This window comes from Cinclus cinclus, chromosome 17, assembly GCF_963662255.1.
Source record: "Cinclus cinclus chromosome 17, bCinCin1.1, whole genome shotgun sequence".
NCBI lineage: Eukaryota > Metazoa > Chordata > Aves > Passeriformes > Cinclidae > Cinclus > Cinclus cinclus.
Window position 1 is genome coordinate 8,653,379 of NC_085062.1, and position 282,260 is coordinate 8,935,638.

Sequence of the window (282,260 nt, forward strand, 5' to 3'; positions counted from 1 at the left end):
GCGTTCGGTGCTTTGCCACACACAGCAGCTCTCCAGCAGTTTGCAGTGATCATGCACAAGTCCAACCCACAGACTCCTTGTTTCTTGGAGCTGCACTTCAAGGAACACTCCAAGTGTTTGGGTGTTCCCACTCAAGGTCTCCTGTAGTGGATGCTTTCTCACACAGGCCAGAAGATGTGCCAGTGACTTTTTTACCTTCTTGTATCAAAACAGGAAAGTGGCCAAACATATGGAAATTGAACACTCGCATAGTTAACCAGTGATTTGAATGGATGTTGTTTTGCAAGAGCATGAGAGAAACATTTATGAGAAATGCACATTGCTTTTTCAGTGAGACTTCCTTGGCTGATTCTGTGGGAAGAAGACTGGGAACATACATACAACATTTTTCCATGTAAATAACAGCCCCTCCAAGACAAAAATGTAGCTCTTCTCAAACACTGGAAAAAGAACATCACGCTGTCATCCACTGGATGAGCCAGAAACCCAAATATTTGGATGAGAGCAACTTCTGAAAAAAATAGAGAAACATTTACCAGGAGCTTTTCCATTGTCATTGTTAAAGGATTGCTAGGGATTACACCCTTCTCAGCTGCTGAGTGCTTGTGTAAAGGTGCAGGGGAGTAGCAGTCAGCTAATCACAGGGGCACTGACACAGCAAACCATTAGAGACCTTTTACATTCCCTTTTAACACAATACAGACTGTAGGAAAAATACCTTAAATAAGGCCAGTAATGCATTTTCATTGAGAGACCCTAAACTAAATATAGAAAACAAGGTTAAAAGACTCAGTTAAAATATCCGTGCACACAGATGACAGTACAGAGGTCAGTTTCTTTAGCTGCAGAAACTCAGCAGGCTGCAGAGTGGAGAAAAGATAGCAAAATACTTTTCCTACTTTTTGATTTTTGCCACAATGTCCAACATTCTCAGCTCACTCTTCAGAGCCGATCACATTTACAAAGAACCCAACCCTTGGGACCAGCAAAGCCAGGTCTTATAAAGGACAGATATTTAAATGCAGAGAAGGTACAAATGAGAAAGATATCAGCAGACAGAAGTGTGGCAAAGCACTTTTACATAAAGTGAGATACTTTTTTTACTACAGAAATGATGGGATGTTGTAATTAGGATTTGGCCAGCTGGGAGTGGGCATGAAGGATTATACTATTAAAATTGGAGTAAAGAAATATAACAGTCCTTTAATTTTAATTATACTTTAAAAGAACCTTGGTTTCCTTAGCCAGTGATCTTTCTAGTTCACGGCAGCAGCTTAGTGCCAGACTAAGATTGCACACAGTACACAGTGACTTTTGTGCACTTGTAACTCTTAATAATAAAAATATCTCAGAGACAAATCTGTTGCTTCTTTGTCACAATTTTCTTAAAAATATTAATGATACAAAAATATATTTCTTGTAACTATGTACACTACTTAAAAGGTACTACTTAATTTGTACAATAAATTATGAAAGGCTTTTTTTAAACAAATAGATATAAATTAGCAAAAAAAATAGGAGCTCTAGAGGTAATTAATTAGCATCCATAAACTGAATGTGAAGGAGGGAAGCTGACAGAACAAGCTCACTGTACCAAAATGGGTTGGTGACAGGTGTGTCCTGATGTCCTACTGGCAGTCTGTCTCTGCAGCACTGCTGACTTGCCCTCATTCAGAAACTCATAACCCACCACAATTAAACTGCAACTAACAAACTTACAGAGCAGATGCTACTCAAACCCCTTTGGACAACATGAAGAAAAGTTGTCTCCATTTTACCTCTGTTTTTTCTCTGTTCTTTTCAGAGACCAGACCTTAGTGTGTAACCCCAATCCCGAGTCCTCTGAGGAGGCTACAGATCCCAGATTTCTGCAGGGTCTTTAGCAGCATCTCATTCCTAGCTGCCTGTTCAATGGGCTGTTCAGTGTTTCCTCAGCCCCACTGTGGACCATTCTTCACCAAGGGATCCCCATGGCTGCACTCTGGTACCGTGTGTGCCAGTAGAAACCCAGGTGTCTCAGCAAGCCATGCCTATGATTCCTTTGGAAACTTAACCCAGTTCTGGTAATTCCCAACCCCATGTATTAAAAATGAATGAGGTTAAGTGAAAATAATGAGGTTTTAAACTGTAATGTATATGAAATTGTTTTAATCTGCCTTCTGGTTTTGAGTCTTCAGGGGTCCTTTGTTCAGCTTTGTATTACAGATTCTCCTATAATCTTGTGTTTCCCAGAGCTGAGCTCTCTGGGAAATGTGAACAACACAATGCTCTGGGTAAAACTGCAGGAGCTAGCACCACTGCAGCCATTTCCACCTCAAAGGATTACTGTAATTTAGGAGAAATATAATAGCACTAACATTAACTTCACCTCCCTCATCTAATACTAATGGGCTGACTAGGAGTGAGAGTAAAAAAAAAAAGGTGTTGATGCATCTCTTGCTTGTTGGACCCTTCACTTCTTGGTTATTGAATAGGTTCCAACTCACAACGTCAACTCCTGGGAAAGGAGCCCTATTTCTATTTAAAAATTGGAAGGGGCAGAACGGTTGGATGGTTTTCATAGCTCGTAACTGGCTATAAACCTCCTCACCTACCTTGGGGCATGACTGCAGGGAGCAAAGCCCACATGGTGCTAGGGTAAGTCCGTGGGTGGTGGGTCCAGAGCAACCGACTGACCCAGCCAGACCCCAGTGCCGTTGGGGGTTCGGGGGCAACCAAGGAGGAGAAGAACGAGAGGGGTCGCACTTTGGCACAGGCAGCCACGACAGCAGGTGCCAGGCAGGCGACTCTCGGCTTCCAGTGCCCCCCGGGCAGCTCCTGGGTGCTCCCCGTCTTACTCCTCACCTCCGGCGGGAGTCCCGGCGCGCTGAGGGGAGCACTGCCCCGGCACCGCCGTGCGGCTGTGGAGAAGGGAAGGGAGAAACCCGGAGGGTCGGTGTGAGGGTGGGTCGGGAGGAACCCCGGGGGCTGGTGTGAAGGTGGCCCGGGGGCAGCCCCGGGGTGAGGGCGGGCCGGGGGCAGCGCCGGAGGGGGCCGGGGAGGGGGCCGGGTCACGTGAGCGTGTGTGGCAGTAGCGGAAGGATACCGGCACTCTGACAAGCCCTCCCGCCCCTCTCCGCTGGCCGTAGCCGCGGCGGGGACCACCCGCTCCTCACAGACCCGTCCCTACCCCGTGCCCTCAGCGGGAGTGAGGGATAGCGGTGAAGAGGAAGGCGGGAGGGTGAGGGCGGGCGAGAGGCGGTGGCGATGGGCGGAGGAAGAAGCGCGGCAGTGAGGGACTATTTGAGGAGACCCTGGAAGGCAGATGAGGTGCGGAGTGATCCCGGCGAGTGAGCGGCCCCGCGCTGAGGCCGAGGAGGGCGGCGGGCGCGCCGGGCGCCATCCCAGCGAGGGCTCCGCGCCTGCGCCGCTCCCGCCGCCGTGAGGGGAGCACCGGCGGCCGCCCCGATTCACCGCTCGCCCCTGCCCTGCGCCCCTGCCAGCTCGCTCCCAACCATGGCTCAAATACTGCCCATTCGCTTCCAGGAGCACTTCCAGGTGAGCGCAGGGGTGCAGCGCAGAAGGCGCGGGGTCGGGGTCCCTCTCCCCTGCCTCACCCCGTCTCTAGGAGAAGGGGGGGCCGCGGCCTAGGTGGGCTGGGGGAGTGCTTGAAGGCGGGGAGAGGGGGCCAGGCCGCAGGGGGACCTGCTCTGTCCCCTCCTTCTTTCCCTCCGGAGCGCGGCCGCCGTCCCGCTGGGCGCCGTGGGAAGGCGCGCGGGGCCGAGCCCGCCCCCGCTGCGAACGCTGGGCTGCCGCTTCTGTTCATCCATCCGGCCGGCCGTCCATCCTTCCATCCCCGGAGCCGCGTCCCCGCGGCGTGCGGAGCGGCCGCGATTTGTGCAGAGTCACTCGTCGCCTGAGGGACCTCCCGCTCCAGGGAGGGGGCGGCGCCGCGCCGGAGCCGCGCTGCTCACCCCGGGCACCGCGGGTGCTCCCCCGCCTCAGTTTGGGTGGACGCCGCAATCTTGCAGGCTGGTTGTGGTTTTTCCCTTTTAACTAAACGATCGTCAGCCTCTGGATCGCGAAGGTTCCTGGGAACCTCTTTTTGTGAAGCTGTGAGGAAATTGGTGAGATGAGGTGCAAGCGACCGTTTGGACTTGGAAGCTGCATAGCCGCTGTCCCTCCTTCCAAACATAATAATATTTTAAAAAAACTCGCCCAAAATGACATGATTCTGTTCTTAATATCCTGTGAAAACCATAATGCCAGCATTGGAAAAGTTCCATGGCTAATGGATGCAGCACAGACAAACCGGTTTATGTGTTTCCTTATGACCTGGTGGTGAGGGAGAATTGTAAATTGAGTGAGAGAACAGCAGTCTCTGAACGTGCAGTTTGAGGCAGGAATTAAAGGAATTTGCTAAATGAATGAGAGAACAGGAAGTGGTCTTGGCAAGTCATCCTTCTGTCGCTGTACCGCCCCTTTCTGTCAAATCAGGCATCCATTTCAAAATACGAACTGGTATCATCCCCCAGTGTGGGCTGCATACCACTCTGGGCATTTCAGCTCGAGAAATGGTTACAGCCACTTCCAGCTCACTTTGGTAAGTGGTTTGTTTTTTTTTTTTTTTTTTTTTTTTTTGTTGTTTTTTTTTTTTTTTTCCCTCTTACCTGGAAGAACTGTCCCAGTGACCCTAGAAGGAACTCTAGCCTGATAAAAACAGTAATTAGAATGAATTCCAGAAATATCTGATTTCTCTGTCCAAGGGAGGGGAGACCCTTGTGTCTTCTGAGTTTTCATGGATTAGGAGAATTTAACATGGTGAAGAATTCTACCACCCCCTCCCTGCCAGTGTCCACTATAGCAGTGATTATATTAATCTCAAATGGACTCATAAGAGCTGTGGTACAGCTGTCTCAGTAAGAAACTTGGGCTCAAAGTGATTTTGCTGTCAGACTCTTCCTAGAGAGCATATAGTTCTTACAATTTAAAACTAGCAAGCGTAACCAATCCTGATTGTGTTTGATCTATACAATAACTGTGAGAGGACATCACACTTAATATGCAAGAGGTGTCCTGTGCTGCTTTGCATGTTAAATGATTGTTTTTCTGATTACCAGTGTTGTGTGTCTTGCAACACTGCCAATATCAGCATTGTGCTGCCTCAGGTTTGGGTGGGGGCAGCCCACCTGCTTTTCAAGGGTTTTGTACTGAAGTCATAGTCTATTTTTTGCTCTTAAGCAATTTGATCTTATTGAAAAAGCTAAACCTGTGCTTGAGTTACTTTTCCTCAGCATGAAAGCTGCATGGAGGAGCAGGGAAAACCCTGGGATGTCCCTTGCTAGCATATAGGAACAAATTTCTTCAGCACTCTTTCCTGCTTCTCCCCCCAGCTGAGTGCAGAAGCCCTAAAGCAGTACTCTGCTAAAGAGAGACTGGGATCAGTAGTAGCTGGGAGTAGGCATGCAGTAACCTCCTCATGCTGCTTCTGCAGTTGTCCCTACATGGTGGGAAAATAGGGAGGCAAAACAGAAGGAATGTAGTAACTCAGTGTTTACTCTGGCTGGATATCTGCAGTACAGTTGTATGAGCTCGAACTTACTGTATGTTGTAAACTAGAATCAAGAGCCATGAATTAATGTTACATGGTGCACTACAGTGTCAAACATATTTAGCCTTATTAGATTAATCTTCCCCCCTCACATTTCTTCCAAGTAATTGTCTTGACTATGGTTGTCTTATTTAAAATTAATAAATTAGTGAAAATTAATAAATTAGTAAATCTACTATGCTGCTTTACAATAAAGCCAAAAAAGTTACAGTTCCAGTAATTGTTGTATGTTTCAGTGAGCCTAAGTTCTAAGGTCTTTCTGTGCCTTAATTCAATCTGTGTACTGTTTCTACCTGTAGCCTTTTTAATTAATACAGATTTAAGTGATTAGAATCAGTGCTATAATTAATCCACATCCAGCCTGTTGCTGATGAAACATTATATCCCTTAAGTTCAGTGTCTTCCCGAGGTAGTTGTATGTACTTCACTAAAAGAAGAACTGAGCAGTGCAGAAAGTGCTCTCCAGAGAAGCTAAACATAAATTGCAGTGCTAAATACTGAAGTCTTCTCTCTCACTCTCTCTTGCTGGAAGTAGATCCATGGTTGTGTGAAGTGAAACAGTGATCTTGGTCCACGTAGAATTGGAGGAGTGCTGGGGATCCAGCAGACTGTTTACATTCTTTGTGCAGCTCATTTTGTCTTATGTTGGTCATCCTTCTGACTGTAGTAGCTCCAAGCCTATGCAGGAGGAGTGACTGCCAGCCACAGGCATATTAAATTTGAAGTTTTTACAGCTTGGGTGTTCAAGTCCTGTGTGAGCTGAAGGATAGATAATAGTTGCAGTGATAAAAAGATACCAGGTCTTGATGCGGTTAGAAGAATCTCACTCTATTTAGTTCCATTTAATTCAATCGAATACTTATTTTTTTATATGAGTTCTGTCACTGAGAGTCTTCACAAATTCATGAAGAACTTTAATCTTGTTCATTTTTTCCCCAGAGGATATTAGAGTTTAAGTTCCATAGCAAGGGGGGGATATAAGACAAGGACTTAGTTTTTATCTGTCTGGAGAGTGCCCAGCTGCAGCAGTGCAAACTATGCCAAGTCCTGCTGCAATGAATTACTCGTGCATACTACTTAAGCTAATGTGATTTAATCAGGTTCTTAACTCCAGCGTTCCTGTTGGAGCAGTGAATTATAAATTATTTACCAGATTGAACTCTTCCAAGGGAATTGTAGCTTGCAATGGAAGTGCAGTAAAAGACCAAACATATTGGTAGATAGACTGGAAGCAATACTTTTGTACACTGGAATCCAGTGTACAAAGTGTTCCTGATCTAAAATTAAACTTTTCCTTCACTTAGTCATTGCGTTTGTCTTAAAAGCATCTCTTTGTGACTCTTTGAATGTTTTCAGTTCTCACTTGCAAAAATTTTTGCTTGTCTATGGGGAAAACTGTTGCTTAAGCAGGATCTTGGTTCCAAGATTGAAGCCATCATGCCTTAGATGCACAGGCACATAGTTCTGCTTTCTGTTCAGTAACTGATACAGGCTCTTGAGCACAGCCAGCTACTCTGAGAAAACTTGTGTGTATGATGTGCTCTTGGTACATAACTGCTGCACATCTTGGCACAGCACTGAGAAACTAAAGTATCCTGGTTTTAAGCATTAAGGATGTAGGTTCACTTCCATAATTTTCAAGGCAAAACCACTTTCTGTTTGGATAGTCTGACCTGCCTTATTAAGAATTACTATCTGTTGTGTAATAGGCATGACTGAGCTGGATGGCTTTCATAAGTTTGCTTTGGCTGGACATGTGTATTTAAGAAGCACTCAGGATATTTGCAAGCTGTAAGTGGCTTTTTAGATTTGTATTCAAAAGGTAGGGCTAAATATTATGACTTGATTCAGCTCTTCAGTGATGAAGAGCCCAAATTTGCTCATTGGATTCAGTGTGCATGGTAGTGATAACTCATTCGATAGATGATCCAGTCCTCATCACAGACACTTCCTTGTGTAGGAAGTAAATGTCACTTGAGATGAAAACCTAATTGCAACTGCAGTTCAGACCAGTGGCCTTGCATGTTTTGGGTCTTATATACTTCCTTGGTGTCCCTCAGCTGTCATAGTGGGGGCTGTAGCAGGAGATGAGGTGAGAGTGAGCAGGAATACCCAACAACTACATGCACATCCTTACTGGGGATGATTAGAGCTTTATGTAGTCACATGAGTAAGAGTTATGGGAAATTATTACTGCATTTTTGATTTGTATTATGGTTAAAAAGATGTGTGCCTACAGAGCTTCTAGGAGGCAGTTTTTATTTGGGTACGTACCGCCTCTTTCCAAGCCTTACTGTTTTCTAATAGCCTTAGAAACAATAGTTGATTGCCTCTAACAAGCATTTATACTAGAATTACGTGGCATGAGGCTGAAGTGGGATACTTAATAAACTCTGGAGAGGTATTAAATTCAGAGGGTTCTGACTCCAGCATTTAACTGATACTAGGTCCAAATTATGGGAGTGTCACTATTAGACAGTAAGGCTTAATTATTTCCCATTAGAGAAACAGGCTTAGTTTGAAGACTAGTGGTATCAGTATCTGAGTTTGTTTGTGCTTGCTCAGTCTGGATTGTTGTACTCCACAGTAAGGGAAATGCATTAGAAAGCTCAGTATTTAGTAGAGCTCTTGTATAAAAGACATTTTGACTTAATTTCTTAGCAAATGGTGCGATGCTGGTAAAGAATGGGGAAAGACAAAATTATCAGATTAATAATGGTCTTTCATCCTGAATATCTTTGTGTCGCCATTCATGTTGAGAAACAAATAATACATCTTGGTTTAATCTTTGCCATGTCAATAAGTTGTCAATATCTATAAAATGCTTAAAGGTCTTATGGTATCTCATCCACTCTGTGGTAGTACTAGATATCTCTGAAGCAAAAATACTTGTTTATCTGGTTCATTCAGCCTGATAGTGGAAATGGTTCTGCACTGTGTGTGTCGATAATGGGTGTTAGGGCAGGAGAGGCATTGGGTGTTACTTGTGGAACAGAATGGTACCCTTTCCCCTGCAGCAAGGCTTGCTGTAACCTACGTGGGGGTGCTTGGTAGGGCTTAACTGGATTACCCAAAAGTAAAGTGTGGGTAAAATTGAGGAAATTATAATAAATGGAATCAGAGAAATCACCGTAAATAGCCTCTGGAATAAATGTGTAATGCTGAATCCTTTCAGAAGAAAACAACCTTAGTTTGAGAGAGGGTACTGCTTGCCAAAGAAGCATAATAAAAAATGAAAATTTAGTAGTAGTTGAGAGGCCTATTGTTCACTCCTTTATGAAAATTAACTGAAAAATTGCTAGTTTATATGTATAAAGCTCAATAATGACCTGTAGCATCTTCACCTAAGGCTTTTTAAGATACATAGCTAAGTACTCTCTACCTCCTGTAATAAAGTTCTGCTAATTTTCTGCTTGAGGAACGGGGGAAAGGTGCTTTAGAACAATGTTGTTCACATCCTCCTGGAAGATTTGTCCCATCCAGGGTAGAAGTGATGCTGGCTGATGTCCTTTATTTGATGGTAGAGGAATTCTGCTCATACTCTTCTCTCAGGAGGATATGTACTACTTGCCTCGTGGTGGAAACAGCCTTCAGTGTTTTCAGACTGCTAAACTGTTGTCATCATTTACTGAGGCTTGCAGTATTCACATGACCATCCTTTAGGGAGTACTGGCATTTAGCCTTTAAAAGATGTAACAGGTTTCCCAAATAATGATGGCAGATACTTGAGCAGAATTTAGCATTACCTTTTCTGAAGCCTTTGCTAGATTTTGTAGTAGTTTGAAGCACAAAATTTTAATACCAGAGCATGATGCAAGATCATACTTGTCTTAGTGAAGATACCCAAAATGTTCTCTTCAGTAGGGACCAGGCTTTGAAGTGAATAATGGTGGATTTAAAGTTGAACTTCAAGGAAATGCCTCAAGGTTCTCACTTTGCAAAATGAGTGGCCAGGGGCTGTCTCTTGGCGAGTAGGTCAAACTAAAGCACTGATTGAGAAAAGACCTTGAAAAAGCTGTGTTTCTGCTTCAATACTCTGGAAATACATCTGAATTTGGATTAATTAAATCAAGTTAGGAATTTAGCTGTGCTGCAGTTAAATCTCTTGACTACTCTTGTGGCACTTAATTAGTCTCTTATAGACTACTCTGTTGGCAGATGGACTTGGAACTTACTCAACATGGAAGTGCTTAAGTGTCAGCTACGTGAACATGTAATTTGTGACAATATGAGGACGTCTGGTGTAGAGCAAGCAAGAACAGTGGAATTAAGAGCCTATTCTTCTGTTCAAGGTCACAGAAGTTGTTGGACCTACAACCTGCATGTTTACTGGGTGCTAAAACATTGTGTGTTACATATGAAAGGTGCATGAGTTGTCTTGGTATGAAAATTTCTTTCCTTACTGACCCAGAAGCCTGTAATAGCCACCCACTTGGTAGATTTGTTTTCACAAGGCTGGGTGCAAGCATGATCTGATGACCTTGTGCCTAAACTTTGATTCTCTTTTGGAATGAAAGGCACCTGCTGAAGTTTACTGTTGTGTATTAAATACTTACCCCTGAAGTGAGGTGTTAGCTGAATGGCTCTCAGTTCTGCTGAGAAACACTTAGGGGAATGAGTAAATGTCTTTTTACACATTTGTACATTTGGCTTATGTTACATTACTGAAACTTGAGTCTTTTGAGATTAGCAGATACTGAGCTGAATAGCTCTTCATTAGTCAGCTCAACAGAAAACAGACAATTCCAAACAGTTTCTGAGGCATTCTTGGGCACAGTCCCCACACACCACACTTAAAGGTATCTCTGTTACATACCCAATTTATGATTTAATGAGTGGCATTACAGAAGCTGCAACAAGCCATGTCAGCCAGCTCAAAACACACTGAAACAGTGTTTGTGATGCCATCATGGGACTTCTTGCCCAAGGGATTTAGTCTATTGTATCCAGCTCTTGGTGGTATGTATCAAAGGAGCATAATGACTCAGTGATGCTGGTGGTTGATTCTATCCTGTCTCCTTGAGGGCAGTAATTTTTCATTGCAGTGCATGGAAAAGCAGTATAGGTTAATCCTTAGAGAAGCTTCAGTGAAGCTGATACAGTTCATGTGCTTGAAAAGCATTGCTTTGGGGCATAAAGCAGGTGCTCAGGCTTGGCACAGTTACTGTTATATAAAATGCAGTTTACAGACATACCAAACCAAGGTGTGCTGCATAGGTAAATCTGATTTACTGTGGACCAGTGAAACAGTGATGTTTGTTCACTGCACCTCCTCCTGTTAACTGAATTTGAGAGTGGATGGAAGCCAAGTTAAAATGAAAGGATGAAAATGAGATATAGCCATTTTGTAGGGGAGTCTTGGGCTGCTCAGAATGACTCCAGGTTACATTTAGAGTTACTTTTGTTTTTACTGTTGCATGGTTGACACAAGTTATGTGTTTAGAGCTGGACATATGGCTGGAAGGGGCCTGCATTACAATCCCTGCCTTTGTTTTTGAGCCTAATGACATGACATCTTGGGCAAGGAGAGATGAAATGACTTTATTTTAACTCATCTTTCTTACCTTTCTTTTTTGGTAAGAATTAGGTATTCTGTGAATTAAGATTAATGAGTCTACTTGTAGGCTACTTGAGACCTGCTGTGTAGACTTCCTTCTACGCTGTTGCTCTGAGTGGGCTGCATAAGAGTAATTGATTCTTTCTGTACTACCCACTGATGCTGAACATTGTAATTCTGCCACTTAAGTTTTGAATATCAAATTTGCCAACCTTGCTAAAACTGGAATAGTGATGCTACTGCTCTTGTAGTCTTACCATGTTACTAGAACCAGGTGAAGCAATAAATGCATAAATTAAAACTCCTTTTAGTTTGCATCAGTAATCAACTTCAGAATGTCTTTAGGACCTGAATACTGACAATTGTGTAGCTCTTTGCCTGTGGAACAGAGAGACTCAGAAGATAAATCAGAGTTCAGTGGTGTACGCTCGAGTCAGAGAAACTTGTCAGTCTTGCATTTCCTTCTGGAGGAGATTTTAGACATAGAGGCTTGAGTTAGACCTTCAACATGGGAAGGATAATAAAGCACTCTTTTTTGTCTTTCTAGCTCCAAAATTTGGGCATTAATCCTACAAACATTGGATTCAGCACCCTAACAATGGAATCTGACAAGTTCATCTGCATAAGGGAGAAAGTAGGAGAGCAGGCACAAGTAGTCATAATTGACATGAGCGATCCAACAACACCCATCAGACGTCCAATTTCTGCAGAAAGTGCCATCATGAATCCAGCCTCTAAAGTAATAGCACTAAAAGGTGAGAACTCTTTGAGTGCAGTATGAAAACTACTGTTTAGCTGTATTACTACTTATTAATGCTTTTAAACTTTATGTAAACTTTCTAAGAAGAATGTATATGAGGATAAGAATTCTTGCCTGAACTTGCATGCTGTATTTTTGGCAATAGATGTTTCAGTAATCTTTGGATGATTTGCCTCCAAGTGGGTGTGAGATGCTTGGACCTGGCACTGCAGCCTCCTATCCTCACTGAGGACCAGGTCAGCGTCTGGTATACTTTCCCTTTAAACAGGTATTGTAAACTAATGGACACTTGTATAGATGAATAGGGGTGTAAAGCCATATTTTCTGCCCTGTCCTGGCCCTTTCACATAGCTCTGAAGGCTTTAGTAGATAGTGACAAAAATGTCATAAGGATGGCCAGTAAGTGTAAAAGTTGAACATAACAAACATGTTAAGTTTGACAGTCATGAGGTCTTGCAGCTAGAAGACCTGTGCTTACTACTACCCTGTGGTGTTGTTACTGCCTTTGAGTATCACTCTGAGCTCAAAGAAGTAATTTTTAGTTCATGTCTGGCTCTTTTCTCAAATGACCAACAGCTGGTATTTAATCTTAATAACTGTTGCTTTTCTTCCTGCATCTTTTCTAAACAGATGGTGAGTGAACTTTGTCCTGACATTGTATGTTTGGTAGTACAGAATGGTCCAATCTCATAAAAAGTACTGAACTTTAAGGGAGCCATTTGACAGTTCACTTCATGGCCAGGTGGGGGAATCTTGATCCTCAACTGGTATTACAATGATCATATTCTCCATTGGCTCATTTCTAACCATTTGGCTGTTTTGACTATTGACTGTACCAAGTGAAGGAGGAGAGTGTGCTTTTAATGTTTGTGTGTATATGTGATGGAAGTACAGTTGATAGACAAAATGAAGTTGCAATATTTTTATGAGAGACCTCTGCTAGCATGTCCTGTGTGCTATTCATTTCTGCCTAAGTGTGTTTTTTATTGTAAAAAATCATGGTGAAATTACTTGGGGGTCCAAGAAACTGTCCTCAGGACTGGCACAAAGCCTTTAACTTCTTTTCTTTGATCTCAGGTTTATGCTGATATCAGGTGGGAACTAAAGTGAATGTTTGACTTCAGGTGAATCTGTGATTCAGCTGAGATAGTTATACATCTTGCAAAGGACTGCCTTACCCTGGGTATGGGTAAGGGTAATAATGAAAAAAATTTCAGATCTGTTAAGAGTTCACTGTCTTATCTTGGACCCCTTTAAACAAACTGTATTGGCAAGGGAAGTGCCTTCTCTACACTAGCAGAGCTTCGTCTGCCTCTTAAAAGGAAACTATGTAATACGGTTTTAAAACTAATAATACTAACTAAATGGGTTATCATCAGCTTCAAAAAATATAGCTTTGTTCTTGCCAGTTAAGACTTGTTCAAAAGGAGTATTGTTCTGTCCATTCAGAGTGAATAAATCTGTCCTCTGAACCAACAAGGTTGAGTTCATGGTGTCATGTTGGCATGCAAAGCTGTGTTGTCAAGTGTTGCAAGCTTAATGACCTCTTCTATAAATAATCTGGTGATCAGAAGGTTGGGTAGAAGAGAGGGTTAATAGACCTACCTAACCAATACATTATCCATGATAACCTGAAGATGTGGTTTAAGTCAGTCTGTCATTCCAGACTTTTCCCTGCTGATTGAGTGAGGCTTGAATAGTCAGAATGGTTATGTATTGTGACTCAGTGTGCCATGATGGGGAGTTGCTCGTAATCCCAGGATTATTGAGCAATAAATGTAGAAACCCACCCTCATAAAAAGAAATGAAATGGTTCTTGATTTTAACTGATGTACAGTATGCACAATTTCATTTCTGGATTGCATGTGGCATTCTTCTGCTGTACCAAGATTTATTCTTTGTCTTTGTGTTTTTGGTCCTCTTACACTGCTCTGTACTGGGACTACTCAGCAGTGGGTGGAAGTGGAGAATGCAGCATTTGAGGGTGCTTCCATTCTTTGTGGAATGGAGAAATGTCATGCTCCAGTCAACTGAAATGTAAATTCTTGTGCTGATGTTCAGAAATCAAATCTGCTTACTTGATTATGCCTGTATAGTCTAAATAGAATCACCACTTTGGTAGTTTGATCAGAAAAACCTTAAGTCTTCTTGTCTCGAATCTTGGGCTAATAATGTGTTCAGGTAGACATAAGACTCAAATGCCCACTTGCCCGCACTATGACTGTGTAGCAGGTCCTGCTTTATCAATCCAAATAACAGATTTTTTTTTTTTGTGGTGTGATTACAGTCTAAGTTTGTGAAGTTTGAATATATGTTGCCACACTTAAGGAGTTATAAAGCAAATAGCTTCTGCAGCTCCCAACATCCAGGGCTAGACTGCCTAATGAAGCTTGTAGAAGCCGTTTCCAGCTGTGACGTAGCAGTCAAGTTTAGTCTAGAAAAGAGACAAGCATGAGCTTTTAGCTGTTCATTGGTTTCTTCTATGTTCTTAAAACTAAGAAGGACATCGCGCTTCTTCTTCAGGCAGGCTGTCCTTAAGAGCAGTTTCTCTATGCGCATACTGGGCTTGTTTAGATGGTGACCAGAGTCCTTCCAGAACTACTTGTCTTCTGGCTGCATGTGAGGCTGCACGCTGTGGGAGTTCAAAATCCATCTCTTGATAGCACTAGGCCATTGCTGGACAAATTGTTGTCCAATACAGTAAATATGCTATTGCCAGCTGTCAGTTTACAGGCTGGGCTTACTGCATCTCTCTAACACAGTAAGTGAATGTGCGGAGCAGAGTGTTGATTAGCAGGCTGCTTTTGGTCCCAGGAAAGCTAGCAAGCTCTCCTAGGATGTAGTTGATCAGTTTGACAGTTCTCAATGCAGTTAAACCAGGCAGCAAATGCTGCATGTGATAGCTCTGAAGTCTTGTGTTCTCTTGGCACTGCATTAAACTAACATGATCAATTGCGTATCAATTATGCTAAAACATTATAGAGCAGTTTGAGATACTTATTAACTTGGGGTTAGTAACTCTTGAATATGACTTTTTTGTGGCCAGCAGCCTTTATCAGCAAATATCTCCCAGTTCGGCAGTCACAAGTGTTACTAACAGGAAACATTTCTGAAATGGGGATAGAAATAATGGCATTACAACCCAGTACTCCAGCAGTCTGAGTGGGTGTCTTGTGAACAGAAAAGACTATTCCTGGAGCTGAGTTGTCTCATCTGCAGTAAAATAAAACATCACTTTGACTTAGTTAGAAGAATGGATTCCCTTATTCCTTATAGTTTGGTTCAATTAGCATTGGTTTTAAGCCTACTTAGCAGGGTAAGGCTTCTGGTTGTTTAAAAGGATTACTAAAATCAAGCCTAAACTTGCAGTATAGTTTCCTAAATAATGAAGAAGTAATCTTAACTGGAACTAAAGCTCCCAACCATCCTATACTCTCTCTGAACTTTTGACTGTCCTCTTCAGTAGGTACTTGTTGTACAAAGCCCCTCTAGTTCAGTGTGCAGTTCATCCAGCAGGAAAACAAAATGAGAGCTGTGATCTTTGGCTGTTTCAAGTCTCATGTTGATTGACTCAGTCCAGGTCACCTAGAGCAGCTACTACATTGACATAAACTGGAACCATTCTTTCTATTAATTATACTGAATGACATCTATTAGACAACTGTAACTTGGCATACCAGTGCTGCCAACTACACAAGAGTTTACACAAGCTCTGTAGCTTAGATTGTCTCTTTATTACAGCTTATAGTTAATTAAAGTGTCCATGCTTGTCAGTTGTTGGAATGTCTGTGTGAGTGTCCATAAGGAGATATTTTGGTTTTGGAGTGGTACAAGTGTTGGGGGTGGAGAGGGGATTCTGTTAAGAGTCACACGTCAAAAGAGACTGAGATGTGATGGGCACTAACCCTGTCTGTAACACCACTGGAACAGTGGGTTAAACTGGGTGCTTGTAAATGGGCAGACTACAGCATGGCCATTGTGGTAATTGTTCTTTGATGTTTCTTGGATTTTGTCATACTAGCCGGGAAAACACTTCAGATCTTTAACATTGAGATGAAAAGTAAAATGAAAGCCCACACAATGGCAGAGGAAGTGATCTTCTGGAAATGGATATCGGTGAATACAGTTGCCTTGGTGACAGAGACAGCAGTGTACCACTGGAGCATGGAGGGAGAATCACAACCCCAAAAGATGTTTGATAGACATGCTAGTCTTGCAGGCTGCCAAATCATCAATTATAGAACAGATGAACACCAAAAATGGCTGCTGCTGATAGGAATTTCAGCACAGGTAAGTTCCCTGGCAGCAACGTGTTATAACTGGGAGAGCCCTGACCCCGCTTCACTTAATAGCTGCTGTAGTTTAACTTAGTTTTCTGTTAAAAAAGAATTCAGAACTATCTTTTGTGTAGGAATAGCCTGACTTTTAGTTTGGTTCGAGTGTTGGAGGAGGGGATGGGAGGCATTTGCTGCCTTTTAGTTTACTGTCCTGAGGGTCTTGCTATAAACATTTGAAATCTTATCTCTGAGAGCTGACCTTTCTTTTTTCTAGCAAAATCGTGTGGTTGGTGCAATGCAGCTCTACTCGGTTGACAGAAAAGTATCCCAGCCTATAGAAGGCCATGCAGCAGCTTTTGCAGAATTCAAAATAGAGGGAAATGCCAAACCTTCTACCCTCTTCTGTTTTGCTGTGAGGAGTCCTGCAGGAGGCAAGGTAAAGTCTGCAGCTGTGTTCCTGAAGTGCCGTAGGTAGGTTGTTTGCATAAAAAGGAATGTGGAATTCAGTAGCACTGAATATGCTACAACTGCTAAGCAGTCTGTGCAAGGCTGAGGTAACACCACAGTAAATGCCTTGGCCTTTCTTGTCTTGTCCTGCAAAACTAATAAATTGACAAGTCTGACTCAAAGCATCTTGAACGGCTTGTCTTAAATAGGAATAGTTGACTTCCATGGAAAGTGTGGTTGTTTAGGTTTTTTATTCTTCTCCCAGGTTTTAATTTATCAAGTTCCAGAAAACTTAACATTCTGAAAAAGTGGAGCACAGCTCCCTAGACTGTGTTGGCCAAATGTGGCAGATGACTTCAGTAGCATATCTGAGGAAAGGAACTTCTTTCATGTGGCTGTACTTGCAGGCAATCTTGTGACATGTACTCTTTTTTTTCCCTAGCTACACATAATCGAAGTAGGTCAGCCAGCTACTGGAAATCAGCCATTTGTTAAGAAAGCTGTTGATGTGTTTTTCCCACCTGAGGCACAGACAGACTTTCCTGTGGCAATGCAGGTACATGTTTGACACCCCCCCGCCCCCCCAAAAAAATAGAAAGAAAACAATAAACTTTGTAGCCTGGCAAGGAGCTGGCATCTGTTCCAAAGATTGCTTTCTGCAGTGCTGTGCTGTCATTCTTCTTAGTTCTTAGCATATCTCTAGGACTAGAAATGGTGTCATAAAATCAGACTATCTTGGAGCATAAGACTGCTGACAAGTCTAATAGAGCAGCTTCATAAATGGACCAAGAGATGCCCATAACTAAGGTGCATGCATGGCAGGCTTCATATGCCTCTATAGTTCAGGTTAAGGATTAATTAACAAAACATCCAAAGACTTGTCCTAAGGAGAGAGTGCTTCTATGTCTGAAGACCTTTTTGGCTTGAAAGCCTCCCCAGTTTCAGTGACTTGACAGATAAACTGGAGTAATCAGTAGATGAGCTTGGTTTGGATTCTGCTGGTGCTTTGGGTAGGCTTTGTTGGAAGAGAATGGGATTATCTCATTAGTATTTCTGAACAGAAACTTGTCCTGACATATCTAGACTAGCATGCTAATTATGCCCAAACTTTGTTTCTCAGCTTGGCTTATTAGGATGAGGAGTATGTTCTTTGCTGCAGATGAATTTTAATTTCCCTTCAACTTCTCTATTCACTGGAGCTATGCCTGCAAATGGCCAGCAAAGCTGTTCGTTGCTTTTGAATCTGAAAGGAAGAAGCCCGAAGCTATATTTGTTCTTAGTGTCAGTACAAAGGCATGTCACTGCAGCACTTTCTGGTGACTAGGCTAAAGGCAGCTGTCTTAAGGGTTGCAGTCTTACTAGTTTTGACTAATAAAAACCTGTCTTTTGGCAGATTGGAATTAAGCATGGTGTTATTTATCTGATCACGAAGTATGGGTATATCCACATGTATGATTTGGAGTCTGGAGTGTGCATCTACATGAACCGTATAAGTGCTGATACTATCTTTGTCACAGCTCCTCACGAACCTACCTCAGGCATTATTGGTGTGAACAAAAAAGGGCAGGTAACAAATCCACCATTCTCTTTCTGAGCCTTCTAAAGTTCAAATGGAATGTAACTAACCTAATGAGTGACTTGATGCAACAAATGTAATGGAAGGGAGCAACTATTTGATTAATGAGTTTATATCTCCTAGTACTGAGCTACTTGGAGAGGAACTTGGTTTTTTAGTAATCTACTCCTTCACTGATAAGCTGCATAGTCAATTTGTTGTTGTGTTTCACAGTAGTTGTGGAAAGGGCAGTACTCCTCAATATGCCTCTTGTCCCTTCCAGGTGCTTTCAGTGTGTGTTGAGGAAGACAACATAGTGAACTATGCTACGAATGTTCTCCAGAATCCTGACTTGGGACTGCGAATGGCTATACGTAGTAACCTTGCTGGGGCAGAGGAGTTATTTGCCAGAAAGTTTAACACTCTGTTTGCTCAAGGAAACTATGCTGATGCTGCTAAAGTAGCTGCATCTGCACCAAAGGTAAGTAACTTCAAAGGTAAAGCCTAGAAATAATGGAAATTTGCATTGACTTAGTGGATTGCTTAGCTCACTTGCATTTCAGAGCTTGACATTCAAAACATAAATCCAGTGTGAGTTCTCTGCAGTCCTGTAGTGGTTCTGACTAATACATTGCCTATATCCTGTAAAGGAGCATCTGTTATCCATTTCTAACCAGACTGGACTATTTGTGGCCACTGACTAATTGCTAGAAAGTCATGGGTTTGATGGCCTCTGTCCTGAAGGTTTAATAGTAGATGCTTCAGTTTATCCTTAAAACATGCCTTTTTTTTTTTTTTTTTTTTTTTTTTTTTTTTTTTTTTTTTTTCTGATGCAGTTCAGTCTTCACTAATTAAACACTGCTTCTCTCTATCTTGTGCCTGTTCAGGGAATTCTACGTACCAGCGATACAATTAGGAAGTTCCAGAGTGTACCAGCTCAGCCTGGGCAGGCCTCTCCCCTGCTCCAGTACTTTGGAATATTGCTTGACCAGGGACAGCTGAACAAATTTGAATCTCTGGAGCTCTGTCGCCCCGTCCTGCAACAGGGCCGCAAGCAGCTTCTGGAAAAGTGGCTGAAGGAGGACAAGGTAGGCTTGATTGTGACATTAGCCTAATTCTGTTGCCTTGTAACAACTGAATGTGAACAATACTTTTGTTGATGCTACATCTCTGAATTCTTCTGCTTGACAAAATACCACTTCTGGCTTCAGCTGGAGTGCTCAGAGGAGCTGGGAGACTTGGTGAAGACGGCTGACCCCACCCTTGCACTCAGCGTCTACCTTCGGGCTAATGTGCCAAACAAAGTGATTCAGTGCTTTGCTGAAACTGGTCAATTCCAGAAAATAGTGCTGTATGCTAAGAAGGTAAATCATTTATCACAAACTGCAGGCTCTGTCTTATGTTTAATGTCTCCATTGTGGAAATCATAGTGTATTACTACAGTCTAAAAAGTCTGCAAAAATAAATGCCAAAACATCTAGAGTTTTGTGAAGTATTAATTTAATAGACTGGCTTAAGCTTATTCTATGGAATAAAGAGAAAATTATTCCGAAATTCCTCAGACTTTGTTTTGTAATCCATAAAAAAGGAAAGATTGCCTAATGCCCACTTTTAAGTTTAGGACTTGGTAAATAAGCCTTTAGGTCTGTTGAAAAAATTACTACAGAGAATTGCCCTGACACAAGTTTAGTTACTAAGTAGGTGAATAGTGAATTTCTGTGTCAACAGACAAGAAATGCTTTTGTCTGAGAATTCCTGGAAGATGAGGGATGGGCACTGCAAGCTCACAACAGTTTATAGTCTCTAAGATAAAGAATCTGAAGGCTTAACAGAGGTGTGAAGCTTCCTAAATATGCATGACTGTTTCTGGAATCTCTAGGTTGGCTATACCCCAGACTGGATCTTCTTACTGAGAAGTGTGATGAGAGTCAGTCCAGAACAAGGCCTGCAGTTCTCTCAGATGCTGGTACAGGATGAGGAGCCACTGGCTAACATTAACCAGGTGATGCCTACAACAAGAATACTGATTTCTTTCTAGACAGAGGGAATAGTGTAGTACCATTCTGGGGACTGGTAAGGCGGGTTCACATCTCTTGTCATCTTGATTAGAGGAGTGACTAAATAGTCCAGTTAAGTTTGATTATCATTGAGTCTTTAGGGGCGAGTGTGTTCTCAAGTGCTTGTGGAAGCTTTCTGGTTTATTGAGAAATCTGCCACAATCTTAGTCTAAGCAATAGAGTGTTACTATCCTACTGCTGGCTTTAATGGAGCATACATCTCCCCATGCAGAGAATTTACTGGAAGATGAACAAATAAACCTAAGTTAGTTTGGGCTGCCATTGGCTATTTCTTGTTAAATGGATGGAGAAATAAGGGAACATTTTGTATTATTAAATAACTGAAGCTCCTTGGAAAAAGTCTTGGCTTTTTTTCTAACAGCTATCCCAGCAGGAGAAGGGATGAGTTTTGCATGCTGCGTTAGAACTAAATAAGAGGTAAAGGTAAAGTCTGGCATAATAGCTCAAAGTAGTGCACTTCTTCCACCCTAGAGAAAAAGGAAACATGATAGTAATACTATGAAAACAAGGGAATGCAGCTTGGGTGCTGTGATAGCCTGTTTTCTCCACTTGAGACAAGTTAGGGTCTTAGCATAAAGCAGATGATTGGGGATACAGTATCATAACATCACCCAAGGACTCCTGCCTAGCCAGGCTTTTTGTATACACAGAAAAATGTACATGAGTGTGTATAGACCCCTCTTCTCTAACTTAACCAATCTGTACACATGAGTATATATAGACCCCTCTTCTCTAACTTAACCAATCTCAACAGATTGTGGATGTGTTCATGGAGCACAGTCTTCTGCAGCAGTGCACATCCTTTTTGTTGGATGCCCTGAAAAACAACCGCCCTGCAGAAGGCCACCTTCAAACCCGTCTCTTGGAAATGAATTTGATTCATGCCCCACAGGTATGACCCAGTCCCTCCAAAAAGGGAGAGACTGTAGTGGGTTTGCACAAGAACAAGATGTCTGATACTGTTATCTATAAGTCATTTAGTAAGACAAAAGTCTACTAAGTCAGTCATTGCTCTGACTTCTCAACAACTTGTAAGCTAAGCTGCTGTGATTCTCTTGACAGTCTGAATATGAAATGTAACCTCCTAGGTAGCAGATGCCATTCTTGGAAACCAAATGTTTACACACTATGATCGTGCTCATGTTGCCCAGCTGTGTGAAAAGGCAGGCTTGCTCCAGCGAGCTTTGGAACACTACACGGATCTCTATGATATTAAACGTGCAGTTGTTCATACTCACCTCTTGAATCCTGAGGTAAGTGTTGTCCAGAGTAAGAAAGTGATGTGAACAGTCTTTAGCACTTCTGCAGCTGCTGTTAGATGGGCTGTAGGTACTGAAGTAGCACAAGTGGCTGTGATTCAAGAACGTTTGTTTAGTTAATGATGGAATTGTAATCTATCTTTTCAGTGGCTTAAATCTGGCCTCAGTTTCCCAGGTGGGCATTTCAAATATTATTTCCAAACTGCACTTTTATAGTTGTAAATACAGTGAGCATTTCTATTTGTCTTTGGCCTTAGTTCATTGAAGACTTCTCTCTAGTAGCTGGGGTATAAACTGTCTAGTTGGCAAATCTTAGAAATCAGTCAAATCCTCTGTGAGTCACTGAGCAAAATTTCTGTCTTTTTGCAGTGGCTTGTGAACTTCTTTGGCTCTCTCTCAGTTGAAGACTCTGTGGAGTGTTTGCGTGCCATGCTGTCAGCCAACATTAGGCAAAACCTACAGCTCTGTGTGCAAGTTGCTTCTAAATACCATGAACAGCTTGGCACCCAGTCCCTTGTGGAGCTTTTTGAATCTTTCAAAAGCTATGAAGGTACAGTATTAGAGGGAAGCAGCTTACTTGGAAGCACTGACTGTTTGAAGCTAAGAGTAGGTATTGTAGCTTTTATGGGAGAGGTACTTGTCACATGGCTGGATCTTACGATACATTTATGAAAGTGAGTTCTAGGGGTAGTTTTGGTCTAGGTAGTTTCTTAACTCTCTTGAGTAAAGATCAGAAAGAAAAATGGAACTTGAAATAAGGGAAAAGAATCCTTCTGATACTCAGTGCAGTTGACTGAAAGCTACTCTCTCGGCAAGGCTGAATTAAGTCACGAGTTGAAGCCCATACAGCCTTCACTTGCTTCACTTCTAACAATATTAAACACATGTGACTCTTTCCAGGACTGTTCTATTTCTTGGGTTCCATTGTAAACTTTAGCCAGGATCCAGATGTTCACTTCAAGTACATCCAAGCAGCTTGCAAGACTGGTCAGATAAAGGAAGTGGAAAGAATCTGCCGTGAAAGTAACTGCTATAATCCAGAACGAGTGAAGAACTTTCTGAAGGTAAATATTCTGCCCAGGGCATTGAAGGGTCTTCTGTCTATTTTGCTTAGCTGCAGAACTACAGCTTTCTAATGGAGGGAAACACCAAGAAGGTTTAGTTGGCATGGCCGTGAATAATCTTTTGCTGCTTTTTTTCTCTTTTGCACAAAATACAGGAGGCAAAGCTCACAGATCAGCTTCCTCTGATCATTGTCTGTGATCGGTTTGACTTTGTTCATGACCTGGTGCTCTATTTATATCGCAATAATCTGCAGAAGTATATCGAGATCTATGTACAGAAGGTAAGGACTTGCCCTTTACTTCATTATAAGGATCTTAGTTAGCAGACTACAGCATAATCTGCTGTCCCTTTTTTTGCTCATTCTCCCAGTGCAGAGGCTCTTCATTAAGCCTTTTGTCTATCACAAAAACATGATTCCTGGAATGTATATACAAATGCTAGTAACTCAAAGTTCTCTGCTCTGAAGCATAATTGAAGTTGTTAAGTAGAACTTCCCCTTGTGGAGGACTGGGTGGGGGTACATTATTAGTAATGCTAATTTCAATGATGGTGGCTTATTCTAGGTGAATCCTAGCCGTATACCAGCAGTGGTTGGAGGGCTTCTTGATGTTGATTGTTCTGAGGATGTCATCAAGAACTTGATCATGGTGGTGAGAGGGCAGTTCTCCACGGATGAGCTGGTGGCTGAAGTGGAGAAAAGAAATCGGTAATGAAAATGCTTCTGCAGGCACCAGTGTTGGGCTTCCCTCACCCTGCTACACACAAATTGAATTGCATGCAGTTTTCTTAATAAATTACAAATATTGTTCTGTGTTTCTTTATAGAAAAGCAGTTCAAATTTGCTATTCAATCTTTTGATTGTTTGGATCATGTAGGAATGCCTGACAGCACTGCATGATATATAACATGGCTTTTGAACACTCCCATACAGCCAGCCATGGGATGTGCCTTCAGAGTAAATTTGGATCAAACTGTTTTGACAGTCTAGCTGCAGGCACACAGCAGCTTCTGTAATTAGTTTCTAACTACCTGTCAAATGAACATATGGCTTTAAGGTGAATTGCCAGCTAATACAACAGAAGCTGAGAGATTGTAAAACTAGGGGTATCTGCAACTTTCCATGATGTTAAACTGCAGATCTGACTTCCTCTCATATAAGAGTAATTTAAAAATAACTGGCTGCTTTGTGTTTGCTTTTAAGTTTGACCAGCAGACTTGCTTGAAGGGAAGGCCAGGTATTGAGTGGTAGCTGTTAAACATACCTCAGTCTGACTTTCAAACCTAAAATGTTTGCTTCTTCAAAGGCTCAAGTTGTTGTTGCCATGGCTTGAATCAAGGATTCATGAAGGCTGTGAAGAACCTGCGACTCATAATGCTTTGGCCAAAATCTACATTGACAGTAATAATAATCCAGAGCGCTTCCTTCGTGAGAATCCTTACTATGACAGCCGTGTAGTTGGCAAATACTGTGAAAAGAGGGACCCTCATCTGGCCTGTGTTGCTTATGAGAGGGGGCAGTGTGATCTGGAACTCATAAAGGTTAGCAAAACTCATTTTATCAACATGCTTAAAAGAACTACTTGGTGCCTGAAGTGGAAGCCTCTCTGGCTATTAGTCTAACACTTGCAGAATCCTGTCTTGCTGTCTCACTCAAGAGTTGAGGCAGGTGGGATTCTTCTATGTGGAGACAGTAATTTCTATGCTGATGAGAAGAACTTATGCTATATGTCCAAACTGGAATTGTATAACTGGAACTTTGAAGTGCCCTCTGTATCTTTCATCCACTGATTCTGCTTGAAATCAATTTGTTTATTAGGCCCAGGTAATGAATATCCCTACCATTAAAGCTTTGTTGATTTTATTTTTTTTTTTTTTTTTTGAGCCTTGAAGGCTCAACAGGAGGAGCAGGCTGTCATCTGGCCTGACCCTACAACAAAGAAACTAAATCAGGGCTTGTAATTTTCCTTTGTTGCGATTGTCCCATAGACCTGCTCCAATACTTAACCAGAAATGATAAAAATAAATGTTGACAGTCTAACTACAAGGACTTACTCCAATAGCCTTCCTCTCCTATCTTTAAGCTTGTTGTTCTTAGAGCATCCCTCAGAATTTCAAGGGCAATTGAAGTTCTCAGGGTTCTCAAACACTTTATAGTCTCAATGTGAACACCAGAGCTTAATATCAGCTGTGAGCATTAGAATGGTAGTATAATCCAGTCTTGCTCCTGGAAGTGGATGACTTTCCAGCCTGAAGTGGTTAATTTTTAAGTAGTAGTTCCACTGTAGCTGTTTAAAAAAGGGCTGACTACATTTGTCTCCTTTATTTCAGGATATGAAGGTGGCTTCGAGTTGTTGTTTGCTAGGAGACTGCTAGGATAAACTTTACTGTTCTGGTTAACCATAAAAGCCTGTCTGTACCAGTTTCTTCGCTGAACTTATGTTCTTGATTCCCATGTTCTGATGTTCTTGGAAGGTTGTTCTGGTTGTGGAGAAAAGATCTTCCTATAGGAATTATTTTTGTGACTTGTCTCCTAGAAGGGTCAACTCCTGCAACTGATAAATGTAAAGCATAAAGCAAAATTGTGCTAGTACTGATTTGCTTACAGCACAGTAATTGAGATTCCACTGAGTTATTTGGATACTAGCAATGTGAGCTGTTGCTATAAGATGGCTTAGACCTTCAGAATTCTATTCCTCTAGCTGGAACTTGAAGCTAGTGGTATGAGTAGGATCATGACTTGTAACTTTCCCATGGTGCACTTCTGTAAACAATTTCACATTTGTTCTGTACCCTTAACACCTTAACAAGAGAATCCAAGCCACTTGCTATTCTGAGTACTTATAAACACGTGTAAAGCTAATGACACCAAATGCATAACCTACTTCTAGCTTTAAACACCTGAGCCATTCCTCAGTTCACTACTTAGCACTTCCAGGCAAGTGGCTCCCCTTTCTAGACTTAAAACTGAAGTTCTTCAGGCTTCTGCAGGTCTTCACTTCAACCAGAAGCAAATAGTTACTATGAAGCCACAGTCAGAGTTGTTTGTGTGTTGGGCAAAACCAAGAGAAGCTATAGAAATTCTGCTGGAGACCTTCTCCATGAGCCTTCCAGATCAGAGGTTTGGTAAGAACTTGTCTGTGGCATTTAGCATTGGTCAGAAATTAGTTCAAGTCAGTCTTCTAGACTGTTTGGTTCATAGCTAGCTAAACCTGCCTTGTGGTACTGACCCTTAACAATAATGCCAATAATTGTAACTTCTGTCCCAGGTGTGCAATGAGAACTCCCTGTTCAAGAGCGAGGCTCGCTATCTGGTGCGCAGGAAGGACCCTGAGCTCTGGGCAAATGTGCTGGAAGAAAACAACCCATTCAGGCGGCAGCTTATTGACCAGGTACAGCAAAGAGGCTAAACTTCCAGTGTGGGTAGACCTCAGGATGTCTCGGAAACATAATGGAGCTTTAAAGTGGCATTTTTCCCCCACAAGGTCCCTTAAAGCCCTGTCTCACCAAATGGAAGTTCATAAGAGTTGGAGTGGCAGGTATTAACTCTGACCTTCATGGTCAGGAGATTTAGTTACCAGTAAGATATTTTTTCTATCCTAGAGAATGATCTTCCTCTAGTGAATTTGTTATCCATACAGACAAAAGATGTGACTTTACTTCTATATAAAATATAGCTAATAGCTGATTCTTGCTGTCTTCATCAAAATTCTCCCAAAATTCTGAAGCTTTAGAGTGTAGTTCACTGGACAAATAACTTGACAAATGGACAAATATTTAATTTGGGGAAAATGCTTAGAAGTCTCCTGCCTTTGAATCTAGGTTGTCCAAACAGCTTTATCAGAGACACAGGATCCAGAGGAAGTTTCTGTAACTGTGAAAGCTTTCATGACTGCTGATTTGCCAAATGAACTGATTGAATTATTGGAAAAAATTGTCTTGGATAATTCTGTATTCAGTGAACACAGGTAAGAGGAGAGCTTTGTCCTCAAGTTTAGCCTATTCAGTGCTTTTGTTTAGGTTGTGAATGATCCAGGTTATCATGGGCCTCTTGGTTGCAAGACCTAAGCACTCTTTAATGTTTATAATAAGGCAGAAAAACAGAATTGAGTGCTCTGGCCTTGAAGAACAGAGCTAGTTCACACTGTGCGGTTTGCAGTGATGCGTTGAGAACAGAAAACATTAACATTGGTAAACAATTTCTTTTTGAAGGTAAATGTCAGTGATTCTCAGTCTGGGGATGGAATGTTGTTTCTAGTAACAATATGTGGGTTTATTTTTTCACATGTACAATCCATGTCACTTAAGCAGGTGTTGCTGTGCACTGCTTATAGCCTATGCCTTCTGTTAACCAAAGGAATCTCCAGAATCTGCTGATCCTGACTGCCATTAAGGCTGACCGCACTCGTGTGATGGAATACATCAATCGGCTGGATAACTATGATGCCCCAGATATTGCAAACATTGCCATCAGCAATGAGCTATATGAAGAAGCCTTTGCTATATTCAGAAAATTTGATGTCAATACTTCAGCCATTCAGGTGAGGTGTGGTTCCTTCATGATGGTGTAGAATGCTTTCCTGGGCAGAAATGGCTGTTCTAAGAGCAGTTACCTTCATATTACTTACCAGAGCAGTGTATACACTTGAAGAAAGAGTTCTGTTAGAAGGGACAGTGTTAAAAAATGTTGATTTTTAACTTGAAACTTCAATTTCAAACAGGTGCTGATTGAGCACATTGGCAACTTAGACCGTGCTTATGAATTTGCAGAGAGATGTAATGAACCAGCAGTGTGGAGCCAGCTGGCCAGAGCACAGCTCCAGAAGGATTTGGTGAAGGAAGCCATTGACTCCTATATAAAGGCAGATGATCCATCTGCCTACATGGAAGTCGTTCAGGCAGCTAATAGAAATGGTAAGGCAAAGCATCTTCAAATTAAGATGGCTTGGATATGAGCTAGGTTATTGCATTTACTTTGAGCAGCAGGGATAATTGAGACTTAGGAATTCTGTTTCAGAGGAAATGGGAATGGTCAGTATGTGGAATGGATGAGTCAATGTCAAGTGAGATTCCTGTCAGCAAGGTTGTCTGTCTTGCTACATGAAACATAAACCTCTCTGTGGAGATAATGTGGACTGTTACCTAAAATATCACTAAGTATAATGTATTTATTTGGCTGTATGTGGCAGAATTGCTTGCCACTTGGATTACAGAACAGTAGCAAGAAGTCCAAATCTTACCTGAAGGTGACTTGGTGCTGTCAGGGAATTCCATAACTCAAGGGTAAAATGGCTTACTGTGATGGTAAAGGAGAGCCTTGAGCCTGCTAGTGAAAACTGTCCCTAAGGTGGACAAGGTAAACAATACAGAATGACTAAATGCAGGACCTTACATATCTCTGCTCTCTTCCAGATAATTGGGAGGACCTAGTCAAGTTCTTACAGATGGCCAGGAAGAAGGCTAGAGAGTCTTACGTAGAGACAGAACTTATTTTTGCTTTGGCAAAAACTAATCGTCTGTCAGAACTGGAGGAGTTTATTAGTGGCCCTAATAATGCCCATATACAACAGGTATATCTTGATCCACAGTTTCCAAGTGAGACTTGCTGCTTAGCTCACCCCTCATTCTTGCTGCTACCCTTGTTTACCTTGGACTCCTCATTCAGGTCGGTGATCGCTGTTATGAAGAGGGGATGTATGAAGCAGCAAAACTTCTCTATAACAACGTATCCAACTTCGCTCGCCTGGCATCTACCTTGGTTCACCTTGGGGAATATCAGGCAGCAGTGGATAGTGGCCGCAAAGCCAATAGCACGAGGACTTGGAAGGAGGTAACTTAACTTGTGGGTTTTAGTAGATTTTAATTCTAGAACAAGTATTATGGAAATACCATTTGGAACTGTTAGTAAACCTCAAATTTGGTAAAGCTTTGTCCTGTTAACTGTTTGCTGACTGTCATGACAGGTCTGCTTTGCCTGTGTGGATGGAAAAGAATTTCGCTTGGCACAGCTCTGTGGCTTACACATAGTCATTCATGCTGATGAACTTGAGGAGCTGATTAGTTACTATCAGGTAACTTAATATTCTGGAAGACTTGTACAGTGTATGTGTATCTGCTAATAAAGTGGTCACAGGAAAAAAAAAGATACTCTGGGGGCTAATATGTAAATTCATTTTTCCACTATCTTCATTTCTTGGTGGCAACATGCATTTTTTTTCTGTAGTAAATGGAGAGGTAATAGTTTCCATTGTGCCTTCTTTTATAAATCTCTCACCTCATTGGAATAAAAAAATCTAAATATTTTAAATGGAGAGACAATCAAAGCACGTTGTATTTAAATAAATACACATTTTAGCAAGCTTTATTAATCCTAATTTTCCTAACATCCAGGATCGTGGCTACTTTGAAGAACTGATTGCCCTTTTGGAAGCTGCTTTGGGCCTAGAGCGTGCTCACATGGGGATGTTTACTGAACTTGCCATCTTATACTCTAAATTCAAGCCTCAGAAAATGAGGGAACATCTGGAGCTCTTCTGGTCTAGAGTTAATATTCCAAAGGTATGCTGTAAGGTAGCTGCAAGTCAAGGTGGGAAGCTGACAATGAATAAAACCTGGTGCATTTTTTGTCTTATTAGGTGCTCAGAGCTGCAGAACAGGCTCATCTCTGGGCAGAACTTGTATTCCTCTATGATAAGTACGAGGAGTATGACAATGCAATAATTACCATGATGAATCATCCCACTGATGCCTGGAAAGAAGGCCAGTTTAAAGACATAATTGCCAAGGTAAGTAACTGAAGCAAAGTGCTGAAAGCTGCTTTCAGGACAGAGGCAAAAATGCACAAAAGAAATTGCTGTTTAGGAAACAGTTTGCTTAAACTACTGCTCAGTTTTTCTGCTGTACTTAACTTCCAATCAGTTTAACACAGAATTTATCCCATCTTACACTATTTCTTTTCTGCTGTGCAGCACATTCTGTTGAGTGGCAGCAGCTAGCACAGAATGTTTTCAGAGGTTGCACAGGATCATAGGTCACAAGCAAGAGGCCTAACCTCCTTAATACCTTGGAGCTGGCTGCTGTTTTAGTCTGAGGTTGTAACTGTTCTTGGAAGGTTTCTGCATATGTTTCCAGCTGTTTCAATGTGAGAAATGGGGTGGGCAGTCCCATGAGTACAGCAGAGAATAGTGCATTGAGAAATAGTTCAAAAAATATTTAGGAGTGAGTATACTCTTACTGCTCTTGGGGGTTTCAAGGAAACAATTTAAAGACTTTTTAAAGCTACAGTCTTCTCTGGCTTCAGAAGTTAGGAAATGGTCATGTTAACTGTAGTGGGCTGCCTGTACCAGGACCTCTGCAGTGGATGGATTAGAGGTTTGTAATGCCCCTGGTAGCCTGTGATTTCACTGACTGGAAGCAGATGGTACAAGAAGCAGTTATGAGATTGAACAAGAATTCTGCATAAGTGAAAAACTTCTGACCTCTAGAAGGAAACTTAAGGTGTTGTTTAGTAGGAGTCACATAAAGTTTGTGCTCAGTTAAGTGGTCCAAACTATGCCTTAGGCTTACTTGTGTTTGAAGTACTAACTTGTTGTCTGATCATGCAGGTGGCCAATGTGGAGCTGTACTACAAAGCCTTGCAGTTCTACTTAGATTACAAACCTCTGCTGATCAATGATCTCCTGCTTGTATTATCTCCACGACTAGATCACACCAGGACAGTCAATTTTTTCTCAAAGGTGAGTTTGGGAGAGTGTAGGTCAACAAAAATTCCTCTTGCTCAAGTTAAGATACTCCAGGCTCTGGCTGGAAAACAGAGTTGACATGTGTCGAGTAACTTTGCCTCAAGTGTAAAGGGCTGAGAAGCAGCCCAGTCCTGGCTTGATATGGGAAATGCAGGAAGAGTTGCGTAAGTGGCCTTGGAGACTGTTTTATTTTACTCTTGGTAATACAAGATACCTTGTCTGAAGGGTTTCAACAATAAGCACAAACCCTTGTAATAACAAATGGGAACCTGTTTCAGAAGAATGCAGTATCAGGATTGCTATACTTAATCTTGTATTGGAAACATCTTCTCATCTTCTTTCCAGGTTAATCAACTACTTCTAGTAAAGCCTTATCTGCGTTCAGTCCAGAACCACAACAACAAAGGAGTTAACGAAGCTCTAAACAACCTTTTAACAGAAGAGGAAGATTTCCAGGTGAGCCCCAGAAAAACAGATTGCTAAGCCTGAGGTATGGTCCTCTGACAAAAAAGCTGCTGACACAGTAAGGTCCTTGAGTGGAAGATAACATTTCTCCAGTGCAACAGAGAGAGGGCATGCAGTCGGGCCCTTAGCAGGCAGGAGTCTTGAGATGTCAATGATTTGCAAAAAAGCAGGTGCCACAGGTGTTTTTTCTCAGAACAGACCTCACAAAGGTCAGTATCAGGTGTGTACTCAGTGGGCAGCACTTCTGTAAATAAATTTGCTTCTGGCCCCATTGGCTGCTATTTGAAGACGTGCTTTGTCTTTTATTAGTTACTAGCTCTTCTGTCTGGAGCCAGTATGACCAAGTTAACATCTTGCTTTGTTAGAAAGCATCCTTTGGAGAGATACATGAAACACTTAGGTAAATAAGGTGTAGCCATAGTATCAACATCCAGCTGGCAGAACTGAGAACACTTATGCACTATGATTAGATGCTTCTTTACTCTAGTTCTCACCTACTGCCACCTGGAAGCACGTGTAACAACTCTCTCTCAAACAGGGTTTGAGAGCTTCCATTGATGCCTATGACAACTTTGATAACATAACGTTGGCTCAGCGTCTGGAAAAGCATGAACTAATTGAATTTAGGCGTATTGCAGCGTACTTGTACAAGGGTAACAACCGCTGGAAACAGAGTGTGGAGCTGTGCAAGAAAGATCGTCTGTATAAGGTGAGATAATGGCACTGCATGGATACTCCTAAATGTTCGTTAGTTTCAAATCTGGAGTTTTAATTAGTAGTCCTTCACCTGAAGGAAAGACTCTTAAAGCAGAAGTGGTTGCAATTTCAAATGCGTGTTTTAAATCTAGTTTCATAATGTCCTGTAACAGGGTATCTGTCTCTATCAGTGGCATCTGTATAGGTACCTGTATCAGTATGGAACATTCTCCATAGACCTCAAGTCACAGGGTCTTGTAAGGGTACACGTGAAATGCGATTATGCTGGCATGCTCTTCAAGCCTGTAGTGAAATCTTACAGGCCAATTTGTGCAATAGTCTGTAGGGAACCTGTTGGATGATGTTAATAAAGTGTCTGGCTTGCCTCAGAACTGTGTGTGGTATCTTGCCTCCTACAGAATATGCCTGGTGTAGTTAAAGACTAACTTCATGGTATGCCAAATACCCGGGTTATCTAGCTAGCAATAACATGGATGTGAGATGTAGAGCAAGATGTTGACAGGTAAGGGTCGAGCTTAACTGTTGTTCTCTTCTGTAGGATGCTATGCAGTATGCTGCAGAGTCCAAAGATGCAGAGCTGGCTGAGAAGCTGCTCCAGTGGTTCTTGGAAGAAGGCAAGCAGGAGTGCTTTGCAGCCTGCCTTTTCACGTGCTATGACTTGCTGCACCCAGATGTAGTCCTTGAGTTGGCATGGAGACATAACATCATGGACTTTGCAATGCCTTATTTCATCCAAGTGATGAGAGAGTACCTTACCAAAGTGAGTATTGTATAGGCTAAAAAGCTAAGACTTTAGTCTGATCTGTGATTAGCATTAAGTAAACCAGAGCTCTTTGCATATATTTGGAATATTACCATTCTTCATAGAGGAGCTCTGCTTGAAGTTCTGTAGGTTTCATCATTCTAGGCTAGCTAGCAAAGTTTATAAATAGATGCCTTGGCACTTAGAGGTCTAGTTAAATTTCTGCTTTTAGCAGTAGACATAAGCAACTGTGCTTCTCACAGCAGCTCCATAGCTGATGAACTGAAAACTTGGTGAGGACAAGACATATATCACTTTTGTCTTTGTGTAACTATGAAAGTAAAGTCCCCTTATTTCCTAGAGTAAAAAAGCATAGGGCTTTTGGGTAACTAATAGTGTACATTTTTACTCTATCAGCCATAGGAGTAGACTGCTGAGAGTGTTTGGTTTTTTTAAATGGAAAACAGAACTTTAGATGCATAGTCTGACTGTACAATACTGATACCAAGAGCTGGTCCTCAGCTGAGGGAAAAGAGGTTCTGATCATGTGTGGTCCTGAAATGCCTGTCTCAAACAGCTTTAAGATATTAAGCTAAGATTCTGCCTTGGAAGGCTGTAGGATTGCATAGGACATCAGCAGTAAAGAACTTTCATTAAAATGAGCAATGTAAAAGTGACTGTTTCAGGTTGCTTCTAATAAGTCATGTTAAGTATTCCCCTCTGAATTTTCTTGCAGGTTGATGGACTGTTCTATAAGGTGACACTCTGATTTCAAACTCTCTGTGTTCATTTGTGTCCCTCAATATCCTAGGTTTCTTTTACAGGAATCTAGCTGTAGCTTCTGCCAGAAGAGCAGTGTAATTTAGCTCTAACTCATTTCCTGTTCACTTTCTAATGCTAAAAGGATAACTATTCACAAACAACTTGAAAATCCAACCAGACTCTTCTCTTCTTCATGGGAAACAAAAACAAGTGCTTGAGAAGAGCTTCACTTTGGGCTCCTTTTCACTGTATTAGATACTTTGTGGCAGGGAGGATGCTGTTCATAAACAGAGAGAAGCAGTTGCTATGTAATAGAATGTGTTCCAAGGGCAAATTGCTCTTTACACTGTAAATTACCAAAGTGTGCAATAATTCAGGCATGATGGCGAGTTTGAATAGTGCCACAAAGCTTCTGTAAACTTCGTGCCTGTTGGTATGATGAGAGTGCTTGCATAGATCTCTCTTACTCCTTGTATTTCATGCAGGAGGAAAGTGCCACACAACTTTACCTGAACTCTTCCATGTGAGGTTTAGGCCTGAAATAATTTATTTTAAACTGCTGGTTGGATTTGCAAGTAATCATGTGTACTAAATATGGGATAACTTGCCAGAAGGAAAACCTGCATGGTGGAAGTGGTTTACAGTGAAACTAATTTAGTCTGTTGAATTAACTGCAAAACATGGAGTTGGAGAATGGGCTTTATAAATGTGGTATGTCTAAAATTGTCATGTAACTAACTTCAAAAGCACAAAAGAATAGACTAGTTTTGGTGGGGTATGTGTGTCTTCCAGAACTTATCTGTCTTTTCTGCATAAAAAAGTGTTAAAGCACAGAATAGCCTCTGTCCTAGAAGGGGTCAGGCACACAGAGTATAATAACACTCACCTGGAAACCTTTTGAATCGGTTCTAGGCAGCAGAGCAGATGTGATCTGGCTTTCCCAGAACTGCTCATGCCTTGCTGGGGATGGCTGCTCTCGGCATTCCTGCTGTTTGCCCAGCTGAGGGCAGGACTGTGCTGCTGGCCAGAGCCACTGTAGGTCAGCCCCAGGGAAAGACAAATCCGAGAGTGGAGTCGGGGATAAATAGTGCAGGACAGGTAGTTGGAAATGGGTAGTTATCAGTTGCTTTGATCCACTGTAATTTGGATAGCGTTTTTAACACCAATATTTAGTGTATGCTGGAGAGCTGTAGGCTGATAGCTGTAAAGGAGCCAGTAAAAGACCTGCTGCCACTCAAGTTGTCAGTTTGAGTTGTAAGCTTCAAAACGTTCACAACTGTTCAAAACACAGTATAACACTTCTGAATGTAACAGAGACCCCTCTTGAAGCAGTTCTCAGACCAGGTGTGATTATTGGAGTGGGAAAGGAGGATGAGAAGTAGCTGAAATACAGCATTGGGCTAAATGTAGATTTGCCCAGGATGTTAGTGCTGCCTGTACCAGGATGTGAAGCTGTGTGATTTTTGTCTTGTAGTCTTCAGTCTCAGTGGTTCTCTTTTGGAAAATAAAACTTGTTAAACTTGAGGAGGAAAGTACTATTGCTCTTCAGGTTGCTCTCCACACCCACCATCTAAAGTTGTGTTCAGGGCTCCTGCATTACTGTAGCACTTCCACAGATTTGTTTAGCATGAACAGAGGTTTATGTGGCACAGCACTGAGATCTGTATAAAGCTGATATTACTAGACCACTTTCTGAGACAGTTCTAGCATTTCCTCTAGAAAGAAGTCTCTGTGAATACCAGTATGGTTAAACCAGTACCTTGCAGCCAGGTTAGGCTGTAGTCCTAGATGAGATCAGACTTCATGGGCCTGTAATATTTGCAAATATATGTGAGGTGTCACTGAAGGGGAGAGGAATTGCAGGTTAATAGGTAAATGTAGATTAGACTAATTTCAGATGGGTTTGAGTTCTGGGTCATAGTTAGCAATCACTAGAATAGGGCCCCAAAAATGCTTCCTTTGAAGGTAATGGGTACCTCATCTGCATTTGAGAGCTGCTGCTTATTGCAATACACCTAAAAGAACTGGGAAGTCATTTTACAACAAAACTTGCTGGGAATAGGCAGACTTCAGTAGTCTCCAACTTGGACTAAAAAGGAGCCCTTGATAGCTGAAGTACCAGGCATGAAAAGCTTCACACAATAGTGCAATTTCTAGACAAGGCCTTCATAAATCTCCTGTTCACTTCAATGTAGGTGGATAAACTTGATGCTTCTGAAAGCCTAAGAAAAGAAGAGGAACAAGTAACTGAACCCACTCCAATAGTATTTGGTAGGTTTTAATTGATTACCTGTTGTCACTGTCTCTTTGTGGAGGCAGCTTACATGATTACATTGTATCCAAGAAAACTGGTATCAACTACATAGTAATTGAAATGGTTCTCTCTTGCCAATGACCTGAATTAAATTGTTGAAGTGGCATCTCACTCTTACAGTACTTCTACTCCTCAAAATACTGCTCCTCTTATATGGCTCAGATCTCTACTTTAGGAATCATGTTTCAGTATGGTAATAAGACAGGGGATACCAGGGTGTTGCCAACCCCAGGAATAACTTACAGAGCATGAAAATTCCTCCTCTTATTCTTGTCTGAGGAATGTGTCTGCTTTCTGCTCTTCCAAGTAGAAAGGCAGACTGGCTTTCTAGCTCACGCATTTTAAGACATGTGCAGCCAAAACACCATGGCTGTCTCCAAGTGTGATGCTATTTTAGAAGCCCTTCTGAAGAGGCATTCTGCTAACAAGCACCTAGAAGTGGCTGGTAAGGGAACGATGTGACTGGTTCACTGTCTGATATAAATGTTAACCTGAATTTAACAGATGCATGAGGCATGTATGGTCTTAGTGATGAAAAGAAATCTGTCAAGGTGTGTTCAGACCTTTTGCAGCACCCTCCAGACTGTGAGACCTAACAGACCTAACTATTTGCTTAAATTGCTTTTATTCAATAGATCTGACCATGCATGGGTTATAAATAATACCAGTTTGGCTTTCAGTATGGTCTCTTCAAAACAAGCAGTGTTTATTATGACCTCAAGATCAATTGATACTCATCTTCTCTCTGAGTCCTGCCTTGCTCTTCTGTAGCTTCCTGGTAGCAAGAGCCGATGGCATGGGTGCCCACTCCATGGCACATACTGGGGAATAGTGTGACTTGCTGGTGTGTGCTTGCACAGGGGCTGATTTTTAGCTAATGCCTACTAGTCCTATCACACAGTACAGCTAGCATTAGGGAAGCTTGGGATCTTAAACTAACTTTCTTTTTGTCTCATGTTTTTCTAGGCCAGCAGTTGATGTTAACAGCAGGCCCCAGTGCAGTACCTCCCCAGGCAAACTTCCCATATGGATACACAGCACCAGGATTCACCCAGCCGCCTGTTTATGGTTTCAATATGTAATTTGCTCTCTGACAGACCTTCACTGTCTCTGTTCTCTTCCTTCCCATCCCTTTTTAACTTCTTCAAGAAGTGTACTAGGCACAGATGACCTTCTGTTGGCTGAACACACTTGCTGCCCAGCTCAGTGAAGAGACTTCAGCAGGATGCCTGTTGCTGTTATTTATTGATTATTGTCCGGTTACATTTCAACCTCCGAAAGGCAGCTTTTGTTGATGACATTGTGAGACTCTTGTCTGAAGTTAAGGCACTATTTCACTAACTCATATAGCAATAACTACTTGAGGCCAGGGGGAAGAGAGCATAATTTTCTTTCTTTTGAAAAGCCTATTGAAGGCAGCTGGGAAATTGCCTGGCACCAAGTTGTTAAAGCTTTAGCTGAAGCTACTGAAGTAGCAGGGTTGTTAACAATTCAGCGAAACATCTCTTCAATAATGAATTGTTGAAAGCTTGTGTACATCTGACCCACCCCATTTTATTTGCATTCTTATGTGCAAAAGAAAATGGGCTTTTCTAATATTTGTGCTCTGAATGTTTAGAGGAGTATTGGGAAAGTTTCCTTTTCTGGACAGTAATGCTGTTGGAGTTCAATGCTGTTGGGGTTCTATACTGTTGGAGTCTGTTCTCTATTTTCTGGAGTAGATCTGAGACTTGAAGAAAATAAATCTTCTCATGCCAGAGAGCAAACACTTCCCAGATCCTTTTTGTTTAACAAGAAGAGAGCATGTTACTTATTGACGTTAAATGGTACTAAAACAAACCTCTGCTGTGTGTGGCAAGAGAACATAGGAGTGTGCATGGGCTGCCGAAGCACTGGAGATGCAAGAGCACAGTGTCAGGGTTGGGGACAGGGACACATTGCTACCGTATTGAGGCAGTAGGGAGGACCATAATCCTGACTATTATTTGCACCTTTAACTGATTTTGGCATTGGCTTCCTGCCACACCATGTTCTGACCCTGTCTGGTGGGCAGAGTCAGCATCACCTGAGTGACCAGGGTGCACTGACTCTGCTATGCTGAAGTAGGATCAACAGCTATCACCCACCTCTTCCTTTGAGAATGCCAACAGGGATATATTATTACTTTGTGCCACTTCAAATACATGTATCATTAACGTTTTATGTACTTAGATAACAATGTATAATTTATGGTTATGAATCTTGTGCTAATCTCGAATATTATAAAAGTTCAATTATAAATGTAAAACTGCAGTATCCACTGTGTGGTTCTAGTCTTACTATCTCGGGTGTGGGGACTGGGTGGTAGTAATGCACTACCACTCATAGCATCAGGTTTCTTAATGTGACAACAGGATGCCAGGCAGGAAAAGGCAGACTTGTGCCAAGGCACGTATCAGGGAAGGCCTAGGAAGTAACTTTAAGGGAGTTGTGGTCTCTTCACCAGACACATCAGCACACACTATCACATGGTGAGGGTGTGCTGCAGGAGGCAGTCACATGTTCTCATGCTTTCATTCATGGGGCTGGGAGAGCTTCAGTCCTGTGTGGAGGGAGGTGCTGCAATGAGAGAGTCTTCTCTGCTGAGATACATCAGTATAGCAGTGGTTTTGGTAAAGCTGCACCCTTTCATTCTGAGTCCCACTTGCAACAGGGCAAAACACCTTTAAATGCAAACCAGTGGTGATTGTCAGGGTTGTGGAATCAGTAACAGCAGACTGTGCTTTGGCACAGTTCTAATGAGTGTGTTGTCTTCTTGGTCACCACACCATGACAGCAGTGGCAAAAGGGATGCAGTTCCTTTTTCTTGATGGATGCCAGAATACCCCAAGTGCTGCTGTAACATTCTAACCTCAACTTTGTACTGATCAGCACTCACAGCTCGGCTTGAAATGCTGAGCAGCTAATGAGTTCAGGCAAATCACCACTCTGTCCAGAATTACTCACAGCAGGAATTAGCCAGGTAATTTGCCACTTTCCAGGAAAATAGTACTTCTGTTTTGTAACTAGTTCCTTGTCAGTTTAAATAAATTGGGATAAATCAGCTGCAACTGAAGACCAGCCCTAGGATTAACATGACTGCAGGACTTTTCATCCTGTCTACTTAAAAATGGGCTCTGACTTAATAGCAGCAACTGCAGGCCGATGGTGGAACACAATGTCGTGCTAGATCAAATACTGGAACAGCTCCTAACTGTAGAGAATTGAGGTAGCCTGGGGAACCTTAATAGCCTCACTCTAGAAATCTAATTACAGGAGTGACTGAGTTCTCAAGGAAAGCAAAGCTGCCAGCTCTGATCCACAGTCTTGCTTTAGGTGCTCTCTTGATATTTAAGCTCTTGCTAAGTAAAATGGCTTTTATAAATTTTGTGGTCTTGTATTTGAAACAGACTCCCTGCCAATACAGTGCAGCTATACCTAAAATGTGGAACAAGCTGTGGTACTTTACTGCTCTGAAAGTGAAGTCATTCACAGCAGGAAATAACTCCTCTTGTAGGGGTTAGGTGAAGGATTTACTTCGTTTCATGAATTTGTAATGTCCAAGTTTTTGAAAACTTGGATAAGATTGTTTTGCAGATAATCTGTCTGAAAACTAAGTTTCTTGCTAATTCCCACCCCAGTGACACAGGGCTGGTGCTGTCCTGTAGAATGATCTGCTCATACAGAACCTGCTGCAGCGTGCAGCAGCTGGAGACAAACTCCCAGGCTTATGTCAGAGGGTAACTTCATTGAGATTACATACAGGCTATTACTGCCTCATGCTTTCCCTGTGAGAAACAGAGTATGGATCTCCTGTGTAATGGCTCTTGCTATTATGTCAGACCTTAGGGGGCATTTTCCCTGGTCTGTCGAACTTTGGGCACCTACAAATCTGGCATCAGAGAAGACAAGCAATTCACAAGGGGAACTCAGGAGGAATGCATTGCTGGGGTAAGTCCTGTTTCTTATTTCAGGTAATGGTGTGGTATTTTACAAGACTTCCATTTCCCTTCTTCCCTCCTTTTTAGGACTCTATAATTAAATGGTAGTGAAGCAGAAGGAAATGATCTGAAGTAACTTAGCTCCTTAAAAAAGAGAAATTTTAGGCAGATAAAGACTGAAATTTGTGCATGTAATAGGCACAACACAGTAAAGCTTGTAGGAACTGTAGGGTCAAAAACCTAATTCTGATATAATAGTCTTTTAGCAGTTGCAGTCTTGAGAGCTGGCACTTAGAGCACAACATGGATCCTTACTTGGGCTGTGGGAAACAAGGAACAACTTTTTTCCCCTAGAAAATCCAACAGCACTTACTCAAAAGCCTAAGAAATTTCCTTGTTTTTTTCTGAACTCTAGAACTGACAAACAAACCTAGTCAGATGCCCTTGCAAATGAGTGTGAGTAACTTTAGTACTTTGGCAAAGCTGCCTGTCAACTGCTTGTAATTAATGCTTATGCTTGGATGTGTGATATCCTAATTGGCAGGCTGGGACTTGGCCTCTGAGAAATTCCTGCTGTAACTGAATCAGCATGACAGTTTTTCAGTCTGCTGAGAAAAAAAAAATGAGGCAAGAACTCTTGCAAATCTTGGGACAGGTAGCACTGTATGTACCAGGTTCTCATAACAAGTAGTTTATCAAGTGTATTATCACCTTACGACAGTGTTATTTCTCATCTATAAAGCTTCTTGCAGTCTTTCTGGGTCCCTTCTGTTCTGCTCTAAATAGTTTGGCTTTGCACTTGGTTCTAGGCTGACTGTATTTCCTTTTTTGCTGTATGGAGTACCCCAAGACTGCTTCAATCTCATTTGTTTCCAGATAAGGACATAAGGCTGGAAAACGCTTGACGACACCAGAGTGCTTTGTAACACTCGTGTGTAATTAGGCTGTGGTTTGCCAAGTGAATGAGCCTTGCTATAGCAACCTGCAGGTGCACCAGTCCCATTGAATGGATCTGGAGTCATGGATCTGCACCATCTCCTACTTCAGCAGGTGTCCAGACTCCAGAGAGTTTGTCACTAGTCTAGCTTACTCATTTTTCAATACTGTATGTTTTCTGTGAGCACCTTTCCAAAGGTGTAATGACGGATCCTGGCTCATGTTTTACTAATAAAACACTGCAAAATTCTTAGTGTAGGTATGTTGTTAAGTTTGTCTGGAGCCTTTGCAATCTTTCAAAGAGGCACAACATCCATCTGTTTTCTTCCAAGTTAATATTAAGTTGACAGCTTTTAAGTTTAAGATGAATTTGAAATGCAGTCAGTGAAGTCCTGTCTTTTATGTGTCAGAAATTAAAAATCCTGAGTCAGGTTCTGAGCTTATTCAGTCATGCATTTCCTGTGTGGTTCAGTGACTCAGGATTTTTTTTTTTTTGTCTGTTGTGTCTTTAATCAAGACTGTAAAATTTGTTTGCCTAAAAATCTCCATTTCTCCTTTCCCCTCAGTGGTTATGAAAGGAAGGAATTACACAGTCTTCTGGTATGTTGTTTTCCACAGCACTAAGTTCTCCAATATGCAGAGCACCAATTCCCCAAGCACTGGTTATCCAGATGGGGAGCTAGGACTGGGTTTGGGTGGGAAGCGGGGCTTAATAAATATTTGAATTGCTCTCCTTTTGTAAGGTACTTTTTTTTTTTCCACTTAGGAGGTGGGGAAATGGCCTCATCAAGTGCTAATAGAGTTTGTCAGCTGGAGTTGCTTTGTTGAGTAATGCATCCTGCTGTGAGGGATTCAGGACCATGACGATGATAATCGGCACATGCTGTATGTGGTATGTGGGCTTCACTCTCTTCTGAGATGAGTCAGGTCCATGCAGATGTGAACATAAAAAGGACTTCTGTGGTGCTCATGAGACGCTCAGTCCTGTTAATCTCAGTGAATAATCTTGAGTAGCAACAGGAGCTCCTTCTGCATGTGTGCTCAAGTGGGAATCGTGTTCGTTGTTTGGAATAGCATCATCTTTCTTACAGTCATAGACGCTCCTGCTGTTGACTCAAATCTGCAGTATTTTCAGTTCTTGAAGCCAGTTATGTGCAGGATCTGTTTTGCATAAAGGAATTGTTTGGTCTCAATAGGGAACCTGAGAGAAAATGAGTTTTCTTACTTGATCATAAGACCACAAGTGATGGGGATTAATAATGCATGGAAAGGTTTGTAGTAGTTGATGAGTTGTAACAATTGTGATAGTACATATGTTAATTCAATGAAATGAAGAGGTTCTCTGATCCCAGGATATACATAATAGGAAGTTATGTGCCCCATACTGACCACTCATGGTTTCTGAAACCATGGTGTGCTGTCTAGTGCCAATTAAATATAAGTAGTAATAATAATTTTAGGGAGGGGCAAGGGAGGAATAAGTTGGAACTGAGTGTCATCATGTGAGCATGTGCTTCCAAGGATCCAGAAAAATGTCTGCAATTGCTGTTTGTGTTTGAAAAAAATAAATTGTGATAAAGTTACTTTCATTTTCAGTAGCTCTTTTTAATTCTGATTATTAGGGACTGGAGAGGTGCCATGAGGCACACAGGCTGCTGTAGCACCTGACTATGTATTTCACAATTCTTGTGTCTTTGTATGCCAGCAGAAACAAGCACCAGCCACCAGCAAGGGAAATGAATTCAGATTGTCAGAGGGTTGTTTCCATGAAAATTCCTTAAGTGAGAGCAGTAGCATAGTGGGTTTGATGTTCTGTCTGTAACAGTAGTTGCTCTTCTATGCTTTCACCATGCATTTCTCAGGAGATGCTCTTGACCATGTGAGCCTGGTCAAGTATTTACTTTCACATAAGTAATGGGATTTAAAACATCCTCTTGCAGCCCTGGTATTTCAGGGATTGTTTATCTTGTTTCACTGTTTCTCCTTCAGGCTTTCTGCTGACAAGTGGTGTTAGCAGCTTCTTGGAGGTCAGGTCCTTGCAGGAGATGGCTTGCAATCTGCATGTGATTAAATATGAATAATCCTTTCCCTGCTCAGCAAGGTAAGCACTGCTGTGAATCCCATTGAGGCTGATGCGAATTAAGCATGTGAGGTGGTATTTTCTTGGACAAGATAAGGTTGTGCACAGCCCTTGATGATTCGGGAATCTCTAAGAGCCAGTGATTATTGTGAAGGTAATCATGGCCTCACAACACAGGGTGTACATGTCTGCAGGCAGATGTGAAAGCCATGATAATTTGATGGAAAGGTATGAGGAGCTGCAGAGGTTAATCAGAAATCCAAATACATTTGTTTGTTTGCTATGTTTGAATTTATCATTCTAATAATGCTAACCTGAACATGAGTAGCTGCTCTGCATTTGTGCCTGGGACTGTTTCTTCCTTACCTTCACTTTAATTTCTCCCCCTCCTTTATTTCCCTGTGTTAGAGGAGGGGCACCTTAGACTTGCCATGAGACCACTCTGTGCCTATTTTAACTCTGCTGTGAAACCACATACAGTTCTGATCTCACCTGGGGGCAAGTTCTGCAATGCAAGTATGTTTGCTTTTAACCCTGGCAGAATAAAGGTGCTTCAGTTTCCCAAAGGGTTTTTCTGCTGGTGGTTCAGCCACGAAATCAGGGCTGTGTAGCTGCAGAGTGAGCTTTTGGAAGGGGCTGGCAGCTGTCGGATTGCTGAGTCTTGTTAAGTAAAAACCATGTCACAAAGCACACAGAGAGCAAGTCTGGGCAGAAGCATGTTTTTTGCATAGCTGGGGGTGACTTCTTGCACAGAATGTTTGCTCTTTTGAATAATGTGGCTGCTCCAGGTGTAAGGGAAAGCATAGTTCTGGGGTACAGCTCCAGTGTTCCCTGGTTTCTGCAAAATCCTGGATGGAAATGAAACGGAGTTGGTGTCTTTCCCCATCGTGCTGCAACTTGCAGAGCCCAGTTATTGAGGAGCAATACATAATACACCCCCAAACAAAAACAACAACAAACCAACAAAAGCACCAACCAATCCCAGCTAAGCCGGAGTGTCATTGCACTCACAGCAGCCTTTTGATAATGTTTGTTTCTCTTTCGCCTGCACTGGGCGTTCACACGCACTTCCTACCCCGGGAGTTCCTGGTCTCCGTTCCCCACTGAAACAGAAAGAATTCAAGCCAAGGGCCTGAGATGAGCAAGTCCTCCCCTTTCCCTTCCATCGGCCCGCGGTCACCGCGCAGGAGCGCACTATTGTGTATCCTCGCTGACCGAGGTGTCTGGGGTGGTTCAGAGCCAGTCCTGCCCTAAGCGTGCTCATGTTGATGCTGCTCAGGAGAGGAATCGCTGCTGTCCGCATCCCTCCGTGCCCACGCGGAGGCTTCTCCCGTGGATTCCTGGGAGCAGCCTGAGCACCGCCCCATTCCCGCAGCACCGAAGGCCGGGCCGGGTCACGCCGCTGCTCGGCTGCCGCTCTCCCGCGGGCCCGCGGAGCCGCTCCCCGGGTCCCCACGGGCCGCCCCCGCCCCGCCCCACGAGGATGTGACGCCGCCGGGGCCGCCCCTCGCGGGCGCGGCTCTGAAATAGGGCTCGGCCGCCGCCGCCGGGCAGCCGGAGCCGCGGAGCAGCGCGGCCATGCCCGCCCCCGCCGCGCCCCGCAGCCTGGCCGCCGCCGCCCCCGCCGGCAAGGCCAAGCTCACGCACCCCGGCAAGGCCATCCTGGCAGGTAAGAGGCTCCCGGGGCTCTCGTGGGCACGGGGCTCGCCCCGCCGCTGCCAGCGTGGGCATCCGGCTGGGCGGGGGCTGCCGGACCCGCCCCGGGGCGGTGGCGCGCCCGCAGGTGCTGCTCCATCCCGGGACTGTATCCCCTCTCCCGCTGTACCGGCGTTTCCATTTAGCCACAGCCTAAGAGCTCCCGCAGCTGCATCCCGAGCCTGGACGCGCTGCCTCGGGGTTCCCGCTATCCGCAGAGACCCCAGCGTCTTGCCAGGCTGCTTTTGCACCCGGTGGTCCAGCCGGGAAGGTGCTGGTGGGCTCGGGCGTGACGCGGGCCGAGCGGCACTCGGAGGTTCAGCGGGATTCAGCACGAGTGAGCGGAGCTGGTGGGAGAGGCCGGTGGCAGCAAGGGCCCCACATGAGCCCCCGGGGGTGTTAAGGGTCAGGGCTGAAGCAGTAGCAGTCGGTTGTCCCTGCCCCAGCTGTGTCCCACAGGCTACGCTGATACAGCTCGTCTGAAGGCTGCTTGGTCCCTCCTTTGTGCCTGAGCATCAGTCCCTATGGATCAGGGCGTGTTTTCCCGTCCGGCTCTGACCACTTCCACGGGATCCAGACGGGCTCCAAATGCAGCAGTAACCGCAGAGTTAACGCTCTGCCTCCTGCTTGTGGCTGTTTCGAGCTCTGAGCTGAATGGAGTCCAAGACAGTCGCAGGCTTGTTAAACTCCTTTGTAGCTGTTCATTAGCTCCCTGGTTTCTCCTGCCAGTCGCAGGACAATTCCCAGAGTGGAGATTAGCTTCTTTGTTTTGAAATGAGCCATCTCGGCCTCGACATGATTGGCATGTTTACAGCTTTTGTGTTTTACAGCCAATTCCCCCTCCTACGATTGTGCCTTTGTTTGTCTGTCCAACTCCCTGCTCCCCTCCGAGGGCAGAGCTCCAGCCCCGAGCAGCGGGGCAGTGCCCGCACGGCCGCTCCGGCTCTGCCCACCGGCCCTGCCCGGGCGGGCGGCTTCCCTCGCAGCACCGGCAGAACTGCCAGAGGTGGATGCGGCTTCTGGAACGTGCAAAGGGTGCCGAGGACCCCCAGGGTCACGTCTCCGGGAGGGGACTGTGCTATCACTCGGCTGCCTGGCCAAAGGGCTGGGGTACAAGGACGAAGGAGGCCGTCTCCAACGAGAGGGTGCCTTCTCGTTCAAGTGAACCCTTCGGTGAGACCAGGCTCCTCCAGATCTCTGTGCCCCTCTCTGTTGCCCTTCCCCAAAATTGGTTGGTTTTTTCAGGCCTCTTGATTTAAAGGTCTTTTAAATAGGTTTTAATCAAATTATAGGATGGGAAGGACAGGATGATTCCTTCTTGTCCACCCTTCCCAGTCTTTTCCAGCTTGCCGTCCGTGTGTAATGAATGCATCAGGTTGTCACTGCTTGGACCGATGCACCAGGAAACCAGTGTTTCATAGATCTTGCATAGATCTGTAACCAGGATCATTGCCTTACCAGAATCAGCCTCCTGTGAGAGGTTGCAGCAGACTTGCTCTGCTCTCCCCTGCCAGAAAAGTTGCTGTGGGTATGCCTGGAAGCTGTCCCGATGTAAAAGAAGGAACATGGTGCTCGTGGCCTTTGCCAGGTGCCAGGTCGGGCAATAAAGCACAAAGCTGTATGTGCATCTGCATGAGGGGGCCCTTCTGGGCTTAAGTGAAGCTGCAGAGGTAGAAGAAGGACCCTGTTGCTGGTCTTCTCCTCACAGGCTGTAATCAGAGTAATTGGTTAATGGGCAGAAGTTCAGCCAAGCCTCTGTGGCATCTAATTGTATTAGAGAACCACAGAAAGGGGAGAAAGCTGCTGTTAACTCCCTGTGCCCTGGTCTGCTCAGCCATCCAGTCCCTCGCTGGGGGATGCAATACTGTTTGTAGCTGTCTCTGCTGTCTTTAAGGGGTTTGCTGATGCTCTCAGAGTTTCTCATCTGACATCTGTCTGCACGACAGGGGTACGTGCTTCAAAGCTCTATGATCTGGAGAGCTGGAGGTGTTAAGATGGAACATTCCTGCTGTGCTTCATCAGCCTGTGCTGGTGGAGTTAAATAAGCTATCATCTCAGCCTGGGTGCGTGTCTGCTCCCAGACCCTGTGTGTAATTGGGATCCTCGGCTGCCCAGACCTCAACAGGCTGGGGTTGGCTCTTTTCTGAAGAGATGCAAGTAAAGCTCTGTCTGCCAAGAGCTGGTCTCCTTCAGTTGTCGCAACAGACAAAACGCAAGGTTAAAAATTAATTTGCTAATGGGCTCTCCTTTGTCCAAGCAGCTGTTGTGTGCCAAGGCAGCACTTCACCTTGCAGTGACAACACTGCTGGTGTTGCTGTGGCCATGTGTGGCTTGAGCACATGAAGGCAGCTCAGCCTCTTCTGCTGGATAACAACCTGTTAGCAGGCAGGCCAGGAGCCCAGCCCTATCTCTGGCCTCCCACAGCCAGCTTTCCCATTTTGTGCTGTGGCTTCCAAACAGCCCACCAGACTCCTGTCCCTCCCACCAGCATCCTGAAGGGATGGGTGCTACTGGTCTGCTATGCTCCCAGCATAGGGCCACATGGCAGTGGGGAGCTTGAAATAAAGGCAGTTAAGTGGTGAGAGAGGAATGCTGGTGGCAGAGCTGGTGGGACAGTCTTCAGTCACCTCTGGGATTCCTGAGAGTGCTCCTTCACTGGGTTTTTGGATGCCACAGTGGGTCAGCTCATTTTGGTGCTATTGGGTCAGCTCAAGTCAGCTTGCAGTGTGGGCTATTTCCAGCTCAGCACAAATGGTCTTTGCCCAGCACAGCCCTCGCACCCCTGCCCTCCTCTTGAGAACTTTGCTCATGGTTAGCAGTGCTCATTTGATGAAAGGTTCTGCCTGCCCTCACCAGAGTTAAGTGCAGCCCTATTCTGTTTTTAGCCCACTTTGAAGCCTGGGGTCTGCTCCCTCCCACGGAGAAGCTCCCAGCTGCCTTTCTCTCTGCATAGTATCTCTGCTCACCCGGGGGCTGTTGTACAGTTGCTGCTTCTACCTACACCTAATTCTGCCTGGTCAGGGAGGCAGAATGCCTGGATGTTGTCCTACACAGTGCTGGATTTGGAAGGGGCTCTCAGGGGTTGTGGCTACTACCCTGGTGTTGGATACTGCTGGCAAATAACAGTGATGTGCACCAGGGTCCTAGGGGGAGCATGGGCAGGGGAGAGGCACTGCAGGGAGAGAAAAGGGCCTGAAGAGAGGGCAGGGCATGAAGCAGGGTTCAGCAAGGGAGCCCAGGCTCCAGAAAAAAGCAGTAATTGGAGCTTCAGTTTCCTCTTCTTTGTTAATTCTTGATATTATCTTTCTTAGGAAATGCTGTACCTGCAGAGGAGAGGAGTCAGGCACTGGGTCTGAAAGCTGAGACTTTGCCTCTTACAGAGCAGATCTTCTTTCCCAAAAGTCACAAGTCCTTCTGGATTTCCAGGGCCTTTGGTCTCAGGAGAGGGTGTGATGGAGTTTGTGCTGCTGTGAATGGCTGTGGTCCAGCATGCTCCCTGATTTTGAGATAGATGCTTGGTGCTCACAGCAGAATAGGGGATGTTTCTCCCTTCATGCTGAGCTGGGTGAAGGCTAAGCACAGCCAGGGGAAAGATTGTTGAGTGTGGAGGGAACCAGTCCCGCCAGATCTGCTGGCCCTCAGTACGTCACTCCTGGCTGTGGTTTCTCCTGTAGTTGCCTCCTGTGGCTGTCATTAGTTTGGGAAGTGGGGCATAAGGACTGTGTTAGCCAAAGAGTGAGTCTTTGACTGCCTGGGAGCCCTCATGGGCTGCAGTGGAAACCTCTAAGAGCCCCAAGGCTTCTGGTGGGAGAAGGATATCAGCCCCAGAGCCAGGAAACCACATTGGGGTGTCCCTTTGTTCTGAATGGATTCTGTATGAGCTGGGGTTAACCCTGGGCTCTGAAATGTGGGGTTTTGAGTTTTCCACATGCCTCATGCTCTGCTTGACATTCTGCAGGCAACTATTTTCTCTGGGTTGATATAAATGATCGGAAAGAGTCGTCTGTCTTCCTGAGACAATGAGCACTGTGAGCTGACAGCTTGGGGATGTTGCAGCATCTCTCAGCCTGATGGCCTTGTGTGGTGCATGCCAATGCAGCCTCCCTGCTCCTGCTTGTGCTCTGAGGTCTCAGGTCATCTCTTGCCAGCAGGGATTTTTTTTTTGGCCATCTCTTCTCTCTCTCTATGCTCCAGTGCTTGGTACAGCAGTCACTCTCCTGTACTGGGGGCTGGGAGATCAGAGCCTGTCCCCAGGGAAGAATCAGTCCTGGCACTGGCTCCTTCATCCAGCTACAGGGCTGTGCTGGAGGAGTCATCCAACAGCCCTGGGCTCTGACATCGGTTCCCTGTTGCATGTCTTAAGAGAGTTTGACACTTGAAAAGTAGGTGTCTGAAGTTAAGTGGTGGGATGGCCAAGAGGCAGCTCATGGTAGCAAACCTGGGGCCTTGAGGTGTGCAGGGCAATGGGGAGAAGGTGACTTGAGCAGGATAAAGAACCTGGCAGTTCCCAAAGGTGGAATCGGCACCAAAGTCAGAGGATGCTGTGACTGTGAGCATAGGGAAATGGCTTCTGCCAGCATACTTACAGCTGAGAAGTTTAAAATGTAAAAATTATTAATTTGTCGTATTGAGAATTAAATGCAAAGAGGTGATGAATGAGTGAGTTGTGAAAGGATAGCCTGTTCAAACAGGACAGTTCCAGTAAGATTCAGGAGAGATGATTTCATCCCATCCGTAGTGTTATCTGCAGCGCTGTTTGCACGGGGCTGTTTACCCACAGTGGCACAGGGACAGAGGGGCACCTCTCATGTTTGCCATTCTGTATCCCTGGGGGCGTCAGGGCTGTCACCAGCCTGCCTGTAGCGCACTCCCATGACCAAAACACCTGCGAGTGTGTGTTTACTGCTGGACTGCTGTTCATCCCCACTGGCCTTGTCCCTGTCAGATGGGAGACCTTTCTAACCCCAGCATAGGGACAGACACCCTCTGAACCTGCTGACCTGTTACAGGATGTTTTTTTCCTTCTAACCAAAACACACGTAAACTTCTGGCAGTCTGGTTTTGGGAAGCAGCTTTCTCCATCTCAGCTCTGAGTCAGACTTTTGGTGGCAGAGCTGCCCTCGTGGTGGTTTTCCACAAGGATGTGGCTGTGGATGGGTGGTGATGGACTGTCCGTGGGTGGAGGAGGTGCCCGGGTGAGGATGGCAGTGCTGGAGCTCTGCCGAGAGCCAGCTGTCCTGGAGAGCTGCAGCCCCAGCCATGCTCCTGCCTGCTCCTGAGCCCCGAGTTTCACAAGATGGCCTGTGGAAGTGCCGGGAGGGTGGAGCTGTTAAACCCGTTTCACCACTGCAGGCAGGCAGGCAGGATTGCTCCACAGCAATGGATGCGTGAAGAGCAGCCTGGATGGCTGCCAGGGGGGGTTGGTCCCTCCGTGTGGGGAGCAGGCAGCAGTCTGGGCTGCAGGGACCTGTTACAGGCTGCTGGTGGGTATTTCTGCCTTCCTGGTTCACAGCAGCCTGATGATCTTTGGTCCTTGAGCTTGTTTTTTTCCCCTTATTTCCCCAGCTCCAAATGCTACGTTGGCTAATGGGAAAGGGCACCAAGTCCTCTTGTGAGAGTGCTGAATGCTGTAAGCACAGCATCCAAGAGTGGGCAGGATTGCATCCTGTGCCCATAGTGTGTGGTTTGTGTCACCTGTGGCAGCTGCTCAGCTCATCCCAGCCAGCTGCATCTTCTGCACATGGGCTGGGAGCCCCCAGAATGGGGAACTGGGGGCTCAGCTTCCACTAAGTGCCTGTTTGTGCCTTCCCATCATTCTGAGGCACCTGCCTGACAGAATGGAGAAGCTCCAGGCATGAGCCCTGGGAGACCTCTGCTGCTTTGCTTCCAGACCCTTAGGAATAATTCCTTCTGGCCTGAAAGGATCCTAATGAATCTGAAGTTAAAAGGTACTTTTTATATGAAAATCAGGTGCTGGTATGTCAGCATGTGAAATTACTCTTAAAATGGAGAGACTGAAATTGCTCCCCAGGTGCTCACTTCTCATCAGAGCTGCACAGAGACCTGCTGCTCCATCACTCTGCAGGAGCAGGATGCTTTTGCAGGCACAGCCACTTGCAGGAGTGACAGAGGGGCCAGTGCCACTTCCTGCCCCTCTGCGTCTCCCAGGCGGGGCAGTGGGTGTTCCATGGGGCACTTGCCTCTGGTAGGAGTTTGCAGAGGGTGACAGTCCTGGCTGTGCAGCCTTGTTTGTGTCAGTCCTGGGGCTGGGCTCCCTGGGTCGGGATGGTCAGTGGTGTCCCAGAAGCTGCTCATGGACGGTATGTGAAGCTGAACCTGCGTTGCTGATGCCATCACGTGTTGCGTGAGCATTGCAGGGGGAGCACCCTCCCTCTGTCCCCAAAAAACCCTCTTCTCCCTCGTGCCAGCTCTCCCCAGCTCTGCCCAAGGGCTGCAGGCATGTCCTCAAAGGACAGCCTCCTTGGGCCTCTCTGCCGGGGAGAGCTAAACTTTTTCTGGGAATACTCTGCCAGGGTATTTTCCCTTCCTGCTGAGCCTGCAATGTCAGGATAGCTGGCAGCTGAAGCACTTGCAGGCTTGCTGCAGGCAGAGCGCCGTTCCTGGTGCTGGGACTGGGATCCCCCACCAGGGGCACCTTCCCTGGGGCCGGGCAGAGCGACCTTCCCTGAAGGACGTTCCCTCTCCTCTGGCTCTGCTGCATCCAGCGAGCAGCCAGAGCCTTGGCCTGGCACCTCAGCTGCCCCGAGTGCTCTTTCACCTCCTGGGTGCTGCTGTTCCTGCTGACTCCGCAGTGTTGCAAGAGCTGGAGCTGCTGTTTAAAGTCCGGGTAAACAGGTTGCAACGTCCCTGCAGCGCTGGAGAGGGAGGGGATTGGACAAAGCTGCTGCTCGTGGGCAGTGGAGTGATTTATTTGCATAGAATGAGGTTTCTGCTGGGGTAAAACTGGGGAGAGGAGATGACAACAGAGCAGGACCTGTGATGAGTCTTGCTTCCAGGGGGCTGCAGGGCAGGTGGCCTGTGCCACCCTGTCTCTCTGTGGTCAAAAGAAAATTGATTAAAGTTGCCACAAGTCATGGAGTGTGTCCAGAGACCCTGCTCTGTGCACCTTCCCATGGGATTTGAGGCCACAACAACACTGGGGGAGAGGGAGGGGACCTGGCAGCGTGGGTGCCCTGTTCCTTCATCCTTGGCTATGGCAACCTCATTGTCCCAGAGGCTGCCAGTTCCCAGGAACAACGTGCTGTTCCTTTGCTGGGCTCCTCCTGGCTGTGCCCATGGGATGCTGGGCAGAGCCTCTGCCTCCCCTGCATGTAAGTGTGACCACTGAGGCTGTGAGCAGGTTGCAGGAAGTGCAGCATCTCTGCCTGCAGCATCTGGTGTGGCTGCCATGAGCTGAGGTGCTGGCTGCCCCTGGACTGCTGCTTGTCCTGGGTGATTCCCTGCGTGTGCCAGGGCAGGAGCTGGTGCTGGGGGACCAAGAGAGGACAAATACTTACAGCACTTAAAATGTCCAACACTTCAATTCTGCAGTGTAGGAGGGAGGGAAGTGGCCTTGACAGCACCTGGGGTGTTAGTGTGGCTGTGGTGGCACAAGGCTGGTGGTATGGCAATGTGTGGCAGTGTGGAGAGGTACCAGCTGGTGCTCAGCTCTTTGGGGACTGTTGCACCCAGCTGCAGGACATTGCTCCTCATCGAGCTGCTCTCTGGGGCCTGCCAGCTGCTCCTGCAGGAGCTGTTTGTCTTTGCAGGAGCAATTAGTGTTCAGCCAGACTCCCTGCCATGGGACCAGCTGCGTCAGACACACCAAGGGCAGGAGAGGGTTGGGGGGTTCTCTGGGAACCCTGGGGATGGTGGTTGTCCTCCTGTGATGCCCCAGGGGAGCTGTTGGCTGGCTGCAGTGCTGTGAGTTGGCCCTGTGTCTTCCTCCCATGCCCCAAGAGCACTGAGTGCTGTGGAGGCGTCAGGGCTGGCAATGGTCAGCCAGCACCGCCTCCTGAGAAGCGCTGCCTGGGCTGGGCTGGCTGGGCTGGGCTGGGCAGCTCCAGCCCCCCTGGGAACACAGTGGGAAACAAGGAGTCTTTGTTTGCTGTGGCAGAGCTGGGCTGGCCTCACGCCCCGTCCCCACGCTGCCCGGCTGGGCTGGCATGTCCTGCCTTGGGCACTCAGTGCCACGGTGTCCCCATCCCTGCTGTGCCTGTGGGAAAAAATGGGATGCTCTTTGAGGACAAACCTGAGCTTTGCATTGCCCCAGCTGTATTGAGGCTGGTGTGGCTTCTTGGCTCCCTGGGTAAGAGTGTGCAGCCTGGTGCTTTTTAGTCCGGGGGGAAGAAACAGCGTGAGGCTGTTTTAAGATGGGTGCTGCTCAGCTGCTGGAAGGAATGTGGGGAAGCTGCTTTTCCCTTCCCTCTAGAAGGACTGGGCTGAGAGGAAGCAGCAGTGCTCCTGAGGATGCTGGTTGCCAGTAGCACTGATGGGGGGAGCTGGCAACACCTGAGATATCTCTTGCATATGTGGAGGCCATGCAGAAGAAATATAACTTTGTGAGAAGGTTTGCTGGTCCAAGGAGTTGGTGCTGCCTGCCGTTGTCACGGGGAGCAGGCATGGGCTGTGGTCTCCTCTATCAACATCCTGTCATGGGGGTACTTTGGGGGGGTGCTGATAAGCAGAGCTGTGCCACGTGGCACCAGCCTGTGCTTCACTGCAGAGCAGGATAACAACCACTGGCCCCAGTCCCAGCCTCTTCTACAGAGGAGTAGGAGTTCCCTGCTGGGGAGTCCCCTCGGCCATGGTGGGGCTGCAAGCCTGGCAGTGGGGGCTACAGACCTGCTGAGTCACACCAAGGACATGGCCATGCTGAGGAAACCACTGGAGGCTGCATAGGAGACTGGGAGCTGGCAGCCCACCTTTCCACACGCTGTACCCAGCCTGTGGGCTGGAGCATGGTTCACCTTCCCTGGGCAAGGAGCACAGAGAGATCTTTGGAGGTGCTCAGGGTGGTGTTGACCCCAGTGGCAGCGCCCTGTGCCCTGTCCTGGGCTGAGCAGGGCTGGCCCTGTGAGAGCTGAGGGAGCTCAGCCCTGTGCTTCCTCCCAGTGCTGGCACAAAGGGCTCCTGCTGCTCGCCCATGCTTTGATGTGAGGAAGCGCTCTGTGATCCATCGGGGCCGGATGGGCTGAACCCAGCTCCCCCAGCACAGCTGGGTCCAGCTGCAAAGGCTCCAGCCATGCTGAGGGGAGCCCCAGGGCTGAGAGCCAGCATCCCTTGCTGCCCAGGCCCTCAAGAAAGGCTGTAGCTGGTGTAATCCGTGCCCAGCAGTCCCACTGCAGGAGTCCGGGACAGCCAGACAGGCTTGATGATAATTGTGCTTCCTGCTGGTGTGGGGAATGGTGCTGAGTTTATACATCCCAGTGCTGGCAGCTCACCTGGAGGTGCAAGGCTCTAGAGAGGGAGAGGTGCCTTTGAGGGGCAGTGCACCAAATAGGCAGCCATGGGTGTGGTGTTTTGCTCTGTTTTCCCACCCCTTTGTCCGGTCTCCTCAGCAGCTCTTGCCATGACAGGGCAGTGATGTCCAGGTTGGCACAGGGCGCTGTTGCTGTGTGGAGTCCTCAGGGTTTTGGTGAGGACAGGGATATCATGTCTGAGCCCAGACCTGGCTGCCAGAGGTCCCAGGCTCAGCCATCACGGAGCTAGGAGCAGCCATGTGGCACTGAATGCTGCTCCTGCCTCAGTGTCCCTTCCTCTCCCATGCAGGTGGCCTGGCTGGAGGGATCGAAATCTGCATCACATTCCCTACCGAGTATGTGAAGACACAGCTGCAGCTGGATGAGAAGGCAAACCCTCCCCGCTACAAGGGCATTGGTGAGCAACCTCCCTCCGGGTTTGGGGTCCTGGGGAGCCTGGCTGGTGCTGGGGGATTTGGCAGGGTGGTGATGGGTGGTCCTCAGCATGGTGGGTGACAGCAGCACCGTGTGCTCTGCAGGGGACTGTGTGAAGCAGACTGTCCGTGACCATGGTATCCGGGGGCTGTACCGGGGGCTCAGCTCGCTGCTGTACGGTTCCATCCCCAAGGCTGCTGTCAGGTATGTGCCCCTTTTGAAGGGGTGAGTGGGTGGGACCCCTCAAAAGCAACAAACAAGGGGGTGGTTTTGCCTTTGATGTCTCCACTGGTGTTTTACCAAAGCCATGTTTCCCAGGCAGGGAGGGTCCTCTCATGGGGTGTGCAGCTCCTCCTGGAGACAGACCCAGAGCAGGGGGGCGCAGACCCCATCCGGGTGCCCAGGGGTTGGCACAGTGGCTCCTTTGCAGGTTCGGGATGTTCGAGTTCCTCAGCAACCAGATGAGAGACGAGCAGGGGCGGCTGGACAGCACACGGGGCCTCATCTGCGGGCTGGGGGCTGGCGTGGCTGAGGCTGTGGCCGTGGTCTGCCCCATGGAGACTGTGAAGGTGGGTGGGTATGGCTGCCACTGTCCCCTCCCTTGGCACCCCTTGCTGGGCTGGGCTGAGAAAGGGCAAAACACTGTGATGCTCAATTTCTGGGGACCTGAGGGCTGCATGCATTTGCTGAAAACAATTTTGTAGGGGAGGATCTGATTCTGGAAAGCTCTGTGGAGGTCAACTCAGGTGGCCCTGGTCCCTTCCCCACTCCAGGGAAGAGCCACACACCTAGGAGCTGTCTTGTCACCCATTTTATAAGTGTAAGCCCCACATGGCTGCTTGCAGCAGCAGTTTCCCAGGTTTTCCTCTGCAAAATTGCACTGCTGGCCATGGGCACAGGCTTCCCCCATGATCTCTCCCAGAACTGCCTGGCTGCATGGGTCGGCTCTGGTCTTGGGACCATCCCTGGAACAAGGCAGGAAGTGGCCATCACATCCTGCATTACCTCAGCCAGGACAAGCACATCATCTCCTTGTAGGTGAAGTTTATCCATGACCAGACCTCTCCCAACCCCAAATACCGTGGTTTCTTCCATGGCGTCCGGGAGATCGTTCGGGAACAGGGTGAGTCCCAGGAAAGTGGCACCCTGACTCCCTGAGTACTGCCATGCTGTGGGGACAGGGTGGGAGGTGGTGGATGGGCACAGGCTGGGACAGGTGGCCTGGGGAGATTTTTCTCTGCCTCTTGAGGCTGGTCTCTCCTTAAACACCCTCTCCTTGCAGGACTGAAGGGGACCTACCAGGGCTTAACTGCAACCATCCTTAAGCAAGGATCAAACCAGGCCATCCGCTTCTTTGTCATGACCTCCCTCAAGAACTGGTACAAAGGTACAGTGCCCTTGGCCCCCCAGACCACCCTGGTGGTGCTTCTGGCTCCCCAGCCACCCTTGGGAGTTGGGATGGTTTTTTCATCCACACACCCTCTATTTCTCATGGTTCAGTCACTTGGGATAGAGGAAAATGAATACCAGGGTGGGGTGGCACTAGCTTGTGGAGCTGACAGGTCCTAGTGCTGGAGCATCACTTTCACACCCACCCTGAGCCTTGCAGTGCAGCATGGGCTCTGTGGGGTGGGTGCTGCTGGATGATCCTCAGCTCAGCACTGCACCATGACCACAAGCAGCCAGATCTGGGACCTTCCTTGCAGGCTCCCTTGGGAATGTATGCGGGAATCCCACCGCCACTCGTCCCTCAACCTCTCTTCCTTCCCAGGGGACAATCCCAACAAGGCCATGAACCCCTTCATAACAGGGGTGTTTGGAGCCCTTGCTGGAGCTGCTAGTGTCTTCGGTAACACCCCTTTGGACGTGGTGAAGACCAGGATGCAGGTACAGTGCGAGGACCTGGTGTGGGACTGCTCTGCCTGCAGCAGGCTGTGGGGACACCCACTGCCTGGGAGCTGTTTCATGCAGTCCCAGGGCAGGCACACAATGCGAGGTTTGGTTTGGGAGATGTCTGGGATTGCTCCTGAGCCATGGGGGGCATTTATACGAAGGTGGGGGGGACATCCTTCAGGGGTCTGATATCCTGCAGCAGTTCAGTTCTTCATGGCAAACCCCCTGCGCTCTGCCTCCCCCCCAAAATCCCCCAGATGCAACCCTGGCTCTGGCCTCTGATCCTGCTTTTCCCTTCCCACAGGGGCTGGAAGCGCACAAGTACAAGAACACCTGGGACTGTGCCTATCAGATCATGAAACACGAAGGGCCCCTGGCGTAAGCTCTGCGGTGGGGGTGGCTGGTGGGGAGGATGGACAGGGAAGGGGCTGAGGGCACCCAGCCCCATGGCCACCCTCTCTATCTCTGGCAGGTTTTACAAGGGTACAGTGCCTCGCTTGGGCCGTGTGTGTCTTGATGTGGCCATCGTCTTCATCATCTACGATGAGGTGGTCAAATTCCTCAACAAAGTGTGGAAAACGGACTGAGGGGCCGGGCCAGGCAGCCCCGCCTCCTGTGCCCCGCAGGGCTCCAGCTGGACAGCAGAGACCAAACCCACACCCACCTGCGGCGCTGCTGGTGCCAGGTCTGCCCTGCACACCCCAAACCTGGCCACCTTTATCTTTAGGAACAGCTCTGGAGCAGGTTAAATTACTAGTTGTGTGCTGAAAAGACCAGGGAGTGAGCTTCGTCACACTATCCCGATCTCCAGCATCCCAGTCATGCCCAACCCAGTCTCCCACTGACACTTTTTCCCCAGTCCCACATCAGCTGTGTGTGCTGGTTAACCAGGGTGAGGATGTCCCTTGGACAGTGGCCTTGGGGGTCCCAGCAGCCAGGAGCTCCTCACTGCCTGGGGAGCAGCTCTTTTGGGGGTGCTGTGAGCCCCCTCAGGCCATGTGCGTGCAATGCCCAGGTGTACATCACAGGCTGACAATGGGGCTGATGTCACTGACAGGGTCACAGCAGCTCTTGGAGGGGGCCCAGTAGCCCTGCCCTGCACCCCCTGAGATGGGAGGGCTGTGACCCCAAGCTCCCTCCTCCCTCCCTGCGAGCGCCACGACCACAGGTATGCAACATCCCAGCCCAGGGATCCTGCTTAGCCCCTGGCTGCTGAGCAGTGGTCGCCCCAAATTGCACATACAGCCAGGCCTTTAGTTCTGCTCCCTATGGGCTGGGGTTGGGCTGAGCCGGGTGCCCCCTCAGCTGCCGTTTACAGCCGAGGCGTGTGTGCCAGCCGGGGCGAGGAGGTGCAGCCCCACGCCGCAGGCTTGGCCCTCGGCCAGGGGTGCAAACCCCTTTCTTCTGCCACATTCCCCGCATCTGCCCTCCCGCCGCCTCTCTGTGGTGCCGTAGGTGATCCCGTAGCTTTTGGAGCTTCACGCTGACTCACTAACACCCATGGCCGTGGGGCTGGAGCCCTGCCCTGCCCCTGCCAGGCTGGCCCCACTGGATTTGTGCCAAATTTCTCCCTGAGGGAGCTGGGGGTGCAGGAGCCAGGGCTCAACCCATCCCTTCTCCCTGTTGTAGCCAGCGATGAGCTCAGCCTTAACACAGGAAGGTGAAGGAGGAAAGCCTGGGCACGGTTTACCTGCGGCTTTCGGCTCTGAAGCCAGTGAGGGGTTGCATTAGTTTTTTTTATTATTATTCTGTTTTACATTCGCAATTTGAATAAAATCAGTCTGGCTTTAGCAGCTGCGTTGGTGTCCAGGCTGTGCTGAGTGGGCAGTGAGTGGCTCCTGCCCTGTGAGGGGGACGGGGCTCCCCATCATGCCGAGATGGTGCTCCTGGGGCAGCATCAGCTCAACGCAGCAGTGCCCAATCACAGATGCTCCCAGGCACGGTTGTGTTGTCTCATGCACAGTGCTTTATTAATAACCCTGATTAATTGTATGAAGCCTTACCCTCCCATGGAGGCGAGGGGCGGTGGAGCAGGAGGGAACGGGCTTTGTCCCCCCGCCCAGCCCGGGGGCGGTGCGGCACGGCCGGAGCTCCCACCCGCACAGCCCTCGCTCCTCATCCGGTGTCCGCCGGTGCGGGGCAGAGCCACCACCCCGCGGGGCTCGCAGGCTCCCGCTGCCATGCGGTGCCCGCTGCTCTGGGCGGGCTGGCTGCTGGCCGCCGGCTGCCTGGTGGGTGCCACGGGCAGCTGCCGCCACCGCTGCTGCCCCGGCAGGAACAACACCTGCTGGGCCCCCGCTGCCCGCCGGGCCCGCTGCTACTGCGACTCGTACTGCCAGAGGACGGGAGACTGCTGCCAGGACTACCTGGCCATGTGCCGCCGTGCCGGTGAGTGGCGGAGGGGATGGCACTGTCCGCACCGCGCCTGGGGACACCAGCCTGTGCTGCTGTGGTCGGGGGCGAGTGTTGGCTGGTACGGATGTGTCTGGGGATACCGGCTGGGCTGGATTTGTAGCAGTGTCCCGGTTGTCCCCTTTTTTCCATGATGAATGTCTGGCTGTCCCCAGTGCAGTGAGAGAGCCCGTAGGGGTGGCCTGTGGTTTGCAGCTGATGGTAGCGCTGTCACTGCAAGCCCGAGAAGTCAGTGTGGGACCCAGCAGGACAAGCCCCGGTGCCGCCTCTGCTACTGTCACGGGCAGTGCCTCGCACTGGGACGGGGGAACCGGGGGCTGCACTGAGGGTGCCAAACAGGGCTCATGGGCTTGGGGAGCGCAGAACCAGCGTGTCCTGGGGACCCAAATCTGGGCGGGCAGGCACTGGCCACGGCCCCCTGGACAATTGCAGCAGTCAGCCCTTCCTAATCTCCGGGGGGATTAGCAGGGTCCCAGCTCAGCGCGATGCACTCAGGGAGAAAGTCCTGCGGAAGCAGCTCACAATGCCCCTGCTCTGGCAGGGTCACGAGAGAGGGGCTACTGAGGTCACTCTGGCCCTTGCCCTTCCATCCCTCTCCCCTGCTCTGCTCTTTCCATTGCTCATGACGCTGAAATTTTCTTTTCCCTCTCCTCCATCCCTGGCAGCAGTGGGCTGTGCTGTAGGGCCCTGGGGGCCGTGGAGCGTGTGCAGCTCCCGGTGTGGGGTTGGCAGCAGGGCCCGCAGGCGCCAGGTCACTGTGCCCCCCCGGCACGGAGGGGATCCCTGTCCTGACCTCAAGCAGCGCCGCGGCTGCCTGGGGCAGCACCCGACCTGCGGGACGGCCGAAGGTAACGTGGGCTGCCTGCTGCCCTCCTGCGTGCTCATCCCCGTGTGCTGCCGTCCCGGGGTGGCTTCAGTCATCCCCGTGCCCCTCACAGCTGCTCTTCTGCCAGAGGTAGCCAAGATACTCCCCAACTCCTTCTTCAGCCAGGACTTCAGAGATCCCTGGCGAAGAGCTGGGCTGCTGCTGCCGGAGGAGCCCTCTGGGTACTTGTGGAGTTGGGGTCCCTCTGTAACCTAACCCCTCTCCCCAAAGCTGGGACCCCTCCTGCACCCCCCCTGTGCTCATGGCCCCTTTGCACCCCCCAGACCCAGGGCCTTTTTTTGCTTCCCCCAGCCATTACTCTTCTCCCTGCCCCAAACCACAGCCCTTTGCATGCCCCACAGAACCATCATCCTTACCACCCTCCAAACAAGATCCCTCTGCACCCCCTAAATTCATGTCCTCTCTGCATCCCCCCAGAGCCATTACCCTTCTCACCTCCCCAACCGAGGCCCCTCTGCCACTCCCCCAAACCCACATCCCCTTTATACCCCAATCCTTCAAAAAAACCCCACAACCTCTGCCCCACCTTCCGACCACCATTTTGCCTCTTTCCTCCTCCCATTTTGCCCCCTCCCCAGCTCCCCTCTCCCCGGCTACTGTGGCTATTTCCGCCTGCGGCAGGTGGGACCCCTGTGCCGCAGGCAAGCCTGGAGCCGCCGGCTGCACCGGGACAAGCAGGTGTGTGTGGAATGCTGGGGGAATCTGTCCCACCACCGACCCCATTGCACTGGACACGGCCTGCAAGGAGCCAGGTGGGTGCTAATTTGTGGCATCCCCATCGAGGGATGTCTCCTAAGGAACATCTCTCCCTGCCTCTAAGGCATTCTCCTTTTATATTCTATAATATTTGTATACAAAGCTATAATTATGTTCAAATATGCCACAATATTATACTATACCATCATATTATTAAATGAATCAATAGTATGTCCTATAAACCAAAATTCTAATATAAACATATTTAAATAGAGTATCTGTGTTGGAAGGGACATACAATGATCATCTAGTCTGACTGCCATTATTATATATATGTAATATAATATAAACCCATATATAAAACTGTATTTGATTTTTAAGAATAGTATTTATTAATGGCACACCCCAGTTCTCACTGATTTTCCCTTCCAGGACATTTTGGGTGGCTGCTTCTGTGGTGGGGTGCCAGGGCTCATGGGTGCAGGAGGGCCTGCAGGAGGGCTGCATTTGCTCCCCACCAGCTCTCATCTTCGTCTAGGATCCCCCTGGGAAGGTGAGCTGAGCATCCACTCCTTGCTGGGGAGGTGGAGAATGAAATAAAAATGTGGTCTTTTTCATAATTTCACCCTCCTGCAGGTTTGCTGCTCACCCTTGGTGCCAGCTCCCTCCATTTTCCATTAAATATTTTGCTGAAGAATGGAAAAACACTTATAAAGACTGAAAATAAGTGAATTTCTAAAGTGTGGTGATTAATGGTAGAAGAACCAAGCTTGATGAGGTAAAGTCTGGGTGAGATGATTATGCAGTGGTGACATGATGTGATGATATCATGCTCAGCCATGACATCATACTTTCAATGAGCTGCAACTGGCAAGAAACCTAAGGATGGAGGCAGCATCCTTCCTCTTGTCTGAGCCCACTCCCTGCAGTATCAGGTGATCCATGCAGAGCAGTTCAGCCCTGCTGGGTGTTGCAGAGAGAAGTTAAACAGACACCCCAAGTCTGCACATGGGCGATGGTGCCGGTGTCCAGTTTCAGCTGTGGGGCTTGGCAGCCCCCACTGGAAGGAATGAGGCTGGACTGGGGAGTGCTGCTGCCCTTCCCCACTCCTCACCCAGCACCACATGACCTTGCTGGCGGGGTCCCTGCTCCTGCTTTGGGTGATGGCACCACAGCCTCTGATGGGAGCACATGCCTTGCCAGGGCTGGATCTTGCTCCACTGCAGGCAGAGGCTGGTGCCTGTTCGCTGCCCCAGGACATGTTTGGCTCCTGCAGCCTGCTCACACATCACCCTCCTGGCAGGGGAATTAAAAGGCTTCAACACAGGGAATGTTCTTGGCTTCTTTATTTGGGATAAAAGCCCAGGTCAGCCAAGGACCAAAGTGCTGGTTAAAAAAACAGGTGCTGGGAGCTGAGCATAGGGACATAGGTGAAGGCAATGCTCCACTGGAGTCCTCAGCTGGAGAGTTATAAACTGGGAATAACAGTGAGTGTGTCCCACACTGTGAGTGGGGATCCCCTGAGTTACACCACCAAACCTGCAGGCCTCGCTGCTGATTAGAGAGAGCATCCAGGAAATGGAGGGAGATGGCTGCAGGATTTCGTGTCACACTGCTGCGTGCCTGGAGCTGCCAGTCCCCGACAGCGGTCCCAGCTCTCCTGGTGCATTGTCCTGATTTGGCACAGGGGCCAGCCCATGCTGCACCAGCAGCCCCTCTATCAGTTCCAGCTCCTGCTCCAACTCCTGGGTGCCAGAGCCCAGGCCTGGCAGGGCAGTGGCACCTTCCCCCAGCACCTGCAGCACCTGTGCCACCAGCCGGGCCCTCACCAGCAGCACGGCCAGGGCTGTGTGAAGTTTGGCACAGCCCAGGGCCTTCATCCCCCAGGGGACAGCAGTCCCTGTGGAGAGAGTGGGTGAAGGAGCCAGGAGTGTGGCAGGGTCCCCCTGCCCTGGGGAACAAGGACACAGTTTGCTTGTCCCAGGCACTCCATGCTCGCCCTACCTTGGCTCCAGCAGTGTTTGCAGTACTGCAGGTCCCTCAGCACACCGGGGCCTGTGGCTTTCAGCCACTGCAGAGCTGAGGTGTGGAGTGGGCTGCCAGGGGGAGCCTTCTCCAGGAGCTGCACCAGGACAGGGAGCAGCTGCCGTGCTAGGACACCTGGCTCCGCAAAAACATTGGGTTCATCCTCCTTGTACAGGCTGGCAGCTCTGGGGGGAAAAGCCAAGGTGTGAGTGAAGCCAAGGGCTGGCCCTGTGGTACCCCACACTCCCTCATGCCAGTCCAGAGGCCCAGCAACTCACTTGTTGGCCCCCAGCTCCTCCACGACACTCCTGAGGTCTAAGATGGGGATGTGTTGAAGTAGTGAGTTGAAGGTGTCAGGGTGCTCCCCGAACTCTCCCAGAAGGAGCTCTAGGAGGCTCTGGAGCCCCACATTGTTCTGCACAAAGATGCAGCCATCTTGGAGCACCTCCCCCGGGCTCTGCCGCAGGAGGCTGGCAAAACCTGAGGCTTCATGTCGGACCTCCCTCTCCTCATCTTGCAGAAGGTGAATGGCCATGTTTATCAGCCTGAGGAAAGGGAAGAGCAGAGAAGCATACTGCAAACCCCAAAGCATCCCAGCCTGCTTGCAGGGGAGGGAAGGGTAAGACTTCAGAAGAATGTTTCCCAGGGCTTTTCTCCTGGACTGTGAAACACACAGCCACCACCCAAGAGCTTGGAGCTTGGAAGGGTAGGGGCTGTGGCGAGGATTGAGGGACCCAGCAATGCCATCTGCTGTTCATAACAGAATGGCTGCTTGTATTAAAATGCCACCGACACATTTTTTTTTTGTAGGCTGTGAGCTCTTGAGTGCCAGTGATTTTTGAATGAGTGGGGTTTTCTTCAATACCCATGGGTTTTTGCAGAGGACCCCTTTTGCAGAGTCCATTGACCTCCGGCAGGCTGGGGATGGAGGGAGCAGCGGTGCTGGGAACTGGCTGCCAGCACAGGCAGGGATGGGTTCAGCGACGTACCGCAGAGCCACAGGCGCGAGCGAGGCACGGGCAGCACGCAGGGATCGCTGCACCACGCCGGCCCCTGCCATCTGCAGGGAGCGGGCAGCCGCCAGCCGCAGCACCTCGGAGCACGTGGACTGGCTGCACTCCTCCAGCAGCGCACACCAGCGCTCCACCAGCACGCCATCCTCGTCCCCAAACCTGCCAGAAGCCAGGGAAGGAGAGCGAGTTCAAGCATACCTTTCTGTTCCATTAGGGCACCAAAGACTGCATTGAGATTGCAGGAGCCGGGTGCGATGCTGTGATTTATGGGAAAGAAGTCATGGCTCTGTTTCCAGTATGGACTAAGGAACAATCTGCTGGAAGAGTTGGGCAGCCCCCCAGAAGAAGCAGGGACCTACTGGTGGGCGAGCAGCAGGCTGGCAGCACACAGCGCCTGGAAGAGGAGATCAGGTCCAGGACACTCAGCCTCCACCATGTGCAGTAGCATCTCCAGGCATGATGCTGAGGAGCCCTGGAGCTTACTGGAAGCTTCCTGGGACCATGATGAGGGATCTCTGTAAAGATGCAGCAAAGCCTCAAGGTACAATCTCAGGAACTCTTTGTCCCCTCTCTCTTGCAGCACCGACCACAAGCTCTCCTAGTTGACAATGGGAAAGACGGTACATGGTTAGTGGTCCTAGCACTGCAGGACTGGGCAAGTGCCCTGCACCCATGCACCCTCAGCCTGGGGAGAATCAAACTTCTCAGCAATGGGATCTCAGGGGTCCCATCTGCACAGTGCATTGGGGCCCCCCTGCTTTACTTGGTGACTCTTGAGCCCCATCATACCAGTAATGTCAGCCCAAGAGCATTCTCCAGCTCCTTGCATGTTCCTCTCTCCCCAGAAATCACCCAACTCAGGATGGCAAGCTGGATGTCAGGATTGGGCTGCTGGAGAAGTGAGCAGACAGCAGCAATCTGCTCACTGTCCACCAGCCGGGCTGCCTCGCTGCACATGAAGTGGGCCATGGTTTGGTGGAGGATGGCTGAGCCCACCTGCAGGAAAAAAAAAACAGGATTCCCCTTCCAGTGCTCAGCCTGGAGTGACGGGTGCCCCTGTCCCTGTCCAGGCTCACTGGCAGTCAGGCATGGCCACGATTTTTCTGGCGGGAAGCAGTACCTGTGGCTCGGCACAGCTTGAATTTCCCCCCTGCAGGAGACTGCCCAGCTCGGTGCTGATGGTGTCATGGATGTAATGGGCAAAGCCAGGGCTGAAGGATTTGGGCAGGAGGGCGAGGACCTGGAGGAAGGTGGCACGGACGAGGGGGCAGCGCTGGGCAGGGGTGAGCAGCCAGCCCCGCACCTCCAGCTGCAGAGCCACGGGGTGCAGTGCCTGAGCCGACAACCTGCATGGAGAGACAGCCTTACCCCGAGGCACAATGCCGAGATGGGCACCCTTCTGTGGCCAAAAGGCTGCTTTTGGCACAGAGTGACCCCAGCTGGGGAGACAGCACGGCAACACTCACCCCGCAGTGCCCGTGGCAGAGTCCAGCAGTGCCCGCATCTGCAGCAGGTGCCCGTGGACAGCGTTGTGTGAGCAGATCTGTCCGGGTGCTGCAGGGAGCTGCCGGGCCAGCTGCAGGAGGAGCCTGCAGCGCTGGGGAGGGGGCACAACAGGCACCAGAGCCTTGGCAGCCATCGCTCGTACGGCGTAGATGGGGCTCTCTGCCAGCCCCAGCAGAGGCCCCAGGAAGGGAGCAGAGGGACTGTAGAGCAAAAAGGGCACCACGTGGTGATGCTCTGGCTGGAGTAAAATCTCACAAGAGCCAGGGCCAACCTCAGCACCGTGGGAGTCCTTCCCACTGCAGGAGCCCTTGGCTGAGGCACAGGATCTCCACTACCCCATACCTGCCAGGACTGTCAGTGCCAGGCTGCAGCTGGGCCAAGAGGGTGAGGATGGCGTGGAGTGCAGGGTGCAGGCGGGGCCCCCCTGATGTGGGTGCTGTGGCCACCTTGAGCTCTTCGAGCAGCACAGAGCCCAGCTTTGGGTGCTGCCCGAGGAAGGCATGCAGGCTCAGCCCCTCCGATGGGCAGCCATCCCTGTGGCTCCACGGCTGTCCCAGCAGCCGGGACGTGAGGGCACCTGCAGGGACAGAGAAGGCAGAGTCAGGTCCCATCCAACCCTGCCAACCCCCGGCACTTCACCCCTGCACACAGGCTCTGAACCCTGGGGGCTGTGGGATCTCTGTCAGTACTCACTGAAGAGCTGGATGGCCGCGTTCCTCATGGCCCAGCACGGCGAGCCCAGGCCCCGCAGTGCCAGGGCCATCATGGGCGTGGCATGGCACAGCACTGCCCCACCCAGCCCTGCCCCGCGGACCAGCGTCTGCAGCACGTGGAGGGAACACACCTGGAGAGAGCACACGGGGCTCAGTGACACCATGTCGGGAGGGGGGATCATACTACCATGTCAGGGGAAGAGGGTGGAAAGACAGGGGAGCCAAGAGGCCACCAGCTCCCAGGCTGCCAGGCTGCATGAGCAGGGCTCTGGGCTTCTGCTCACTCTCGTGATCTCATACCCAGTACCTGGCACAGCTCCCTTCAGGGGACCCAGCACAAACCACCCTGTTCCCAAAGGGGCTCCCGCAGCCAGGAGCACCACACTCACCTGCGGGAGGTCGAGGGTCTGGTCCCAGTCCTGTGGCAGTGCCATAGCAGCCAAGGTCAGCAGTGTCTGGATGCAGCGGGTCAGGAGTGGCCGTGCCTGCGCCGGGGCCTCCCCGCTGACGATGCAGAGGAAGAGCATGGGGAAGCCGGCAGCACGGCGCGTGATCGAGCTGCTCCGGGGCCCACTCAGTGCTTCCAAGCCCTGACAGAAAACCAAAATCACCTGAGATGTGGCTGGAAACCTGCCACCTGGAACCTGCAGCTGCCCTGACAGGAGGGCACCAGCTTGCACCAGCTCCACACCAGCATCCCAGCTGCCAGGAGGGTGCCTGTCCCAGGGAGTGGGGACACTGAGAAATGACCCTGATGCTCCCTGGGGCACACGGGAAACAAGAGGCACAATGAGTAATGTACCTGCTCCAGCACAGCCCGTGGGATGGCCTGCAGCTCTGGATCCGGGTGGTTCAGCAGAGCAGCACAGAATTTGGTAAAGCCCATGCTGCAGCCCTCCACTGCTCCCTGGGGAAGAGCAGTGTCAGGATGAGCACCCTAAAGGCTGCACCCACCACCCTCTTGTAACCCCAGAAAACTCTTTGTGAAGGGGAAGAGCAAGTGAGAAGACATGATGGTGTGGAGATGTGACAGAGTCTGGCATTGGGATCCCAGCCAGGGGACTTCCAGCCATCCCCACGCCCTTCCCCAAAGCAGACCCTGCCCCACTGCACTCACCCCCTCTCCAGCCCAGTATGCCAGGGCAGGGACAGGGCTGGAGGGATGGCCAAGGGCTCAGATATGCTCTTACCCAGTGCCGGCACCGCAGCAGGATTTCCCGGAACACCCTGGTGGACATCTGCAGGGTGGGGAGAGGCAGGAGGGGCCCCAATTCAGCAGGCAGTGCTGGGGATAGCAACAGCTCGGCCAGACCCCCCAGGAGCAGCCCAATCTCCTGGGAAGAAGAGGAAGGTCAGCAAGACTGGCAGAGAGGAGGAGAAGCTGGGCTGAGTGGCAGCAGAGCTCTGCTCTGCCACAGCAGGGGATTATCAGTATCTGGGAAGAAGCTGGACTCCACAAAGGGCAGGCAGGGAGGGGGTCTGCTTTTGGGGAGTCTGGTAGTTGCATCCTTCCTGGAAGGAGGTGAGGACACATATAAGAGTACTGAGGTAAGGACAGAAATTCCCCCATGTTCATCCCCAGAAAACAAGAATGACCCAAGGGGAGGTGAAGAAGCAGCAGGGGTGGGCTGGATAATGGGTGCCATGCTGGGCTGCCCCTCTCCCAATGCCATGAGGAGGCATCCCCACCTTCACTGACACCCAGCAGCATGTCAGGATCAGGCTGTGCTCCTCTGACAGCAGGACTGAGTCACCCTCCTCTTCCTCTTGCCCCTGGCCCTTCCCCAGCATGATGAGGGAGCCAATGGCGTTCCCCATCTCTGCAAATGATGGGGCTGCAGCTGCAAAAGGAAAAGCCAGGTCTGAGCAGGGTGGTGTTGGGCAGTGAGAGGGGGGTGCTGCTGGGCTTTGGGAGGACCTTCAGTCCCCTGTCAGAATGCACACAAATGGCAACGGCTCCTGCCCTGCCTTGTGCTCCACTCAGGACTGCAGCTGCATTTTGCCCACTGCTCTTTCCAAGCCATTGCTATAAGGGCTCTGCCAGCCCCTCCTGTCCCAACTGTTTTCATCTAGCACATGCCTCACTGCTTCTGGAAGGCTTTTCCCTCTAGTGCTGCTGTTCTCCGGTGGAGTTGAGAAAGGGACCCAAAGCCAGGCCCAGCCCCACCATGGTCCCCTGTTAGAGGCACTGAACCTAAAGCAAGTGCATTCCCCTTGGGCTGGAGGGTTGCTGTGCCAGGAATGACTGTGATGGCGCTGACAGTGGTTCCCAAGGATGGTTCCCAGGGCTGGTTCCACTCCCATGGGGACACATTCACCTTGCTCATCAGCACCGGGGCCTTGCTGGCTCTGCAGAGCACCCAGGAGGAGGGAGGTGATGTCTCTCACTGTGGTCACGAGGCGGGTGAGGAGCTCCTGCCAGCTCTGCACCAACTCTGCTGCCTGCATGGAGACGGCCACCTCCGGCACCTGGAGCAGGCACCTGCGCAGGGCTGCGATGGCTCCTGCAGAACATCCACCTCTGCTCACTGTGAGCAGAGCACGGCCCTGGCTCTCCTGCTTGAGCCCACAGCTGACATAGCTCAGGGGCAGGGCAGTGAACAGGGCCCTGGGTGAGGGGTGTGCAAAGCAGGGGGAGTGCCAGAACAGGGAAACCAAGGCAAGGATGTGGCACCAGCAATGAGCTGTGACCTGATTCCTGCCATGATTCTGGCCTGCTCCAGTTCCCAGACAGCTGCTGCAGGAGCTGCCCCCTACCCTGCCCAGCTGGGGCCATACCATGCATTGGTGTGCTGGCTGCTGCCCGCAGCAGGTCCTGGCATGCCACCTTGTACTGGGCTTGCAGAACATGGAGAAGGTGCTGGGCGAAGCACAGCCCTCGGCTGGGCAGTGTCAGGGCTGCCTCAGCCTCCAGGGACAGGCTCTTCATGGTGCCACTGTCTGACCTGGGGCAACAGGCAGATCCTGCTGTGAGTACCAGGGAATTCCCTGCCCATCTTGTGCTACACAGCTTCTTCCTCCCCTGATGCAGACACCTGTACCTCAACCCTCCCCAGCTTCCCACTGCAAGGCTACTGCAAACCCCACCTATGACCACAGACTGGTGAGGCACCAGTGCTGCCAACACACTACTGGGGCATCCTGTGCCACTGCAGGGAGAGGGAGGGGGATGCCAGGAGCTCATACTTCTGCAGGATGGTCTTCATCAGCACAGCTCCAGCTTCAGCCTCCTGCACTCGAGGGCTGCCCAGGGTGTCCTGGGCCAGCTGGAAGAGAGCCAGGGCAATGGGCTTGGGAAATGTGGCGGGGAAGTAGTGGACAAGCAGCTCTGAGGCCAAGTCTCTGATCTGCCGAGAAGACATGGGGAAAAGTGGGACATGGGAGAATGGGAAGCATGGTGGGCTTCCCCTCTGAGCCTGCATCTTTATGACCTGCCCTTAGCTTTAAGAGTCTCACCTCATTAGTGCTGTCCTGCAGGCAGCTCAGCAGTGCCAGCAAATTGGGCTGGGAGAAGAAGTCCCAGCAGCCGCTCTGCCTGGCGTAGCTCAGCAGTGTGGCCATGGTCCCTGTGATGGGGACACGGGGTGGTGGGATGGCATTGGCTGGGAGTATCCCCACAGCTGCAGGTCTAACTCCAGGTAGATTGCCTGTACTCACTTGGGGGCTGTCCTTTCTTCCTGTCAGGGCTCCAGGTGTCTGTGCAGGTCTCCAAAACAGCAGCCAGGAGGAGCAGAGCCGTCTTCTTCCTCTGGTAGCTGGAGCCTGGGCTGAGCGAGGCGATGCTGAGCCGCAGCAGCCATTCCACAAAGCCTGTGGGCAGAGGGCATGGCAGCCAGGGATGCCGAGCGCAGGTGAATCTCCCAGGGCTGTGGTGAAGGTGCTGGGTGGCCGCCTCACCTACTGCCTGGGTGAGCTGCTCAGCTCCCCTGGCCGGCCCGGAGCTTCGCGGCGCCTTCCCCCGCAGCTGGGCCAGCGAGCTGTCCCGCAGCCGCACCAGCGCCCTCCTCACCGCTGCCTGCAGCAGCTGCCGGAACGAGGAGGAGTCGCAGTTGAGGTTGAGGGGCAGGAACTCCCGTAGAAGCTGCACCTCGGTGCCCGAGAGGGGCTGGTTGGTGTTGGGGCTGCAGCAGAGCAGGCCCAGCGCTGCCAGCCGAACGCCCTCCTCGCGGGTGCCCAGGCAGCGGGAGAGCCGCTCCAGAGCCTCATCCCCCAGCGGCAGGGCCCCTGCCACATTCTTCTGTGCCTTCAGCAGTGACACCCAAGCCCGGAGTGACATCGTGTCCTGGCCACCAAACTGGGCGGCCAGCGGTGCCTGGGTGGCCGGGAGCTGCCGCAGGGTCCAGGTGAGGAGGTGGTTGGCAGCGTTGCTCTGCAGGATGGGCAGGGGAGAGCAGAGGGCCTGGGAGAGCAGGGGGAGCCAGCGCAGCGCCCACTGCTCTGCCAGGGCCACCTCTGTGCCCCGCTGCCCATCCCGCCACTCTCTGCACTGCTGCCGCACCAGGACCTTGTAGACCTCGGCAGCAGCGGGACACAGGTGGTTGGTGGAGAGGCAGCTCAAGAGATGCTGTGGTAGGTCTGGGTAGGCATCCAGCACCTGGGAGAAAGGCAGGTGACTCTCATCTCCCTGTTAGGCTGAAAGCTGCATTTGAGGGAAGGACAGATGGGTACAGACCACACTGTTGTCACCCCTGGCACTAGGCATCTCTAGTACCTCAAAGCTGCTTTTGGCTAGCTTTCACTGGGCACTGACAGGCAAAGCTGCCCTTCCCACTGGCACTCCCCAGGAATGCACTGCTGTAAGCTCACTATCTCAGGCATGCTAAAATAGCCCCTCTGGGTGGGAAGGCTCCCTGCCCACATAGCTGAGCTGGGTACAAGGTGACAGGCAGTGGACAGAGGCTGTGCCACCTCAGAAGCAGAGCCAGCTGACATGAAGACTCCCCATACACCTGCCTTCCCTACCTGCTGGCTGCCCATGTAGGGGACGATGGCACATAGGGGCACGTATCTTGCTTTGATCTGCCACGGCATTGAGACCACCCTCTGCAACATCCGTTGGTAGAGAGGTCTCTCCTGGTCCTCGAAGTGCTGGCACTCCAGGTGGTAGATCTCCAGGAGCAATCGGAAGGAGCTGTGGATGAACTTAGACACCCCTTCCACCTGTGGCAGAAGGACAGTAGAGGGGTGGGCTCCCTCTCATGTCTTCCGGCAGCAGGTGAAACACTGGGACATAGCCTTTTAGAGCCTGTGTGTGACAAATGCCATGATCTCAGCAGTGTGACTGCCCCTGCCCTGGCAGCTGCAGGCAAGGGAATGTATTTGGCTGATGGAGCTGAAGCAGGCAGGGATGTGTTAGGAGCTGGGGACAGCAGCTGAGCCAGGTGAAGGAAGAGCTGTTCCTAGCTGCCACATTATGGCCCTTTGGCACCATGTCCTTACCGGGGTCTCTGCGTTGCTCCACAGCAGCTGGGTGATCTCCTGGAGGAGCTCAGTGTCCTGGGTCAGGATGCGGGACCCTGTCAGGCGCCAGAGAGCAGCCAGGCCCTCCCGCAGGCGCTGCAGCCACAGTGCACAGGCTGCCAAAACAGAGAGCTCTGCTGCAGCCCCCGCCCCAGACTCACCTGCACTAGCACAGGCTGTGGGCTTAAGGACCCTGTGCGCAGGGGAAGCAGTTCCCCCTTAGGTACATAAGACCCCAAGAGGGTAAGCGTCCATTGGGCTGGAACAGAAATTAATAGCAGTTTCCAAAACAGCTACTGAGACCCAGAAAAGCATATTCCCTGGGAGATGATAAAGCACATGGGGACTCCATGCATCACGAGCACAGTGAACCTCCCTGTCATGGCAGGGTCACAGTCTCCTACCTTGGAAGCAGTAGTAGTGGCAGTCCTTCTGCTCCCTGGTCAGGGCACACACAGCAGGAAAGACCATGTCGAGCAGCAGGCAGGCCTGCAGGGGCACAGCAGCTCAGGGAGCAGGCAGGCACAAGATTTCCAGGGAGAAAACCCTGCCGTGAGACAGGCAAGGAGAGTGCTGCCTGGTTCTCCCACTCTTACAAAGATCACCTCTGCCCCTTGCCGGGAAGTCCTCAGCTCATGAGGACCTGGGAGAGGCTAGAGGTGGGCAGAGCTGAGGCTGTGCTCTGCAAGGACAGCCTCAGGTTCATGCCATGGGAACAGAGGGTGAACACTGCTTTGCTTGTATAAGGGCTTTTGGCACTACTTCGTTTCCCAGCCCCCCAGGAAAGAGAAATCTCTGCTTGGATGTCTTTGGAAAAAACAGGCTCCTTGGTTAACTGGCTGTGCTCAGCAGGATGCATGGAGCTGCTGGTGTGGAGGGGTGCAGCCTGGCTTCATCCCCCAAGGATCTGCAGGCACCATAGGCAGCTGCCAGACCTCTCCAAGGGCTCCCTCAAGTCCTATCTGCTAGGTTTGAGCTCTCCTACCTTATGGGGGAGGCCCTCCAGCTGGCAGCTGAGGATGTCCATCTTGCAGCACGTCAGCAAACCTCTGGTGAGCACCAGCTTCTCCAGCCCATCTGGTTCCAGGAGCGGGGGCACTTCCACCATCAGCTCCCCAAATTTCAGTTCCCCAGTGCCTGCTGGAAAATGGCTCCACTGCATGGAAGGAAGGTGGCAAACCCAAATGCTGCTCTGAGAGCAAGTGCCACAGCTCACTCCAGAGCATCCATGGGAGGTGGCCGGAGACAGCTGGAGCTCCCAGACCCTGAGAGACAGGCACAGCAGCAGAGTACAGCTTGGTGCCAGCCTCTGTCCCCTCACACCCAAACATGTGTGTAACCCTTTGCCAGAGGCTGTCCCCAGCTCAGGATGGAGCACGCACCTTGGCTGGGGAACTGGAACAGGGTCAGCACAGCACTGGCCCCATGCTGGGGCTGGGGGGCCGTGTTCACCAACATGCTCAGAGCTGTGCCTGCCAGCAGCCTCGTGTCCTTGGTCAGGGCCTGGACTCGCAGGGAGGCAAAGGCACAACTCAAAACACCATTTAAACCCCAACCACATTTAACTGCCCCTGCAAGCAGCTACATGGGATCTCTCAGACATGCCAGACATCGGGCTGTCTCTGCAGGCTTGCCTTGAGGAGGGGAGTGGGGAAAGCACCTGGGAAGGACAGCACTGCTCTGCTCCTTGGGACGGGCAGCTCCATCCCTCCCAGGGATGTACGCACCTTCCCCCAAATCACCTCCAGCAGCAGTCCCAAGACGCTCTGCAGGGTCTCACTCTTTCCTGACAGACTCCACACCAAGGGGGCCACATCCTTTGGCAGCACCTGGAAGACCTGGAGGCAGGCCTGGAGGAGCAGGAGGTGCCACAGAGATGATCAGTATTCCTTACCTCTGAGAAAGCAGCAATGCCCCAGGAACGGCCATTCAAAGCAGGTCGATGAGTCACATCCCTCTGGACATTGCTGCTGGTGCCCGGCCAGTCCTTGCAGGTACTGATCCTTGCCCCGCTTCCCGTCTGGCTCTTACCTTGATGACCAGGTAGCCCCATGTGCTGCCAGGTGTGGGCGGGCCCTGCAGCACCCGGCGCAGGGTGGTGGCCAGGCGCTGCAGCAGCAGGGCCAGGTTCTGCCGCCAGTACTGCTGGCCCAGGCTGCTCTCCTCCAGGAACATGGACACTGTGGGTAAGGGCACAGCATCAGCCCCTGGCCCTCCTGCAGCCAGCCCCGCTCCCAGCTCAGCCAAGGGCTGTGCTGTTGGCAAGTGAGGTAAGAACAGGGCTGGAATGCAGGGGATGCTTTGGCTTGTGTGGCTTCCAGCTGTGGGTGGGCAGAGCTGGATGCTGCTGGGACCCCTGTAGAGATCACGCTGATCCCTGCTCCCCTCCCATGAGCACAGAGGACTCAGTCTGGGTTTGCAGAAAGTGTTCTGTGCACTGGTGGTGTGAACTGGGAGAAAACCCTGGAAGGTAAGGAAAAGAGACTGACCTGATTGAAGGTCCCCAGGAGACAGCACCTGCAGGGACAGAAGGATAGTTTGTCCTGTGTGACAACATGCTGCAGCTCAGTACCTTAGGCAGGAGGGTCCTGCCAGTGCCAGAAGCTGCCCCAGGGATGAGCAAAGGGCTGGTGTGATAGGCAGCCACATGTTGCCAGCTGCAAGCAAGGGCAAACCCCCAGAACGGTGGGAAGTGAAGGACTGAAGGCAGCCCAAATCAGGAGGTGCCTGTGACACACGGTCTCCAGCCAAATCCCAGTGAAAGCCAGTGCCACTGCACAGCTGGGGCTCTCTCACCTCTCCCTGCAGTGCCAGGCCAGCCAGCAGCATGTCCACTTCCTGGGCCAACAGGGCTTCCTTCCCCACTGCCAGCTGGGTCACCATCTGCCAAGAGACACCCCCAAGTCAGCTGCTCTGCCCAGACCCCTGGGAGACACCAGCCACCAAGTGCTACTGGGGGAGCCTGCAGCACCTCTGAGCCCCTTTGCTGGTAAGGATGCCAGAAAGCTCCAGAACTGTGCCAGGAGTGGCCAAAGCCAACCCAGCCAATTGCCTTTCAGACCTGTTCCAGTTTCTGGAAGGAGCTGGAGCTGCTGGTTGCCTCCATCTGGAAAGCCAGGACACAGCGGAGCAGGGGTCGTGCCTCTGCCTCACTCAGCGCCCGCAGACCCTCACTCAGCACCCGTGTCAGCTGCAGAGCCTCCTCCAGGTGCTTCTCTTTGCATCTCTTGGCAGTACTCCTGGAACAGGACAAGGATAGGGGTGAGGATACCCTGGTTCGGTGAAGTTTGTAGTGGGGGAATATCCCGACTCAGTAGGATCTGCGACTGTGGTGACCCAGCCTGCGATGCTGCTCTCTGTTACACTCAGCATTGCACTGGAGCGAGGGCGGGGGGGGGGGGGGGGGGGTGGCTACACGAAATCCTCAAAGCTCAGCGCATGCAAGCTCGCGGTGGGGCAGAAGGGCTCGAAAATCCTAAGAACTGCAGCCCTGCTGCTGCTGCTGAGCAGGCTGGAAGGGAACGGGGGGCAGGTGAGCGTGGCTCGAACCCCTCGCTGGGTACGGATCTCACACTCCCTCCGCTCCTCCCTCCCGACCCGCGCCCGCGGGATGCACGGACGCTCCACACCGCGGCTTTCCCCATGCACCCGCCACCGGGGGGATACCGGGAGCTCCCTCCCTGCGGCCCGCCCTCTTACCCCGCGAAGTGCCGCAGGCAGCGCAGGCAGGAGAGCACTGTGGGGGCGAGGCCCCGAGTGCCGTAGAAGGCAGCGCAGGCCCGCGCCTCCCGCTCGGCGCCCATGGCGGCAGCACCATAGAGCCGGGCCCTCACGGCGCTCGGCCGCGCCCCCTGGCGGTGCCCCGGCCCCGCAGCGCCCGCAGCGGCACCGCCGGGAGCGCTGGGCGGGACCCGCCATCCTTCCTCCATCCCGGCCGGGGAACGCCGATCTTTCCTCCATCCCGGCCGGGGAACGCCGATCTTTCCTCCATCCCGGCCGGGGAACGCCGATCTTTCCTCCATCCCGGCCGGGGAACGCCGATCCTTCCTCCATCCCGGCCGGGGAACGCCGATCCTTCCTCCATCCCGGCCAGGGACCCGCACGGTCTGCAAGGCAGGGATTAAAAAGTATCATCCCAGGATGTTTCCGTAGTCGGGGAAAAGCGAGATAACCCAGAACTTCCAAAAATCGGTGCTGCCTGCCGAGCACGGAAGGATTTGGACGGCATGAGGCGGTGTAAGATCTCTGAAATGCCAGCTGGAGTGCTTCAGGGTGAAGCAGTTCCATCGTGGTTCATTGCGGAAGAGGAGGTTTGGTACACCCCAGTCCTCCTGATACACCATGGACACCATCTTTGCCACGCAGCACCACTATTGGTAGCATCACTAATAACACTACTACCCAGTGGAGAGATTCCACTTCTTCTTATGGAATGAAACGGCCTTTGGAGAGAGACACAGATTTATTGTAATTACCATCAAATCAAAATGAGCTTATTAGAGTTCTTATTGTTAGTTGGTACAGGGTTGAACAATTTTAATAGGCACTATTTTGAGATCATCTTTAAAGTTCCCTTTCAATCCAAACCATCAAATGATTTTACCCTTTTTGTTTTTTATTAAACATAGTTTTAACACTTCACCAGCACATCCCACTGAATTTCAGCTACACAGAAAATGCTTCTTGTTTTTGATCTCGAAGGCTTGTTTTTGCCCTGGGTTGTTTCTCACAGTGGTACTGGAGCCAGTGATGGGCATCCACTGCTTGGATAAGTCATGGCACAGGCAGCCCAGGAAAACACATCTGGCATGCACCAATGGCTGCACTTGGTGACCAGGAGGACACTGAGATGTGGATCCCAGGCTGAGCACTTCCCTTGGGGATGGAAAGGCTCCAGCCCATAGTTTTTGGCTACATTTCAGCAGCCACCATCCCTGTTCTGCTTTAGAAATCAGCCTGGAAGCCCAAATCCAGCCAAGGGTCCAGGTCTGCCCTGACTGCTGTCAATATCAATGAGTAAAAGAGCCCAGGATTTGTCCCAGGTAAGGCAGAGGAGTGCAGGAGGATGGTTACATCCCTCAGATCAGATCCTCCATTTCCTCAGCATCACAGCCACCCCACACAGGTGATAGGGAGTGGGTAGAAGCACTGCCAAAGGAGAGCTCCCACAGCTGCCAGCACATGGGCAGGGGCAAGGCAGAGGAAGGTGCTGCCATACTGTAGGGTTTCCAGTGTTCCTGTTCCCACCACCTTGTCCTGCCTGCAGAAGGGAGGGCCAGAGGAGGGAAAGGGGGATTTTGTTTCACCATAGGAAGGATTTTCAAACCCTATAAATTCACTTTTGACAAGTGAACAGCTAAAGCAGATTAACCTTTTTGCTAATCCTCTATAATGGCTTTGGAATCTCCTTAACCAATAAGAAAATGATAAGAGCCTGTTTCTTTTCTTTTTATCTATATCTATATTGTCCTCTCTTGTCTGCATGTTTTTTCTTTCTTGTTTTATTTTCCTTTCCTTTTCTAATATGAAATAGCCCAATGATCCTATCTCCCTGAGGCTTAGTAAACAGAACATCAGAAATCCCTTTCCTTTATTCCTCTCTGGTAACAGGGTGCAGAGAAGTGTCCACAGATTGGGATTTGATTACCAGCAGCTATCAAAAGTCTCTTTGTACAATCTGGTTCCTAAATCCCATAATTCTTTGATAAAAGAAGTATTACCAGTCCATTTTCTGTAGTGAAAGGTACGGGAGGAATGAAAGAAAGCAATCAGCAGGGATCCTAATAGGCTAAGTGCGTGTGTGGTGGGAAGGCAGGGCTGGGCCAGGATGCCCAGGGAAAGGGGATTCTTTGTTCAGGATGGGGAAGGAGAATTAATCTGCTTCAGGCATATGAAGAGAAGTGGTCAGATCCTGCACCTGCCCATGGCATGTCCCGGCTCAGCAGCCCTATGGTCCCTCTGGACCAGCCCAGTGTGGGGAGCAGAACCTGGCGCCACGTCCACCTCTTGTGTCAGTGTTTGGGTACACGCATAAAAGCTGGGAGCAGTTTTCAGTATGGATGCTCTGGAATTAGGGCATCCCCAGTGCCTCTCTGGATCACTGACACCTTGGCAGGGCAGCAGTGAATATGTCCAAACGGAGCAGCTACAAAGATGTCTTTGTCTCAAAAGGTAAAGATTCACAGAGCTCAGTTATAATCCATGTTACACCATTGGAACAGCTGAAGGAGAGGCAAATAAAGGGATGGAAGGAAAAATAGCAGTTTGGTTTTAAGTGAGTCACAAGTAGAAGGGTTATGGGGCATCTCTTCCCAGCATGGAGGGACCCACAGGTAAGGAAGGGCAGGCAGTGAGCAGGGATGAGAGAAGAAGGGAGCTGAGAGACACTGTCCTGGGGACTGGCTGCAAGCTTTGCAGGATGCTGGAGGCATTGCTGGGCTGTCCAGAGTGAGCACCTTTGGTGTGCAGTGGTTTCACAGCACCCACCTGTGTGTCTTCTTGGTGTACCATGAGTGGAACTGGTATCTTCACTCCCCTGCAAGGAAACACCAGGTGTGAGAGTGTTCCCCACGTGAGCTCCTGAGGCCTTGCTACTCACCTTGGCTTAAACTGCACTGAGGGCAAGAGAACTTGGGTTTAAACTTTGCTATGCAACCTGATCTCAACCACCCTGTCTCTGTTTTCCTCCCAGCTACTCATTTCAGTTTAAAACATAAGGTCCACAATGTTCTCTCTCCTGCTGTGGATGGCAGCTGCCAGACCTTGCTGTTTGCCCTTGGTAGGGACAGAGCCAGGCTTCCCTTCCTGTCCTGAATCTTGGCCATGACCTGTCCCCAGTTTCTCTGGCTGGGCAGGAGGTGGGAATTGAACAGGCTTTGGGAAATCCTGGCTGTGGCACTGAGTCCACACTCCTGGATGGCTGCAGGACCTCACTGAAAGCACATAGAGGCAGCAGGAGCAACAATACTCCCCTTCTCCACACAGAGCATGGCTCAGCTGGATGGGAGGTGGTTACATGCCACTAAGCTGTGATGCAGAGCTGCTGCAAGCAAGCAGTAATCTAATTTATTAAGGGCTTCAAATGCTTACAAAGAGTATGTTGGATACATGCAAAGCATCTGCATTATTACAGTGATTAGAGCAGAAGAGATGGGGGAAAGGGGAAGGAGAGAAAATACAATTTCTCTGCTTTTTGCAGAAAATAAATCAACTTTCACAGAGAATTCTGGCAAAGCCAAAGGCTGTGCTGTCATTAGAAATGATTTTTTATTAAGCTGAACTCTCTCTTCTCTCATATTGTATGATATGACAGCTCTCTTTTGATGGGAAAGCTTTCATTTGGCCAGAGAAAGGGATAATTTGCTTCTTTTAAGGAGTTAATCCTCTGGTCCATTTCCGGGCTGGGAACAGCTATCCTCCCCCTTCCTTGGATAGGAGGCTGCAGCACAATGGAGATCATAACCACCTCAAATCTACACCCAAGATGGAGAAATCAGATTTCCTTCTCCAGTCATTTTTGTGGGATTAGCTAAATCTTAGATCCACACTAACCCTTCACAAAGCTGCCAAGATTAGTTAGAATTTATTTTATTTGCAGGGGGGTTTACGGTTTTCTTTCCAAAGGGATTATATCTCTCTCTATATATATATATTTAGAGTGGCTTCAGTCATAACACAGCTAGGTCAGAGGGAGGAAAAGAGTGTGTGTGTAAAATAAAAACTCAGCTGCAAGAATGACAGTCACTTGAAACACCAAGACAAAGCAGTGGTTCTGGATGGCTTTGCCAGTCCATTTTAAAAGCCACATAAGCTGTCCTTTCCCTAGCAAAACCCCACTAGGGAGCCAGTGCGTAGAGAGCAAAGCCCCTCAGCTGGGCTGCCTGCTTCCCCAGCCGCTGCTGCTGCTGGCACAGGATGTCTTCAGAGCCAGTGCCAGGTGCTGACCCTGGCAGGAGAGGCCTGAAGAAGCCACATCCGTTCAGCATCGAGGACATCCTCTCCAGCCCCGTGGAGAAGAGCCCCCAGGTCTTGGTGCCACTGTGCCTACGGAGTATCTTGGACTGCACACCCAGGCGGCTGTGTGAGCTGGAAACCATCCCAGCTAGCTCCCTGCAGGAGGAGGAGGAGGAGGAGGAAGAGGAGGAAGAGCTGGAAGGGGCAGGCTGCAACTGCTGCTGCTGTTCTCACACGAGTGCCCGCTCCCTGCAAGACCTGCCGGGCTGGCTGGGTGAGTGTTCAGGTTTGGTTCAGCTGTGGGGCTTGCAGAGGGGCTGGTGCCAGTGCTGGGGGCAGGGGAACACCGATATTAAGTGACAACATGACATCTGGCCACAGTGGTTTTGTGCCCCAGGTCCAGCAATCTGAGCTGTTTTCAGCAGGGCTCCTAACAGTGGGCACTTTCACCTGCAATGCTACCATGGGCTGAAAATCAGAGGGTAACTGTTACTGGATATTACTGGTTTAGTGAAACTCTTGAGAGAATGATGCTTCTAGGGGTGCAAGCTCTCTGTGGAGTGTGGGGCCCCATGGTCACACTGTCCATGTGCAGAGCTGTGCCTGTGCTTCCTGACAACACCAGCCCGCTGGAACCTCACTTATTCTTTAGGGAAAACAGTTTTGGCTACGTCTAGCAAAATTATTGTGGGAAAAAGTAGCCAACTCTTAAAAATACAGTTCAAGAGCACCGTGAAAGTTCAGAATTCCCTTGTGTCAGGGCTGAAACACAGATCTTTTCTGGGCTGTGAATTTGCAGTTATTTTCTGGGGCTGACCACAGTGCAGCTGGTAAGTGAACAAAGAAAACCCAGTCAGTGCTGACCACCTGCATCCTTCTCCTAGAGTCATGCCCTAAACTCTTCTCCCACGTGCACAGTGACCACTCAGCTTGCCACCCACTCCAGGTGACTCCAGACCGTTTCCTTCCAAACGGTAGCAGGGATGCAACTCGTGTCTGAGCTGCCTTGGCCATGACGGGTGTTTAGCCGCACCCCTCTAACCCTGCTGCTGTCTGTCCCTGTCCCCTCGCAGATGCCCGGTTCTCCTGGCCCATGCGGCTCTTCCACCCAGCGGTCAGGGTCTGTAAGAGCTCCCAGGAGAAGTCGAGCGAGCTGCAGACCTTCCAGCAGATCCAGCGCCGCACACGCCGGCACCGCACCATATTCACCGAAGAGCAGCTGCAGGCGCTGGAGACGCTTTTCCACCAGAACCAGTACCCGGACGTCGTCACCCGCGAGCACCTGGCAAACCGCATTCACCTGAAGGAAGAGAGGGTAGAGGTGAGGTTCTGCCACCCGGGGAGGGGCTGCTGGCTGCAGTCCCCCAGGAACACACACTGGGGCATTGCGCTGTCCTTTTCGGAGAGCTGCAGACCCACAGCCTCATTTTAAAATCCATCCTTGGGCATTTGACAAAAGGGAGTTTAAGTTTGGTGAGCAGTGGAAGGATATGAGCTATTTCAGCTGGGCTAATTTGTGTTGGCATCCAGTCCCATGGATTCACATGGTCCCTCTCTCCCAGAATCACCTGTCATACACAGACATGCCCAGCTCTGCTGCTCATCCCCTGCACCCAGTGTGTATTCCTTACCTAAGTGATCGGTGTGACTTCTGAATTTGTCATGGGGGGGTGGGTCTTAACTCCCTTGTGCCCCTCACATGTATCTGAGCAAGATTGCAGTGGAGGGACTGATTCTATTTTGTACCAAGCCTTTATGCCACAGTATCTCAGAGCCCACACAGTACAGCCCAGGAGGGTCACTGCCTGTCCCCCTCCCCGTGACGCACCAAAGGAAAAGCCCTTTTCTTGTTTTGCACTTTCTAGGTTTGGTTTAAAAATCGTCGGGCGAAGTGGCGGCATCAGAAGAGGGCGACTGCCTCAGCGCTGATCCTCCAGGCCAAGCAGCCCCCCAAGGAGAGCTGTTAGTGCTCACAGGCTGCAGGGAACACCACGAGCCCCCACTGCCCATAGACAGGCTCAGGGGGGGTAATCCGAGGGGGTTAATGCAGCAAAAGGGAATCCCGGTGATTCACACAGGAGGAGGACAGGTAAAAGCAGACATGGCACTTTCACATGCCTCTTCCAAACCTAGTTCACGTGGCAAATGACTCGGCAGGAAGGATGTGCAGGAGACTGAGCTGTACCGCTGTTAAATGTGTGTGCTTTAAGAAAAGGGGAGACTCCCCTTCTTCTCTTTGCTCTGTGCACGTAGAATTTGTGTTTGTTTTATTGATGTAGATTTGCAAAATATCCTGCAAATGAATGTTTCCTGTTTGCAGCACCTCAGTGGCATCTAGAGTTGCTTTTGGGGTTGAACTTGCTGGAAAAGCGATTTGTTTCCTAACAAAGAAGCACGGGTTTCTCCCCATAGCCCTGGGGAGAGGTGATGAGCCTGCTGCGGTGAGGGTCGGCACAGGCAGCGTTCGCCTTCCCCCGCTGTCAGCCAGCCCCCGTCACAGCGAGCCTGGCGGGGCCAAGGAGAGCCCACGAGTTGGAAAGCAGCGACACCAATAAAACTGCCCCGTCACCCCCGCCCGAGCAGCCAGCCGGGGTCTCGCTCCCCGGCAAGCCCGGGGTGTTTCTGAAGAGACCGTGGGGGCGTTGGGGGGATCCGCCCGGCGCCCATCCCTTTTCCCATCCCGGTTCTCGTCCCGTGTATATCCCGGTTCCCATCCCGGTTCCCATCCCGGTTCCCATCCCGGTTCCCATCCCGACCCTCAGGCCGCGGTGCCGCCGCTGTGCCGACGCGGGCCCGGCCGGGTCCTCCGGACCGGCAGGGGGCGCGCGCGGGCCCGCGGGTCTCCCGGGACGGGGCGGGGCGGGCATTGCGATCCCGGCGGCGCGGTGATGTGACGTCACGGCCGGTCGCGTTCGCGGCGGAGGAGGAGGAGAGGCGGAGCGGTTCCGACGCGATGGAGGCAATACCGGTGCCCCCGGCCTCTCCCGCCGCACTGGTGCCGGCTACCGCCGCGGGCCCCGTCGCCGTGACGGGGAAGGAGGTGGTGTCGCCGGCCCCGAGGCACCCGAAGAAGATCCTGGATGAGGAGGCCTATATCGAGGTAAGGCGGCGAGCCCGGGCCTAAACCTGGGCGGCTCCGCTCCGCCGGTGCTTGGGCCGAGCGCTTCCAGCGCGGCGGGGCTGGGCCGTGGTCCGCCCGGCTGAGTCGGCCCACGGCCGCTGCAACCGCGCTGCGGGTGCGCGTAGCGCTGCGGCCGCCCCTCGGGCTCCCGCCCCGCCTGCGGCGACAGCTGTCATTGCTGTGCTGCCCGGCCTGGCCGTGGCTTTGCACCGCTGGCCCCGAGCTGAGCCGGTACTCCGGATGTCCCAGCGGGGTATTGCAGTTGCCCCTTTCTTTGCAGAGCTTAGAGAAAATCATCCAGCGAGACTTTTTTCCCGACGTGGAGAAGTTGCGAGCCCAGAAGGACTATCTAGAGGCTGAGGAAAATGGCGACTTGGAGAAAATGAGACAAATTGCCATCAAGTTTGGCTCTTCCTTGAGCAAATCGTCGAGGGACACACCTGCACCCTGTAAGAGCTGTTTCTGTGGGGCATGAGGGGTTTTTATCTGATATTGCTGCTCTTTATCTAACTTCATGCAGGCAATGCTTATCTTAAAGATTCAATGTCGATGTTGCACGAGAGCGAATTTTACCAGTTTGGGCAGTGGCTGGTGGCTCATGCTGAATTTCACTTTGATGGTGTCTAATAACTCCTTGAGGGAAGGGTTTTGGAAAAAGCAGCCTTTTAATAATCATTCCTTATAAGCATCTTTTGCTAAGTTTCTGCTCCCTAGGGGATGTTATGTTCTCTCTACTAGGAGAAATTCTAAGCTATGTTTTGAATCCTTGTTATAGATTGTAGTTTCAAGGGTTCTTGTTGTATCAACAGACATTTGAGATTTTCATGTATTAGGGACAGAAGGTGTGGGAAGCTCATGGTTATCAGAGGTTCCCACAGCAGGCATCCAGTGTTCATTTTTAAGTTTTCTTTCACTTCCAGTTCAGGTGTTTCTTAAAGCCCAGCCCCTGGCTGAGCTCTTGCAGTGGGGTTTGGGTAAGTGGCTTTCTTGTGACCGTATCATCAGGTGGTGTCCCTAGCCTGGACTCAGTTTGATCTGCTGCTGCTTTTGTTGGCAAAACCAGGGTGTAGGATGACAAATATACTGGGCTGTGGCTCTCCTGGGAATTTCACCCCGCGGGAGAAAAATGACTTAGATGAGGCCAAAATCTTGTTTGGAGGTTGAGACAGAATTGAATAGAACATTTTGGAGTTTTTTTTTCCCACAAGTTTTTAAGTTAATTGTTGTTGTTTTGATATGCCTTCTGTGGCTTTTTTGGTACATGATCCTTAAGAAAATCCTATTGTGTGCTCTAGTAACTGAGTGAACTTTTTTTTTTTGGTGGCAGATGTTACCCCAGCCACATTTGAAACCCCAGAAGTGCATCCAGGTGGTGTTCCAGTGGGAAATAAATCTAAAGCTGGCATCAAAACTGCAGAGGAAGGTAGGAGAATTATGTTTCTCTAGCTGAATTCTTCCAAAAATAAATCGTCTGCCAGCAGCTGCCCAGTTGTACATTTCACCTTTTAAATAAGTTGCTATAAGTTCCATAAAAGAGTTTATTGAAAGCTGGTTATATGTGTTCCACACCTGATCTGTTAGTGCACCACTATGTGTGGATCTGTTTTTTTGACCAAGCTTGATGTTAGTTTTTGGTGTGCCTGTGGAAGGCTTGTTGCCAGGAGGGCTAAGAGATAGATACAGTGCACTCACAGAAAGGGAGGCATTAACCTTCCTCAGGCTTCTTCCCTTCTCTTGTTAGGAGAAGCAGAAAAAGATGATCAAGATGCTCTTCCCAGCCTGGACACCTTCTTGGCAAAGCACACGAGTGAGGATAATGCTTCCTTTGAGCAGATCATGGAAGTGGCCAAAGAGAAGGAGAAAGTCAAGCACGCCTGGCTGTACAGTGCAGAGGAGGAGTACACCCAGGTAGGGAATTGCCTCAGCTCTGTCTCCCCTCTTCCAGAGGGGCACTGCAGGGAAATACCATTTCAGGGATTCTGCTAAGGCTCAGTTTCCTGTGTCCTGTTGACTGCTCTTTGCTTCCTTGTGCAGTCCTGTTTTTTCCCCTTCTGTCACACAACGGTGCTGACTTAGTTGCTGAGGCTTTGTCTCTTCTGAAGCTTAGAGACTGCAAAGTACTGCACAGAGTGCAGGTATTGCTGTCCTTGGCAGCCTCTTCTATAAGAAGCAACACCAGGGAGAGCATCTGAGCACAGTTCCTGTTGTTTGTCTGTCAGACCTTCATTATTTGCTGTTTGATTGTCTGTCTTATTTCAGTTTTCAGTTTCTGTTATCAGTAATAACTTGCTCAGCTGAAGCACAGAGCTGTATGAGTGTGGCTGGCTGTGCTGCCTTCCTTAGCTATCTGCAGAGGAGGTCCAAGAGTTGTTTTGGGCCTGCCTTGTCAGTCTTTAACCATCAGCAGTGAGCAGCTGGCACAGATGTGTTATTCATGGATATGGGATGTGGTGCCTTTTAATGAAGTTTGGCACTGACATGTGGGTGTTTGCTGCTGTTGTTTTGAGGGAGTGTTGTTTTTTTTATCCAAACAATCCCTCAGAGTCTGTTACATACCTTATGCAAAGTGTTCTAGGGCTGGTGACTGAGCTCTCCAAGTTGTGTGTCTGAATAAAAGATTGCAGGAGGCTGCTTCAGGCTTTTTTTTTTCTTTCCAACTTCTAAATTTTTTTTCCATTGCCCTTTCAGCGACAAAATGAAAACCTGGCACTTCCTTCAGCTGAGCAGCAAGCTCTGGAGAACGTGAAAGCTGGACTGGATACCTGGGAATACACAGCTCGAAACACCCTCATGTATTATCCAACAGGTGAGGCATTGGTTCTAGGCTCCAAACAGTGCTTACAGCATTTCTGTATGTGACTGAGTAGCTCTTACAGTGCTTTTTGTTCTGTAAAGTTGTTTTTAAAAAGTGTTTTATTTCCCTTTTTTTCATTGGCCTCTGATTCCAAAGTTGGATTATGTTCTATTTGCCATTGAAAAGTTCATCTGTATTATGGAAGTATTTGTTTTCAGCAGCCAAAGCTCTTTCCTGGTCTGTCTTCTTTATGAGCACTTGTTGTCATCTGCATTCATTGTTTTCTTCTGCTCAAAGAATCCTCCTTGGACTTGTTAGTCTGTTTTTTGCTATAGGAAAAGACATGTTTTTGTAAATGTAGTTTTCTTTTTTTGGCTATAAATGTACAATTGATAATTTCTGTGAACCAGTGAAGTAGTGAAAAGAGCCCTGTTTTTAAAAGTTATTTGGCTTTTCAAGGTGTACCTGATGAGAGTGATGTCTTTAAGAAGCCCAGGGAAGTTGTGCATCGAAACACCCGTTTTGTGAAGGACCCTTTTAGCCAAGCTGTGAGCAAATCACAGCTCCAACAAGCTGCAGCTCTCAATGCTCAGGTTGGATCATTTTACTTCTTACCTAGTTAGGCTTTGCCCTCTGATGTGGTTCATCCCCCAGGAGAACTGTGTGTGTGCTGGATACAGCTGACTCTCACCTTTCTCCACATGAACAGCATTGTCTTTTTTATTTCAGTACAAACAGGGTAAAGTGGGACCCGATGGCAAAGAGCTGATACCCCAAGATTCTCCAAAAGTGAATGGATATGGATTTGTAGCTACCCCCTCTCCTGCCCCAGGTAAGAGGGTTTTCTTATTTCTTCTATTTTAAGAGGGCTATTACTGCACTAACTTTGATTAAGCTGTCATTACATGGTTAGATGAGGGGGCAAAACCTTGTGCCATGTATGCCAGCTGGATGCAGGGGTTAAATCCTAGTCCAATACACTGGTAGGAGAAGTCACCCTGCCCCAAGAGGCTCTGAGCAAGTTGCTGTGCCATTGCTCAGGAATCATCTAGCCGTGGGGTACTTTCAGTTAGAACGAACTGATTATTTTTCTTTGAGTTGAAACGTTGTATCTGAATTTATAGCTGTTGTGCACTAGCCATGCTGTTTCCCTGTGCTTTTTGTGGTTATGCCAACACCTGAACATACTGAGGCTTTCCCTCTGGAAAACCTGTAGGTGGCGTTTGGAGCACCTCCTTTCTCCATGTAAAACCCTTTGTCAGACCCTGGACGGTGGGGTTTTCCAGCCAGAGACTTAATCTGGCTGTTCCAATTCTTTCTACACCTGTTAGATGAGGTGCAGTCACTGCTTGGTACAGGCTGCCCCTCAGGCGATTGGAGGGTACATTTGGCTATTACATGTTCTTGAGTCCTCTGCCTGTTTTCTTAAAGAGTTTCCTGTGTTGTAGGTCTTTTCATACAGCAGCATAGAGGAGGACTGGTACTGTAGAGGGAGAAATGAAGGTGTCACTGATCAAAAGTTTAGCAAATGATAAAAATAAAGGCATAGAAAGGGTAGTGCTTGATTGTTGTAACCACGAGGCAATCCCTTTTAATGGGAACCACATGTATTGGCTGTGATTTCCTCTGCAGTGGAGGGGCTCCTTTGTTGATGAATTTGCTGCATTTCCTAATTTGCTTCTCCCTCTCTTTTGTGGTGAATGAATAGTCAAATGTCTTGCATGGGCATAGCTTGTTGAATTTGTTTTTAGGTGTGAATGAGTCGCCTTTTATGACATGGGGTGAAATTGAAAGCACGCCTTTGCGTCTGGATGGGTCAGAAAGACCATATGTGGACAGAACACCTGGGCCAGCTTTCAAGGTATTTTATGTCAGCATGGCATTCTTTTCTGGGGGGAAAAACTAAGAAGGGAAAGGCAAGTGAGTAAGTAAGAGATTAACATGGAGTGTGACACATCTCTGGGTGGTGTTCCCAGTCCTTGAAACTAATAATCTAGTTTGTGTTTGGAGGGTGGAGGTGAGCATGTCCACATGAAATCTTCTTGGTGGAGCTACCTGAGGTGGAATATGCACTGCTAGCAGGAAAATGAGATTCTGCATTTGGTGGTGGGCCCAGACAGAGGTTTTCAGAAGAAGCTAAAACGTGCTCAATTTTTCTGATTTTAACGTGTGAATAGGTGGAAATTTTAGCATTTCCTTCTGTCTTTATCTTCTGGCTGTCGCAGCCTGTGGCAGGTGTATCAGTTGAGAGCAGAAAAGACACTCTGGCTTTGCTAATGGCACCTAACCCTGCATGCTACTTGTCTCCTGCTGGTGTCGTTGAATATGAGCTGTCTGAGACTCTTAGTTTAAGAAAGGTGTAATTTGCTGTGTGTTTTGTCAGACTCCAAAGGCCTTGACTGGTTCTCCTGCTGTTTAGCAATGTCTGTGTATGCCTGAGAGCTGGCTGGCTACAGGCCAGGCAAGACACAGGTGACATTGTTTGTCTAGGAGAAACAGCAGGAGGAAATGCCAGAGGTAATGGCTGCTTCCTTGACTGGACTGGTTTTACAATTTCTGTTACTTGCTAAGGCAGGTTGAAGGTCCCTGTGTCCTCTCTGGCTTTTATGCAGCAGCAGAGAGGTGTGGGCTGACTCCACTTCTCCCTGCCTTAGATCCCTGTACATTGGAATCCAGCTTTGAAGGTGCTTTGACTCATTTTTTCAGCACTCTTGAGTGCCTTGGCAAGTGATCTGTGTGATGCATTTATAGATCCTGGAGCCCGGACGCCGTGAGAGGTTAGGACTCAAGATGGCCAATGAAGTGGCAGCTAAAAACCGAGCAAAGAAGCAGGAGGCACTTCGAAAAGTGACAGAAAACTTGGCCAGGTAAGACTTCTGTTTTGACAGCAGAACTGGAGGTGGGTATTATCTGATGAGATATAAATCATCATGATGGTAAGGAAGGACATTGGAAACAGGGGTAGGTACATTTGGACTGAAAGTTTTCAGAAATTAAGTATTTAGAAATTAAAAAACTTAATTCCTGGGGGAAAGTGGTTGGTGTTTGTCCCTTACACTGTTTGTCAGCATTAGTGCTCTGCCCTACAGCCACTCAGCAATGCCTCTGGATCAGTGTCTTGCCTCATTGCAAAGAGGAGACATGATAAGAGTGTCTTGGGGGGATCACAGGAAGGACAAAATGGGCTCAAAGGAAAAGTCAGGCAGTGCCACTCAGGCTTGGGAGGGATATAGGAGGTTGTTCTGTCACTTCTTTCTCTAGAGAGACAGGCTGCATTTGCCTGCAGGCAGAATGACTTCTGCAGGTAGTGGGTGTGCTCTGTGGGGGAAACTCATGTAGGGAGGCAATACTGCTTTTCCTGATAAAGGCCGATTTTTTTGTACTGTAAAATCTCTTAAAACTGGTTATTCCTTTTCAGCCTTACTCCAAAAGGACTAAGCCCAGCAATGTCACCAGCTTTGCAAAGACTTGTAAATAGGACTGCAAGTAAATACACCGACAAAGCCCTGCGGGCCAGCTACACTCCCTCCCCAGCCCACACAGGAACTCCGGGTTACAAGACACCAGCCAGTGGGACTCAGACCCCCCAGAGCACCCCACAGTCTAGGACAGTATCTCAGACACCAGTATCTCAGGATACTACATCCATCACGGACAATTTACTGCAGCTTCCCAAAAGAAGAAAGGCATCTGATTTATTCTGAACATTCCAATCACCACCAAGCTAATAGTGATCTGGCTGTGCTCAGTGAACTGCAGACTGGTTACTGGAAACTGGGAAAATGGAGATAATTTCTCAAAGTTATATTTCTGTTTTTAAGAGAGCCGTGCGTTTAAATCGGTTTCTGTACAGCTACTTCTGTTTCTTAAGTGGGGTAAGCCTTTCTAAAAGGCTGAACTGGGCTTGGCTCTGGCTTGTCAACCTTGTTTGAGTTTGTAGTTTGCAGAGGAGGGAGCACAACCATGTGTATACTGAGGTGTAACACAGAATTTCAGAGAGGTTCTCTTTAGCTTGAATTTAAACTGTTGCAGTTCACAGATCCAACTAACTTCGTGATCTTATTAAAACCAGCATTCCTTAAGAGGACCCCATTTCCTCCTTCATTCCTTATACTTTGCAGAATGGGATTTGCCTTGCTGCTTTTGCTCAGGCTTTTCTTCTGCAGGTTTTGGGCTTGCCCTGTTCTGCAGCTGACAGAGAGAAGGGATCAGATTTGTTTTATAGCTTCTCTGTCTGTGACTCCAGAGTGTTGATGATCACAATGCAGGGGCCAGAGACAGTCCTGCATCATCCCCCAGGGTGATAGTGCCATTCTGAAGGACAGAAGTGGTACTTCTGATAGCCACACTGGGGCTTTTGTTTGGTGTTTTCCTCCCATTCTTTGAAACTTTTGGCTTTAGTTTTCATAATTGGCCAAAAAAAGGGAAAAGCAATTTTAACCATACACAGCCTGCACTCATTGCTGTGGTTGCTGCATATGAGCTGACCTTTGTGTGTGGGATGAGCCCTTGTGTGGTGTGATCCAGCCTGGAGAAGCACCTTTAGGAGGAAGCAGGTGTAGCCAGATGTGTTCACTTCTTTCACCACACCTGAGTACAAGACAGTGTGTGTAATACTTGGCAGTGTTGGCATTTGCTCTTGTTAGGTTATGTTTTACTGAGAGCATGGGAAGTCTTACCCAGCAGCTCGAGAAGTGTCTGCAGCCTTTTCTAAGGTTTGGGGTGTTGGGTGCTGTGTTTGTTTTGGTGGAGAGCTTCCTTCTGTGTGATTTCCTTTGCCACTTCCAAAACTTGTGTCCCTGACTGTGAAAAACCCTTCCAAAGGACTCAGTTTTTATAGTGCACCTTGTAAAAATAAATCGATCAACATGGCATTGCTAGAAATCATTACTCAAAAAATTAGTGATTTTTTACCTTTTTAGTTCAGAAATACTTGAAGGCTGTGTTTCTTCTTTTAAGCAAAAAAAATGTTCTCAGGTACTCATGAATTAATGTAAAAGGAGTGCATTTACTTAAGTTTTCATGCTTTCAGAATAGTTCTTTAAGGACTGGACTGACTAGATATAAACAAAGTTGTTAGGTAATTTCAAATACTAATTGTTTATTTCATAGTGAAATGCTTGTCTCCACTAAGCATAGGACCCCTCTATTACATACACAGTTGGTCAGACCCTGGCCTGCAGTTTGGGTCACTGAGGAGACCAGGAGCAAGGAGTGGATGTGAGATTCCTGCCCATTTGTGGGTGCAGCTGCTTCTCTGAGTGTGGGATGCACAGAAAGGCTGAGCAGAATTCGAGGGACTGTGAACAGGGATCAGGAGTGGGATGTGGCATCTCTGCCACAGCATTTCAAACCAGCTGTGCTCATACCAAGGTGTAATTGGAATAATAGGGGAATGTGATATCTGAGGGTGATTAGTTCCACATTGTGCAATTCTTGCTTAAAAGCAGACTGCATTAAATATCCTGTGGATGGTGTTGGTTTTGTGTTTGTCCTTAAGTGAATTAACCTAGACAGCCACACTAAAATCACAGTCCTGATTCTGCCACACTGATGGACCTTCACATATTTGTTGGAAATGGAACTTATTTTCAGTTACATGCTGTAAAACTGGATCTGTTGAAAGGGTTGTAGTGCTCTTCAAATTGGATGTTCCTGTAATGCCTGCTGTAATGTCTGTTCTCTGCTTCCTGCTGCATTTCAGCCCCTGCCACCTGTAATTAGCAAATCAGTAAAATGTTCATTGCCAGATATTTTTGCTGCTGTAGCAGTGGCAAATAATATGCCTTACAGGGCCAAATCCAGTGTGAAAAAACATCTTGGTTCTTGATGACTGGTGATTTTTTTCTCCCATTTTCATCAGGTTACTTTTCTTTTGCTGTTGCAATGTATCTGCATTTTCCTATGTGCAAGTCCCAAGCACACTTACTCCCTCAGCCATAATAGCAGCTGGAGCTCTCCTGATGCTGCAGAGGTGGCTGGCAGTGAGCAGTGGTGGCCCCAGGCCGGCTGTGGTGTGTTAGTGGCTGCTTGGAAGTTATGGTGGACCTTATGTCCTCGTGGTGTGAACACCATCAGAGCCAGAGGCTGTGGGGGCTTGCTCTGTGAAGCCTGAGCCTTGGCTCCTTGCCCCAGGCAGGAAGGAAAATGGGAGACTACAGGAGATTCTTGTTCTTGTAGGTCTAATCACTGAGCCCCAAGCTGGTTCTCTGAGCCCTTCACCTTCAGGGCCAGGAGCCTCTCTCTGGCCCAGGGGTGCCATAGCTGTCGTGGTGCAAGGGCTGCAGCTTTTCTCCCATCCAAAAGCAGGATGGGTAAGGGAACTTACCATTCCCGTAAGTTCAGTAAGGGAACTGATTATTTAGGTCAGAAGAGAAGCTGTGGTTGGAGATTCTTTGTTGTTTTGGAGGACTGGGCTATTTCTCTGCAAAAAATAAAGGAAATGGGTCAACTTACTCAAGGGAGAGGGAAATAGAGCAGTTCTCACTTCCTCATGTTTGCAAGTGTTGCCTCAATCCCAGCTGCTGGCCCGACAGCAGCTGGTTACAAGCCCCAGCTCAGGGGCAGGGCAGGGCTAGAGATGGGTTCAACCACCCTCACCTTCCCCCAGCAGCTGACCTGGCACAGTCTGGGGCAATGCACCCCTCTCACCCTTCACTCTGGTGCTGCTGGGCCCTTCATTGCCTGTTTGCTCAGGGGTGCTGAGGAGCTGCTGGGCACAGGGTGTGCTCCAGACACCCCTCTGCAGAGCTGGGGGTGCTGTGGGACGTGGCATGGGGGAAATGAGGCCTGCCTTGCCTTGGGGCAAAAGCCAGGGATAAGCAGCCTGTGCCCTGCTCTCATGGTGGAGGCATCATAGGATATTTCTTTATGCATCACCCTGTATGGTGTAATGCCCAGGCCCTGGGGTGGATAAGGATACCCTGGATCATAAGGGTTGGCCTGTGAAGCTGTGCTGCAGGAAGCCAGGCTCAGAACAGTCTGCCCCCACAGCATCCCATGGGAGGAGCAAAGTTGGGGAATTTGATGCTCACACTTTGTGCTGGTTACTTCAGGTTCCCCACATGCTCTCAGATCATGAAAGTGTTTGGCAGCACATGAGAGCTGGGAAAGTGGGTTTTGGGCTAAATCTTCAGGCAGTGCCCTACTGCTTGTGACACTCCAGCGCATCCCCGAGCACATTCCTGGCCACACAGTGCTCCTGAGGCTCCCAGGGCTCACAGCTCCAAGCTCATGCTTGCTGCTACCCCAGCTTCAGCTTCTTTGCAGGCACCAATTTCCCCTGCCATGTTAAACTGCCCATTTAGGTTTGAAAGAAGCAAGTTTGACCTGAGCACAACGGCAGTTCCTGTGGGGACAAAGGCAGTGAGTTCTCAAGAAATCCCAGAGAATCCCCTGTTCCCTGCCTGCAGGTTGGCAGCTGACCTGTGGGGCAGTCAGTGATTGAGGAGAGCAGGAGCCCTAAGAGAGCAGAAGTTGCTGTCTCTACTACTAAACCGCTTGAAAAAAGTTTGCTGCTGGGTCTGCTGAGTAATTGGTATTAACTGGGAAAGAAGGAGTGGGTAAAATTGGGTCAAAATAGTTCTTATTGGAATTGCAATGTTTTCTTTAAGAACTACAAGTTGTAGCAAAAGTAGAAAACACCTCATTGTAAATATTTAAAACATATGAACCGGTTTTGACTTTGAATAGGTTATACTAAAAAGCTGGAATTACCTGCAGTGGGAAGTGACAGCTCTCTGCTGACCGTGGGTCAGCCCCTGGGTCTGGTGCTGCCCAAACACCCCCTGTGAGTGGAAACTCCAGATGAATTTGGGAAGTTGATGTTGGTGCTGAAACTTGCCTTTTGATCCCAAATGCCACCTGGGCTGACCTCTATCCAGCACCGGGAGAGCTGTGGCACTGGGCTGCTGTCTGCAGCCAGGGACAGCCACCACCCTGCCCAGCCGACGTGCAGCAACCCCCAGGGTCAAATTCCTACAGGCACCTGTCACTTGCAGGGCCACCAACAATGACCTGAGCCACACAATTAGTTTTCTTTATGCATTTCCTCTCTGTCTGGGCCGGGGAACTGGGATCAGAATGTTTCCAGGAGCTATGGAAATACCTGGCTGGCACTGGCACTGCGGGCTGCTGGCTGTGGCAATGTCCCAGCCCTGGGTGCTGCTGGTCCGTGCCACCCTGACATGAAGGCAGGGTCTGTCCCACCGCGCTGCGGGCAGTGGGGACCGGAGTAATGAAGAAGCTAAAGATGGTCAGCCCGGGAGGCCGCTGGGGCTGGGAAAGTCCAGAGCTTTGTACCTCTGCCGCGGAACAGGCAAGGGGGTGGCACTGGGAAATCCCTGCAGAGGCAGGGAAAGGCCAGCGCAGAGAGATGGAGGGGACCGGGAAAGGCTGTCCCGGGTACAGAGGAAGCGTTTGGGGCTGTCCCGGCGGGAATGGGAAAGGCTGTCAGGGAACGATGGATGCGAGCAGCAAAGGACACGCCAGCTGCGGCCAGGGAAATGCTGCTCTGGGGGGAAGAGGGGACCGCGCTGTCCGGACCGCGCTGTCCGGCACCGGCCATCACCCCGCGGGGTCCCGGCGAGCGCGGGGCTCCCGGCGCCGCCCGCCACCGCCCCCTGCCGGCGGCCCCGCCTGGCCCCGCCCACGCCGTGAGGGGGCGGGGCGTGCGCTGCTCCGCGCGCTCGGCCCCGCCCCCCGGGTGCCGATTGGGCGGGCGGCGCGCGGCGGGAGGGGGCGTGTCGGCGCGAGCACGGCGGCGGGGAGGCGCGGCCGCCATCTTGTGCGCCGGCGGAGCCCCGCGAGCCGCCCCAGCGCGGCCGCCCGACCCGCGCCGCTCCCGCCGCAGCCAGGGCCGCCGGCTCCGCCCGGGGCGGCGGCGAACGGCGGAGGGAGGGCCAGGGAAAAGCTCGGTGCGGACCGGGGCCCCCCGCGGGCCCGGCGGCGGCCCCTCCTCCCGCCGCTCCGCGCGTCCCTCCCCGCGGGTTTGTGGCGCTGTGCCGGGGGAGGATGAACGGAGGATAAATGGTGCCCAAGGCGGACAGCGGCACCTTCCTCCTCCTCTTCCTCCTGGTGCTGAGCATCACCGAGCCGCTGCGGCCAGGTAGGGGCGGTGGCGGGGCCGGGGGTGCCGGGCCCGGGCGGCCGGCAGGGTGAGCCCCCGGGGTCGCCGGGGACAGCCCGGGTCGGGGGGCGGAGTGGCCCCGAGCCGGCCCCTCCGGGGAGCTCTGGGCTTTGCCGCTGCTTTGTGCGTTTAAACAGAGCCGGGACGCGGCCGAGCATCGGTCTCCTGTGCCGGCTGCCTGGGTCCGAGAGAGCCTGGGCTCACCCTGGGAGTCCGGGTAAAGCGTTCGTGTCAAAGTGTTAAAGCTTGGATAGAAATCTGCATAACCCTACGGGTAATGAGCGCAGAAAATGTGGTGACTGAGTTTTCAGGTGTGTTATGGGCCTTGGATGCCTACACGGCCGGACAAAATGCTTGCTTTCGAAAAGCCATTTAATCCTGCCAGAAAAAGAAAAAAAAGCCCTGCTGCGCCTGGTTCGTATTTCTGGTTCTGTTTGTGCTTCTTTTAGGGAAATAATTCAGCGATGGAGTTTGTGTGCTAGCTGCTAGACATGGTGCTTGAAATCTTAAGATGATTAACTTAGGAGAAATGGTTGATGTTTGCGGGCAGAAAACTACAGTTTTTCTAGGTATATCTCTCCGCTGGGGTTTCTTTTTTGGGTGTTGAACTTTCTGGGAGCTTGGCAAAGCCCTCGGGTATCATGGGCAGGTCTTGCCAAAGAGCATCAGTAGCCAAAGCGTGAGACTGCCTGGGGTGGCTTTGCAGGTTTGGAAATCGCCCTCCCATGGCACCATCAACTGTTCCTGGTGATATGTGCTCCTAGTAAACAGGAGAGTAAGAACTATGGTGTACTTTGAAACCCCCTTGTTTTTTTCTCTTCGAAATAACTTTTGTGACCCAGACTAATAAAACATAACAGTATTAATGAACTGTGTCTAAGTGAGTTCCCAGCAGAGCTGAAACACAATTGGGTCAGTGTAGGCAGTTATTGAAATAACTAACTTGGGTGTTGAAACGTCTCTGTGTCTGCCTTGTTTTGTTTTAGCTTGTTTTTTTTGGCACTGCAGTGTATATACAGGGCTTATGATATGCACTTAAGTAGCCAAAAACCCCCTGTTGTGTTGGTAGCCTGGTATTACAGCTAGAAGCTTTTATGGCTGAGAGGGTACTATGTAAAACTGATTCCAAGCAGCTCCTTTTTGCTGGCACTAAGGCTACAGGCTGCTGGATTGCTGGGTGAAAATGTTCAGCTTATTCAGAGATGTCTCTGTGCTTTTACAGGTGGGTAGACTTGACCCTGAACTTTGCTGATGTTGAGCATTGTAGCCTCCTAGAAAATAAAAAATGGCATTTTTCATATTGTGTCACATTTGTCACTCCAGTTTGATATTGTACCTCGGTCAGCTGATACTTGATGGATGAACACAGGTTGTTCACTTAGATTTGCTTTGTTAAGATGAATGATATTTTTCCACTGGTGCTATAATGTACCTGCTTTGGAGATTTGTGGTGCTGTAGCCTCGCTGGCAGAAGTGTCCTTGTGAGCAAACCTGAACTCATCTGCTCAGGTTCTACACCACTGGCTTTGAAACTTGTGTTAGAATTCTCCTGTGGCAACTCCACAAGAATTCCATGAATTTTGCTTAAACCACATGTATTCCTGAACCTAAAGTCAAGTAGTGCAGCTGGATATAGTGCTGCAGCTGGAATTCCTTGCTGTGTGAGGAGTTTCTGAGTTCCATTTGCAGTATACTCATCCATCCTGTTTACATGGTGGCTGAGCTGTCCATGGTGATGCCTCTCCCTCCTCCTCAGAGGAGGAGAGCCCATCACTTCTGGGTGGCCTCACAGCTCTTTGCCAATGTCATCTGGGTTTTTCTGTTTGCTTCATGTAGTATCTTGAATCTGCTGTCTCAAACAAATCACCCATTTGATAGATTAATAGCACATGGTTTGATCCTGAAACATAAGGTGCAAGCATGGAAACCCTGTCTCATGCAATATAGAACCAGATTTACCTCTTTAATCAGTAGTGAAGAAGTCTCCCTAGTGTTCTCTGGGGAGAGACAGCAGAAGGAGAAGAGTACTTGGACTTAGAATTTATTTCCCAGGTGGTGTTTGCTTGACTTTTTACTTCCTTAAACCTGTGTGTTGTAGCAATTGTGTTTTTGGTTTAGGAAGAATGCCTGCAGCTTGCTTAGCTGAAATCTGTACTTGGAGCTATCAGATGAGTGCTGCAGGGTGCTGGGTGGTTTTATGTACTCAGAGATGAATGTGTAGTCCCTTCACAATTCAGTCCTGGCAGATCAGGCATCTCTTTGTATTTCCATGTTAATTTGACACTAGCTTTGTATCCATGTTCTTGCTGTGCTCTTCAGACAAATAAAACCTTCTTTTAAGCCTCCTCAACTGTGTAGTATCTTTTCATGCAATCTGAAAGGCAGTGATTTCACATGGGCCTACTTTTTCTCTGCGTTTAGGGTGAGGTGAGCTTTAGTAAATTAAGGAGAAGTTAATTAAAATTTCTTTTTCTTTTCCCCCTCTGTTTTTTTCTCTCTTGGTTAGATGAGTCTGTTTTGTGCTGCTGCCATCGCTAACAGCACAAGGTACTTTCAACATACCATTGGCCCTAGCTGTGCAGACTTTGGTTCTTGAAGGCACTGTGAGCAGCTGGATTTTTCTGAGCCTGACTTGTAATGGTAATTTTGAGCCTTTGAGAATTGCCACTTGGATATTTTTTTTTGTCCCAGTGTTCCCATATTTCCGTTTCTGTTTTGACTGTCCTTGTTTTGACTAGTTGCCTGATTTATGGTGCATTTTGGAAAGCGTTATCTTTTTTTACAAAGTAGGGCATTTTTCCTTGAGTTGTGTTACTTATTGTTTTTGGAATCTGCTCACATGAATTGAAGCTGAATGTTTCAAACTCTCCCAACTATATGGGCGTAGAATGAAGGACTAACTTAATACTTCCTTTAAACACTTGATGATTTTATTCTGTCTGTTGCTTTTTGGGGATAGTTACCACAGTAGGGTTAAATGTAATAGCATCTTTTCCAGGACAACTCAAACTCATCTGCTTCAGGTTATCAGCTCTCTCAGCCAGCTAGTCAGATGTCTTTGTGTGAGGAAGTATTTCAGTGGTGTGTTAACTGAGTTGCAGTAAGCTGTTCTGGGGCTAGCTTAGGTTTTGCCCAGGTTTCTGAAACAGTACATTTCTGTCAGTTGTTGGAAAAGCATCAGAGATTTAAGTTGTTATGAATTCAGATTTCACAGTTTGAGAATATTTAAGAAGTTTCTTTTTATGTTAACATCCTGATGCATCCCACTGAGAAGCAGAGGTTTAGGTGTCTTTGTGTAGTGTTGGGAGCTTAAGCAGTCTGGAATGACTATGCTGACATGTTTCAGAATAGTATTTAGAGGATTAATTAAGATCATCATCGCTAAAGACAATAACATGTTTTCATATTTCTCTAACAAGATACTGCTGCTTGCTAATGGAAAACACTTAAACATGGTCAGGCTTTATATTGGATTTTGTAATAGTGGTTTAGTACAGAGCCTTGTGAATGTAGGTCATCGGGTTTTCTTATTAGAGCATTTGCCAGGCAGCTAAAAGCCAATTGAGTTCTTGTTCTTGCAGTGTTTTTTCTCCACTTCAAAGCCAGCTAGAGGAAGTAATTTTATTACCCAAGTTCTGTTTCAAAAAAAAATATTGCACAACGTACTTAATCTGCAGTGCTTAGAAAAGACTTGCCAGTGCAAGTGGTCTGGTTAAAACCCCACACTCCAGCTCACAGTTGGAACTTCCCATTTGCTTTGGAGTTTGCTGGCAGCTGCAGTTATGCTCTTACAGGTGGGGTGTTGGTGTTTTGATATGATACAACTGACAAGTGTGTTCACATTGCTAACTCTTTCTTGTCTTTTAGTCAAGAGGAAGAACTCATCAGAGCAGAGGTCTAAGCAAACCCACAATCAGCATAGTTTCAAGGTGGTCCACTCGTGTGCTGTGGCTGGATGAGTCTGGTTTAGTCCAGTTAAAGTGTATTGATTAATTCAAATGGAGACCCAAATATATTGGTCATAAAATTTGCTCTGGCCAGTGTTCCTCTGCTCAGGAGAGACTTTGTTGGTAGGCAAATACAAACCCTTATTTTGCTCTTCGTTTCTTGTCTCCACCTTAGTGAGAGCTGTGGTGAGTGATATTTATTCAGGTTCATGTCGTTGCTAGCTGCAGTTCCTGTCTGTGTATTTAGGTGAATTCCCAAGTGGAAGGTTCTAGGAGTGAGAGGTGGAAAGGTTTTTATCACATCTCCTCAGATAATTTTGCTGAAAGTAGGGCTTGGCCTGTCTTCCAGTGTGGTGTTTTTCCTCCTCATCCCTTTGCTTCTCAATCTACTGGTTTTAAGTTTTATATTTTTTCCTACTGTTACCTGTTATTGAGTCCTTCTCCTGATGATCCTTGCTCTCCTGTTTGGTGTTTTTACAGCTGCAGAGCGAGGCCGACGGTTGTGAAAAAGCTTTTTTGTGGCTTGTCTCAGTGTAGCAGAGAGACAGAGCAGAAGGTATCAGACCTTATTAGCAGGTCTGATACTTTAAGACTGGTAATTCCTGATGTTAATCATAAAGCAAAATTTTTGAGTTTCAAGTGGATTTGCTGCTAGCTGTGGCTACAAAGTAATGGAGAAAAAAGGAGTCAGTAGGCAGGTGTGTTTGCATTAATTTGGCTCTGAGAAGTAATAAACCAGAGGAGCACCTTGGGGTTTTGCAAACACATGACCTTTAGGTCCCTGCAGTAGGTTTGGGGGCAGGGGAAGGTTGGTCCATAAAAGCAGAAGTGATGGAGAATAAACTGCCACAGCTTCTCTCTGCAGCAGGAGGAGGCAGCTGTGCTTCTTTCTTGGTATATGAGGGGAAAGGCACAGCTAGACTGAAGAGTATTTTAGAATTTTAGATACCAAGTATGAAAGATGGAGAATCCCCTGGTGAATGTCAGAAAACCAGTCAAGAGTTCAATGAATCATTCTGTCCCCTGGCATTACCTTTGTTAGGGCTGGTGTTGCTGTTGAATTGTAATGCAAGAGTAGTAGTTTCCTCTGTGGTCCAGCTTTGAGTAATGCCTGGGTCTCTGGGTTTTTACGTGGTGATTTCTTGCAACTTTTATAAGTTCTCGTTTGATACTGAGGTGCATATGAATAACTTCTGTGATTAGCAGAACTTGCCATTGTGCAGTGCAGACTTCTGTACCCCGAGTGGAGCTTCTGATACCTGAAAGTTCTGTCTGGAGCAGAACCTAGAAGGAACTGAGTAGAATCACAGCTCCTGCCCTTCAGGGCTTAATGTGTGTGCTCAGGGTTGTTTTGTATTTTGAAGTGGACGTGTGCATTGGGTTCTTGCAGTGATAGCCTGGACAAGGAAGAGCTTAGATAAAAAGGGAGCAGAGCACAGCTAATGGCAGGCTCAATGAGAGGCTCTGCAGATTTTTGCCTACATGATCTGAAGGGTTAACCTGTGATAGGAAGAGTGTTGCTAATCATTTATTCTATGTAGGCTGATAGAAAGTTATGGCTAGAAAATAGTATCAGAGGTCATCAGTCTTCTGTCCCAAAAGAAAATCTGGCAAACCCAGGCAGCTCCTGAAGGTGTTTGTCAGCACATTGTTAATGATTTCCTGTGATAGACCACAAACAGCAGATTCTTTTGGTAGCTCTGGTTGCCAGTCTGTTTGCTCTGCAGTTATAGCTTATTATTTGTATAAATGCAATCTAATGCACAGGTCCCTCATAAGCTGCAGCTTTAAAGAACAGATTCAGTTTTCCAGGACAGTTCAGGTGCCAGTTTTTTCTGTAGCACTAAGTGTGGTGGGTGCCTGCCATGCCCAATCCTTCCTGGCTTTCTACTCTCTGGAAGGGTTTCTGTTTCATGCTGCATCCTTGCATGGCAGGTTCACATGCCTGCACTGCACTTCAGTGGTGGTTTTGTAGAGGATCCTAAGTCCATGAGGAATCATGGATCAGTTGGTGAAGTCACTGATTTGCTGCAGCAGGACTCGAGCAATTTAGTTGCTTAAAAACAAGAGTTTGAGATTAACCTTTATTCCATATTCCCCAAACTGTGAAATCCTCATGGTTTCCTGTGAAACTTTAATTTTTTCTTTGTTTTACAGGGTCAGCCTGCTAATTCTGGATTTCATGAACAGCCTTTTAATGGCACTTGCTATATGGCACTCCTAAGAGAGTTATTAGTAGTGTTTGCCTGCCATTCAGATAATTTAGTAGTACAGTTTTAGGTTTAATGCCAATTGATAGTTACTTCATTACCTATAGCTAAACTAAATAACATTCAACTTCCTACTTAACTAAAATTAAAATTGGTTGGTCCAACATATTTAGCTTCTGTTCTGTTCATTGATTATTGTGATTGAGAATTGTCAGCCAGCTCAGGGGGTGGAAATGTAGAAGTAGCTTTTGGTTGCTGCTCTTGGGATATTACCTGCTCTTTCGTCCTTTAACTAATGCTTATTTTGTCTTATTTTCATTTGTGTAACTTTTTTTGCCTGTGTTGTCTTCTCTTTCATACACTGCCTCTATTTTGCTTCCTCATACCTATCCCACTATAGGATCAGTTACTTGGGGTGCCCAGTGGAATTATTTGAAAGTCAGAGTTAGTAGAAAAATGGGATTAGTGCCATTTCTGGTAGAACCATGCTGAGCATTCTGGGCTGGCTGCAAAACTGAGGTTGTGTTGTCCCTTAGTATTTCTATGTTTGGTCTGTGTTAATATTTCTTTAGCAATGTAAAAGATTTCTTCTGACTTAAAAGTAACTTGTCATCTTTTGTACACTTTAAAAGAAAACAGTTTCTAACACCTGCTCGGTTTGAGTTTGTGCACAAGTAGCATTTTGCCTTATATATATTAAGCCTCTAAAATTTATTGCAGCTTATTTTAATCTAGGGATGGTCAAAACTTGTGTTTTCTCTCTGTTGAATTTGTGGAATTGTTTGATATGCTTAAATTACTTCTTCACTGGTTAACATCAGTGACACAAGAGTACTCTATTAATGACATCTGGGAAAATCATCATGAAATGTTGGGAGTCTTGCAGGAGGGAGATCAGAGACTTAAGTAGAAGCATCATGCTACCTCAATTCTGGCAGTAAGCAGGTAGGAGGGAATGATTCAAAAATGCTGTAGTGCCCATCTTTGTCTTCCTGAGCAGTAATGGAATTGAATGTCATTTTTCTATTGATGTGGCAGCTAAAAAATGGCAAAGATCAAGTTTTGTGGCATAGTACCTGACACATGGGCATAATAGATGTTGAAGAGTGCTGGCAGTGCTTGAGTTGTTAGAAGGTGTGGGGGATGAGAAAACTACTCTGAGTGTTATGTGGCTTTTTACAGCTGAGTTGGATCTGTATTTGCAAACTGGTAGAACTATTAAACTTTAGGGTTTGAGATGTGGAATTTCTCCTCAGGTATTTGTTTTGCTGGGGAAGAGGGAAGCACAGGATCCCACCCGGTGTGGATAGATGTAGCTGTGGCTGACATTGGCCACATTCCTGCCATGTTCAGCTTCAGTGGAGCAAGGGAATGCTATTCAAAGCAGGAGCCATTTGCTCCAGTACACGACAGCTCCTGTGCAAAGGATAAAACTAGGTTTCCCTATTTGAGGTGATAATATTTCTGTGGGTTGAATTTTTGCTCTTAAGTGTTCTAGGTGCTTGCTCATCCAGTCTTGTACAAGATGTGAAGAACAAAAGTGAAACGGGAGCGAAAGCTTTTTTTAGTGTGACCTCCATTTGAATAGTGCTCAGGCGCAGTTTTCCTGTCTCCCTGAATTGTTAGATTCTTGTGTAAGACCTTGAACTTTCTTAGGGCCCTGTAGAGAATTTCTGTGTTCATTTGGTTTTAAAATTAAAAAATGATGTTCATTTTTGGAGAGTGGCGTAGTTAATAAACATCTGATTTCATAGGTGGAACTTTGTCACCTATTTGCTTTAAAGATTAGTTCCTCATATTTTAGTTCAGCAAAGTTTTTAAAGTACATACTTAGCTTTAAATTGTATATTTTTCATTAGATTTGTTAGATTTGCTCATGTGCTGAAAGTTTAAGGAATATGCTTAAATACTGCTGAATAGTGTACTAAAAAAAAAGATGAGACAGGAACTTTTTTTGTTTTCCTGCAAAGAAGGAACATGTGTTGTCTTGTTGAAAGTAAATGGGCTTGCTAAGTAATACTGCTGAAATCTGGCAATTCCTACTTTCAGTTTAATGGTGACTACAAATTAGCCTTGATTGCTCTGACAGTTCTTGAATTGCTGTTATCATGTTTCATCTGGGCACTCTTCTTGTTGAAACGTGATCTAAAGAAAATGCTATTTCAGTTCATGTAAAATTTTGAATTTGAATTTTTCCTTTGAGAAAAATGAGTTTCTGTAGAGTATTTGTTAGCTTTTAGTTGTTTGGTTGGGGGATTTTGGCAGGCCTGGGGTTTGTGTTGGTTTTGTTAATTTGTTTGGGGTTGGTTGTTTGTACACCTATAGCTTATTTGGTCAAAGGGAATACAGCCTCTTCCTCTGCTAATTCTTAATGAAACTGTTTTGTATAAGAACAAATACTGCTCCAGACTGACTTTGTAGGATGTATTAATCTTGAGAATCCAGGAAGAGAAGAGAAACCATCTTGTGTGCCTAGATTTTTTTGGGAGTAGCTCTGGGTGGGCAGCTACCAGGTAATAGCTTTAGATATAGAAGTACTTTGAGCCGTGGTACCCGGGATTTGTGGTGTGTGTGGGATAATCCATCTGCCCTGACCTGCTATATGGATTGTAGGGAGAAAACACTGTTGTTGATGGTGCCCTTTTCTGGACACAATTGATGACTTGCTGAGTTTATTACTGCTGATGTTGTTCTTAATGGGCTTTCTCTTTGTTTCTTCATTTCTTGGGAGAATTAGTATTTTGTGTGTGTGGCTGTATTTAAATTCTGTGTGAGGAATAGTTCTTCTTACTTAGCATGATTTCCTGTGAGCATGTTTCATAAGCAGTGGTGCTTAATGGAACCTGGACTGCAGTGGGTTTGGTTGTGTTCCCTGTACCTCCTCTGCTGTAGTACCCTTGCCTGACACTGATTTAATAAGGCCATATCTTGCCTGTGTCCCTCTGCCTATCCACAATACATCCTCTGACATGAAAATGCTGGGAGTGCTGCGGGGTCTCTTGCAAAGGTTCAGTTACCCCAGCTCACCACTTCCTCTGCTGCCAGCTGGAAAACCACCCCCGGTGGTGACAGTGTGACACCCAGGTGTGCTGGCAGGCTGGCCCCTGCTGGGCAGTGCGAGCTTCGTGGGGGTTTCCTGCTCTCTGAAGCTCAAGAAGTTTTATGGTTTCCTTCCCTTGTGCAAGCTTTGGAAAGACATGCTGTCTTTTCCTGGTCTTGACTTTTCTCAAGCTTCCTTGAAATGATTTAGTGAATTTGTGAGGTGTGATTGGCACTTTTACTGATCAGCTTTCTTTCGGGAAAGGGTTAAAAATTTGGTGCTGCGCAGGTTTAAGTCACTTGTCACTGTTGTACTAAAATGCTGAAATCCTGCCTAAGGCTGTACAAAACACTCGAAGTCCTGAACAAGGTTGTTAGTGTGGAGAAACAGTGGGCTTTAATTTTGAGCCATATTAGAGGTTTCTTGAGTACCAATGGCTTTGGTTTTGTTTGTACTGACTGCTCTTTGTGCCTGTGCTTTATTTTGCTTTTGCCTTCTACCTCTTTACTTATTATGATAATGTAACAGTTTCTTTAGGGGGAGAGAAGTGCAAGACTGTTGCTTAGCCTGGTATTCTCACTATGAAAATAAACTGGTTTTCAGTCTGGAATGCTGCATTGCCTAATTCACAGTATTCTTTCAGCTTAGTTCAAGTAGCAAGTTTTATTTTCTCTTTGGTTTTAGCAGTGCTGGAGAATTGGGAAATGCATTTTTTTCTGTTTCAGTCTTAGGAATAAGTGCCCACTTTCATGAAGCTCAAAGTCTGTATTTTCCAAGTCTTAAAAAATTATAGCCAGGATTCCCATTCAAGAAGCTCTGATGTTGTTGCTTTGGCTGAATGCCGTGTCTTTTGCCTGCCTTTGCTTTTTTGGTTTCTTTTTTAGTTATTTTGAGTTCTCTTTCTCTTTTCCATCATTCCTGGCCTTGAGTTTGCCCTCCAGACAGAGCAGAAAATGAGTTGCAGTGAATGACACTTGTGAGCAATGAAAAACTGGGTCAGTTCCAAGCTCGTGCAGGGTGTAGGTATAATAAATATGGAATCATAGGATCATTTCAGTTGGAAAAGACCTTTGAGACTATCTAGTCCAACCATTAACCCAGCACTGCCAAGCCTGCCAGTAAAACATGTCCCCAAATGCCACATCTATGCCTCTCTTACATCCCTCTGGGAATTGTGGCTCCATTTCTCTGGGCAGCCTGTTCCAATGCTTGACAATCTTGGTGGAGAAATTTTTCCTAATGTCCAATCCAAACCTCCTCTGATGCAATTTAAGGCAAATTCCTCTTGACCTGTTGCTTATAACTTGGGATAAGAGGCTGACCCGACCCCCCCCCCCCCCCCCTTGCTGCTACCTTCTTCCACATAGTTGTGGAGGATGGAAGGGTCTCCCTGGGGCCCTGCTGTCTGGAAATTTTTTTGCCAAGTGAAGATACCCTCTGAACCACAAGCAGCCAGTTAATCCAGGAGAGTGCTGTGGCAAGTGCTGTCAAAGATTTACTGGAATCCACCAGGTAAATGACATCCACAGCCTTTCCCTGGACCACTAAATGGGTCACCTTGTCCCAGGAGGAGATCAGGTGAGTCAGGCAGGACCTGCCTTTCATCAGCCCACGCTGGCTGGGCCCGATCAGCTGCTTGTCCTGTGTGTGCCATTCATGAAGAATGATCTGCTCCATAACCTTCCCTGGCACTGAGGTCAGACTGACCAGCCTGAAGTTCCCCAGATCCACCTTATGACTCTTCTTTATAGCAGCTGGCTGTCATACCTGCTGATTTCCAGTCAGCTGGACCAGCTGAGTTAGCCAGGACTGCTGGTAAATGATAGACAGTGGCTCAGTGAACACAGTGAGCTGGAAGCAGCAGCTCCCTCAGTATCCTTGGGTGGCTCCTGTCCAGCTCCATAGATCTGTGTGTGTCTGAGTGGCCATAGCAGGTTTCTTAACGTCTCCCCTTGGATTATGGGGGCTTCATTCTGCTCCCTGTCCTTGTCTTCCAGCTCTGAGGAGTGGGTACCTGAACAAATATGAGGGGGTGAGGGAAGGAGACTGCTACCATTCCTTACTGTGCTGTAAAATCTTCTGATGGATGTTGAGGTGATCTAGCATAACTTACTATGACAGAACACTGAGTAATACTGAATGTTGATGAGTGTTATTCATTAAGGACTTGCAGTTTTCAGCTGGAATGCTGTCACAATTTTAATTACTTCATGAAACAGCATGCTGAGGTCATGCAGAAAATGCCAGTGCCTCTAACATGGATTATTTATTTATTTTTTGAGCTGATGCATTCCTATTAAATGGGACTATAACTTAAGAATGTCTAATTTTCAGGAGCTGGAATTAGATTTGGGAAAGGTGTGGGCTGTGTTTTGGCTAAGAGCATATCACGTGGCCATTTCCCCCCGCCCCAGGCTCTGTGCTATGAGATGCTGTTGTACTTTCATACTCTCCTGCACATACTCAGGCCGTGATGAACCAAAGGTACATGCTCTAAGGTACTTCCTAAGAATGTTTTGAGTATCACGGGTGAATGGCCAAGCATTTTATCTTCTGTGGAATTGAACATGAAAACAGAATGCTCAGTTTTTCTCTAGCTTTTATTTCTTCAGAAGGTTTTTAATTTTAATTATTCTATGGGCTTTTGATTTGAAGAACAGTATATAGAACCAGTTTTATTGAGAAACTTTAATAAACTGTCTATGGAATGGATAAGTGAGCGTGACACATGAGCTTCACAAGTAGTTTTCTTCTCTGGGAAAAAGTCGGTGTTATAGTCTGCTTTCCTCCTACCGTGGCTTTGGTATATAGTACTGTGTCTATTTATTCTGCTACACTGAATGCAGCAGTGGGTGGTGTAATGATAAACTCAAAAATATGTAATGGACATCAAATTCACCAAGTGACACAAAGACCTGCTGGGAAATGAGTGGTTAGTGAAAACTCTGAGATCTGGAGCTGAGGGAAATACCATTTACGTATGGCTTCTCTTCCCTGACAGCAGAGCCCTTGTATGGCTCTGGGGTACCTCAAAGACAGGTTAAAAACAAGAAAGCCTTCAAATAGGTTGAGTCAGAGCATCCTCAGGTGCAGTTTGTAGCTTCTCTGTCCCTGAGAGCTGTTCAGCAGCTGGCGTTGGCCACTGTGAGCAGAGGTGGGGCAGGACAGCCCTGCTCCTTACAGGCTGGCAGATTTTCAGGAATTTTGTGAGAGATACACTGTACCTGCTCCAGTGAACTTCATCTGTGGGCTTGGGAGACATCCAAGTTAGGGAAACTGCTTTTTAAGTGCAGAGGATTACCTTAAGGGCAGTTTTTTCACGTATCTGCTGAGGACTACATTATGATTACCATCATGTTATTGTTGTGTTGGAAGTATTAAGAGTATTTTAAAGTTTATGGTACTGCAGTAAATGCCAGTCTAGAGCAATATTGATTGTGTTGTGCTTCCTGTTGAGCATAAATATTAGATAGAAAACTCTGTGTGTGTGTTTGATGGCAGTGGGTGTGGTGTTCCTTCTGTTGTTTTGTTTCTGGTGCTTGTTTGCAAGCATTTGGTGAGCACTGGTATTCAGCAGAATCTCCAGGAGTTAAGGAGAAGGATTTAGGGAGCTGGGCTTCTTGCAGGCAGGGACTGGGATCTGATCATACTCTTGCAGTGTAGCCTGGCTCAGGTTATATAGAAACAGTGATTTAAGAAAAAAAAAATATTTTTCAATTTTAGTAAACTTATTCCTAAATGTCTTAAAATATGAAGGGATAGTGCAACATGTAGGTACAGGTCTTAAGTAAGTAGGTTGAGTATTATAAAACATAAGAAAGACCTGTTGGACAAGTTAAAATCTGAATAAGAGTTACTGGTCTAAGCGCTTGTAGTTAGAGTTTTTGTTAATGCTTAATCAGCTTTTCATGACTGTAATTACCTCTTGAAATCTGAACAGAATATTTACAGGTAATTCATCTGGTCTGGGACAATGAGTGACTTACACTGAGAAAGGAGGAAGTATTTTTGTCATTTCTTTTCCTTTGGTCTGTAAATAAAAATGATGCCAGAGGATCTACCATGTCCAACCTTGAGAATTGTGATCAAAATGAGCAAAGTAAATTTGACGTGCACACGAACCTGCCATTGTTCATTAAAAGCTTACATATAAAACCAAACCATGTACTTCAAACTTAACTCTTCCAGTACACGAATTTCAGAGTAATAGCTTAGAATTGAAATAACATTAAATGCTGGCTGTACATTTAATCAAATCTCAATTTCCATATAAATGAAGCTCAGCAGACAAGAACAATTAGTGTAGCAAATAAAAAACAATGTTTCTTTGTGTTAAAAACTGAAATAGGTTCAAATCTACACTTGCTGTGTAAACACTAACATCCAATGCATCTAGTAGTCTTAACTACTAAAAGACTGTCTTAATGTATCAGACTTTACTAACTAATAACTTTACTAACTTAATAAAGAAAAGTTCAGCAATTGCAGCCAGAAGAACCCGAACTTTCATAATCAGTGATTGTAGTCAGTGAGTTTAATTTCTGTATTGAAGCGGAATTGAGTTACATTTTGGAGGTTTTAGTTTCAGCCTCTGGTTCTTCTTCTGTACCTCTTAATTTGTGAATTGCTGTGATATCGAGGTTTTTGTGCTGCTGGAGGTTTATATGTTAGAGCTGGGAGCATAGGCGAGAGGAATGTTCTGTTTGTTGGGGATACATTTCTGCTTTAAGATCTAGTACTCCTTTATTCCACAGGTTTCTGTAGTGTTAATCTTTGGTACCTTGAAAATATAAGGTTAAAATTTAGATTTTGAGAACTTTGATGTGTTCACCTAATGCTTTACAGTAGATGTTTGTTACATGTGCCTGAGAAAGGGCCTCCATCATTTTTATTGGATGTAACATTTCTTCTAGCTGAATTTCTTTTGTATCTCTGTCTTCAATTGGAGGAGGATGGAGAATCCTGCTGAAACAGTATCAGAGCTTTCTCTTTTACCCAGTAGCTTATCTTTGCAGGAAATGTTTACAGCTGCTGGCTTGTGTCCTTTGCCACGAGCTGTTTCCACCCCTGCTCCTTTTCCCACCCCAGTGCTGTGTGACCTGGTACCAGCCTTTTGTGCATCAGAGCTGCAACCCTGGTCCCCACTCGAGGCTTTTTGGTGTTATGGAGGTGAAGGTCCCAACTGTTTTCGATTAAAATAAGTATTTAAAATGATAGACACATTAGTAGATGCTCTGTCTTTGGGGCAGACAATTATTATGATGCCCCAATTGCACATTAATGGATACTGGATTTGTACAGCCATATTTCTGCTGAATTAGCTGGAGCATGCAGTCTTTCTGGTTGCAAGGGGACAAACCAGAGCTGATCTGACTTAATGTGGACAGACAGTAGCCAATTTGATCTAAAGCTTGCTGTTTCAGAGCCAACTGATCACATTCATTTAGGAAACCGAGCCAGCAAGGTGAACTTGTTTTGAATCAACACTTTGTCTCATGTGTCTGTTACAGCCTTGCTTTGGTGTTGGAAGCTCTAAAATGAGGTGTACTGTGTTGAAAAAGTAGTTTCACATACTGGATATGGATCCTCCCTACCTTTCTTTAAAATAAAACAATTGTTTCAAATAACCATTTATTCCTTATGTCTTACATAAAAAAGGGGAAGATTAATAAAAGATTAGTTACAGTTTAGATATGAGCAAGGAGGTGTCTTAGTCTGAATGAGCCTCAAAAGTCTTAAATGATGCAGAAAATGCAGGTTTCAGGTAGTGTAATGCTCAGGACAGCTCATTGACCAGTGTGCATCTGCTGCAGGAAGGATGCACTGCAGCTTCTTAGTGCTTGGGCTTCAGGAGGAGAATGTTCTCAGCTACACAGAGTACATGAGGTTGTTAAACCTGAAAGGGCTTCCTGGATCATTTTATAGTGCCAAAAATCTGTTTGTTTTGTGAAACACATGAAGCTGGCTGGAAATTTGAGGAAGTGTTTGTGTGTGTGTTTTATATTCATCTATCATGAAGTCCTTCCTGTGGATAATGCTTCTTGTAAATGGGTTTTTTTGAGTACTTAGCAGAAAATCAGGAAATTATGCTGTTGGAAAGAAAATTCTAAAAGCTAGTTGACCGCTGTGTTGAAATACACGAGGAGTTCTTTGAAACACCTGGCATTCAACATGCAGTGGGCAAAATCTTCAGAACAAAAACTCTCTGTGTGCATGTAAGCAACCACCTTGAAAAATGAGGCTTTTCCTGTAACAGTTTTTCTGTTAGTCAAAAATCTTGGTTTTGCTGCCAACTAACTTGGAAAAAATAAGTCACAGCTAAAGCAGATGAAAGCCTCTTGTTTGTATGGCACTATTTAAATTAATTTATAATCCTGTCATTCCTAGTTTGATGCAGTAAATTTCCAACTGTGTTTTAAGTTTTCTTTTAAATTTTGAATTACAAGTCTACAACCAATGTTGATAAGACTTCTTTCAGGTGAGTGACAGGTGGATGGGTTACATCTAATAACATATCTCAGCAAGTTGGTATTGTTTTTTTTGTGGCCTTCACTTGACAGTAAGTTTTTTTTCTCGGGTTATATATTTAGCTTGTAGAATTGATGGTCTGAATCTGATTTCAATTTGTCTGCTCTTTTTGTATCAAGTTAAGGAATTTCTTCTTTTCTATATCCAATTTATAGTAGAGAAACAGGTGAATTGTTACCAGAGAACATACTCTTGTTACTTAATATTTCTGACAGACATTTGTTCAGGTACAGGTGTGCTGGTGAGTGAGCAGGCTGCTTGGGGTCTAGGGAATGAACTCAGAGTCATCATGAAAGTATAGAGCCAGCAGTCAGGACAGCTGGTTACCTACAGGATCATCTTGTCTGCAGCCTTTGGCAAACCCTTGCATTTTTCTGTACTTTGTTGTGACCGTGGCAGAAGGGTGTTGGTAAGATTGCTGAGGGTTAATGTTGTAGAAGTGCTTTGAGATAGTCTCTTCATTTCACTATCATGACACCTCACTGCTTCAAGTGTTTTCATGTTCTCACACTGCCTGAACTTTGTCATGTTTTTTAAGTTTATACTCTGTATAGTGCAAAAACTACAATTGCTGCTATTTTCAGTGTTTTAGTTGTCTCCTTTCTTCCCAACAAATGCCAGATGAATTTAATTGCTCTGCAATAAGATTTCAGTGTACTAAATTTCATCCTGTAGCATAGCAAAGACTGCATCTGATCCTTAAAAGAAAAAGAAGCCTTTTATGTTAGAATTGCACATGTGAATCATAATAGTGCTGATGTCACTCATCACATCGTACGTGAACACTGGGGGAGGTTGCATTTCCATATTTTCACTTCCAGGCAATTGTTGATGCCCTTGGCTTAATGTTGTCTTGTGCTTCTGCTCCAGCAGCTGCTTGCTCTTAGCTGAACTTGTGCCATTATGTGTTTACTAATGATTTTGAAAACATGAGATGTTTCTGCATCAAACAGCTGGTGGAGTGTATAGTTTTAGTGCTGCGGGGACGTGATAGTTTAAGGTACTTTCTTCATCATTTCTTGCTGTTGAGTTACCATCAACATCTGTGAACTGTGAGGGATGTCTGGCTTTAAGGACAGAAACGGACTGATATTTTTGAAATCTTTGCTATTCTTCAAAAGAACTGAAAATATATGGGTGAAGAAACAGTTTTTATTTACCACACTCCTGGAAAGTACAAGGTCTGACCATGTGTTAAGTAATTACTTGCATTCCAGGAAAGATGGATGGTCACGTAATGTTGTACTGCTCACTACTGCTCGTACATCTTCCAGACTCTTGTCCTGCTGTTGGCACTGTGACTTGCCTTTTCTGTGGTAGAGTTGGGCTTGAGATGTTTTCATTTATCTGCTGTTTTAACTTAAACATAGGCTACTGATGTGAAATGTTCCACAAGGCTCTGGAGAGCAGCACGTATAACCTGTGCATCCTTGCCTCTCCCAAGCATCTCCATTCCTTGGCTAAGTATCTTACAGCTTTGTTATAGACTTCCATCTCTTTTTATGTCTGTGTCTTACTGCTGATGGCTCAGGAGGGCTTATTGACAGAGATTTTAATTTCACAGTATTTCTTTGTGTCACGTTTCCCCCTCGGCAGCAGAATTACGTAGCAGTTCGTGTTCCCTGGTCTGAAATAATTAGTGCATCTGACAGCATGATCTCCACTGGGAACAATGGTACAGCTGGTCTGAAAGGTGTTTTAATAGAAATGTTTTGTACTCTTACATGTATCCACATTCTTCAGAGAGGAGTGTCTATAACACAGGAAGTAATGACATTACAGCATGTAGCTGGTATTTTTTTAATTCCCATAATACTGAGATGGAGTCATCCTTTTATCTGAACCACTCATATGTAATTGTACATAAAATAGTAATAGCATGTATGGGATTGCAGACAGACAAAAGTATTCTGTTTTTCCCACGTGCAGGTTGGCATTCCTGGTGGATGCTGCCTGTGAAGCTGGAAGGCTGCAGAATAACTTGGTTCACAGGGTATATGTGTGAATTCCATTGAAATTAAGCAATAAAAGAAAGAAAAAAATCAACTTTATTTTAAAGTATTGAATTTTGCTATAATTGCAGGTGGATTCAGTGGAAACCTGGAGCTGGGCTGAGAATAGTTTTGATGTGTTAAAAGATCTACCACGGGCCCTGGTGTAAATTCTGTACTTGAAACTGTATTAGCAAGACTTTCTAAGGAACCTCCCACTGTGTTCTGACCTTGTGCAAAAGTGGCAAAAGAAGCTGCAGTGATTTACCAAATGGAGCTTTTCTGTGGGCTTGAAATCTGAATGCTTTTAATTTCAGCTTGAGGTTTTGTGTTTGTTTGATTTGGTGCTTTGTGTGTTGTTGGGTTTTTTCCTCTTAGTTAGAAGGAGATTTAATTAACTCAGAGAGATGAGATTTGAAATTATTTAGCTTAAAGATAGATTTTAAATTTTCAGCGTTGCTATATTGAGCAAGTGAAGCTTTTCCTCCATTTTTTTTACTCCCTCCCAACCATTTTATTCCCCTTTTCCACTTCAGGCTGAATAAATTATTTCATATTTTTTTTCTGTGGGGGAAGTAATTTTGACTGCTAATTCAATTTTTTTTCCCCATTTCCCCTGTGCTCATTGTCTGTTAGTTGTTTGGGCTGAGTAAAGCTCTAAATGGGTGAGAACACTCTTGTGGTGCTGTCAGGTCTGTTGTTGCCATCAGTAGTCTGGCAGGTCCGTGTGAGTTCCTAGCATCTTGTGACCTGGATGTTTGCTCTGAGTAGGTGGTTGCTAAGAGGATGTGCCTGCTTTTATTCTTCTAGAAGAGCAGGTCTGTGCTTTATAGAGGAACCAGTAGTAGGACTGGATTTTAGTCTAACATAAAATTAGAAGCCTGTTATCAATATGTTTTACCAATTATGAGGTGTATGTGTACAGCTTTTATTTGAGAGTGCCTGATGACTGGGTTTATTGCACCCAGTCATGCTGTTTGAACCCTTAAATGTGGCCTCTGTCTTGATTTAGCTTAGACATATGTTTCACAAAAGAACAACTGCAATTACAGTCTGCTCTTATGCTGTAAACTGTGGATGAGAGAATGTATACCTGTATTTTAGACAGTTGCCTACTGGATCAATTCAAAATCAGTATGTTTTACCTATAAACATTTTGTTTTTCTGTTTAAAAATGTGCTCATTCTCTAGACAAAATTTACCTGGGATTAGTGCAGCTTACTGAGAGGAAAATGTGCTAAATTGCTCAAAAACTGTGGTTGGAAAATGGACAACCACTGTCTAGAAGAAAGATGGACAATGATGGTCAGGTGCAAAAGTGAACCTGTGGATGGTGTTGGCACTGACAGACTATTTGTCAACAAGTTTAGAATTGTTCCCTTTTGTAGACAGACCTTTTTCTTCCCTACAAAATGTTTTGAGGGACGTAAAATGAAACTGAGTTTTTAGGCTCTGGCATTTGATAGGTGGAATTGAAAAAGAAAAAAAAGGGTTTTGAAAAAGTTACACTTTTTATAATGCTAATTAGGTGTGACAGTGTAATGATGGCAAGTAGGCAGTGAACTCACAAGCAAGAGCTACATGTTTGCATATAGTGACAGTTTCTAGTAAAGGATATGTTCACATGGATAAATTCTACAACAGAACTGAAGCTAGAAAGTGAAAACAAGTTCTTGGATATAGATACTGTTTTACAAGTAGTTCTGTGAAATGTCTCTAAGTCAGACAGGACATTTGTGCAAGTCTAGTGGATTCTGGCATACACAGTGATTAGAATGGAAATAGGATTCTGAGGCTGTTGCATAATGTAGTTCTTAACTGTTGAAACATATTTTTGTTGAACTTCAGCTGTGAGAAAATTGAACAAGCACTCCTCAGTGCCCCACAAGAAGTAAATGGTCAGTGCTGTGGTAATAGCTGCTCACAGGCTACCTTTATCAGTCAGGTTGTATGATGGATGTTTTGAGGGAATTAATTCCCATACCGTCCTGTCTGTTAAAACCACAAACATGCAGTTTAGGACATGAAGTGATCTGAACTGAAGGAGTTTTTAACAGCCTGAGTTAACCAGAGATGTTATCTGTTACGCTTCAGTGATCCATTACTTGACAGATGATTAATATACGTATAAATCTGCAAGAATAAATAACATTTCAAACAAAGCACAATTTTTTTTTTTTCCTTCTTTCGCAGAGCTCCGCTGCACCCCAGGGCAGTTTGCGTGTCGGAGTGGAACCATTCAGTGCATCCCTTCCAATTGGCAGTGTGATGGATGGCCCACCTGCGAGGACGAGAGCGATGAAGTTGACTGTCCAGGTCAGTAAATCTAAGAGGGTGCTCAGCCCTGTGCCAGATTACTTCCCAGCAGTACCGTGACTCTTTCAGATTGTTTGGTTATTTTTATTTGAATTTGGTGATCGTTTGGTGGAACCATACCCATTATTAACAAAGACTGAGTTGGCTTCTATTCATTTTGAGCAGCTAATGCCACGAAGAGTTTTGTGCATGTGTCAATGACCCTTCCATTCTTACAGTCAGAGCAGGTATCCTGAGGATGAGGAGAGTTTGTGGTCTCAAAAGAGACTTACCTGATAAAGACAAAATGTTGCAATAAAACTGAAATGACACATCAGCCTGTGGTTAAACTTGGAATTACTGATTTGGTTGTATATCACTCAGACGGTGCTGGGTGACATTGCTGACTCTGGTAGAGAGCTTGTTTTATTGCTTCCAGTTCTGATTATGTTTCTTTGCTTAAGTGGAGAACTTTGTTCTGCCAGACAAGATAGTGTATTTGCACTTCGTAAGCTCCTTGACCATATGCTTTGAAGAGCAGTGGATCTCTGCTAAAGCTACTGGATACGGAGCTGTGCTTAAAAAAAAGCAAAGAAATATTGTGACTGTACAATCACAATTTTGAACATTTTCAGGTTTTCTTGAAAAACAGGCTAGTGCAGCTCTTTCTGTGTATCTTAAAAGTGAAATGACCTGTAATTTTTTTTTCTGTTAAGATCAATGAGACAGGTATCTGAAAGCATGAATTCAACTGTGGCACAATTCAAAACTTTTTATCTTTACTTTTATCTTTATCTTTTTATCTTTAGTGTGACTAAATTACATTCAAAAACTCTTTTAAGACATTCTTTGCCAGTGAACTGCTTAATTTTCTTGGCAGAGAATCATGTGAACTCTGTGGCACTGCCATAACAGCATTCAGTCTGTCATCATTCTGAGTTCTCAGCTATTTTGGAGAGGTGCTACAAAATTGTGACATTGATGTTTTACAGCAACAAACTCTTTTAAATTTTCATATTATCTAAAGGAATTAAAGAAATAAATCTAACACTCAAACATTGAAATTGTGCTAGAGTTAGCTATCTCCCCAGTGTGTTACTATGGACAAATAATTAAAAGAATATCAGTGCTCTTTTAAGAAAACTTTTTGTTAGTTTGTGTGTGTGAATTGCAGTAAGGGGAAAAAACAGTCAGTAGTTTCTTCTGTCACTGAAAATTAAGCTGTGCCACTGATAGTCTATTTAAGGATGTTCCTTACAATGTGGATGTCCTAAAGAAAGCTGCTTTTATAGCTGTGCTGTTATTCTTCCTGTTTAGCTAACTTTGGCCAAATGTGAAAAAGCTATGGACCTAATAAAATTCTGGAATATAATGGAATTCAGTGGCTAGGGGAAGGCAGAGTCATGTTAATGTTTGGAGTTACTAAAAAAACACTGAAGACTTTGCTTATAGGAACATTTGAACTTCTGCATTAGTAGAAAACTATTTTTATCTTCTCCTGTTCCTGATGTATTAGTCAGCAACTTGTTTCCTGGAGTATGCACCAGGATGGTGTTGACTAAGGACTGGAGTTCCAAGGAATGTTTGGTGTATGGATAGGAGGAGGACTTGATGGAAGTAACATTTCTCAGTACATAGGTTCTGGTGTTGTATTTGGGGTGTAGGTCTCACTGACTGTCTAGCCTGACATGATGAGAAGAACTTGAAGGTTAAAGAAATGAATGTGGGACAGACTTGATTCACCACCCTGTCTGTGTGCAGGAAGAGAAGAGTAACATCTGTAAATACCAGAGGGGAAAATGCTGGACAGCAGAGGGAAAGAAAGTATTCCACTTGATGAGAGGAATAATTAGATAAGTAATTGGTGAAAAGGCTGTGCTCAGTAAAACAGCCAGAAAGCAGGTGTGGTGTTTGTGAAAGAACTGAGGTATTTGTCCAGTAATGCAAAGAGTGCAGCCAGCAAACCAGAGGAACAAGAATTACTGGTGTAGGATGTAAAAACTATTATACCTGTAACAAAAAACTTGGTGGGATTGCAGTGTGACCTGCAGTGGGTGTTGAAGGGCAGGTGTTACCCAGAGCTGTCAAGAATAAGGAGAGGTTGGTGTGCATGGGAATGCTGTGCTGGAGCATAAAGAGGAGTATCAATGAAAGTAAACTTGAGGGCAGAATCAGCTTGGAAGAGCAGTGTGCTTGTGTTGAAGAAAGCAGCACATGCATGGCGAGTCACAGGAGAGACTGTCTTGGGATGTTGGTTTGGGAACTAATGGTACTATTATTAGTAACACAGTCTTACTCAGGAGTGGCAACTTTCTTCTTTGGCCACTGAATTAACAAGAAATGATGCAGCTTTAAATTTAGAAAATGGCTTTGGATTAGATGAGCAGTTGTGTGATGATTCAGCTAAATGTAAATACTTTAATTAAAAAGTTCTTCCCTTCAATAAAGGCAGGCTGAACACTAAAAGAGCTAGTGAGTGAAGCCACCTGGACTTGTGAATCTTGGAGAATTACAGTATCTTTAAATTAAAAGGCATGAAAACTCTCTGAAGCATGAAAAGAAAAGGTCCTGAATATGGCTGGGAAGCTTGTTAATCTTCAGCCTTTGAGCCACTAATGGCACACTTCAACATGAGCAACTTGGAAGAGTTCAATGGCAGTGAATTAGGGTTTTGTGGAGGTGTTAAAAGTGTGTTTCACTGACTACTTAGTCATGTTAGTGTTTCCAAAGATTTATTACAAAGCCATTGTAAGTTGTTTGCCACTGTTGGTTCACCTTCTTTAGGCCTAATTTCATTTGTGTTAGTAACAAAGGTCCAATTAAAAGAGGAGGATCCATAATTAATAAATTAGTTTGGTAATCATGTATTGGCTGAAGTACAAGAAACATTTCAAATTGTAAGACTTTTTGTTTGAATTTCTTCTGGCATTTTTTTCAGAACACAATTGAGTGAGACATTTAATTCATTGACAATCTGAGTAAGTGTGTGAGATGCCTATTTTTTGCTATATTTGTCTGAAGATTGTCGTTACAGTTGTTTTTATTTTTACTGTCTCTTATCACAAGGACCATTTTTCTTTAAATCATGGAATTTCTTTCAATCCCAAATTTGCCATGTGCAAAGTACTGTTCCCCATGCCCTTCCCACTAGGCACCCGTGTGTCAGTGGAATCTGTAGCAGTGATTACCCTCAATTCATCTCTGTCATAGACTAAAACCAGTGGCTGCTGCTCTTGTGAGCAATACTAAAAATTGCTGGGAGGGTTTATTGTGTAGCATGTGCCTGTGACTCGCTTCTACTTCAGCAGTGGAGCTTTAAGAAATTTGTGGACTCTTCCGTGTCAACAGTAATTGATCCTAAAAATAATTTATCCCAAAGTGGTGTATTCTATGAAATGGTAGAAAAGGCTTTCATATCTTAAACAGGGACTTTTACAAATGGGAATTTATTGTTTCTAATCACTGTCTCATTTTTCTAGACAAGCAATCAAAGTAGAAACATGACTTTTTCACCTTTATAAAAGTTCTGTATTTAAACCCGTAAGAGGAAAGGGATCTGCAGTTTACCTTTTACTGCTTATTGGGTTTCCAGCTTTGCTTCTACCAGAATATCATATGAGCTTCTGCAGATACCCTACCTTCTTTGCAGGCCTTCTGGTCTAACTCATTTTCAGGAGGCTGAGCAGAGCAGGGTTTAGTACAGCTCTGGATGCATGGCTCCCAAACTGCAGGCTTGATGGTTTTCTCTGTTGCTTATGAATGAAAATGGATGTCTTAAATTTCAACACCCTTCATAAATCCTATCCATGTCACTTGTACATCTTTCCCTTTTGATGAAGCAGCAGCTGCAGCAACCTGTTTTGAAGTGATCAAAAACACCTTTGTGTTTTGTTTCACCAAGGATATTTTGTATGGTTGAAGTGACTCTTGACATTTGTGCGCTTTTTAGTACAGCTTCTTTTTAACAGCTAGGTGTTAATGATAAAATCCTCTGAGCACTTCCACTCCTTCCCTGAGCCCTTGCTGAACTCCTATTTTTTTTACCCTGCCTTGTGTTGTTTAAATTATAAGCTGTTTGCTGCCAGTCCATTACCTTGAATAGCACTCAGCACAGCAGGATGCTGTTCTTGCTTGGCATTGATGTTCTGGCACAATACAGTTGATAACACACAGCATGGAGCTGCTTGATCTGAGAAGAACCACTCCTGTCTAGGAGCTTCTGAACTATGTTTCCAAATACTGAGGCACAAAACTGGACTTAATCTTTAAGTTCTCTCACTTCTCAAATTAGAGAATAGAATTAGAAGCTTTCTAAGTTTCCAGTAGGTAATATGCTGGACAGAAAATTTGAAGCTTAGGGGACAAGGCAGCTTTTATGTAAATTTTGAGTCCATGTTTAAACAGGAGCAACTCAAATCTAATAAGAACTAACAAGATATGGCAAGAACTGTTTGGTTCATAAGCAGTTTAATTTTGACATCATGTGACACAGTACATCCATCCTTATGAAGGGTTTTGCTGGAGTGACTTGACATCTTTGACACAGATGTTTTCCAAAAGGTAGAAGGAGCCATCAGCATGGCAAACTTCCATTCTGAATTCGTAGCTTTATGTTTTAAACAACTGAAAATAGCCACAGAATCACCACTGTTGGACAACTTTCTCTTGATGTATAGCCCTATACTTAGACTATAATTGTGCTGGAGTGAATTAGGTAGGAGTTGTAAATTGGAAGGAGCTGGGTGAATAGTAATCGTGGCTTGATCCATTGGGAAACAGATTGGAGGATGCTCGTGTTCACAACACTAATACTCAAAGGCTGAAAAAAAATAGTGCCCCATGAGTTTTTCCTTGAACCCATTTTTCCATTTTCTGCACCAACTAGCCAGCAAATGACATTTCTGGGGTAATTATATAAAGTCAAAGAAACAGGTCTATATCTGTCTTGGCTAGTCAAAATACCACTGTTGCTGTTATTGCCTGTGGTTTTAATACTTAGAAGAATAAAGATCTTGGAAAATAACTGATCTCCCAAAATTGCATCACTTTCAGGATCTGAAGTGTGAATGTAAGCACAGAAAATGATGGCCTTTTCTTTGTGAAACACTCAAACATGCTTAGGTTCTGATCTTCTGAGTTAAGTTGTTATCAAAATACGAGTCCATGGCACTCTTAATTTATTTTTAAAGATAAAATTATTTGTAAAAAGAAAGTAGGAACAGCAAAGTATGTGGAATACTCTTCCACAGAGTGTTGTAAAAGTAAAATAGAAAACCAGTCCAATTGCACCTTTGCCACCAGAATCTGCAACAGCTTTTCATGGCAGTCAAGTGTCTTAGAGGCTTGTTAGCATCTCTTTATTGCCCTTGAAAAAGCTTTCATAGTTCCTTTTCTTGGGAGAGAGATATTCAGGTCAAATAGAAGCAATTTAATATTTGAAGAGCACCAGTTTATTAAGCAGCTGAGAGCGTTGGGCTTGAAGAAGTGACTTGTGGTGGCTGCTTTGTACCACTTCAGTCCTGGTTTCTGCAGCAAATCTGCTGACAAGGGCAGATGCTGAGGAAGGAATGAGTTGCTCTTCCTGGGTACGAACTGATGGAACTCCCTTTATGTGGGATCTGTGTGGCTATATTTCAAAGCATCTGGCATAAATTCTGTTAATTTAGGATGTTAGCCTGTGAAACCCTTCCTTAACCTTGCATGTTAAAACCTGTGAACTTTTGTTTTATTCCTGGGGGAGATAAATTGTTAAGTCCTCGTGGGCGTTGTTTAGCTGTGGAGGGTCAGCCATATGGTGCTGCATCTGCTCTCACTTCTGAAAGGGAACTGATTCTTCATGTGTTTGGTTCTGACTGGTTCTTTGGGTTTAGCTGTTACCATTTAATGCCATGGGGAAATAGAGCTCCCCTTGTTGAGCTCAGTAGAATTTGATAAAGCGTTCCACATTAGTTAGTGTTATTTTTAAAGTCTTGCTATAATTGAAGATTTGCTTTTTTAGTGTCGCAGTATCACTCTGAAAATCATAGTGTAAATAACACTACTGAACCATTAGGATTAAAATCAGATTCTAAAACTAAAAATAGTTTAGCCTTTTTAAAGTAATAAAAAATCAGTAATCTTCACTGTCAAATTATTTTACCATTTTGTTTCCTTTGAAATGTACACTGCCTGAATTTCTTGGCACTGACTTCTTGCCTGTGATAGATAGCATATTCTAATACTGAACGCTAGAATTGCTGCTTTATTCCTGTAAGGCCATGCAAGTGTATTATGCACAGCCATTCCTTAATGGGTGATCTCTGTAGACATGTAATTCCTAGGATAACATGATAATTAAATAGCCCTTGCTTATCCCATTAACCCAGGGCAAACTCAGTATGCTAGAGCCAGATGAATGCAAAGCTACTCTGCTGTCTCTGGGCTCCAGCTAGGAATTTTTTTTTTTGCTCATCAGTGCCTACATCTATTCCAAGGAGTGCACTGTTTGATGTTGGGTCTTGTGGAGGTCTTTCCCCTGGGTAGTGTACTGAACACCCTGCACCTTGAGGTTTAAATTACCATGAAATTGCTGTGGGCCTCTTGCTTTCCAAAGATGGTCTGAAAAGCGAAAGTTTTATTGATGTGATTTCATATATGTTTCAAATAGATGTAGCTAAACTTCTTCAAGAAGACTGTGTAGCTTCTCTTTATTTGGGATTATGACTTCGTTTGGTTTATCGAGGCTAAATGGAGCTAATCAGCTTTTAAGGAAAATAAGCAGATTTTTTATATAAAAATGAATGTCTGTGTAGCTCTGTGCTGGTTAAGCCTTATTTACCTTCAATAACATCTAGTAGTATTAATTAACGTACCATCAGATATTTGTAATGCTTATATTCTTGGATTTTTCAATTTTTCTCTTTTAAGGTTAATCCCTTGTTTCCACATTAATCTTTCTCGATGCCCATCTTCATCTTTCTCTAAGGTTTTTCCCTGCCAGCCTTCCTGCTTAGGAACCTGCTAGTTTTGCTGGCTATGGCCCATCCTGCAGTGCCTCCAGGTGAACTGGGTGTTCCTTATTTACTCGTGGTAGGCATATGGAGCCCTCCAGTCCCTTTTCTTGAATAACATCTTACACCATGTTCTGCCTAAGTTATTGCATCCAGTTGCATGTACACCTGTTAACCCTGACACTGAGATGGGGGGGGGGTGTAGGGGTTTATTTCAGAAATCATCAACTAACTTTTCCTTTAGAAGCTTGAGAGTGAATAAAAAAGTCTGCTTCTTCTGGCTGAAGATGGGTCTCCTTTCCTGGTTTTAATTACATCCTACATCTCGGAGTGTGTGTTGAAAAATGTATTGGAGGAGTTGTCTTATGTCCTTGAAACACAGCTGAGGAGCAAAGCAGCTGGAGAGTGGGTAGTTCTGTAAACAGGAGCAGATACGATGCGCCGGGGATGATGCATTTGCTGCAGCAGTTGAAATGATGAGCAGCAAGTCCTGTGTACAATCGCGGGCTGGTGCGAATCTGCCAAAATATTTAGTTTACCCTGCACGACTCATGTGATGGCTTGTTGGTTCTTTTCAATTGAAGGTGTTTCAGTTACCTGTGAGTAAAATGGCCAAGCTGTTACCGTGGGGACCTGCCATCTTTGCTTACCTGAGTCATGTATCACATACGTCTCGGATTAAAACCCACAGAAAGCTTATCAAAATGAAATCTGCCTTTGCTTGCATCTCTCACCAGTACTAACTATTCCTCCTGGTCCCCAGGCTTGACAGGGGACCAGCGAACTTCCCATGGGAAGGAGAATGTGGACTCGAGGCACGGTCGAGGCAGAGGAGGAGAGACCACCCGCTTCCACACCGTCAACGTGGCACAGCCCGTCCGCTTTAGCAGTAAGTTGCAGACTGGGAAATCTGGGCCATCTTTCTGCTCATTAATTTACAAATTCAGGCTATTTTAAAATGAAAAATTGATAGTGTTTTCTCTTTCATAGCTTTTTGACCAAACTTTGACATGCAATGCTATTTCAGGTGTTCGTGCGTTTCTTTTATGTATGTCCTGCATGGTTTGTATAGCAGACCAGTACATGCAAAGAATGCTATGTCCCTGCTAATCCTCTTTTTGTGAAGCCAGAATTGCAGTTCTCTGTTACAACTCATTGCAGTTACAGAAAACAGAATGAAGAGGCTTGAGTACAGAGCTGTGAATTGCAGTGAACAGAGAACAGGTTTTGAATTTTAAGTTTCTTAGGTAATGCAGAATGAATAGAGCAGATGCTAAAATCATATTTCACGTTTATTTTAATTGTCATCCTCCTGTCCTATGATTCTCTCTGTTAGTCACCCATCACCTCCAAGAATGTCAGTCAAAAGCCCATGGGTCTGTTTTGCCCAGAAATGCCTCAAGGCTTTTGTTTCAGGTTCCCTCAGTTGAGTTAATTGAGAGAAGGCAGAGACAACAGTTCATACCATCACCTTCTTACTTCCTAAAGATCTGCTTTACGCTGATGTTTTTTCCAAAACAACCAAGAATTTCCCTGGAACTCCTGTTGTCTTTAATGATTGACTCTGGGAGCAGGATTATATGAATGCTATTGAGACTGTAATAGTAGGTTGAAAACTTCACAGCAAGTTGGTTGTATTGCTAATCACCTAATAGAAAGACACAGTTATTAAATTGGCCACCTCCAGGGTTTTTGTGCTGCTTGTTTGTGCTTGGATTGATCAAATTTATTTGTTTCATAAAGATGTGCAGGGAAATGTGTTCCACAATAGATGGTCAGTCTTAATTAAAGATTTTGAAGGCTGTGAATATGTGATGGAGCTTTACTAGGAGCTTCATCTTTTCAAAAACATGTATAAAAAATCAACATTTATCAGAAACTGTGGTAAAGTAATTCTTCAGGGATCTGTAATGTGTGCACCTCCTCCTACAGAGGTGAAGCATACACACTGTTGTGTGTACACATCCCAGTGATTATTGATTAGGATGCATTATCTTAAAGATCCTAATTTGGGGGGAATGGTTTCCCTTCTATTCTTCATGTTTCCTAGGAAAGTGCCCAACAGGATGGCACCACTATGAGGGCACAGCCAGCTGTTACAGGGTGTATTTAAATGGGGAGAACTACTGGGATGCTGTACAGACATGTCAGCGGGTGAACGGATCCCTCGCCACCTTCACTGCCGACCAGGAGCTGAGGTTCATCCTGGCACAGGAGTGGGACTTGGAAGAAAAAGCATTTGTAAGGAAGGACCAGCGTAGGTGAGTAGGAAGAGGACAAAGATCTCGTGTTACAGAGAATGGTTTCTGTGTGGTACAAATGCTGGTGGTTCAGTTTGTGTAGGAAATCTAGTGGTAAAATTTACATCAGGTGAATAAGCCAATGTGAACGTGCTGGTTGGCAGTGCTCCATCTGCAGTTTATGTTTTAATTAATATTAACAGATAATTCACCAGAGTCTTCTTATCTTATACTGTTATTCTTGAACTGCATCAGGGAAGGTGGATTTAACAATGACTGCTGCTGCACTACCTTGTATAGAAATAATTGTTTAAATTTTTCAACAAGATTTTGATTTCCATGAAGTACCCGTAGCTCTAACAAAGAGCAGCTTTGAGATGGGAATGAAGTAAAAATAATAAAAAGGCATTTTGAGTTGCAACTACCGTGTTTGGGTGGCTTTAGATATTTCATTCTATTAGTTCACAACAAACAATTCCTTCTTTTTCTGCATGTGGGGTTTTTGTCACTCCTGGGCTGCCATGACAGATAATCAGGAGTGTCTGAGTAATGCTGTACTTGTCTCTCTGGAGAGTTAAATGGTTTGATCCAGAACAGTCTGACCTAAGTTGATTATGTTCAGAAATACTTGACTTCTGGATGCTGCTGTGTGATTTTTTGAGATACTGGAGTGCTGCCATGACAACAGAATAAGGTGCTGCTTATGAGTAGAAATAATTATAATTTGTAGACCTAGAAAACTACTAAGTATTTTATCAAGTATTTTCCTCTGTTCTTCAGCTGTAGTCTTTCTACATTGCCAGTGTATGGGCCAGAAATTTAAGGAAAAGAGTCATCAGAATATTTTGAAAATTAACTTTTACATATGAAGACATTAGAAGGTTCAGTGTAATTTAATTTGTTACTGTGTTTTTGGCCTATATATACTTTAGTATGTAACTGAATTTGTTTTGCAGGTTCTGGGTGGGATATCAGTATGTGATCACCAATCGAAATCACTCTCTGGAAGGTCACTGGGAAGTAGCTTATAAAGGTGGGTCACTCAAATTACTGCTCAGTTCAGTGCCCATGGAAACTATTAAAGCATGAGTATGATTTGCAGGACTTCTTTCACTGATAGTGTTCAAATAGTACAGTACAGTTGAATTGCTTTGCAGGGTAGAAGTGGAAGAGTTTCATACTCAACAAACATCTTATTTTAAAGTTTAAGAAGTTATATAGGTTTTCATTCTGGCATGGGAAGGATACGTATCAGTTTATTTAGGCTTTTCCCTTGATCAAGGTGAGAGAAAGGAAACCACTCTGGATTTTTCGTTCTTTGTGGTGAATGTTTAGATGAACTGCTGATTCCTGGTTCTGGTATTTGCACACCAGTGTGGCATGTTTGGAGGTTTTAGCTTTTTAAAAATTGGTAGAATTTTATATACTAAAACAACACACTTGAATTCTGCAGAATTTATACAGATTTTTTTTTTTAAAGACTTTCAGGTAGTTTACTTAAACTATGTCAGAATTTGTGTAATCCCAGAAATATATCTCATTTTATATGAAAAACTAAGCATTAATATGATGAGCACCACTGGCTAAACCCTTTCAATTGCAAAACAAGCAGCTCCCTCTGCTGAAAATGCAAAGCCATGTTTCTACACCTTATATTTTTAGCTGATTCAGTCGAGAGATTAGTTAAAGTTATAATATGAACTCTTATGTGTACACTTGCCTGTCTGTTTCCTGTACTGGTTTAGGTAATGGAAAATTTATAGCAAAGGTGTTGTTATAAAGCACTGTGAATTCCAGTGTAGCATTTGAAAGCTAATCTGAAGAGTTTTTTTCTTGTGCATAGCTTTCAGTGTCCATGGAAAATCTAGAAGGAAAGCTTTCCTTTAGGTACAGACATATTTATGATCAGAATTTTCAAACAGTTGGGTCTTGAAAAATGCTTCCTTTGACACATGAATACAAAGATTCTCCTTAAAAGAACCTTTCTTTGCTCTTTGGAAAGCTGCCTGCACTGCCATCTGCTGACAGAGTGGTCACAACAGGGAGGCATGAATTACAGAAAAATCATCATAACTTTATCATTAGTTTTATTTCATTTGATGCATTATATGAATTTAATACCTCTTGATACCATATAATCTTCTGTTTTCACGCTTTATATTTAATGAAGAGCTGCCTCTATGAAATAAAGTACATAGTAGCATTCAGTAGTTTGTGAAAAGCTTTCTTAGGCTTGTATTGAGGCAGACTCTGAATTCCTAATACCTGTTTGAAAAGTGATTTAGGGCTCTGTAGCTTGAAAATTTTAATTTATTGTTGTGACATGTGGAGCATAAGGCCTCCAGAAAATGCCTTAAACACCTTTGCACTGTTTGGAGCCCCTCAGGATGCTGTTTTATGAGTTGAAAGGACCAAACTGTGGATGCTCTAGTGCATCCCCCCAAACATGGAATGCCTCTGTGGGGGCTGCACAGGTGGATGCACATCTTTGGCAGCACTGGTGGGTGCATGGAGTGCCAGACACAAGATTGCTGCGTGGGTTCTTGTACCACTGGTAGCACCTGTGACCAAACTCAGCGTGGTTTGAGGAGGTGTATAACTATTGTCAGGCAAACCCCATGGGGCTCTAGTGGGACTATTGAAGCAGCACTAGTAGAGATGTTGGAGTATCACTTCTCCTGGTTGAGAGTGACAGAATTACCCAGTACTTTGAAAACAGCAGCCTCTTTTCTGTGTGAGTCACCCCTTCCCTTCCAGCTGTTTGCCTTCCCCCAGAGCAGTGTGGCTAATGGGAGCTGAAGCTGGAGGACTCTTTTGTATTGAAGTTGGTGTGCATGAAACGAGTGATGTTACAGAGCCTCTCTAAAGCTTTACACACCCCCAGGCTGCTAATGCCAATGTATCTTGTTCCAGGCTCTTCAGAAGTGTTTTTACCCCCTGACCCTATCTTTGGGACGGCTATGTCTGAAAAGGAAAATGTTCTTTGTGCCCAGCTCCAGTGTTTCCATTTTCCTACCCTCCGGCACCACGGTTTACACAGCTGGTATGCTGAAAACTGCTATGAGAAATCTTCATTCCTCTGCAAAAGGAGTAAGTTGGGTTCAGTTCAGTGTTAACTGTGTTGTGTGTTTAAATATGCATATAATAAGCAGCTGGAAATTGTTCCATTACCCTTTCTAATTTTTTCCCAGTGCATTAGAAAAAAAAAGGGTGGAGTTATATTTCTGCTTAATTTTAATAAGAGCATCATAATGTATGGCTGTCACACATTTTACTGAGTTTTTAAAAAAAATCACTAGGCAGCAGCATCAGCCCCAAAATAAACTTGAACAAATTAATTTTTGCAGCAGTATCAGCCCCAAAATAAACTTGCACAAAATAATTTTTTGGTTTTTTTAAATACCTTATTAGTAAACATTGCTCTTAAGTTAATAATTTCTAATTTCACATTAAAATGGGGAAACACTTACTTCTGGTTTATTTAGAGTATAGCAAATTCTAAATTCCTTCCAGCCAATTATTAAACCTAGAAGGGAAAGACAGGTGGAGCTCACTGACTTCAAAGTGGGGGGAAAAAAGGCTTCTGTTCTGTATCTTGCATTCCTGTACTCCAAAAGCCTTGATATCAACAGAGGTATTTGCAGTATTACCAGGTAATTTTAAACATTATCTGATCTAGATGATGTTTCTTTGCAAGGAGAAAAGTTGTCTAACTTGAGGGTGCAACTGACTGCCAGGGAAGTTGTGCAGCCTCTGTCCTCAGAGGTTTTTATGACCAGGTTAGATAAAAACCTGAGCAACACGTTGGGATGTCGTGGCTGACCCTGCTTAGATCAGAGATTGAGCTGGAGACCTCCTCAGCTCTCTTCCCAGGGGACCCTGCCAGCTGACCTGTGCATAGGGTGGAAGGACAGGCCATCCTCCCTGAGCAGCTGTTCCAGCTGCCAGGTCCCAGCACTGTTTTCTCTCTCTGGTTTTGGCACCTGCCTTTAGGTCAGTGGGCAAAAGGTGGCTAAGCTTCCCCTGCTGGGCAGGGATCAGGATGCTGCTGGGGCAGTGGAAGTACTATTGCCTGGATCCCTTTTTAAGTCCTGGGCTGTTAAAAGGCCTTTAGATTTGGTCTAGAAAATATCCAGCTTTTCCTAAGATCAGGAAAGAGGAAGGGAGCTGCAGCAGGCTTTGGCAGTGAAGGTGGAGCTTCTCAGACCACTTGCTTTCCTCTGTCTTGGAGAGGATGCTTGGAAGTGTGTCAGTTCCATTAAATACCTAAAACTCACCTTGTCAATGAGCTGAAAATCGTCTCTGTGTCCCTGGAGACCATCCATTATCTTTCCCACTCCCTGGAGACCCCTTTTCAAAGTTCTTTAATGTGAAGGCCTGGATTTTAACTGGTCCGCTTATGTTTATAAATCACTTAATGCAACAAATTAAGCTGGTTGCCATGAATATTGATGTGTCTTTCTTTTCTAGGCCAGACTTGCGTTGATATCAAAGACAACATTGTTGATGAAGGCTACTATTTCACCCCCAAAGGGAATGATCCCTGTTTGAGCTGCACATGTCACAATGGTGAACCTGAGATGTGTGTGGCTGCTCTGTGTGAGCGGCCCCAGGGCTGTCAGCAGTACCGCAAGGACCCCAAGGAGTGCTGCAAATTTACCTGTTTAGACCCAGGTGAGACTCTGTTGCTACAGTTCTGTCAGTAAAAATTAGTTGAGTGCCCAACTTGGGTGTGTTTGGGTATAGCGTTGTTTGGAATAACACATCTTTGCAGTGCCTCTGCATTGCTGGGTGCAGCTGCCTGGTGGGGAAAGGTCTCAAATCATGGGAAAGGAAACACTTCAGGCTGGTAAAAATGAGTTACCCCTGATGCTACTTAGAAAGGAGAAGCAGTAATTTATTTTCAGTTTGGAGAGGGACAATACTGTGGGTTTTTAGTAGAGCATCTGGTATATTTCCTTTATTGTGTTTAGTTGTCATGAAAATGAAACACTTTCCTCTTGAGCACTAATTAAGCATCTTTTTCTGGTCATGAGCATATTTATGTGTGTGGTAGTTTTCATGCAGGGATCATGTGGGAAGCAGAGTTTTAAAATTATATAGAGTTTCAATAATAATCAACACCTACAACCTTGGTTATTTGATTTGGCATATCAATGCAGGTTTTTGTTTTGGATCGATAAAGTCAATAAAATTGATTTTGAACTGTTTGTCAGTCACTGTTTCGGGGTGCAGATTTTGGGGAGCTTATTATTCTGCACAGAAAAGAAATGTAGCTTACACGGAGTTTACTGTGAGGGTGGTCAGATACTGGAGCAGATTGTTTGTGGAACTGCCTTCTGTGCAGATATTCAGTTCCTGATTGGACTCTGTCCTGCACAACCTGCTCTAGCTGATGCTGCTTGAACAGGGATTGGACTAGGTGATCTCAGAATGTTCCCTTTGGCCTCAACCATTCTGTGATACTGTTTTTTTGTATTTTAAAAGAACCTAATCTTATTGTGCATTAAGAAACTATTGTTCTGAACTCCTGTGGAAAATAGAAGGTCAGCTCTTCCCATCAGAGGCTTCTGTTTCAATCTGTTACAAATAAAGGGGTGATTATTGGCTTCCAAATTTGTGATCTTACTGGTCCTAACTGGAGAAATTAATCACTAAAGGTCACTGGCTCTCCTTGTGTCACATTTGTTCTGAGGGTTAAGCTTAACAGATGTTTGCAGCTAGTGTGGCAGGTCTGTCAGTGAAAGAGTGAGGAAAAAGCAGGAGTTTTCCTCCCACTCTTATCAGCTGAGTTAAGACTTAGGCTTCACTTTCTTTATCTTCAGGAGCAGTGTCAGCAAAGCATCATCCAGCAGACAGGATAAGATGACCTGGGATAACCTCGTGTCGTGTTCTTTAATCCTTGCTTATTGCTGTGGGTCTTAACTATATCATGAATACTGATTTGAAGAGTGTATTTTACCACATCCTTTCTCATCCTTAAGCTCTTTTTCTGTATTGATGCTAAATGAGACTGTTTCATTATACTCTTGCTTGAAGTGTTCTGGTGGATTTTTCAGTAACTAAGTTTTTTAGAGAGGAATTATCAAGCAGTCATCCAATTTCTTTCATCATGAGTTACCTCAGCTAGTGATAAACACTGAAATTTTCAAACTAAACATTGCAGTTTTCCTTCTGGGTGGTTAAAAATGACTATTCCAGATGACAAAAATTAATGAATTACTTTCTTTAATCAGCATGTATTTATCTTTGTCCAATTCTTTCATGTATCTTCCCTAAGCTCTATTGCAAAGGAAAGAAAACAGTTTACTAATCAACAGTAAGTAAATTAATCATCCAAGGAGAGACCTGAGGGAAATAAATCCTGCTGTTGGGTTGACAGGTAATCAGCTCTTGCAGTGTGAGTGGGTGAGCAATGGTTACTAGTGGTAGCAAATATTACCCAAGGACTTGGTAGTAGGGGGATTTTTCAGTGGTAGGAGTTAAGTTGAGCAATCACAGCTATACTCACTTAAAAGATGCTTCTCATTTAGCCAAAGATAAATAGCAGAGGAATATTTTGAAACCAAGGTAGTCTGTCTATTGCTGCTCCATGTTATGGTAGAAAATAATTTTTCTGTTATGGCTCTTGTTTAGACAGACCTACAACTGTGAAAAGGTAGTAGAAGAAATGGAATACTTGGAAAGAACTGTTGTGCTGGAGCTTTTCTAGTGACTGAACGGGTGCAGTTACAGGGCACTACTATACTGAGGATAAAAACAAGTTTTTTGAAATAATTAGTTTTGTATTTATGTGGGCTTCAGGTGTCTTTGGTGGTCTCAGTCTCACCCTGGAATCCATGACCATTTCTGCCACTCATTTTTGCACCTGCATTGTACTGTGATGTGGTTCTTTCTCACAGAAAAGTGCTTGCCCTGTCTCCACCTGGCCCCCCTTCTGCAGATAAATCTTGTTCTTTCTCATGGCATGTTAATACCAATAGTCCTTAGCTATTAACAACAATTCTCATCTGTTATTACTAACAGTCCTTGGTTGGCTCCACAGCCACCTGGTTGTTGGTGTTTTGAGACATGTACATGAGCCCCTTATCTGGGAACTGAGAGATCAAAAGGATTTCTCTTTGCACTCCTGTTTATAGGGTCCTAAGAGAGTGGGCTCTAGTGCTAGTAATTTTCCATCCTGGCTACAGATTATAGCAACTTTATTTGAAGGTGCAATAACAAAATTACCACTCCAAGTGGATTGTTATTCAGGCAGGAAAAGTAAGTTTCCAAGGCTGTTCATTAAAAAACAGGTGTTCATTAGACACCTGTTAGTTCCTGGAACAGACAGTGTTTCTGATAAGCTCAAGAGGACTTAGTCCAAGTGCAGCTCATCAAGGCTGAGGTCTAATGAGCATTTCTCAGATCATAGTGCAGCTTGCAGAGGGGGCATGCACCACCAGAATCCATCCCTTGACTAAAGTCAGCTTCTGTGGGCCTCTGCACCTCTGTTATATTTTACTAAAGGCACTTCAGTGTTACTGACAGCCCTGAATATTCTGCAGTGATCATGGAGTTGGCATTGCCATAAGGTGGAGGAGGAGCAGGGGCAGGTCGGTGGTGCTCAGGAGGCTCTGCTGGTTGGGAGGTGTGTGACTGCATCAGTTGAAGCTCTGTCAGTGATAGTTGCTAAAAGGTTTGACAGCAGCCAGGCTTTTGTGCTGCACAGCCGGATCTGAGAGGGTGTCATGTTCCAGCTTTGTGCACTATTAAATGAATTTCTTCTTTCCGAGAAGGCGTTGCATAATAAATACCAGGCTGCTAGCCATGTACTGGAATGATATAGATTAGGTGGATTTTTCTGTTACTAGCATGTGTAGCAAAGTACACATTTTTCACTTAAAATTTTTGTGATGCTTTTAGCCTTTTATTAAGGAGTCTTTGATATAACTTCAGTTAGTGAAAGGAAAAGTATGGAGGGAGCTCTTGCAGCTCAAGTGGGTTTGGGAAAGGAGAGGTGGCCAGGATCTGTCTGGTTCCTCTGGGAAGTGGCCCTGCAGTGACTGGGAAGAGGGGCCACCCCTGCTAGTGCTTGTGTCCTGCAGCAGCAGGTGACCATGTTGTGAAGCCACCTCATCTGTTTCTTACCCCCACCCCAACATGGATGTATTTCTCATTCAGAACTCCTTAGTGGGAAACTATTGCAAAGAACACAGTACATCACCTTTAGGTCATTTTTCTTTGTGTAGTGTACCTGTGTGTGCTTGTGCTGCTTAGGCATAACCAAGTGTTATTAGCTGAATTGTGAAAAATTAATGCCTCTTGTGCCAGGTTCTGGGAGTACAGTGATAATTTCTTCACAACAGCCTTCCCAGTGTAGATCTGGTTTGCAATGGGATAAAGCTCTGCAAGTTCTGAGCTCCTGGGTCTTTTTCTTGTTCTGCCACTTGCTTTTAGTGTGACTCTAAGAGGTTTAATTCCCATTCACATTAATCTCTTCAATTCCTGAGTGATGATTATCATGTTCCTATCACATAATAGCCACATCTGGGTGCAATGACAATGTTGATTTTTTTTTTTTGTAGTGGAAATGGAATGGTTAGGATGTTCAGAAGTTATGTAGTGTATAGATATGCCAGTTCTTGAGCCTTTTCCTCTTTAGTATAATATCATCAGCCATGCCAGGGAAACAAGTGGATGTGCAAAATGCCATAGCCTTTCTTTTTTCTAGTTTTTGAAGGCCTGAAGCCTTCAGTGTTTTGTCCCTTTTCATGAGGAAGATATTCTTAGAAACTTTCAGATCTTCTTGCAGTAAAAAGATAAATCACCTGATGATTCATGATTTTCTTATATATTTGAAATATGGATAAGTGTTAAACCAGGCTAATGAATCTCCGCTCTACGTTTATCTCTCCGTTACTGACAGAAGAACATCAAGAAAAATGAATCTTGAACAAAAATAACAGGCTGTTTTTATCTGTTTTATGTAACAGATGGCAACAGCCTGTTTGACTCAATGGCCAGTGGAATGCGCCTGATCGTGAGCTGCATCTCCTCCTTCCTCATCCTCTCTCTGCTGCTCTTCATGGTCCACAGGCTGCGCCAGAGGCGGAGGGAGCGCATAGAGTCTTTGATTGGAGCAAATTGTGAGTATCAGCTCTCACCTTGTGCTTGTTATTGCCATGCTGGTGTATGGAAAGGGGAGAAATGTCATCGTCTTGCTTGGCTGGGCCTGTGTCTTGGTGGGTTCTTCAAACTCAAACTTTTGTAGTGGATAATGGACAAATATTTTTGTTTGTATGTGGTCCAAATCTCAAATATCTTGTGTGTGGACAGTAGTCCGTAGTTTGAAGAGGTTAGAGTCAAATTTAGATGTGATGCAGGACAAACAGACTGGGAGCAGGTGGGCCTGGTATATTGTGTAATTGCAGCAAGTTGACTTGCACGGGTTATGTAGACTTTTCTAGGTCTTCAGGAGGCATAAGTTCCTGGGGTGTGAAAAGTGGAAAAAAGTGTTGAGATCTGACTTAAACTGAAGAAGACAACATGAGATAAAGTCACTTACTCCTTTTCCTTCTCTTGAACTAGTGCACCATTTCAACTTGGGCCGCAGGATGCCTGGTTTTGATTATGGTCCCGATGGTTTTGGAACTGGCCTTACTCCACTGCATCTTTCAGACGATGGGGAAGGTGGAGCATTTCATTTTCACGATCCCCCTCCTCCCTATACTGCTTACAAGTACCCAGATATTCAACATCCTGATGACCCACCTCCTCCTTATGAGGCTTCTGTCAATCCAGACAGCATCCTTTGTTCCACTCCAGGTATGCAGACAATAATTTCTCTTTTCTCCCACTTTTTCATTTTGGCTAGAGGATGGATTTTGTTTGTTTTTATTTTTTTAAGCTATAATCATGTGTTTTAGCAATGGTGATGGAAAAAGACGTTTTACAAAAAAATCTCCAATTTCTGTGATGGAAAAGTCTTTTGTTAAAATGTATAATTAAGCTTGTTTTTTCTCAAAGGTTCTTTGAATCATCTAAATTAGCAGTGGAATCCAATCTGTAAGCAGTTTACCTCTTAAACCTTATCTGTTTTTGAGCCTTACCTTGGATGAATTAGCTGGTTACCTTTTTTCTGTCATGCTGATACCATTTTTGGCCTTTTGAAGCTAGGTCGATAGGGTTTGGTATGAAGAAGTAGAACAAATGTCAAGTACAAGAGATTTTGGATAAAATGTATCCAGCATCTTCTCTCCTCCCTGCTTCCCCCACCCACACCCCCCAAAAATTGACCAAAAATACCACTTTCTAATGATTCACCCAGTGCTCTTCAGTTTTGCAGCTGTGATATTCACATACTGTAGAAATCAATCCAATTTGGGATTTAAGAGCAGCGTATTTCACAAGATAAGTGAGCCTGATTAGTGCAAGCATCTTATTTATATGTCAAAGTTTTATTTTTGTTATGCAATTTTCCTCTTTTGCAGTCTCATCTTGTTGTGCATTAGCACAAAACCAGGAAAAACTCAGAGCTTCCAGAAATACAGATCATAAACCTGTTTGGGAACGTGAAATGGTAAACTTCGCGTTCTGATTCTGCTTTTCTGTCCTTTGCAGATGGAGTGCTTTCTCAGGCTGTGCAAAGCAGTCCTCCATCACTAGGAAACTGTGATGTATCCCCACAGCTTACAGAGGGATCCCTTCCTCCCTCAGTTGGTCCTTCTCCAGTGGAGCTGGAAGATTCTGCTGACAGCAGCACCTTTCTTGTCCCTCCTGACACACCCATAAATGAAAACACCCCAGCAGAAACTTTGACAGGCAGTCGCCACAGCCACTGTTCCCTCAACACCATTGTATAAAGGAGAGAAACGCCCAGCACTGCTCAGAGTTTTAGCAACTGTTTGCACAGACAAACACTAATCCTTGGCTTGAACTTCAGAAGGAATCTCCACTTTGTTTTTCAAGCACTGCTTTTATGTTCTAGGTTAGGATCGTGCCTCTTGTTTTTTGGCTGTCCTTATTCATTCACTAATCAGTTTGTCCTGTAAATATGGATTGTACAACTGCTCTTTTGTCCCATTCTCTGTGGAAAGGAGAGCAGAGAATTCCTTTGACTTCTGAGGAGGTGAGAAGTATGGGTAGTTTGGGTTGTTTTGTTGTTTTTTTTTTCCTTAACCTGAGAGGAATCAAAATCTACATCAGAAAAAAGCTGCTTGGATTTGGCTGGATACAACTGGACCCAGGAAACACAATGGAAAAGAAGGGTGGGGGCAATCTCTGTTCATGCAGAGAAGATGGAGCTGCAGGGGAGGGGCTTGGGGCCTTTTTTATGGAGTGGAACACATGCCATCAAGAGTTACACGGTGTAAAGCACTTGGGGTTTTGGTCTGCCTCGATCAGAACACCAGAGGAACTGCAGAAGGAATGGTCTGTGCAATGTGTGACCAGTGGGTACTGAGAAAACCAGGATTTGCAATTACAGCGCTCTGTTGTCAGTACCTGCAAAACCTCTGTTGGTTAAACTTCTGGCCCATGAAGAAAACTGGGTGTGTGTGATGTCCCTTTGGTAGAACCCTCACTTGTGTTAGGAAGTATTTTAGGGAAGAGATGAGAGCAATTAACTTTGATGCAGCCTGAGTTCACTGTATGAAGCCCCTGTTTGTTCTAATCCCATAAGGAAGATTGAGGTATTTTCTTTCTGGTTTAACTTCTTTACAGTGAATGGTTGCACAAAACTGGCCTGGATAAAAGACCACTCTTCTTGCTTTTTTTATTGCATGCTATATTTAGCATGTGTGTTCCCTCCCCTTCATTTCACTTCTTTGCAGTTCTACAAATACCACTTAAAAATGGTGATCAACATGTGCTATGGGTGATGTTTAATTCTAATTGGACACTTGTTCCTTATCTCAGTCCCATGAATAGCCAACCCTGTTCTAGAGATTTCCCCTGTGCCCCCCAAACCGTTTATCCAGGTCCCATGAGGGGTTATAATGAGGTTAGTGTACTTAAATCAATAAAGCAGTTTGCTTTTGTCTGATATGTCATCTTAGATTTCCCCCTTGTATTGAACTCTTTAAGCTAAGTTAATTTACAGATGGCAAAGATTCATTCAATCCCTCACGAAACCCAAAGTCAAGCACTATTGGTTTTGATAATGAGTACAAAATAATCTTTACAGACAATTTTAAATTTAAGTTTGGATTTCAGTGTACAAATAATTTACCCTTTTCTCTCATCTTCCCATTGCCTCTGCTTCTCCTTGATTTACTGTAACAGCAGATGAGATGAATTTTAAGGAATTTGTAAAGAATGCCTCTTGTGAGTGGTCTCCTGTTACCTTATGAAGGGTATAAGCCTAGAGGGACAGGATGAAAACACTGCATGGGGGTGTGTATGTGATCTATTTTTCTAGTAATGATGAGAAATCATACTTGTATGACAAATCCTAACCCACTGTTGTGGTTTCCCAGTGCAGCTGACTCTTTCCCCAGGGACTATGCTGCTACTTTCTATTCCCTGTCTTGCCTATAGGCTTATACTGTACTTGGGGATTGGTCTTGACAATTCAACTCGTTTTGCACAGAAAACTGTGAGTTTGGTTATTGGGGTCATATCTGGTGTGTGGACATGCAGACACTTGCAAACAGCCCTGAGTGCAGCGGAGAGCGTGAATCACAGTTGTGGGGAGCACTGCTGGCACACGAGTGGGAGGAAGCACAGGTAGGAAACCTCTCTGCCTGGAGCTGTTCCCCCACCCCATCCTGCTCTCTGCTGTGCCTGGCTCCTGCAGCAGTGCTACCAAACGAGAGGAGCAGTTCTCCACCCTGTGGGATCTCTGACCGAGTCCTCTGAGTTCCAAGTCCTGGTCTAATGAAGTGGATGGATAGCAGTAGTCAGAACCATGCATACAAATTATTGAGCATTTCTGAAGTATGAAAATAAAGCGGGTTTTGTGCGTTTTTGAGCACATTCATGCGTTTTATACATTGTATGTACTGATTTTTCTTTAGTTTTATAGGTACGAATGTGTGTGTGCGTGTGTGTGTTTCTGGCTGGTGATGATATATATATATATATATACACACACACACACATATATATATATATCTATACATACTGTAGAGAGTAACCTTTGTGCTGCATCCAGCTAGGTGAAGCTAAGCACTGAGATAGAAATTAGGCTCTAGGGTTAATACTTCTCTTGAGCTGGCTACACTCTCTTGTAGGACAGGCTGTGTTAGTGTACATTTAAATAGGATGCAAAGTCTATGCTACTACAATCTGTTCCTGAAAAATACTTTGTTAGCAGTGCAAAATAGAAAATTTCGAATTGTTTTTGAAGCCAGATGAAAAATTTGTTCTTTGTAGTATCCTAGCGCAGTAACAAAAGGCCTTTTGGCTTGGTTCAGTCTCTGAGGCTGTATCTTGTGGCTGAGGTGAACAGATACCTTACCTCACACTTCTAACACTGCGGGAATCTGTTCAATGTTTTTGTATTTTACTTTTGGTTCTGTGGTGAATTTTATTTGCAAATAAGCTCTGTTACAACTGGCAACTTCATTGTGGCTCCTGGTTGTAGCTATTCCAAATGGAGGCTTCTTTGTAGAAGCCTCAGTGTGATATTTTCCCCATTGCTTCTGAGCCTTTCCCATTTGTATATTGGCAGGAGGCTGCTATTTTCTCTGTTTTCCCCTATCCTTCTTCATCTTAACTGTAAACAAGGGAAATTCTGCCTTGAATGGAACAGCTCACTAAGTACAGCTCATTTACCTCTCAGTGAGCTTCTAATTTGGCAATAAAATTGTCTTTTCCCCTTTTAATGTAGTTTTTTCACATTGCATACTTTTGGAGTAAGAGCCTTTGTAGCAGAAAATGTCCCAACTACTCAGACTGCTGGACCAGCTGGGGAAGAGTTAAGTTTTCTTGACAACAGTGGACTCCTCAGCAAACCTTCCCTGCCCTTGGCAAGGTGACTGGTGGGCAGTTTGTCCCGAGACAAAGAGAGTTGGTGCTTGCCCAAGGGAAACCTCTCTGGTTTGATTGAATTAGATTGATGAGATATTTGGAGTTAGTTTGCATTGATTTTCCCCAACTGCCATTCATATCTGGATGTTTTTTGTAACAACTGGTGCATCCTAAGTGTCCCTGCAGCCCCAGCAGGTAGATGGCATTCCCACGTGGTTTCCAGCAGCATGTGTGAGCCCAGGTGTGTTTTTCTTGCGCTGCCCTTGACCACGGTTGTTGTCAAGTCCCAGTGCTTGGTTCTGTGCCGGGCTGATCTTGTCCCACTGTGCTCCTCAGCTTCCCTGTCCTGTGGTGCCATACTGAGGTCTCTGCTGTTCCCTAAGAGCAGCCCCAGACACTCTGGTTTGTCAGTGATGTCCATCCACAGTCTCACAGCAGCCTCTGGCTCTGTACTGGGTGAGTTCAGAGTTAAAATGTTACAGGGGCAGTGGGTTTTGTTGTGCAGGATCAGCACCGTCATTCAGGTGTGCAAGGAGCTTGTCTGTGTAATGTTCAGTCCTGTTTAGTTTGAGCTTCAGACTGTTCCTTTAGCCATGCACAGCAGGACACTGATCTAGATGAAAAATTAAGTAGGTGGACTTTTTTTCTGAAGGCTGAATCTTGCAGTCAATGGCTGCTCTGCCTCCACAGGTGCTGTGGGGTTATGGCTTGTTCCAGTACTGCGGAGAAAATGTTTTCTGTGATCAGTAATTATTACCATTTTTTTCCCATCTCATGTTAAATAAATTTGAACCTGGTACTTCAAGGTGTTTTTATCTTTCAGATGTGACTTCTCAGTGGCAAAACACTGATGTTTTATTGTTGCCTCGTACAAACCATGATGTGCATCTCCTTTTTTCAGTTGCTGAAACATCTTTTTTTCTCCCTAGCTAAGGAACATGTAATATGCAGAAATTTCTTTTATATTTCCCTTGCAAGTTGGGAGTTGGACTGTAGAATGAGAGCAGTTGAGTGTAGAGGAGGTGAATCAAAGTTCGTGTTTGCTTCTCATGTTCCCTACTCCCAAGTGAAATAGGTGTTTCCTTGGAATAGACACTTCAGTGATGAAGATGTGCTTCCCCCTAACAACAGTCAGCATTGCCTGCCTGCTATGGTACCACATAGCTTTAATTTTCTAGTGTGTGCCCCTCGAGTGCTGAGTGGGTCAGGGTTGATGCCAGCAGAGGTGGCTGTGCTGCACCATCCCTGTGTGGTGGGCTGAGGGTGCCTGGGAGGCTGCGAGAGAATGAGACACTATTTTTTACCTTCCTCTGGAAAATCATTTTAGCCAGCGCTGCAAGTGCAGGCTTCTCCTGTGTAGTTGGTTTGTGACTGGACTTAACTGTGGCAGTGTATAAAAGATTTTGATATTCTGTGAAATACCATGTAGAATTTAAATTTGATACTATAATAATTGAGTCCCTGTGACACTGGTTTTTGTTTTAACTTCTTTGGGGTTGGCACTAATCTCTTTTTTTTTTTTTTTTCAAGATGCTGTGAGAAACATTTCATCCAAATGCCAAATAAATTGTGTTCTGTAAGAGAAATGTTGTGTTCCAATGTCTCCTGATTTCTGCAGATGTGGTTCCCCAGCGTTGTGAAGGAGGGGTTAAATCACTGTTCTGAGCTGTGATCTTGCAAAAAGATCAATATACGCATTTAACTTTGAGCAGGTAGTCTACCAGAGTTCGTGTGTGTACAGATTCCAGTGGGATTCATCTGTATTAGCGTAATTTCAGGAAAGTATTGGATTTATACCCAAGAAAGTTAAGTGCAGCATATTCTTGCTGTCCTCCCCAAACCCGTGGGAAGCTGCTGAGTCCAGGGGCAGGGGGTTCTGCAGAAAGGAGAGGCTGGTCCAGGCTGCTAGCTTTGTTTTTCCCCGATCCGGCGGGCTCGCAGTGTTTGCAGCGGGTGCTGGGGCCGTGCCGGAGGTGCGTTCGTTGCTGAAAGGCTCCGCTCCCCCGTGCCCGTGCCTGCAGAGGGCAGCTGAATGGGACCTGGACAGCCCCAGGTCGACTCCAGCCGGAGCTCTTGGAGGGGCTCAGGCTGGCCTGGAACCCGTGGGGCTCTGCTGGTGCTGGGAGATCCCGTGCAGGTACAACTCGCCCTTGTCTCCTGCCTTGCCTGGGGACCGGGACGGTTCCCGTAGGGAGCGGCACGGGGTGTCCGAAGCACAGCCGCGGCTCTCGGGGCTCCCCACCCTGACCGTGTCCAGAAGCAGATGTCTGTGTTGACCCTCGGGTGCTGGGGCAGGGAATTGCTGGGCAGCCTCCTGCTGTGAGCTCTTAGGAGCTTAAAATGTGTTTTTCTGAGAGGGCGATGAGCAGCTGTGCCCAGCACGGCGTGTTCGGGGCGCTCAGCGCTGGGAGAGCGCCAGGGCGGAGGAGCGGGTCAGACACGTGCCGGGGCCGAGGGCTGGCAGCGCCCCGGGGGTGCCAGGCCCTGGGGGGAGATGTCGCTGTCCCCGGCGGCGGTGGGAGCGTGGGATGAATGAAAGGGCTGTGCAGCGGCGTGTGGCCCGAGCGCATCTGCCGGACACACTGCCTCCTTTGTGCTGCGCTCCCTGCCCCGCTCTCGGCTTTCTTCCTGGGCTAGCACCAGCTTATCGTGGGGATCAAAGATCAGAGTATTTACTGCCTGTGAACTTTGCCTCTCTGGATACCCGCCTCTCTTCGAGCTCCCATCCATCTGTGATGTGAACCACACTCTGGAGGCTCAGGTCTTGGTCTTGTCACTGTCCCTGTTATCCCGGGTGCCCGGCCAGGCTCCTGGGTGGCAGTGCAGCATTTACCTCCAGGCGCTGCTGGCACCTGAGCTGTGCACTGGCACCGGGCTTGCTGAGAGCGCACGTGGTGGGGGTTCCCACCAGGGTGGCACTGTGTCCACGACCAATCGATGGATACAGCTTAAGTAGCTTTTTGTCTTTCAGTGGTATTGTTCCCTTTACCCTTGCCCTGGTGGCTCTTGCCCTTGGTGCTGTGACTGTGGGTGTCTGCGGGGACCTCGCCACACCCTGGCTCGGTGGCACTGATGGACGTGGTGTCACCCTATGAGGATGACACAAAGCGGCAGGTTCAGCTGTGAGCTCACCACCACTAGCAAGGCTGGCAATTTCAAGGCTTGATCTGGTTCCTATAGAAACTGGAGGTTGTTCCTGCCTGGCATGGGTGTCAGCAGGTAGCCATGCACCCTAGGGAGCAGTGCAGTGGGGATGGGTGGGAGCAGGGTATGGCATAGTGCTGTGGTGCTGCCACTGCCTTTCCACATGCCCTGTAGATGCCACTGCTTCCTCACTCTACTCCTGCTTCTTGACAGGGCTGTGCTGAGCCCCACACCCTGTTCTTGCTCCTCTTGCTAAAAATCACTAGAGAAGCCTGAAAATCAAAAAAAAAAGTATCCGTGGGGCAGTGAGTCTCATCTTCTGACCCCAAGAGTCTTGGGCTTCTCCTCCATTGCCTGGCAATATGGGCTGTCCTGCTGTGGTTGTATAGGAAGAGGGATCACTTGGTGGGCTCAGGTTTTCAAGGGAGGTCTTGACACCATGGGTGCCAGAACAGCTCCTGTCTTTCCCGGCAGCAGTCGGCAGGAGGCTGCAGAGCTGGTGCGACCCTCTGCCGCACCTGCCCGCCCTTTGCGGCTCTCTCCGGAAGGATGACCGCAGCCCTCTGCAGAATACCTCATCCCTGGAGCAGGGGCCAAGTGTCAGCACGGCACAGATCCAGCCCGGCCCAGGGAACACCTGCGCTGCCGCTCTCCTCTGTGCCCTGCACCGGGGCCCAAACGCATCTCAGTGCTGCCCAGGCACTGCCTGGGGCTGCTGCTACCTGGGGGGGAAGAAGGTGCCCCAGAGAATCCCTGCTGAGGATGAGCCCATTGTAGCACACGGCAGCCAAGCAGCTCTGCTGAGCCAGAACCCATCCCTGGCCAAGCTGGCAGCAGGAAGCTGCTTCCCGCTGCCCGCGCGCTGCTGCCGGGTTTGTTCATCCTGGCAGTGACTCGCCGGTGCTCCAGGCCAGGGCCAAGTGCCGGTGTGGGGAGCTGCGGACTGGGCCCCTTGGCCTCCTTTCCTCTGCTGTGTGAGGGTGGCACGGATATTTAAGGAGAAGGTAATAACACCTTGCTCCTGTGTTCTCACCCCCTTCACCTGCTGAGATCCTGGCTCCCGTGGGACCTGCTTGGACAGGTGCAATGGGATGGCATATGCTCACTCTCACTCAGGAGCTGAACAGCTGCCTCCACCAGCACGGGATGCCTGCAGTGGGCTCTGGCGATCCTCGGATGGGTGTGCAAAGCTTGTGCCCCAGCACTGCCCCCCTGCACTGGCCAGCCAATGCCCCGTGGCTGGGACAGCATGAGCCACGGCAGCCTTGTGCCTGCTCGGGAGGAAGGGCTGGATCCAGCACTGTGCAGGTCCTTGGTGACTGCAGGGACTGAGGGTCCCCTACGGCGTGGCTGTGGATGTCACCTGGGCCCCAAGGATGGAGCTTCCATCAGGTGCTTACTGGGCTTTGTCTGGAGAGGGGCCTGTGCTTGCAGGCATGAGTTTGGTTTGATCTGTGGGTCCCCATGGCACCATCTGCTCCTCATCAGGTAGGAAGCACCACGCTCAGACATGGGAGATGCAGGACCTGCTGCTGGCTGGGGACTTCCCAAAGCTGGGGGGAGAGTATGTCCCACAGCCTGTGTCTGCAAGGAATGGGGAGGGGGTGAGCCAAATCTGCTGTCCCCAGCCCGTTCCACCTCCTGGCAGGCCCCTGAAGTCCATCTGTAGTCCCACACACTGTGCGGGGGCGGGATAGGGCCCAGCGGGGATGCTGCCGACCTCCAGCTTTGGGGATGGAGAGCGGGATGGTACCGGGCAGGGAGCGGGGCGGGCAGCGCAGCACCCGTGGGCTCCGCCAGCCCCCGCTCCCCGCCTGTCCCTGTCTCCGCGGGCAGGGACCCGGCGGGCGCGGGGGGCTGGCCGGGGGCCGGGCTCTCCTCGCTCCCTCCTAGCAGCCGAGGAGTTAAAAACTCAGCCCGGGTGATGAATATGTAAGAGCAGAGCCCAGGCTGGAGCCGAGCATCTCCCGGGCTGCGGGCGCTTCCAGCGCTGCCGCCCGCCCCAGCTCAGCACCGGGCGCACTGCGGAGGGACGGGACGGGACGGGGAGGTGCAGGGGTCCCTCCGCTGCCCCCGCCACCATGGGCCCCACCGGGCTTGGCATAACTTTCCTGACACTGCCCCTCGTCGTGCGAGCGGCCGCGGGAGGTGAGCTGCGCCCTGGGCGGCGGGGCCGGGGGTCCCGCGGGGGGAGAGGACGGGGGCGCGGGGTTGGGGGGCTTGGGGGGCGCCGCTTATTCCATTCCTTTCCCACGTGTCGAGGGGTGATGCGGGATGAGGGGTTGGCAACAGGGATTGGGGGACCTAGTCTATCCCAGGAGCTCTCTCCTCCAGCACCCCCTCCCTGCTGCTGGATGGCCCTGAGCGCCGCTGGGCTCGGGAGGTCTCGGCCCTCCTGGGACTGTCTGTGCTGGCAGGAACTGGTGGGAACAGGGCCCCCTTGGGGCAGTGGGGTCTTGGGCTTCAGCCCATCCACCCCACAGACCTGCACCACCGGGAAGCAGCAATGAGGGCGAACGGGCACTGCCGTCCCGGGCGAGGCGCTGGGTGCTCACCTGTATCCTGGCCAGGCTGGGGGCGCCCGGCGCTACCTTGGCTCCTGCCGGAGGATGCTCGAGGGCTGGTGCAGAACTGAGGATTTCCCAGGAGTTCTGCTTGCCCTTGGACCCCAAGATCCCTGCTCTGTGGACCGTCGGAGTCCTGCCTGCAGTGTCCCGTTCCCAGTTCTCCTCTGGGGCTGGCGTCTCCTGTACCACTGTAGTGAGACTTTGGATGCAGAGCCGCAGACCGGGGCCTTGAGGCGCACAGGTGGAGGCCGGCAGGGCTGCCTTTGTCCGGCTGGTCCGAGCGGCTGTGGCTGGCACGATGGCGTGGCTGGGCTCGCCTGCACCCGGCCCGCTGGCACGGCCCCTCGGCCGTCAGCGGGGACCGTTCAGGTGGGCTGGGCCCGGGCAGCACCGGGTTGTTCTGTGCCTCCTGCCAGGAGCAGAACGGGGAGCTGACGAGGGAAGGGGTGCACTCCCCAGCTCCCCCTGCAGAGCTGATGGCCCTGGGCGGATGTGCAGCCAGCAGAGCAGGAGCAGGGCGCCAGCTTTCTCGGCATCCCCTCGGTGTCCCTGCACCTGCTGCGCCAGCGCAGCCCGTGGTACCCACAGCCACCCCAGCGCTGGTGGGAGCTCGGCAGCTCCGGCTGAAGTGCCATGAGTGACGGGACCAGCCAACACCCCCACAGCGTGGGCTCGGGCCTGCCCACCGCCCGCCTGCCGCAGCCCCCGGCAGCCAGCCCAGGGAGCCCGGGCACACGGGCAGCGCTGCCGCAGCTGCCCTCGGCTCCGGGGGCCGCTGCTGCGGGGTGAGGGACTGCCTTGGCTCCCCAGGATGGGTAAGGGGGCATGGCCCCACAAGAGTTGGGGAAGGAGCGCAGCGAGCAGTGAGGTTTGGCTGCCTTGGAGCAGCGATACTGAGGGAGGTTTCCCTGTGAAGCGTCTGGGGGAGGCAGAGAGGGTGCGAAAACACTAGTGCCAAAAATAACCGTGATGAACACAAGTGTTGGCGGGACCCCGGGCTGCACTGGGGGATGTCCTCATTGTCGGGGGGTTGGGCACGGCAGAAGGTGGGTTTGGGGAAGGGTACCTGTCTCCATCACCTGCCCTGAGCTCTTCTTTCTCCCGCAGGGCAGTGGTGCTACGACTCACAGGACCCCCAGTGCGGTGAGTGGTGCCAAGTGTGGGTGTGTTGGGGCTGTGCAGGGCTCAGACCCTCGTGTCTCCCCACAGTGCCCACCCTGGGCAGCATCAACAAGGCCCAGTAGGGACTGTGGCATGGAAAAGGGAGATTCCCTCCGTGTCACACAAATGTGGGAATGGTTAGAGGGGCTTCACTCTGGGGAGTGTTGCTGTAGAGACTTAACAAACATCTGGGCGTCTTGGAGGAACTCAGCCCCACCCCTCACCTCAGCCAGGTCCGGGTGCTCCTGGGGCAGAACCAGCTTTCTCCTTTCCACGTGAAACAGATTAAGTCCAGGTTTTAAAATCATCTGTTGGAAACCCAGTGTAGTGCAGGCAGCAAGGAGGACTGGGGGTCCAGGGACCCGACTGAGGAGGGACAGCTCCCTTAGAGCAGGCAGCAGCCCTGCCTGGATGGGGATGGAAGCATGGCTGGGGGCGCTTTGTCTCAAAACATACAAATACAAATTACAAATAGCTTGTAAAAGGTTAATTAAAGATCATCAAGCATTTAATCAGCTGTTACAGCCCAACTGTTTTATAGCTCTTGGGTTTACATGCCCTGTGGCTTGTGAGTGTGGATTGCTGGGCTCCGCTCATCCCTGTCGGAGCGAGGCTCGGTCTTACCCAGTTTAACGCTGCCGGGCTGGCAGCGAGGGCCGGTTTTGGCAGGGCAGAGGGGCCGGTGGGAAGCGGCTGGAGCAGCGTGGAGCCAGCTGTGTGCCCACAGCAGAGCCATGGAATGGCCCCTGATTGAAGGCACCTGGTAATTTGTGGGGCCACCCAGTTATCTGTGGGGCCACCCAGTTAAACCATGCCAGGAACCTGGTGGGATGGTGGTGCAGCTGGGCTGCAGCTCTCAGGGTTTCCAGGCAAAAAAGTTGCTGGAAGTAATGAGAGCAGAACATAAAGAGTAAGGGTTGAGCCCAGGGGGCAGGAGGTGGGATACAGTCCACAAGTGTCTGTGGTTTTGTCTGCCCTAGAGGAAGGTAAACGTCAGAGCTGAGCCATGGGGCACTGCCGGGGGAACAGTTCTCCAAACCCTGGCTGTAGGCGAAGGCAGCCCAGCCATGGTGTGTGTGAGAAGAGCTAACAGTGCCTGCTGGGATGTGCTGAGCTCCCCTGGGAATGGAGCAGCTCTGGGAGGACAGGGCTGGAAATACTGAGGGAGCCTCCTGTTCCCTGGCTGGGACTGAGCCTAGATACTGGCGGTGCCCAATGCTGACACCTCTGTCCTGGACTGCACTGGGAGGAGGAGTGGGGTGCTGTGGCAGCCACACTGGAGCGGTGAACAGCAGGATGGCTGGCTGATGGCTCTGGCTGATGGCTACAGCTGTGGGCTGCCACAAGTGTTGCAAGAAGAGATAATGCTGGGGCAATGGGGACAAGCCACATACATGGGTTGGTTGTGTGGCCTGGCCGTGGTGGCAGCCATGGGCTGCTCACAGCCCCCAGGCAACACTGTGGGTTTGCAGTGGGTCCAGTTGGCTGTCAGCTCTGCCGTGTCCTCACCCAGCTCCTGTCATGCTGAACCCCCCACCCCAGGAGCTGCTGATGGGCATCGTGTGGTCACTCTGAAGGCTGTGTAGCATTTGCCCCAGGATGAGTTGTGTGGCCAGGTTGCACTGTCACCTGTCAGAGCTGGGCAGAACCAGCACGAGTAGGTTAAACATTCTAAAACCTGGGAACAGGCAGAAGGGGCAGGGAGAAAAGCCTGCCCTTCACCAGCATCAATGTGGACGATGCTGCCAGGCTAAATATAGCCCCCTGCCCCTCGAGGAAATCCTGCTGAATTATGGATGAGGCTGCAATAAGCCCCTGCTCATCAATAGGAAGGAAACTTAGCCGGGCAGGAGAACAGCTCCCATGGGATAAGAGAGAGCATGGCCGGGCTGGCAGGGACAGCAGGACGGGTTGGGGACAGAGACACTGGCCTTGTGTCCCTCTCTGGGGGCAGCAGTGGTTTGGTGGCTGCCCGTGGTGCCCCTGCTCCTCCTCTGCAGGGCCCAGCCACTGGAAGGAGCTGAAAGCCACATGTGGTGGCGACAAGCAGTCCCCTGTGAACATCGACAGGCGCCGGCTGCAGCGGGATGGTGGCCTCGGGGACATCCTCTTCGAGGGTTATGACCAGGCTCCCCCTGGCAAGTGGAGGCTGACAAACAACGGGCACACAGGTGCGTGCTGAGGCTGGGCACCTTCCCCTGTCCCAGTTCCCCAGTCACCATCCTGACAGGGACTTGGCTCTGGCACCGCTCCCCAGTGCTGCAGGATCCCATGCACATTAATGTTAGTGCTGAGGTGAAGCTGGGGGAGAAGGAGCTGTGCCAGGGTTGTTCCCCATCCCAAGCCTCCCTCAGCCTGTCCTGCTGCCCTTGCAGTGATGCTGACCCTGGCGAGTGAGTCGGCCTCTGAGCACATCACCATCAGTGGCGGGGGCCTCCCTGGCAGGTACCGTGCGATCCAGCTCCACTTCCACTGGGGCAGCCTGGCCCGGAATGGTTCTGAGCACACTCTCGATGGGCGCCAGCTCCCCATGGAGGTGCGTGAGAAAAAGCCCCCATCACATTCTGGGTTGTCCAAACCCTTGGTGTGGTGGGAAGGGGTGATGCTGGGGCATCCCAGCCTGTCATGCAGCAGCTGACTGGGTTCTGTGACTCTGCATTGGTGGGTTCAACCATGCTCCTGCACAGGCACCTGGGTGGTGAAAAAGCAGCTGATGTGAGGTGTTTGAGGTGTTTCTTGACTATGCATGGGCCAAGCTTCTTCGTCCAAGGCACTCAGTGAGGCTTTTTGGGGGGCTCTGTGCCCTGGGACCACACACTGAGCTAGTAAATGCAAGTGAGAGCAAGCAGGAGCGTGCTGTGCCAAGCACATTGGGATCTTTCTGGATGAAAGAGGCTCTGCACCACTAAAATATTCATTATCTGCCAGAGGAAAGCAGAATTTATGTTCTGTGTCTGGCGAGCACCCCAGGACTGCTGGCCCCCTTTTGCACACCCTTCAAAGGATGCTTGCTTCTTTGGGTGCTTTGTTCCTCTGAGCCCCCACCCCACAGAAGTGCCAATAGAACCACAAGGGCTTTACTGGGAGAGGTTGACTTGAGTCTGGCCATCCTAAGCTGGCTAGAAGGATCCATAGTGGAATATCCTGCTGGCAGGGTGTTGGCTGGGGGCAGTTGTGCACACCTGATTCTGCTGTGCTTTCCTCAGATGCACATCGTCCACATGAATGCCAAGTACCAGACACTGGCAGAGGCCAAGGGGCACCCCAATGGGCTGGCTGTCCTCGGCTTCTTCTTCCAGGTGAGTCTGCAGGGGCCCCCTAGAAACTGGGTGCTGGTGGTGCAGCTGGGTGAGTGCTGTACAGGGTCCTGAGGGAGTGGGAAGGGGCAGGAAGGCTGGGTCAAGGCCTGGAGAGGCTGGGGAACCCACTGACTGTACAAGAGAGGGCTGGTTGGGAACCCTTCCCCACTGCTCTGCAACAGTGTGAGGCAGGGCTGGCTCTGCCTGTGGCTGCTTGGCATGGCTTCAGTCACTAATTCTCCCCATACACAGGTCTCTGAAACCACTAACACCAACTACAACACCATTGTGGCGGGGCTGAGGAATGTCTCCCACGCTGGTGAGCTCCCTCCTCATCGGGGCAGGGCAGGAAAACGGAGACCCTGCTGTGGGAGGGCAGGGATGAACCCCAGTGGGTTGGGTGGGGGAACCTGCCAGTCTCTGGGTTCATCTGCTGAGGGGAAATTGATGGGGGTGTCCCTGCTGTCCCCACCACATCCCTGGCAGGGGACAGGCTGAGTGCCCCTGTCTTGCCCCGCAGGGGACTCTGTGGATTTGGCCTCCACCTTCCGCCTGAGCACGCTGCTGCCACGTGCTGGCCGGCTCTCGGGCTACTACCGCTACCAGGGCTCCCTCACCACCCCCGACTGCAGCGAGGCCGTGGTCTGGACTGTTTTTGAGGAGCCAGTGGAGATTGGCCGGGAGCAGGTACTGGCATGTGCAGCCCCATGTGCCAGCACATGAAAGGCTGGATCCCCTCTCAGGGTGACCTCTCTCCTTCCTGACCCTTGAGCAAGAGCACAGGGAAAGTCATCTCTATAATGCTCCTGGCAACTTGGCAATTAATTAATTTTATGAAGGTTAAGTAATGGAGATGTGGCCACCTGCCAGTGGGGAGAAATCCCATCCATGCTGCTTTCCTGGCCAGCCTTGGCAGTCCGAAAGAGAAATGGGAGTGAGTCCATTGAAGCTCAGCAGAGGCTCCAAGGAGATGGATGGATGGATGGATGGATGGATGGATGGATGGATGGATGGATGGATGGATGGATGGAAGAAAGGAATTCTCCTTTGCTGATCAAGCATCTTAGCAGTTGTATTTTCTTGAGGGAGTAATGGACTAGCCACTCTCTGAGTGCTCACTGTTGGCACCAAAACACAATTAGCTCCTTTAAAACTCAAGACCTGATCCTTGTAAAGACCTGCCTCTGTGTTTACCTATGGGTCTGGCTTCAGGAGAGCAGTGGGGGGTGTTGGGAGGACACCTGCTGGTGTGGGGCCATGTCAAGGGGCCTGTGACACTGGCAGTGGGGCAGTACGAGGCGGGCTGACAGTGGGCAGGGGCTTGGGGTGCCTGGCAATGCAGCTGCCCACCCTCCCTCTCTCCCTGCACAGCTGAAGGCATTTGTCAGCACCCTCCACTTCCCACTCGAGGGATCTGTGCTCCTGAAAATGATCAACAACTTCCGTCCGCCGCAGCCCCTCCGCAGCAGGAAGATCTTTGCCTCCCGGGGGGCCACAGCCAGCACTGGGTCCCTGCACGGGGGCCACCACCAGCTCCTCTCACCCCTGCTCCTCCTGGCCCTGCTCAGCCTCTTCTCACCAGCCCTGTAGGTTCCGGCCCTGCTGCAGTGGAGATGGAGGCGATGCAGTTTGTTCATGGGAAATGGGAAACAACGAAAAACAAGCACATTGAAACCTTGGCTGGGTGAAGATTTTGTGAACCTGCATCTCTGCAGAGGTGAATCTCTGCAATCCTGGCGCTGCCCTGGGATGCTCCTGTAGGTGGGAAGTGGGAGCTGCTGGCAGGGGGATGCTGTACTGACTGGAATAAAGCCAAGGTCTTCATCACTGGGTTGCTGGCTCTGCGTCCCTTTGCTATCTGGGGCAGGTGGGGAGGGAGCTGGGGGTGGTGTCTGGGTGTTTTTCAGGGATATCCCCTGCGTGGTGGTGCAGGTGGGTAGGAAGGAGTCCAGTCACGGCCCTGGGTCAGGATCCGTGCAGGCTCTGTGCTGCGGACACTGCCCTGCTTTCCCCAGGGCTGGGGCTGGCTGTTGGAGGGATGGGGGTGTCCCTGGGAGCACAGCACCTGCAGTGCCCTTGTGCAGGACACTGGGATCTTTCCACGGAGCTCATTTTGTGCTGGCAGGAATAACTGCAGCTGCCGGCACTGCCGGGGCAGGGCCGTGTGATTGGGGTGGTTCATAATTAATGTGCTTGAGCTCCAGGCATGTTCCCATCTTCTCCTAAATTACAGGTGAAGAGCACAAGCCGTTATCTCGGAGAAGAGCGGAGCAGGCTGAGGTTTTTCATCATTTCTGGAGGGAACCACTGCCAGTGCCAGGGTCCAGCCCCCAGCCCCAGGGGTGGCCGCACAGCCCGTGGATGCCGAGGCTCCGGGGGGAAGCCCTCGCTGCAATAAGTTCTCCTTGGGTGGAGGGGCCCCGTCGCAGATCCCCGATGGCCACGCCGGGGGGATGTGGCTCTGTGATCCCCCCGGAGCTCAGAGCTGGAGCCGCGGGACACGGGGACACGGGGACAATCCGGACACGCGGGGGCGCCGCGGGCACGCGCACGGAGAGGCCCCGCAGCGGCTTGGCCGCCGCCAGGAGGCGCCCTCCGCCCGGCCGCGGGCACCCGCACGGCCCCGACACCGCCCCTGGGCCCCGTGGGCTCCTGTCCCCATCCCCGACACCGCCCCTGGGCCCCGTGGGCTCCTGTCCCCATCCCCGACACCGCCCCTGGGCCCCGTGGGCTCCTGTCCCCATCCCCTACACCGCCCCTGGGCCCCGTGGGCTCCTGTCCCCATCCCCTACACCGCCCCTGGGCCCCGTGGGCTCCTGTCCCCATCCCCTACACCGCCCCTGGGCCCCGTGTGCCTGTGCCTCATGTCCCGGTGTCCCCGTCTCTGCCGTTGCCACCTGCGTCAAGTGTCCATGTGCCTGTGTCTCTGTGTCCTGCCATTGCCACCTGTGTCCTGTCCCTGTTCTTCATGTCCTTGGGGTGCTTTCCTTTGTGTCCTTGGGCCCCTGTCCCCCGAGTCCTCTGCCCCATCCCTTTGTGTCCTCATTCACTTTCCCCCTCTGCCTCTATTCCATATATTCTTGTCCCCTGTGTCCTCACATCCGTGTCCCATGTTCTTCTGCTGCCGTCCCTTGTGACTTCATACAGCTGTTCCTTGTTTCTCCGTGTCCCCAGCCTGTGTCCCCTGTGCCAGTGGCTCCCATGGCCTCTTGCCTCCGTCCCCCATGTCTGGATGCCATTGTGCCCTGTCCCTTTATGTCCCTGGCCTCAGTGTTCCTATGCTCCCTCTGCCTTACTGTCCCCCCTGCTGTGCCCTCTCTTCCCCCCATGTCCCATCATGTCCCTCCCTGTGTTCTCTGCCCCTCCATGTTCCCATGTCCTCCATTCTGTCTGTTCCTTCATGTCCATCCATGTCCCACCATTGCCAGCTGCACTGCCCAGCTTCACACCCTCGTGCCAAAAGGCCACAGGGCAGCTGCCCCACAGACATGCCCAGGTCCAGCCCAGGGTGGGCCCAGCCCCAGCTGTGTGAGAACAGGGGGCCCAGTTGGCTGTGGTGAGTCCCAGATGGCTGCAACCCCCCAGTCCACTCCAGTAGCAGGCCAGGGTGTGAGGGGCACCCAGGCTGTGGAACTTGGTGCGTCCCCGTGGCGGGCACAGGCTGTGGCTCCCAAAGGCAATGGGGACCAAAAAGTTGGGCAGTAGCTCTGGGAGCTGGCACTCCACAGGGTCCCATCACCTGGGACCTACCCTGGCTGGCTGTGGTGTCTCCACCAGAAGAGAGTAGTGGCACAAGGCAGGGTCTGGCAGCAGAGATCCTTTGTACAGCTGGACACCAAAACCACCCCAAAGGCTCAGCACACACTGGGCAGCCCTGCTGGGACCCGAAATGTGGCGAGGTGCTTTGCCTCTGCTGGGAATGTTTGGCTGCCAGGGAAAGAATAGAGCAATGCCCCCCTCCCAAGAGCCATTGCTGAACTGGGGCCAAAACCCAGCTTTTCCCGCTTTTGCTCTGCCCGTGGCGTGGCCAGGCAGCCGTGCTCAGGGTGCCACGTGCTGGAAAGTTTGTGCCACCAGCAGAGCGTGGTGAGGCCAGGGCTATTCCTGGCTCCCAGCTGATGTTTGGCTGAAGCGGGCTCTTGGTTTTGGCGGGTTCTTGGTTTTGGCGGGCTGTAATTTTAGCAAGGGCTATTTCCAAGCTGTGGGGCTGTGGTCAAAACAGCTGTCTGTGAGTGTGCCTGGCTCAGCTAGGGGGCTGTGATGTGCATCAGCACCCCCTGTCCACAGCCAGCCTGGGGAGTCCAGCCAAAAGTGCCCAAAACATGGCAGAAATGTTTAAACCTGGTGGTTTTTCCTCTCAGTGGCTTCAGAGAAAGGAGAAAGGGCTGTAGCTCTGGTGTGGGGCCAGCAGCATGTGCACAGGGTGGGGAGCTGTTGGTGATGGTGTCACTGGCTGGGATAGGAGCCCAGAACCCTTATGGATGGAAAAGCTGTATAAGATCATACGACACTGCCAGGTCCAGCCATGGCCCTGAACATCACATGCAGGGTCCAGCCTCAGGCTGCGTCCAATGTTTTCCTCCACTTCCCCTTATGTTGTCTGCTCTGCCCACCCTGGCTGTGGAGAGGGAAAAAGGCAAATTTGACTAAAAGTCCTCCCTAACTAGGTGAACCTAATGCTTCTGCTCCCTCCTGAGGGGCTGGTAAGGACCCTGGCAGCCACCCCCATCACACCCCTCAGCCACTGCTGCCACCAGCTTGTTGTCAGCATGCCACCACTGCTTCCTACCTAGAAATTTCTTAAAATTAAACTAAATAGTCTCACCCAGGGAGTCATAACAAGGTCTGCAATTCAATGATCATGTTTCTCCAGACAGGGAGCACCAGCCCTGTGATCAAATCTTTCTCCATCAGCACACCTGACTTGGGATCAGCACCTGTTTACCTCAAATATGAGAGAAAACAAGGATCTCCGTCTTGTTGTTGTGGGAATTACATTTTACTACCACAATAAAATTGAAATAATAAATATTTTGAAGCAGCTGTAAGGTGTTTATTTTTGAGTCGGTTCAGCTTGTTTACAATCTGTTTACAGGCCCAGACACTTATCTTTGGGGCTGTTTACTGGGCTCTCCCTCTGGCTCTGGTGTGGTTTCATACACATCTAAATAACCCCCAGCAAGGGGGTACCTTCCTGCCAGCTGCGTGCCCTGGCAGTTGCTGTTTTGACACAGTTATGCAAATGATGGCTCTCGTCTTCACAAACGGGCTTGAATGCTCAGGTCATGTTTTCGACCACACCAGCCTGAAATATTTATTTATTAATTTAATTCTCTTTTAATTGCAGGGCAATAAACCTTGATGCTGTGCTCTCTGGCTGTCTCCAGCTGTGGCTTTGACCCAGGGCTGCCCAAGGGTGTTTGATAGTATTTTGTCATTAATGACTTGTATTTTATAATTTTTATATTGCATTTTATTAATTTATAACATGTATCTTATTAATTTATAACCTGTGTTTTATTTCCCAGACTTGGGGAAACCTGCCCCATATTTTGTGACCCTGGAGGCTGCCCCTGTGCCCTGCAACAGGTCGGGCTGAGGGATGACCCCAGAGAAGGGGCTGCCTTGGCAGCAGGCAGGGACTGATTACTTTAATTCAGTAAATGAGAGAGTAAATTCAGGGTGATCTGAAAGCAGGGCAGCAGCAGGAAGCTATTCAGGCTGGTCCCCTGTGGTGGTGGCACGGGGAGACAAGGCCACAATGTGAGCAGTGTCAGGGTCTTCCCTGGCCTCAAAGCCCACAGGTGAGGGGTCAGTGGTGGCCAGCCTGGGGGCCAGATGCACTGGGATCACTGGAGGGGGAGTGTGTCTGCATGTGTACAGCAGCTGGGACACCCCACACCAGGGCAAGGACCACCCTGTCAGGTGAGACCCCACTGAGTGCCCTGTCAGGGACCCTCCAGGGGATAGGAGGGGTGCCCCTGGCCTGGAGACACATACCCTGCTATGGCACAGTCTTGGCACAGTCTTGACACAACCTTGGCACCAGCCCCCAGTGGGTCCCTGGTGCAGCACCACCCACCCTGCCAATTTGGGGCAGCGTCATGCCGCACCAAGACCTTTCCCCCACAGGGTGATGACCCCCAGGGTGACAGCCCAGTGAGGCAGGGACACAGAGCTGGCCACCATCTCAGGGCTGAGCCGACTCAGGCTCGGCTGTGTGGTGCTCACTTGTCTTCACACGTCAGCACCCACTGGAGACAGTTTCGTTTCCTTTTTTTGGGGCACCCTTTTGAATTTCTGATTGGGGACTGTAGTGGGTGAGGTTAAATTTAGCCAGGGGGTGCCCCACTGCCACACAGCTGCGCGGTGGGGCTGGCTGGGGGAAAACAGGGGGCCAGTGCTGGCGTGGCACAATCTGGGCTCCGCACAGCCTTTCCCCAAGTCCTTCAGAGAAGAGGGCTGTGTGAGCAGAGGGTATGTCAGGATGGGGTGCAGGAACCTGCAGCAGTTTCCAGGTGCTCGGGGGCTGCATGGCAGAGGCTGTGGGTGTCTCTCAGGCTTGTTCAGCTTGGCACAGCTGTAGCACCAAAGCGAGGGGACTTGTGCCATCCTCCCACTGCTGTCCCGGTGCGTCTGGCTCTGCCCCACTCCCCCAGCATGGGCTGGGGCTATTCTGGGGCCCCGCTCTTGCTTTCGAGTTTCAGCCCTGCTGCCTCCAGGAACGCGGCTGTTTGTGTGGCTGCAGCTGCGCTGGGGCAGGCGGGACTCATCCCCTCCTCTCCCGCTGTGCCACACCACCCGTGTCTCTCCAGACGCGGTGTTTCATCAGCTCCAGGTGCACTCTGTCCGCTCCTGCCACGTCCCCACAAGAAGAGACCTGAGATGTTGGGGCTCGCTTGGCCTCAGGAAATCACCCACTGATGTGCAATAAAAAAAGCAGGTCAGGCCTGTTTTTTGGGGCACAAATGTGGCCAGAGGGGGTCGTTAGGGAGGGGACCCAGGGAGAGGTCAGGGACCAGAGCAGAGCTTTGTGCTCGAGGTTTATGGCAGTGGTGTGGGAGGAAGGGTTGCAAGAGCTCCCGTGGTCCCACACTCCTTTGCCTACAGTCCTGCATCCCTCACTCTGTTCTCAGCTGTGGGACCCCTCCAAGCCCAAGGTGTCCAAACCCCCAGGGTTTATCAAATGGCCCCTGAAAGCCTTGTTAAGCCCTCACTTGGGAGCCTCAGCCTGGGAGAACAGTTCTCACCAAGTCCCAACTCTTCATGGGATCCACTGCCTCTCTTTGCAGCTAATTAAAGCTTTCCTGAAGCATCTCATTTGCTAAATTAGATCCCCCTCATTTTAAAATTACTGGCAAGCTGGGAAAATGAGAAAATAAATGACTGTTAAAATTGCAATGCAGGAGCCGGCAGAGTGAGAGCAGGAGCTGCAGCTGGGCAGGGGAGGGAGGTTTCAGTTCTGTTCAGCACATTTGCTCACCAGACACCCCCAGTGAGGGTGGTGCAGGAGTGGATCCAGATTTCTCTTCCCTGGCTCTGTTTCCCTCCCTGCCAGGGGATGGATCAGGCCCTGCATCCCTCTGTAATTCCCAGCTGAGGCTCTCTGGCCCAGTTGAAGGCTTGTTGAGGGTAAAACTCTGTTTGGGAATTTGCCAAGTTGCAGGCAGTGGGGGAGGAGGATGGGAGCCCTGGAGGGGCCAGGGCTACTGATCTATAATTAATCAGGCTTTTTTCTTGACAGTTGTTGCTTGTGGAAAAGATTTAGCAAAATCTTTTAATCAATAATTAGTGAGGTTTCCTGCCTCCTAAGTCAGAGATGTGTCTGTGCTCAGCCCACACAGATCTGAGATGAAGTGAGACCCCAGCTCATGCCCCAAATTGAGCCCATGAAAGCTGGGGCTAGTGTCCTGTGGCCATGGAATGGGCTTTACTCAGGAAATGTCAAGATGAATCTTAGGACCTGGAGAAAGCATTGCCCTGCCACCCTCCTCAAGTGCCCTTCCCCAGAAATGTGGCATTTCTCAGAGTAAAACCTGGCAGCACAGCTGGGATGGGGGCTCCTGTGTTACCTGTCATTCACTGCAGCCTCAACCTAAGGTGATTCAACAGTTGCTGGAATTGGTAATTTTTGAGACTTGATCTCTGCAGTGGAAAAGATGTGAACATCCTTCCTGGCAGCAGGTCTCTGGCTGGGGCATTTCTGGCTGGCAGAGTCCCAGGCAGCAGCTCTCCTGGCAGCACCACAAGGCTGGGCATGAGATGCCAAAGGCAGCCAGGAAATAACCTTGCTTGAGCAAGGAAGGGGATCGGTGGCAGTGTGGAGGAGCTGCTGCCTTCTCTGGGCTCATGTTCCCCAGCAGAGAGCTGGAATGGATGGATACATGCATGGATGTGGCCATACTGCAGGGACCCCAGCCTTCAGGACCACCTGCCATAGCCCAGTAGCCCCCAGGAGCCAGCCCTGCACCTCTGCCACAGTGGGCTCTCTGCTCAGAAACTCTGTTAAAGAAGCTTACCTTGAAACACAGTGGGACAGATCTCTCCATCATCTGCCCTTCCTTTTTTTCCCTGGCTCCTGTGCAGACTGAGCATCCTGCTGCTGGCTCCTTCCTTGAGGGCAGCAGCACCTCAGGGGTCTGGCCTGCGCCTGGGTTTGATCTCTAGCGATGGGATTTGGGATTTCCTGGGAAAACCATGAGCTTGTCACCCCACACATGGGAAGGGACATTGTGACTGACCCCCTGAGCAGGGTGATGAGAAGGGCGGTTTGCCCCATACATGGCGCTGTTCCATGGCAAAGCCTCCTCTGCCCAGCTGAGGAGAAGGATAAAGCAGGATTAAAGCCAATAAAGTTGTTTTGGAGCATGAGGTGCCTTTTGGCAGCTCAGCGGGGGTCGGGACCTGCTGCCAGCTCCCCGACAGAAAGCAGGATGGAAGGGGCACTGTGTTCTCCTCTCAATACAGGCTGGGGAATGAGGGAATTGACAACAGTCCTGCTGGAAAGGATTTGAGGAAAATAACCCGGCAATGTGCACCTGCTGCCCAAGAAGCCAGACATATCCTGGGCTGCATCAAAAGCAGTGAGGGCAGTGGTTTGTGGGAGGGGATTCTCCCCACGTACTCTGCTCTGGTGAGGCCCCACCTGCAGTGCTGTGTCCAGCTCTGGATCCCACAACATTAAAAGACATGGACCTATTTGGGTTAGTCTAGAGGAGACCACAAAGATCTCAGAGCACTGGAGCACCTCTGCTATGAGGAAAAGATGGGAGAGTTGGGGCTGTTCAGCCTAGAGAGGAGAAGGCTCTGGCAAGACCTTATAGCAGCCTTTCAGTACTTGAAGGGGGCTTTTAGGAAAGATGAAGACAAAGTTTTTAGCAGGCCCTGATGCAATAGGACAAGAGAGAATGTTTCTTAACTAAAGAAGGGTCAATTTAAGCTAGATAAACTCAAGAAATTTTTGACTGTGAGAGTGGTGAGGTATTGAAACAAGTAGCTGAGGGAAGCTGCAGATGTCCCATCCCTAGAAAGATTCAAGGTCAGGCTGAAAGGGGCTCTGAGGAACCTGATCAGGTTGATGTCCCAGTTCATTCCAGGGAGCTTGGACTGGATGGCTTTTAAATGTCCCTTCCAACCCAACCCGTTCTAGGGTTCTATGATTCTGTGTCCCCAGAAGACATTTGCAGGGACATGTGGTGACCCAAATCCTGGTGGAGCAAGGCACTCCATTGGCACAGCCTTGGGAAGGGGGATGTGATGGGGCATCCCCCCTTTCCCAAGAGACTGGTGAGGGACCTGTCCCCCAGAACTGCATACAGCGTGGCTGGGTGCTTCCAGCCCCTGTCCCTGGTGTAGCTCCTGGCTGCCCTGATGGGGTGACAACAGCAGAGCACTGGTGTTTTCAGTTTAGCCATGGCTCTCAGTCCTTCCTTGGGCAGGCCTGCAGGGAAACTTCCCCAGGGCTGTGCTGGGGATGGAGATGGGGCATATGGCATGCAGGTGTCCAGGTTGTCATGGCACAGGGTGTGATGGACAAGTCGGTGCTTGTGCTTAACTGGCAGCTGCACTGGGACCCCCATTCTGGGAAGCACAGGGGTGACAGAGAAAGGGGGACAGAGCCAGACCTGGTGGCAAAGGGACATGGCTGACCATGCCTCCACCACAGGCCACATGTGCCTGCAAGGCACCTGGCACACAGAGGGCAATGAGCAAGGGTCGAGGATGGCACAGATGGCACAGCCAGAGCCATGTATTCAATGAGTGCATGGGGGCTTAGTGCAGGCTGTGCCCCAGGCTGCTCATTCCCTGGTCTTGGCAATGCCAGGGGCTTTCACTGGGGTCCTCAGGGTTGAACAAAATCTTCACGGAGCCCCTGCAATATGAGTGTGTGTGTGTACACATACGGGTGTTCCCATCCCACCCTCCATACTGGTGCCACCGAGCTGATGCCAGGCAGGGTGTGGGAAGCGAGCTCATTGGAAGGACACAGAGACAGGGATGCTGAGCCAGCGCTAGTTCAGTGTCGGTGTTTATTTGTGTGACACTCAGAGTGGGGGGACAGGAGCAGGGGATGGGCAGACGTGGGCAGAGACACCTGCGGCAGGGAGAGCCGCTGTTCCCAGAAGTGGGGAGGAGGGAGGGAGCCAGCAGAGGGCCAGCGGGGAGGGTTAGAAGCACTCGGATCTGTTCACGGTCTTCTCCACATTTCCAGCCTCGTGCCTGACCTTGCACGAGACAGAATTGTAATTCTGCCATTTGCTGGCATCCAGTGACAGGTAACTGCTGGCCATGTAGTGGTTGTTGCTCTGCCGCTGGGACTGGCTGGTCTCCACACCAGAGGTGATGGTGTTGCCATCAGCCACCCATTCCACTGTCACACGGCTCGGGTAGAAGTTCTCCATCAGACACACCAGGGTGGCTTTCCCTGTCTCCACCTCCTTGGCAGATGGTGCGAAGAGATGGACGGTGGGAGCGACCAGGGGTTGGCCTGCGAGGAACAAGAGTGGTGCGGGGTCAGAGAGAGCCCTGTCCCCACCACAGCCCCTGCCTGCCCTGCTGGCACTACCCAGAAACTCCTCACTTTCCCCACAGCCAAAAGCTTATCACTCTTAACTGTAATGTATTTAAATTTGGGATATATATATATATATATATATATATATATATATATATATGTATATACATATACACATATCTATAGTGCATATATGTATGTGTAATACACATATACATATACATGTATATGTATATATGTATATATGTTTTATATACACTATATGTACATATATGTATTACATATGATATTTACTGCTTATATATATAATATATCTATAAAGTGTGCAATATACGCACATATGTAGTCCATGTCATATGGATAGATGTGTAATTCTATAAAATGCATTTAACATTAATATTTATGCATTTCTGTATAAATTTTGTATATTTCAATATATATTTCTTATATGTATCTAAAAATATGCATTATATATATATATATATCTTTAATGACATCTTAATTTCTTTGCCATAAAGCCATTTCTTTCCTTTTACAAGGCAAATTTTTTTAAAAAAACCCTAAAATTTCACAGATAAACCATCCTGTTTTCTGGCCAGTTCTGTTTTCAGACGTTTTCTTGTCTCTGAAAAACTACCAGTAAAAATCACCCAAAGGAAGATTGAAAAAAGATGTTTGGTCTTTCTGGTGTGGTTCTTCTGCCTCCTCCAATGTTCAGTGCTTCTATTTCTATCTTCACCTCTATTTCTATCTCTATCTCCATTTGAAGACTGGGATGACTCCACCACTAAATACTTTTTGATGAAGAAATGGTCAAAGAACATTTTTCTTGATCTTAGCCCTGAGTAATTTGGTTCAAATTGGGATTTTTCACCCAATTCTTTTAAAAATTGCAGACAAAAGACAGACAAATGACATTTCCGGCAGCATTTTCAGCACAATAATCTCCATTTTTGACATGTCTTACCTGGACAATGGACTTTTTATGGTACCCCTGGAATCTTTTGTCTAAGATTCCAGGGACATACTGTTTTAACACGAAGTTGGGATGACTGTGGGCTGCTCACAGCTGAGGACAGGCTGTCCTTTCACAGCACCTGCACCCTTGGCCATGCATGGGACCCCACAGAAGAGCCCCTGCCCCTCACCAGGGCTGACAGACAGTCCTCAGGACTAAGAGTTGAGGACTTAGACTTTACACTGACAAATTTCTTTGACAAAGACAAAAATCACCTCTTTTAGAGGCCTAAATCTAAGTTTCCTTCTCCTTGAGACCTCAGACACATTTCCTGGACAAATTTTAAGACTTTTCGATGAAGAAAATACGCCCTGTTTCTCCGTGGCACGCACAGAGTCATCAGAGTCCGCAGGGATGGGACAGAGTCCCCAGTGCTGGGCTCAGTGCCTGACCCCAAATGGGCGGCAGACCCCAGCCCGGCGCCAAGTCCAAGAAAAAACCCCAAATCACCAAAAATCGACAAAATGTCAAAATTCCGCGGCGGGAAAGGAAAGACCGAGGGGAAGTCGGCGACTCACCTTTCACGGTCAACGTGGTCCCGGCCCCGAATACACCACACAGTGACACAGGGCCATACAAAAAACTCCTGCCTCATGGCAGAGCAGTCCTGGACCCCATGGATGTGGGAAGATGGAGAGGATGGTCTGGAAATATCCCAATGGATGCAGCGGGATGAAGGCGATGGGATGGAGATGCTCCAATGGACACAGCAGGATGAAGGTATGGGCACAATCATACCTGTGGAGTATTGGTCCTGGTTGGGCTCTTTCAGTGCAGCTCCTACCACCAGCAATGGAGATAATAGCTGAAGGTCTTTGCAGGCAACTTATTTTCATTAATATTTACCCTAAAAATATAAAAAGACAAGAGGTGGAGATGCCTATATAGAGCTGTGATAGCCAAGGAAGGGGTGAGCCGGAATGGGTTTCAGCTAAAACCAATGAACTTCAAATTTCCCCGTAAAGACTTGGCGGCTTCTTTGAAAAGTATTTTCCCAGTGTGGTGCCAATCCCACAGATTGGCAGATTCAGTGCTCAGTTTGGACCACTGAATGCCAACAGCACCAACATAAATTGAACCCATAGATTTTCAAATGATGTGGTTTGTGCAAGTAGTTATAGAAGGAGGCAGAGTCAGTGAACTTCCTGAGTCACAGGAACTATATAAATAGTTCACTATAAAACAGGTAACACTTCGAAGATTTTGTAGTTGGAGACACTTTCTCTTTCAGAGGTTTGCTTTGCCTTTGGAAATGTTTATGCTTCTGTTCAAAGTCTGAAACTATCCCAAAAAAGAAAAAAGATCACTGAAATTGTCTATGCAAAGCATTAAGCTGAAGCCACTACCCTCTATTGTGGATTATTATTTTCTGAGCATTTCTCAGGCTTCAATGGGGTTTCAGATTCATTTTATGGGAGGGCAAAAGAGGGGAACAATGTTCAGCTCTTCAGTCCTGTCTTTTCCTTGAAGAGAGGCTTGGAGGAGGACAGAGGCAGTGCTGGATGCAGGAGGGTGTTGCTAAAGTAGCTTTTGGCATTGCCACTGGAGCAGGAGACCTTGAAAGTCCCTCTCATGTTGGCAGACACCTTGGACAGCTGACTCAGAGATGCTGCCTGGACCAGGGAATGTGGAGAGGGAGAGGGGAGGAGTGTCAGTCTGTGCCCCAGGACAGCCCTCTCTGACCTGCAGGACAGGGCTCCTGTACCAAGAAGTCCTGATGGAACAGAGGGATCAGTGCCTCAGACAGAGCCCAAGGCCTGAGCCCAAGGCCAGGGCCCCATGAAGAGAGCAGGCGGAGCAAGAGGACGTGGCTGGCAGCAGAATGAGGTGGTGGGGCTGATGACACGGCAATGGCAGGCACTGCACAGCCCCAGGGTCACCTCGTGCCCAGCATGGGGCAAGCAAGGGGCCATTCACAGCCAATGGCCTCTTGAAGGGGGCACATGAAGCTGCATCAAGCCCACAGCCCCACTCAGCCCTGAGAGAGAGGGCAGAGAATCTCCATTTTTAACTCCCCTGTTTCCAGAGGGCTGTGCCTCTGTGGTGATGGTCCAGAGGCTCCTGGCACAGCTGGGCTGGGAGGCATCAGCAGGGCCCTGGGTACCAGCCAGGGAGATCAGGAATAGCTTGGCTCTGGAGAACAGGCAGGCACACTGGACAGGTTTCCTAGAGAGCTGGATGATATCCCAGGCTGCAAGTGTTATACAGGCACTTGGACAATGCCCTACATTTTTATCATCCCTGAATTGGCCACACAGTTAGACTCTGTGATCATTGAAGGCGTCTTCCACCTGAAATGGTCAGTTCAGGTCAATCCTATCTGCTCTCATCCACAAATGACAAAGAAAGGGCTGTAGGGATGGAGATGTGTCACTGGGAACAGCCACATTCATCACAGGGCAGAAAAAGGCAGGGTGGTGTCAGGGAGCTGCCCCACCAAACAGGGACAGCAGAGACCCCTAACAGGCCCTTGCCACAGCAGGAAGACGTTGTATCCCTTCCTCATTGCTCCGTTTCACCATGGTAACATCATCACTGCCGTTTTGGTAATTACCACATTAACAGACAGCCTTGTCCTGGACTTGGACCCCAGAGATGGTTACTGTGCTCATGGAGCCAGACTGGGGTCTAGAAAATGGCAAACAGATATCTGGTGGTTCCAAGTCATCATAGTAGATCCCAGTGACAGAGGCACAGTCAGGAAACTTGGGCTGGTACCAGTTGCAACTGCTGCCAACCCCAGATCAGATGACTTTGATGGTTTGTCCCACAACACTGAGTAGACCCTGACAGAGCACTGGCTGGACCAGGGAACATGGGGAGGGAGAGGAGGGATCAAAAAATATGAGGGTCAGCCAGTGACCTGGAGCATGGCTGTCTCTGGTCAAGGGAACAGTTAAAGGACAAATCTGCCTGCAGGCACATACATGGGACACTCTGGGTCATGGCAGCATTGCTGGGAGATCACAACTTCCTCAAATGACAGGGCGCAGTCTTGGGGCTCCAAGGGTAAGCTGAGGCAGGAGGTTTTTGTACCACTTCCTCAGCTTCTCTGTGTCACAGTGCAGCAGCACTGCTGCTGTCAGCACCACCACAGAAATAGACAGCCTCGTCCTCGGCTTGGACCCCAGTGATGGTTAACGTGGCCGTGGAGCCGGATTTGGATCCGGAGAATCGCGAAGGGATGCCCGAGGGTCTCTTGTCATTGTAGTAGATCACAGTGACAGGGCCACTGCCAGGGACCTTCTGCTGGTACCAGCCACAGCTGTAGCTGCTACCGGAGCAGGTGATCCTGACCGTGTCCCCCACGTTGGCTGACACCTCGGATGGCTGCTGAGTCACCGCTGCCTGGACCAGGGAACCTGGAGAGGGAGAGAAGAGAGGGGAGAAGACAGGGATCAGTCAGTGTCCCAGGGGCACAGACCTGCCTGGGCAGCAGGACAGGGCCCCTGTGCCCAAAGGCCCTGTCCAGGCACGGCAAGTCTGGCCATGGCACCTGTGCTGTGGGCGAGCACCACGAAGAGAAGAGGGGCCCAGGCCATGGTTCAATCCCACCAGCTCAGCGTCCCCAGGATGATGGGGCTGTGCCGTGGACCCTGACTCCCTTTTAAGCCCCCGCCCGCCCAGGACACGTCCCCTCCATGCAAATCCGACCTTGCGGTCACAGCCGGATCCTGCCCGCGCCTCTCTCCGCACATCCCTCCCTGCTCCACAACCAGCTCCACCACCCCAGATGCAGCAGGGCTTGTCCCCAGACACAAAGCAGAGACACCTCCCAGCTCTGAGCCTCAAAACCACCAGCATTGACCCCCCTGTCCCTGTACCAAGCCAAGTGACTGCAGTGCCTAAGGAGAAGGGAGAGCTGGGTGCTGTGGCAAGGGCATACAGGAGCACCCGCAGCTCCCAGTGATGGGACTGGAATGAAACCAAGCTCCACCATTCTCCAACTCATTTTCAGCGTTTTTCCTTCCCACGGGTGTTCCAGGCCTGTAAAATACCCCCTTGCTCTCCTGCTTTTCTGCCCTAGCTCTTCCTCTAACAGCTGATCGACCACTCAAGACAAAGACCTTTGATCTTTCTAGGCATTCACAACCCAGAACAATGGGAGTGGGCCAGCACTGGGTCCTGGGGTCCAGAAGTGCCTCCCCATTAGCTGATGGTGAGCCCAGTATGCTGGTGCTCAGCAGCCAGAGCTGGGGCAGCTCCTGGTCAGTCCTGCTCTGACTCAGGGCACAGGGATCATGGCTGTCTTTGATAGCCCCAACCTAGACAAAGGGTGGCTTCACCACAGGAAATTCCCTCTCCTGCAGGACCCTCCCCTGACTATGCTGTCCCCAGGATGCCCAGGGCACCAGGAGCCTGGCTGGCATTGGCAGGGCAGGGCTGCAGGGCTGCCTCCCTGTGAGCAGCATGGAAGGGACCTGCTGGAGCAGAGTATGTGTCCCATAGAAGGAACTGCCACATGGGCACAGATGCTGCTCCATGTTGTGTCTGGGCAGATGAAGGCAGCACTCGAGGGTGCCCCACTGGGGCAACAGTGGGCTTGTGTCTCCCTTTTCCTGTGTTGGGAGTTACCATGGTCCTGATCACCACTGGTGTCCCAGACACAAGAGTGAGAGCCTCGTCCTGCTTCTCCTCCTCCTCTGCTTGGACCCAGCCATGGGTAATGTGGCCATGGAGATGGCTGCATTCCCAAGTGCTATATATCCCTTCCCAAAGTGCCAGGGAATGGGCAGGGACCTGGGGCTCTAAGGAAGTGCCAGGCTGAGACACCAAGCACATCCACATTCAGTGCAGGCAAGCAAGAGCAGGGCCTTGGTGGGGATCTGACCCCTCATCAAAAAGGCACAGGAGAGACTCCTGACTGATATTTGCAACAGCAGGAGGTTTTTGCATCACTTCCCCGGGTGCTGCATGCCACTGTGGAAGCACTGCTGCTGCTGTCCTCACCACCACAGAAATAGACAGCCTCGTCCTCAGCTTGGACCCCAGTGATGGTTAACGGGGCCGTGAAGCCGGAGAATTGCAAAGGGATGCCCGAGGGTCTCCTGTCATTCCAGTAGATCACAGTGACAGGGGACCTTCTGCTGGTACCAGCCATAAGCATTGTTGCTGCCCCTGCAGGAGATCAAGGTGTTTTGCTGCAGAGACAAGGACACTGTGGACAGCTCAGCCAGAGCCACGTGAGAGCCACGGACTGTGGCAGAAGCTCTCCATGTCCAGCCAGACCACTTAGGGCTCCCATATCCTGGCAAATGCCCACATGCCCAGCCCTGAGCTGCCAGGGTGGCAGCAGTGCTGCCAAGCCCTGGGCAGGACTCAGACTGTGGAGCAGACACATGATAAAGCTGTTCTTGGGCAGCTCCACAGGCTGCAGCTCCTAACATTGTCCCAGGCTCCTCTGCCCTCACAAGTATATTGGGCAGTGAGGATGAGCCCAGGCCAGGGCTTCTGCAGCACCAGGGCCCATTCATTTGGAAGACAGTCATAGAATCATGGAATAGTTTGAGTTGGAAGGGAGATTAAGTAACATCAACACCCCTGCCATGGGCAGGGACACGTTTCACTAGACCAGGTTGCTCAAAGCCTCATCCAACCTTGCCTTGAACACTTCCAGGGATGGGTCATCCACAAGTTTCTCTGGGAGACCTGCTCCAGTGCCATATCATGCACAGAGTCACAGCACCGAGACAGGGAACATACAGGGAAAGGAACCAGGAAGGGAACCAGGAAGGGAACCAGGAAGGGAAAGGAAAAGTCCCAAATCTGGAGAGGTGGTCATGCCTAACAGAGTGGAATGAGATATCAAAATCAGCCTTTTTGATCTCACTTGTCTGTGGCTCAGTGTCACCATGAGATAAGCGCTGTTGCTGTTGAACCTACCATACTAATAGACAGCCTTGCCCTCAGCTTAAACACCAGTGACCCTCTGGAGTCAGACAAAAAAAAAACACAGAATCATGAAGGAATGTCTGAGGGTCTTCTGTCATTCCAGTAGATCACAGTGACAGGGGCAGTGCCAGGGACCTTCTGCTGGAACCAGCCATACTCATTGCTGCTCCCAGAGCATGTAGTCCAGACAGTTTGTCCCAAGCTGGCTGACACTGAGGATAACAGACTGGAGCAGGGAGCCTACAGAGGGAGAGGTGAAAGGCAGTAAGATGGGGGTGAGCCATTGCCCCAGGAGCACAGCCATGCACAGGCAGTATGTCAGGGCTCCTGTGCCCGTGCTCCTCATGCCACAGTGGCACAAACAGCCTCAAGACAGAGAGGAAGATTAGAGACCCAAGGCCCTGGAAGGAGAGCTGGCAGCAGCAGAGCAGTAGAACTTCACTGTGTGAGGTACAGGGACCTGGTCATGGCTACGGAAACGTGGAGGAATCAGTGCCCAGCCTGGTGCAGCAGCAGAGGCAGCTTCAGCAGCAGCAGGAGGGAGTAGCCTGAAGCAAAAGGCAACGGGGGGGGGGGGGGGGGGGGGGGGGGCGGGGACGGGGGGAAAGAGTGACATCCTGTGCCTTGTCATGCACATTTGTGTCCTTAGGCAGGGGCCAGGAGCCTGCCTCAACTCCACTATCACAGCTTTGATTGGCCATGAGAAAAAAAATGGCTCAAAACCTTCCTCTCTTGACACTGGGTTCTGTGTCTCACTTCCCCAATACTCACTGGCTTCATTACACCCATCAGTACTGCTGCTGTCCCAGCCACCACAGACATAGACAGCCTCATCCTCGGCTTGGACCCCAGTGATGGATGGATAAGGTGCCCGTGGAGCCAGACCAGGATCCAGAGAATCGCAAAGGGGTGCCCGAGGGTCTGTTGTTGCTGCCATAGATCACAGTGACACAGCCCAAGGCACCCCAGCACAGAGGCAGCAGCAGGAGGACATGGTCATCAGTAGCAAGATGTGATGGGCTGGGGCACAAAGCCACACTGATCTTTGGAGGGACAAGAACAATGACCTTCAGACATGGTGGAGAACAAGAGAACTTCCAGTTCTGTAGGACAACGAAAGAAGGACATTCACAGCAATTGCTGTATTGAGGGAATGGAAACCTACCCCATAGCAGGCCAAGAGGGAGGAGGGCTGAAATCTTTTCTTTAGTTTTGGAATCTGGAAATCCTTGGAATTCTCACTTCCTACTTCTTGTTGTCACGATACACCATAGTAGTTGCCACTGCTGCTGTCAGCACTACCACAGAAATAGACAGCCTCGTCCTCGGCTTGGACCCCAGTGATGGTTAACGTGGCCGTGGAGCCGGATTGGGATCCGGAGAATCGTGAAGGGATGCCCGAGGGTCTCTTGGTGCTTTCATAGATCACAGTGACAGGGCCACTGCCAGGGACCTTCTGCTGGAACCAGGCATAGTAGCTGCCACCCCCGGAACAGGTGATCCTGACTGTGTCTCCCATGTTGGCTCACACTGAGGATGACTGACTCGCTGCTGTCTGGACAAGGGAACCTGGAGAAGGAAGGGAGAGAGGGGAGAAGGAAAAGCAGTCAGCAAATACCACAGGAGCACTGCACTCCTCAGTCAGGGGAACAGTAATGGGAGAGCTCTGCCTTCAGGAACACAGTGGGACACCATGGGTGAAACCCCCAACCTGGGTACTCATGAGGGATTGCTTTAGCTAGAGCCTGAAACCTCTCCTTGCCCACTGCCCCTCAGGACACTCCTCATCCCATGCACTGAGGCAGGATAGCCTGGGAACATGGCCTGTTGTGGGCACCCAGTGTCTAGGGCAGCTGGAGATACCCTTGCCCATGGACCAACAGGAACCACATCCAGGCCAGCAGCCAAGGACAGCAAGGCAGGAGATCCCCAGGCAGTGAGAGCCTCTGTGTGGTTAAAATGCATGACAAAGTAATGGGGACATCTTCAGCACACTGCGGCCACCAGATGGGATGTGGCATGAGGACAGAATTACAGACAAGACCTGGCAAAGCAAGAGCCAAAATACCTGCAGGCATCAAGGGTAGGAACTGCCTATGCTCTAAAACGCTTCTCCACACAGGGTAAGGTTCAGCAATCGAGAGGAGTGAAAAAATTTCCCCACCATCACCAGGAGCCTGAGCAGCACTGCTTTCATAGCCACCACAGAAATAGACAGCCTCGTCCTCGGCTTGGACCCCAGTGATGGTTAACGTGTTCGTGCCGCTGGAATAGGATCCGGAGAATCGCGAAGGGATGCCCGAGGGTCTGTTGTTGCTGTTGTAGATCACAGTGACAGGGCCACTGCCAGGGATCTTCTGCTGGAACCAGCCATACCAGCTGCTGCTAGCTCCAGAGCAGGTGATCCTGACTGTGTCTCCCACGTTGGCTGACAGGGAGGATGGCTGATTCAGCAATGTTGCCTGGACCAGGAACCTGGAGAGGGAGAGGAGAGAGGGGAGGAGAGGGGGTCAGTCAGTGCCCCAGGAGAACAGACCTGTCTGGGGATCAAAGTTAGAGGGAATGCCACAGTCAGAGGAGAATGGACCCTGACACAGTCACCAGCATATCTAAGGAGTAGAGCCCAGGCCAAGGCATTTCAGCAGAGAGGCATCTCTGGCAGATGCAGGAGGACATGGTTATCAGTAGCAAGAGGCAGTGAGGTAGGGAACACAGTTGTAACATGAGTTTTGTAGGGATGAGGACAGTGGTCCCCAGCCTTCAGTTCTCTAGGACAAAAAATGGTACCTATAGCCATGGCCATGCAGAGGAGACATAAACCTATCCCAGTCCCACATCCACAGCTCTGCTTGGCCATGAGAATGACAGAAAATCTGCTTTTTAATTCCTCTCCACATCATTTGAAAATCTGTCTTTGTCATTCCACCAGCATCACTGCTGCTGTCCCAGTTACCCCAGAAATAGACAGCCTCGTCCTTGGCTTGGACCCCAGTGATGGTTAACGTGTTCGTGGAGCCAGACAAGGATCCGGAGAATCGAGAAGGGATACCTGAGGGTCTGCTGTCATCGTTATAGATCACAGTGACAGGGCCACTGCCAGGGACCTTCTGCTGGTGCCATCCATAATAGTTGCTGCTACCCCCGGAGCAGGTGATCCTGACAGTGTCTCCCACATTGGCTGACAGGGAGGATGGCTGCTGAGTCAGTGCTGCCTGGACCAGGGAACCTGGAGAGGGAGAGAAGAGAGGGAAGAAGAATGAGATCAATCTGTGCCCCAGGAACACAGCTTTCCATGAGCAGCAGGATGTGGCCCCTGTGCCCACAAGCCCTGTCCAGCAAGACTGGCCATGGCACCTGAGCTGTAGGTGAACACTGTGAGGAGGGGAGGGACCCAGGCCATGGATCAATCCCACCAGCTCCATGTCCTCACACTTTGTGGGACTGTGCTGTGGACTTTGTCTACCTTTTAAGCTGCCACATGCCTGGGCTGTGGCTCCTCCATGAAATTCAGACTCCATTCACAAGGCAGGAACCTGACAGTATATCTTTCCCCAGCTCTCACTCAGCTCCCTCATTAGGGGATACTTCCCATACCACAGTTCAACTGCTGAGAAAAACTGCCAGATTTATGGTGAGTTACACCTGATATGGTGATGGCCAAATGCCCAGATGGCAGAACAGGGAGTTGGTCCTGCCAGGGATCCCAAAAACCAAGGGCATCTGGTGCACTATCAATCTGCAAAACCATTCCTGTAAACTGCAGTTCTCAAACCTCAGTCATTTCTCAGAAACAGCATCCCCCAGCATCCATGATCAACAACAACCATCCTGCAGGGTACCTCAATATTGACCAGCACTGCTGTCCCAGCCACCACAGAAATAGACAGCCTCATCCTCAGCTTGGACCCCAGTGATGGTTAACGTACCCCCAGAGCTGGAGAATCGTGAAGGGATGTCCGAGGGTCTCTTGTTGTTATCGTAGATCACAGTGACAGGGGCACTGCCAGGGACCTTCTGCTGACACCAGCCATAGTCATAGCCACTGCTACCCCCAGAGCAGGTGATCCTGACCATGTGTCCCATGTTGGCTGACACCTCAGATAGCTGAATCAGCGCTGCCTGGACCAGGGCATGTGGAAAAGGGGAGAAGAGAGGAGAGATGAGTGGAGCCAGTCAGAGTCCCAGGGGCACAGACCTGCTTGGACGAGGTTACAGGGAATGCAACAGTCAAGTCAAGAACACACAGGGACATGGTCACAGGCACATTTCAGGAGCCCATCCCATTGCAGAGCAGCTGCACAAAAGCAGCTATGGCAGCACAGGAGGACATGGCCATCTGTAGCAAGAAGCTGTGGGGGACAGAGCTACACCAAGAGCTGCCAGGAGGGAGAAGGGTAAAAATCTTTACTCTGCATTTTGAGCCTGTCAATTTTTCTTACTCATGGTTGCCACACACCATAGCTGCTGCCACTGCTGCTGTCATAGCTACCACAGAAATAGACAGCCTCGTCCTCGGCTTGGACCCCAGTGATGGTTAACGTGCCCGTGCCGCCGGAGCTGGATCCGGAGAATCGCGAAGGGATGCCCGAGGGTCTCTTGTCATTGTAGTAGATCACAGTGACAGGGGCACTGCTGGTGCCAGCCATAGCTGCTGCTGCTACCGGAGCAGGTGATCTTGACCGTGTCCCCCACGTTGGCTGACACCTCGGATGGCTGCTGAGTCACCGCTGCCTGGACCAGGGAACCTGGAGAGGGAGAGAAGAGAGGGGAGAAGACAAGGATCAGTCAGTGTCCCAGGGGCACAGACCTGCCTGGGCAGCAGGACAGGACTCCTGTGCCCAAAGGCCCTGTCCAGGCACGGCAAGTCTGGCCATGGCACCTGTGCTGTGGGCGAGCACCACGAGGAGAAGAGGGGCCCAGGCCATGGTTCAATCCCACTGGGTCCATGTCCTCACACTGATTGCACTGTGCTGTGGGCCCTTGACCCGCTTTTAAGCCCCTACCTGCTGAGGCACAGGCCCTCCATGGATATGTGACGTCCATTATTCCCTGGAGCTCCTGTCCCACTGCTCACTCTGCCCACTGCAGGTAAATCTGTCCCACCAAAAGGCAGCAAGATTGGTCTTGGTTGCCTTGTCCTTCCCCAGCGTGACTGCTGAGCTCTCAGATCAGATGGCGACCACCCTGAGCCTGTTCCTGCCCAGTGGGATATGGCTTCACTGCACATGTTCTGCTTCAATCCTGGGTGCCACCGTGGGGCTCTCTGAATTGCTACAAGAGAAGTGCAGAGCAGAGAAGTGGGGCTTTGAAAGGGAATGGGAGCCACACCAAGACCAGAAGCTTCAAATCTCAACAACACAAAGGAAAACCAAGCCCCCAGTTCGTCCAAATTCAAAGAGAGCTGAGGGTTTCCAGCAGCTTCTCAGCAACCGTGGGTAGAGCTGAGCTGGTGTTTGTGCCAATCACGAGCACATAGCACCTGCACTCCTGTGCGGCCAGGGGCAGCCTCTCTGCCTCCTGCGCACAGCACGGCCCAGGGCAGCCGCCAGAGGAGCCTGCGGGGCTGCTCTGAACCTCGCTGGCACACGCTGGCACCTGGCTGGTCACAGCCCCTGTGTCTCCTGCCTGCCCCGTGAGCCTCAGGACTGTGCGGTGGAGCCACACTGACACCGTGTGGGGACAAGAAGGGCTTCAGGGACAGCCCTGCAGGAACTGAGAGCAGAGCCCGGCACAGGACTCTGCCCTTGCAGCCTCTCAGCCCTGCCACGGCTTCCACCAGGACCAGAGATTCCTCCAGCCCTGGCCACAACCATCAGGGTTTCTGTATGGCATCGTGCCCGTGGCAGCCCACAGAGGAGAGCCTCTCACACAGACACAGGGTCCTTTGTCACTGTTGTTGTCACCAGCGATGAGTTGGCATCAGCCCTGAACTGGCAGGGACTGGCAGCCATCACTGTGGGCGTCTTGCTGCTATCACAGATCACAGTGACAGGGACTTCTGCTGGGACCAGGCATAGTCAGTGCTACTGGCCTTGAAAGTCCCTCTCATGTTGGCAGACACCTTGGACAGCTGACTCAGAGGTGCTGCCTGGACCAGGGAATGTGGAGAGGGAGAGGGGAGGAGTGTCAGTCTGTGCCCCAGGACAGCCCTCTCTGACCTGCAGGACAGGGCTCCTGTACCAAGAAGTCCTGATGGAACAGAGGGATCAGTGCCTCAGACAGAGCCCAAGGCCTGAGCCCAAGGCCAGGGCCCCATGAAGAGAGCAGGCGGAGCAAGAGGACGTGGCTGGCAGCAGAATGAGGTGGTGGGGCTGATGACACGGCAATGGCAGGCACTGCACAGCCCCAGGGTCACCTCGTGCCCAGCATGGGGCAAGCAAGGGGCCATTCACAGCCAATGGCCTCTTGAAGGGGGCACATGAAGCTGCATCAAGCCCACAGCCCCACTCAGCCCTGAGAGAGAGGGCAGAGAATCTCCATTTTTAACTCCTCTGTGCCTAATTTCCACATATCTCTGTATCACCATACCAGCTGCCACTGCTGCTTTCCTCACTACCACAGAAATAGACAGCCTCGTCTTCGGCTTGGACCCCAGTGATGGTTAACGTGGCCGTGGAGCCGGATTTGGATCCGGAGAATCGCGAAGGGATGCCTGAGGGTCTGTTGCTATTACTGTAGATCACAGTGACAGGGCCACTGCCAGGGACCTTCTGCTGGTACCAGCCATAGTGGCTGCTATAGCTACCCCCAGAGCAGGTGATCCTGACAGTGTCCCCTACGTTGGCTGAGACCTCAGATGGCTGCTGAGTCAGTGCTACCCGGACCAGAGATCCTGGAGATGGAGAGAAGAGAGGGGAGAAAATGGGGGTCAGTTAGTGTTCCAGGAGCACAGATCAGCCTGGTCAGGGGAATGCGGCCCCTGTGCCCTCCAGGCACAGCAAGTCTGGCCATAGCACCTGAGCTTTGGTGAGCACTGCAGAGGGGGAGGGGCCCAGACCATGGTGCAATCCCACCAGTTCTATGTCCTCACACTGATGGGGCTGTGCCATGAAACCTGACCAGCACTGCTGCTGTCCATAGCACCACAGAAATAGACAGCCTTGTCCTCGGCTTGGACCCCAGTGATGGTTAACGTGCCTGTGGTGCTGGATATATCTAGAGAACAGTGAAGGGATGCCCGAGGGTCTCTTGTCATTAAGATAGATCACAGTGACAGGGGCAGTGCCAGGGACCTTCTGCTGGTGCCAGCCATAGTTGTTGCTGCTTCTGGAGCAGGTGATCTTGACAGTTTCATCCGTGTTTAATAACACTGAGGATGGCTGCCTCAGTGATCCTGCCTAGGCCAGAGAGCCTGGAGAGGGATAGGAGGAACACTAGAAGGGTAAGTTATTTCTCTAGGAGCACAGCCTTGCCCAGGCAGTGTGCCAGTCCCCTGTGCCTAATGATTCTGGTGCCACAGTGGCACACACAGCCTCAAGACAGAGAAGAAGATTAGAAACCCAAGGCCCTGGAAGGAGAGCTGGCAGCAGCAGAGCAGTAGAACTTCACTGTGTGAGATAATGGGACCTGGTTATGGCTACAGAAACATGGAGGAATCAGTGCCCAGCCTGGTGCAGCAACAGAGGCAGCCTCAGCAGCAGCAGGAGGGAGTAGCCTGAAGCAAAAGGCAACAGGGCTGGGGATGAGGCCGTGCCATTCCTATTATGGGGACGGGGTGGGGGGGGCGGAAAGAGTGACATCCTGTGCCTTGTCATGCACATTTGTGTCCTTAGGCAGGGGCCAGGAGCCTGCCTCAACTCCACTATCACAGCTTTGATTGGCCATGAGAAAAAAAATGGCTCAAAACCTTCCTCTCTTGACACTGGGTTCTGTGTCTCACTTCCCCAATACTCACTGGCTTCATTACACCCATCAGTACTGCTGCTGTCCCAGCCACCACAGACATAGACAGCCTCATCCTCGGCTTGGACCCCAGTGATGGATGGATAAGGTGCCCGTGGAGCCAGACCAGGATCCAGAGAATCGCAAAGGGGTGCCCGAGGGTCTGTTGTTGCTGCCATAGATCACAGTGACACAGCCCAAGGCACCCCAGCACAGAGGCAGCAGCAGGAGGACATGGTCATCAGTAGCAAGATGTGATGGGCTGGGGCACAAAGCCACACTGATCTTTGGAGGGACAAGAACAATGACCTTCAGACATGGTGGAGAACAAGAGAACTTCCAGTTCTGTAGGAGAACGAAAGAAGGACATTCACAGCAATTGCTGTATTGAGGGAATGGAAACCTACCCCATAGCAGGCCAAGAGGGAGGAGGGCTGAAATCTTTTCTTTAGTTTTGGAGTCTGGAAATCCTTGGAATTCTCACTTCCTACTTCTTGTTGTCACGATACACCATAGTAGTTGCCACTGCTGCTGTCAGCACTACCACAGAAATAGACAGCCTCGTCCTCGGCTTGGACCCCAGTGATGGTTAACGTGGCCGTGGAGCCGGATTTGGATCCGGAGAATCGCGAAGGGATGCCCGAGGGTCTGTTGTTGTTGTTGTAAATCACAGTGACAGGGGCACTGCCAGGGACCTTCTGCTGGTACCATCCAGCATAAGCATAGCTGCTGCTAAGCCCAGAGCAGGTGATCCTGACCGTGTCCCCCACGTTGGCTGACACCTCGGATGGCTGAGTCACTGCTGCCTGGACCAGGGAACCTGGAGAGGGAGAGAAGAGAGGGAAGAAGACAGGGATCAGTCAGTGTCCCACAGGCAAAGGCCTGCCATGGCAGCAGGATGGGGTTCCAGTGCCCAAAGGCTTCAGCCTGGCTCAGCAAGCCTGGCTACAGCACCTGTGCTGTGGGTGAGCACTGCCAGGAGAGGAGGGGCCCAGGCCACAGTGTGATCCCACCAGTTCCATGACCTCACACTGATGAGGCTGTGTCCTGGGTACCCAACACCCTCTTATGTGCCTGCCTACCTGGGCAAGACCCTTCATGGAAATGTGTCCCCCAACATTTCCTGACAGCTGTCCCACTGCTCCTCTTCCCTCTTGCCCACCAATTCAGGAGGATCTGTGCAGGCCACCATCTCCCTTGGGTACTCAGCTGGGAAAAACAGGTCCTGCTTCAAGCCAGGACACCAGAAGTATCTGGAGTATCTCAGGAGCCACAGGATTATGCTCAATTGGTTTGAGGTGTGTGGGTACCTTTCAGCCTTAGCAAAGATCATCTAGTCTGGCTGTTCCCTTCCAGTCTGCACAGGGCTCTGCACCTGCATCTGCTCCAGCCAAGCTCGTGTCCCCCCACCAGTGCTGAGGTGCCACAACACCCCCTCTGCAGGCTGCGACTCCTCCTTTGTCAGCAGCACCATAGGGAACAAAAGGGCTGCACATCCTGAAGCCCCTGGAGCACGGGGCCAAGTGCCCCCCCGGCCAACCCCACACACCTGCACAAACCTCTCTCCACCACCCTTCCAGACCTGCCTTGGCCTTTTCATGCTGCTCCTTGGCCATGGAAGTAGACAAGAAAATTACAAAGGGATGCTCAAGGGTATATTGTTGCTTTAGTGACAGGGGCACTGCCAGGGTCCCTCTGCCTGGACCAGCCAGCATACGTCTAGGTACTGTTAAGCACAGAGGAGGTGCTCTTTGTAATTTCTTTGAGGTTAGCTGACACCAAGGATTGCTAACTTGGCAATACTGCCTGGACCAGGGAAGCTGTAGAAGGAGACTGGAAAAGACACGGTTCAGTAAGGCAGGCGAGATCTACACTGACAATTGAAAATGGAATGAAAGAACTCCTCAGAACTCTGCCATGGTAGGCTTTTGTATCACTTCAACAATCCTGTGCCACTGTGGCAGCATCACTGCTGCTGTCCCTGCCACCACAGAAATAGACAGCCTCATCCTCGGCTTGGACCCCAGTGATGGTTAACGTATTTGTGGAACCAGAACCAGATCCAGAGAATCGCGAAGGGATGCCTGAGGGTCTCTTGTCATTTTGGTAGATCACAGTGACAGGGCCACTACCAGGGACCTTCTGCTGATACCAGCCAGCATAAGCATTGCTGTTAATCCCAGAGCAGGTGATCCTGACCGTGTCTCCCACATTGGCTGACACCTCGGATGGCTGAGTCACCGCTGCCTGAACCAGGGAACTTGGAGAGAGAGAGGAGAGAGGGAAGAAGATGGCAATCAGTCAGTGTCCCAGGAACACAGACCTCCCCACGGAAGAGGATGTGGCATCTGTGCCTGCAAGTCCTGTCCAGGCACAGCATGTCTGGCCATGGCACCTGTGATATGGGCGAGCAGTGTGACAAAGAGAAGGGCCCAGGCCATGGTTCAATCCCACCAGGTCCATGTCCTCACACTGATGGCACTGTGCTGTGGGCCCTTGACCCGCTTTTAAGCCCCTACCTGCTGAGGCACAGGCCCTCCATGGATATGTGACGTCCATTGTTCCCTGGAGCTTATGTCTCAGTTCTACCTCCATATGCTTCAGGCAGCTTTGGCCCACCAAAGATTGATCCAGGTTGCCTTCTCCTTACCCTGTATGGCTGATGCACTCTCAGCTCAGCCAGCTCAGAGTCCTGAACCTGTTCCTGGCCAGTAGGACCATGGCTTTGCTGCACCAGGAGTTCGGTGCACAGAGTAGGGGGCAGCACCACCTGGCCATGTGGACACATCAACCTGCCCTGAAGAACCCAAGGCTGGTTGGTGCCTCCTGGTCACAGGGCATTGTGATCCCTGGGGGCTGATTAGTAGCAGGCATAGAGCAGCTGGGAAAACCACATGTTCTGCTTCAATCCTGGGTGCCACCGTGGGGCTCTCTGAATTGCTACAAGAGAAGTGCAGAGCAGAGAAGTGGGGCTTTGAAAGGGAATGGGAGCCACACCAAGACCAGAAGCTTCAAATCTCAACAACACAAAGGAAAACCAAGCCCCCAGTTCGTCCAAATTCAAAGAGAGCTGAGGGTTTCCAGCAGCTTCTCAGCAACCGTGGGTAGAGCTGAGCTGGTGTTTGTGCCAATCACGAGCACATAGCACCTGCACTCCTGTGCGGCCAGGGGCAGCCTCTCTGCCTCCTGCGCACAGCACGGCCCAGGGCAGCCGCCAGAGGAGCCTGCGGGGCTGCTCTGAACCTCGCTGGCACACGCTGGCACCTGGCTGGTCACAGCCCCTGTGTCTCCTGCCTGCCCCGTGAGCCTCAGGACTGTGCGGTGGAGCCACACTGACACCGTGTGGGGACAAGAAGGGCTTCAGGGACAGCCCTGCAGGAACTGAGAGCAGAGCCCGGCACAGGACTCTGCCCTTGCAGCCTCTCAGCCCTGCCACGGCTTCCACCAGGACCAGAGATTCCTCCAGCCCTGGCCACAACCATCAGGGTTTCTGTATGGCATCGTGCCCGTGGCAGCCCACAGAGGAGAGCCTCTCACACAGACACAGGGTCCTTTGTCACTGTTGTTGTCACCAGCGATGAGTTGGCAGTAGCCCTGAAATGGCAGGGACTGGAAGGGACCAGAATGTGCAGAGGTCATGACAGGGATTGTCCCAGCTCTTCTGAGCAACCATAGGATAGTACATTTTGAGGGCAGGTACAAGTAGCCCCACCACACCTCTTCACCTGCAGTAGCCATGTAATTTCAATGCCCTCCAACACCACTAAGCGTCTCTTTGAGCTATCAAAGATCACAGGGGCACTGTCAGGGACCTTCTACTGGAGCCAGGCACAGCCAACACTACCCCCCCGAGCAGGAGATATTGATGGTTTCTCCCAGACTGGTTGACACTTAGGGTGGCTGACTCAGAGATGCTGCCTGTGACAGGGACTATGGAGAAGGACAAGAGAAGGGAGTAGAGGGGTTTCACCCAGTGTTCCAGGAACATGGCTGTCTCCTGGGCAGGGGGATGAGGAATACTGCAGTCAGAGGTTGTAACCACAGCCACTAGTGAATTTGGGGAGCAGAGCCAAACCAAATGTACCCCAAGGCATCCCAACACAGAGGTACCACTGGCAACAGCAGGAGAATGTGGTCATCAGTAGCATGAGGCAGTGGGATGGGGGATAAAGCCACACCATGAGTTTTGTAGAGACCAGGACAATGATACCCAGTCCCAAGTTCACCTCCAGTGCACTAGGACACAAAAGGGGGAACATTTGTATCCACAGTCATATAAAGGAGACAAAAACCTGCCCCAGCCTCACATCCACCACTCTCCGTGGTGATGAGAACAGTAAAACACCATTTTTATTTCCTCTATACATCACTTGAAAATCTGTCATTTTCATTACACCAGCATAGCTGCTGTCCCAGCTACCACAGAAATAGACAGCCTCGTCCTTGGTTTGGACCCCAGTGAAGGTTAACGTGCCCCCAGAGCTGGAGAATCATGAAGGGATTTCCGAGGGTCTCTTGTTGTTATCGTAGATCACAGTGACAGGGGCACTGCCAGGGACCTTCTGCTGGTACCAGCCATAGTAGCTGTTGCTGCTACCCCCGGAGCAGGTGATCCTGACCGTGTCTCCCACATTGGCTGACAGTGAGGATGGTTGCTGAGTCAGCGCTGCCTGGACCAGGGAACCTGGAGAAGGAGAGAAGAGAGGGGAAGAGACAGGGGTCAGTCATTGTCCCAGATGCACAAACCTGCCATGGCAGCAGGACAGGGCCCCTTGGCCCAAATGCCCCAAGATACCATGGAGTGGTCTAGAGGTGCACACAAAACACAGGGCATGAAGGTGACTCCACCGTGGTGGCCAGCACTGCTGCCGTCATAGTTACCACAGAAATAGACAGCCTTGTCCTCAGCTTGGACCCCAGTGATGGTTAATGTGGCTGTGGAGACAGAGCTGGATCTGGAAAATCACAAGGGGATGTCTGAGGGTCTCTTGGTGTTTTCATAGATCACAGTGACAGGGGCACTGCCAGGGACCTTCTGCTGGAACCAGCCATAATAGTAGCCAAAGATGCTGCTACCCCCGGAGCAGGTGATCCTGACCGTGTCCCCCACGTTGGCTGACAGAGAGGATGGCTGAGTAACTGCTGCCTGGATCAGGGAACCTGGAGAAGGAGAGAAGAGAGGGAAGAAGACAGGGATCAGTCAGTGTCCAAGGGGCACAGACTTGCCATGGCAGCAGGATGGTGCCCCTGTACCCAAAGGCCCCAAGATGCAATTGAGGGGCCCATATCCACAGACAAAACCCAAGCCATGAGGATCCTGCAGGGAGAAATGGCAGCAGCAAGTGGAGAGAGAATGCTGGAGTCAGTGCCTCCACTGTGCTAAACACACTGCTGCCATCATTGTTACCACAGAAATAGACAGCCTCGTCCTCAGCTTGGACCCCAGTGATGGTTAATGTGCCCGTGGAGCCAGATTTGGATCCGGAGAATTGTGAAGGGAAGTCCGAGGGTCTCTTGTCATTGTAGTAGATCACAGTGACAGGCCACTGCCAGGGACCTTCTGCTGGAACCAGCCATAGCTGTAGCTGCTACCAGAGCAGGTGATCCTGACCGTGTCTCCCACATTAGCTGACACTGAGGATGGTTGCTGAGTCACTGCTGCTGCCTGGACCAGGGAACCTGGAGAGGGAGAGGCAAGAGGGGAGAACACAGGGGGTCAGTCATTGTCCCAGGGGCAGAGATTTACCTGGATAAGGATATAGGGAATGTGACAGTCAACAGAGAACAGACATGGAGAATGGCCACAGGCATAACAGGGGAGCAGAGCCCAGCCCCAGGTACCACAGCCCAGAGGCACTAGCAGGAAGACATGGTCATTATCTTGAAGTCTTAGTGGAGTGGGAGACAAAGACTCCCACTTTTGTAGGGCGCAGAACAATGATCACCAGCTCCAAAGGCACCATCTACTCTTTAGAAAACGAAATGAGCAAAAATAAGAGCAATGGTAGTGCAGAGGAGACAAATACCTACCCCACTCCCACATCCAGAACTCTGCTTAATCATGAGAATGCCAGAAAATCTCCATTTGTAATTCTTCTGTACCTCATTTGAAAATCTGTGTCACTATACCAGCACCACTGCTGTCCCTGCCACCACAGAAATAGACAGCCTCATCCTCGGCTTGGACCCCAGTGATGGTTAACGTATTTGTGGAACCAGAACCAGATCCAGAGAATCGCGAAGGGATGCCTGAGGGTCTCTTGTCATTTTGGTAGATCACAGTGACAGGGCCACTACCAGGGACCTTCTGCTGATACCAGGCATAGTTGCCATAGCTACTCCCAGAGCAGGTGATTTTGATGGTCTCTCCCATGTTGGCTGACAGGGAGGATGGCTGACTCAGTGATGCTGCCTGGACAAGGGAACCTGGAGAGGGAGAGAGAGGAGGAGAAGAGATAAGTCATCCCCTCAGAGGATAAGTGACCTGGGAATACCTGAGGACAGGGATAGCATGCCTGTGCTCAAAGTCCCCATCTGGTCACCCTGAGTGTGGCCAAGACACCTGTACCAGGGAAGAATAACAAGATGAGGAGGGGGACAAGATCAGCCAGGTGCCAGCTGCTCAGGCAACACAGGAGGGGGATGGGTTCAAGCTCCTTGCTGTTGTGGGATCATAGCAGGACATTGTCTGGGGCCAGGGGCTTCCCTGAAGGCCAGAGGTTCTCGGGGATTCCAGCACAGGCTGAAAGTGAGCCCAGTGGGCTGGCACTGAGTAAACACAGCCAATGCAGCCTTAGCCCAGCAGCTGCTTTTGCAGACCAACAGAGCATTCCCTGGCCAGCCATGATCTGCCACAGCAGTCCAACACATGACCCCAGAGCTCCTGTGCCCATGGGAAGTGTCCCTTCCCAGGCTTTAAAGGCAAAGCTTTGGCCCAGCCCCTGGCCCATGGCATGTCCCCAGTTCTTGGTGCTGGGGCTACAAGGCTGAGCTCCCTGTGGTCATGTCTAGGAGATCCTGGCACAGCTGGGCTGGGAGGCAGCTGGCAGGGCCCTTGGCACCAGTTGAGGAGCACAGGGAGTCCTTGGCCCTGGTGTGGTGTGCAGGGACAGTGCTGCTGGGAGGTCATCCCTTCCCCAAGTGGCAGGAGAAGGGCACAGTCATAAGACGTTAAGAGACAGCTGAGGTGGGAGGCTTTTTTGCATCGCTTCCCCATTGTTCCATGTCACTGTGCAGCATCACTGCTGCTGTCAGCACCACCACAGAAATAGACAGCCTCGTCCTCGGCTTGGACCCCAGTGATGGTTAACGTGGCCGTGGAGCCAGATGCAGAACCGGAGAATCGCGAAGGGATACCTGAGGGTCTGCTGTCATCTCTATAGATCACAGTGACAGGGCCACTGCCAGGGACCTTCTGCTGATACCAGCCATAGTTACTGCTGCCACCAGAGTTGGCTAACCTGACCATGTCTCCCACGTTGGCTGACACTTCGGATGGCTGCCTCAGTGATGCTGCTTGGACCAGGCAATGTAGAGAATGAGAGGGTAGGGGAGGATCAGCCAATCTCCCAGGAACACCGACCTTCCTGAACAAGGTTACAGGGAATCCAGCAGTCAAGGATGGAAGAGACGGGGACAAGGTCACAGGCACATTTGAGGAGAAAAGCCCAGCCCATTGCAGAACAGCTGCACAGAAGTTCTTGCAGCACAGGATGACAGGGACATCAGTATCATGATGCTGCAGGGAACAAGGCTACACCAAGATATTTGTAGGGAACAGGACAATGGGTCCCAGTCACCTCTTGATCTCTGCAACACCAGAGAGAACATTCCGTGATGTGACCATGCAGAAGGGACAGGAATCTGCCTCAGCCACACATCCAGCCAGGTGGGAGAAAGGTCAAAATCTTTCCTCTGGTTTTGGAGTCTGTCTCACTTCCATTCACTGTCATCATACATCATAGCCACCACTGCTGCTGTCATAGTGACCACAAAAATAGACAGCCTCGTCCTCAGCTTGGACCCCAGTGATGGTTAAGGTGCCCGTGGTGCCAGAGCGGGATCCGGAGAATCGCGAAGGGATGCCCGAGGGTCTCTTGTCATTAGCATAGATCACAGTGACAGGGCCACTGCCAGGGACCTTCTGCTGGAACCAGCCACAGCTGTAGCTGCTGCTAAGCCCAGAGCAGGTGATCCTGACCGTGTCCCCCACGTTGGCTGACACCTCGGATGGCTGAGTCACTGCTGCCTGGACCAGGGAACCTGGAGAAGGAGAGAAGAGAGGGAAGAAGACAGGGATCAGTCAGTGTCCCACAGGCAAAGGCCTGCCATGGCAGCAGGATGGGGTTCCAGTGCCCAAAGGCTTCAGCCTGGCTCAGCAAGTCTGGCCACAGCACCTGTGCTGTGGGTGAGCACTGCCAGGAGAGGAGGGGCCCAGGCCACAGTGTGATCCCACCAGTTCCATGACCTCACACTGATGAGGCTGTGTCCTGGGTACCCAACACCCTCTTATGTGCCTGCCTACCTGGGCAAGACCCTTCATGGAAATGTGTCCCCCAACATTTCCTGACAGCTGTCCCACTGCTCCTCTTCTCTCTTGCCCACCAATGCAGGAGGATCTGTGCAGGCCACCATCTCCCTTGGGTACTCAGCTGGGAAAAACAGGTCCTGCTGCAATCCAGGACACCAGAAGCTGGTGTCCCTCAGGAGTCTCAGGACTACACTGACGTGGTTTGAGGTGTATGGGCAAAGGCCCCTCAACCTCTAGCCAAGATCCATGTCAAGGGATGGCAGGAACATTTTCTACCTTGTCTTGTCAATGCATCTTCTGCTGCCACCTTCACCAAGCCTGTGACCCTGGTTTCACCCACCCAGCATCCTCTGAGGTAGCTCAGCTCTTCCAGCTGTTCCCTTCCCATGCAGGGGCTTCTGTGTAGGGCTCTGCACCCGCAAATGCCCTAGCCGAGCCCATGAGCCCCCATCAGGGCTGATGTGCCTGCTGCTAAACACCCCCACTGCACAGCCCCAGCTCCAGTGACTCTCCCCCATGTCAGCAGCACCACAGGGAACAGAAGTTCTCTGAACTGTGCAGCCCCTGGAGCATGAGGCCAAGTGCCCAGCCTGGCCAGCCCCAGCCACCAGTTTAATGAGGTCCTTGTGCGTGAAGCAATTAGAACATCAGAATATCTTGCAAGCCCTCCTTTGAGGACAGCTGTGTTGCACGAGCTCAGCTAAAATCACAGTGCTGTTTATTTGCTGTTGGACATCCTTGACATACTTTGGAATTGTGGCCTGATCAGAATGACTCAACAAGAGCCTTGGTTGTCCCACACTTGTTCCTAGTTTTCTAAAGCTGTAATTTAAACTCTTTCCCTCTAAAGACTGCACAACACAAAAAAGGTGGGTAGAGAACCTGAAAAATGCTGACTAAATTTCTGCTCCCACTGCAAAGTTCAAGTGCCAGACTAAACTGGGCTGTTCCTGTCTATATGCAGAGCCTAATTTCTCTTGTTTTTATCCTATTCTTCTCCCTCATAGTTTTGACTTTGTGTATGATTGCTTAAACTGCATAAAATAAAAATTAAATAAAAATATAGATGAAAGCCTGCAGAAGAGAAAAACCACAGAAAACAAATAGTGTTGGAGTATCTTGCTGCAAAAGATCTCAAAATGCTATTGCAATCACAAATGGTATAAACAAAATGTAGTGCCAGTCATCAGATAAAATCCCCTTGCACTGTTTATGTTGTTCTTTTCCAGAAGTCATCAAGTGAAATAATGGTTCCATCAGCAGATTTGGAAATCTTGTTTTTTCAAAAGCTTGAGAGCTTCGGTGTTAGCAGTTTATCCAACTGAAATTCTGTCTCCCTTTTGCTGCCACCCTATGGCAATTTGCTGCAGCAGACTGCTGCAGCAGTATGAGGCTGCAGTGTGAAATGCTGTCTTCAGAGGGTAGCAGAGGTTGCTTCTCTTTTCAGTGTTAAATAGATTCTTCACCCCTTTCCAGCATTTCATAATCATCTTCCCTAGGGAAGGCCATCAGCTTGGTCTATCATATCATTCCTGTTGAGACATACTGCAGCACTTCATGTGTTTGCACCATGGCTGATGAGGTCAAGATGCTAATGGCTTGCTCTTGCTTTCTTTTCCAACTTGGTATTAATTCCTTAGCAGGTGATACCACTGTGTGAAGCAGTAATTGTATGAAGTCATAAGAACCAATGTGATTTGGACAACTTTGTGGGAATTCCTGGCCCTTTTCTCCCCTAGAAAAACGATGTGATCAGAAGTGCATTGTGACCTTTGTCCATTCAATGGGACAGAAACTGCAGCCTTCTTCCTTGGTAGTGCTGTTCAACCAGCATCTGTACTACATGTTAAATCATTAAAAATTTGTGTTCCAAAATATTGCCTCTTTCTTTGAACTACAAAAAACTGTAGCAAAATGTTAGTTTGAAGAATACAGTGGAGCAGAGAAGGACTTGAATACGTGTAAAAAAGGCAAGCAAGTAGAGGGAATCAGAAAATCTATTTCATTTTAATCTAAGACAAGAACATGCTTCTATCAATGATTAACAGAAAGATCAGGGCCTTTGTAAAAGTGGATGGAGCAGGAGAAGGAATGCAAATGATTGCTTCGTGTTGGGAAGATACAAAAAGAAATGTCAAAATCTGTGCTTCCTGATAATACTTCTTTGTGGTTCAAGTGATATTCATCCCTCTTGCAAAAAAAGCACAGTGATTCTGTGGGTGTCTGATATCTCCTTTTTATTTGTCAGCTGAGAGACTGGTCTGGTTGATGTGTATTTGGCAGTAGATTTAATGAGAGTACCTGATGGAGAAGTAGCTCTGCTTATCTACACTGAGGTCAGTGGTGGGGATAATTGCATGGGTTCTATACTGCCTGATTTCTGTAGTTTACAAGAATATTAATGCTAGTGAAAAATGGGAGCAGTTAACATGTAATAAGGAAGAGGTATAGAATTTAGCTGTACCCATTTGGAAACAGCAATCTGTGGCAGAAGAGATTCTAACTGCCAGCTTTGCTGAATTTTAACTTGATCTACTGGCCTTGAAACTGAAAGTGAAGTAGTACTTCTTCACTAGGATGGTACATGGAGAACAGGATAAAATCCTTCCTGTCAGGAGCTGGAGTGCTGAAATGCAGACCTCTGAGTTCAGGCCACCACTGAACAGTTTAGTTGGCCTCCTGTTTTCTGCATCCTCAGAATCTCTCTCATTGCAGTAGCAATTCTTTATCTCCAGGCTCAGATTGCTTGGAGAACTCTCTAAAATACTATTCTGGAAGCCAGTTTCTGAATATAAAGCACTAAGGCACAGCAAATCCTAAACATAAGTCTTTGCTCTGATATTCTTTTAAAAAGCAAATGCTTCTTTTTTATTTCCCTCATCATTTAGCTGGACAGGTTTGAGCTGTAGTATTTGTTCCATCTTGTGCTAGTCACCTAACTGCAAACACAGTTGATCCTTTTACCTAGCACCATAATGTGATATTTGTTCTTCAGTTCAATTCTAGTCAAGGAGGGGTGGGGGAGGAGGTGAAAAGGAATTTTCTAACTCAGCAAGTTCCACAAAAGATGGAGTTCAGCAAATTATCAGTGCTTTAATAACAGCCCTCTGCATTTCTTTACAACCCGAGGCAAACAACTAAATATATGCAGAGGGGGGAAATGCCAACTTCAAAACCTGCAGGGAATGATGGGAAAGTACTTAGTTCTTCATTTTTGATCCGTGTCTAATTAAACAGACAGCTCTATCTAATATTTTTGGTCAATTAAGGCCCGACTTGTAGCAGCATGCACATTGTCTACATGATGCTTTCCATTTTGAGGCAGTCATGCAGCCACAGAATTTTCTTAGAAATCGTGGGTTTGGTAGATTAGAAGTATATGTCTTAAGCAAGAATTCTCAGGATGCCTTCAGAATGAAGCAGGTTTGTTGCTGTGGTCTGCTGTTTTGGCTACAGTAAAATAACAGAAACCTGCAGAGTATAGAAAATGAAATTAATTCTGGCTGAAATCTTGCTTCATAGAAGCCTTTCTATTAAGTATTTCAATTAAGGAGATAGAAGACCACAAACTATAGTTCAAAATAGAATGGGAGGCAAGTGTTAGGTTTTCTATGGATGAGATGACAAGCTGTTTCTACTGGTAACTGTTGAAATGAAGACTAGCACCTGATTTCTTGTCAACGTCATGGAGGCTTCCAATAAAACCCAGCTCTTATTTATCCCATATGTATTCTATCTCTCTGCATGCACCTGCAGAGTAAGGCACACTAATAGGAATCAAGGTAAATGGGAATCCTATATCCATTGCCTGCATTTTGTTCCTGTCCTGCCCAAAATCTATTTAAACTTCTCAGAGCAAAAAGACATTAGTAGTTCCTACAATTTATGACCATGGCCTCACCTGAAGCCTTTAAGGTACGTATTGATGTGAATAGTACCTGTCTTACACAGATATGAAATACCACCATTTGAAGAAATGGGATTGGATAAATGGGTTTGATACAAGTCACAGGTGTGATTGTTTAAACACTGAAAAAAGTAACATTGTTGGCATTATCCTATGCATAAAATGCATCCCTCAGGTATGTCAGATGACACTCAATGGTACATCTGTATCTTCAAACAAAATAATGTAGATTAGCTGCAAACTACAGTTACAGACCTGCTTGGTAATAAAAGCTGCCCTGTATGAGGAAATAAACACGTTCATACTTGGATGAGCATGGCCCTAATTTATCTAAATTTCTGATTCTTTAAAAATACACATTCAAATAAAAATTCCAAACCTCTATAGTAGCAAATGCATACAAAAGTATGAATTAGCATATGTGAAATACCTCTTCTCTTGTCGTTTTGTCTGCTCAAGTAGAAGCTCAACTCTAATAACATCTCAGCCGATGTAGCAGCCAGGAGCTGCCAGCAGAGGTTACCACAGCCTTTGGAGAAAGGCTGGTCCCTCTCCATGGAACTGGGCTGGCACATGGGCTGGATTCCAAAGACAGGCAAACCTATGACTACAGGACTTAAGTCATTACATTGCTGCAGGAAAAAGCATGGAGAGTGTGTCTAGAATTCCTCCTGCTCCTTTGGCCTGGCTACCTAAAATAACCTACAAAATAAATTATCTGTGAGGACTGCCTGGGTTTTAAACCTCTAGGGAGATCCTGTGTGCTAATGTGGGAAAAGTGACAGACATGACAGAGGGGGAGCCTCACTGATAACTGAGTAATTATAATAAAAAAATAATAATAATAACCTTGGCCCAAGTGAGGCCATATCTGGAGTACTATGTTCTGTTCTGGTCTCCGCAGTACAAGAAAGACAAGGAGCTAATGGAGAGGGTCCAGAGGAGACCATAAAGATGAAGAGGGGTCTGGAGTAACTTCCTTATGAGGAGACACTGAGGGTGCTGGGCCTGTTTAGTCTAGGGAAGACTGAGAGGGGATCTCATTAATGCATATAAATTTTTCCAAGGGATGTCAGAGGATGGTGTCAGACATTTTTCAGTGGTGTCCAGTGACAAGAAAAGAGGCAATGACCATAAAATAAAACACAAGAGGTTCCGTCTCAGCATGAGGAAGGAGATCTTTCCATGGAAGGTGGTGCAGCACCAGAGCAGCTGTCCAGGGAGGGCCTGGAGTCTGCCCCACCGGAGACATTCCAAATGCACCAGGACACCTTGTGTCACCTGCTCCAGATGACCCTGCCTGGCCAGGGGGGTTGGACTGGGTGATCTCCTCCCAAGCTGTTATTCAGTGATTCTGTGAACAACAACAATAATAGTAATAATAGTTATTATAATACCCCTGACCCTCACAATAGGAGTAGGAATTGGAGAGATTTGCCTAGCAGCTGCTGTCTGGACTGCAATGGTAGCTCTCCTCACACCTTATGGGGCACAGCAGTGCACCCTGGGGGTACTGGGGGACCTTCCTGCCTTGTTTCCCCTCACACACCCCTGGTCCTTTTCCCGCCTTGTTTCCCTCCACACAACCCAGTCCCGTTTCCCACCTTGTTTCCCCTCACACACCCCTGGTCCTTTTCCCACCTTGTTTCCCCTCACACACCCCTGGTCCTTTTCCCACCTTGTTTCCCTCCACACACCCCAGTCCCGTTTCCTACCTTGTTTCCCCTCACACACCCCTGGTCCTTTTCCCACCTTGTTTCCCCTCACACACCCCTGGTGCTTTTCCCACCTTGTTTCCCCTCACACACCCCAGTCCCGTTTCCCACCTTGTTTCCCCTCACACACCCCAGTCCCGTTTCCCACCTTGTTTCCCCTCACACACTCCTGGTCCTTTTCCCACCTTGTTTCCCCTCACACACCCACAGCCCCCATGACCCGCTGGTGTGGGGCTGCTGTGACAAACTCATCGTGGGACAAGGCTGTCAGACAGGATGGAATGTGTCACCCTCGGAGTGGTGTCCTGTGGCTCACGGAGTTCCGTGACCATGCCCGGACTGTGGCCAGGAGCTGAAGTGGCCCATGGCCACCAGGGAGTGCCGAGGTAAGGATGAGGGAGGTGGCAGCCATGCCACACTGAGATGCTGCTTTGTCCCTGTCCCAGCTGTAGCTTTGCTTACACTTCCCCTCGCTGTGTGCAGCTCAACAAGCCTGCTATGGGGTTCCTGTTTGGTATTTTAATGCGTATTTAAGTGTTAAATCCGTCCGTGTGGTGCTCGGAACCCGACCTGCCCTGCGGATAGGCCCTGCCCCTCAGCCTGACTTTACTTTTCCCAGCCCCTCATCGATGTAAATTTACTTTTAAGCCTCCTGCCACCCCTAAACCTACTTTCGTTTTTCTCCACTCAGCTCACTGAATGCTTTAACTTCTCTTTTTCTTTTCTCCTTTCCTCAGCCTCCTGCGTCTGTTCTCCCCTCCCCTGCTTTGCCTTAGCTCTGTCTCAGCTGTAGTTACTGAAGGTTGAAACAGGATAGTGGCAATTCTCCCTCCTAGAGATAAAATTGCTTTTTAAAGAAAAGCACTCCTCATTGCTTCTGATAAAAGAAGGCATCTCTCCCTTTTTTCCCCTCTCCTCAAGTTCTCTTCACCCACACATGAATCTGGTACTACCTGTGGCATTCCATTGTCTCAGTCCACCTTTACTCTGTATATTTTTGCAGAATTTCATACAGTTATGGTTGCAATCTGTATTAAAGGTACATCCATCTTGTGTTTCTTCACACCTGTGCTGTGAAGCAGAGTATGAATTTGCCCATTTATGTTGCATTTGTCCCTAAAAACTCAGCTCTTGTACCTGGATCCCACTGAGCAAAAGCATTTCAAATATATGGATTTTGCTTGATAAACATGTGTTTACTTTTTCAGCCACAGGAGTTCTAAATCTACTTGAAAGTTACTGAAAATCCCTGTGTTGCTAAAGAAAGCATTTGTCCTCATTCCAATATCCCAGCCTTCTGCCAGCAGCAGATGAAGCTTGCTTGCAGGAGATAAATGATTTATGGAAAGATGTACATGCTATCTGATCTGAATCTTTACTGTGATAAGTTTATATTTAGAACTTTTTTTAATACCAAAATAGCACCAGCATCAGTTAAGATTTTTTTTTTTTTTTCTTTAGTAACTACAAAATTTTAAGTACTTATCTCTAAATGAGCCCAGGTAAGCTGTGCTCATGAACCTTCATCTCAATGCATGGAAACCCAGCTCTATGCTGAAAAATAATTACATATATATATATATATACATACATATACATATATACATATATATATATATATAAACAATGTTCTCCTGCTTTGCCTAATGATGTCTAGGAAGACTAGTTCTCAGTTCTCAACAGGCTTTTTTCCTATCCTGCTATTTTTTTAATTCAGGCTGGGTTCTCCCTTTATCTTATATATTCCTGTTTTTAAAAGCTTGGCAGTTGGAAGTGAAATGATTTACTGGTGATACATGAACTCAAACAGCAATGTTGAGTGTTCAGAGTTCTAACATTAAATTGCATGCCAGGTCCACTCCTCAAATCCTATTAAATTTAAAAATGGCTGAGAATGTGCTTGTTTATCATCTGAAGATGGACCAATGAAGTTTCAAAGTTCTGAGTTTCTCTTTACAATTGTAGAGGTTGAATTTTTCAGTCTTGTGTAAATACTACGTAACTATCTTACTCCAACAGCTGCAAAAAAAAAAAAAGCCACAAATCTTCTCAGACCCATGAAAACATTGTGGGAATTGGTGACTGACAGCGACTGCAAGACGAGTGAAATAAAAATCAAACTTCAACCTGTGTTGTCTTAGTAGTTTCTGATTATGAAATGGAAATACATTCAGTTTTGAGGGTGTTTTTGATACACAAGTAATACTCAGCTACAGGCGATGTATTAAGCAGCTGTGATTTTTTTTAAGTTGGTATTTCAGATCCCAAGTCCTGCAACTCAAAAATGGTGCAGTTGGGGGTGGAAGGAATTCCTTTAGAATTTATTAAGTGCAGTAAGCTGGGTAAAGACTGAGAGCTTTGGACCTCTCAGGATTCTCCCTGGCTGCTTGCCAGCTGGCTTGCAGGTAAGTTCCATGTAAAGAGCTGATATATTCTGTCCTAAAACCCAGAGTTTGCTGCTGAAATGCTGCAAGCGACCAGGCTATTAAAAGAAATTAAGCTATCTATTTGTGAACATTTTGTGATGTTACACTGTATGCACTTGTCACAGTGCTGCCGCATCAAGGTTAGAGTGAGAAGGTGGTTAGCTGGCAGTCACTTAATCAAAGGGAACTGTTGATGTCTCAGGTAGCCCAGGCAGGGTGAGGCTTGCATGCTCCATTGCTTTTAACAGCCAGATAATGAATATGCTTTCCAGAATCTGTGTTTCTCATAGGGAAAGCAGCAGCTGCCTGTGATCTGTGTCGCTGTCAAAGGAAAGTGAGATGTAGTTAATTCAGGGCTACACAACAAAGACATATTGATCAGGGCTCTTCTGGCTCTGGTTGGATTTCTGCAATAACAATGACTAGGACAATGCAGCAAGCCAAGATGGCAAACCCAAATATGCTTTGTCTTACCCCAAAAAACATGAGATCTTACCACCAAGATCTGCTGCTGGGCATCAGCAGATTCAGAGCAATTCTGTTCCAGAGGGTCAATAAGACACTGAAATCAAGTGAAAAGGGCACATCTTGTTCATGTCATTATAAATGCACTTCATTTGTAGCTATAAGTTAAATTCATAGATTCAGTACAAATAGCTTGCAGTGCATAAGTTCCACATGATTTAAAAAACAACAACCCTGTGTTTGTGGTATCTGGATAAAGTCATAAAGAGCTGCTTACAGAGCTAATGAATGTTGCAAGAATTATATAGAGTGAATGTATATGTTATGTTTCCTCTGTTCCTGCTCTATTAGTAGGACTTGGATGTGGATGATTATGTGCTATATATTTACTGGAGTATTGCAGTGTATTTTTTATTGCAAAGCTAAAAATCCTTGTGTACTGGTTTTGTAATATAAATATGTAATTACTATTTTTATTTCTGCAGAGTTATGCAACTCATTGTCTGTCTTCCCAATTTTTCCTGTTACTTTCCCCTAATAGCTGTGTCTGCTTTTCTTTTGTTCATGTGTTGTGCAGAAGAAAAATGGGCACTAACAGGTTTGCTAATTACTATAAAATTCTTCCCAGCCTTGTTCTGTTCAGATCATTCTATTAGCTAAAGTAATGGAGTGCAGTGGCACGATGGTGCTCTCACTTTTCATTGTCTGAGGTCTTTCTGGTGCAATATATTACTGGGATTGTATTCTGGGGCTGTCACAATAGCTTTTGATTTCCCATACCTGCTGTTTTGTTTTATCTCAACATCCCTTTTTTACTACTACTTAATTATCTTTATCCTTCCTAAATGACTTTTAAGGGCACAAGGCTGTTTGCCCTCTGCTTCCTCAGTTTTTTTCTGGGAATCAGTAAGGCTGAGGATTGTTGCACTCGGTCCCTTGCAGATGGACCTGTGACCAGTGTCAGGGTGTTCACATCACTGCAACAGCTCCTGGCAGTTTTCAGCTGTATTATTTTACCTAAAGGCATGGTCTTTACCCTCACTGCATCATTTTGCTCCTGACACCTATTTTTCCTTGCCTATCAGCATTGTCAATGTCATCTTCCTCAGCAGTATTTACGGCAGCAGACTTTTGTCTCATCACTCTGATTATATTAGCTCCAGTGATTGTACTTTCACCTCATTACTGAAATAAAGTTAACATTAATGAGAGTCATGCAGCTAAACCTCTGCTCACCTCTCCGGAAATTTATTCTAATGATGAAAAGAAGATGCATGTGGATCTATTTGAAAGCAAGCCAGCTTTTTTCCCTACCCCCACCTAGCTACCTACCAAATTCAGCGTTAAGTAAAGTCTTTTGTTATTAAAAGCTGATGATGCAAAAGAAGCCAAATACATTATGCAACATTAACATGATTGGTTGAACACTCATTTATGTACTGGTCTTCTACAGAATTCCTTTATGACCCAAATTTCTTTGTTCCTGCTGCTTCAGGAAAGGCTTTTCTCATATCTGACTCTCACAGTAAATTAGCCATAAAGGACTTGGAGGTCCTAAGGGCTGTGCTAGGAAAGTTCAAGATATTATCAAGGATAACAGTATCTTACTTCTAAACAAGATGAAGCATTGAGAGGTAGAAATTGTCTATAGAAACACAGCAAGGCTTTGAGCCTAAAGAAGAAATATAATTTAGATAAGCAAAGTTCATGAGATAAATGTACATGCTGCATGTGCCAAACAAAGGGGTTCAAGAGATCTTTTAGTGATGAGAATTTGGATTTACACTAAGAGCAATCCTTTTGCCACTGGTCACTGCTAGGGAAGCCATATGAGTAGAGAGAGTTTGTTTGTGTTTTCCTTTGTTTGCTGGTTAGTTAAGGTTAGAGAATAAGAATTCACTTTTTATTAAATCTTCTTATAAGCAGCTGCTGTGACATGGCTTTAGCTCTGTCTGAGGCCACTGCCTGCTCCAGCAAGACAGGTTACCTAGAAGGCTAGTAATATAGACTGAAAGGGATGCAGCCTTGGAGTCTACCTAATGTTTAATGTTTTCCCTAATTTACCTCTTCATGCATGAAACTAGGCTGAGCCTGGTGTGGTAGAAGAGGTCCAACATTATTCTCTCTAAACATTTTCATATCTTTAGGAAAAGATAAAAGAAGGATGTTCACTCTATACAATACTGTAAGCAAACAAGCCTTTGTGTTCAAAAATACAAAGTTATGTCTTACTAGAAAATACCACTGGCCTATACAGTAAGTGTAATATTTTAAGCACTAAGTGTTCTAAAATGCTGCCTTAGGCTTTCAAGGAAAAAAGTAATTCAATAATTACCAAAGCATGGTTGACTCAGAAAAGTGAGCGAAATACTACTGTACTGATAATCAAGCTTTGACCTATTTTGGATTCTAGGCTGTAGAAATATTTTCTTTCTTGTGAAGGCTAGTGATTTTGACCATGGAGTTTACAAGGAGGAATATCTGGACTTGTCACCAAAAGAAAAGCTTTCTAAGAGGAAGGCTGTTTAACTTAGCCTTTTCAAATGTCAAAATCCTAAACAAAATAGATTAAGTTGGATAAAAGTAACCCTTTACAAAGGTTGATGAAATAACATTATCGCCCTTTGGCAGAGAGAGAAATTGAAACACAGTGTTTAGGAGACATCAGTCTTGTCAGATAGTGCAGCAGGAGTGGGCTGGGGCACCACATCTGAAACTGGTTCCTGGATCACTGTCCTGCTCTGCCTTCTGGAGATTTCTACCTTCTCTTTCTGAGCCTGTTGCTGCTGTGCCTGAAGCACAAGAGCACTGACTCATGTCTGGAGCCACAAACTGAGAGTGTCATATTGAAATGTGCCTTATGGAAAAATAGTATGTATTATGTTTAGTTTGAGAGAATTTTACAAGACTCTACACTAAAACAGCTTTTCTTACAGATGTAGATTAAATGAACAAGCAACATGAATTAACTAATTTTCAGCTCATGTTTCATGGTCATTCCCACTGCTCCTGCAGCATTCTTTCTCAAAAATAGTGCATCAGTTGCAGGTATTTACTTCACAATTTGTTCTTTTTCCTTTATGTGCACATCTCCCCTTTTCCCACCTGCTTCCCAGCTTGGCTTTTCCTCATCTTGGTGCCCAGGAAATGCCAGTGTCTGGTTGAATGAGCTGTGCTATAAATCAAAGTGTCATCACTTAGCTGGTAGAAGTGATTTAATTAATGCATCATGCCTTCCCCTGAGCCTCTCCCCACCTGACTGCTAATCAACCTTCATCAGCAGGAGGAAAACACGGCCCTTCTTACAACTGTGCAGGAGAGACTGAAGAAAAGACAGTTAATTGCAGCTGCCAAGATCAGCCTTGTCACTTGTCTCTAATCTGTTGTCTGCTTCCTGAAATACTGCTGTCCTGGTCCCTTACAAGTCGTGTTTAACTCCATTCATACAGAAATGATCCAGTATCATCACAGAGATCACTTTCTGTCAGAAAATGTATTTGGCAGATGACATGTTTAAAAGCACCCTATTGTGCGTGGCAGTACTGGAGCAACTTTAACTGCCTTAACTGGAAGAGGCAGTTTATGCATGAACATTCCTGCACTTGCAAGGTGGTGCTGTGCAGTTAGCACTGCAGATTCTGAGCCAAAAATTGTTGTGCCAGTATGGAATTACAGGGCAGATGTTGTTAGCAAGTGGTCTCCTTTGTCAGCTGCTGAATAAATACTTGATGATTTTATCTCAGGTAAATATGTACCAAAATGATAATCTCTCTACAAGCCAGAGCACTTGTCCTTTTCAATTTGGTGCCTCCACTGTTCAGGGCAGCATCTGTGGTAAGGGGAATCTCAGATTCCATCTGATAGATAGTATGGGCAGAAGAATTTAGGGAGTGTCTTATTTGTGACTATTCATAGTTATATAGGCAATCAAAATAAATATGGGAAATAGCATTTGTGGGAAGCAGTGTTTTTTTTTCTGGTAGCTGGAATAGGAAACTGAGAGTCAAGATTCCTGGTTTCTAGGCTTGACCACACTCAGGTTGCCAAATGACCTCGAGAAAGACGCTTGACTAGTTTTTATCTGGGTTTGCCCCAAACATAATATTTGTTGGAGAAGGATATATTATACTCAGGACAGGAACACACTTTTTTCTCCCTTCAAACAGCTGGTGTTATGGAAGCAGATGGCTCAGGACCACCTTCTGTGCAGAGCAAGGAGGCTCATCAGTGAGATGGACAGCAATGCACCCAGAGGTGCTTTAAGGTCCATAGGCCATTTTGATGACAGAAGTGCAATAATGATAATTTCAGCTGCAATACTGGGGAGTACCTCTCTGGTGTGCAGCCCAAGATGGTGTCTCAGTGTGGGTTTTGGAGTCACCTTCAGAGGCCAGTGGGAGAAGGACTTGGCCTCCACTACCCCTCAGTGTGAGCTAAAAGCTGCCACAAGCTGTACAGGATGTGTGAGATGGGCCACAATGGGTCACTTCTGATATCCCAGCACCTTCTGATGGTGCCCCATGGCCTGTATCAAGCACACTCAGCCTTCAGTCCTCCCTGGGAGGGCCCATCACAGCCAGCCAGTTGCACCAGCCTGATTCTGGTCCTCAGCCGGCCCTGTGGCAAATGGCACAGAGGAGTCAGTGCTGAGCTCTGGGTAGTGGCACCAGTTCAGTCCCAGCTCTGTGTCCTGTGTTGCACCAGTTGGGTGCCCTGAGCTGCAGCCTCAAGGTTGGGTGCTGTCAGTCTGACCAGGATCATTATGGCTGAGCAGCTGTTTCCTTTGTAAGTCCATCATTTTGAGGGTTCATTACATGGACATAAAAGTCCTCTCTAGGCAGAGATTTGGCAGACAAAGCCCAGCCAGGGAGCTGTTTCATCATTTGTTAGTTTATTTTTTGCATCTGTTGGGCAATTCTTTGGGTATTTTGTATACAAAGCTGCAAAAGATACAGCTGCAATCATTTTCAATTGCTTACCATTAGGGTCTTCATTGATCTTTATTTTTGTATTGGTCACTTATGACTCAACTGAGGAAGCAAATCTGTATTACTCTATTAAAAAAATAACAGCATTTTCAGATACTTTGCTGATTCCCTTGTTTCATAGGTGGATTGTTCTACTTATTCCCACAAATTCCACTGCTCTAATTGCTTATTGCTTGTTCTGTTGTTTTGTGCTGGAGTGGTAGACAAAGACTGTTCACTGCATAGCTTTGATGCTGTTTTTACTCTTTCCTCAGCTTTTATTTTTTTTTTTTTTGATAGAAGTAAAAATCTGTAACCAGGCTTCTTAAATTTCTATCTTTTTGGTGATTTAAATTGAGAACAACTTTTAAAGTAGTGATATTACTGTAATTTTATCCCAATGCAACTTGTAATAGAGTTTGTGCTATTGAGGAATTCTTTTTTAGGAAATTATCTTGAATATAACATCTTTAAATATGATCACTGAAGGGAACTGCATCCTCAGGCTTTCTGAAATTCCTCAACACCCCTTATTTCTACTGTTTAAACCACACCTGAGCTAATTTAAAAGCAAGATACATTGATACCCACAGCAACCCATGCCAAATAAAGCTTCCTTCATTAGTAGGATTTTGCTGAGGACACAGACTGAATAAGTGGCCTTGTTGTAGGGACTGTGCTGCAGGTGAGAGAATGGAGCCATTCTTTAGCAGATATTTGGATACTAGGGAATCCTGTAGCTGGCTAGATGCTGATTATAAGTGCTGCACCCATGTTTTTTCTCCTCCTTTTTTTCTTCTTAAGAAGCCTTCACAGTACCTGATGGCTTAAATCAAAATTGTCATCTGACTGGTTTTCATCTTGTATTGAAAAATATTGCAAAGAATTCTTTCAGAGAAGGGAAAGGAGCTGTGACTGTGTTTTCATTTCACACTTGTAGCTCATTTTAGCACTCCAATGAGTGTTGTTTGTGACTGAGCAGGTCACAGAATCACTGTACTGCCCTCTAAACCAGAAATGTCATCTTTTGTGAGCACTGTGAGCTCAGGCTGTGTCATAAGGAAGGGCTGCACTCTGTCTGTGTGTGAGGTGTGGAGGAAGGGCAAAGTCAGTAATTCCTGTGTACGTTGTTACATCGCTGCCTTTGGACAGGGGCAGTGTGACCTGCACACAGTGTGCCAGGGAGAGCAAGGCCCTGGGTCCTGTCAGACCCCTTCTGCTGGGTCTGCTACTCCTTCATTCACACCTCAGGAAAATTTACTGTTGCGCAGGAGAGCAAAGCTTGTGTTCTCAGAACAGACCAAAATTCTGTTACTGCTCCCATGGAAAATGCAGTGTTAACCAGTCCTTAAGTTTGTAAGGACTTATTCATTAATTTGATTTAAGCAAAAATATCTTGTCAAAGGCTTTCTATCCTTTTCCCCCCAGAAAAAATACTTTTTGATGAAATGAAAAAGTAGCTTTTGATTTAAGAGTATTAATTTCGTAGGGGGAGGATAATAATAGCCAGATGGTTGACAGAATCACAGAATATTCTGAATTGGGAGGGAATCCCAAGGATCATCAAGCCCACTCTCAAGTGGATGGCCCATACAGGAGCACCAAATCCTGTCCCTGGTGTCATTAGAACCTTGGTCTAATCAAAAAGCCTAATCTCAAGGTCATCATTTCAATGTAATTAAAAACCTAAACCTCGAAAATATTTGGTAGTTTTTTCTTAAAATTCTTCTGTGATATATTTTTTTTAACTTCATGAAAAACAAACATACAAATAAGTTCCTTTCAATGAAAACAACTCAGATTAGTGCCAGAGTGTTGGATTGGGAGCCTGGTGAGAGAGCTACCTTTATGTGGGGAGTGAAGGAGGACTGTCATTTCTGAAGGTATCAGAAATGCAGAGGTTTTATTCTCTTCTATGTTCTGCCACTCACTCTCATTTTTGTGTGTGTATTAAGTGGCTCTTGCTGAGTCTGGTGTTGAGATGTCATTGTGATAAATCACCTTTTACTGGAGATTATATTTTTTCTTCAAATGAAGCTGCCAGCAAGACACATTTTAACAGTTGCAAGTGACTGCAAGATTTTCTGTCACATTTTCTTTCTCCCCTCAAAATACTATACAATAAATTCTGAATAAATTCTGTTGATGACCATGTTTTCCAATGGGAGGGAAAAAAACAAGAGGTGGCAATTAACAACTGTCAGCACTAGTGAAAGACCTTTATACAGGTATGAAAATTGGATCTTCTCCCACATTGCTTATACTTGAGGAATCCCAGCCCTTGTAGCATTATCCAGTGAAGCTCTCCAAGATCCCCATGGAACCATAAAAAAGCTCAGAGTTGCCTGTGATGAAATTTCAGAATCATGGTGTATCTGCAAAGAATAATCATCAGGTGTTTTTATCTAGTCAAGTGAATCCATGTTGTCAAGTTTAGACATCAGATATTAAGTTCATACTGCGTCTTCAGTAAATTTACTTTTAACAAGCAGTTGGGCCATTATGTCTTCACTTCAGAACTGCAGAACTTTGTTGTTATGCTTATGTCACTGCTCTTACCCCCAGAAAAATTCAGAATGAATGTAGGAAATAGTGGATCATATTGAAATTATTATAGTGAAATTATTTCATTACAGTAAAAATAATTTCTAGAACACAATTATTTCTTTCAGAGCTAGCAACTGGGAGTCAGGGTGTCTAAAAAATTGTCTTGAAAATTCTTATCAGGGTCATCAAAAGATTACATTTATTTTGGTTTTGTCAAATTGTTAATTGGTTTTGACATTGCTGAGGAAATAATTTTGGCAGTCCAAGTCACAAATAATAAGCTGTACACTCTTAAAGCCTTTTAGTGTGCTTGACAGTCACTTCAAAGGTTACAGTCTTATTCCTCAGGAAACACCTGTTTGAATCCCAGTTGGAACCTCAAGGCTAATCAGAGAAACAGGAATTAGTTCCTCAGAGTTATGTGAAGTAAAACATCACCTCCTTCCAAATGTGTCTGGGTTACTCCAGTGTAAAGTTAAGTTGCTCTGTTGGTGGAATGAATGGTGACACTGGCCAGGATACAAGTTGTCCAGTGTGACCCCAGCTGGTCCCTCTCTCTCAGGCCTTCTCTGCTTGGTGACCTGCTTTGATTTCTTTGCTTTAAAATTTCTGACCTCCAATTGTTACTTTCAAATGAATTCCACATATTTTTCCCCTTGAAGTCCATTTATAGCAGTGGCTGTGAGTGAAAAAATCTGTGGTGTGATATATTCCCATGTGAAAATCAATCCATTTCACTGTTGTCTTAATACTTCATTCAATTCTTTCTCCTTTTTAAACTTCGCATTGCTGATGGACACTCTCTGATTTTTTGTGGGGTTTTGGGTTTTTTTCTCTTGAAAGAGATCTGGAAAAACACCAACATTACAGCAGGCCCCAGAGAAGTTTCTTTTCTGCATATGACCTGGCCAGACATTCTCTTCTGTTTTTCTGGCTGAAACACTCATGTTTCAAAAATTGTTTTATAAAAGGAGGGGAAAACAGGTTGAATTTGCGGAGCTAATTTCCAGGTACTAAATGACTAACCACAAATGCCAGAGACCTTATTTTGTCAATATCCTGTGAAGCTCAGTCATATCCTACACAAATAGGGACTGTATGCCAGTTTGTATGTTTTGGATAACTCCTGAGGCAGTTGTAACAAAGATAACAGATAGACACATTAAATAGTCCCACCGTGACAAGGAGTGCAGCTTGGTCATGGAGGAGAGCCCCATTCCTCTGTGGTTACTTGATAAACACTTTTAATTATCAGTATTGTCATTTGCATAATGGAATGGTACAGCTGGCCACACGCAGCGAATGGAGTTACCACATGGTCTCCCAGTACTGGGGCACAGGCAGAATTCCTGCAAGAATGCTGGCTCTGTCAGAGGGAGGTGAGCAATTGCCCAGCACAAATGTAGGGGGTGCCTGCTTGGGAGGAAGGGGTTAACTGGGCTGGACTGGGAGCACCTTGAACAGCCCTAGGGCAGCAATTTGCTGGTCTGTATCAAAAGCCACTTGCTGTTGGTTGCAGGAAGCTACTGTCAGGAAGTCTTTTTTCTTCGCCGCAGTTCAAGCTGCAATTCTGGGGAACAGCTTTTTGACAGAAATCCAAGAAACTAATGCAATGGTCAGCTGCGCTTTCGTACCCCGTGGTTTTAGCTTTGGCTCCAGCTGGAGTGCAGTAGAGCTGAGCAGACCCTGCATTTCAGATTCTCCTGCAGCAGTGCTGAAATCAGAGCAGGCTGTGGGCAGAGATGGATGGCTGCCTCACCTTCAAGGGTCCAACACAGCTGCGTGGATCAGCAGATGGCACAGTGCTGCCAGCCGTGGGCCACAGACAATAGGGACTGCTCCTCTTCCCGCACTGCTCCAGATGGGAGGCCTCTGAAGGGAAAATGGAATATGCTTGTTTTGCAGTGGTCTTCCCAGCTCTGCATTCCCTGCACTTGGTTTTCTCTGCCCTTCTGGGAGACACTTTCCCACCATGACACTTGATTGAAGATGAGCACAGCCAGCCTTAGTGTGCTGTTTTATGATTTACTCTGACCTTGTGATGTATACAACCCTACTCTTGAAGCTATCACCAGTCTCAAATGTAGAACGGGAATGAATAAATACCATGAATTCTGACACTTAATGGAGTTACAAGTGAAGCTTTTGGGCTGCAGAGCCACAATCAGTGGATGACATTCAGAGAGAAGGAATACAGCAGAATTAATGTGCTCCATCTGGGGCAGTCAGAACTTGGCTGCCAGTGCAGTAAGTAAACAGGGTTGCATCTTTGAGAATGACACAGTATTTGGCACAAATAAGTTTTAATTTCATCCCATTGCTGATCCAGTTAACGCTGTCCATCACAAAAGCTACCTTAGGTGTTGCTCCTCTGTGTGAGTGGGTGGTTATAGAACACCTGTACATGGAGAAGCACTGGCAGTTTAGGATGATGGAGCTTAAGAGAAAAAAATTGATTTTTTGCTTATAAAAATTAACATTTTTTGTCTTCGTGGTATCAAGAGTTTCCCAGTGGGAATACTTTCCTTAGTGATGTGATTAAAGAGAAGGGAAGTGCTGTGTGTCAGCTTGTGAGAACTCTGCCATCAGCAGCCCCAGGGTGCTCAGTGACACACCTTGGTGATGCCCTGCTAGTGCTGTGCTAGAAACAGAGTGAGCTGTGAAAGTACCTCCGGGTTCTGACTGAGGGCTTTCAGATAAGAGTCATGAATTCTAAGGAAGGATTTGGGAAGTCAGTCAGCTCAACAACAAATTCCCTTCCCAAAGAGTGGCTGTTATTTTCCAGATACAACATTTTTATAGGACTACCAGCGTATTTTACAGAAAGATTTTCCTCTCACACATAAAATATTAGGAATTGGTTTTGGTTTACATTTTTTCTCTGAATTCCCAAGTGTTTACTAAACGAAGCAAGCAGCAGAGGAAGAATATTCTCATCAATCATCCTTTGTTTGTATATGCTAGTCAAGACCTAAAAATCCTCTTTAGAAGGGAAAGTGGAAAAACTCTGTGGGCTTTTGTTAATCTTAGTTCAAAAGTAGAGGCTTCCAATTTAATACCCAATCCCATAAAGTAATTCTGTCAACTGGCTGCATAGTGGCAGAAGCCCAAGAGAGATGGCCAGTGAGGAAGGCTGTTCCTTCCATGGACACCATTCTGACCTGGCAGGGCGGGCTGACCCCTGGAACACTCAGTTCGGGACTCCCTCACGTGTTTTGGAGGGAATGTTCAGCAGTCCTGAGAGCTGCTTAGAATTTTCATGTCATACAAGCAATTGCAAACATCCTATTTCTAACCACAGCTCTGAAGACTCTCTGAGGAAAGAATGCTACAGCGCACCATTCAATATATTATTTTCCTCAGAAAACTTCCTGCTACTCCTCCCTTGCTAGATAAAACTTCCAGTATATCAGGGTTTTATTTTTCTTAAATGATTGCCAAGTTTAACCAAAAGCATTTTTTGTGAGCACATCTTCAGATGACCTCTTGGAACCAGAACCTCAACAAGTACTGAGGAGGCCTCTATAATATGAATTTACACATTGTCTGGAGTATCCACTGTTTTGACACAAAGATAACACCTATATGATAACATTTAGAACAGGACATTAATGTGTGGTTTCATCACAAATTGCAGCACTAAGGAAAATAGTTGTTAAGAATGGTTGCACCTTGCAGTGAAACAAAAACAATAATTGAGTATTCCAGGGTTTGCTGTTGAGGCTGACACCCTAAATTTATTAATGACCTGGAAAAAATAGACTATAAGCTTTCAAAATTTGTGGATAAAAGCTATGGAGCTTGTAATGTCTGTGCAAAGATAAGTAAATCAATGGGACAATCATAATCAGAGTGGATGAATTTTCAGTTGGCTACATGTCAAGTCTATGTGCAGGCCAAAATAAAGCATTTTCTTGGTAACATGCTGGTGGACTCCAAGCTTCCCATCTCCTCTAAGGAAATATTGAGTAGCCTATGAAAATATTTAATTAAAAAAATGTCCTTCCAATGAGCAGAAGCTGTAGCAGAACAGCTGGGATGTCCTGTAACATTGTACCTGGGTCGGGAGGCTGGGCGGGTGGAAAGGGAACAGGTGCACTGCCATATCAAATGTTTATTTTAATATTTTGTGACCTAAGATTTCCCATAAGCCTGGCATTTATTTCTTATTAAACCCATATATTACAGTACTGTTTCACTTCCTACTCTCTCTTTTACACTGCCAGAGCTTGTGGCACCTGTTTAGCCATTAATGCCACAGAAACTTAAGTTGCAAATGGACAAAGGGATGTATCACAGTAAATGGAGGTTTGACACATGTATTTGTGGCCTTCAGCTCCTGCCTTATGCATAAAAAGCAGCTGTTATCCTACCAACACTCCAAGGCTCTGCCTCGTTAGGTTGATTTCTCAGCTCAAGGTCTTTTCCTCATATTCAGTACATTCTATATTATGTCTTGGCCACTGGTCATCACCTTTATAGGACCACATCATCTCGCTGTCCCAGTGACATAGGGCCATTCTGGAGTTACATAGGAAACCAACCTTTCCCAGAAGCTGGGGAAAACCAGAATTGTTCCTGCTGAGATAATGATTCTGAGATTTCAGTTTTTTATACCACAGTAAAAAATGATTTGTGCTGCTCAATTTGTAATTAGTTGATCATCTACACTTGCTTTTCTCTTTTCCTTACATGCTGCAGAAATACTGGAATTTTAGCCTTTTAGGGATGTGAGAGTTGCATAGGAGACAACCCAAAATCAGTTAACACTTCATTAAATACAGTCCAGCATCATACCATACACATACAGTTTGTGTAAATCTGGGAACGCAGAAGTCTCCTTTTATTTTTTCTGTAGTGTTATTCTTTGATTACTTTATCACAGATTATGAAATACATGTTTTGAAAATGTGTTTGTGTACCAATATCACAAATAACTGAGGCTTCATAACTAGTGATCTACTACTTGTGAAAAAGTGTTAAGAAAAACTCTCAAAATTCAAAACAAAAAGAGTCTGTGGCTTCCTCACTTCCTTTAGTTTGTGCACCCTGGCTTAAAGCAGTCTGTTTTTTTTGGCAGTATCTCAGGTAAGCAGCAGCAACAGTGCCCCAGTAAAACTGTAAAACTGTACTAAAATTGTAAGCATGGGAAGGGATCAGATCACCAAAAATCCATGATCTCTGCCATCTGGAGAAGCAACCCTCTGAAATATTTCTAGGCCTTGCTAGCGTTTTTCAGTCTAATCAAAGAAGAGAAGAAATGCAAGTTTTCCTATAGTCACTTTGCAAACCATCTATAATATCCAAAAGGTCACAAAAGAAGCCTGAGAGAAGTGATTGGCATGTATGTGCCTAAAGACATTATTCTATCTCTTGGGTAGTAGATGGTGGAAAGAAAAGTAAAGGACATGGATACTACTGGATGTTATCTTTGCAAGATGCACGATATTAAATAGAGAGGACTCCAGAATGTTGGAAAGACTGAAATTAGAGGAGCCATCCTTATTGCTTAAAATGGCCTTGCAATAAGCATAGCTATACAGTCCTATAACTTCAGACTCACTCTTTGTTACAAACCCTTACCTTAGCACTTAGAAAGATATCTTCAATCACTCTGTTTCAGAAATACTTGTAAAATTGCATGCAAGGCCCCAGTAAAACCTGCCAGTGTTGCCCAAGTGCACCAGACAATATCCCTTTAAAGCACTGAGGCAGCTAACCATGGCTTAGCAGAGCATGTAACAGCAAGGGTGAGGCATTCCTAAGGCAAAGATTGTTTTAAAGTATGTAACTAAAAACTGAGCTTGCTTTGCGTTGCTCACAATTTGACCACTGATTTGCAGAATCCAGAAATATAATGTAAAATAGGATTAATTTTAATTTCAATTTCTGTAAGTGCTAAATTTAGGAAAGTAATTGAGGGACTTGGCTTGAAGTTTTATAGCTGCTCATAGCCAGCCAGATGTGCTTTAGGGATCTGCAGATCTAATGCTATAGGTTTAGCTACAAGCTTATTGATTTTGGGAAACATCCCAAATGAGTTCATAGCTGTAGGAATTCCTGCTCAGGCCATGCCTGATTGCAGAGGATCATCCCAAAGTTTTCTACCAGCTGGCAGCCTGAAGCTGAAGCAGTTCCTCTGTGAGCAGCCATCTGACAGCAGCCAGAAAGGAGGGCATGAGATCTGCTCTCATTATCAATTAGCACTTGGGATACTTGAGGCATTATTCTCTGCAAACAGCTAGAATGTCTCCTCGTTAAGGAGTCTTCCTTGAAATCCCTGTTCAGCCACTGATATTGCTGTGTGTTTATTGTGAACCTGAGGCTCAGCTTCCTCAGCAATCTCCTGTTCCCCCGTTCACCCACAAGCAAGCAAGTCATTTCCCCATAGGAATCTTACTACAGTTAATCCAGTGTCCTGGGTTATTTTGTGCTGCTCAATTTCCAGTGCTTTTAGCTTTACTGAGCGTGTCTGTACTGTTTTAAGTGTGTGCTAAATTCCAAAAGCTGTTGTGCTGTGCCTGCTGCAAATGCTTGGATATGATCCAGGTCCTAGTCTGGCATTTAAAAGGGATTTTCCAGGATGTTACAATTCACCCAGCACTGTAACTGTGCCAATCCAAAAGCTTTGCTGCCTTCAAAGATACACTCCTGCACGCAGTAAAAGCATGTTCCAAGGCACACAGAGCATTATAAAGACCAGCTCAACCCATGGCTTTATTGGCATAGACACTGAGCTCTCCAGAACTGCTTTCTCTAAGCCACTCTCAGGCTGTGAGAACTGTTCAAAGCTCCTGTGCTGCTGTGTGTATGGAAGTTTCTGTGACAGAGCACTTCCTTGAGTCTGTTCCTGCATGTATGTGTCTGCCTAGAGAATTCCACACAAAGGAGGAATGCCCGCTTCCTTTTCCTCCAGTAGATCACATAATTCAAATCCAAATTACAGATCCTCTGTGCACTCTCAGTGCTTTCATGGAAGAGAAGGGCAAGTAAATGTATGGGTGCAACTCTGAGCAAAGTGTGGGTCTGTTTATTCTGAAAATGGACATGTCCATAGCAGCAATGACACTGTTAGAAACTAAGTTACTAAATGCTTAAAAGACAGGGTGAGTGGGAGATAACATATTTAGCAATCATTTAAGTAGTGCTGCCCTGGACTGAGTGCTCTACTGTGTCTAATATAAACTGAAATGTAATGAACAAATTGATCCTATCTCTGCATGCAGTACAAAACTGTCGAAAGTGAAGTAAAATATTTACTTAATATATAATATGTAATATATAAAATATAGCTGAAAAGCTAAAAACCCCAAACAATAATAATTCTTCAAAATTACATTTATGATTTAAACCATGCTGTTGAAGCCACTGAAAATTTAACTATTCAAATGAAGTTGCCTTGTACTGATTCTCCTTTGTTATGAATCTAAATTACAAGTTTGAAGCAAATACAAGTTACTATGATCAAATCTAAGGTGAGTGGCTGAAATATAACTGCCTGATACTAAAATATCAGCTAAAGCTACTTAAAGGAATATGCCACTCTCAAATTATCATGGAATGGTTTGGGATGAAAGGGATCTTAAAGCTCATCTAATTCCACCCTGTGCCATGGCCAGGGACACCTTGCGCTATTCCAGGTTTCTCTCTACACTAATTCTGATGAGCCTGAATGTTTTAAGCTTGTTGAGTGCAGTGCTCAGGGTGATGGCCAGGAGTGAGTTTTCCTGGCTGGCTGAGCCATTGCCTAAGCTGAAGGCTGAGGACCCAGGTTATTGCAGAATGCTGGAGGAGGCTGCAGAGACCAGAGCTCCTGCACTTTTTTGGTGGCACAGCCCTGGCTCACAGGAAGCTGCAGCCCATCCTGGGCTCATTTGTCCTGGCCTTGCTGGTTTTATACTTTTAAACTACAAATGTTCCATGTCCCAATAGCAGCAGCATGGACAGCAGTGGTTTGCCAGGACAGATGAGCTGGTTCTCTAGGATATCATTAAAGTGCTTGACAAGCTCAGACATAAGACACATAATAAATTAGTTATAGGACCTGACTAACAAGGATGAACTCTGCCACAAAGGCAATCAGACAGAATTTCAGCTATGGGACCACTTCCTCATGTTCTTGTGTGTTGGGAAATCACATATAAGTTTTATGTGTCTTCAGCAAAACTGAGAAATTATTGACATCATATTAACATAAACATCTAAATTTTTAAGTCCGAGTGAAATCTAGGAAGGTTGTTGCAATAGCACCTGGTTTTGGTGTTGTTGTCATCCTTCTGGCTTTAGAAGCAAAGCAGCAAGTATAGAAATGCTTTTAATCTGCTCTTATATAGAACAACTGGACTTTTAATTACTGAAAAGATATTTAAACCACTCAGCAATCTGCTATTAAAAACCTACCAGACCTGGGTTTCACAAGATTGCTTCTTCAGAGGTGATAAACATGCTGGCTGTATTCAAGTGGTTTTCAAGCCTTGCAATCACCACAGGAGCTATTTTAAATGCTGTATTTGCTAGTTTTTCCATTTTGCCACTTGCTCTTATTTTAGTTTTTTTTCTGTGTTTTTCATCCCTTCTAGTCATATTCAGCTTGTATTCAGCATACACATTTGTTTATGTTAGAGGATAAATTTGCTTATAGAAGCCAGAAAAATTACTGGATTTTTATATCTTCTGCTTTAAAATCCATTTCATGGCAGGTGGAGAGGGCTGGGCAGGGTCCTAGAAGAGCTGCTGACCCTTAAAGAATAGTTATCATTTCACTAGCAGTAACTCACCCCTTGTCTTCTGAAAGGAATTGCCTACTGTGCTTCAAATAATGAGGGACATTGTTATATTTGCTTTCATACAGTCTGCTGAACAGCTAAGATACCAAATAATTTATTTTTTTCTTATTATACAAGGACTAGAGCTATTTTCCCTCCTAGCTTGCACTGCAGTTCAGCTTGGTTATTGGTGTTAAAGAAGTCATGTAAATTGAAATCCTAAAACAACAAGAATAGAAGACATGTCAAGAACAGAAATATTTCATGCCTGATAGTGTCACTGAAATGCACCCAAGTCTAGGAGAAAGAAGGTGATGATGGAACAGCCATACTGTGAACATTATCCATGGACAGAATCTTAACCAGGCATCTGGGGCAAGTGGCTATTGAAAATTACACGTACCAGTGGATCTTCAGTGTCAGAGCAGATGGCTTCAGCTTCTCAAATCTCAGCCACATCATTTACTAGCCAAGCAAAAGTGTAAGTGTCAGAAGAAGATTCAAGATGGAGAATGACAATATCAAACAGAAAGCACTTATTTGTAAACCTAAGCAGTGCACAATTTGACTGAGGAAAAACAATGATGTAATCAAATTTAAATGGAGTCCAGGACATTATTAGGATTAACATCTCCATTGATTAAATGTGTTGCTGACAGTAGCAGCAGTGTTGCTGGGCTATCAGTCTTGTGCTCTTGTTTGACGTTTCAAAAGAAAATGATGGATGTCACCAAGATTTTTGCTTTTATTTGTATGATGTAAGAGATTCTGTTTGATGTGTTTCAGATCAATCAGATCCTTCTAGTTTAGTAGGATCCTGAGCACATCAAAATATTTACCTCATCTTCATTAGAGGCAAGTTTAATTTGTTTCTTCTGCTGTGTTTCCAAAAACAAGGGCCTGTCTACTTGCACTTGGAACTAAATAAACAAATATCTATTTTGATTTCTTCTGACAATTATTTCAGTGCAAGCCTGCACATACATATCTTCTTTGACCATAGTGTCTTAAAACAGACTTAATCCTAGTAAGTGTGTAGATGAGCTTTAACTGCCATCCTCCACAGTGCTTTTGCAATGCTTCATGTTTTCCATGCATTTTGAAAGCAGTGCAGATGGACACTTGGCTGTAGCTTGCCTTTCAGGAAGTCATCTTCTGCTCTGTGCCTGGCGCAACCATCCTTCTTCTGCTGCCAAAGCAGAGGCAGCAGCCGTGCTGCTGCTTCCTGGCACAGGGCACAGATTGTCACTGACCTCTTGTGGAATCCAGTAATTGCCATGGAGTCAGGCCAGTCAGACAAGGGCATGCTCCATTCCCTTTGGCCCTGGCTCTTCTATGCCATTCTAAACCTCTTGAAAAGAAAATATTCAGCTGAAAATAAAGATAGGTATGGCTGCCTCTAATCTGGCCTGGTTTCCCATACTTCCAGTGTGGCAAGTGCCCTGTGAGCCTCAATGATTAGGAGAAATTAGTATTTACTAAAGCTGGTGCTGACAGCCACAGCTCAGTTTGGGAGTGCCTGAGTATCCTTACAGAAGTCTGCTGAAGGATACCTGCCTAGACACTGGGAAATGACAGCGTTCTCACAGACATCAGTGTGCTAGAGAAAGTCTCTGGGTAAAGCTTCCTACTCACTGTCCATAATATCAATGCCGCTTGTGTTCTGTGTTGCAGGATGATGAGAGCCTTGTCCTGGTTGCTGTTGCTTTTCCTGGCTCAGGTGGAGGCTCTGGTCACAGGGTTCATGAGGAGTATGAAAATGGGTTTCTACTTGAGCCAAATCCTTACACTGGCAGGTTTCATTGCATGGAAATATCACCTGTCTAATGGAAGTTAGAGGTGTGGTAAACAGGTAGAAATCACAGAATTTTGTATGTATGTTCCCCAAAGACTGAGGTAGATTTGGAGTTAGATCTGCTCCACTGACAACTGAAGCACAGGGTCACTGCTTTCTCTGTCTTGTAATTTCATCCACAGCCTTCTTACCCATGCCTATTTCTCCTTCTCTTCCATTCTTATCCATTAGAGTCCCATGTTTAAAATCCTCCTTCACAGAGAAGACTGTCTGACAGAGAAGGTCTGAGGACTCAGTTCACCCTTCCCTCAGCCTCTCTTCTACCTGTCACAGAAATATTCCTTCTGAGGTGTGCTCTGTGTGAAGCTCCTGCAGCCTGCGGCCCTGCCCACAAAGCAGGATGTGCAGCAGCCAGGTGACGTGCACAATGCCTCTTGTTCCCAAGGCTGAGGAGCTGGTGGTGTCATCCCTACTCCTTTGAACTGCTTTGCCTTGCTGAGGCTACTAGCTGCTCTTTTGTCCAGACACCTCAAAAGCTAGGCAGGAAGCCAAAATGTGTTTCCAAAGATAGGAACATGGCATCACTAGAGGGCATTCCATGCCTTGTCCCAGCCACAGCTGACAGCCATCCAGGGTCAGCGGAGGGACAGGCCAGTGGGGTCCCTCAGCTCTGTTCTGCTCCCTGGGCTTTGTCTACATGGAGGTTTTCTACAGATAAAATTGATTGATAAGGGTGTGGATTTTCCTTGTAAATTACTTATATTGTGCCCAGACTGCACTGCAAATACTGTGCTACAGACTGCTTCTCTTTTTCCTCAGGAACAGTTGTGGATATGATTTTTCAGTATTATGCCAGTGGAAATAGATCTGTGTCCATGTACACATGTGTAGGAGGGCAGGAGTGTTACCATTTTAACTGGACTAGAATGAATAAACCAATACAATATTTGGTCTGTGCAAAAGACGATATGGAATAAAAACAGCAAGGTCAGCATTTACTCAAAACTGAAAATAAAAATTTATAGGTTGAGGTGAACCCTTTCTGATTCAAACTTTCAGTGAAATTGGTCAAGAACAAGGTGCTGCATCCTGAGCACAGAGGTCTTGAGCACTGTGGCACACAGCAAAATGTTCGAAGTGGAACACTTAAAAAAGCCCAACCAAAAATAGATACCAGTAATACAGCAAGAGAGAAGGGGGAGGGTGAAGACAGCTTCATTTTACAAGTGTCTTTGTTGAGACAGTAACTGGATACAGAAATCCAAGTCACAGTGGGATTCCAAGAGTGCACATCTGCCTCCCAGCCCTCGTGTTTCCCAGAGCAGTGGTGCTTAGCTGAGATCTTTAGAAAGGGCTTATATGGTTCTGCCTGTGAATGCAGATTTTAAGGTTCATTTTTGGGTGACCTGAAGGAAATGAATGTCTGCTGATATTGAGCAGACTATGCTCCAATGTGGACCTATTTCCACACCTTACTGTTCTAAAAGAGAAGTACTAAATTGACTTTTACCACATAACTTTAGTAAGACCTGCTCTACAAAGGACCAGAGTCAAGTCTGGCTCCAGTGAGACAGTCAGGAGGGGGTCACTGCATATGCTAGCAACTATTCACCAGAAGTGTTGCAAAAATAGAGAATCTTCAGCAGAAATTCATGAAACAATCTACTTTATGTGTCCCACAGAGGCCCAGGCAAAACCTACCCCTCAGATGGTGTTAGATGGGAATCTGATACTTGAGTAACCTGCCTCTGGGAAACCATTAATGCTGCTGTCCTGGGTTCTCTAGAATTTCTTCACTATAAATCCCCACAAAGTCTAATTCTTTCATAATGTGCAAACCTATATTATCATGCCAAGGTTTCTCTTATGTACAAATGTGTTTTTAAAAAAATTAGCCAAAAGGGGAAGACTTTTCCCCTACAGTTATATGTGGATATCTATGTCAAATAAGTTGCAGCAGGCAAACATTTGCATGTGAGGTTTTGCACAGGTTTGGTTCTCACATGAAGCCTCACCAGAACCATATTTGCATTCTTTCTGTTCTTTCTTTTCCAACTTTATGTAATGGGCAGGGGACTGTATGGAAGGACCCCAGAGAACTTTCCCATCCTGTTCATTGGCTCCATATCTGTGTTTATCCTCCCTCATGGACCCTATTCCTTGGGGCTTCTCTGTGGCATCTCCTATCCACAAACAGGGGCCACCTCCAGCTTTGCACAGATTTTCCAGTCTTGGGATGCCTTGCTTTTGAATCCTCTGTTCTGCTGTCCTCCAGATCATACAGTTCAACTCTTTATTTCTAGAGGCACAGCAAACTTTAGCAAAGGCAAAGGCTGGACCTCTGTGGCACTTCTTGGCAGGAAACTCTTTGCAATAAAGCACCAGCTGAGCTCCTACCTTAACTTGCAGAAGAAGATTGAAACAAATTGTACTTTTGGTTTGTTGTATTATTTTTAAAAAAAACACATATTTTGAGAGTAAAGCTTAGTGCCTTCACACATACACTCACTACTGAATTATTTTAAGATATGAACAGAAAAAAAAGAGATTAAAAGTGATGTCAAAGAGATCCTAGAGAAGGGATAAATATCTTCCTGTTCTGTTTGATTTTGAATTCAAGGAAGAGCAGGCAATGCCGATTCAGAAAAATGAGTGTTGTTTTCTAACCCAGTGTTAAAGGTCCAAGGTCTAAAACTGATTCTGGGAGAATTTAAATGTGCAATGGAAAGAAAGTTTACTTTTTTTCATGTTTTCAAGTCAGTTTCTTTCCATTCTTACTTGTACCTCTGAAAGTCTCCTTTTCCATGTTTGTTACAGCAGTAAAATTCTAGGAAAAGCTTGGAGAACTCACAGGGATTATTAGATGTGGATGCTTATGGAGCAGCACTGGCACAACACATTCTGTCACACATCTGTGCCTATCCCCAGGTTAACAGAAATATGTGTAAGTGTGAAACCTGAGATGCAGGTGTATCCTGCATTCAGAGGTATTTTCTCTTTAATGAAATATTTTTTTTTTATCTTGTTGCATGCTTTCCCACTTTATGGGTATTGGAAGTGATAGGTAAAAATTTGGTGGTTCCTAAGCAGATATTTTGGATATAAAGACAGCTGAGTCATTTGCACATGCCAAAACTCAGGCACACTCTAGATCTGTTTTGTGCCTGAGGAAGTGCTATGTTTCTTAGATTCCATGTGTCAGTGGTGAGACTTCTTCCTCCTCTAACGATTTAATATTACAGGTGAGTGTATTCAGAGCCAGGATTCCCTGCATGTTATCTGTGTAGTCCTGTGTGCATGAATGGGTACATCATCACAACAAGATCCTGGAAGGCATTTGAAACAAAGGCCTTGTGTAAATGATTGTATAACCAGTACATCCTATTAGAACAAAAAAAAAAAAAAAAAACCAAAAAACCCAAAAAAAACCAAACAAAAAAAAAAGCCCAGAGTGTGTTCTGTGGAGTGGCAAAGGTTCTGGTGAAGTCAAGTGCTTCCCTGCTTAGATGGTGGAAGGCCCATATTCTGGGAATATGTAATAACTGACACAGCAACAAGCAGTTTGGAATAATAAACACGTCCTGCAGTCCAGACACTTCATACACACAGGGCACCAAAAGGGTTAAAGATAGTTGTTCTCAGTTGGCCTGACTGAGGATTAGAGCCTATTTTAGCTGTTCTTCCTAAACATAGCAAAGGTCACGAGGGACCAGGCTCTGTTGCTGAGTCTTATTGGCCTTGCTCCTGGTAGGGGTTTTGCAGGACGACAGGATTGTCTCACTTACAAGGATAATAGATGACAAGCCCGATGCTGATTAACCTCATTTTAATTGATAATTAATTTTAAACCCTATTTACTTTCCCTGGAACAGCTGAGACTTCAAGGGAATCACAACAGAGGTGAACAAGAACTGTGATTTTCCCGAAGGAAATTATACAAGCAGGAAGGAGAAAAGACAAAGCTAGATGTGTATTCAGATTGTCAGTTTGTATCTTTATTAAATTTATTGCTTCTGCAAATGGAGGCCTCTCATGTAGTACTTGTTATCTGAGTCTTGTAGTGCAAAGACCTCTACACTCCAAAATCTGGGTCCTGCTTGCCAGTTAGCCTTTTTTTGCTTTGTTAGCACTCCTTTTCCTCATTTCTGAGCCTGCTGGCCGTGTGGGAACATTATTTCCTATTGTACTTGAAGTACATGTGATGCTCCATAGTTTTCAGTTGTGAAAGCTTGAGAATATGTGTAAAAGGTCAGGTCGTTTATATTCTCAACCCAACTGTTTACGCATGCTGGACTTCATTCTGCAAATCAGAGCCTTTGGGGATTAACAGCTGTATTAAGTTTTCTAGCAGCACATTCCTGCAGGAGCATTTCTTATCATAGTTAAAATCTGAAAGCCTACAATGTCTGCAGTCTGCCCTTCACAGCACTGCCTGGAGAGGGCTCACAAATCATTCTACAAATATTAAGGAGTTAATTCTTTAAACACCTTTGAGATGCGTGTCATCCTTATGGCATAGACTGATAAAATGGAAGTCTGAGTAATTTATTCAGGGTCACATAACATCTATGGCAGAGGCAGAAACTCCTCCTGACACTCAGAACTGCTCTGAACTTATTTCCAGGACAGCATTCCAACACGAGCTGCATTCTGAATTACATTTTATATCAAGATGCAGATCATGCCTCTCTAGCAGTTATGGCATTGCAGAATCTGTGCTCAGGGGTATTACCAACACCATTTACTTGGTTATGTTTGTAGCCTATTCAGTACCTTCATCCTCCATCGTAGAGCTGTTTAAAATAATGCAGATAATTTAGTCTGAATTTACATAATCTCACTTGATAGGTATAATCAAGGTCTATTCTCACAGTAACATTCTGAGGTATTCACACACCCTGAATATGAAATGCCACCTGTGATATCTCCTCTGTCTTTACTGAGCAGAGCACTTCTTTGCTGAGCAGAATACTTCTCATTCAGGTGACATGGAAACCTACTGCTCTGAGTCCTGACCTGAGTTCTCAAAGTGATTGAGGTCTTAGACTGGACAGTTCTAGATGATGTGTTTGAGCCCCAACTTCATGAGTCCTTTGCATCTGTCACACTACATGAAACGGGGATATTTTCATGCTGTCAGCTCTTACAGTAAAGCTCAGTGTTTGTTGATACAGGACGCTGGGATACATGCACAGAAGGAATGTGGAAATTCTATTAATGAGGGCAATTTAGTTTTAATAGCTGCTGTGTGAATGCTGGATCTGCTCAGGCAGAGACGAGTTATTAAAGGTGATAGTACAATGATGATCAGACCAAGCCCCTGGCTACAATCTTTCCCGCATTTAAAGTCATTTCAAGCATCAGGATCCCTCTGTTACAACTGGCAGCACAGGTGGTTTACCTGCTTGCTTCCACACGTGTTGGATTTCCCCAAGCTACACCTTCCATGAGGATTTTCATAACCCTTTCTCTCCTTCCTTTGCCCCCACCCCTTTGGACTGGAAGGAGAAAGATATTTCCCCTTTGCTTTCTTCCTAAAGGCTGCAATGTATTTTTAGCTGCTCAGGATGTCTCCAAATAACACAGTGATTCTGAACTTGCATTGTCAGCCTTCCCTGTAAAGCCCCTCCTGGGAGGTTTATGGCTCACTCTCCACAGCTTTGCTGATGCAGCGTGTAATGTGTATACCTGCAATCAAGTATTGGCTGGGCTGCAGCCCAGTGCTGGCAGCTTTTTCTTTTCTTTTCTTTTCTTTTCTTTTCTTTTCTTTTCTTTTCTTTTCTTTTCTTTTCTTTTCTTTTCTTTTCTTTTCTTTTCTTTTCTTTTCTTTTCTTTTCTTTTCTTTTCTTTTCTTTTCTTTTCTTTTCTTTTCTTTTCTTTTCTTTTCTTCCCCCTGCCCCTCCCCTTCCCTTCCCTTGCAACTCCCCTCTGGTAATACTGGACTGATAAAGTGCATACTGTGGTGACAGCCAGCATAATAGAAAAAAAAAAGAAAAGGAAAAAGGCATTTCTCAATACCCAGAAAAACTTGTATGTGCTCTGCCCAACATAGATGAGATTGACTTAGGGGTCTATATTTCTTTTTCTAGATGATTTATAACACCTTCTTCCCCTACACGGCTGTTTTCCAAGCCATTTAATGGATTTTGAGATTTACCAGATAAGAGGTTCATCTACAGTTTAGAAACTGTTCTTCTTTTAAATAGAACACAAAGGTTAGTTTCTTTTTTCTTTCTTTCTTTTTTTGGGGGGGGGGGAGGGGAGTTGGGAGGAGGTATTTAACAGATCTTTCCCCCAAAATATCTTATGGCCTGTTATTGACTCAGAAAAGCTCATCAGAATTTTTACTAACCCACAAAACTACTTTGTACTCAAGAGGCAAAAAGCAGCACCTTTGAAACAGGGGCCTCATCTAGATGGGAAAGCGAGGCTGATTCAACTGGAGCAGGATTCTAAAATAACTTGCTTAAGCATTCACAATGCAGACAACTTTATTTCAGTGTAAGAGTGTTTTACTCAGGCTTAGCTTTGGTTTACTGTGCATTCCCGGTCCATGTTAGTTAAACCAAAATAAACATATCTTACAGGCTTTTGCCAGCATTTGACTAAATGGGTTTGAAGTCAATCTTCACTTAAATCAGTGCAGCTGTGGTTGAAAATAAGGCCAAATGCATTCAGTTAATCATGAAGACAGCGCCAACAAAATGCATGAAAAAAGGTATCCATGCACATTTTTCATGATTAATGTATCTGCAAGTTCTCAGTTACAGGCACAGAGATGCAAGTGGAGTTGAGTCCTGAGTGCCATGAAATTAAGGATGTTGCTGTTGTGTGCATTTGTGTTTGTGTTAAGTCTCCATGAAGTGAAAAGCACTTTAGATATCACAGTTTGCCTATGTTCAGTCTAAAAAATTGTAGCTACCATGCAGCTGATTTGAGAGTCTCCCTCCGTTTTTCTTTCTGGGATACAGTGTAGCATCTAAAAATCAGGCTCTGCTGGCAGGTGTATCTTGTGACAAGTACAGATTTTCCCTTGAAAATAAACTTCAGGATTATATGTATCTCTTTCAAGGTCTCAAGAACCTCTTCTGACCACCCTATGATCCTACACAGATCCCTTCTGGAAGTGTCTCTCTTGGTGTAACTTCCACCTATCAATGGAGTTCACTATGTAGTTTAAAGCTGCTCCAAACTGAGCTAATTTTGTTCATTTATCCTTGAGGAATCTTGCTTAATTAAAATAGGCCTGAGGGAAGTATGACTATCTTATCTTTTACCAGAGAAAATGTTTGAAGGCCATGATTTTATGCAGATCCAAATTTACTTACATTAACAGAAGATAGTTTTGGTTACCCTACTCTCTCTTAGGCCAATATCTGGGACTCTTCCTGCTTCATTGAACTTACAAAGTAGCAGCAGAGGTAAGTGAATTGAAGACGAATCACAGGAAACACTGCAAAGGGAAAAAGTAGTTAAGTGTATCTTTGTAATAGGACTCAATCAGGCTTCTATTTTTATGCTTCCTAGTCAATATAACTGCTGTTTCTAGAGCTTAAGTCAACATACAAAGGAGAGTTTTGACTCTTATCCACTCATAGCAGTTTGTGTCTTATCCCTGACTTGGACTTCCACAGTACAGTCAGCCTGCAGCTTCTTGAGTTTCCATTTATTATTTACTGCGGTAACTCAACTGGGATATGAATTTCATCTATGAACTCTTCAGTTCTTTGGCTCTAAATACTGTTATTCAGCTGTTTCTAACTAGGATAGGTGGTTAAAAGGTTGCTACTTCACAAGTATGGCAAATGTCTTCTACATGCCTATTTTCTCCTACATTTTACCACCCTTGAAAGTAGAAATACCAACAGCCATGTGAGGCTTGGCCACCAAAGCCCATCATCCACTTGGGATCTAAGCAGGACTCATAATAATCTCTACTCAAGACAGAAAATACTATTATGTGGTTTCTTCAATTAGAGTTTAGTATTGTGCTCTTTCCTAGTAGTGCTGGAGCAACTGTTCTTCGCTGAAGTTGCTTTGCAGCATGGTGAGTGTTGTTCATCAGCTGCTGTATTTTAAGTATGTGAAGGACAGACATATGGTTTTAGTTCAGAAATGCTTGTTAAAACCTTCCTTCTAATCTAAGGTTAAATAGAGAGTTCAGCGTATGTATGTCTTAGAACGAGCTTTAACAGCTGTGAAAATGAACCATTTCTCTAACAGACTTTTGGAGCAAAATTAGCTTTCTAAAGCACATAAATAAGCTGGTAGGTTGCTTTCTTACTAATCGGACTCAGAATAGTGAATTAGTAAGTTATACTTCTGTGTTTGAACAGCTAGGTCTTGAAGAAAAAAGAACTTTTGTCTCCCCAAAATGTTACTTTCAGGTAAGAGATTCATAAGGCAACTTCTCTTTTGTTCACATTTTCAGACAAATTTTTTTTTTCTTTCATTTGTCCCTATTCCATCTCTCAGTAATATGGCCTATTTATTTTGAGACATATTTTAATTACAGTAAGGTTTGTGCCTAATGCTGTGTATCTTCCTTAGAGCTGACAAATTTGGAGAGAAGCTTGAAGGTGAATCACATTGCAGGTCATCACTCTGAATTTGCCATTGGGGAATGAAGAGAATGTGCTGTCTAGGTAGAGCCTGTCTCAAATGCTCTGTGGCTGCATCAGGAAGTTTTGAAAACCTTTCCAAGCAGCAACTGCACAGCCAGGAACGTTTTGTTGTGAGGAGCCGTGGTATGGGCAAAATGTCAAAGGTGTGGCTTGCTCTGCCCTCCTTGCCTTCAAGCACTGAAGCTTCATTATGTGACTCAGGAGCTACGTGTGTTGCTGTTCACATCAAAGCTGCTCACAAAAACCACACAGCACTGACTCCAGCTCCCAGCTGCTGGCAAACTCACTGTCAGCTTGTGTATGAGACTATTCTAAAGTGAACCTTCTTTTTTTTTTTTTTTTTTTTTGAGTTAGGAAGTGCTGCACAAGAATCAAGAAAATTTTGGTCTAAAACTACAAGAAGAAAAGATGCTGCCAAAGAGGGATCCTTTGAAACTTCAGCTTTGTAGAAATAAGGGTAGAAGTGTCTAGAAGGATTTAGGTAGGAACCTAAATCAAGTTTAATCCCATCCATGTGTCTGACAGGACACACTTTGAGGTGCTGCATGGGAGTGTCCCACCAGCAGCAGCTCTGTTCTTCTTTCAATCAGCCTTCAGTAAATCAACCCGGCAGAATCTCTGACTCCCAAAGAAATTTACACAGTTACCTTCTGTGTGAGTACAAAAAGCAAAATGTTGGCAAATAGTGAGATAAGTTGTTACCATTCTGCCTGTGTTTTGAAACAACATGGGCATGGTCAGCGCCTAGACTCAGTTCCTTCCCAGGGTTTGGCTGTAAGAAAATACAGAGTGAAAAAACAAACCCCTCTTACAACACAGGTGCTGATGGCACAACACCACGTGTTGATCTGGATTCCATGGATTCCCTCTGTGCAGACCCACTACCTTAAAGTGAAGGAAGAAATCCTTCAACTGTTGGCAACAATCACAAAACTGATTGATCTGGCAAGTTGCAGTCTCAGCAGAGACTGGCCACATCTCCACAAATCTCCTACTTCTTTCATTTCTTCTTAAAACAATTTTTGAAAAGTATGTGTATTTCTGGAGGGCTATTCAAGAGGCCATCAGGGAATCAAGTTAAATCATGTTTTTATTGTGTTTTCTTCTGTAGTTTTATGAGTGTTTATGTGTGGGCTTGGCTAAGAGATGTGAGGTCAGATAATACACTCAAAGTACTGTAAATGCAAAGCTTTTTGTTGAAAACTATGACTGACTCCAGATTTTTCTCACTGTTTTTACAGACAATCCACTCAGAATCCCACCTGCAGTGTTTTGAGAACTAAGTAGGCGAAGATATTGTTCTGAGCAGAACCTGAAAAAACAAAATGCTTATCTCAAATTTTACATTTTAGACTCTGCCCTGACTTCACACACAGTGCATAAGCCTGAAAAACCATATCATAGGTGCCACATTTTGGATTTTGGTTCCCAAGATACTTTAACACAGTAAGGACAAAGCCCATTAATCCAAATATAGCACAGTGTTACAACAAAACAGATCTGAGCTGTAATCCTGAAGATTAACGTTTCAGGAGAAGGATTTAATGTCACCTCAGGGTGGTTGCTTTTTTTTTCCTTTTTTTTTTTTTTTTTTTTTTTTTTTTGCTTGGTTCTGTTTTGTTTTCAGGCAAACTTCAAAGTGTCTCATTAGATGCCTTCAGAAGTCATGAAGATGAAATGAATAAGAAGCGATTCAGGCAAATTGTTGACTCTGGAGAAGGGTTTTAAAAAACAACAACACGAAAGCAAAACCCCTAGGGATAGCTGTAATTGCATATCTGAAGAGTATTTCAGTGCTGGTCTGCCAGCCCCACTTAGCTCAGGCACCTTTTCTTCATCCTGAGAAAGGCTGATCCTTTTTGTCCTGGCTTCTCAAACATCACACTAAATTTTCCTTGACTGTCTAAATTTCCCTTGACTGTGTCATAGCGATTGAGCCTCACAGACTTCCTGTAGGGAGTTCTTTATGCTACAGAGTAGATTTGCTGAGGAAAGAGATATTCAATATCTGTTTTTTTAAGTGTGTAGCAATCCAGACAATCCGATAGCTGTGGAGGAAAAAGGATTATTTATTTATTTATGTGTTTGTTTATTTATTTATTATTTTTTCTGGGATAGGGTGGGAGAAAGAAAAGGATCAGGAAAGAGATTCTCAGTGATGGATGGTATCCATATTGTGAGAAGGTGAATCCTTAGGTCACGCTGAGCAGCGAGCCCTGTCCTTTAGAGCCCGCGCTTTGGTGCTTCAGGTTCAGCCCAGCCCTCCCTGGGCACCCATTCGTTTGTAACCCGCAGCTCCCGCAGCTCGGCTCCGCTGCATGACCCTGCTGCTCGGGGCAAGTGCGGGCAGATGCTCGCTGAGTCAGCGGGAAAGGTCTGTCTGCCGTGCCAGCTGCCGGCTTCGGAGCACGGAGCGGGGAGGCCTTCCCAGGGCAGGCTCTTGGGGCCGTTTGCAGCACCCGAGTGCTGCTCCAGGGAACAACGGGGTGATGCTGAGCTCACTGGAGTGGGAATGGGAACACCAAGGGTTGGGTGGGATGTGCTTCATGCTTCTGACTTGGTGTGTCTCTTCCAAAGGAGTGAGCAGGGGTGTGTTGGACCTAAGAGGGCAGATGAGTTCCTTTTCTGGACTGGGTCGCACTGGCATTCACTTGTGCTTATCCTTCCTGGCCACCCTATTACTGTGGTGAGAGTTCCCCCGTTTTCCTTTACATCTGCTGAGTCTTTGAAACATAACGAGCACAAGAAAAGTAGGGAAGCTGAAAAAGCTGTAGTAATTGTAGGGTTTTTTCATTTTTTTCCCTTGGTGCAGTGCCTTTGTCATATATATGAGGACTATGTGAAACTTAACATTAGTTGAGGACAAAAGTTCTATACAACACACACATACACACAAGTTTTTCTAAACTTCATGTTTTTAGTAGAAAAGTAATTTTGCTTAAGTCATAATGGTCCATGAGAATAAAAGAGTGCAAGGTTAGTAGGGAGGGTTTGCTAACTGATAGGGTTGCAAAGCCAGACATGCTTTCAGGCTCGGACCCCTTGTTAGGTCACTCCCTCCAGCCCGTGATTGTGGGTGAAGCTGGGAGTGCCACTACCAGCGACAGCCAGACGGTGCTGCTCTGGTCCTGGGATTATAGGCGAAAGTGCAGGAGAGAAACCAGTGGAAAACAGGCGCCAGGGAGAGAACCATTTGTTCCAAAACATTTGCTTTCTAACAGGGTCATCTATAAATTCTGGGATTTCCTGTTTGCTGAATGGTAGGCTTTCTCTTTTCAGGTTAGACTGGAATAATTTTATTACCGCTCACTGTAAGCTTCTTTCCTTTCAAAGATCAGATTTGCAGCCCTTGCACAGAAATTTCCCAGCTTTCTTGGGGTTTTAAGCTGTATCCTTCAGCGTTGTGTTGTAGAGCTGTGCTTTAATTTCCTTTGGGCTTTGGAACTGGTGAGATCATGGTAGTTTTAGGGGAAAAGCATTAGACATATTAATGGGTTCTTTTCATGCTGATGTATGTTTTCTCTGGATACTGGGAAACTAAAACTTAAATAAAGAAAACTGTAAAAAAGTAGTAATTTTAACTACAAGGAGCTTGATCCTGCATCTTGTCCATCTTGTGAATTCATTGACTTGTCTGGGAGTTGTCAGTGTTCAGGAAATGCAGGTTTTGGGCTACAGCTGCTCAGGATGTTGCTTGGGTTTTTTAACGTTTTGTTTCAGCAAGCAACCATTAATGAATTGTTTTTGTCAAGAATGCAGTTAGGAAACACTGTCAGGGTAGTCTCTCAGGTCAGACCCTTCTTGCTAGAACAAGAGGGACCTGTCCCAGAATATTACCTGATAATGATATAGCCTCGTGCTGGGAGAAGTCACCTGTGCTGGTAAAGATCTCGGTCACGTAGCAGGTCTGAAACAGCCAGTGACAAATTTCCACATGAGTGTCTTGAGTACCTGGGTATCTTAGTCCCTTTCTGTGTCATGGAAAGGGTGGGAAACAATCAAAAATGGATCTTTTGAGAGCTGATGATAAATGAGGAGAGGAAGAGAAAGGTAATTACAAGTTTTGTGAGATATTGTGCTGCAGCAGGAGATGCTCTCTGGGATCTGCTCCCAGTACCGAGGTCTTTGGCCAGAGATTTGCCCATGGCTGTGCTGCACAGGATTGCAAACAGCCAGGGAGAGAGCCCTGTCTGCCTGGGAGCTTTCACTGATTATACTTATAATGAGAGAAGATTAATTTTTGTGACTGGGGAGCAAATCTGCTAACTCAGCTTGAATTTTTATTAATGGGAGAAAGTTTAGAAGCTCTGAGTGCATGATTTTAAAGATGTCTGTTGTTGAATGTGCTGGGAGCATTTTGTCTTTATGCTGAGTTTAGCAAATGCGATTCTAGTCCTTGACTGACATTATTAGGAACTATTGTAAAAATAATGAAAAGAAGATGATTAAAATCTGCCTACTAGTGGCAGGGGTTGATGTTACTATACAGCAGTAGAAGGAAGATGGCATTCTGAGCTGCTTGCTTTCTCCTCTGTATTATCTGCATCTGTGTTGTAAGGTAAAATGGAATTTTCAGAAGAGATAAACTGGGTAATTGCTGTTTTTATTTTAACTGATGCAAAATCTAACTTTTTTTCACATGGAACTGATGCCTACCATGGAAATTTTGTCTGTGTTAACTTTGGTGAGAGCTTCGGACTATTTTTGGCAGCAATTAAAAGCATTCAAGAGATGCCTGTCACTACAGCTCACATATTTCCACAGGGTACTTTATTTGTGTGCTATGAAAGAAATAGAAAACACAGCAATATGGCTTCTGCTTAACTTGAGCTATCTCGCATCTCATGGCAGCAAGTGACAAGCAATTTTTCTTCATTGGAAGCTGTTCTTCCGGATATCACAGCATGGAGTTGCTGATAGGATTTTCACAAGAAAAATAATAACATCTAGCATTCACTAGCACCTGCTGTCCAGTGATCTTAGACTGCTTTGGAGAAATATTTATTAGGATTCATGACTATGAAATTGGTAACATTTTATTGAACTGGGCTTACAAGAAAAGCTGATTGTTGTCTCTCTAATACTCAAAAGTGTCACTAATTCAAAATGTCAGCGCTTTGCAAGGTTTCATTTGAGGGAACTGGGTCCTGATGTTCAGAGCAGATTGGTTCCCACTTTCTTCAGAAGGGGTTAAATGTGAAGAAATTGAAGAGTTGGGCCAAGAGTTTCCCAAAATTAAGAACCAGCTATGATGATGTTGCTGCAAAAAATTTGTCTAGTAATTGCTTAAAGCGACAACAGTATAGTAGTCATGCTGAGAATAAAACTAAGAGCTATTTTATTTGCAGGATCCTCTTCTCATTCAAATATTTATGAAGCTGGTTGAATACTTCTCTGTGTGGATTCTGTGGGAGGAAGTATGAAATGCATGTGTGGTATCTCTGATAGAATTTAGCTCGCTGTGTGGGTATAATCTAAAAACACATTAGATGAAGGGGACAACTGTGTTGAGCTCATCTGATGTATGACATACCCAGCTTCTAAAAGTGGCTCTACTGCAACACCTAATGCTTGGAGCTTTCACCAAAATTCTTCCCTCCACTGCATTCTGAATTTTAAAGTCTGTAATAGAGTTATCTGCCAGTAGTCCCTAATTAATACAGCGTTGAGCCAGCTGGAATCACAAGAGCAAATGGCTCTCCTGGCACACCATGGAGCAGCTTCTGAGCAGTCCTGCTGCCTGTGTGCAGTGCCCATCACACTGCACACAGACTTCATCTGCTGAGGCAGTTCTTGCCTCAATCAAAAGTCACTTCACAGTCACATTTGCAGCTAGACATCTCTGTGTTGTTTCCTGTTATCCCCAGGTGGAAAAAGCAGGTGGAAGAAATACAGTGTGATTTTTAGGAATGTCTCAGCAATGCTGTATTAAAGCATCAGTGTTTGAAACTCTTCAGAGTGTTTGGCACCAAGGCTGCTGTTCACAATGAGGGTGCAAATGTGTGGGCTCTGGATGGTAATGGGGGGTAGTTACCACTGGGAACAAGAATGTGTGATATGAGTAGAGATGAGTTATTGATGTAGCAGCTGATTTCCTCACAGCTCAGGGCTTGTTTGAAGTTCTGCAACCTGGAGAACTTGTCTGAAAGCCAAGACAGTTCTGTAGTGGAAAGAGTTGGATGCTGGAAGTAATTTTCTACCACGATTATTCCTTGTTTGTGTTCATGGTGCTGAGACTACTGTGGCATGAGCAGTAAAATTCTTCCTCACCCCACTGTTGGGCTTTGTGTGACTACAGGGCTCCCCAGAGTTCAGCTGTGAAAAGGTGTTTTGCTCCTATAAGGACCTGCTGCCAATTATACTTTGGGTGTTTTGCAGCACCTCTGAGATCCTATGCTGAGAACAGAACAGTTTTCCTAAACACTGTACAAACAGGGGAAAACACACCCCAAGAGGTCCTATATTCAGTTCTATCTGGTTCATCACATTACTACTAGCCCAGACTACGGGAAGGATAAAAATCCCAAGAGGAAATGATTCATGTCTGAGCAGGGAAATTCTGTTCAGAATTGCAACTGCCTGCCAGAGTTTAGAATAAGGTTCCCTGCATGACAAGGCTGTGTGCCAGTTTTTATAAAACATATAAGTATAATTCATGCAGTATTTCTGTTAATCGCACTCTCTGTTTAAGATATCCATTAAAGCCCATCATATTAATTTAATTGAAAAATTCTCTGGGAATTGTATTAGATATTTTCCCCATTAAATTAATATTATACTCTTTAAATAGAATTTCTGGGCACTCATTGTTGTTCTCAGAACTACCATGCAAATTGATATCTACTCTCTGCCTTTTTGGGGTCTGACCACTATATCTTTCTCATTTTTTTGCCTCCTGTCTTCTCCCTCCTTCTCAGCTTATATTTAATTACCTTTCTTTTGATTTCTGGGGTCATTAACATGGTGTGTTCAGGGGCTTGTTGCAGGACACTTGGTGTTTGTCTGTCAGTTTGGGCCTCTTTGAATTAATCTGTTAATTAATTAAGGTATAGGACTGTGAAGTGAAATTCCCCAGGTGGCAGCCTGGCCTTATGGTGAGGGAAAGGGCAGCTCATGTCTCAGTGGTTGGAGAGGGGAAATGTGATTAAGGTTGTTCAGGACTGACCTTTATGGTCCATTTCAGAGCCAAGGAGACCTCTGGGCCCAGGGCTGGAGTGGCAGCTCTGCAGATTTATTTGCCTGGATCCCAGGATGCTCCAAGGGTTTAGTGCATCCCCAGCATCTACCATGTGGGAACCATGCTGTGGGCACTGCCTGCTCTGGTTTTTAAGGAACAAAACTGAGAGCCACTGTCCTTCTATCCCTTCACCCAGCTGAAAGATGAGTGGTCTGTACACTTCCTTGGGAATTGCTACCCTTTTTGCATCCTGGGGAACCTTGGTAAATGCTGCCATGCACTGGATATCTCAATGCAGGTCACATTCAGGATCATCAAAACCCTTGCAGATATTTCCTAAAAAAAATAATACAATTAATTTTTTTTTTTTTGCTTGTGAGCCCTCAGCTTCCCCCACATTGCATTTTGCCTTCTCCCAGACTTTTGTTGGAGCTGTTTCTGTGTGGGGTGACACTGGGTGAACCAGCAGCAATGGGGCTGGAGCCCTTTAAGAAGTTGGGGCATTATCCAAGTAGCTGCTGAATCTGGGAGCTGTGACTCGTCTGTGCTGGAGCGTTGGGAACAGTTTGTGCTCACATGGAGAGGAACAGGTGCCACTGCACAACTGGGTATGGCTGGACACAAGCACGAGAAAACAGCGGCTTGTTCAGCACTGATACTGCTCCACAGCCTGATGCAGGCCATGGGCTGCTGTGTGGGCTTGTGCTTATGAGCTGTCCACCTTCCTGACACCTCCCCTGGCCATTCCTGATCCAACAGTGAGCTCAGGTTTCCCACTGGGGTTTGAGACAGGAGACTGCCCTGGCTCCTGTCCTGTCACCCAGGCCCGGCCCACAGCAAGCAGCTCTCAGCACAGAGAGCACAGCAAGCAGAACTCGGCACGGCCCCTGGCCCAGGAGTGGAGAATGCAAGAAGAGGGATTTCCTCTAATCAAGTAGCTCCACGAGGCTGTTGTTGAGTTAGTGGGTCAATGTGTTTATCTCTCTGTTTTCTTTAGAAAAGTGCAAGTCCTTGCCCCCGTGGTTATTTTTACCTAACAGCTGTGCTTCCGGTGAGCAGCTGGGAGAGCTGCCTGACTCAGCATGTCTCCAGCCTCAGCACTCCCCAAGTGCACTCGAGCAGGACTAGGAGTGCAGTGGGCCAAAGCAGGGGGTTCCCTCCTCTGCCTCCCGCAGCCAGTGAGGAGAGATGCTCAGGCACATGGATAGGGGTGTTTGGAGTGACAGGAATCATTCACTCCAAGCGATTCATTCACATCATTCACTGAAGGGTGTGCCCACAGATAGGACAAACACATGGTCTTTATGTGAACTTTATTTCAAAACTGTAAACGTGTGGAAGTTACTGTCTGTAAAAGTACACAATGATGTACAAAGAGCCTGACACAAGGATGGTGTTCTGTAAGGAATGAGAACCTCTTCCAGGATTTGGTCCTTGCCAGATCAGCCCTACAGAACACCCGGAGACATTTCCACGCTTCAGGTCTATCACAATATGCAGTGTCTCACAAGAATCTTGCGTCACATTTTCCAGGCAGGTTCATCACACCCTTGGCATGGGGCAACATTTGACCACTCCACTTGTGCTACTGAATTTGTAGGAAGTTTGCATGCTACAGGATTTTGTGGGGTTTTGAAAGGGCAGATAAAAACTGGTGAGGGAGGAGGCTGCAAAGACACCTTTGCCTGGTGGTTTGAGTAATGGACTGAGAACTGGAAGATTGTATTACCAGGCAAGTGAACTCTCTCTGCCTCTCAGAGTGAGAGAGGCAAGTGAACTGTGTTCTGCCCTTTGTTTCCATTCTATCTTTTGACTATAATTTTTGATATAGAGGTGGTTCCTCTACATCTGATTGTATAGTGTCTAACATCTTAAAACAACTTGGAGAGAACTTTTTGGGACTACTGTGTTACACACATGTAACAAAAGTAATATAAAAATGCATCTGTTTGATAAAACACAGAGGAACTTGCACAAACAACAAAATGCCACCTAGTATGAGGAGGAATTAAATGTCTGGTGTAATCTGAGTACACGCTAAAAAAATAAACCTAAAATTCCAGTCGCAGTAAGGTTGTTGGGGGTAACAAGAAAGGAAATTTCCCTGTTAGCATGGGAATTAGGTGACACAGGGTGACAGTTTTATAATTTGCTTGTATAGGAGGAAAGGTTCCTTAACTAATATGACTTTCTGGCAGCATATCTGATTGCAGTTGAGTCTTGTGGAAGCTCTCAAGTTTGTAGTTTGATGGAAAAGAGCAAGAAAACTCTTCCTCTCCCCTGGGAGCATAGAAGTCTTCCCTGGACCATGTAGCTGTGTTTGTCTTTGGGTATTCTGCCTGTGGTAGAAGTAGGGTGTACTTCCCATTCCAAACATAACAGGCGGAGTTATGGGTCTGGCACAGGACCGTTGTGTGGCCTAATGCAAGCACTGACCGTGGTGAGGATCTTTCTTTGTCCTGTCTCAGAACCAGGCACAAGAGTCACAGCTGTCCAAGCCAAGCTGCACTTTTCACCAGGTCTGGAAGTGCTGTATCCTCATTAGAACACGCCTCGCTGTGTAGAATCCATCTGGAGGTCTTGCTCCACAAAGCTCTGCACACAGGCTGCACTGCTTTGCTCCTTACAGCCTTACACCTGGTCAGGTGCTGGTGATGACACAGGCCTCCCTCAAAAAGCCTCAGCACAGCTGCACACCCCCCACACACAAAGCGTCAGAGGAGGCCTTCCTTCTTTCAGGCTGTCTGCCAGGTACATTAGGATTTCATAGCAACAAGAGCTAATACTTGTTTACTTCTTTTTCAAAATTGTAACCAAGGCATCTTTCTGAAGACAGTACTAGGAAAAATTAAAAAAAGGAGGGAAAAAAAAAGAGAGAAACAGGTTTGAAGCTTCAATATGACTCACTTCAGCCAGCTTCAGAATTTGCCTCCATGGACAACAGTGACTCCTTACACACTTGATTGCTCCATTTCCTCCCTGCCCCCTCAACAGACTTTTTAATGCCAGCTCATACAGAATTTGCAGCAGCACAGGAAGCCTTTTGCTGTATAAGAAGGTTTTGAGCCCTTTCTCATGCTCTTGTGTCATTTGTGAAATTAGATGCACATGTAGCCTCAGTATTAACTGTGTTGATCTTCTGCTGAAAAACAGGTTCTTTAAAAGCAAAACCACCTTAGTCCATCTATACATGTGAGTGAGCTTATGTGAGCTTATGAGTGACTGAGCTTATGTGTGTGTAATATATATATATATGTGCATGCAGAGAGAGTGAGAGCACTTTGTCATGATTTGGGTTGACTCATTGGGATTTGCAAGAAATAATAGTTCTCACAGGGCTGCTTAGACAGAGATTTTAATGTATGAATGCATAACCAACATGAACTGCTCCACATAGACTTGTTGAACCCTGTCCCATTGACATATGAAAAGTGTCATTATGAAGGAAAGCTTCAGAGAGTCTTCCCACTTCATCTGTCCAGTCCTCTGGCATCACAGGCAGCTCTGTCTTGTACCTCCTTTCACACAGGGAACACAGCCCTTGTCTGAAAGCTAAATACTGTCCTTTGCCCTTGTTTTGTGAGGGAGAATAAACGGCCTATTCTCTGCCCTAATGTGCACACAGGACTGACAAAACACTTGTAGGTGGCTCATAAGGTCTTAAAAAGTGTTATCAGCACTACACCATTTCACTGCCTGCCCTCCACCTTGATAAAATAACTACTGTGAACAGCAACCATCCCTCTTCAAGGTCAGTCCTGTTTATTGAAGGAGTGGAAACCTGTTATTTAATCTAGGTTTTTCTCTTGTGTGTAATAAATATAATGGTTTTTCTGCAGGTTATGCTAATGTTTTTGTTCTCACAGACCATTAGATTAACCATTTAGATGTTAAACATTTTAAAATAATTTTAACTAAGTGAAGTGGTTAATCTGGCTATACTGAATATGTTCAACCAGCTCCACAACTGAGACTGGCAATGAGAAAATCAGTCTGGTTAAGTTTACTCACCATCCTCCACTTGAGTCTTCCAGGAATGACTCGTTTTGTGGGTGCTTGAGAACACAGGCAGCGTAGGTACAATTCCCAAACCAGTCTGGCTGGGCTGTTCAGAAAGAGGTGGAGAGAAGCAGCTGACTGGTGTGTGAGAAAACAGCAAGCGTAAATCAGCAGTGTGGTTTGATGGGGCTATTCCTGTTCCTTCTTTCCAATTAACAGGAAGCTGTTAGAAATTTGGTTCCTAGTGAGGAAAGGTATCTTCCTTTCCCTGCCTTTCTCCCCTGTTAAGGGAGAAGAAACTTCCTTCACGTCTTATGTATCCTCCCTCCTCTTCCTGAAGTTCTGGCTACTTCCGATCAAATCCAGTTTTCAAAATGAAGCCCCGGATGGGCTGCTCAGTCCATACTCGACACCCTCTTTGCTGTAATATCTTATCTTCCACATCCAGTCTATCTAGACAGAAGAACTACCCTATCAGTAAAGTGCACTTAACCCTTTCGTGGGTTCAGCGTGTTCGGCACCTACTGCTGCACAGCATTTTAGCCAAAGGTTCAGGAGCCCTTTTTGCTTACCCCCTTGTCTCATTTTTCCACAATTCTTTACTTCTCATTAAATCACTGGCTGTCCTGGGATTATTTAACTGCAGGAGCAGCACTTTCCCTTAAGAACCCTTCCTGTCTGTGCAGGAGCTCCCCAGCCATTTAGTACGAGTCACCCTTGAAAGAAAAAAGGTGGAGAGGGTACAAGGATTCCCACCAGTGGGAACAAAGGCAACTGCCGGGTGCTGGGGCTGTCCCTGCTGTGTGATCCACCTTGCCTTGAGCCTATGGCTTTAACAGCATCTTTGTCCTCTGAAAGCTCGAGCCTGCACAGCACAATAAATAATGCCTTGGAGCAATGTGACCCGTGGCAAGCAGTAAGTGATGACATTGTCAGACACACACAACTGTTGAAACAACCAGGCTGTAATCATCGTGCTGTACCCATGGAAAGACATTTGGCAAATGAGATTCCATTTTCACATTGGTCTGTGCCGAGCATGTAAATTTCCAGCGGGACAAGCAGCATTAGGGATGTGTAATTGATTGTCTGAATTATAATAAACAAGCTGTGACAGGTGATCATCCATCATATTCCTGCTGCATGTTTCAGCACCACAGTGAGACACAGGAAGAGAGGGAGAGAGCTGGAACATGAGCAAGGAAAATAGGAAGTCAGGTTCACGCAGAAATACAGAACAAATAGAAGCGAAAAAAGGGCCACAGTGGAAGTGAGAGTGGACTGCAACCAGGAGAAAATGCATGCCCTGATTCCTGAGGGTTGTGAAGGCCTGTGATGCACAGTGGTGCTGTTTCAGAATCCAAGTAATTGGAATGACAGTTCTGTCCTAAGGGGGACAGCAGTCTAGAGCAGCTCAGGTCTTTTGTTTCTCAGACCAGCCTTTCCAGGGAGAAAATTATTGTTCTTGGACAGGAGTGTTGAAAAAAAAAGAAAAGTTGGGAAAAAAATTAGGGAAATGGTGTCCCTGGCTAGAAGGGCAGAGGTATTTCCCAGCATATTTGCAGGCATACCTCTTGAGAAGCTCCATCCTCTGTACTCTAGCTGACTAAACTGTGGGAATAATTTGCCATTTTAATACACCAAGGGGCTTTTTTGTGTTACTTGTTGTCTTTGCAGTATGAATGATAGCAATTTTTTCCCCAAGTCTGGGAAATGTTATATCTGTCATACTTGCTTATGGGCAGTTTTATAGCATTAAGACAATCACCCAAACTTTAATTGCCACAGTACTGTTTATATTTACTGCTTGATCAGACAGTTCCCTCTATAGACCTTTGCCCATAAACATTCAAAATTCATTCTCTGCATGCATGTTAGTCACCAGAATTTGTAATGTAAATGCTTGTGTATAATGGATCTGAACACAACTGGTGTAAATTCACCTAAATGGGGTAGAAAAATGAAGTAAATATGGTGAAAATTCTTTAAATTATTATAAAAATCTTTAAAGATTAACTTTTATTTGATCAAATAGTGGTTGAAACAAATTTCATGATGTGCCTGAGACTTCAAGATTAAGCTTCATTCCAGAGGGTAAAAATAATTCCGTTCTCTTTGTGTAATATCTGACTGGGGACATATGTCCTACTGAGACTGCTCTACCCAGATGTCAAATTTCAGTCCTGTCTGACAAAAATCCTGCAATCAGTGGAGTGGTGGCCATTTGTTCCTTGAATCCTTCGTCAGGAATTTGATTGAGGCATCCAAGTTTTCTATGAGAAGAGAAGTGGTGGAGGGGAAGGCACAGAAACCACTGGTTTCTGAACCTGGGAACAAACCCTTCCCCAAGAAGGAGAAATGAGGGTGGGAATGGAAAAGCTTTGTAAGCAAAGCAGGATGTATCGTGGGCAGAGGCTCCCTGGATCCAAAGCAGAATATTTACCTTCTCAGCATTTTCTTTTCTGATGGTTATTCTGTGACTCAAGGAAAACATGGGAAGGGATGCAGTTAGAGAAGTGGAAAATCTCAGTGGAGGCTTTATCTCTGAAGGGAAATGGGAGATGGCTCGGACTGGGAAGCTGCAGGGCTGTGCTGCCTGGCTTTGACTGTAAGTAACTGCTGCTGGCACAGCGGGGATTTATTTTGGCCCAGACCAGCCCTGGGAACAGCAGAGAAACTAAGGCTCTTGGAATTCTCCCCCTTTACGATTCACTCGGCAACTTGGCTTCAAAAGAGTATTAAAAAAAAAAAGGGCAGGAAATATATCCAAAGATTGAAGCCAAGGTTTGTATGTGAAACTGTGAGGAGGAGATTAAAGGCTCAACAACGCTGGGTTCCCTGAGTAGGGAATTTAAAGGGGACTGGAAGGATGGCTTGCGCAGATGGAAGGGGATGAACTCCTATTCTGAAGAGCTTGTTATGTCCTGTGTGAACTCTGGTTGGGATCCCTGGGCAAGGAGTAACCTCCTTCCCAGCAAACACACCAAATTCCAGTATCTGTGGCAGGGACCAGGAAGGACTGGGAGGCTGCAGGGAAGGAGGCAGCCCAGGGTTTTTTGTTTGTGTGTTTCAATCATGCTGATTTTTGTTACTTCCATCAGTGCTGCTGCTCTTCCCCCAGGGCTGCCCCCTTCCCTTCCCTTCCCTTCCCTTCCCTTCCCTTCCCTTCCCTTCCCTTCCCTTCCCTTCCCTTCCCTTCCCTTCCCTTCCCTTCCCTTCCCTTCCCTTCCCTTCCCTTCCCTTCCCTTCCCTTCCCTTCCCTTCCCTTCCCTTCCCTTCCCTTCCCTTCCCTTCCCTTCCCTTCCCTTCCCTTCCCTTCCCTTTCCGAGACTGTGATGTCCTTGGGCTTAATGTTCATCTCCCATGTAGGAGGTGAACCACAGAGCACTGAGCCAGCAAGGAATCTGGCAGTGGCATGAGCACTGTAGGATCAAAGTCACCTGGTGCATAATGATTAAAGCTTGTTCAGGTGAAAATATCAGAATCAGGATTTTTTTTTTCTTTTTGTTTTTAATTGCTGCAAAGCTGTGTAGTCAGTTCACATGGGACACAGTTTAGTCCATGTGAAAGGAATGTAAAATATTATTTTCAGTATGGGTATTATTTGTTATATTATGTATTTTTAGCCTAGAGGATGAATTATTTATCCTAAATACCTGTTTCAGCACATAACCCACTAATTCACAAGCGTGTGGCAAATGCTGGAACCTTCAGGTTATGTACAAACTGAACTGATTTTATTCCTGTCTTAATGGTTTGTGAAAGGGCAACATAATAGCTTCCATCGAGGAACATTGCTATAAAGAGTATTATTTTAAATTCCAGACTTTGTTGCAAATGCAGTCCTTCTCTTTTTTCCCCTTTCCTTTGTCCCAGTCAGATCATCTGTTAACTTGGACATAATACTTGTCTCTTTTTTTAATAAATGTAAACAAAGCTAAGCAGAGAGAAGAAATTCTCTGCAGCCTTAAGATACCCAGTTTTGCATTTGACCTTTACAAAAAGTCAATTTGTGCTTTGTTTCTTTAACATAAAATCTAAAATGCCCTACAGCCCTTCCTCACAGAATTCATTTTTGACCATAAGCAAAGCAATTCTGCCTTTGCTCTTTTCAGGCACTGCTGAAGCTCAGGAGGTAGGGGCGTCATTTCTGCTTTTTGTTTCTGCTGGAGGGTTCCGGCTGCAGAGCTCTGGTGTCACTGCCAGAACGTGCCTCACTTTGCAGTTAACTGTGTAGTGCAGAACATCAGTGTGAGCTTCGTTTGAGGAGGGATGACTGAGAGCTGAGCAGGGATGAACCCTTGGGATGCTGGTGCTGCATCTGTTGCTGACAAGAACAAGTTCGGCCAGTTCTTAAGCTCCTTAGGCCAGAAGTGGCGGCTCACTGAGGGTGACTCACTCTTTGGAGATCCCCCACCACAGCACAAAGAGGCTGAATTTTTGGAACAGGGAAACACCTCTGTTTGCAGCTGGTGGGTCACAGTTCTGCAGAACTCCTTTATTACACGGGGTGCATTTGATAGGAGTGGGCATGAAACGAATTAATTTGCTTATGTTCCACAAAGCATCACCTGGGGGTTTTCTCACAGTAATTTGGATTCTGTCTCTAGAGGTTCAGTGGGAGATTCACACCCTGTGATGTTTTGTGCCTTTAAAGATTCTGAGTAAATCTCATTACCTTCTTGACAGTCCATCAGTGACTTCCAGAGTAATGTGGTATGGAAAATCCTGTCTAAAGAGCTCTGCTGTGTCTCTCCAGGTGAGATCTCCTGCACCTGGGAGCACTTCCCAGCTGGTACCCAGGCTGGAAGGGACATGTCCCTTGACCGATTCCTGGTACCACACCCACAGTGCATAGTTTTCAACACAGGCATGCATGCCTTATCATGCAAGTTATGGTCAAGTATTTACATGAAGCCCAGGATTCCAAAGAAGATGCTGCAGCTTGAAACTGTTGTTGAAGAATCACAGTTTCCTGTCAGTATAAGTACCCAGTTAATTTCTGGGTTAAATTTAAATATCAATACATTAGAATGATGTGGCACTAAGCTGAAAACCCCGTGATGATGTGGTTGATCAAACCAGTCACATTTCTTTTCCGGCTGAACCAAGGTTTGTGATTTACAGACTGCTCTGATGTCTTAGAGAGGCTGGGAGGTTACCAGAACTGCATGAATTGAACATTATCTTCTACAGACTTCTCTCAAATAACCATGATTTAGTAGAGGATTACATTTTTGGAAATTCAAACACCATATAGTATCTTTTAATTGTTCAATGTTCTAAAAATAAAGCTAACACAAAAAATCAGCCCTACAGAATCAATTTAGTGTCTCCTCTTTGCAAACTTTATAATCTGTGATAATAAAAATTCTTCTTGTAAGCTATTTTATGTATTTTGTGGCTGTGTGTGACATTTAGATTAGGACCTCAAAATGCTCCTGAGCACAGATTGGCCAAGTTTTCCAACACTCAGTGGAAGAAAGTGAATGTTATTGTGCTAGAAGTCTGCAACAGAGTTAGAAGAATAAAATTTAGGCCTCTGGATTCTGTGAATCCTTTTACTTTAACCATAAGACCTTCCTTTTGTATCCATGACTCAAACAAAGAAGTTATTTTTCTTCATTGTAATGAGATGTAGTAATTAGTATATGGAAAAAAATCTGTGTCCTCTGAAGCTGCGTGGAGATGTCACTACTGCATCTTAGAGTCACTTGGGGCTTTGTGGTTAACTGGAGATAGAATTTGAACTGTTCCAATCCAAAAGCAGAGGCCTTTCACTGTTGGGCTAAAAAAGGAATCTGTGCTGGCACTTTGCTATAAAGGGTCTGTGATGTTCACATGTGATAAGGTTTGGTTCTGACCACTCCAAACACTATTATGTCATCTGTGTGTCCATAGGAAGGATGGAGCAGCAGGAGTTCCTAGGCAGTGTTCAGTGGTTCTCGATGTCTGATTTACTCATCAGTCAATTCATTTACTGCAGCTTTGTGTGTGCAGTGATATGGCTCAGTGTTTTATAATTCATCTCCTCTGCAAGAAACTCACTGTCCTGGTTTGCAATGAGACCTTGGAAATGTGAGTGTTGCTCAAGGAACATCTCTTTTCCTCCTTTCTGCTTTGGTTCTTGTTTTTACCCATCTGCTTGACTTTACTGATTGCCTTTTGAGCCTGCAGAACTTCCCAAGGCAAGGAAAACTGTACTGTCCAGCTCTTCTCTCAGCCTCTTCATTCCAGCATCACCCATCTACATTGCCAGGGAAAAATAATACACAGAACTGTTTGAAAGCATCTTAATTTACATGCTTTCCAAAGTGCCTTTGTGCCTGATCATCAGAATGCCATTTAAAAATTCATCAGACCTGGAAACCAGTGGTTTGGAGTTAATCAGATATTGGTTGACTCTGTGTTGTTGGTGATCATAGGGAGTTTAGACCAGGAGGACATAACAGAGTCATGGGATGGTTTGGGTTGAAAAGAAACTTAAAGGTAATCTGGTTCCCTTGGGCAGGGACACCTTCCACTACCCCAGGTTGCTCCAAGCCCCATCCAACCTGGCACTGGATACTTCCAGGGATTCATGGGCATCCACAGCTTCTTTGGACAAAAGATTACACAATTATACTCCTTAATGATTTTAAAAGGAGTCAACACTTAAAGGCTGTCTTTGCTAACGGATCTGGAGAGAAGAGTGAGTTACCTAGTTTTGATGGATCCAATCTTCCTGGCCTTGTCCACAGAGAAACTTCTACTGACAGACCAGAGGTACAATTCCAATGCTCCATCCATTCCAGCTTATCTCACCATATGGATATACTTATTCCAGTGTAAAAACATTCGCCCAGGGAGTAATATTATTACAGCAGTAAGTCTATGTCATACTTATCCTTGAGGATATGAGCTCTAAGCGCTAAAAGCTTCAAGGAAGGAACAGTAGTGGCCAGTGAAGGGAAATAAGAAAGAAAAATTCTGTTACTCCAAGGAATCTTTTATCTGACTTTGCCTAAGCTAAGGAGTAAATGGTGTATTATCCCCTCACTTTAAGACTACTCATATACATGTATCATCTTGACTATGTCTTCTTTTTTCCCTTTCCAAAAATACAATTTTGAGTGGTATTTGAGGACTTTCTTCCATTCATCTCAAACTGCAGTTTGAGCAGTTCAGCAGTGGGGTCAGAACAGGGGGTACTGCTGCAAGCAAGATACAAAGGAGGATCTTGCACCCCCCAGATCTGTTAAGCTCACTGCGCGTGTATCAGGAGCACACAAACGTTATTTTTACTCAGGATTTCCCCAAATTAAATACAGCTTCTTGCCTTCTTTTGAACTTGTGTGAACTCTTCTGATGCCCAGAGGCTGCAGCCACAGTTAAACTCCAGTTTTATTGTTCACCTGTGGGAAAAGCAGAGGCCCCACATGTCTCCATCACTATGTGAGTAGGAAGTTTGGGTTAGCTGGAACCTGTGGCTGAAAGGAAAGGCCTTGGGATTGCTGTGTGTCTCATTTCTCAGGAATTATGCCTTTCCCTGGACTTGTCAGCAGTGGGACAGGTAGGTTATGGCACCCAGATCCAGTCCTTGAGGATTAAAGCAATAGACCTTTCATCTTAACAATGCAAGAAGGACTATTATCCATCTTACACTTTGGGCCTGTGTAACTAGAGGAAGAGAAAACAATGGAAACCAGGTCATGGCCATTTCCCCCATTCTATATTCTAAATAACAACTGTCTTTGCAACTGTTTCTGAAGTCTGGAATAAGATAAATCCCTGGAGGGAAGGGTTACATACAGAGCACAAGTGATGTGGCAGGATTGAATAGATCCTTGGAGAGAAGGGTTGTGTACAGAACACAGGTGATATAGCCAGGGTTGAGTGAAAAATATGATTTATTGTCTGATTTTACAGTTTATCTTGCTACCTTTTTATATACACACTTTATAAAATGCCATTACTTTTACTGCCAGCTCTTGTCTGTATGTGCTAGTCAGTTATAAAGCTCAACAAGGACCCACTATAGTTCTTAAAATAGCCAGACATATTCTTGCTCCAATGACTTCACCATTTCTAACTACAAAATAAGTTTTAATTACTTTCTGTATCTCTATTATAGATTTTTGATCACTTTAGTCTGATTCTGTTCCTTCTTTGTGGATACATTCCAGGCAGTAAAGGCAGAGCAGCTCAGGGAAGGCTGGATGTGGTTTCTGTTTAACAGACTGAAATGTTTCTGCCAGTGTTACATGGGAATGATTGAAAGGGAATTCCCTCCATGTAGAAACCTTCAGGGGAGAACTCTTTAGGAGAAGGAAGACAAAGAGTATTACAAATAAACTCTATCCATCAGCAGGTATCATGTCAGCAAACTCACTTCCAGCTGAGATCATTGCACAAAACCCCTGGTTCCTCCAGCTCCAACATGGAATCAGCTTTTTCCCAGCACAGCTCTTTGGACAGAGGAGTGCTCATGTCTGCCTCAGTCCTCATTGTCTCTGGAAACAGCCTCGGCATCAATGGACAGGAGTTCAAGGATTACTCAAACTGCCAGATTTCCAAGATTTTCTTTGTAGAGTTTCCTCCAGATCTGGAGTACCTCCTGTCTCCAATTGTTTGTAAAACTGTGCTGACTGCAGTAGAAGAGTGTTCATATGCACTTGTGGGAAAGCCCAGGCACAGGTAACCATCAAGGAGAAGGCAGCAGATGCTCTGCTTGTGGAATGGGGACAATGTCGTTGTCTATTATTGAGCTACTCTGACACAGTGTTCAAAACAACAGCTTTCTGCTTCTAACAGCTGTAATCCTCACTAGGAAAAAGATTAGAAGAGGGGCCTCACTGTACTCTCTTAAAGCTTTTTCTTTTCATAGAAAACAGAGATTTTTAGTGTGGAAGCAAAATATTTCTATTTTGCCCCTTTCTTTTCTGTAAGAGAAAACATGAAGCCATTCACAGTCCTCTATATCTAACAATGGTGAGGTTTCATAGTCTTCATAAAACATGCCAAGTTTCTTAGCTAAAGAAGATCAGGACATAGCTGCAAAGCTTCATCATAATCAGAGACTCTTCATTAAGAGGTTATTGGATATTAATTGTCTATTGATACTGACAAATATTTCATAAGCAAGTTGTTTTCTGCCTGAAGTCAGATTACTGGTGCAATTGCCAATGAGAGACCACTAATAGAGCTACAGCCTGTGGCAAGTGCTACAGAGAATATTGTGGTGTGTTATGGGAGAGAGATGTAATTTGAGTGCATTTATGTCCAAGAATTGTCATTTTTGATCAGGCTAAGCACAGAGGGACAAAATGGTGGCAAGCTGCACAGTGCCACGGAGGTGACAGCGATCTGGAGGTGCTCTCCCAGTGCAAACTGGGGGACAGTCCAAGCAGCCAGGAATGGCAACAGGCCAGGTCATGGCAGATTGATTTGTCCCGAACCTAGGAGAATCCTTAGAGGGAAAGGAGCTTAAAGAAAGCTGTTGGTAATAAGCAGAATTGGGTTTAAATGGGGTTCACAGAACTAGAACAGAAATAAAATCTGTGTTTGCATAAGATGGAAGGAGAAGCAGAAAGCGCCGAGCAGCAGTGACTGTCTTGATCTGAGAGGCTCAGCAAGCAGCGCTTAGGCAGCCAGGCTCCATTAAGATCCTATCCATAATGCATGAGGTTTGGAAGCCCAGGGGACTGCCCAACAAAAATGGAAGAATCCTCCAAACTCCCCTCCTGAAAGCGCTGGGTTGGCTGTCCCAGAAGGGGCCCGTCAGGAGAGCACTCTGAGTAAGTAATGGCTCACTTTGTGAGAGGTGATGGAGCACTAATGCACCGCACCGAGGGCCGGCCCTCCCCACGCTCGCATGCTCCGTGTTCAAGGATCACTGCGGGCAAAAAACGCTGGGCTTACTTCAGCAGCATGACTCTTATTTTTGTTTTATTTTGGGTAGATTGCGGGACGTAATTCCTACCTTCAGTTTTCTGTCAGACTGGGAATACCAGTGTTCTTCCGATAACTTAGTTAAACCCTAAAGCTTTAAATGTTAACCCTTTATTTCTCCGGTGTGGTTCTAAGATTAGGTGTCTAGTTCAACAATTCTGAAATTTAGAAGGAGTCACATGAAGAGTGTTGGTTCACATGACTCAAGTACCAGAACAGAGTGGTCAGCCTGAAAATGTGCATTTGGACTTTTCTTGATTCACTGATTTGGCCCTCACACATTTTCCTATCTTTTCTGCTGAAGTTGTGTTGGAGACTTGCTATCAATTACTGCAGTCCTGATAGTAATTTCTCATTCCTGTGGTATTTTTGAGTCTTCAGCGTAAATGCAGTATTGAAAAAGCAGAATTATTAACTGAAATAGTTTATTCATTAGAGTTATTTCTGCTGGAACAAAGATGAAACATGTACTGATTGGAATGAATAAAATGGAGCTTGGATCTGAGGAAATATTTCCCAGCTGTCCATGTTTTATTTCCCTGTGGGCTTTGCGCTGTACTGTGGTTGAGTTAGTGATCTTTTCCACCTCAGAGAAGATGGAGGATCTGTCAGTTCACACATGTCCAATTTATTTGCAGCAAAATACAGAATTTTGAAGAATATGTCCCAGACACCACAAAGTCTTCAGCTACCTTACACTTTGGCACCAGCTGAGGGAACAGCTGGAACAGCAGAGATGGAAGTTAAAATACCAGAAACATATTTGGCTCCACTGAAATCAAACTTGGCAACGTATAATGGTAAATTTGCTTCTCAGGCCTGAGAGGTGACAATTTTTTCTTCTTTCCCAGTAAAGCCTCCTGGGGTTCAATCTGACAAGTAAGATTTTGAGAGATCTTCATGGTCTTGAACTCTTGGTGTGTGTCTGGAGTGCAACAAAGAGAAGATATCTGAATATTCACATTTATAGCTCAATAGCTTGGGGGAGACTGCACTCTTGGTTCTTTTTCTGAAGCAAAAGCGGAAATATAATTCTTCACCCAACTATAAAAGGGACCTGATACTAGTCTTAGAGTATATAAAAGGTTGATGTAAAGAGAGAAAGAATACATTTTTCTTTATAGTGGATAAACTAAGAGAAAACAGCCTACACTTAAGCAAGGATCCTTAGACAAGAGTTTAGGAAACCTTTTCAAATGATAACAGCAATGAAGTACTGAAGTCAATTTCTTAGGGAGGCTGAAAGACTTTTTCAAAAAATTTATATAAGGACAAATGGATCTCGCTGTAGAACAGACTAGAATGCAAGACTCTTCCAGCCTATAATTCCATAATTTTATGGTTTGGGTATTATTTGGGCAAAGTCCTGGGCTTATGCTGCAGAATTTCCTGTTCTATCCCTCTGTCATAGACAGAGTGGGACAAGGCCGGGAAAGTTTATTTTTGTTCATCTTTCTTATTCTTGTGCATACCTCCATTGGGACACAAACAGACTGTTCTAGCTCCAGCCTGGAATCCAAAGCTCAACTCAATGAGTTTAAGGTAACTGAGAAATTTAGAAAGAAGTGTTTCTAAAGTCTGCAGTTACATCCTTGGCCCGTTCCCATATTGGCACACAATCCACCTGGATCCTGTGAGGCCAAGGTAAATGCTAAGTAAGTCTTTCTCAGCCTTTTTGCCAGCACTTGGGGGTCTGGCAGCACTGGCAGCAGCCTATGGTGAGGCACTGTCCATGCAGAGGTGTTCCAGGGCCAGCATGTGCCAGGTGGCTCCAGATGCACACTACACACCACTTGTTGAGGGAAGTCATGACATAATTGTGCTTCCTGTTAGGACAAACTGATTTATTAACACATGGTTGTCAGTGTCACTGACCTTAGGTAGGTTTTGAAGAATATATGATCTATGGGTTTGTGTTTGGCCCATAAAAATTATACTCCTTCTACCTATTTACACACCTGTAGAATCCCACTGTGATGTTAGATTCATCTAGGTGTGATTTAATACTTTTTTACCTCAAGACAGCTTCATTTATTGTATTAAAGGAAAAGGTCCTCAGTTTTGGGAGTAGTGGTTGTGTGTCTCTAATATTTTCTCAGTCATTCTGTGCACTTTGCCAGGGATTGTGTTACTTCCTCTTCACAAGAGCAGAGAGTCATCTTGTAGGAGCAGCCACTGCAAGGGAGTGGGCACTAACCTCCCTGGTGATGTTAATACTAACATTTAGTTATCCTAAACTATACTCTCACTGCATGCACAACTCCCTCGTAAAGACACCCACATCAGGGATCAGCAATAGGTACCATGTTCAGAAAGTTCCCAGGTATATGGAAAAGTTCCTGAACATGGATGTTTCAGACTGACATGGAAACACCTTTATTCTAGTTATGTCTGCTTTCTTCAAGTCCAAAATACTTTAAGATTTTCCCAGAAAAGCATCAGAAATCCTGAGGAAGTTTTCTGGTCTGTTAAAAGGAATTTGTTATAAGGAGGACAGAGTCTAAAATACTTTATTTTCATTGCATATCTCTGCAGTTTTTCAGCAGTGCCTTTGTGCCATCCTTCAAAACAGGCCTGGATTTGGCAGTGCCCTGAGCAGGATGCATTAGGTCTGCTTGTCATTCCCGTGACCTTTGTCTCTGGACATCTCTGGTTCTGCAGTTCCTGGGAGTTTTCTTTTCTCACTGATCCCTGAGCTGGCAGTGGCCACTCTTCCAGTGGGACTGAACCATTTCTACCCTTCCCATCTTTGCACCCTGCCATTGGAAAACAGACACCAGGATCGGATGTGAGTTCTAAGTGATGAGAAGGTGTTAATTGATTGTATTTCTGTTTGAACTTTCTTGTCCCTCTTTTATCCACCAGGTTGTCTGTACATTGTGCTGTAGATACCAAGACAATATTGTAGCAGGTTTCTGCTCAGTCCTCTTGGTTCAAAGTCTTTTGTTACAGTGTTGAAATACTGACCTGACAAACTCAGAAATGAGTTGTTTATCCCTACAGAATATTTGGAGGGTCCCAATGGAAGGTGAGATGGAAGGTTGCTGGTTCTTGCATAATTCTGCCAGCAGATTCCCAGGCTCCTGTACAGGGAGGAGTACTGGGGGGAATCCTCCTTAGCCTGGGAGGAATTGGTCTTGCTGTTGGAGACAGCAGTTCTGGGGAGGATCATAAAGAATAGTTGAAATCAACCTAGACTCTTGGAAAAGAGATTCTGGGTGAATCCTTTCATTGCTCCAGACATGATTTTGCAGCAAATCCAGCATTCAGCTTGTTTTGAAAGCAGAGATACTTGTCAGGCATTATTGCTGAGCTAGGGAGAGCACAGTTAAGATAGATAAACTTGTCAGCTGTATTAACTGTGCTGATAGAAGAGCAGAAAGGCCAGTGGGGAGGTTGAAAAAGACCTTTGTGTTTGAGATGCAGATAGTGAGGTGGTTCTTGCATAATGCTGCGAAATGGTTGAGAGTATCCTTGGCTCTTGTGCACTAATTCCACAACTATTACAGAAAAGAGCCATGACTGATGGGCTAAGAGGATTGTATTATCACCAGGAATCATGTTTGGTGTATGGCAACATATTTTCATAGGCATGTAGGACTGAATCTTTCAATTTGAGCTCCCCTTGTTATTCAGGGGATTCATTTGGCTCCTCCTTCTGCACACTATTGGTTTGTTTATCATCCATCTTTCATATTTATCTCTTTAAAATGATGACTTGCTGATTTTCTCCAAAAGTTTTTCATAGGGTGACTGATAGCTGTGTCAAATGTACTTTTTTTGGGAAAATCTGGTCATACAGGATTCTAAAACATCTAATTTGAGACTGACAGCTGAGGTGTTGCCTGTTAGGCTGCTGGATCTGTGCTGTCTCTGTGGCTGGTGGGACCTCCTGAAGGGTCTCTTGGAAGGAAGACTGAAAGGTCCTAGCAGGAATTCCCTTTAAATTCTGCTATTGTTTTTATATAAAATTAATAAAGAACATATTTGGGGCTTTTAGGACCTAACCAAAACAGTGTCTTTGCTCCAGTGCCTGAGAGCCAGCAGAGGGAGTGTAAGGTTATACTGAACATCCCTGGGCAATGCAGGATGGAGACACCTAGGGAAAAGCCTGGGGCACAAAAATACTGGACATCATATTCCTTTCAGGTCCCATTAGGAAGGAAGGCTAAATAATCAGCCCACCAAACAGAAAAATATGGTGGTAGTAGTTACAAAACCCATTTTAATTCTGTGCTTCTAAGTGGATATTAGCAACAATAACATTAAACAAAATTAAGCCATAAAAAAGTACTCAGGAGTGCTGTATTCCGAGTGAGCACTAGAACCTGATGAGACTTGGGATGTGCTCTCTCCATTACAGATGCTTTCAGGAAGTAGGTGGAAATCTATGCTTTGCCCTTGGCATGTTCAGACTTCGTGTTTGTTTCTATATTGCTGTCTTTCTCTCCCCCCTCTCAATAACTTCTGGGTTTCAAGCTCTGTTTTGCTCAGTCACAGCAAAAGATGTTTAATGCATCTTCATTAATATACATGAAATGCTGTCCCTGTTTTCTGCTGAGGAGGTAACTGAGGCTTTTCCATCTCAGGTCTGAGCTGTGTGTGTGAAAGTGGGAGAGACAAAGAGCAAGGCAAGGCGAAGTGGGAGAGAGAGTGTTGGTTTGTGTCCATGTGTAGGTAGTTTAAAAAACCCAGTCTTTTCTGTTCTTGTAGAATATATGTTACATATCCAGGAGACACTCAAAGCAGAGACTTGTGTCAAGCAGGGTGGGAAGGGGAGCTATTTTCCAAACTGCTAAATTTTCAGGCTTACCAGCCAGCTTTTAATCAATTTAGTGTGTGTCATGTTGGAAGGTGTGTCGTGTTCTGGCTTCTTCATCAGAATTTCCTGTCACAGAATTGAAACTGGACGGCCCTTTTTCATTCCTCTCTTTGCATGATGGATCACACTGGTACAGAAATTAGTGAGGTTCCTGTGTACCAGTATATCAGGAATGATAGCAAAGGAAAAAAAATTACAGGACATAGACTTGGATAATTAATCAATCATGAAAGTAATTACAGCCCATCAACTACTTGGCCTTGTCTAGGCCTTTTCTTATGCTAATAAAGGGAAAGATTTTTGCTATCAAAATAAATCCGAGTGTTTTCACTGCTTGGAACAGGAAGATTCACCATCAGGTCACTTTGAAATTACAGTGGTATGATAAGGATAAACTATCTGATGAAAATAAAACGTCTTTTTCTGTGGTACAGTTAGGAACATTAACTTTTCACTGGAAAGGTTGTTCCTTCCCCCAGTCAGATCCTGCCCAATGATTTTCTCCATAAAAAAGTATACATTATAATCTGTGTGTAAGTTCTAGTCTAGGAGAAGATTTTTACAAAGCAGGGAAAAATCAGTATCAACTCAAAGCATGAAATATCTGGAGGTTTGACTCATGAAGGCAAATCAAAAGAGTTTTTTATGTGCAACTTGGTAGAGAAATGTAATAGAGAAATGGTCTGATAATTTAAAATGTTTCATAAAGTCACAAATGCTGTGAGGTTGCGAAAGAAAACCCAGAACATGCAATGTAAAACCCAAAGGAAAACACTCTGGGGAAAAGCCATTAAAGATGAAACAAAGGAGTGTAATTTCTTGAGGTAGAAAGAGATGATGAAATTTGTTCTTGACTGAGTCAGCACACAGAGGAGCACATTTCTAAGAAGTATGATACAAGTACAGCCACTGACTAGGACTAAATATCATTCCTAGAATACTTTAATTGCTGCACTGCTCAGGATTAGGGACTAGAGATTCTCTTCAGTCTCAAAGATTTGTTCACTACTTCACTGCATAACAGATAATAATTCATATTCTTGCAGCTCCTTTCAGCAAGTGGTTTTAAAGGGCTTTAATTAATGCTTCAAATTCCTTTTGTGATCAACAGGTGCTGTGCTCCTTGCACATACAGGTGATGGGAGAGGAGTGTGAAGTGCAGCTCTAGAGGGATGGGCCTTTCCAAGGTCTGGGCACTGCTGACCCAGTGCTGCTTAAAGAGAAATGGGAGGACACCTGGGCTGGGAAACCAAACACCTCAGCCTCAATTGTACATGTGAACTGGTCACCAAGACCAGCCAGTGAATAAGTTTTTAGATTGTTCTGATAACAATATGTTCTAAAAATTTGACATACAATATGTGAAGAAAGTGAAATTATTTGACAACTTGTGCTGAGCTGTGGCAGACATTTGTTCAATTGTTCTTGACAGAAATAATTTTATCCCACATGACACCTCATAAATATTATTTGGTCCTCATTTTATATAGTCCAGGTGAAATCCAGAGAACTGAAGAATGCTGCATTCTTCATAGAATATCAAAATCTGAATCAATGTTTGAAAAGAATCAAAGGCTCTTTTGTCTACTTTGACACCTGATACTCTGCAGCAAAGATTTCCACTTCCAGTGAATAAAACTGCCCTAGGCTTGTTTCTTCCTCCAAATATCCGGGGAGTAAATCTCTCAAATTGTTCCAAACTGCATCAATATACCATATCAGGAGAAATGTGCAGGAGAATGGGTATAATGTGAAAAATCTACAAGGCTGAAAATAAAAACTAAACAACCCTCTGATCTGCAGCCTAATCCCATGGTGCAGCTGACCCAGAATTGTAATGCAAATATTGTAGTTCAATCAGGCTATTTTAAGACAGGATAGGAATGAGGCCTCTATTTTCCCCAGAAGGAATGTACATCACTGCCTCTTCTTTAATTTCCTTTTGATTAAAAAAATATTAGACTGTCTGAAGAGTATGTGCTATCTTTTCTGTGTGTTGAGGGAAAGATGAAAATCAAAAGGAATGAGAAATACAGGTGAACTTGTCAATTCAGGTTCACTGGGAAAAGCTTAGAACTCTTTGTTAGATGCTCTTTATGTGCTGTAGTTTGGCTGATTAGGAAGTGCAATTTCTTTGTTTTTGCATTTTAAAATTCTGAGATCTTCCCATGAGTTTCTAGACAAGAGGATGAGAGTCAAGTTTCTGTGTAGTTCTTTCTTCCCTCCCCAGTTGTTCCAGGTTAATTTGTACAGCCATTAGTTCAGTGAGATTTTCTTCTCCTCTTCTCTTCTCTTCTCTTCTCTTCTCTTCTCTTCTCTTCTCTTCTCTTCTCTTCTCTTCTCTTCTCTTCTCTTCTCTTCTCTTCTCTTCTCTTCTCTTCTCTTCTCTTCTCTTCTCTTCTCTTCTCTTCTCTTCTCTTCTCTTCTCTTCTCTTCTCTTCTCTTCTCTTCTCTTCTCTTCTCTTCTCTTCTCTTCTCTTCTCTTCTCTTCCATACTTAGAGCAGGCTGAAGCTGAGCTTTCTTGCCACATTTCCTGCAGCCAACCCAAATAACCAGTGGCAAACCCTTTATTTTTGAGCTTCCCTTGTTTTTTTGAGATTTGCAAAATATTTGCAAAATTAAAGAAGGTCTTAAAAACATTTCCAACTGATTTGCTATGTTTTTATTCTTGAACTGATTGTGCTGGCAGTTTTCCATGTGTTCTTTGTCTGCTTTGGAGCCAAACGGGTTCACCTGTGTGGCTGATATGCAACTTTGGAGTAGCTGCCAGAGCCTTTGAATAGCTGATGGCTCAACCTATCCAGCCCCAAGAGATTTAGTGGAAACCATTTTTACTGCTTTTCACATTCTCTCAAAAGTGTTTAGGAAATGTCAGTTGCAGAAAGCATCCCTGAAGTGACTCTCCAGGACATGATGGAGAGAGTGGCTTTTCCTGACAGCGTCACAGAGACTCCAGACAACAGGATAATATTTATATCAAAAAACCCAACCCAAACCAAATCAAACAAATAAAACCCCAACAAAACCAAAACAAAACACCAACCAACCAACCAAACAAACAAAAAACCAAAACCAAAACCACCAAAAAACCACAAACCAAACCAAACCAACCAGATGATTGCTTTGCTATCGAGAAGAAAATACCAGAGAATGTTGAGGAAAGAGAACTGCTGACAGACTGACAGAGAGAGTGAGCTATAGGCTTTATCAGGAATATCCTTAGGCAAGAGAATGTTGAGGAGGTTGAAGCTCTTGAATTTCTATTCTTGTATTTGGTTTTACTGTCCCACGGCTGGTTTTCTTTTTGTAGCTGTGGAATGGCACCAGGGTGAATCTGGGGCTGAGATAATGATTTTACATGAAGATTTGCATCTGGCAGTTGAAAACCAGACTGCACTGTATGACTGCACACAGGTAAAGTGACGTTTAAAAGTTCTTTAAGGCTTGACTTTAGAGGGCCCTGTGTTCTGTTGAGGTTTCTTCTCCTTAGTATGTACTATTATGTAACAGTTTCTGTTACTTTGTGTGTCGATCTGTCACTCCCACGCTGCTCTGCTAAAGCCAAAGACAGTTGCTTCGCACATGAAATTTGAAAATGTGAAATTTTAAACTCTTCATGGATTTCAGACACTCATGTCTCCTAAAGATGATCATTTGATGCAAGCTATAGAAGGGTTCCTGGATCTGAAAGCTTTGCAGTATTAACTGGAGTGTGGAGGAAAATATTTTTGCAGTTCTGAACATTGATGAAGGGAATAAAATCTTTGTTTCATGCAGTCCAGGACTACCATGTACTGCAGTGCTCAGGGCCACAGAACTGTTGGGCTGAACATTTAAACATTTATGTGAATCAAGTGACTAGATCCTGAGTGAAATGGAGCTGGCAGCTCCAAACAAATGGCCACACAACCATGCCTGCAGTCTTTACAGTGTTTTTAGGTTTCGTAAAGACACTCCCTGTCTTTGGTTTTCATAATTTTTAAAGTTTTTTTCTCTCTCTCACTCAATTTTTTTTTTTTTAGCTTCTTCCTCTCTTTTGCAATGCATTTGTTACTATAGTAACTATGCTGGGAATGGTATAGAAAGAAGCTAGTGCACCCTAGCAGTGGAATAGAAAGCCACTTTATATAATAGTTGGAAATTTATATCATGGGTTTGAAAATACAGCAGTTTTGTGGTGGTTTCCATAACCACATATGTGATATAAGTATATATGGTACTCTTAGGTCATCACTGGTAATTACACTCAGCTGCCAAGATCCAAAGGGTGGCAACTGGAATTCTACACCTCAAACAAAGCACTCTGACATCCACAGCCAAGCACATCAGCACTATCCAATGTCACCTCCTGAGGAAGTTTGGTTGTTATAGAAAAGTGTTAAGGAAAATTGTACCTGTAATCACAACTCTGTGTTACACCTGATTTTAATTCCAACAATTCAGTAGGGGCTGCTATGGGGTTGTTTCTGCACTGGTCACTCCAGCAGGGATATATTCCATGCCTATGTTCCACTCCTGTACTCCATCCCTCTAGTATGACAGCCACAGAATTTGGGCTGTGATCCTGTTATCTCTTAAGCTGCCCTGCTCTGAGTCAGTGTTTTCACAGGTGAATGCCAAACATTGCAGGAAGCAAAGGCAGAGTAGAAAGTATTCCTGAAGCCAGTTCTGACCTGTAGCTCCTGCATAGCTCCAGGAGACATTGAAGTACAAACTATTTGTTGATAATGATGTATTACACACCTGGTAACTTTGGCCTCTTCTGGTAATAGGAGATTTTTTCTTTTTTCAGGGAGCATATTTCAGCCCAGCCTGGTGTAAATTCATACTTCAGTAATAGTGTTCTACCTGTCCCTGGAGTTCTGAGTGAAAGCATTACCATTCATTACTTCCTGTCCGAAACTCGGGGCTGCCAGCTCTGGTGATTTTATGGAGTCTCAGGATAGCTGTATTTTCAAAAAGTCCCAGATCCTGAAGCAATGCAAATATGTGAATTCTATTCTATGTGAATATTATTTCATTACATAAAGGGCACACTTCTGGTTTTCTCAGCTGGGCAAAAGTCTCAACTAGCAACTCAGTGCATGGTAAGACTGGGGAAAAAATGTAGTTTAAAGGTATATTCTTTTTAATGAAGTCTCTAACTTAAGCATGACTGGTAAGTTTTGGATGTTTACACTTGATAACTAGGTACTGTTTGTTTTTTGCTGCCATGCTCTACCTGGGAGATTGGATATCCCTCCCTCACTGGTAGAACATCCTTTGCATTACCTCATAAAACAGTGAAGATTAAACTAGAAACCTATTTAAAAATGTTTTGAGATCTTTGGATGGAAGCTGTGAAAAACACATCTGTCCTCTTAAATATGCATTAATGTATAAAGTACATTAAAAATTCAGCTCTTACAATCTTCATCACATGACCTGAAAATCTGCTGATGTTTCTTTTGACTTTTGAAGGCAGATCCTCGAGAAGCTGCCTAATTCCTTGCTTTAACTCCACAAACCCCTTCAGAGCTGCCTTAGGAGATGGGAGGAACAGGGAATAGTTAAGAGAGAAAAATGGGAGGGAAAGAGAGGAAAAGTCTGTGTGTGCCTGTGGTTCCGGCACAGAGATTTCAGGAAGCACAGCAAGCACTGAGCAGGGAAAAATGGGGAGTAAATTGTTTCCCAACTACTGACTTCTACAGGTTTTCTTGGATTTAAACTCCTGGAACTGACCGCTGATGCAATACTTGGCTGATGGTCTCACCTCATCTGCTCCCCTCCCCTTCATCGTATCCCACATCCAATCTTGTGTTTTTCCCTTGTGAATCCATTTGCTTATAGGATTCCTCACAGTGCACTAGTAGGATGTTTATTTCCATAACATGAACTGTTGGATTCCTGCAACTTGGAGCCTGGAGAAGGGGGAAGGAGCAAGAGAGAGACTGAAATGTTTCTGTACAAACCTCTGGCTACAGAGCCCAGTAACCTCTCCAAAGCACTGTCAGATCTCAGCCAACTTTGAGAAGGGCTTGGAATCATGCTCCAGGCAGGCCTAGGAGAAATTTGCATTGTTCACATTATTGCTGGTATTCTCTGCTTTCTGAACAACAGCCAACAGGAAATTCCTGGGACAAATCTTTCCACTTTTTTTTCTTTAATAAAATGTTTGGGGAAAAAAAAAAAAAAGAAGGGCAAGAGAGTGAAACCAAGCTGTACAGAACCAAGAGGTCAATATAAACCCCAAATCACAGATATGTAAAATTTTGAACCTCCTTTGTGATTTTATTTTTTCTTCTGAAGGATTTATGACCTCACGTGTGTTGTTTCTGTGACATCAGATGGTGTTGCCATGGGAACCATTTTATTGTCAAAACCAAAAGAATTTTGAAGAGTTCCTTAGCAGCATGGGACACAGAGTGCAGAGGATAAAGAAACTACTTGTATCTAGATGATAAATCTGCTTTATTAGACCCGTGATTTTTCTGCTCTGTCCTGCTAAAAGCAAAAATAAATCTGGCAAAAACAACAACCCTTGCACCTGTCTATCAGGGACTGAATTTGTCCCTACATGCAAAATCTTGGGAATTTCCTTTCTTCTCTCCCCCTCCAAAAGACTGATAGCTTCCAAATGCTTTAGCATATGAGGAGAAACAACAATCTGCTCATATGAGCTTTGCAGGAGCAAGTAACAGGAAGTTTGTGTTGCTGTGGGCTTGGTTGCTTTAAATTGATTAAGTCTAATGAGCAGAACGAAGTATTGAGGATTCATATTTTGCTTCAATAATAACTCCAAAATCTAATTTCATGACAGATTTGATAGTTCATGTTATAAAATACAGAGCTCTCTGGTTTGTACTAAGACCTGCGAGAATGATGATTCCAGTAGACCCATAGGTAAAAAAGAACAAAATGTTGTGATTAAGCATGGTTAAAATATAGAATAATGTTCAATCTCTGCTGAGAACGACAAGGGATCAACCTGCTAGAAACTAACAGTTAATGTGGAACAAATCTGCGAGTTTTAGATTCATAAAAATAGCAAGTGTGTGGTGTATGAGCTCACTGATAACATGCACTGTCAAGTCTTACAATCCAATCTGAATGTGTATCTACACACAGCCCAGTTTTCCTTAAGGAAAATATCAACACAGGTTCTGAGAGAAAGTTGTTTGAGGAAATTTTAAAATTCCTTCCACATATGTATCCTGCCCTGGTTAAGATTCTGCAGCTGCTGAATTCAGTGCCCCAGCACTGTTGCTGTATTTCGAAAGACAAGTGATCTCTTTGCCATATATTTGCTGGAGTAAAAGGAATATGCACAAGGGGATACATAGGTTAAATGCCATATGGTTAACCCCAACGTTCCTGTTTTAAATGATCCCCCATGTTTCGATTTCAAATCAGCATTTCACAATATTTTGCTGATCTTTTCCTTCATAACGAGGTAACCTGGGGGGACAGAGAATGATAGTGACTGTAATTACTCCAAATTTATATCTGCTCTCTGCCAATCTGCCTCTACAAACGTATTCCTGTAGACCTAAGCAGCTTAGAAGTGGATCTGAGGGAATATCAAGGATGCAGAATCCCAGCATGGGGAGGAGAAGGAAAGTGCTGCTTAAACATTGACACATTGCCAGATGTAGTGCTTTTTAACATTGGTGGAGGCTTGTTCACACTTGTCAAATCACACTGTGCTTGCTAATGTTGCATTTTCATCAAATATATTAGCTCGCTCTTGATTCCCACTCTCCAGCAATCCTTTTATTTTCATTTTTCCTTCCTTACCTTCATTCCCCATTCTTTGTTTTCCCTTTTTGCCCTCATGGTTATTTTCTTTCTTTATTTGTGCCTGGATCCCCCCTGTCAGCTGAAAAAAATCAGTCTGACCCGATCTCCCTTTTTTCAAACACATAGGTTAAGCAAATGCCTGCCTGGAGGAATTTACAGTCTCAGCCTGATGTACAACATACAAGGAATACATAGGCTGATATTCCAGAGTGGAAATAGTTAGCTGTTAATCAGCTATTGAAGGATGCATGGAATAAACACATTTGGGATCTTCTTAGGGGAAAAAAAAAGGTAAAGCAGTGAATGTCTGCCCTGAAGGAAAGAGATCTTTTTTTGGTACACCAGTGGGTAGTGTCAGTGAAGAAATCAAGTTCAGACCTGAGCAGCATTTTGTGTGGAATACTAGGATGCACCAGAAATAACAGGTTACACTATTTGGGAGTTTCAGATAGGTGAAAAGAGGCTCTTAAATTAGCTGTGAAAACAAGCTGAGGTTTATGAAGAGGTTTAATAAAGACAACACAGAGTAGCAGAACATCCCCTCTTCCCTTTCATTTTAACTGTACACAAAAGCAGCAAGGATTCTCATTCCTCTGCCCCCTCAGCTCTTTTCCCCATTTCCCTGTCATGTGGAAGGATAAAAAGAGAGCATTGAACTCAGAGTGTCTGATTGGGTTGGACAGGAGAAATACTGAGAAGTTCTTTGCTGAGGGCAGGTCTGTAGGGAAAGAGGGTGAGGGGAAGGGAATTGTCCTGAAAAGCTCTTATCTGGGGTCTTATCTCCTTCCATCCAAGTGGGGGATGGCTGACAAGTGCAGACACTTACACAAGGCCAGTGTTAAAGCAGAGCATTGCCCTTCAGTGGTTTGAGAGCTGCTGCTGGAGGGAGAATATTCAACAGAACAGAATCCTGGAAGATCACTAAGACAGCCTGAACTGTGAAGGGTTTGTTGTCCAGCTGGCATTGGGTATTTTTAGGGGCAGGTGTCATACTGTAGATAAATAATTTTTAATTTTAATATGTGAGCCTTATTCTTCTTATGGTGCAAAATGCTAATGCTAAATCTGCTCTTCACATAGACAATTTTTAGGAGCTCAAAAGGAGGTTCTGACAGGGAAAGGTTTCACCTTGTGCTCTCTCAATTGTGTCTTGTACAATACAAATACGCACATTTGTCCAAAAAACAGCAAATGAGTTGTTGAGGAAGCAAAGCTGGTGAAAACTCATTTATACCAACCTTGCCATGCACCTGACATCTTCGCTGAGTGGGTTTTGAGGTGGGGTTTGTTTTGTGGGGTGTTCTGACGGGGGGGGTCAGCTCCTTATATTGCCCTGGGGCAGTTACATATCATATTCAGAATAAAGCTACTGACTCTGTAGGATTCGTGTGGCCACTGCTGCATTGGAAGCCCACGAAAAAATCTGTTTATTTATGCTGTAGAAGCAGAGAAAACTCCTTGATCCACCAGAATCAATGGAGGAAGAACTACTGGTCTGCTCCACCTTCATATCTTGTCATCTTTTCAATGGGTAATCCCTGCTTTTGTGTCATTTTAGGGTGTTGCATTCACACTTGATGTGATGGAGATTCTAAATCTGACGGTTCTCATCCACAGCCTAGAGTGTAATGTTTTGGAGTCCTCATGTCCCATGCATAGCAAGGGGAGCATATCCAAGTATTTTCTTAAATAGTCCCTCTTTTTTCTGTTGAACAGGGAGGGGTTATGGTGTTTTCAGACATCAGCTTACCACAAACCATCCCTCTTTCCACTGAGTGTAATCTGAGGCTTTCCTGTGTTTGGGGAAAGATTTGCAGGCAACTTTAAGAAATTAAGGATGGTAACATGTGAGAAAGTACAGAGCTGCTAGGATTCCCTGGAATGGCTGTGTCTATGATAATGAACCCCTATCAAACACCACTTACTAAGCCCCTGCCTCTGTGATTACTTTTCAGCTGAAAGGAGTTTGACCTGAATTAATGTTTTGATTTGGAGCAAGAGTGCATTTTGAAGGGAGTCCCCCTCATCAGTTCTGCTTTCTTTGCATTGGAGTGAGTTTAGAATGCATTGAATCAGTTCATTTTGGAGGCACTTAAACACAAAATGTGCTTTAGGAGTACTAAAACCTCCAGCCAGGATGTAAAGACCCAAACAAAGGATTGCTTTTGCAGATCCTCCTAAACCACAGAGCTGGGCTGGTCTGTGCATGGAACCAGGCTAAACCTAGTCCAAAGCAGAATTCTAGGGCTGAATTTAGTGCTTGCGTTGACCCACGGAGGTGTTGATATTGTACAAAATTATGTACAAAAGTATGTAGCCAGAACTGGCTGCAGTTTAAATGTCAGAAATAACTGTAAAGATGAGGAACAGGAGAAACAAGAATGACTCCCATGGAATACATTCCTTCATCACAATATTTCACATTGTGAGCAGCTGTGTGCCTGCCCCTCAGCTTTGCATCAGTGTCAGATACAACAACATGTGGTCACCCTTCCATAACACATCCCTGCACTGAAGTCAACCCTTCTTTCCTCCACACAGAAGTACAACTGTCAGCTGAAAATTTGTGAAAATTCACATATTAGAAAAGAATTAAAGCTAAAACTTAATATCAAGAAATGGGAAGGGTTAATGGTGTAGTGTGGGAGTCACTAGTATATCCCACATGCCTATGCATTCCCTGAAGATTGGGCTCCCTGTGGTTCAAAGGACAGGGATACCTGAGGGAACTTGTATTTTCAATTCCCTCCCTTCCCCACAAAGGTCTTATGAAGAAGGAAGCTGGAGGTAAATGTTCCTGTTTTTCATCTCAGGGGTGGGGCAGCTGTTCTCTGCAGCTGGCTGTGAGCCATCAATTTTACCACTGTTCTAAAAAGGGAAAGATTTTAAAACTTTCATCTTGGAGTCAGGGAACAGCTGGGGTGATTCAGGCTCTCTTGTCCCTGTGGCTGGCTCTGATTTCTTATTGCTTCATGAGCAGCATGAACATAACTGTTTGGTTCTTTTGAGAAGGGTTGTGTTTGTATTTTGAGAAGTTATATGTTTCTTTTTAACCACTAATGTACATCCCTTGGATCCTGTATTGGATTGCTGGTTACAGAGCCACTCTGAGTGCAGGTGCAAGGGTAAGAGATTACAGCCTGGTGCAGCCCAGACACACAGGGAGAGATGGGACACAATGGATTTATGGGCTGGAGCAGTACTAGAGGAATCCTGTCAGAGGACGGGGGGCTCTGCCATATGGAGTGGTTCAGATGGGGTGAGGAAACAAAGGAATTCTCACAGAAAATCAGTGCATTGTTTTCAAGTCCAGCTTTTTGTTCTCCTTAGTCCTAAGAAATTTCATGGTGAACCAGTTTAAATTATTACCTCCTAATGCTATTGCTTCTTGTGTTTTTGTGGGAATATTATAATTCTTAATTTCTGTGGTCCTTTCTACACTAATGCAGGGATGTTTGGCCACACAATTCCCAATGGTATTGATGGACTTGTCAGAGTTGGGTTACCTGTGTCTTAGATCTCTGATGTAATAGAAATACATTATTACTGACTAAGCTTTGGTGGTTTTAGATTCTCAGCTGAGAATCTGAACTCAGAAGAGTGCATTAAAATAGAGAGAAGGAGTTTTATGAACCCTGAATGCATGCAGGAATAATTTCTGGAATGTGCTGAGTGTTTTAGCTTAACACTTCTACGGAAAAACCTAGAACATTGCAGTTTCATTCCTTCAGACTGATTTATAAACCAGATTTTTAAAGGAGTGGAAAAACTTCCAACTTCATTTTTTAATATGACTACAGACCATTTGAAGTGTACCAAAGTCATAAATTAGATCCCTGAAACAGAGTGTTCAGGATTTTACTTTCTGGATGGCCCTTAGGATTGAGTTTTCTAGACTTTTCTACAATCTTGTAGTTGATGGGGAAGACTGGTAAGTAATTTCTTGATTCCAGGAGCTGGGTCTTTTTGAGAAATACAAAATGTATAAAATACTGCAAGACCAGCTACCCCCAAAAAGCCCAAAAATGTGATGTTTGGGTTATGACCATCTTGGTTACTGTAAGTCTTGACTAAATTCTTCACCACTTTCTGGCTTTTTACATTCAAATAATATTTTTCCCCCTTAAGAGTAAATAGGATGACACAGGGCTAGGGAGGAAAACGCAGGACAGTCCTAATCCTCCCTTAGAATTAATTTGAGTAAAATTAGTTTTGACATTTTCTTCCCTATCTTATACTTCTCCTGTGAATGAGTGCCAGGATTTCCAGGGCAGAGTACAGGATCATGGATCGGAGCAGGAGTTTGTGGGCAGCTTGCCAGTGTGTACCCCTCGCTGTTCAGTAATGCCTGGGATCCCTAAATCCTGCTCTGAAAGGTAAAACACAGGTCTTTCTCAGTGTGTACATGTGTAAAACAGGAAAGCTAATGATAGAAAGCCTTCCCAGACATGGTGCTTTAGAAATTAGGATTTGACTGCATCCCTGCACGTCACACTCAGTGTGTGAGAGAAAACAAATTGCAAGGCTGATGCTGAATTCCACCCTTAGCCAGCCAGAGTGCTCCAGCTGCTGTCCCCACTCAGCTCCCAGCCTTGATCTCTTGTGATTTAAATGGGAATAATTTGGAAATTGCTTTTAAATGTGCAATTGCCATTTGAGATGAGCATCAAGTCCATTTTTACATGACTTGTTCCTTCCTCCCTTGTTTTTAGCAGGAGTTGTGCAGGTGAACTTGTACCTCTTGTGTTCCAAGGAGGTTCCAAGGGCTCAGCAGTTGATCTTAAGCTCTGTCTCCTTGCACTACCACTCCCCCAGGCATGGCTAAACCAGCAGCCCTGCATGTCTCCTTAGTTGTAGGGTCAAGGCAGGAAAATGTTCCTTTTCTGTCAGTAAATAGCACCTCTGGGTGCTTCCCAGATGGTGGCCACGGTCCTCTGCAGCATTTTCATTGATTTTGCACAGTGCAGGGAGGGTAATTTCTATCTCAGAGAGCACAGGAGTCACCCTGGGCTCCTCCAGCCTGGGAAGAACCAATGGCATGTCGGAGTCATGGAATCATTAAGGCTGGAAAAGACCTTTGAGATCATCAACTCACCCATTCCCCACCACTGACCCACATGCCCAAGTGCCACATCCACAGGACTGGTAAATCCCTCCAGAGATGGGAATTGTAGCACTGCTGTGGGCAGCTGTGCCACCCTGACCACCCTTCCAATGAAGGAATTTTTAGAGTATTCAACCTAACCCACCCCCATACCAGCCTCCTCCCCCCACCTCCCTCCCGGGAGCAGAGCCCGACCCCCCCCGGCTGTCCCCTCCTGTCAGGGAGTTGTGCAGAGCCACAAGGTCCCCCCTGAGCCTCCTTTTCTTCAGGCTGAGCCCCTTTCCCAGCTCCCTCAGCCACTCCTGGGGCTCCAGCCTCTTCTCCAGCTCCGTTCCCTTCCCTGGACCTGCTCCAGCCCCTCAAGGTATTCCTTGTCATGAGGGACTCTGAACAAGGCTCAGTGTGCCCCACTCTGGGCTAAAATGTCCATTCTGGAAAGTAAGAGAGTGAGACTGAAGTGTTGAGACAGAGAAGATCTCAGGACTGCAGTAAGAATATGCTGGGAATCCTGTGAAATCAATATTCACCATCTTCACTAGGGAAGGAACAAAGTCCCAGATTGGTTTATCTGTAGCAAACAGACTCTGGTACAGCCCAGGGACTGCTGACCTGTGTGCAGGTAAGGGAGAAAGGTGCCTGGGCTATCTCATTTCTGTTCTTCCATCTGACAACTGGTATACATTTCTAAAGAGCCCAGTCCACCAGGAAAGACATCCTACTTCTTTTGCAGGGAAGGTAAGGCTTCAAGGATGCTTGAGGTCACCTTTGTGGTGCTGAATTTCCACTCTCACAAACCAAGGGAAAGGTTTTGAGTCTTTTTTGAGTGCTCGGTTACACTGAGCTGCAGTCAGTGACAGTCCTTTGTGCTCAGGATTTCTTAGATGAGCTGGAGCTGCTGCAGAGTCACTCCAGAAACCTCCTCAGCTCACACACTTGTTTCCTGGAGCTTTGTTTCTCTCTAGAAAATTAATTCCTCCTATTGCATCTCTCTCCATTCATTGGCATATTTTGTGAAATATTTATTTGTTTTCATATTGCACTTCATTTGGCTACCTACATTCACATCACTGTCAGTTCAGATTTGGAGCTCTGATCTTGACTTATCTTTCATAAACATCTACCCACTGAGTGCTACTTTCTAAACTGGATTATGGCAAGGATGTTCAAAAAATGAATTAAAACCCCCCATAGGAATGTTGAAACTGTGATTCTTTGGTGTTTTTTTTTTTCTCTACACTATCCAGAACAGAAAAAAAATCTAATAAATTTATTTTTAATTTTTTGAAAATGAAAGATCCAGTTATGTGACCACAGAATCTACAGCTTTAAGAATACATTATAAAACAGAGATTCATTACAAGACCTTGAGAGTGGACAAAGCACTCACCCCTATGGAACAGCTCTTGTGGTAGGCAACAAGAAAAACAAAAAAACCCAAATACCACACATGGTGAGTGCTCGGGAGAAAATTCACAAAAAATCTCACATCATGCAACAAACAAACAAACAAAAAAAAAACCCAAATAAAAAAACAAAACCAAGTTATTTATTTGTATTAATGTCCTCCATCTGCTTTCCGACTGGTATTTTTTCTAAACTAGGTTTTGATCCTAAGGTCAAACACAAAACAAGAAATAAAATTCAGAGAGTCTGTGGAAAGTGAACTTTGCTGTGTATGAGAACAATTAATGAAAAATTTGGGAATAACTGATTTATCTCTTTCACTGGACTTTTGCTCATCTTTATATTGGGTCCCTTTTTCTGTCCAGAATCTAAATGTTTTTCTTAGAATCAATAATGTAACTCTGAGGATAACTTTGCTGTGTGGTATCATTTACAAAAGAAAAGGAAGATGGTTTTGTCCATTAGTTGTACAACTGTGGTGTTTCAGTTCTATCCCAGCTTTATCCAGCTGGTGCAGGTTTCCTGGGAGGTGCTTGCACCACACAGCCACTGCAGACCTGGGATTTGGGATTTGTTCTTCTCTTCCTCTTTGCTGGGCTGCCCTGGTGTCCCTCCCCACCAGACTCTTCTTATCCAGCACAGTGCAGTGAGGCTTGCAAATGAAATTCATCTCCCTGGCATTCCAGGTTTGGGATCTAAGCCTGGGCTCTTTGTACCAAGCATCTGCTGTGCATGTTTGTCTTTTGTGCTCACCCACAGCTCCGGGAATGTTGGAGTGGCTGCAGCACTGCAGTTGTGAGCATCCTTTGGCACTGCAGGAAACACCCGCTGGGGATTGCTGGGTATTCAATCCACAATCATAAACCCATCCACAGCTTAAGGCTCTTGCTTTTCCTTACACCACCTCAACCCCCACTGAATTATTAGATGTAAAACTGTTCCATCTCTAGCAACTGCTTTTGTTGCTTCTTTTTCCTTTTGGCCTTCTTCTGTGTCCCACTTAATTTTTAATATCTTTCCCTGCTTTTGTCTTTTTATCCAAAGTTCCTCTGCAGAGTGGCTTTGTCCTGCAAAAGCAGTTTGCAGGTACACCCTCAAAAACTCCAACTATGTGAAATGTATACAAGGATCTAAGTCTGGGAAAGGTGTCCTGCCTAAATCATTGTATTTTACTTGTCCATAAATTTTCAAAATAATTTAATGAAAAGTGAAACAAGTTCCAAGTCTCCCTTCAGCCCTTTGGTTCCTAAATCAAATTAATAACCATGTGTGACCTTTAAGGTGGAGATGCCAGGCCCTTTGGTGCCTGCAGTGGAGTGTAAATCAGGGGCTGCTCAGTTCAGTTCTGCCCCTGCCCTTGGCTGCTGTGCTTTCCCACCTTTCATGATTTTTCAATATCTCTTCTGGTTTGGACTTTGAAAAATTTAGGTCATCAATGGCTGAAAGCAGAAGATAGAGGGGATGTGTGACTGAAATATGATTTACTGAGGATTCAGTATCCAGTATAGAATTCACCTGTGATAAATTGCTGCTGAAAAAGGTTTGTTAACAGTTTGTGATAATGCAGATTTTCTGTGGCACTGTGGCCATTCTCAGGCTCCAGATAAAGGCACTTACAGCACTCAGAATTGGGTTAGAAGTGAACATTTTTTCAGCCAAAGGAATTCCTTGAAGTAATTAATTTACTCCAGCAAAAGAGGGAGATCCTCCTGAGGCTGCTACTTCCAGAATTCCTTCTCAAAATCACCCTGTCATTTCAATTTTTTGGGGTGTGTGGGTGTGGGTGTCTCTGTGATGGAGAAATAACGTTCATGGAGCTTTTGTACCATTGGTATAGAAGTTGCTCTGGCAACTCCCCATGGCTTATTGAAAGCCAAGGTAAATAAAACCCAAAGACATGCATACACTATTATTCTCATAATTTCCTGCTGCCCTCAGGCAGTAATAACTTACACACCCTCTTTTCCAAATGTTTCTAATTTATTTCTCATGAGCAGAATTATCTCATGAGGAAAACTCCTCCCCTTTGCAACCAGTCCCTGTCTCTTCTTTTCCAGCTGCCACAAACGAGGTGACCAGTCAAAGAAAAAGCTTAGGGGTCTCCTGCTCACTGTGAACTCTTGGAAGAGAGCACATTCAAACTCCTCAACTCATTCTCCTCGCTGTTCTGGAGCTCTGGAATTCTCTCTTCCCAAACCCTAATCCTGCATGCAAGGCTGCCCACAGCTCTGCAGAGAGATTTCATTCCTTATAATCCCATCTTGTGTTTCTCATACAGCTCCTGCTTTTCTCTCTGAGCCTGAGACTGGGATATCCCTGTTATTCCAGTCCCACCTCTGTCATGTGTACCTGGAGCTGGATTTGCAACTTGCCTTTTGCATCAGCCCCAAAGCTTCCTCTGAGAAATAACAAAACAGGGAAGAAGAAGCCAATTCTATGTTTTCTTAACATTAAAGAAAAAACATAGTTATAGGCCTTCAGTTCTCCTCTGTTAAGGGATATATTGGTTTTTCCAATACTTTTCTCTACTTGATTACCATCTATATTGACACATGATTTGGTTTTGAGAGTGCAGCAAACAATGTGCAGTGACTTCTATGTGATAATTGAAAATGTAGGAGAAAAGACAACTCACAATTCTGAAAATTGGTTGAGCAAATAAAATTATGTGAAAATACCATTTATCTATTTCCATGAATGCTTAGGTGAAGCCACAGTTTGAAAAGGATGTCCCTAGGTTGGACTGTGATTCCACTTGGTGACTCCACTCCTGCCTGAACATCCTTTCACATGAAGCTCAGGGGTGGGAGAATCCAGTCCTGAAAGTACATTTATACTTTCCATCTTTCCTTTTAATTTTGGGGGGCTTGCAAAATATATTTTACCTTTTAGTTTTGGGTAGACTGCAGTGGAAAAGGCATCTCCTCCATTAGTCTGCAGGAAACCTCAAAACAGAAAGGTTGTTTTGCTTCCATGCTCAGTCTTGGAAACTAAAAACAGAAATAAACAGTGAAAATGTGTAGCCATGTTGTGAATTGTTATACAAAATAAATTATTGCTAGAAAGTGGTAGCTATTGCTGTTTCTCTTCTCTACAATCACGTAATTTAGTCTGTGAAGTGGTTAAGGGAGCTAGAAAGCAGGATTAGGGTTTTTTAACACGTTTTCTCTTTCTCAGTCCCATGCACTAACATAGTGTTTTGGTAACTGGGTTGCAAACACTTCTGAGATGTTACTGTTCTCAGGGGTAGATGAAGTAAGCAGGTTTTATTAATGTACTGGAAAGTAATCAAGAAAAATGAGTTTTCTTCCTCTTTCTATGCTATTCTGCATAGAAAGAATGCCCCATTCTCCTCCCTGCAGCTTCCTGCGGTGAGGGACGTTCTGCCGCCTTGTCTCCTTCCAGCCCCAAAAGCTGATTTTTTCCAGCAAAACTTGGTGATGGTGGAGGCATGGCTGGGTGAGGAACAGGAAGGGCTGAGGAAGAGCAGGGTGGGCACAGCCTGGGCTCTGTGCTCATCTCAGGGGGTCCTGGCAGGCAAAGCTTTGTGTTCCTGCAGTGCTGCCTGCCCAGGGAATGGCATTCCAGCAGGGCGGTGGAAACAGGAGCATGGCAAGTGGGATAAATCCATGAGGGTTGCATCTATTCTTTGGAACTGAGAAGAAAATTTTTATGTGTTCTTTTTTAAACAAGCCTTTTTCTGATTTTGTTCAGTTTAGGCTTTTAGAGAACTCTTTTCTCCTTCTTCTTTTGCTTTTTGTGACTAAGTTTTTATCCCACTTTTTGCATCACCATTTTCAAGGGACTCACAAGGCTTTAATTCTGATCTAAGACATTTGCTTCTGTGCTAAATAAAGCAGCAATTAATTATTAAAACCATACCTTTTGTGGCTGAACGTTCTCCCTCATAGCTGTTAAACTCTAAGACATATTTTGCTTTTTAATTATTAATATTTTAAAATTTATTTTGTGAGTATACAGTAAGTGTTTTGTGTGAAACTGGGAGAAGGATTGTCTGGCTGCCACTGGAGACTGCAGTGTGAGCCAGGAACAGTTTCAGCTCCAATACAATCTTCCTGGATGGCTAGCACTGCCTAGAAATATCCTGATTTTCTGCTCAATGCCTATGTGAAAGCAGCTGTGGGGTTATTGTTGAGTAGCTTTGGTGCCTCTGTTTCTGCCCCTTGGTCCCCCTCAGGTGAAACTCTACCTGCAGAGCTCCTCCAGCCCTGGGGCCCAGCACAGGAAGGACCTAGATCTACTGGAAAAAAATCCAGAGGAGGCACCAGCACGATCAGAGGGATGGAGCAGCTCTGCTGGGAGGAAAGTTTGAGACAGCTGGGGTTGCTCAGCTAGAGAAGAGAAGCTTTGGGGTGACATAACTGTAGCCATCCAGTGCCTGAAGGAGCCAACAAGAAACATGGAGAGAACTTGGGACAAGGGCCTGGAGTGCCAGTACAAAGGGGAATGGCTTTCTGCTGACAGAAAGTGAGGTTACGTTGGCTATTAGGAAAAAATTCTTCCCTGTGAGGGTGGAGAAGCTGTGGCACAGGTTGCCCAGGGAAATAGTGGTTCCCCCATTCCTGGAAGTGTCTCTGAGGCCAGGTTAGATGATGAGGCTTGGAGCAACCTGGGCTAGTGGGAAGTGTCCCTGCCCATGGCAGGGTGGGGAACAAGATAGACTTTATGGACTAATCCTACCCAAACCATTCCATGACTCTCTTACAGGCCTGACAAAGACACTGCCCTTCAGTGTGTTCAGGGAGCAGTCCCAGAGATCTAAACTGTTCTGCAGTGCCAGAATAACCACAGGCATTAAGCAAGTGAACCAGATATGCCAACATGGAATGCTATGTGTTCTCCTCCTCTCTCCCCATTGATAACCCCTGAATTGGAACAAGACAAATCCCACATTTCTTTATCAACTGAGCCACCATTGCTTCATTCTGAGAAAAACTGGTTCTGTATGATGAAAAAAATGGCAAATTTATTTGCTTAAGGTTTGAAAGATATTTATGAGCTTTGGTAAGGAAGAAATTTCATCTCTGAACAAAGCCTTACACACCAGGTTCTTTGTGAACTGCCTGAAGCCCTTTGCTGTAATTATTCATCTGATTTGCACAGGGTGGATTGGGCACAGCCTATTCCTCCTGGCGTACTGAGCCTGACTGCTCCAGCAGCGCTCTTTAAGCTTTTGCTGCCATTCTGGAAAAGCCACGGGAGCCCAGAAAGGGGAGATCTGAACTCAGCTGGAGCCAGCAGCCTGTACTGTTCAGTGTGGGAGTTATGGTGGCAAAGCCACAGCAGAGGTAAACATCTGATGGAACCAGACAGGTCGCTGCTGAGTTACAGGGTCTCGTGCTGCTGACAGGGCCATTTTTTTCGAATGAGACTTAAGACTGGAGCTCTGACCTCTCATTATGTGTTAACACTTTCTGCTAGGGATGAGAAATTTGGTAGCTGGCCAGATTCCAGCCCAGAGTAAGTTCTTATATTTTGCTTGCTGAGATTCCCTCTGAAGTTTCAGGGACACGGAATGCCCGACTCTCATTATCCTGGAGAAGGGGAGACTGAGAGGAGACCTCAAATCAGTCTGTAACTTCTTTCCAAGGGCAGCTCTGATCTCTGCTCAGGGACAGGACCCAGGGAAAGACTGGATCTGTGTCAGGGAGGTTTAGGATGGATATCAGGAAAAGGTTCTTCCCCGAGAGGGTGCTGGGCAATGCCCAGGCTCCCCAGAAAATGGACATGGCACTGAGGCTGCCGGAGATCCAGGAGCATTTGGACAATGCTCTCAGAGACAGGGTGGGATTGTTGGGGTGTCTGTGAAGAGGCAGGAGCTGGACTGATGCTCTCTTGGGATATCCCAATCTAATTGTTAACAGAGATACAGCAACTGTTTAACCCATTCAAAAAGGGCTACACTGCAGCAGCAAAGCCCTCTCTGAGTGTACACATGTGTAAACAAGGGGTGGTGGAGAAGGAAAACATATCCTCCTCTTGTCCCACAGTAGCTCTGCCTGGAATCTGAGGGAAAGCCTGCCCTTTTGAAACAAGGATCATATCAGTTCCAAACAAGAAATTATTTTCTCCCAACTGATTGAGTGATTAGGAAGATGTATTTGTGCCCTGCTGCCATCTTTGGAAGGACTTTTAAAGAGGGAGGTTGTCTCCACAGTTTTCAGGTCAATTTATTAAATTATTCAAGAAGTATAATTTTATTTTCAGTCCATGTCTATTTAACGTGAAGAGCCAGGTACTTGTGTGGAGAATCTAAAGGTCTGGAGGCTCTGAGTGAACAACAGCCTAGGGATCAGTAAGAACTGGCACTTCAGGAAAAGAGAGTCTGTGGGAATTTGTTCCTTAGGTTTGGATATGTGTTTTAACTGGGCTGATATTGATTTTCTTCAAAAAAACCAAAAACATAAACAACAACAACAAAAACCACAAACAAACAAACAAACAAACAAACAAACAAACAAACAATTTGATGGGGGTAGGACACAATTTCTGTGCTCTGTGCTTTCCAAACAAGAAAGTCTTGGAAGATTTCCAATATGAAGCAAATGGATGGACAAAATAAAGGGAAGCCCAGTGCACAAGTTCAGCAGTCAAACAGATGTTCAGAGTCTTGCTGCTCACAGGGGTTTGTTCATTACCTTGGGCTTAGAACTGTTGCAAGGTAAACATGATGCTGTGAGCATTGGGAATTTCAAAATCAGGTGTCCAGCCCAATGCCATGACTTTTTTCACTTCTGTTACTGGACTACTGGGCCAATTTTTTAAAAGTCTTTGGTATTGGAAGTCATCTTTTGGTTAACTGGTTTGCTTTCTCATATTCTTTTAAAGAAGTCTGCTTCTAATTGCTGGAAGGGCTGCATTGTTTTCCAAACATCCCTTGGGGACCCACTTAAAAATTAACATGAGTTTCCACAGTGCTGGTGGTAGCATTGGGTGCTGGATTCCCTCAGCCCAGCTCTGTCTTCCTGGATGTGCTGAAGTCTCTGGTCATCATGTACTGGGATTTTCCATCCATTTTGCCCATCAGACGTGGCCTGGCTGCTGCCAGCTGAGCCTGAAGAGCAGTAGAGCTTCATGTTGCCAAATCTTCCCACACATCTTGTGATGCCAAAATTATAGAATCATCCTGATCAGCAGAATGACTTGGGATAACCCATTTTCTTAGATTAAATATTTGATATTCTCATGAGTTCCTCTCCGTCCTTTGGTAGAACTTCATTGGATGACTGAATTTCTGTACATAGGATCTCCTTGGCATGCATTCCTTCCATTTCAGTGGTTTTATTTCCCTTGTGTGTGCACCTAATTTTCAAGATCTTTCTCCTTAGGATGACAGAATACTTTCTTTATAGTAATTAAGAAATGCTTTTGAATGATTATTCTGGAAAACAACATTTACCTCTCAGTGGAAATTATTATGCTACACTACATCCCATGAAAACCAGGGATATTTCATATTCTGGGGAAAAGAAGAGACCTGGGGTTTAGTTACAAGAGCACAGTGAATTTGGCAGGGACGTTCAGTGTAATGCTGCTCAGACTGCTTATGAGAGCAGCAAGTCTGGAACGTGTGCTGTGCAAGCAGGGAATCTGAGAGATTTCAGCCCAAATTAATTAGCATTATGTAAGTGGAGAGAAAAGCAGAAATTTAAAGGGGAGGGAGACATCTGTTATGTCTCTGAATTTCCAAGCCTGCCTGCAAATACAGGTCTCCTAGAAGGACAGGAGGATCTCCATGTTCTGGAAACACAGAATAAGTGATGAGGAGCCACTGGCTGAAATCCAGAGGTCTGGTCAATGCTAGTCCTGGGTCTGTCTTATCAGGGATGGTTTGCTCTTGCAACTCTCTGGGATTATTTATTTTTATGTTATGATGGGGATAATACGGCAGCAAACTGACACCTTCCTGTCCTCTCCCAACAAATCCATGCAGAAGTGGCAGTGTCAATCAGACTGATGGATAAAATTCCCAAACACTCTTTTCAGCAGAACAAGAAGTTTTCTGTGATAGCAAGAAATCCTGGCTAAGGAATGGGTTGTGTTTGCTCCCAGGTGCTGCTGGCAAAGGCACAGTGGTTCTGGAATACTCCTGAATATCCCGGGCAAAGAAGTGACTGCAGTGGCAAGGTGGGAGGTAATGTTCCAGCAATTTGGAAATCACTGTTCAGAGTTATGATGTTTAGCTAAGGAAACACTTCTCTGAAATAAGACATTAAGGCAGACTGACTCCTTCTCCCCCCTCTGCTTTCCTCTGGTGGAATCTATTAAAGCGTGTTGTGAGGAATAAAAGGAGTAAGGTCAGGTCAGGCTGCATGGCCAGGGAGGTCAGACAGGGTTAAGCAGGTCAGGTCACATTTTTGTGTCTTCTGTGGTTCTCCAGGAATTTGGGGTCACTTAGAAAATGCTATTTGACCAGCTGTTGGTAATTTGAGCATTACACAAGAGCAAGTGAAGTCAAAGATGATTCTTGGAGGTGAATGATAAATAAAAAGAGGAATGAATAGGACACCAATACATTAAAAAATTAAATTCACCCATCTTTTGGTTTATTCCCATTTCAAATAAGCTGTCATGGTTAGCTGACCTAGAAACAAGGACTGTGTGTATTTCACTGTGCTTGAGAAATAAGTTCAGCAGAGACAGTGTGCCTGGGGAAGGAGGACAGGCAGCTAAGATGTGCACAAGGTGTTGTTCTCCTGCAAAAATTAACTTGTCGCTTCAAAAGTGGCTGGACACCAAACATGGACAAAAGCTGCCTTGAATATCTGCTAAGAGATGGAGCCATATTGAAGGGCTAAGAATCATCTTTATCCAGTAGTTGCCAAGTATTTAATAACTTTTTTTTTAAAGTACATTATCCTGAGGTGGTTTTCATCACCATTCATCAGGCTAGCTAATGGAGACATCAGGAGGTTAAATAACTTGCCAAAGGTCAGCACAGACCAATGGCAATGCTGGTAGCAGTACCTGGTGCTGAACCTTCCCTGCTGAAATGATTGGCTCTGAAAGAAAGGAAACTCAAGGGCCATAAATTAACTGCTCTTGAATGATGGAAATGCCAGTAGAATCAAGTAAGAGGAGAAAAAGCTGGCATCAGCAGCTTAGAGAGGGGAACTTAGGGATGGATTTCCTATTCCCAGAGGAATGAAAGAAGGTGGAGTAAACCCATATTTGTTTAGGGTTTTTATTACTTTTCTTTTGCTCTTTGAATTCTGAGTAAGAACTTGGCTCCTGTGTTCCTAAATCTCTCTGTCTTGGCAAGCCAGTCTCCTTATAAAGTTATGATTTTCAGGCCTAAAAGTAGCAACATAGATGCAAAAGCAAATTCCCTTGAGACTGTTGATTTATCAGCGAGTTCTTCTCCAAGAGAGATGCATGTGGCTCACTGTCCCCTGCCATCCTTGTTTTGGATCTCCTGCTCTTGAGTTCTCCAGCTCTGGTAATGGCTCTCCAGTAGCGGTAATGCTGAGAAGGCCCCAGTGTAGTGGGGAGCAGAGAGTAACTCTTTTTCCTTCACATTCAGAAAGCAAAATCGTATTATGGAAAGAAGAATTTATTTACAGCCCAGCAATACAAAGTGAGTTTCAAAAAGACAAATTTTGTGTCTGTCTTACTGCAACTGTAAGGACTGACATCCCTGGTTCTGTCACTCCAGGATTTGTACACCAGCTCAGAGTTCCTACTCACCGTTCTCCTCTACCCACTCCTGCTTGGCACTTCTTCCTCTGAGCACTGGATTTGGAGCCATGACAGATTTCTGAACAAAAAACCGATTTCTCTGCACTGTGATTTCCACAATGTTCTCTGATGCACCTACACCCCCCCAGACTGAACATTTCATATCCTTTTGTGCAGGAATGGCTATTTCAGAGCTGGAGCAGAAGGAGAATGCCCAGCAAAATGCCATGTTTGTTAAAGCATTCAATGAACTTGCAGTGCAAGTTAATTGTATATACCATAAAATTAAACTACTACAATGGTTTTATAGGGAGTGAAAGTTTTAAAATCATTTAAGCCTGAACACATTCAATTCATGGCAGATTTTCTGTTTTCTGGGTGCTGAAAATGCTCCTGTTGTGGAGAACAGAAAGAATCACAAAGATAATACTACAAGACATGTTTGATTTTTCTGCTTCACAAACAAGGGAACAACCTTGTGTGGATATTTGGTGATGGAAGCACTGGAAAAGCAGGGTTAGAGAGCTAAGACTTTGAAGAAGGGCAGTTCACTGCCTAATCCCGAGGCACAGATCTCACACAGACATTTCACCCTGCTAAGGCATCTTCTCCTGTAGTTTGGGGTCTGTGCTCTGCTTCTAGAAAACATCTGTGTGATTTTCTTTTTTCTCTCATCTGCTTGAGAAAGAACAACACAAGTCAAAAGTTGTTGAAGAATTCTGGTGTTTTCTGCATGTCCATAAACCAAACAACTTTAGTGTTTCACTTTGGGTTATGAAAAACTTGAAATGTAGATACTCCAGTCCCACTGTCTTATTTTCAGTGGCTTGTTAATGATGTGTATTTTGGATTTTCCTCCATAACATGAACAAGAATAGTTCATTTAAAAACAACACAGGCAAATGCAAACTTTTTATAGCAGAAGGGAGAAGGATAAGTGTCAGTCAAGACTCGTTCCAAATATGTCTCCGACAAGGCCTCCTACAGAATCAGTGATACTGGCTGGGTGCCATTGAGATTACTCAGGGCTATAACTCTTTAAACAGTGTTTGTTATGGATTTCCACAGGACAGAAATTTGCCAGGGAAGAACAAACAGATCCTGCTACTGGGTTTCCTTGTGCTCTAGGGAAGTGCTCTGAACTGTTTACAGTGTTGCCTCAAATTTTTCAGAGTAGTTTCACTTTCTGGGTGTTGCTTTATCCTGCTTGATTTGTGAGGATGTGGAGTAGCTGAAACAGCTCACCTGTTCCCCCTGGATTCCCATGTTTTCCAAGGGGGGCTCTTCTTCTGCCTTGGCCAGGGGTTCCAGCAGGGGTGCACACAAGGCTCCCAACTTGCTCCAAAAAGGCGTGACTGTGGAGATGAGCTAGGCTTGGAAGTGCTTTAGCCTCTGCAAAAGCACAAGTCTTTGAATTTAAACCAGTATTAAACTTCAGAGATATTCCAACAATTTCATTCTCTGGTTCAGACAAAGCCTGGGAAACATTACTTCCTCAAATCCCCATCATTGGTATATGGCCTCAAGTTGCACCAGGGGTTGTTCAGGCTGGATATCAGGAAAAATTTCTTCACTGGAAGAGTGGTTAAACATTGGAACAAGCTCTCCAGAGCAGGGGTGGAGTCACCATCCCTGGAAGTGTTCAAAAATAAATGGAGACTTGCGAGCACTTCATGATGTGTTTTAGTGACGATGGGGGTGAAACGTTGTGTGTGGTGGCCTTGGAGGTGTTTTCCAGCCTTAACGATTCTCTGATCCTGACAAGCTCCCTACCTGTTCTTTGGAGTAGGAGTGTAGGGTTGTACCGTACATTCCAGAGATGGAATGAACCTCCTGTACTTGTGCTTAAATGATGCAAAAATCTCAGTGTAAACCTCGGGATGAATCTCACTTGACGTCAGTTCTTGATTTTGTTATAACCCCAAGATGTTTGCCTTATGCAGGAATTTCTTGTACGGCTTGTCCTTGCATTTTGGCTTCTCTTGTAAAAAGTTGTGTAGATTTTTCCTTAAGGTTTGCTTAACTTAGAGTTCCTTGTGCATTTATTCAACATAAACCACAAAGGGACAAAAGAACTTACTGCCTGTGGACAAACCAAGTATTTTAATAATTTATAATGTTTTTTAAAATGTACATCTCATTATTTTTGGGGCCATCCCTACATGACATTTGCCATTTTTACAGATGCTAGGATGATTTTTTTTCTCACATGAAGAGCAGTATAGCCTTTTTTGGTGCTGAGAAGACAGAGATTTCAGGCACTGAAACACCACAATCAGGTCACCCCAAAGCTTTTTTTTTTCCCAGGCTGAACAATTCCAGTTGTCTCAACCTTTCCTTACAGGAGAGATGCTCCATCTGGACTCACTCCAACAGCTCCATGTCTTCTCTACTCCTGGTCAAAGCAGAAGCTCTTTGAAAACTCCCTGGGAACACCAGGACTCCCCTCTGACCTCAGTGTCTATGGCACACAAATGACACAAACCCAGTAACTGGGAAAACTCGACCTGTGGAAGGGCTTTGTACAGGATAATATCCTACTGCTGAATCCTCCTGGCTCCTGATAGGTGGTGGTTTATGTGTATCCCTACAGGAGGGCTGCACATAAACCATCATGTTTAATAACTGTCAGTGGATCACTGCTCCATGAAATAGCTTAAGTCCTTTCAGATCCTAGTGCCTCCACAACATCCTGCATCAGTGAATTCCACAGTTTCAATGATGAAGAAAAACCCTTGTTTTGCCTGGTGTAAAATGAATTTATCAGATTTCTTCACCAAGGCTTCTTAATCATTGTAATGTTAGAAACAGCAAATAATAATATTTCATCCATTTTATCCATGGCACTTGGGATTTACATCTCTGTCTTCATTTTCTCTTCTCTGAGCTGAAAATAATGAGTTAGTCCAGATTTTGTCACTGATGCAGAGTCCTTGCCTGGCTTTGCTCTTCCATTTGTGTGCATGTGAAATGAGGACAGCACTCCCCACACCCTAATTGGTGCTTGTAAAGAATTTAAGGACTATTACACAGAAAAGATGTTATTTTAGCATTCAAAAGGCTGCTTACAAATTAATTAACAGGTATGAATACAGGTGACTTGAGCATAATTTGGTCATTCTCATTCACAAATGGATTTTCTTGCAAAATACAGGTATCAATTAGAGGCATCAGCTTTTGCAAATTTGGTCATGTGCATCATTCCCAGGATGCTCACCCAAAATTTTCTTGGCTCTGAAATATGAATATTTTCATGCAAGAAAGGTGTAGAGTGAGCCCATTCAGAACTAATCAGTATTAACTGAAAGAAGAGTCTCCCACATCTTATTCATCGCCTGCCTTGTGACTCACTGCTGTTGCAAGGCATCCATCATTCCTGGACCAAATGAAAGGGGAAGTCTGTAGCATTTCTTAAGTCATTTTAGCATAATTAAATTTTGATTTGTCTCTTTCAAATCCCTTTCTCCCCCCTAAATCTTAGAAAGAGAGATTACTACAAGAGTCCAAATGGCAACTTTCAAAGTCCTACCGAGTTCTCTTCTGAAGGGTTTGTCTGTAGCTCATTTTTTTAATCTTAAAAGCCTCTTTTCCCCTTTCAGATTGTCTGTGCAGATCACTTTGTTTTACTTAATGCAAATACTCCGGCAAATTTCAGAACCAAATAGTGATGGACGTGATTAGAATCAGAGCTTTGTTAAGTGGCATGAGAAGATCCTTTATTTCAGCAAGGGAGATCTATCACCTCTCTTGCAAATTATCTCATGCTGACAGAGTGAAATGTTCTGTAACCTGATGAAAACAGAACATGATCTAACTGTATTGATACAGGAGGGGAGAAATGCACATCGTGTTCAAAACAGGTATGTCAGGAAGAGTTCCTTCTTCCCCTGTTTTCATTTTCTGAGGCAGAGTGAGGTAATTGTTTCTCTGATAGAAAAGTGCAGGCAGTGCTGGATGGATAGGTGGATTTTACTCCTTTGCCCATTAATTGACAGTTCAGGGTCTGTATAACAGGGATGAGGAAGAGCCATCACAAACAAAAAACATCACAGAATGCCATCTTGTGAAATTGGACACTGAACACACCATAAAAGCCTTTTTTTCGGGGGAACTGATGGATTGTTTACAGGCAATTATTATGACTATGTCCCTTTCCTCAAATGTTTTTGTAGTCAGGGCCAAATTTCATTTGCTGTTACACCAAATCTCAGATTAAGTCATTATCTACTTCATCCAAACCACAGAGAGCCTGAATTAATACAGGGATTGTTGGGAGGAATGTTGGCCTGAGGGGCATATATACCAACAGAGAAACAAAAACCCAATGGTGAAACACAACACCTTTGAGCACTGATATGGAGCAAAATTATCTGGGTCTGTGGTCTTGTTTACCTCTTTGCTGTGTACACTGGTGTGCTCAATGGATGCCAGAATAAATTGCAATTCACAGACTCAAGTGCCCACATAAAAATCTGTTGAAATTTCTTGAGGTTGGGCAGGGGGAAGTGTTCAGAGCTGGCTGCTCACACGCAGAGTTTTACAAATATATGAACAGTACCATTCATCACTGGCGCAGGTTAAAGGAATCACCATCTTCAAACCAATGGAAAAGGAGAAGCAGGACTGCTCCAAGTGCTGTCCAGGCTGTCCATTGCCACTCTCCCCACAGATTGTTTGATAGTGCACTGGAGGCTGAAGCCTCTTCCATGGACTCAATTTTCAAAGACAGTTTATATGCCAAAGCAAATTCTTTTTGAGTTCTGTGGTCATTGACACTGCCAAAGCTTCCCCTTTTACTGCTCCACCACCACACTCCTCACTCCAAGCCATTGCTACAAGACACTTTTGTACTGAAGAACCCCATTTCAAGCTGAAACACAACACAAAGCTTCCACCACACTTACTGGGGAAGCAGAAGCAGCTATTTTTCAGACCATCAGGTGTATCAGTAAATGTACCTGCTCCTTGTCAGTGTTTGTTAAACCTATACTTAAACTGGGCATTGAAATGGCAGAAAATTACATGTTGGGTTTATCATTAAGGGGGTGGCGGGGGAGAAAAGGACAAAGCACTGTCTGGAGTGGGAATAGAGAAAAAGGAAGGGTTTTATTTTTCAAACACTGATTGTTGCTGTAAAGGTGGAATGAAATGTTCCATGGCCTTTATGCTAGTCTTGACCAAATGTGTTAAATCTAAAATTTATCCCAAAATAAGAGTGAGGGAGAATGTGCTTACCCTCATCCTAATTCTTGCTGTAATTTCAGCATTTAAATTTTACATTTCATTCTCTTCTTGTTCTGAACTGATGGGGAATGTTCTACTGATATGACTACATACTGCTTCTATCAGAATAAAATCTCTGCTAACTTTGTTGATTAAAATTTGTTCCTGATTGGTGCTTTTATCTCATCAATAGTGAAGAGTTATCTCTGAACATTAGGTCAAGCTTCCCAAGTCATTTTGAAAATTCACAACAAAATAAATATATATGCTCTGTATCATCACTGCTAGTCTTAGAAATGTGTATGGGAACAAAATTTTAAAAAAAAACTTAGAAAGAAATATTTTTAAATTACTTGGCAAAATGGCAGGGCAGTTACTCTTTTTTTCACTTTTAAACTCCTCAGTTCTATATTACCCAGATGATCATTTTCTGCACTTGTATAAAACAAAAATAGTTTTGCTCTAAAAGATGAGATTTGGCACTTAGGGCAAAATTCCCCTCTCCAATCTGCAATGCAGATGCCGTCACCGCAGAGCAGATTCCCAGTGCCTTCCTGCATTCAACTCATGCAGAAAACTTCCCTGACCTCCATGGGAGCTCCATGGAACAGGCCACAGGGGAGAATATTCCCCTGATGTACCTCCCATGTCCAGAACCAAATCAGGACAAGCACTGAATTCATGCTGGGAGGAGCCATTTTAAGCTGGTTCTTCCACAGTCAGGAGATTTTCTTGGGATAACTGAGCACAGTGTGTTGGAGAAGCTGGGATTTTGGCGAGGCTTTGCACAGTGAAGTCTGTGAGTGGTTTCCCTTCCCCAAATTGAGGTGACAGCTCTGCAAACCTACGAGTGAAAATTTGCCATCAAACTCAAATCCTGGCAGTCTGTGTTGCGTGCAGGAAGAATTAATTTCCCCACGGTGCTGCCCTAAAGTTCCTTGTGTCCTTCCATTCCTTCCATCCTGCCACATCCTACCTCCCCAGCCCATCCCATCTGTCACATGCTTAAGATAACATGGAAAAATTCCTACAGGGAGCAGACCCTAGGGATGAAGCGGATCTGAATCCTTTTGGTATTTGTACTGGGGAAGGGCCCTTCCCCTGTGGAGAGAAAACATGTTAAAGCCAACCCCAATTGCTGGTTCTGTGTGCCTTGAGGCAATGAAATAGGATTTTCTCTTTAAATCCCTGCTAATTAGAATTAATAAATCTAATGAAGTAACAACAGTGAACATTAATTGAAATAACACCCCCAAATCTCACCTAGATATAGTTCGAATTTTTAGGTTTTTTTCCTATAAAGTCATGCAAATAACTTTGTATATGAACATGTATGTCTGGGAAAGTGTGAAAAAACAAAAAAATCACAGACACCAGTGAGAATTTATTTTGGTAGAAATTTCCAGCAGAAATATTTGTTCAGCCATGTTAGAATCAATTTCCTTCTTCTCCCTAAATCACTGTATTTGTGAAAGAGAGGGAGAAGAAAGTCACCTAGTCCAGATTTCTGTGCCAGATTTGGCAAATAATTGAAGGTACAGGGGGAAATTTTGAAAAATAGTTTTTGTTAAAATGAGACCTGAGCCATGCTGCTAAAACTGAGTAGGGCCTGGACACATTGGTCATTTCAGAAAATGTTATTTTAGTAGTTTTGAAATGTTATTTCTCCTGGTGCAAGGACTGAAGTTGGTCCAGGGGAGCTCATGAAACAAATCCCTGACACTCCAACTCTTCCTGCCCTGCAAACAGAAGAAGGGGCTAAAGCCATTGAGGAAACTGGTGCTGAAAATGGTTCTGGTGCAGTTCCTTCCAGTTTTCCAAAACCAAGATCTTACCTCTGGTAAACATAACATAAATCCATAGAGTTTGGGTTCTATGGGAAGAAAAGGAAGACTCTGTGTTTTATTACTGACTTACTACTTAAATTTCTGTCTGACTACTTAAAATGAATTTCCTTTATATGACAGTAAATGTTAAATGTGGTATCATATACACCTTTGTCTAGAATTTTGTTCTTTATGGAGATGTTATTTTTCAATTTCTTGGATGAGACAAGAGGCCTTTCAGTTTAAGTGCCTCACTTGGTTCTGTGGTTTCTGTGTTAGGTTGCTCCTCTATAATTTTTTTCATAACCTTGGGCAAGTCACTTAATACCTGCATTTCATTCAAACCCAAACTGGGTGCCAAGGGCTGGAACCTGCCTGTTAACTCTGCCTTCTTCACAGACTTGAGGAGTTGCCTCAGTAAGAAGGAAATTACACGATTAATTAATATCATGTGATCTGGGATTAATGCACTCCAAAAATTTCATGTAAGATTCCATGGGATTAAATAATCAATATTGATTTAAGTACATGGATTGTTTAAAAAGAGGAGGTGCTGTCTCAATGTAAAAAAGGCTCTGAGAGGTTTTGCCTTGCTAACATGATTCATATATTTTAAAAGCAGTATTGATCTTTGCAATTCAGTGGAAATGAAGGGATAAAATTCTCGTTTTCAATTATATAATAATACAAAAGGGACCACAATTACTTAAAAACTTTCCCTTTCTAAGTTGCAATCAACACCAGAGCTAAAACACCCCAGACTGTGGTATGCAAACTCAGCTGCAGTGCCCCAAACCATCTCAGAGGGGTCTTGTCTGATCCTCCAGGACAGACTCAGTCTTGTGGGAGAAATCCAGTGAAAATCCTGGTGATCAAGGTCTCTCCCAGAGCATGATTTCCCACCCCCCTGCCTATTACTACATTACACAAGAAGTCTCTAATTTAGCCTCTAATCCTGGCAAGCATTTCTTGGCCCATGTTGCTGTCCTTTCATGTTGGCCAAGTTTATAGGGGGAGAAGGAAGAGGCCAAAGATGAGCCAGCTGGTTTTAAACCCTTCAGTGCATTTTGTATTCCCTTTCTCAGAGAATAAACACAAGCTCTGGTCCTCTTGTTTGCTTTCTGGAGAATGGCTGGGTCATGTTTGGGGAACAGAGCTCACATTCTCTTGCACTTGTGTCTCATGAGTGTTGTAGTGCCTAAAGACCAGGAGGGATAAACTTGTGCTGCAAAGGAAGTTGGCAATAAAGTTTGCTCTATAAAAAGAAACCTTCAGTTAGGATCCAGTTTCCTATTCTGAGTCAAGGCAAGGTGTCGAGTCAGAAATTCCGACCCAGCACGTCAGGAAGGATTCCAGGACATCTTGAATCACAACTCCAATGTGTTCCCTTCCTTCCACCCTTTGGCCCAAGTCCCACTCAGATTACTACTGAGAACAATTTTATTCAATTCACTCTGTGCCTGGTGCTCGGTGTGAATGCACACTGGGTTTTCCAAAGGTTGGAGCGTCTCTTCATGTCTTAACTGGCTATTCTTGTTTGTCATCTATTTATTCTGCACATGAACAATTCCCCCCTCCACTCAGATTTTGTACCTAAACAACAGGAGACACTGAACTCTACCCTCAGCAATAAGTGGTCTTTCTGTCCCCGATGTCCTTGCTCCTGTTATTTCACTTGTCAATTATTTGGGTGGTGATTTTTTTCCATACTTATTTCTTAATGAGAATTATTTTGCTAAGAGCACAGATGATTTTTGTGGACAAATTTGTATTAGGAACTTTTCTCACCTGTCTTTCTGGTTTTGTTCTTGGCAACCTAGGTGGAGAATAGGAAATATTTCTCATAGTTGTCATTCTCAAGTAGTGCAGGCTTCCAACTATAAGGTCACAAAAATAGTACAAGAAACCATAAATTATATGTACTGTGTGTAACACATGGCTCTGCAATACTTTATGATGAGAAGAAGTGAAAATTTCAAATCTGTCTGGAAAGAAGACAAAAGGTAAAATAAGGAAATCACTTGTAATATAGAATCACTTTAATTTGGTGAAATGGAACCAGTGGGACACACTTACCTGGATGGTTTTACTGAACATTTATTGAATTCCACCCTCCTGGATTTCTTCCCCCCAACAGGACACTAAATGAACTGACAATGGAATTTCTTTCTCTCCACAATCCTGCAAGCAGCACGTTCCAAGGATGAAATATCCAAAGGTAAAGATAATGCAGTAATTAACAAAGACAATGGAAACCTAAAAAGAGAAGAAAATTTAAAAGGTGCAATAACTACCTTAGAAGGAAAATATCCTTGCAGGTGAGTGGAATTTATGGAATTCAATGGGATGAGCCCATTCCTCATCGTTTCAGTGGTTCTGTGGATCAGAGATTTGTTTGCACAGGGCCTTAGCTGTCATTAAGTAAAGCAGTCGCTGGCAAAAGAAGGCAAAATAAGTCTGTGCTTTACTCATTAGGCTTTAATAATTCTTCTCTTTTGCCCAATGTAACTCTCACAGTACTGCACACTGGACTATCATCAAAGCAAGGGTGGGGAATGCTCCACCTGGAGCAAACACCCTATAATTTGCTACTGAGGTCATTTCCATGGGACATGTGGGCTTGAACCTCCTTCAGTAGCTGTCTCCCATTTTCCTGCTACTGGAGTGTCAGAGGACATTGTCCCAGTGTCTGTGGACATGATTTCCAGAAGGACCACCTCAGGTACCTAAACTCGAGTGGAATGATCTTGAATGGAGCTCCAGTTCTGTGAGAGGTGAGCAGAGGTGGCCGTGGAGGTCAGCTCTTTCTACCTGAGGACTATGAGGTTTAAGCCTTGCTGGAGGAAGACACTTCAAACACCCCCCTCCCCTCAGGGTTTCCACTGACACTCTGTCCATCTGCTGAGGAACCAAACTTTCCCCATGAAGGTGTGTGCCAAGGCCATCCTGAGAGAGCCATGCCTTCCCTTGGGCAGGGTGATCCACAAGCCTGACCCCATTGCAAGCTCTCCCTCAGCTCTTTCCCAGACAGACTAAGACCTCTGGGAGCTCTCAGTCTGAAAGTCTGGATCAAAAATCTGATGCTGTGCTGAGAAGACTCGACTCCCTTCCCCTCCAGGACAGTGGCTGTCGTTTTCCTTATTCCTCATTTGCTGGGCAGTTTCCTACAAGGCTTCAAGCTGAGAGTGAGCAGGGAATGCTAGGCTTCCCTTCCCTACCTTTGCTCCAGCACATGCAGGTTATTTTAGACGACAATTCTTTTGAAGCAGAAACAATGATCTGTGTGAATCAAACGTTTTCACAGCTGTTGAAAATGAGCTTGGCAGAAAAGAGGAGCAGGGAAACATTAAAGACAATGTAGCAATAACAGGCAAGGAGAGAATAGAGAGATGGGGTAGAAGATAACTGGATGTGGGGTAGAGCACACAAGCTAAGCAGGAAAATTTAGATGAGGAAAGGAATGTGGAAAAATAGAGAAGTAAAGATTGAGAAATCTGTTTTGCCAGGTAAGCAAGCTGAGCTGTCTCACTTTGGGAAAAGGGAAGGTTAGAACTGTTGACTGACCTCTGATGAAATCTAGCATGTACTTTCACAACCTCTTAATAAGAGTAGTAAAGTAGTTGTATTGCATAATGGCCTGAGAAATGAATACTAGTAACGTGTTCCAGCACTCCAGCTGTGCTGCCACTGCCAGGACACCAAACTCCTTGTACTGGCTACACTGGTCCTGAGGGGCTGCTGCAGGTGCCTTCTGCAGGGCAGGCTGTGCCCAAGCCTCAGTTTTGGTGTTTTTTTCCTGGAATCTCTGTTGGACTCCTGTGTGTCCTTTAAGTGCATATTTCTTGCATCTGATGTTCTCTTATGGATGTGAAAGAAAAGGTTTGGTGTCCAGAACTCGTGGCATAATTGAAATTTCAGGGCTTGAGGCTTTCATTTAATTTGTTCAAGGAGTTGAAGGCCTGTGGCTAAGCACGCACAGCTGATCTGTGGGTTGGTGGTGAAAATGTCCCTGTAGTGAAACCTGAAGAGGTGGGGGGTTTCCCTATTCTTATACTGGAAAATACCCTTAAATCCCTGTCCCACAAACTTTTGCAATTGTGCATTCCAGACTTTACAGCTGGCTGTGGGCTGGGGTGACCATACTGCCAAACCCCAAAACAAATGGATGCTTCCCAAAGGCAGAGCCTGAAGGCTCCCAGCTCTGGCTTGCTCCTGTGGTAGAGGAGCACACAGAGAGCATTTGTTGAGGAGTGATTCTACCTTCCCCATTGAGTCCTGCATTCCTTTATTCCTCCTTTATATCACACTTGCCTTGTTGTTGTTTATTTAGGCACAAAGTCCCCTACACCAGCATTCCCATCACAAATCCTCTGCAGGAGAGTGTTTTTAATTCCTGGTCATGGAGGCACTGATGTGAGAACCTGCTGGTGACACTCCTGCAACTCTGCCCTGAGCTGGATGAACCCTGAGCTCAGGGAACAAACCCCAGACCTGGGGCTGCTCCGCTTTTCCCTCGAGTGATCCCAAAACTGCTTCAAACCCCAGCAAATTTACACCGTGTGGTGTCATCTCACAGCCCCTGCCAGTGAATGTAAATGGCATAAAGAGCATGTGGAACAGATGGAATGAGACATGCACGTAAAGAATTAAAGTATTTGTGAGGGAATTTGGCAAGGATGTTGGAACGCTTCAAGCACTGTGTACGGGGGTGGAGGGAGGGAGACCAGGATGAGTTGTGGGGGCCTCTATGCTGGTGATCCATTTCCTTCAGAAACAGTATGTGACCTATTTCTGTAATTGTGCTAAACATAGCAACAAATATTCCCTTCTTCCCACCTTCCTTCAGGAAGCTTGACAACTTCTTTAGTTGGAGAAAATGTTTCCTTGAAGAAGAGCTATGAGCTGCTTGATTTTGCATTGAAATATTAGATGAAATTAAAGATAGCAAAGGTAAAAATGAAGGCCTGGATAGGAACAGGATGCTTTGTTGCAATCAGGGACAGTGCCCCCACCTGTGGGCAGTGCAGAGAACCAGTGGGGAAACAGTCCACAGCTGTTAAATTCACTTACATGAAATGACTTGGAGTTTTCATTTTAAAATGGCTTTATGGATTGGCTTAGCCCATTTATTTTAAAAGTGACGTTTTAGGAGATTTGATATACATACACAAAGAGTGACCATTTTATGAGTGGTTCATCAAATTGGAAAGAAATAGGATGAAATTTTATGCAAAAGAGACAGAGAAAAGCCACTGGGAAATGGAATAAAACCCATGGAATTCTCCGGACTCTTTCCTTTTACAATTGCTCAAATCAAACTTGGTGACTCACATTTTTGATCAACTAATTGCATAACCTTTTTCTTGGAAGGCACCTCTTGAAGTTCATGATCATGGCTTGGATTGGCTTTGAGCAGGGAGCTCTCCATGCCACAGGTAACACTTACACAGATTAGGGTGACAGTTTTGTAATCTCCAGTCTGTCTTTCTCAGAGAGAGATGACAGAAGCCTTAAATCTGAAGATAAATGTTCTTGTTCACTGCTCAAACAAAACATCTAAATTCAGACATGGGAAATGGAGCTTTCCTGCAGTCACAGTAAAAGCTGAAATATTAACTAAACCAACTTTTCAAAGAAAAAAGTGATGAGTTTTGAACAATGCAGACCAGCAGTTTAGGATAAGGTAACACCTGATGGTTTTCATTAAGTCCATAACACTTCTTGTGGTGCTACTAGACTTTAAAGGAAACCCCCAGTGAGTTTACCCCAAAAGAAATCCTGAAAGAATAATGTGAATGGAAGACATAAGTCAGGTTTCCCTTGATAATCATAAAAGACTCAAATTACCTTCCTTTCCATCCCCAAAGGGGGCATAAATACTTCATTTATGAGATTGTTTACGCATGACTAATCTATTTCTACTTGCTAATTGTAATGACTAATGTGTGTTACAAGACAAATATTAGCTTGTAATAATACCTGAACAAGTAGATTTATAAGCGTTAAGCAAAAATACAAATAATTAGCAGAAGCTGACTGGCATTATTGTCTAATTAAGTGTAAAGACACTTTCTATATGAAAGCAAAAGCCTGAAGATTTCTCAAGAATCTGTAGGAATAACTAGGCCATGCTACTGTTCTCTCGATAAAAGGGCAGGAGTCAGGTAATATTTAATTTTCATGGGAGCTGCATTCAGTCACGCTTCCCCCACTGACGTCAGTGCAAGAAAAGCACTTTCAGCCTGTTCTTACCTGCTGAGGCCATATGTCCATTGGGAAGAATTTGGCAGACATCTCCAAGTAGAAGTAATTACAAGAGACAGGAGCAGTCCAGAGAGCAGAGTTTGGGAGTTATTTCTGCACTGCCCAACTCCCTGCCCACTGCTCCCAGAGAGAGAGTGCAGCTCACCAAGCACTGGGTGTGATACACAGACACACTTTTGACTTGGGCTGTGTTGCTTTGTTTAAATCAAATGTGAAACTTTGCTTCATTAGAAGTGGGCTCTCTTTAGGTGAGGTGGAGCACCACCTCACTTATTCCAGCCTACGGAATATCTCTGTTTTGCAATGCAATGCAATCTGGAGGTTGCATTATAAGGGGCACATGGACAAAAGGGATTTTCTGACTGCTACGATGTAAATTTTGTGTGCAGGTCAAAGAACCACAGTTCACATTATATTTGAAAAGTAGATTTAAAGGGGCACCACTGAGTGTGGTACCTCCTGCAGGAACACTGAGGGCTCACAGGCCAGAAACTCCCATGGATTGTACCCTGAGAGTATTGCTTGAGAGGCAGGACTGGAGTAGTGATTTCCAGACTGCCCTGGACAGAAAGAGAGCTGGTTAATCCCAGGCTAGAGCCAGAGCACACACAGTGGGCAGGCAGTACCTGTGATGTGAGAATTTGACCTCAAGAAGCAACTTGGGATAGAAGTGTGACACTGACACAGGGGCTGAAAACTGATGGCAGTTGGCTCCAAAGGTACAAATTGGCTCCAAGGGTAAAAATTGGATTTTGGCCCATAAATAGTGTCATTACCTCAAAAATAGTATTCTAGAGGAACTTGTTACAGTAATAATGTAATCCTTCATTTAACATCTGTGAGTAGCACCTAAAATATTTGACCTGTATCACAGACAGGCAGCAGGAGTCTTGCCTGAAACCACAAAGTGAGCTGAGGGTTGTGCTAGAATTGTTACCCAGCCCTCATGATCCCAAATCCTTCCTTCCATTTTACCATCGTCCAAGTTTTCAATATTCTCATAAATGATTGAAATAGCTCACACTGAGGGATAGGATGAGGAGCTCCTTCCTGGCAGGTACCACAGGGACACAAGGGCTGTGTCTGATCTTCAGCTGCTATAATTCCAATGTCCCAGTGTAGAGTGGGAATGTGCTCCTCCTGCAAGCCAGGGGTCTGCACCCAGTTGAATCTCAGCAAAGATTTACAATGTAAGCAACAACAAAACAGTGATATGTGTGCCTTCATCCAGTCCATCTTAGAGGCTTAATATGGAGACCTAGAGATTCAGTAGAACTGCTACTCCTAAGTTTTTCCTCTTACTCAAATTCTACAGCTCTGATGTGAATTTAGATTTTACACAAACATATTTCTTCCAAATACGGATTTGGAACACCAACTGTGTTTTGTCAAAATACTGTATTAGCTTGAAGGTGTAGAATAGAATTTAGGCTCTGCAGAACGCTGTGACTTGTCGGTTTGTCAATCATTTAAAAAGAAATCACTGTTAGCAAAACCAAGCGCATTTCATAGTAAGTTTGTATCCCTCAAGCCCCAAATCAGCAAGTGAAAACAGCACTTGTTTCTAAATAAGAGGAGGGGTTGTTTAAATCAGCAGAGCTAGTCTTTCTCCATTTTAGGTCCATGTGCCAGAAAACTGAAGGTCACCTCTGATTAGACTGGACCAGGGTCCTCTGTGATTTCAGAAAATACAGGGGCTCATGTGAACTGTTCGCTCTTGGCTCAGGAGGTGAACCTTGGGGAGGCAGGGACAGCTCCTTGGTTTGGACCAGGGAACACTTTCCTGCCAGGAGTGCGTCAGTGTTACCCCTTCCATGTCCTTTGCAAACCCATTCAAATTTTTAGCTTTTCTTCTGCATAAAATCTCAGATAAAGGATTTTCAGCCAAAATGATTGGCTGAGTGGGAATGCGGGTATTAGTTCTCTTGTGTGACTTAAATGAAGCCAAGAGGCTGCAGGCTCCACACAGGAAAATAATAAATATCCCTGTGTGATTCCTTTCTTCGTATGTCAAGGAAAGACAAACATTTCAGTTTCTTCCTGAAACAAGTGTCAGAAAAATCAAAAAAGCAATATTCCCTGAGCTGCAGGAAAACAGAAGGCAGAACAGATATCTCTGAGCTGAAATTTAGGTTCCCTTTACACAAACACTTTAAGGCATGGATAGTTTCTTGAGTAATCAAGAAAACAGATTAAATTAAAAACAGTTGAAATATTTAATTGTATATATTATCTTTTAAGGTGAATATTTTAAATTTTTGATAGTAGGACTGGTAGGAAAATAAGATTTGCTCTGTAATTCCATTGTAAATCAGGGCATGTGAAACCTTAAAATCTCAGAAAAATGCATTGTTTTATTTAATAGGGCTTGGAAACAGGGATGTCAACACAGGGCATCTCTGGAAGTCTTATGGCTCTAATTCCTTTATTCCTTCTCATAATTTCAGTGTAAGCTTTCAGCACAACATTTATCTGCAGTTGATGGATCACTGAATGCTTACAGCTGAAGAAAATGAACATCAAAGATATTCAGTAAATTATTTTAATAGTTGGATCTTTACCAGAGTGAGCTTTGCCTTTTGCATGTTTTGTTTCCCATAAAATACAGTTCATATGTGTTCTGAAGGCAG

The 282,260-nt window shown here is 46.3% G+C and overlaps 9 protein-coding genes and 2 gene segments (V, D, J or C); 7 read left to right on the forward strand and 4 right to left on the reverse strand.

The window, feature by feature from the left end:
- The first annotated feature begins 3,495 nt into the window (after positions 1-3,495).
- On the forward strand, positions 3,496-36,420 carry CLTCL1 (clathrin heavy chain like 1). Of its 3 annotated transcripts, none has more exons than XM_062504681.1 (33): positions 3,496-3,537; positions 11,695-11,902; positions 14,811-14,822; positions 15,929-16,197; positions 16,459-16,620; positions 17,074-17,187; positions 18,025-18,198; positions 18,470-18,667; positions 19,074-19,274; positions 19,398-19,550; positions 20,066-20,188; positions 21,019-21,156; positions 21,353-21,517; positions 21,893-22,073; positions 22,424-22,587; positions 22,743-22,868; positions 23,152-23,294; positions 23,893-24,127; positions 25,855-25,977; positions 26,408-26,553; positions 26,943-27,126; positions 27,307-27,499; positions 27,998-28,155; positions 28,251-28,415; positions 28,549-28,656; positions 28,976-29,143; positions 29,221-29,370; positions 30,190-30,321; positions 30,673-30,783; positions 31,331-31,501; positions 32,048-32,269; positions 35,209-35,284; positions 36,294-36,420. In XM_062504681.1, the coding sequence occupies exons 1-33, from the start codon at positions 3,496-3,498 to the stop codon at positions 36,407-36,409; spliced, it is 5,031 nt and encodes a 1,676-aa protein (XP_062360665.1). In that variant the 3' UTR covers positions 36,410-36,420. The 3 variants fall into 3 exon arrangements, with proteins under 3 accessions (XP_062360665.1, XP_062360666.1, XP_062360664.1); XM_062504682.1 differs by lacking the exon at positions 14,811-14,822 and adding an exon at positions 36,078-36,081 and having other exon boundaries at positions 35,209-35,288; positions 36,299-36,409; XM_062504680.1 differs by lacking the exon at positions 14,811-14,822.
- A 7,433-nt stretch (positions 36,421-43,853) lies between these two features.
- SLC25A1 (solute carrier family 25 member 1) lies at positions 43,854-57,583 on the forward strand. Its single transcript, XM_062504418.1, has 9 exons — positions 43,854-43,971; positions 53,769-53,876; positions 53,998-54,097; positions 54,324-54,462; positions 54,932-55,016; positions 55,176-55,280; positions 55,665-55,780; positions 56,091-56,164; positions 56,259-57,583. The coding sequence occupies exons 1-9, from the start codon at positions 43,881-43,883 to the stop codon at positions 56,371-56,373; spliced, it is 933 nt and encodes a 310-aa protein (XP_062360402.1). The 5' UTR covers positions 43,854-43,880; the 3' UTR covers positions 56,374-57,583.
- Positions 57,584-57,663: 80 nt separating this feature from the next.
- Positions 57,664-61,087, forward strand: LOC134050965 (somatomedin-B and thrombospondin type-1 domain-containing protein-like). Of its 3 annotated transcripts, XM_062504417.1 has the most exons (6): positions 57,664-58,174; positions 58,864-59,046; positions 59,152-59,245; positions 59,663-59,836; positions 60,213-60,333; positions 60,417-61,087. In XM_062504417.1, exons 1-5 carry the CDS (start codon positions 57,664-57,666, stop codon positions 60,316-60,318), a joined length of 1,068 nt encoding a protein of 355 aa, XP_062360401.1. In that variant the 3' UTR covers positions 60,319-60,333; positions 60,417-61,087. The 3 variants fall into 3 exon arrangements, with proteins under 3 accessions (XP_062360401.1, XP_062360399.1, XP_062360400.1); XM_062504415.1 differs by having other exon boundaries at positions 58,864-59,245; XM_062504416.1 differs by having other exon boundaries at positions 58,864-59,245; positions 59,726-59,836.
- Positions 61,088-61,171: 84 nt separating this feature from the next.
- On the reverse strand, positions 61,172-74,449 carry LOC134051050 (tRNA (32-2'-O)-methyltransferase regulator THADA-like). Its single transcript, XM_062504557.1, has 31 exons — positions 74,197-74,449; positions 73,559-73,736; positions 73,294-73,380; positions 72,987-73,014; positions 72,529-72,677; positions 72,225-72,347; positions 71,880-72,000; positions 71,483-71,637; positions 70,902-70,986; positions 70,477-70,613; positions 70,000-70,197; positions 68,935-69,631; positions 68,695-68,847; positions 68,494-68,603; positions 68,224-68,384; positions 67,816-67,982; positions 67,356-67,541; positions 66,727-66,878; positions 66,228-66,371; positions 65,840-65,944; positions 65,427-65,627; positions 65,018-65,168; positions 64,667-64,901; positions 64,285-64,524; positions 63,939-64,164; positions 63,608-63,814; positions 63,178-63,416; positions 62,795-62,977; positions 62,084-62,350; positions 61,785-61,990; positions 61,172-61,680 (listed from the first exon to the last, which is right to left on the reverse strand). Exons 1-31 carry the CDS (start codon positions 74,424-74,426, stop codon positions 61,388-61,390), a joined length of 5,814 nt encoding a protein of 1,937 aa, XP_062360541.1. The 5' UTR covers positions 74,427-74,449; the 3' UTR covers positions 61,172-61,387.
- Positions 74,450-78,411: 3,962 nt separating this feature from the next.
- On the forward strand, positions 78,412-80,417 carry GSC2 (goosecoid homeobox 2). Its single transcript, XM_062504083.1, has 3 exons — positions 78,412-78,724; positions 79,524-79,771; positions 80,316-80,417. Exons 1-3 carry the CDS (start codon positions 78,412-78,414, stop codon positions 80,415-80,417), a joined length of 663 nt encoding a protein of 220 aa, XP_062360067.1.
- Positions 80,418-81,382: 965 nt separating this feature from the next.
- ESS2 (ess-2 splicing factor homolog) lies at positions 81,383-88,452 on the forward strand. Its single transcript, XM_062504475.1, has 10 exons — positions 81,383-81,550; positions 81,852-82,020; positions 82,899-82,994; positions 83,313-83,479; positions 84,260-84,377; positions 84,825-84,958; positions 85,095-85,197; positions 86,117-86,226; positions 87,117-87,232; positions 87,784-88,452. The coding sequence occupies exons 1-10, from the start codon at positions 81,404-81,406 to the stop codon at positions 88,067-88,069; spliced, it is 1,446 nt and encodes a 481-aa protein (XP_062360459.1). The 5' UTR covers positions 81,383-81,403; the 3' UTR covers positions 88,070-88,452.
- A 4,940-nt stretch (positions 88,453-93,392) lies between these two features.
- DGCR2 (DiGeorge syndrome critical region gene 2) lies at positions 93,393-134,757 on the forward strand. 2 transcript variants are annotated; one of them, XM_062504244.1, is made up of 10 exons: positions 93,393-93,471; positions 113,402-113,524; positions 121,256-121,381; positions 122,534-122,753; positions 123,689-123,765; positions 125,646-125,822; positions 127,203-127,406; positions 131,708-131,860; positions 132,303-132,539; positions 133,335-134,757. In XM_062504244.1, exons 1-10 carry the CDS (start codon positions 93,393-93,395, stop codon positions 133,574-133,576), a joined length of 1,638 nt encoding a protein of 545 aa, XP_062360228.1. In that variant the 3' UTR covers positions 133,577-134,757. The 2 variants fall into 2 exon arrangements, with proteins under 2 accessions (XP_062360228.1, XP_062360227.1); XM_062504243.1 differs by having other exon boundaries at positions 122,543-122,753.
- Positions 134,758-141,910: 7,153 nt separating this feature from the next.
- LOC134051121 (carbonic anhydrase 15-like) lies at positions 141,911-148,446 on the forward strand. The gene is made up of 8 exons (XM_062504672.1): positions 141,911-141,977; positions 143,504-143,539; positions 145,558-145,728; positions 145,933-146,093; positions 146,764-146,856; positions 147,109-147,175; positions 147,377-147,543; positions 148,228-148,446. The coding sequence occupies exons 1-8, from the start codon at positions 141,911-141,913 to the stop codon at positions 148,444-148,446; spliced, it is 981 nt and encodes a 326-aa protein (XP_062360656.1).
- Positions 148,447-157,362: 8,916 nt separating this feature from the next.
- On the reverse strand, positions 157,363-162,437 carry LOC134050834 (immunoglobulin lambda-1 light chain-like). Its single transcript, XM_062504221.1, has 4 exons — positions 162,385-162,437; positions 161,963-162,250; positions 159,407-159,448; positions 157,363-157,843 (listed from the first exon to the last, which is right to left on the reverse strand). Exons 1-4 carry the CDS (start codon positions 162,428-162,430, stop codon positions 157,524-157,526), a joined length of 696 nt encoding a protein of 231 aa, XP_062360205.1. The 5' UTR covers positions 162,431-162,437; the 3' UTR covers positions 157,363-157,523.
- A 6,782-nt stretch (positions 162,438-169,219) lies between these two features.
- LOC134050835 (Ig lambda chain V-1 region-like) lies at positions 169,220-169,712 on the reverse strand. The segment is given in 2 exon segments: positions 169,220-169,525; positions 169,660-169,712. Coding segments are annotated over 2 exon segments (352 nt in total).
- Positions 169,713-180,612: 10,900 nt separating this feature from the next.
- LOC134051122 (Ig lambda chain V-1 region-like) lies at positions 180,613-232,456 on the reverse strand. The segment is given in 3 exon segments: positions 180,613-180,923; positions 181,058-181,150; positions 232,378-232,456. Coding segments are annotated over 3 exon segments (483 nt in total).
- Positions 232,457-282,260: the final 49,804 nt, after the last annotated feature.

Bases quoted from the DNA above. Each gene is read 5' to 3' on its own strand.
- CLTCL1 (XM_062504681.1), top strand. From the start codon at position 3,496: ATGGCTCAAATACTGCCCATTCGCTTCCAGGAGCACTTCCAG. The intron at 19,551-20,065 runs GTAAATCATTTA...TGGAATCTCTAG, and splicing joins TAGTGCTGTATGCTAAGAAG to GTTGGCTATACCCCAGACTG. The intron at 24,128-25,854 runs GTTAGCAAAACT...CTTCTGTCCCAG, and splicing joins GTGATCTGGAACTCATAAAG to GTGTGCAATGAGAACTCCCT.
- SLC25A1 (XM_062504418.1), top strand. From the start codon at position 43,881: ATGCCCGCCCCCGCCGCGCCCCGCAGCCTGGCCGCCGCCGCCCCCGCC. The intron at 53,877-53,997 runs GTGAGCAACCTC...TGTGCTCTGCAG, and splicing joins TCCCCGCTACAAGGGCATTG to GGGACTGTGTGAAGCAGACT. The intron at 54,463-54,931 runs GTGGGTGGGTAT...ATCTCCTTGTAG, and splicing joins GCCCCATGGAGACTGTGAAG to GTGAAGTTTATCCATGACCA.
- LOC134050965 (XM_062504415.1), top strand. From the start codon at position 57,664: ATGGTGCTCCTGGGGCAGCATCAGCTCAACGCAGCAGTGCCCAATCAC. The intron at 59,246-59,662 runs GTACTTGTGGAG...CCCCCTCCCCAG, and splicing joins CTGCCGGAGGAGCCCTCTGG to CTCCCCTCTCCCCGGCTACT. The intron at 59,837-60,212 runs GTGGGTGCTAAT...TTTCCCTTCCAG, and splicing joins CACGGCCTGCAAGGAGCCAG to GACATTTTGGGTGGCTGCTT.
- LOC134051050 (XM_062504557.1), bottom strand. From the start codon at position 74,426: ATGGAGGAAGGATGGCGGGTCCCGCCCAGCGCTCCCGGCGGTGCCGCT. The intron at 68,604-68,694 runs GTGAGTACAGGC...TCCCCATCACAG, and splicing joins GAAGAAAGGACAGCCCCCAA to GGACCATGGCCACACTGCTG. The intron at 66,879-67,355 runs GTGAATGTGTCC...TTCCTTTTGCAG, and splicing joins CCCCGGTGCTGATGAGCAAG to CTGCAGCCCCATCATTTGCA.
- GSC2 (XM_062504083.1), top strand. From the start codon at position 78,412: ATGTCTTCAGAGCCAGTGCCAGGTGCTGACCCTGGCAGGAGAGGCCTG. The intron at 78,725-79,523 runs GTGAGTGTTCAG...GTCCCCTCGCAG, and splicing joins AGACCTGCCGGGCTGGCTGG to ATGCCCGGTTCTCCTGGCCC. The intron at 79,772-80,315 runs GTGAGGTTCTGC...TGCACTTTCTAG, and splicing joins TGAAGGAAGAGAGGGTAGAG to GTTTGGTTTAAAAATCGTCG.
- ESS2 (XM_062504475.1), top strand. From the start codon at position 81,404: ATGGAGGCAATACCGGTGCCCCCGGCCTCTCCCGCCGCACTGGTGCCG. The intron at 81,551-81,851 runs GTAAGGCGGCGA...CTTTCTTTGCAG, and splicing joins ATGAGGAGGCCTATATCGAG to AGCTTAGAGAAAATCATCCA. The intron at 84,378-84,824 runs GTGAGGCATTGG...TGGCTTTTCAAG, and splicing joins CCTCATGTATTATCCAACAG to GTGTACCTGATGAGAGTGAT.
- DGCR2 (XM_062504244.1), top strand. From the start codon at position 93,393: ATGGTGCCCAAGGCGGACAGCGGCACCTTCCTCCTCCTCTTCCTCCTG. The intron at 93,472-113,401 runs GTAGGGGCGGTG...CTTCTTTCGCAG, and splicing joins CACCGAGCCGCTGCGGCCAG to AGCTCCGCTGCACCCCAGGG. The intron at 125,823-127,202 runs GTAAGTTGGGTT...TTTCTTTTCTAG, and splicing joins TTCATTCCTCTGCAAAAGGA to GCCAGACTTGCGTTGATATC.
- LOC134051121 (XM_062504672.1), top strand. From the start codon at position 141,911: ATGGGCCCCACCGGGCTTGGCATAACTTTCCTGACACTGCCCCTCGTC. The intron at 141,978-143,503 runs GTGAGCTGCGCC...TTTCTCCCGCAG, and splicing joins CGTGCGAGCGGCCGCGGGAG to GGCAGTGGTGCTACGACTCA. The intron at 147,544-148,227 runs GTACTGGCATGT...CTCCCTGCACAG, and splicing joins TGGAGATTGGCCGGGAGCAG to CTGAAGGCATTTGTCAGCAC.
- LOC134050834 (XM_062504221.1), bottom strand. From the start codon at position 162,430: ATGGCCTGGGCCCCTCTTCTCTTCGTGGTGCTCGCCCACAGCACAG. The intron at 159,449-161,962 runs GTGCTGCTGCAC...GCCCTGTGTCAC, and splicing joins TGGTGGTGCTGACAGCAGCA to TGTGTGGTGTATTCGGGGCC. The intron at 157,844-159,406 runs GTGAGTCGCCGA...TGTTCCTCGCAG, and splicing joins GACCACGTTGACCGTGAAAG to GCCAACCCCTGGTCGCTCCC.